Source organism: Chelon labrosus (genome assembly GCF_963514085.1).
Source record: "Chelon labrosus genome assembly, chromosome: 8".
Classification (NCBI taxonomy): domain Eukaryota; kingdom Metazoa; phylum Chordata; class Actinopteri; order Mugiliformes; family Mugilidae; genus Chelon; species Chelon labrosus.
In genome coordinates, this window is record NC_140358.1 from 9377514 (window position 1) to 9621306 (window position 243793).

General features: G+C 41.1%; 4 protein-coding genes across 10 annotated transcripts; 1 reads left to right on the forward strand and 3 right to left on the reverse strand.

Annotated features, from left to right (window-relative positions):
• Positions 1 to 74974: 74974 nt before the first annotated feature.
• fgf13a (fibroblast growth factor 13a) lies at positions 74975 to 153972 on the reverse strand (the record flags this gene model as incomplete). 4 transcript variants are annotated; one of them, XM_084550101.1, is made up of 6 exons in its annotated part: positions 74975 to 75291; positions 79603 to 79801; positions 89444 to 89547; positions 94006 to 94116; positions 118308 to 118475; positions 153226 to 153972. In XM_084550101.1, the coding sequence occupies 6 exons, from the start codon at positions 153272 to 153274 to the stop codon at positions 75155 to 75157; spliced, it is 768 nt and encodes a 255-aa protein (XP_084406227.1). In that variant the 3' UTR covers positions 74975 to 75154. The 4 variants fall into 4 exon arrangements, with proteins under 4 accessions (XP_084406227.1, XP_084406228.1, XP_084406229.1 ...); XM_084550102.1 differs by lacking the exon at positions 118308 to 118475; XM_084550103.1 differs by lacking the exons at positions 118308 to 118475; positions 153226 to 153972 and adding an exon at positions 98795 to 98825.
• Positions 153973 to 165276: 11304 nt separating this feature from the next.
• On the forward strand, positions 165277 to 168732 carry f9a (coagulation factor IXa; the record flags this gene model as incomplete). The annotated part of the gene is given in 9 exon segments (XM_084549688.1): positions 165277 to 165287; positions 165289 to 165371; positions 165614 to 165801; positions 165890 to 165914; positions 166022 to 166135; positions 167021 to 167155; positions 167229 to 167548; positions 167656 to 167779; positions 168143 to 168732. Coding segments are annotated over 9 exon segments (1590 nt in total).
• A 2443-nt stretch (positions 168733 to 171175) lies between these two features.
• mcf2a (MCF.2 cell line derived transforming sequence a) lies at positions 171176 to 191569 on the reverse strand. Its single transcript, XM_084549686.1, has 30 exons — positions 191094 to 191569; positions 186440 to 186508; positions 186229 to 186343; positions 185776 to 185866; positions 184213 to 184332; positions 183658 to 183774; positions 183134 to 183283; positions 182945 to 183060; positions 182716 to 182830; positions 181872 to 181991; positions 181386 to 181577; positions 181112 to 181303; positions 180826 to 180997; positions 179427 to 179509; positions 179140 to 179225; positions 178852 to 178918; positions 178596 to 178711; positions 177682 to 177751; positions 177482 to 177574; positions 177274 to 177366; positions 176997 to 177122; positions 176633 to 176854; positions 175339 to 175431; positions 174740 to 174818; positions 174431 to 174494; positions 173058 to 173158; positions 172543 to 172655; positions 171693 to 171805; positions 171376 to 171479; positions 171176 to 171289 (listed from the first exon to the last, which is right to left on the reverse strand). Exons 1-30 carry the CDS (start codon positions 191206 to 191208, stop codon positions 171249 to 171251), a joined length of 3348 nt encoding a protein of 1115 aa, XP_084405812.1. The 5' UTR covers positions 191209 to 191569; the 3' UTR covers positions 171176 to 171248.
• A 252-nt stretch (positions 191570 to 191821) lies between these two features.
• Positions 191822 to 230969, reverse strand: atp11c (ATPase phospholipid transporting 11C (ATP11C blood group)). 4 transcript variants are annotated; one of them, XM_084549329.1, is made up of 31 exons: positions 230448 to 230969; positions 215922 to 216041; positions 214596 to 214685; positions 209773 to 209853; positions 208542 to 208649; positions 207663 to 207791; positions 207287 to 207375; positions 206682 to 206732; positions 206198 to 206262; positions 206012 to 206093; positions 205772 to 205922; positions 204999 to 205196; positions 204684 to 204854; positions 204077 to 204288; positions 203829 to 203900; positions 203666 to 203739; positions 203471 to 203574; positions 203194 to 203375; positions 202032 to 202298; positions 201704 to 201881; positions 201475 to 201577; positions 201234 to 201379; positions 200931 to 200990; positions 200084 to 200211; positions 199543 to 199678; positions 199385 to 199450; positions 199163 to 199266; positions 198906 to 199062; positions 196514 to 196622; positions 195281 to 195312; positions 191822 to 195032 (listed from the first exon to the last, which is right to left on the reverse strand). In XM_084549329.1, exons 1-29 carry the CDS (start codon positions 230472 to 230474, stop codon positions 196518 to 196520), a joined length of 3456 nt encoding a protein of 1151 aa, XP_084405455.1. In that variant the 5' UTR covers positions 230475 to 230969; the 3' UTR covers positions 191822 to 195032; positions 195281 to 195312; positions 196514 to 196517. The 4 variants fall into 4 exon arrangements, with proteins under 4 accessions (XP_084405455.1, XP_084405457.1, XP_084405456.1 ...); XM_084549331.1 differs by lacking the exon at positions 196514 to 196622; XM_084549330.1 differs by lacking the exon at positions 195281 to 195312.
• Between the last annotated feature and the right edge of the window lie 12824 nt (positions 230970 to 243793).

Genomic DNA, 243793 nt, shown 5'->3' on the forward strand with positions numbered 1-243793 from the left:
ATGCTCTCTCCACATGTCTCTTTCTCGCTGTCTTCCTGCCTGCCTTCTGTTTGTTCTAATGAATGACTTCTGAGATAAAGTGCTGCTGTGAGGAGGTCACACAGGGCTTCAGAACCACATTAATGTTAATGATAATAAAAAGAACAATCTGTGCTGAACCTCTTGGATCTTTTCTTTTCTCTCTCCATATGGAATGAATGTTTTATCTGCTATTGTTTTGAATATTGTCACGTTTGAAACCCTGTGCAATTAAAATGCACACTAAATATTGTTTTGTGTTTTTATGCGAGCATTGTCTGTTGACAAAAAAAAAGGGTGCTCTGATAAAAGGTATACAGTGGTGTGCCATCTGCGTTACAAAGTACACTAGGAAGCACAACATCAGGCATATCGTAGCAACATGGTGCAGCATGAGAAAATATATTCCCTACGGTAACACTTTAAGTGCACAACACATGCCAAAAACACTTAAATTGCCAACACAACTTTTAACAGTTGACAAAGGGTTATGCAGGGATCGGGCTTTGTAGATGTGACTTTAACTTTTTACATACAAAAGGTTGCGTTCCCAGCATTTGGTCCAACTGTATTCAACACAATTTGAAGAAATTTAATGGAATCCATTTTTAAAACAACGCTGTTAACACATCGGTGGCAACTTTTCTTCTGTTTATACAACGTCTATAGTTTCAGCTGCACATCCTGAAAGCGCTACATGTTTGTAACTCAGTATAACCGCAGCGGAAAAAAACTCATATTGAAACAGATTCAGAAAAAGTTTTGAGTCAAAAACAAATCAAGTTTTCTCTTATGTGCAGGTTTTCAGCAGCAGAACAGGTCATCATATCAGACTCTACTCAACAGCAAAGTGATTGCTGGGGTTGTTTACACGGATGTGACATTCACAGGCAGATCATTTGCGACTTTCCCTCCCATCAGCACTGAGACAGAGTTGCTGGCCGTCCTTCCTACGTGGCAGGGCAGCGTGGCGTCCCCAGGCTCGTTGGCACTGCAGCTGTCACCCACAGGATGGGAAAGTGGCAGGGTCGATGGCTCCGCGGCGTGGCTTCTGGCAGCATCCCTCCCTTCCTGGACTGGTGAAAGGGCAGGGATAGGGAGCCCAGTCTCTCAGTGCATTGATCGAGGGCCAGCCCTCCATTAGCCACCGTCAGAGCTAAAGGTCAGCTAAGGCCAACGGATGGGTCCTGCGTGCGCATCCTATGGAGTGACTCATTCTCACATGCAGGGAGTGAGTCGTTGTCACTTTGGTCTGCGCTGCCCCCCCCCACTCCTGGTGGCCACATGAGGATGGCCATTCCTCTCAGAATAGTTGACCCCTCCCTGATGGGTTGATTCCTACTCAGTCACGTTTCCCTTTTTTGTAATTTGATGTCAGCCGCATTATGCGTTATGGTTGCTTTTAGAGATATTACAATCTCCTGCCAAATTAAAAGGCCCTTCCTTCTAATTTTCTCCAACAGAAATTGCTTAATAAATGAGCAGGCCCTGATTTGCACTGATGATCACACAGCAACACAATTGCATCAAATTGCTCACCCAGCAATGGTTCACCACATCGTGCTCATCACCGAGTGGCAACTACTGCCTGGTGTGGCTTACATTAATGCATCCAGGCTGTGAAAGGGGATAATTGTGGTGCTAAATGCTTTAGAGGCTGACAGGATCCATTTCTTGACTTGTCAAGGGCAGCAGCGATAGAGTGGGTCATGCCGGGGTCTGCACAGACAGAGGCAGATGAATTTATTTGCACCAACATGCATGCACACATGTGAGCACGTGAACACACACACAGGCAGGCAAAATCAGTCACACACATAGAAATGATTGTCTCTTGCTTCTGTCAGGTTGTGTTTTTTTCTCCAGCCATGGAGACCTCATCCTGGGAAATTGAGCAATTTCTGATTGAAAATAGTGCCGGTAATTAGAGCACTCACTATTTGTAACCACTTGGCATTGCATTAGTATGCAAAGCTGGTTGCCAGCTTATCTTGGGGAAAACGTTTGTTTCCTTAATTGCCCTCTTAGGACAAAAGTGAACAGGGTGGGTGGGGAGGGAAGAGAGTAAAATGTTAACGTGCTGCAGTAAGAATGGAGCCTGGTGTGTTGAGGGGATGTGACTCCCTGAACACAGGGGTTAAACTCCACTAATAGGCTTCATACAACACACATGGGCACACACACACACACACACACAGACATGGAGTAACAGTGGAACACTCATACACCCACATATGGGCACACATTTGCATTGGCACACGGGCACATGGAAGCACAGACAACAAGACAAGTATGATGAGCCCACACATTCCAGGACACATACAATTAGGCACAATTAACTCCGTAGACATACTGTACAGCGCAAAATTAGATATGTAAATATAAGTATTCAACAACCTAATGAATTAAACGACCCATTCCATTAAGATGAAATAAACCTACTTTTATCAGTTCAATCATTTCGTTTGATAACACAAATATTCAGTTTCTTCACCCACTTTCATCGGACGATATGAAACCTGACATATACATTTATTCAGCTGCCCTTTGAATGTAAAGCTTTGCCTTCATCTTCCGCTTTATCTGCACTGCAGTTAAAAATGTTAAATCTGGTAATAACTCATCCCTGCTTGAACATAATTCCCCTACTGTCACCTGTAGAGGGAAGGCCGAGGGTGAATCGATTTTGTCAAATTCTGCATTACACTGGAACATGATACTCACAAATTTCCAAACAGAGATACTACTTATTTTTAAATGTAAAAATCAGATACAATTAGTTCTCTCTCTTTTCTTTTTTTGCAGCAGTGACTCATGAGGCATTTTTTGCTTTGAAGTAGTTGCTGGATTCCTATGATTCCCCTTGATTGCAGAAGTGGCTCAGAGGAACAGACAGTGAGACATTCATAAAACACAGAGGAAATGTTTAATTAAAACTTTCTACCACATGCAAAAACAACGAGTAGATTTACCATCTGTACATAGTATGAAAGCAGTCTCCAGGATTATGAAGAAAATGAGAATTTTACATTTAACTGTAACACGTAGGAGGGTTTGCTTAAAATAGAGATTGCTGTAAAGAAAAAAAACGCAATTTTGGTTACTAATATTGCTTGGAAAAAGAGTGACTTTGACTCAGCTGTAAAGGACGTGGTTTGTATATTTGATTATAGGAACAATCAGCCCTTAATTCATCTGAATGAAGTGTGGAGGTATTTTTATATGTTCTTTAAAAACACGAATAAAATGAAGGAAATAAAGAAAGTGTGATGACCTCCTTCATCGCTCCGCTCTTTGAACGAGGTTATCGCCACGTGTTGAAACCCTTCTCTATTTAAGTCTAATCCGCTTACTCACAAACAAACACAAAGACGGGGAATCATTTCATATTAAGAAGAATCAAAGTCACTCAGCGCTTCTGAAATGTAATACAAACAGGATTTTATTTATTTTTTATTTATTTATTTTTTTTGCATGTGAGCGATGAAAAATCAAACCCCCTGCGAGCGCCAGTGATGCTAAATGTTTGCTTTATCTTAATTCTAACTTTAATACCAAAGTTTTGCGCCTTTGAAGAAGGTGGTTTTGTTCTCTCTCCAGATGTGGCGGATAGAGATGAATGAAATGCAGGTGATTTAGGCCGTTTGAGTTACTTTAGTCCTGCGTAACGATGGATGAGGGGTCATCGGGCAAACCAAAGGGTGAAGTTTAGAATAAAATATTTGAGGGATTTTGAAATCAAAATTTGGGCCGTGAATGCACCATTCTACTCTCTTCTGTTAATTTAATATTCAGCAGCAAAGTTTTAATAACAGGCAGCGAATACTGTGAAAAAGTACAACTTATTTTTACTTACTTACTTATTTTTCTGTGTTTAGAAAAAAAAAATCAGCAGAAGACTCAGCTACAGGTGGATGAATAATTATGGAATCGTCACCCATGGGCCCGCAGGCCTTCTGATCTCTGTCTCCTAAGTCCTTATCAAAAACCCGCATTTAAACTATTTTCCTATCGGCTTTAGTTTCGCCACTGAAGTGATAAAAGAACCCCGATGTTAGATTTAGGCCAGTTCGACAGTAATTGGTGTCCGATGAAATAACGTTTCCTCTTTCGTCTCAGACATCTGTTGCGTTTCATGTTCTTATCAAGGACGCGGAGTAAATAAAAGTTTTTAGTAGAGGAGCAGGCTGGATAAATGGACCTTACAGTTCTCTCCGTCGTGAAGTTCCCGCAAAATTAAAGCGCGGCATATGAGATAGTGTTAAAATAACATGCCCTTGAAGCTGTCTGGCAGGCATGAGGGAGGTGAGCCGCTCAGCCCCTTTAAAACATTTGGAGGAAAATTGGCTGATAGGAAGAGAAAATTGTTCCCAGGATTATTTATTTAAAAATCAAAATTAAAAAATAAATAAAATTAAAATAAAAAATTAACCCTTAACTAGTTTTGAGCAAATACTGGGACTTTTAAGAAATGCTGCGCAAATGTTAATGTGTGCGCCTCCAAATAGGCCTACATGCATGCGCTCACGTGGACGCGCGGCAGGTGGGCGATGAGGCTGTGTGTGTGGAGTGTGTGTGTGTGGAGTGTGTGTGCGTGGAGTGTGTTCAACATAACCCGTTTCCGGTTTCCATCAATCAAAATCATCAATCAGTCAAACCAAAACGGTCGTGAATTCGATAATTAGAGGCATCTATTGGTTCGTGGGTATATCCTGGGCTTCATTTGACACCGGCAGGATGTTTTCTATTCGTTTTTGTTAACTATAATAGATTCTCCGACTGAATCCGGCGTTTTTGCGTTTCGCCAAACAAAACCTGAATGACGAATGCTGAGTTACTTGAATAGGAATCCCCCTTTAGATCATCTCCGGATGGAGGTTTGGGAATGCAAGACTTCCTTAAAGTGATGAGGGCCCAAATGGCTTTAGGAGAGCTGAATCGGTGTCCGTGTGTACACACCATGTCCAACAAAAGCAGGGGCTAATCCATCTAATTTACACAATGCACAGGGCCCTGTTTACATGGGATATACCCACAGAGGGCCTCTGTCTCGTCCTCCTCGCATCACAGACAGAACAGAGGTAGATTTTTTTTCTCTCTCTCTCATGTGATGAAAGGCGAAACGAATAGTCATTGGTACAATCGACACCAAATCCAAAGAAGAGAATGTGGCTCTACACCGTGAATTTAAATACGAATGAATTTATTGTAAAGCACTGCTCACCTATTATACCTATTCTCACAAGTTCAATTTGTTAATAAATTAATATTAATAAAGCAAGATTTAAATTATCACGCTGCAAAATGTGCAAAAATGACACCAGTGACGATTAACGAGTGAAACTGATTCGTATTTGAAAACTAATCCAAGGCCTTTTATTTGTATTAATTCTTACGAAATATCCAAATATCATTGGTGAGTCTTTTTTTTTTTCATTTTTTTTTTTTTAAAACGAGTCAGTTCTCAACACAACACTTACACAAATCACCCAGACGAACAGAAGCACCTAATTTAATTCAAAATGTCCCCAATTCTAACTAACATACATATAGACATAGCTGCTTTGTTCTTGTGCGCAGGCTCAAAACCAAAACTATGTCATGACTCAACACGGAATAAATTAACAAAAAGAAGAACATTACGTGTATTTTACCCAGAAATAATCAACACGTAGCCTAACTCTAAGCTTAAAGTTCAGTTTAACGTTAGTTTCAGTTCCTTAGAGTAGTAACACGATTTCAAAATAGCCCAGAAGTACTATCATGTATCTGGGAGCTCTCATTTTGAAAATGTCCTGTATCAGAAATAATAAAACGCATATTATGAAATTTGTTATCCTCGTTTTTTTTCACATGTCCTCTTCTGGTACACACGCAGTGATGCAATCGCAGTTTCCCTGCGATAATAAATTCATATTCAAGGGAGATATTCTAGATTAATTTTATTTTGTATTCTTTGAACACATCCAAATGTCATCCGCCCTGCACCTGTTAAACCATAATGCGCACGATGTCTTTCTGAACTTAAATAAAAAAAAAAATCCATTTTAAATCCTAGTCTTTACCTTCAAGCAGCCTTCTCTACAGAGAATGCTTTTAAGTGCATTTAACCTAAAATAACATTAATAGAATCCAGAAACTAAATGGTTTACGGGATCGTTAAGGTAAGGGCTAAGTGAATGGCGCAGTTTTATTTTCTGTTCTGTCACCTATTGACTATTAAGTGTAATAAATTTTGAGTTCTGGCTGCTGCGACGTCTTTTTAATTACTTTCATTACAGTCCTCGATTTCCTCTTTATTCGACTTAGAGCCATTTATACCTTCCACGGCTGTAGGTGTGTTTCACCGTTTCCGTAATTGCATTTTTTTTTTTTTTTTTTTCCAGAAGGGGGTCGCGTAATTACTTTGGCACAGCCAGGTAAATTCCGGCTCTAAATTGAAATATTCTCCTTTAATCCTCACTAAATCCCAATTCTCAGGACACGGAGATGTGAGCAGCGGAGGAGTCATGCGGAGCCCCGGTTGCTTCTCCAGGTGAGCGTCGCGTCGCGGGGGGGCTGAGGATCTCCTCTCGCCGCCATAAGCATAAAACAAGATTACTAGATCTTTATCAACGAGCGTCCCCCCCCCCCCCCCCACACACACACTCCCCCCTCGCAGAACTGCAACTTCACAATCTCATGTTGAGACAGGGGATGTTGCATAATGAGCAGGAAATGAATTGTAACTTGTTTCAGGGGGGATATTTTAAAACTTAAATGAATAAGTCATAAATAAACTTCGCTGCGTGTTTTCCAGGGGTTTTATTCCGTTAACAAAAGAGCAGGTGAGCTTGTTTATGTAAATGAATCAGCAGATGCATTACTAAAGCTGTGCTTGATATCTTTGTTTTGCATGCTATTTGAAGAGGAAGAGGCTCCTAACGCTTATCAGACATTAAAAATAACATTTTTTGTCTTCCTGTGAACAGGGAAATATATTTACCCGATCACAGGTAGAGTCTATATCTTAGGTTTTTAAGAATAGTCTCCCTTGCAGGAGTAAATACTAGTCGAAGTTTGTACCTTCTGCTTGTCATGGTGCTGCCTGAATTTACCTTCCCCGTATCTTTAATTTGTAGTCACCAGGAATAAAAGGCTGAATCTCGGCTCTGGCAGCTCCCATGTCAGTCTTTGCAGGAGTGGGTGACAGAGAACAGCAGAGGCAGATAGCATGCTAAAATCGCATCACTAGAGACCCCACATCAAAGTAGACCAAACCTCATATTGAGTGAACTTTTAAGCCAGAAAGACTGTGTGACATCAGAGCACCTAAAATGTGACTGTCATGTTTTTCAAACTTCGCTGAACACGAGCTCAAAGACTTGAGAAGTATTCAATGGCAAAGCACTGTTCAAACGCACACAGTAAGATTAGCAGTCTTTGTCTTACAGGAACCTCAAAGACCAATTAGATTGAGAGATGGGTGTGACGAGTTTGTCAAAAAAAATAAGATGATAGATACCACTTTGGCAGTGAGCAAACATGGCTGGGGATTTCACTCAAGCGCAGTCATTGACAAGGCACTGTCAGAAAATGTGTCAACTTCAGCAGACCTGCCAGTTGACAAAGATGCAGCATGGGATTGAGACTGATCAATTCCCAAACTGCCAACAAGACGTGGCTATGATAGCAGCACTTTATTTTGTCAAGTAAAAAAAAGTACTCCTCACTTGGATACATTGTCAACTTTTTATTTGCATCACAAGCCTGCACCGTCCCAAGATACAGAAGTAAGAAGAAAAAAAAAGTGACATATTTATCCCTGGGTTTCAAAACTTTCACAGCAGAGTTTTGACCATCCCTTATTCCTGTTTTGGACACAGACACGGAAGTAGCAAATAGTGCACATGGTTTTGTTGTTTAATGTACACCAATTCAGCACCTCTAATAGTTGAGCTCGTCTTCGGCCACTATTTCTGAAGTGAAATCCGATACTCAAAGCGTTTTCCCCTTCAAAGTAGTCTCCTGTTGTGCTTTGTAACCACAATAGTGTCAATCTCATACTTTCAAAGCCTCACGTCTGTGTCAGCTTTGAGTAGCTGTCTATACATGCCTCCGAATAGAGTTGATGCTTTGATGGCTGGTCTGAAAACAGTTCGGAGCACTGTGACAAAATATAGAGCCGAAAAACAAATTCTCTTGATTTGGCTGCACCAGACATTTGACCTGTGATTGCTTTTGTAAGCATAAACTACACGGTTACGACTGTTGAGCTTGAGAAAAATTTGTTCTTGCTCTGCGCTAGCTATGGGAAGGAAACTCCCAATCAGCTGTAATTTATAGATCACAACCAACTCCAGAATCTATGGTTACAAAAGATATAGCTCATTAACCTGCGGTTAAAATTAGAATCAATCAATATTACCACTGTAGTGCATTTTCTGTTTGAGATGAATGGATTTGTATCACATTTGTAACACCACTATTCCCATTGTCCCTTTCCCTGATAAAACAGCCAAAGATATGAGGTTGCTTGACATGAAAAAGCTTTAGAGTAGTTGCCCTAAACAACAGCCATTGGAAAGACCGCATTTGAAGCCACACAGAGTGATTGGGAATAATCAGATGACAATAATCAGATCAGAAGAAAAGAGAGCCAATCTCAATAAAGTTTGTCATTCATCCATTCAAGGTTCAATCATATCAGAGGTGTTTTGCATAACTATGAGACACTGGTTCTAATCCTCAAAGGGTTTTGGGGCTACTTGGCTTTGCACTGTAGTCATTCAAGGTCGCAACCCGGTAGGAAATATGGGCTGCCATAGCAACGCAAAGATGGCCTCTAAAGGCTTAGCATAATTCTTCCCTAATAGAAAAATAACAGCGGCAAATCCCATCCTTAGTGAACTAGCTTATTTGACAGAGGCAGACTCCCACCTGTGAAGCACATAGTCACCACACCAATGCACTAAGACTACGATAAGATGAAAAAGACCCCATCTCTGGATGGGGAAGGGCCTAAGCTCAAGCCAAATTCTTTCTCTTCTCTGAAGCTGAAAACAGCCCACAGTGGTGTCTCTGGCTAGCTTTAGGTTTTTGAAGCCGGACAATACAAGCTGCCAAATGAATCATGCTCTCTTATGTAGTACCTAACTTTGAAGTGCTTAAGCCATACTCTGAGAAAATACTTTTGGCAGCAGAAGATGGCTTATATAGGATCAGATCAGTGAATAGTTTTTACCTTCCTTCTTAAACTCAATGAGACTTGTTGAATGACTTTTTGTGCATATATTTGATGAAATCAGATCAGTTTCCGCCTTCACGGGATGCTCTAGTGGGATAAATATGGCACTAAAACTGCCTGTCCTCTCCTGTCTGATTGTGATCACAAAATATGTGATCCCCCCTCCCTTTACCCCTCCCCCTGCCTCGTTGCCAGGTACCACAGAGATGGATTCTTGTCACTGTGTGAGTTGCATCAGGATGATGAGCACTGGGGAGAGAATAAATTACTGCCACACTTTAGGGTGGGAGGCATGTAAGTAGCAGCCGCTACAACAGTGCAGTGCTCTCTGCTTATGGAATCACTAATGAGGAGCGATATCCAGCAATGTTGCAGCCATGGTGATCGAGCTCAAATCAAAGGCTTCATGAAATCATTACTGTCAAAGCTAGCTACGAAAATCAAAAGATTGCCCAACATGAATTTCTGTATAGAGGTATACAGTGCTGTTTTGTTACAAGCAAAGGCTAAGATAAAGAGGGAGAGAGAGTTGCAGACGAGAGATCGTATGCTATCTCAGCTGTGCGCCTGAGTCAGCCATTTTCAGCTCAACTGGATTTCTGTTTATTCACTACATTCAGCAGCTCGAGCATCATCGTCAGGCTCAGACGCGACATCTTCCTGTCAGTGTCCTACTGTAGATGCGCGCCACTTGTCTTGTTCGGCTGCGTCTAAAGGGTATTTCAGCCCGCCAGGATGAGCCCTGCTACCTCTTTCCTGGCTGTGTATAATCTCATCATTGTCAATGATGTTTTTTCAAGGGCATGGCGTTCAAGAGCATATAGTCACGATGACAGAGCAGAACTGTAAGGAAGATTATCTTTAAATCAGAATGTCCCTTCAGCTCAGAATAAAAACCTACATGTTTTTGTCTGGCTGTTGTATTAGTATAGAAATCACTAAATCCTAAATGATTCTTATCTTAACATGTTAATGTAACTGAGGATAAATTCTATATATTCTAACATCCAGTACTTGTGATTCTGATAATTATATGCGAGACGTATTAGTTCTGTAAAGGGACTTTTTTGTCATGCTAATGCAGGTTCACCAGCTTTCTTTTCTTATCAATTCATCTTTTTGCTGTTGGGCAAATATGCAAAATTGATATATTAATATTCTATTTTTCTCATTGTATTAAGTGTTACTCACTGTAATATGCTGCCATGAAAAACAATATATTTTACTTTGCTCTTTACACCTTGAAATCCTGCTATTGTTACCCTTGGCAATGAAAATGGATTCTCTAAATTCCTGCGGCTTACGTATATTATGGAGCAATTCACAGTGGTGCCTTCACATTAAATGGGCAGCGACGTTCATAATGGCCGTTTGAGGGTTTTTCATCCCGGTGCAGCCTCAGAGACTTAGAAAAGCAGAATGGAGTAATTAAATCAACACTTTATGGACGAATGTCCAACGAGACGCCAGATTCTCCTCCCTGAAGGGAAACCCACTGAATACTGGACTGTAAGCCTCCTGTTTCAGAGCCTTACACTGAGCACCTTTCTACATCAAAGCTTGCTCAGCACCGTGTCTCAAAGATTCACATCTCCAGGAAAGAATGGCCTCTGCTGAGATATGGACACCTCTGGCCTCATTTAACGCATATGGTCCCCTCCCCCTCTTCAGGCCTGAATCCGAGCATAGAGTGGCTATCTGACGAGATCACACAGAGAGGTGCGGGAACTTAAAGGCAAAGAGTTACTGAGCATCCTACCAGGAGTCTCAAAAGGGTTCCATTAAAGCATGTTCAATATGCCGGTCAGAGCTTTCAAAGTGCTGCACACCCTCTAGCCCCGGCAAACTCAAAGGGCATCAGTGCACATTCAGTAAGAGGAATCTGGCCCCCATTAATTTAATGAGTCCAGGGTATTAGTATGCCATAGCCAGCTGTGAAGTCTCCCTTTTCTCATCTCTGGTGGAGTTTTAAGGAAAGATCCACCAACTCGGGAGTGACAAAGGGGAGCGGGGAACAAGGTGCACTCATCTAATCTGAGATCAATTTCTTGCTGCCGTTCCTCAGAGGGCAATTTTCAGTGTTTAAGATGTCTTTGTGCAAGCTGGAAATCCAGATAAAGAATGCAGAGTGACACTTATACTGTCACCGGGAGAATTTCACCGTCTCCGTATCATGATTGCATCCATGGAAAACAGATAGAAAACTGGTTTAAAAAAAAAAAAAAAAAGAATAATGATAGTAATGGGGAGGGATTGGCACTTGGAGACATATTTGCATAACATATTTGGAAACATGCTGTGGTCATTATAACGTTGTGAGTTTTTTTCTTCGTTCAAATCTTGTCTTCAGTCACTTCACAGTTAATTAGCTTGGTAAACAACGATGCTGCTTTCTGAAGCAGAGTGGACTTAAAGGAGAACACACATCCTGTCGCTATACAACAAACTGACATGCAACTGACAGTCACCTGTAAGAGATTACAGAGACAGTGGAGTTTGCGAGGGCCTGTCAACTAGAAAGTAGCGGCTGCTGGAGCTAATTAAAGCCTTAGTAACTTGGTAACATAGCCCTGCTCTGAGCCACATCAAACACTCCTCTTCATGCCAGTCTGCAGTCTCATCTCTGGGATGCTGAGGCCTTCTGTGACCTGCGCTGGAAACCTGCTGGGCTCTAGGCCTGACCTGAGAGCTGTGGGGTGAAGCAGAGTGGGTCAGGATCACTGTGGGGTGCACCTGGACCAGACTTACCTGTGTCTGTGTATCTGCATACCAAAACGTGGCCATGTGGCTGCGTCGGCGTGAGTGCATGGACTCTGACCTGAACAACAAAGAAAAGGAGAGAGCCTGGGTGAGAGGTCAGGGGAAGAGAGGAGGCTTAGGGAAAACACACGTAGGACTCATTGGCTAAACATGATCAGAGAGACGCATGTGGCTCAGCAGAGGTAGAACCAGATGCCCTCAGATGTCCTGATGAAACCAAAGCCCATTGTAAACATGTCAGTTTGGCACAGATAGTGCTAAATTCAACATAATTTAGAGATAATCCTCAATTAAGATTCAACACTGTGTTTATCTGGTTATCTCAAGATAAAAAATACTTACATTTGCCCAGTAAAAAAAAAAAGCTAAAAAGCTGTTTCAGATTGCCATCTCTCCAAATAACACTAAGCCCAATCATAATGAGCACTCTCGCTGAACAAAAGTACCTGAAGCCCACTGAGGAAAGGTTGTTCCAGCCAATATTTATAGACATGTGATAAAAGGAAAAAGATAAAAGAACAGATAGTTGACTCTCTCCGGTCCGTCTGTTTCTTTTCTGAATCTGTATGTCAGTTGTAGAGCCTGTGTGTAGCAAACCAGAGAAACATATCCAAACAAATCAAGGATGAAACTTTTTCTCACATGCAGTTGCGCTGATATATACCAGGAAAAAAAAGAAAAACTGGAAATAGTTTTCATCACATGATAAAAAAAACTTAAATTCCTTCTATTGATTTTAAGTTCATTCCGTTTATGCTTCAGCATGCTGCAATACTATCTGGAGATTGCCATACTTCTACCACTGAATTTTCATTTAAATTTTCACTCTCCGTACCGAATGCTTTCTGTTTGTTTGCACTTTGAAGTCAACCTTGAAGATACATAAGCACATGAGAAGGTTGATGAGTAAATCATAGGTGACAGTTATAGCACTGAGAGTTGCAGAAGGGTGTGCGCGTTGCCTATTTGTAGGGGTCTGGCCGTGTTAGGTGAAAGGCTCTGTATGCTGTGCCGGAGCTCTCAGGGCCAGTCTCTCTGCTGTATGTAGGGAGATATCTATAGTACGTCCCTGTGGCACTTCTCTCTGGGGAGCCATGCTGTTGCACATGGGCCACCTGAAGCAGGTCTCTGTCTCCGCTTAACACACGGAGCACTGACACAACATCATGAAGGGATGCATGTAGGCAGACCTGTCTGCAGGCATGTCACTGTCAGCCCAGACAGACACCAATTTGCCACCATCTTGGGAAGGTGAACGCAGCACACATCTGATGTATGGAGAGAACATGTTCAATACTGCACCATCAAAATAGAGATTTTTTTTTCCTTTTTTTTTCTAACACTTCACAATAGCAGTGAAAAATTCAATCCAGCCTATGCTGGGTATTTTGTGTGCCTGCCAAGTAGTATGCCTGACCAAAATAAGTAAGTCCTCGACTGGATTTTGGCGGCACAATATTATTCTGCCACCCTGGGTAGCCCAGGTTCTCTTGTAGTGTTAAAATAGAGTGAAGGCAACTTTCCGCTTCACATCTCTATGGCTTCATGCACAGAGTGACTGGCTGTGAGGGTCTGAGTGCTGTGTTCTTTCAGCAGTTGTCGTGTGGTCTCAATCTCTTTACACGTTTCACTGCCAGGCTCCTCTCTACCAGGCCTCCCCAAACTGTGTAATCAGCAGATGTCTTTATAGAGCAGCCCACTGCCACGTGCACACCCTGCATTCTTTGCCAACTTCATTTTGGCAATATATTATTTTTTCTTTTAGATTATTATTATACTTACAAGCCCAGCAGCCATGTTGATTTGGTACTTAAAATAATACGGCCCCGAGGTTGCAAGTACGGCTTCACTCAGCACTTTGAATTCTAATGCCTGAATGATATATCTTTAGTGTACTTAAGTTAGTCCATTCTATTATAGAGTAGATCTGCTGATTTAAACGAACTGACTCAAAGTAATTGAACGGAATTGTTTGACCTTCGTAAAGATTGAGTCAAACCGCCTGAACAGGTTTCAGCGCTCACCGTCCCAGAGTAAGATTATTTTTAATTTATACACTAACCAAGGACATATACTTGTGAATTACATTTTTGGGACAATATGCACAAAATGCACACAAAAAAGAGTAACCCATCACAAAATTATCAATTATAGTATATTTATATATGCATATATACAGATATATAGACACCAAGCTCCACTACATTGCGCTAGTCTGTGAACCCTCATTAGGTCACATTGCAATAGAGCTATAATACAAAACATACACTGATGTGAAATATATTAGCCGTGAAATGAATGACATTGCATTTTAATTATAAAATTATAGAAATTCCAGGTGTCCGCTCAAATATCTGGGAATGATTTTTTACTTTATACTACGATGAAATTAACGTAGGTTACAAAAGATAATTATTTGAAGAACACTTTAGCTGATGCTACTTAATAGTTCTATAATACTACGTTTCGGTGGAAATATTATACTTTTTACGACTCTACGTTTACGTGACAACTGTAGTCTCTGGTTATTTTTCAAATACACATTTTACACAGATAGTCTGTCTGTTTATGAAATGACACGTCACAAAGGATTAAGCTCCACAACGGTATTTAATGAGGTTAAAATTAGCCCCATTTTGTCAAGCAGCAACATTACGAATAACAATGTTCTGAAAATGATACCGCAAAGACTTACTTGTGACAATATTCCTATCGTGTGGTAAAAGTGAAGAACCTGAATATTTCTTCAACCATTGCCCACATGAAAGTTAAGAAGTACTGGCAAAGCTAACTTTTCGCGGACGGGAGGCGACAACCATTTATCCATTATGTCCATGTGGCAGCCCGCATTTTCAGAACCATGAGCACCACCTGGGCACCATCAGGGCACCACCACACCAGTATTTCTTGTCTGTCGCCAACTTCAATATTGCTGCAGAAGGTGGCAGACTTGATAGGGGTTGGGCGCCCATAAATTGAGCTGTCAAAATTAGCAATGTTTCTGGTTTGTTTGAAAGGCAAAATGGGTCACGCACTGAGGCAACAACTAAGACCCAAGAGGGATGCCATAATATTCGTCGCTGAGAAATTATTCATTACTGTATGTTATCACGTCAACAAAATATTTTCGGATTTTTGCTCATTACCGTCTGAAATAACCTGGCAGTTATGGGAACTAATTATTTCACATAATCGTGTCATATTAAGTCACATAATAGTGTTGATACTTCTGTCACTTACTCCTTAATGTCTAACCTGACCTTTGATAGCAATCGTGCTAATGACAACTCCACAAATTCACTTTTTTCCTTTTTTTTTTTTATTAATTGCCGATATTGCTAGTATAATGACATGGAGATAGGGAGGTGTATGTGTGTGTGTTCGTGTGTGTGGGAGTGTGTGTCTCATAAGTGGTGATGTTAGATTTGTGCACTTGGCAAGCATTTTTTTCGCTCCATTTGGTGACAGATTGGGTTTAAATAACATTATATCTTCACAGTTGTGACTCACAAGCCTCAGCGTTACAAAGTCAGGGTGAGGTTTAGCACTTCAGATGAGGATGAAGGAGAACCAGGTCGCCTCACTTCGTCTTTTAGTTTGTCACTTTCCGCTCGGCCTAATCTGGGACTCAATGAACCAAGCTTTCAACACTGTTTACTGTCTCAATCAATCCACTCTTCTCCAACAAAACCCATTCTTTTTTCATCCTTGTCACTTCATCGTTAGAGTTTCTTGTGATAACATGGGCAGATGGACGGCTACTGAAATGCACTGAAACTGCTTGCAACCCTCTGTTTAAGATAGTTTGCTGAAATGCCCTGAATTTTTTACTAACCAGTAACCAGCCTAGATTTCAACTTTAAAAAAATGCATTTGCAAACATTGTGACATAAATTCAATAACAGATGTCTAGTGATTTCAAGTTTTCCTTACTAGAAAAAGATGTAGCTTCACATTGATTACGACATGTTGCTTTGTGGGGTGCTAAGCATTGCTGAATGCTCCTTAGCTACCATGCTAACAACAGCGCTGCAATCTTCGACATGACTTTGAATATTTCAGCTGTGGTCATAGCAGGGTGCGTCTCTGCTCTCCAGCCCCAGGTAGGAGGGCATGCAGAGGGATCTTTTTCAATATTGATGCTCCGGGCTCTAAAACTCCACAAACCTTAATGTTGCATTAACTCTCTGAACCAGTATACATTAGTGTCGGCCCTGACCCCTTCATCAGCCATGTTTGTTTTTGCTGGTGTTGTGCTATCAAAGTCTAACTGCTTTACAGCACCTCCTGGTGCTCCCCGGGAGGAAACTTCTCGTTTTGGAATAGAGAATTTAGCCTACAGATTTAAAGGTAATAACAACACCTGATTTGCTATCGGTGAATATTTTATTATTTTGTTCCTCCATAATTTAACAAAATGTTGTGAACTTGTAATGATTTTGCTGAATGGACTCAGGGTCCATCTTGCTGTGACGCTTTTAAAACAACATGTGAGGATCTGGGCTGATGGAGTCTTCATTTTGTTTGTTCAAAAGATTGACCCCTCACACTCCACAGCTCATTTCCTGCTCACTGTTTGTGCCATTTAACTATTTTTTTTTTAAGCTAACACTGACTATGTAGCGGGTGAAGCATTAACTGTGACATGTCCTTTTTTTAAGGAGTGAGTGTAGTGTACTTGTTGTCCAGGAAGGATACACTGGAGTGTGGCCTCATGCTCTAAAGCTTTGCTTACGCTCTGTTTTGGCGCACTTGTTCTGTCCTGAGCTGCCTGTCCTTCAAATCCAAGGCTTAAGTATGAGGTGGGGCACAGAGGAGGGATAAGGGCTGTCACTGCTGCTACTGGTGAGTGCACGCCAGCAGTGCATACAAACTAATGAAGACACATACTGGCAGTACTTCACAGACCAGGCAATAAGATGTCACCATAAACAAGCTGCAGGACTTTGGGAGTCAACTCACTGGTTATATAACGCTGAATACATCTAAATTCAGAAGTGGTGATTTTATTAAGGCAGGATGTTCTTCGCTGCTTTGCATTTAGGCACTTTTAGCATTCACTTTGCAGTACAGATGCAACATGCTGCAAGTATGTGTTTTTAAAAACAAGCTAAAGGTTGTGAAAGCTCCTCAACTCAAACTTTCGCGTCACGTCCTTCACACAGGCATCAGCTTTGGCAGGAGCATGTGGGCAGGTCACACACTGCGTGTGTCATATTTACAAATGTTCAGAGACAGGCAGCAGATATCACATGAGCAAAAAAAACAATGGATGGCAGTGCTCAGTCCAGACAGTAGAGATGTGTTGTGGTTGCAGAACAGGTAACGGCGCAGATTCACATTTGTGTTATATGCTGTTACGAGGTTAAGGAAAACTGAGGCCGCACTTTCAGGCAATAATAAAGTAAAAACACGATTGTTAAAATTTGTTTCAAAACAGTTATTAACCGTTAAAGATTTATTTATTTTACGAAAACGTAGTTATCACTTTTACTCATCCATATATTGTATTATCTAAATTATAATTATGTTTAAAGAAAAGCCCAAAGTCCAAAAAGCAGGACTGTCTCTCATCAGTTTAACTTATAAAGGTGTTTTAATTTGACGGTGTGAAATTGAAGCTCCTTTGAAGACCATCCACAAAACCTTGTTCTCTATTTATTTCTCATCAGCGGTGTGACTCTGACACATCTCTTTTGTACCCTACAATTATAGCTGGGTTAATTTAAGATACGTTCAAAGAGATATATGACCACTACATTCAGGTGAATCAATTTAACTTGACAAAATGAAAATGGGGCCTCTGTGAAATAAGCAGGCCTCCCGCTTGAATGCTTTCTCTTAAGGGACACTGATGCTGTGTTCACAGTACTCTCGTTCACCATCAGCATCACTTTACGATCATTATGTAGTGAATTATGATCATTATTACTCTCCCACAAAATATCCGGAATACACGTGGTGGCGCGAAACAAAGCAAAGTTTATATTGGAAAAGCGGAAACGAAAGCACGATCATTTGCATGAACACACTCTTTGGCTGCTGATTACACTAATTACAATTACTATTTTGTGTTGACATAAATTTTACCGGCTGATAGTGTAAAATAATTATTTTGAAATCGTCAAGTTCCTGAAATTTCGCTAATAATGAAAACATTAAAATAAGAGGCATGCGCGTTAAAATGAAAATGAAATTAAAACAAAACGTTGGCCATTGTTGACCTTTTCGGCTTTCAAATACTCTACAGTTGTCGGTTCTGTAATTTCCGTAACATTTAAGTTAAACAAATAATAAATGATTTGATATTGTTTCCGTAATTTGAACTTAAGTTTGAAGGTTACGTGCTGTTTATTTGTTTAATTTTATATCTTTTAGTAAATTAAGCAGAAAATTAGTTTTACGAAACAATCGTTTGATTTCGTATAAAGATGTTAATTAAAAACTAAAATTGTATTTTAAGGTAAATACAAAAACAAGACATTTATTCATTTCAATTTAAAAGTTGAAAATAAAAAACTATTAGTATTAAATGATTAGACAACAGGATTTACTTTTGAAAAGGTCATTGGAATGGTTGTTGCTTTTTTAAATGCTCTTGATCTCTCACACGTACCAAATATGCCCTATTACAGAAAAACTGTTATAAATGGACATGAAGGATTTTATCCTAATGTCAGCAGAAAAAGAAAAGAAAGTTATGTGAGAATTGTTGAAGTAGTTTTCAGGCTTATGTCAGGCAAATGGCTTCTGCGAGAACAATCAGAAAGTGATTATACGTACATTTTGTTAGTTTAGCTGTTTGTTGAAGAAGCCATCTGTTTATAAGTTTCTTTGTAATTCTTTTCCATTGTTTTTTTTTTCACGTTTGCAAAACTTAACGTGTGGCATCAAAAGACAATGAAATTCATTAGCTCTCTGTTTCAAGGTTGCATCTAATTGCCAAGATTCTCTTATTCCGAGTCTTTTTATTTCTTCAAGGGACACTCCCTAGAATGGGAGGCTCTCATCACAATCAAATAACACGCGCCGATAAATAAGAGTTTCTGATCAAGAACTGTGTTTGTCCTGGACTGAAATGGGAAACTTCGCTCAGTTTGCAAAATGAAAGGATGCCATCTGTTTTTTGTACGTTTGTCTGCAGAGAGGACATTGAACTGTCAGAAGTGTCCCTCCTACTCATCGGGACACTTCCACACAAATCGCAACACAAATCTTCAGCTCTTTACCAATCTTTTGTATTGTATTTACAAGAGTAGGTCAACGGCAGTCAGAGTGCGAACAACAAACATTTGTTTGTTGATGGATGTGGAGTTCATGTCAGTCGTCTTATTTAAGATAACTGCTCTAATGTCGCTGTAAAATTTGGGGTTATAAGATTTATAAGAAAAAGTGTTTTTAACAAATAAAAGGCTCATTGATTTTGATTAGTTTATATATTTTAACTTCTTTTTTTTCCCCGAGCATACTGTAAAACCCCGCAACATTTACCCCTTCACAATCTAAACTTTAAAATCTGTAATCAGTGAGAAACTATACTGGGAGAGAAACTTACCAGTCTTATTCTTAAAATTTAAAAGAAAAGTATTTCTCTCATGATTTCCCAGAGTTAACCTAATGCATAGGGAGAAAGAGAATTTGAAAAAAAAATCGAAGGCTTTTCTTGTGTTATACTATGAAGGTTTTCAACTGAAAAAAAAAACTGAAAAGTCTCAAACAGACTTTCAGATGAACCTGTCACATTTTACTCCTCTCATAACTCACAAACCTAGCGGAAAATATTTATGTAGTCTCTCATTCTAATACTGAAGTCGGTTGTGCTGTTTATTTACACAGGTTTTTCTTTCCAAATTGTGTAAATTGTAAACAATCTCTTACTGGGAAAACTAAATTACATGTGTTTTAAAAGGCAGCGTGAAGCTGTAATGTCAGGAAACCTTTGACAGAACGAGTCACTTGCATAACACAGCGTGCACCGTACATGTGAAATAAAATCGACGAGGACAACATTTAGCGGCTAAAACAAAGTGGACGAAATGTTAAAAATGTTAACGATTCGGCGTGATGTGAGATTTGATATAATGAAAAGTCAACCTTCGCTCTGTTTTCAAGCAGCAGCAGTTGCATCAGCTCCATCTTCTTCCTCCTCTGCTAGCTTAGCAACAGCGGCCATTTTGTCTGCATTCGCATTGGTCCAAACGTCTACCTCTGGTCATGCCACTTTTCTTTAAAAATTCTGGTCGGGAGGTGATAACAGGAACAAGATCTCTTAATTTTAGCCGTTAACCAAGCAATGCGGTGGAAAATGTGTCATATCAGGCATGCGCTGGGCACGTTCCAAGCAGTAAGGCTTTCATTTCCTGTTCAAAATGTACCACACAGAGTTCAGTATTAACCACATGGCTGTCACACAATTGCACATGCATACAAGACACATGTGCATGCGTCTCAAGTTCGAGCGTGCGCACCGACACGTGCGCGTGCGCACACACACACACATAAAATAAGATGAGCTGATCCCTCTCTGAGAGTCTGCGTCAACCACCCGCTGCTCCCTCTGCCACACTACGTAGACAACCAACCACAGGATGTAAACCCAGCTGTCTAGAGGTCACCTTGGCTTGTTTACTTGACTTGGATGGATGCACAGTGGTAGGGTGGACCACCACCATCCACAACAGCTCATCTACCCACATGTCCTCAGCTCTCAACACTTACTGGAACCTTAGTCACGCTGTATTGGTAAGTAGCACAATCTGTACTTTTTACCCAAGTCTGCTGCACCAAAGAGAAAATCTGTGATAGACAGACCTGCTTAAGACTGCTCTTTCTTATGTCTTTTAACTCTTTGAAAATCTGTAATTTACACTCACGTCATCAATTAGTTATCATTCCACCAATTAGCATCTTCTTTTCAACTTTGACAGAATAATTCACTGGAAATCCATACATTTTTAATCTAGTGTTTCTCAGTAGCTGTTGGCTTGAGTTACCAGGAGACTACTGTAAAACCTTTTCCTCCAAGACTTTTCTGTGCCTGAAATAGAAATGAACACGCTGTATATCATTTAGATGGGGAATTTCACTGCGCCTTTATAAAACAACAGTTGCCATGGAATCACGTAAGGACCAATAAATACATTTTAACAGCTAAAAAGCTTAAATGTTGCCTATTTCTGCATTTCAGGGGTTTCTGGGCCCGTTATAAACTTCACAGGCCGACTCACCAACTTAGCTACTGTATGCCGCAGATAACTCTCCACACATAAACATCCACACATGCACACAAAGACACTCACCTCTGCACTGCTGAAACACCCCTCTATGGGAACCCTGGAGCCTCATCTGACTCTGTTAAGGTCCGAACTGTCCAAGTTATTGACACAGAAGGGTGAAACAACTGTGTGGGAGTGAGGCCCAGAGACTGGGCTTTCTGTGTTCCTAGAGAGTTGCCCTGACCACCCTGGTAAATATAGGAGAGCAAATCCCTTTCAGGTTGAGAGTATGACACAGGACTGCCACATAAATCAGCGCAGGCCCAGCCCGGCACAGGCTGGGAACGCCATGGGAGTGGTAGGCGGCTCTACCGTGAGGTTTTTGGGGAAGGATTATGGATTGAGACGTACAGCTGGGAGGCTAAAGTTACACTTTTCATTACCACTTCTAGGGGGTCTTGGCTGCCTGGAAGCCACTCAGATTTGTGAAGACCTCTTTCTCCCCCCGGAATGGTTGTAATTCTGCAGGCGCATTCTTCACCTGAGGATAATTGTTTTTGATATAGCAAGAACAATTTGGTGAAACGCGATGGGAAATGCTGCTTTTTTTTTTTTTGCCAGTGGAAGAATAAAAAAAAGAAAAAGGAGAGGGTATTGTGAAAAGTCCTCATTCACCAAAAGACCAGAGTAAAGAGAGAGCAGTATGCCCCCTTCTGGCTCTTTTCTTCTCTCCCTCTTTTCTTCTCCTTTTTTCCCTGGCGTCTGGAGATGTGAAGAAATGTCTTTTGATCAGCTCTGACAGAGCCTGGGCCATGTGAAGAGGGTGGCTAGCAGGACTCTGCCAATCCATGCAAGGCAAAAATGTTCCTTATAAGACAGTAATAAGCTAACGAGTGCTGTGTGTCTGTCTGATCCACATTCTAGGTACAGTTTGTGCCAGCGCACCCAGTGTCTTCTGACGTGTACCCGACTCTCATCAGTCTTTGGACTGTTTGCCAGGTCACTGCGTTTCACCTGCCCAGTCCCATATGGTCTCACCAATGGTGCAATCGTATGAAATTTAAGAACCTAGTGGGCACAACAAAATTGAAAGTGGGAGTATTTCTATTTCTGATTTTACACACATTGCTAGACCGTCAATGTTTGGAATTTACAACATGCGTTGTATTTGCTATGCCGAAAATATATATGGCTGGAAATATAAAGTGCAGGGCTGGTTCTGAGCAAAGCAAATTTGTCTCACTTTGCCCACACAACATCAACTTGGGCTATTTCCACAACTGACTGCTTCCATTGTATGTGTGGGTTTGAAGTGGTCACATATCAAAGGGCTCTGTCTCTGCAGGGTGGTTTCTCTGGTACTCTGTACAGCACAACAAGGAGATAGTTACCTCTCACAGCTTCTCACTGCAGCATCCCACCCCAAATAAACACATCACCTCCACTGCAGGGGGAGGAGGACAACAGCACAGCTGCCAACTCCCTCGCTTTATCCTACCCAGCAGCAGCACCAGCCAAGTCCACAGTGCTGCGGGGCATCCCAGGCATGAACAGGTGCTCTGTTGGTGGAGTTGGGCCTGGTCTTGGGCCTGTCTCTGGGCCGGTGCTACAGCAAGTGGTCGATGTGTGAGGACTAGTGAGGACGGGCTGGCCAGACTCTAATGGTGTGTTGGTGAGTCTTGGGCTTCAGCTCTGGTAATTATGGTGGGGAGAAGGCGATTAGGCAGCACTGAGCAGCCCAGCGAGGGGGACGGGCCCACGCCCAGCAGGAAGGGGAGTTCTGCCACAGGAGGGACCAATCAAGTGTGAAGCAGAGCGCAGACCCTGGGCCTTGGTTCAGTGGGAAAAGGCTTGGCCACTGGTTCAGAGCGCCGCAACTTTCACGGATTAGTAGAGACACTATTCTGAAGACTGAAAGGGGAACACAGCACGGAGGCAGCATCAATGCATGTGTGCACGCACACAAACACACAGTCACACAGTCTCTCTTTCTTTTACTCTCGCTCTCTCACACACACAAAACCCACCAACAGCTGGGAGGAGGGCTACAGCCATCACCATATTACCATAGCAACGGCATATCTCACATTTGAGCCCAAATGAAGACACTATGGGCTTGAACTGGGATATTTATTCTTCTGGTTAATGGAAGTATTTTAATAGTTTCTCTCTGTGCTTGTAGAATGCTTCCCCCTGACTGAGCTAATGAGCTGCAATTGGAGGTGCTTAGTGAATCAGACAAGCATTTTGTCATTTTGCAAATTACAGGATATCAACACTGCAAATTTAACTTCTGTATTTACGAGGCAAAGGGTCTTCCATATCTACTGTGGAGACTTTTTGTTCATTTTTGTTAATCTCCACTACATCCTTTAGTCCAGTGTGGAATTCTGTCAAATGGATCAGATTTGAGAGAAGCAGCTCTTTGAAGTAAAGTGATTGCAGTTTGCTAAAATTAAACAATTTTCACTGTTTGGTGCCTTTGCACCACTTGCATTAGATCCTTTTATTGGTTTGGTTTTAAATGTAATTCTTGAAATGCAGATAAGAAAGTGGAAAGCTGTGAAAGAGGGGGGCCTGGAGCCCTTCAGGAAAGAACTACCCTAATAATTGAATGACTAAAAATGACAAATGACTTAAAGATGAGTTTTAAGAAATCTGTTTGTGGTTTTAAAAGTTCTAAAGTGATGCAAATTGTTTTAGATACACCACTTTGAAAGAATATGATGTTTATACTACAAGAATATTTGGGACACATTTCAAATCGCTGTGTTAAGACTAATTTAAAACTGCTGGAGATTGCTCTTCCCTCAGTACACGACTCTATATGTTGCATATACGAGCAGCTTATTTTACACATAATTACATTGTTCTAAAGAATATGTTTCATATGTGGCGAGACTGGAAAGAAATGAAGTAAATACAGACACAAAATCCACATAGGGAGGAGGTCGGGTGGATGGACTGGTCACCAGACTACTGTTAGTTTTACTTTTCAAACTATTCTATAACCATGACTGCACTTTTAATATTTTAATATAACAATGACAATAAAGGTTCTGTATTCTTAACGAATAATGAAGTTATAAAGCTGCTAGATGCCTAAACCTCACCAAACATTTCCCATAACATTGTCATATAATGAAAAGGTAAACTATTGATTTGACAGTGATGAGTGGCATAGTTTATCTGTACCACTGGTGTGCTCCCATCAACCGTACTAGAGGACAAGGACAAACAAACTACATAGCCATTTACAGTGGAGGACTCGAAGGCATACTGGGGTTCTTAAGTGTATTTGCAGTGAAAACACAGAGTGTAACTATCACAATACACATCTGGCTTTGGCTGCCAACATCAAAGGATAAATTGGAAGTTTTCATCAAGTATGACAATGCCTTCAGTTTTCGAAGCACGCTTATTTTCAGTGACTGTTTTGGTTCAGTTTTGTCCTCATTTGGGGAGTGAACGCGCAAATTGTGACGCTGATTTGCTTCTGGATGGGGAAGGGGTGTGAGAGCTCAAGTCCTATTCTATTCTGTTTAATGGCGTCTCTTCCCCAGACAGCCAGTGTGTGTGTGTGTTTGTGTGTGTGATTTTGGGTTCTTTGAGATGTGGAGAGTACGCCTGTATCCAGGGGCCTCCCCCCACCTCAACCCCCCATCCCGTGCTAGCTTTGGGTACTATCATCCTGCAGAGCTTTCCCTGACACACATATACACACACTTCCTGTCTCTGGTTTGTCTCTCTCCCTCTGCATTGCTCATCATGCTTCGACTTTGAAGTCACAGTTTTTTCTTTCTCTTTTTTTGTCTCTGTGTGGCTTTGATGCACTAACATTCTGTGAATAGTTCCTCTAATGCCTGCATCCTTGTGACTTATTCTTCCTTCTTTGCCACTGTAGGAACGGTGAGTCTCTTGCCTTTGAAACGACGTCCATAAATTACAACTTGTCAAGTGTCATTTTCCTTGTTTACAGCCATTTTGGGCTCCCACTCCCCCATGTTCCTCTCTTGTGTTTCACATTTAATTGCACCAATAACGTTGGTGGTGCTCACCAGCTCTGCACATGCAGCTTGTTGCCACTAAAGGGGTGCGGAAACTATTAAAATATTTTCCAGGCTTTACGAGTTTTATGTGTGTAATTTGTGTGGATATATCCCACTGTGTTACCACCAACTCAGAGAACAGAATGAGATTGTGCTGTGGCCTGTGTTACAACAGTGAGCGGGAGTCAAGACAGAGACTGAGGGAACAGGCTGAAGGGTAAGAGGAGGAGTAAGAAAAGAAGAAAGGGAGGGAAAAAGACAGAAAAAGAAAGAGAGCATGAGTTAAGTCTGAACAGGAAATCTGCACTAACCGTTCCTAAAGAGCTTGTGTTTTTCCTCCCCTGCACAAACAGCTTAATTTATTGCATGTCTGTTGAAGTCAACAGCCCTTTATAACCCCACAATAATTTCCCATATGTTCCATATACCACCACAGAGAGAGGGTGGAGGAGAGAGAGAGAGGGTGGAGGAGAGAGAGAGAGGGTGGAAGAGAAAATAAAAGACTGAGGCAGCAAATATGTTCAAGACCCTGCATGCACGTACACGCACACACACATGCCACATTTACACACACGCCACACTCACACGCTACACACACACACATGCAGACACAGGAGACCTGGCAAACTGCAGTTGGGACAGTACCCTCATCTTAATCAGCCCCGCACTGGTATGTGTGGATGTATGTGTTATTCCCTGCACACCCTACACCTGTGGGTGGGCTATGAAATATTAAACACTCATGTTCATGTTGTTTACTTTCATCATTAAGGGAGAGTCCTTGATAATAGAAAACTTCTCTCCTCTGAATCTGCAGCGGGGAGTGCCTTGTAAGGGTCTGGCACAACGTCCACTTCTCCAGCAGGACCAGTTTGTTCTTGTCAAAACCCATGTGCCATGATGAGGCCGACAAGGTGTAGGAGTTCTATAATAACAGGGATTTGAGTCAGCAGGCTTCCAAATCTTCATCTTGGTTTTGCAGTGAACCATCCCAAATGGTCAGTTTTTACCTGTGCTGCCTTAAAGCTGTGAGTAATGTGCATATCACTTTGTTTGTGATTGTGTGGGTCTTAAATGCATATATTTGTATGTGCATGTATTGTTTCTAATCCCATGTGGGGAACATAAAAATGATAAGTCCTTACTTAATTAACCTATTTAGCACCCATACAGACATTTAATAGACTGTTCACAACACAGTGTAATGCAATTGTACACAGAAATATGTGTCTTAATTAAATATTTTATGAATACACATATTTGATTATTGCAAAAGCATGTTTTTGTTTGTTTGTTTGTTTTTTACTATATCATCCTTCATTTCCTATTTGCACACCAGAGCCCAGGTATGTGTGAATTATAATTTTGAGAGACAATCTAAAAACAAACGTGTATATATGCTTACAATTACAAAAAAAAATCTGTAATAAATCATTTATTTAATAATTATTTGCTGGTTATGAATGCTGGATATGACATGGATTGTAACATGTTAAATTGTGCGATACAAATCATACAATTCAGATACTATCACCTATATTTAGTGTTGTTAGAAAATTATAGTTGCTTGAATGATCAAAACCACAAGAACAGTCATTTTCTATTGTTCAGTATATCTGAAAACATTTTATACATTTTATACACTGACGCGCTGCAACTGCACACACATTTGTTTTGTAGGATTTTGTTGTTTGTGAGTTTCTTTTTTTTTCTCAACTTATGTTGCTATTAGTTTCCTGTGTGCAGCCTTGACATTGTATGGATGTGAACTTCACTCTAACCGCAGAAATAAAGAAACAGGCAGCCCCCTGTTGGTCTGCTTGATACAGCCAGGGACAGGATGGGATTCTGGAGGTGGGGGCCGGTTGGCGGGGGGCGGGGGGGGGTGGGGCTGTGGTGCCAGAGAGCTCATCGATCCCCAGCTGCAGGTGGCTTAGTTGGAGAACAGTGCAGACTACTCCCAAACCTGCCCAGACTACCAAGCAATTGGCATACGCGGGCACATACACACAAACAAAACGGCACATGGACGGGCCACGCACTCAAGCAATTATCAGATAAGACAGATGTCCTGACTTGAGAAAATAGTTTGGAGCATGAGAGTCGGATTTAATTGTTGATCCTCTTACTGAACGCTTCATAATTTTAAATCATGCCCATAATTCAACAATTGGATATATGGCATTTTGGTGAGAATAATCTCTATAGTACAAAAATAATTCAACAAACACTTTGAATGTTTGCATGACTAAAGTAAATGATGGTCTTTAGCTTAGCTCGTGATTCATGGTGAATAAACAAGCTCTGTTCTGTTTGCCATTGTTTAATTAAAACCTCAGAAAATGTCCCTCTTGAAATGACAGATGAACATTGTGTTTGGATATTGAGCTTCCAGTTCTGCAGGCCAAAGTACAGCATCATCACAAATAAAGAAAATATTGTGGTTGATCGTACACATGAGATACATATTTAAGTAACAAAGCTGTTAAAGCTGTTTCTTTCCATGTATCCACAAATGAGTGAATCATCAAGTTATATGGTGAGAGCCTCCCCATCCCCTGCAACTGCTTATTCATAAAGAAATAGGTTAAGCCTTGATGTTTAAATCACAGGCAGAGTGTAAATCTCCTAAAATCCTTTCATGCTTGTTAAGACAAAAGGGTCTTGTTTGGGAACATGCATTTGAGATAATAGTTTGCAATGGTAGCAGCTACATTTGAATCCTTATAACGTGCAGCGGGGTAACAGATGGATGTAAAGCTGAAGGCAGAACATGAGAGAGGGGGAGAGAGAGAGGGAGGGAAGGAGAGAGACAGGAAGGGTGAGTATTTTTACTTTAAAGTTTGTCTACCCTGAGAGCTCTGGTAACTCTGCAGACACACAAGTTAGGCTAAAATAAGAGAATGATTTAGTGCGTGGGTCCCTGGGGATGGAAACTGTCTGGACACAGTGTGCATTCAATAGTGGATCAATACCTCTACAATATCAGCTAGACCACTCGACCCTGATCCCTCCTCCCACCATCTGAAAAACAAACAAGATGAAATGAAATTGTGTTTGATATTGCTCTATGGACAAATGATTGAAGGCTGCCTAAGGCTAAAGAAGATTTAGGAGGAAAAAAGAACTTAAGTCTGTCACCAGTGACTAACGACTTACAGTATTTATAGATGTAGCAGCAAAAAAAAAGCACAGATGTGTCTATTGCTGTTCAGCCTCAACCCAGTATATTACCTTGTTAGTGCAGGCCTGTTCACTGAAGACCAGGAAGCAAGGGGAAGTTTTACTGCCTCTCCAAAATTGAACAAACAGGCTTTCTTTGCCCTTTCAAACTGTCACAGGGGGAAATTATTATCCCTGACGTGCCGCAGTAAAGAACTGATATAAGCAGTGATGAATCCAGTATGTTACAGCTGAGGCTACCAGTCTGGCTCATGACTGCTTATAGGAAGAGAAGGAAGAGAAAATTGGATCCTGCTTGAAACCCTGGCTGCTCACTGGATACTTGATGAAAGCCATTTCCGCAGAAATTTATATTAATGCCCCCAAAGACTGTATGAAGATGAGGGAAAGATATGTAGCTTTGGCTTGAAATGATTCACACACTGTGGCTTTACATGATAAGAGGTTTTCCTATTTCTCTTCTCCTTGACAGATTCCTGTAACAAACAAAGACGCAGAAGAAGAGGAAAATCGAGTCGATCAGAGGAAAAAAAAGTGAAATGTCAAGGACTTCTCTTCATTGCCAGAAAGGCCTTCTCAAAACTCTTCCTTCTCAATGAGCTTTTGTGAATGGGCTGTAGCATTCGCCCACTATCCTCTGCAAACAAGTTGTCCAAGTACCACATTGTTTCAAAAGACCTTGTGACACACAAAAAAAAGCGGGCAATGTCTTGGACACACATGCTATCCCAGACTCTTTCACGCCCAGGCTAAACGTTTAGCCACTCTGGCTAATTAACTGCTGTGAAAGAGCGTGCATCAAAGGGAGGCGGAATTTGGAGTCTCTCTGACCAACCCTCAGGTCCAGAGGTCAGCCCTCTCCAAGACAGAAGTTAGAACGTCCTGGCCCTGGACCTCTGGACGCTAACCCTTAACCTCTGCTGGAGCATATCAAAGCTCCAGCAGCAGAGGGTTGCACAGACATCCCCCAACAATAACAGGAGGACATCAAAGACCTAGTTGGAAAAAGACGTGAGGAAAAAAAAAAATAAAAGCGAGCCAATATCAAATTCCCTCTTATTCTGCAGATATTCCAAAAGATGAATATAATTAATCTCTCCAAGTTGTCATGGGTCTAAAGGGCCCTTGCTGTGCTGCAGCCTCCTTGGGGCACTTGAGGAGAATTATGTGATTAAACAGACCTGTGAATTCTGGACACAGGCGGAGAGAAGAAAGCTTCAGTCCTCTTCATAATGCCCCTAATGAAGTGGCTGGTGGCTCCGTCATCCCTGGCCGGGCCTTGTGCAGCCTGTTCACAATCTGTCTAATGACAGAGCGGGGGCTGCAGAGCGCACCAGTGCTTCCCAATGAGCCACAAAGGGAGATCACAGGCTCCATTGTGGCTAGGCGCAGGAGCTTAGCACTCATCAGACCCAATAAACCTGTCTCTAGTCAGGCTAGGACACACCCCTCTGCCGCCAGCCAAGAGCCCCGCACAGCACACTCCTTCAGTCGTCAGTCGTTCAGTTTGTCATTATGACATCAGGGTGTCATGGCCTTATCACCCACTGAAATACAACGTAAACCCTCTTTCTCACTACTGTTTATATTTACATGTTGACATCGGAATAACAAGCCTTTTCTCTGTCTTGGCCTGGGCTGTTGTGAGTACTGTAGTCCAGATAATGTATGGGTATGTATCTGCATACACTGGGTGTTTACTTGCCTGCCCTTTTGCCTCCATTTTAAACAGGGCCGCTCCTCTTGGCCTGTGCTGCCTCCTGGAGCTCCTGCCAAACGTATGCAAATAAGCATGTCCACAATAGTGCCCACAGCTGCACGCAGTCAGCCAAAGACAGAGGACAAGGCGGCCATCCCTTTCATCCGTAACCCCTGATCCCCTCTCAGTGACACGTCATGTTCACCCCAATACTGTTCCCCGCCAAAGAACCATGTCGCCTCCCAGCCCAGAAGCCCACTCCATACAGCTTTTCTCTATACACACAGATGAGCCTTTGGCCTGGTTCTTAGGAGCAGAGTGTCCAGAATCTGCTCAGACATTCTGCATCGTGATTCACATACCTCCACCCTGTCAATGGCTCTTGAACTTTTGTTAGGCCAAAGTGAAAAAGGAAATGTGGGGAAAAGTAAACAACTTGTGTCTTTTTTTTTTCCTCCACACTTTTTGAACAGGCTTTCCTCTGTGGTCATTATTTGGGCTAAAATTACTGTGCGGCGCGGACAAGAACAGAGGGAGGGAGGAGGAAGGAGGAGGGTTATCCAAAAAGAGAGGGGGTAAAGAACCTGATTGCTTTAATCTCAGTGCTCGCGGCGCACCCCTTTTCATAAAGCTCTTTGGCCGTGTGATTCAGACCCAGGCCCCAGTGTTCTGCGCCCCGCTATTGTTCTCACATGAAAATCAATTCCCTTGAAGACCCTCCTTAATCCTGTTTTTGGCGTCAACAATGGCCACTTGTGCACGGCCCTGATAGACTAAGAGCTGGGATGATGCGGCTGTCTGCTCTGATTCCAGCCCATTCAGGTAATGGCGGCCTGCATCACTTTGTAGTGGCAAGTGCAGGACTCGACAGGAAGACGTTTGCGATCATAATTTCCTGCAGAGCAGAGGCCCAGCCACCCTACGCACCCACAAGACTTTTAATTAGGGCAGACAACCACAGAGATTAGAGATCAGCCTGTAACAATGACTGTCTCTTTGAGCGGGCCTCAGCCTCTGTCCCCACTGAGCCCATATGGAGAGCATAGTGCCATGATCACGCTAATAACAATCACCTTAGCAATAGCGCACAGCAGTGGTCTCAACACTGGACCACATGTTCTGTAGATCTGCACAGGTCTCTGTCTACACACATATGTAGACTGAAAAATAATAGTGAAGTTGGCAGTCTCTAACTTACTCAGGTAAACTTTCATTTGGATGAAAGTGTTAAAGAAAATATAAGCTTTTTTTTTTCATCTAAATTTTCAAAGCATGATCAAAGCCTCCTCTGAGGTGTCTTAAGGGCAAACCAGAATGGCTTCCTGCAGGAGTGTGTTCATAATTCTGTTTTTGGTTTCAGGTAGATTTTCAGATGCTCAGTCGTCTGTTTGTGTCTTGAAGACAAAGGCAAGTCGTGTCTTGGCCTGTCAGATACCGGTTTTCAAGGATTTCTGATGTCCGCTCATTTTTTTATTGGATTCATACATCAAAACAGTGCAGTTTCCATGATTGCTGGACTCCAGATATAAGCTTTGATGCAGCCTTCCCCAAACTCTCTAAAGACCAACAGGAAAGGCAGCAGAGAGCAGCATCACAGCAACAATCCCACTTAATTACAGTCAGAGCCATATCTAAAAATCTTGATGAGGGATACAAAGACCTAAGTCTACAGAAGAGATTTCATTACTCGTTCTTCTCCTTACCTTTTCTGTGTTTGGCAAAGAAAAGGAACAAAGGAGGAACCCTACTGACTGAAAACTAGCAGAACAGTGAAACAACAGGACACAACTGATCGCTCATGCATGGCTGGGATTAGGATAAAAGTAGAAAGAGCATGGAGAAGAAAGCACACAACAAAAGAAACAGGGGACTGACAAACTTTTTTCTTTTTCTTTTGTAGTAAAAAAAGGATGGAATGAAAGGTCTGGTCATATGAAAAGATAGAGAGAGAACGATTACCAAACAGAGGCGGTCCTTTTCAGCCTCTGTACGCCTCCAGTCTCGTTCCTTTTAACCAACTACATGAATGATGAAGCTCAGATCTCTGGTGACCAATATGACACAAACATACCAGATGAAAATGAATTGTTTATCATGACATTAGTATTAGCTCATTCATTATTTGTTTTAAAGGCAAGTTGGGGGAGTGCCAGCCATCTTCAATGTGAATTTCTAAGAGCACAAGAATGGAACATTGTGATTCCCATTGACCAACTGGCTTGTGAAAGTTGTTCATTACACACTAACTAACAAGACAGCAGTCTTTTCAGGCCCTGCCTCCGCTAAGTGGAGATCATCCAACAATACTTTGAGTGCCTCCCCTGCCTTTGGACTCAGTTCAAATTGTGTTCTATCCGTTATTTATCTCCCTCAACAAAAAAGGAGGGGAAGGCAAGTGATTAGAATTTCTGTCTTTGACTTCTCCTCATTTAAGGGGGCATTTGTGAATGTGGGGAGGTGATAGCTACGCCTCTATTTCGGCCGGCTCGTTTTAAGTGGTGCACCGCTAGTCCTCCCTAAGTTTGGACCAGGGGTGAGTGGGGGACATAGTTAACTCGTCTGGAGGTGAATGAGGTCACAGTGTGAGTGTGAAGTGAAGCACAAGCTTCCTAGAAAGGGGCTGAAGAATTTACAGCTATTGTGTGGACGTAAGTGAAGCCTTAACTGAGTGTTTGTGTTTAAGAATAACAACAAATAATAACCCAAAATAGTTGGGTTAAAATGTACTATGCCGCACACAAACTTCATCCTCTCATTTGTGCTGGGGGGGGGGGGTCATTGTACCACATTCATTTATAAGCGTTTTGTCATCATAAAGGTTTCATTTAAGTATTTTTAGGTAACACTGCATATCAGCAGATATCTGGCATGATAAAACAGCACAGTTAAGATTTATTTAAAGCAACAATAATATAGTTTATGCAATTTATAATGCTTTTTTTAAAATTTAAATTAATAACTGGCTTCCTTAATGTTTCAGACTCCACACAGATAAATGTAATAACATCAGTTGTCCTATTTCAGGGAAGAATCCATTGAACATTGTGTTGATTTACAGGTAGGGTATCATTTGCTGGTGTGTCTTTTACTGTACAGGAGCAGGCACCGTTCAAACTGAGCACTTATAAAATTAAAATATGCAAAGAAGTTTCAAGCTAAAAAACATTAATTATGTTTTTTGAGCTGTGACAGAAGGCACAAGGTCTCCAGAACCCCAAACAGAACATTAGGGTTAAAACAACATTTCCAGTATCCCAGTAAATTAAATTAATGTGAATACAATGTGAGAGGCAAGGTGTTGGTTGTAGCCTAACACATTTTAACACACTTTTGTTTTCATTGACCAGGGAAAACAAAGCCTCTGCTGAAAAAAAAACAACAACAACAAAAAAAACTAGACTGTTCTTTAATTTTCTATGTGTGTCTTGTGAGGATGAGGAATAAGCCAGCAACAATAACGGGACTAAAACTCCATTTGCTAGATGTTGTGTTCAGCACCGCTCCTGTGAGTCTCAGGAGTGCACAGAAATCCCAAAAATACCGCTCAGCATAAATGGCAGAGATGAGTTTTTAAGTGGCTGCTGAGCGAAAATAGACTGTCTCACTGACCAGCTGTGCATGCACCGGCGAAAAATAAACACAGCAGTATGAAAGCTGTGTGTGGTTTGTCTCTGCAAACAATAACCACAGACTGGCACTCTAAAACTTCCTCGAAATCGAAATATATATAATTTTTTTGCCTTGTCAGAGGCTGTCGAACTTTTAATTTTATTTGAGAAAACGCAGATTTATACTTGACATTTAGTCCCATTTCTCTGAATTTTCATATTCTACGATGGTAAAGTCATTAACTGAATCAGGCAATAACATGAATCCACTAAGTGGGCTTTCATTTATATGATTTCTGATTGTATGTTTTATGTTATTCCTGATCAAAGAAATTGCTGTTGTCAAGAAATCATACGTTTTACTTCAGAGAGGGCTTGACAAAGAAATAATATTGATGCTGGAGGACAAGTGTTACAGTAACAAACAGTAACAGGCTTGCACAGTTTAAGTCTCCAGACCCTTAGTCAATAGCACAGACATAGTTTCATGTTATTCATATGTTTGCTTAAGTGTTCCTTTCTCTTTTGAGGAAGTTCTCTCTATTATCCTGAAATATAAACCACACGAGTGTTTTTTTGGAAAACAATGGTGTCTGTCCTCGAATGCAAGAGTCCGTGGGGGATTTTTGTGTGCCACCCCCAATTCCCTCTCATGGTATAGATGGCTCCTCTAATCGCCATGACTGGCTGACCTTTAGGCCGGTCCCCTTCTGGGATTTACAGCTTTCACTGGCTTGACCTTTGCCACCTAACACTCCTACAGACACTCCCTTCACGTGAATTCAGCCTCCGAGCTGGACAAGGGCTGCCGCTGGCCGATGTGTAGGCTGCTACTGCTACCTCAGCATGTCAAAACCTCTCTAGGTGGTATGATTCAGTCGGTGGTTCATTAACCCCCACCTCCGACCACCACATCCACCCCCCACCTGCATAAAGAAAGTTTCCCCTTTGCCCTGGAGCTAGGTAGACCTGCTTAAAGCTCGGCCTAATGACGTGTGCCATGGTAGGAGAGGCTAAATGCCACCACCACATGTGGGGATGATTACAGGAAGTGGTGCAGAGTTGCAGGGGACCTCAGGACTTTGGAGGTGGGTGTGGGGGACTCAGTCGGGGCACAGAGGCAGTGAATTCCCAGAGGCCATTGTATGGGGCAACTCAGCAAAAGCCCCATCCTGGTCAGGTCACGCAAATTTAGGACCCAATGAAATGTAGGTCTGATGGGGGTTGTGCTCTCTTTATTCTTTAATTAAACAACCCTCACACATTGTCTCAGTAGATTGAAAATACAAACAAAACAAAACAAAAAGAATCCACTTTGTCTTCTCTGAATGAGTAAACGCAGAAGTGGGACAACGCCAAAGTTTTGAGACTCCTGAATGAAACCCACCAGACTCAGTCTCAGGTCGAACCGCTTAGTCAACAACCCGGCATAACCCTCCCATTCTCAGAAACATAGTAGCTAAAGTAATACAGCATTTCCTCTCTGGGAGGCAGTTAATCACCCCTGAGCAAACATGTGTACTGGAGCGTGAAGGCACCATTTCTCGCACACTTCATAATGAACCTTGTTTTACTCCACTACTCCTCCCTGGTGCACTGGCCAGCTCCACCAGACCAGAGACTGCTTCCCTGTGGTTGCGAGGAAGAAAAATAAAATGTCCAGAGTGAGGTGATGATAAAACAATGTAGAGTAACAAGTTTGCGGTTTGGCCAGCAAACAGTTTCCACGGGCTAGAGGTGTCTGCTTATATCTAGACTTGCCGAAAAGGAGCTCACTCCTGCCACTTCTCAGTCTGTAAGACTTCAAAGGTCACAAGTTATTATTTATTGCCTTGTTTGACTGTGGCTAATGGAATCCCCAATGCCTTAATAAAGCAAGTTGGTAACCTCCTACCCAATGAAGTGGTCTTTTCTCTCTTTTCTCCCAGACAAACAAAAACAAAACAACAAAGAGAGGCGGTGCATAAAGGAGCTTTGGTCAGATGGGTCACATGCTGTCCTTTGAGTCTCCGGTCCATCAAGACCATTCAGCAGGCTCTATAAAACCGGCAGGCTCCTTAAATACCTGACAGTAAGAAAAGAAACAAAAACAAAGAGAAAGAGGGGGAACAACAGATAAAATAAATAAGACAGCCCCTGTGACTGATGTGTATAGATGGTGCCGGAGAGTCACTGACAATTCAAGAAATGTGGCGGTGGCCACAAAAGGGCGGCTGGAAAATACTGAAGGAGCTTGCTGGGCACATTTTTTAGGCCTTTCCCACTTGGACCCCCTTTTGAGTCTTTGTCTGAGCTCTGAGTCCATGAGAAAAGTCAATCACAGACACTTGGGTGTAAATTCTTGGTTTTCCTTCCTTCTAGCAGTTAGTTCCCCAGTATTAGGCCAAAGTACTCTATGTTTACATGACTAATTAAATACGGGGATCTCTATTCCAGCAACACAACAATCAAAGGAAATAGTAGAAATACAGTGCTTTTCCTGTCATACCCTGATTAAGATGTTACTCATATTTTAGCCTGAAAATATGGCAACATCAAAAGAGGAGTGGAGAAGAAAGATAAATACTGGGCAGTCATTAAAATCCATATTTATGCGGCCCAATTTTCCTTGTGAGGGAGTTCAGTGTGTTGGTTAGTTGGCTTCATTTGATCTGTGCAGAAAAGAGATGTGTGAACCTTTGGGGCTTGTGATCCCGGGCTAATGCATGGGCAAAAACAGTCAATTATATTGTAAGTTATGGGTAGAGGGGTGTCAAAATGCTTGAATGGAGCAGTTTTTATAGGGTACAAAAGTCCTTGGGACACAAATAATGTAAAAAAAATAAATAAGTGTAAATGAATAAACAGGTTGGTTCAGTGAGCATTTATCCGATTCATCAACACTGACATTTAATTACAGCGACGTAATCACAGAGCTTGTGCAACTGTGCAGCTCTGCTCAAGCAGACAAACAGGAAAAAAAGATGACGTGACATGACCTTAAAAAAACTTCTGAAACCTCACACACAACACAACAATGAGAAAGGAATTCTTACAGAGACCATAAAGAGCTAAGTTTACATCAGTCTCGCTGCAATCTGCTTCTATGTCTGCGATTCTTCTTCTGTCAGATAGAGTAGAGTAGGCTAAGATGTTGTTAAGATCTTTTATTTCCAAATTCCAGTCAAGTAAATCCACCGTAGAACAGACTCCTCCTTTCTAGACAGAGCCCCAGAAGAATTCAAGCTTCTCCACTGCTCTGAGCAAAGATTTCCTAGTCTACGAAATAACAGTAGAGGCAACAATGTTTACTCTTTAGTTGAATGGGAAGTGTTTTTATTTTGAAGCCAAGGAATAAGTGTATATTTCCCCCAATGTTCTTCCAGTGTGTTCCTCTCTATAAATGAGAGTGTGTGTGCCCTTGGGTTATGTGTCGACATGCTCATGCCATGTCTGCGACCTCATAGTAAATCTGACCTTACAAAACCTTTAAATCACATTCAACTTCATGCTGCGTCCGTCGCTGTAAAACCAGCCTAAAGAACTTGACAGACTCTGGCTTGGCACAGTCTGACTCCGTGATCCATCCCTGCAGTGTCATCACTCCACAGTGAGGTACAAACCCCGAGAACGTTTCCGTAGCTTTCATACTGATCAGAAAAAGCCTCAAATGTAAATGTGTCTGTTAAGCTCGCCAGTCACAGATGGATGTTGTGGAGCTGCCAGTGTTTGCCACCTGCTTTACAGAATGCAAAGAGGTGAAATACAATGAAACAAAGGAAATCACAAGACACGAAATAGCATGCTGAAAAGATAGTGCACACCTACTGATTCTATCAAGATTAACCACAGTAAAGGCAAATGATAATGTGTACACACTTTCATTGAGCTGTTTTTATTACCTCATTTGGGTGCACTTTACATGTGCATTTCAAAAATGGAAATTCCACTGTGACCAATGGGCAAAAACTAAATACCAGTTAATTCTCTGCTTGAGATAGCATATAGATGAGTAATCATCTGTCATAATCTTGCCAATGTTTTTCAGTAATGGAATAGATATTATGTTATTTCTTGCGTGATGAGATGTGGTCGGCTCTCCCTTTGATCTTGTGCACTCACCAGGAAGAAGCAGATTAAAAGGTTCATGAAATCAAAATAAATCTTGAATTGGTTTCTTCAGAGCACTGAAATTACAAAAAAAAAAAAAAAAAAGTATTATGCAAAACATCCGGGACACATGCAATACTATATCCGTATCGTACACATATAACCTGGTATATGCTGTATCTGACATCTTCATGTGAAATGTAGTGCCAGCCAGCCTGGAGCAGCTTTATTAAGGGATCACATGTAACCTGAAAATCCACACTTTTAGGTTTTGCTTTTACATGCGCTCAGAGATCACACTCTATAAAATAATAAGCATGTCTTTGGTCATATTGCTGTGTGGTCGGAGGAGAGATGAGGGCTTCTTTTCATGCAGGGCTAAATTCAGGGGGGTGGCTATTTGAAGTGTGCACAGAGAGCTGGGTTTGATTGGTTAAATCTAGGGCTTCACAGAGGAGCTGCCCCTGGTACAGGAGGAGGAGAGCAGATATGTATTTTTTTTTTTTTTTTTTCCTGTGGCATTTTTCCCCATACAAGAAAAAAAGATGGGCACTGGAGCTAGGCTGGAACGTGATCATAGGGCAGCACCAGACCAGAGAGCTCCCCATTAAGGTTTTGGGTTATAAACAGCATCTGTTTCAAATGGGGCTAAGACTAGAGGAGCACTCATTCCCTCTTTCCCTCTGCCTGCACCACAGATCTGGCACAAACCATGAAGTCTCTCCCCTCACTTCGCCCATCTCATCTCATTGCGTCTCTATTCTCCCTCCTCTTTAGAGTTTTATAAGCCTGCTCATTATGGCCCCTTTCTTTTAAAGAAAAGGATTTATTTAGTGCAAAAATAATAAAATAAAAAATCTGCACAGCTTAGCCATACATACTGGTTTAAGTTTAGTGTCATAAGTTAACTGCCTTAGAAACAATCACACAAACCACTAAATCACCAGTTTTGTTAACTGGTTTCCATAAAACCCTGTTCTTATTAGCACAAAATAAGAAGTACTGGGGCATTTTGGGCAGAAAAAGATTGACATTTTATAGGAAAGTAGTCCTCACATGTTCTCTTCTAATCTTATGTTATGTTATCTTAAATATGCTGGTGTTATTATAATGTCTTAAACGGAAAACAGTGTGCCAGCTGAGGCCACTTCTCTCAGAAAGACTCTCAAAGAAGCTGTGTGTTGCCCTCTGCTGGACAATATACAAAACTATCTGCCACTGCTCTGACATTTCAATTCATAAGCAGAGATTTTTGGTTATTCAATGGATCCTAAAATAGACATCCCAGTCATTGACCATAATTCAGATGTGATTAATTGATTCATATTTATTTAAACTTCACATCACCGAAATGATTAATTGGGAAACAGGGTGTAAAAGAACTGCATCTTTGCCTACAGTCACTTTACATCCGTTCTCAAACATTAAAAAAAAGTTTAGTATGAAGCAGATTAAAGCATCTTCTGTTCAGAGTAAACAGGAAGTGTGTTATATTTACACCAAGACCTCACTAATCCTTTCTCTGAAGACTGGTATCATTAGGGACTTGCATGAAAGTGTTCTTGCCAAGTTGCCTCTTCTCTGGTTGCCTCTTCCGTTGCCTCTTTTCCTCTCCTCTCCCACCATTAGAGTGCTGCATTTTGTTTTTCTCCACCAATGGACGGAAAAACCTATGAACTCTTGCTACTACTGAGGCCGATTCACTGAGGAAAGAAAAGACTCTTCATTTAAATCCAGTGTGCCTTTGCTAGCAAGTGATAAGGTGGCTGATTTCAAGTTAAAAGGCTAGAGAGGGTGGAGGTAGGTCTTTGTTCCCAGCTTGCCGAGTGTGTGTGCAGGGCTCTAAGCAGCACCTATCTGAACACTGTATTAAAGTTTATAGCAGATTGAGGCCCCTGGAGTGAGAGAAGGAGGAGAGAGAGGTGGAAGAGAGACAGAGAAATAAAGAGTTTCCAGAAAGAAAAAAGTCCCTGCTTTGTCTATTCAGAAATGACATGACACAGAGTTTCGGCTTTGTTCCTCGTCTTTTACGGTGTGACAGCTGAGCTGCAATAAGAAATTCGTATGGGGGTGTACATATGTACACTCTCTTCCTGACATCTATGTCAAATAAGCCCTTGAAAAACACATTTTTTACCCCTTCAGTTTCCTTCAAATCAGCCAAAAGAAAGAAAAATTAAAGCATGTCAAATGGCCCACTGCATGATTTAAAGGAGGAGACAGGACTGCTGCAGACTGTAATAGAGTGGCCATAATGCTTGGCACGAAAGGTTGGGTGAGGACTGGCTTACACTATCACGGGCTGCTGTCTGGGCTGAGACTGGGCAACAGATGGTCACCTGGATTAATGGAGTCAATTAATTCATCCCATTATGTAATTAAGGATGCGGTCTGATGAGCAGAGAGGGCCAGGTGTTGCTTCCTAAGATGTTAAGCATCTGATTTAATTCCTTAAAAGAGCAAACTGCCAAATCTAAACTTTGTTGTTTTCCTCTCATGTTGTCATTGTCAGTCACGGATGTCAAGGATGAAACGCCCTAATGTGTACAAAATAAATAAAAGAAGTTACTTGTGCGAACTCCTTTTGCCCTTCTTTACCTTCAATTAGGAGTCATAACCACAAGTCTCCAAATCCTAGGCCTTGTTTTTAATCCCCGCCTCAGAAAGGATGATAGCGAGAGAGAGAGAGACCCATGTCGTCCTTGAAAATGTTGCGTGTTTTTGTAAAAAAAAATATATGTATAAATGAGAACTTTAAAATAATCCCATTTATTAGGTTACCCTTAATTCAGTGCACCATTTATATCTTGAACAATAACACCTTCAATGGGATTACTCGTGATCACGTTTGCCTCGTCGCAGTGGCCGGTCTTGTCCACTAGAGGGAGCTCAAGTGTTTGAGCAGCAGCAGCCCCTGGTTAATGGTCTGATCCGCTCCCATGCACCACACTAGCCGAGAGGTGCAGAGTGGATCTGAGGTGAAAAGAGTGTTTTGAGGGCACAGCTGACGAAATGTTGGATCACAGTGAGAAAGGGACGACATGAAAGTGTTGACGTCTTACTGTTGACTCCCTGCCGGTCTCTGATCACATCCATTACATCTGGATTCAGACAGAATTAAGTAGTCTTCATTATGTGGCTTCCTGTATTATTGCAATTGCTTTTTCAAGCATATGCAAGTCTGCCTTCATGTTTACATTTTCATTATTGTGTAATATATTATTAGTATTTAGTCATCTGGTGAGGATTAGTGATGAGTATCTTTGCTGAAATAGCTGATAAATGATGTAAATGATTTCCTGTCATGATCAATGTGACTGATCTTGAGCTGTCACCGGTTACCTCATGTTTCAATTATAAACCTTACTTCTGTTATGATGAAAGATCCCGCACAACATGTGCTCCAAAATGCAGGATGAAAGCAGGACAACACAACACCTTATGAAGTGAATTAAAGATTTTCTTATGTCACTTTTACAGTTTATTTCAATCAGATTTCTCGTAGGTAAAACATGCACTGTGCCACATGCCATTTGTCCTTTGGTTTAATCCTACAATTAATATCAAGTTATCTAACAAAAGTGACATTGCGTTAATTTGGCTGAAGGGGCAAATACCAAGAAACCTCTCAAACGGGGACTTCGGCGAGACATTTCCCAGTAGGGTGCAAGGACAGTGGGAGGCATGTCCGGCTGAAGACCTTTAGGGTTACACACACGGAGAGAGAGAGGAAGAGAGAGAGAGAGAGAGAGAGAGAGAGAAGCATTTTGTAATCTTAGCTACTCCTATTAATTGCCACTGTGTAATCTCCCAGGGTTTTCACACATATCAGGAGTTGGTTCTGTGCTCATTTAATTTAATGTAGGTTAGTAAGAGAGGATAAGAGGCAGGACGGTTAAGCTGATCTCCCCCCGCCCTCAGCGTCCCATTGATAACCTCGGCCCAGCCAGAAAAGAGGATGCTGTCTTAGACGCGACTAATCTTGGCACACTCTTAGTCTAGCCTGCTTGCAAACAATTAAATGTCTAAGAACAATGTTGCATCTGAATCCACTGACCTTTCTTCCAGTTAGCCCTAAAAGATGGCCATTTGGGCCCCGACGGATTAGATGGCGTGTTTTTATGGGTCTGTGGAGCCTCGAGGTCTGAATGATGCAAAGAAAATAGCTTGAACCTCTCTTTGGCCAGAAGGGTGTGTCTCAATGCCCTTTGCTGGATTGCATTTGCTACATCAAAGAGCCTCACGTTCTCTGTTCTTATCCGAGAGCAAGGCTATCTGGTGTGGAGTTTAGTTCTCACTGGGGAGCATGGTAAAATAAGGTTAGTGCAGCATACTTTAGAGGTGTGGAGGAGAGAATGGGAGAGGAGAGGAGAGGAGAGGAGAGGAGAGGAGAGGAGAGGAGAGGAGGGGAGAGGAGAGGAGGTGCCATGCAGTGGCACCAAATTCACAATATTTTTAGCTTACACTGTTCAAACTCAGCCTGAGGAGTGCTGTAATTAAACATTTCAAACTTCACTTGGCACTTAACATTCCTCAAATAGAAACTCAACTGCAGCATGAAAGCCTTCACCCAACCTAAGTGGAGCACGTCTACCTGTCTGTTTTGATCCAAGTGAGACATGACAGTTGAGTGGTGTGAGTGGAGTACCTTGTGTCTTTTAGGTGCGAACTCCGTGTTCTAACTATGCATATATAATCTAGTGCTGACATAAGACATCTAATACTTCATCTGATGTTATATTTTGACTGCTTTTCCATACCTTCACAATGAGACACATATAGGAGTTCTCAGATTTTTTATAATTCACAAAGAGGTCTCATGTCTCCCCCTTTGTTTTCATTGTTTCAGCACGAATCGACTCCTCGTTTTGTTCAGCAGATGGCAGCATTGCACGTAAAATGCAGCCCAGGAAAGCCAGACAGAACACAGCAACATGTCACAGAGGCCATAATTAATTCCATCTCCCTCCTTGATGTATTTATATCCACAGTATTTTTGTTGTCATCGGGTACAGGCTCTTTTGTGTCCGCTAGATAAGTTTTTAATGCTGACATAATAATGACAGAATGCGAGTGAGTGTGTTTTGACATGAGTCTCGTGGGACTGTTGCAGCGTGAACCTCTGTCCCCTTATCATCTCCCTGCAGTAGTATCTTTCTGATCAGTGGCTAAGAAAAGACAAGCAGAAATATTTATTTAAATATTTTGTGTAAAAATACAATTTTAAAAATAAAATGAAAGAAGTGGCGGTGTGTTTCAGGTCCCTGCTGCAGAAAAACAGCTAAATAGTCGATAGTGTATACAAGTCAGTTGTCCTGCCCCTTATTATCGTCCCACTTAAAATGAACTGAGTCCAGACTTGAATCTTCAGCCTGGAGCCATTTAGTCCTAAAGAGCCTTTACTTGCTCTTGTCTCTTATCACACAGGGCTGGTTAATGACTGTTCAGTGTGAAATGGATCGGCCTGATAGGCTGTAACTCTACAGGGAGCATGTCCACCTGTGAGGGCTAACCTCCAGAGCCACTTTGTGAAAGCACTAATACACCATGTGGCTGGCTGGCTGCGGACTCATAATGCACCAAAAAGGAAATAGGGGCTGGAGCAAAATCAGGACGTTGGTGCAAAAATGAGATGATGGCATGTGACTGAGGAGGAGGAGGAGGAGGAGGAGGAGGAGGAGGAAGAAGAAGGGTGGAGGACGAGTAGGATGAGGAGGGGGAGGAGGGGAGGACTGGCGCAATGAGGAGATGTGAAGCTGCTAAGAGAAACCTGACTCCAGGCAATTTTCCCATTGCAAAGACTTGTGTAAAGTGAGATTAGCCGGAAGATAGGGGGCATTGACACTGGAATCTGGCTGACTGACCAGGTTTTTTTTGTTTGTGCTTTTATGTTTCTTCTAAGTTCAAGCATAAAACCAAACAATCAAAAAAAAAGCACTCAGTGTTTCTGTTAAAACTTGTTATTCATGTACTTGTGGGGTTTGCTCTTTCAAAGATTACTGCAGCTGTTAAAAGCTTGGCAGACTTTTGAATAAGTCCTTTAGTGACTTCACAATACCCCTAATCAAGAGCCAGATATAAGTTCCCAACAAATGACTACTGATTGAATTTGTTTAGCTATAATGCAGATAACAAGTTTTCATTCGGAAAAAAAAGTTAGAGTTGGTGAAAGGAACACGCTCATGTGAAGGTAGACATGTGGACGTTCGGGTTTCTGCATAGCTTGGCTGCAAGAACAGTATGGAATCAGTCCATACGGAGGTTAACTGCAAACGACAGGGTTTTAAGCATTCCTTTCATGCACACTCTTTTCATTTCTCCTGTGTCACCATTCATTTGACTCTAAGGGAAGTGAAAAGCACTGTAGCGTCAAACACATTGTCCCCCCCCCCCCCCCCCCCCCCCCCCAAAGATATCCACCACAGCTGTTCAGAAGATTTTTGTAAGGTTAAACATACACTTTTCCACACGATCCCTCTCAAGACATTCACATTCAAAATTATTCTCACTGTATAGTAACAGAAGACTAGCACTTCCCTCCTAATCTTTCCTTTTACCGTCAACAGACATGGCTTGACCCGTTGCCCTTGCCTTAGCCACTTCCTTTCCTCCCTGGTCCATTAAACCTCCATGCTGTTTAGCTCATATTGGCCTCTTATTATTAATCTGTCAAAAACAAGCGTTTGATATGGCATATACCCACACCCTCATCGCACCTGCAGCCTCGGAAATACTCCATTTAGAAGGCGTGGACTGCTTTTGATAACTCGCTGGGGCTTTCAGGTTTATAAAAGAGATCTCTATCTGCAGCCTGACATCCAACGCTGTCAGCCTCCACAGACCGGGCATGCTGTGATTACATAACCAGAATCTGAATATTGGAGAGAAGGCAGGAACGAACAGACATACTGTACTGATGATAATTATCTAGCACTCCATCCCAGCGCTGTAAAATCCTCTGATAATACTTGCTACAATAGATCAGAGAGACAAACTGCAAATTTGGATATCTTTGCATTCTTTGGTGGCAAGATAGGATCTCTTTTGAAAAAAATCTCTGCCAGTTTAAAGTAGAATTTCTGCAGCATTTATAATGCCTTTTAATAATCTAATCATAACCATTCTGTAATCTGGATGCACTATCAGTTAATAATACATGTGTAGTTAATAAAGCAACGTGAAGATATTTCAAATTACATTACCAAGATAAGATCAGTCTGGGCGTCAATTAAAACTAAGTTGTAGTTTAATAAAGCGAAGACTACGCTGGGATGTGACCTCTGACCTTGACATTAAAGAGGAAGAATTGTCTTGATGAAGACATCTTACAAAGCCAAGCTATGTGTATTTATAAACCTCCAATTATAAAAGGGCTCTATTGATTCCCTGCCCCGAGTTTTCTCATTTCTACAGTATGAGGAACTCTGGTGCATTTGTGTTTACTCTCTATTGATTGATGACAACAACTTTCCCATCCAGCTTAGCCACCTGCCATCTGGCTGAAGTGAAAATGAGCTTGTGACGCCGCTGAGGAATGTCTCTGTGTTATTTGTGAAAATGCCAAATGTTTACGCTGCGTGGACAATTTTGAACACTAGCCGATTTCCGCTCAAAAGAAGATCAGTGCAATGACTTTAGAGACTTGCACAGAGTTCATGGCTCATTTCATCCTCCGGGAGTTGTTTTTGAAAGCCTGACTGCGGCTGATCATGATGGTGAGTTCTCCTGGGAGTGGTGAGGTTAAGTGCGGTCATAGGTTAGGCTAGTGTTAAGGCCACGAATGACATGAATTGGTCTGTAAATCACATAGAGGAAGCAGTGAGACACGGAGAAAGTGTATGCCAATCTGTGTGCAAGTCAAATGTTTTAGTCCTCCCCAATACACGTATAACTGTGTCACCAAAGGCATATCGGTGCTACAACAGCTCAGCGGGCTAGTTGTAAGGGGAGAAAATAGGTGTTGCCCTCTGATGTGTCACAGAGGAGCAGACAGCACTGACACAGACCCCTGGTCAGTCCCCTGTGGAACTTAAAAGGAGGTCAGCTATAGCACCATTAATCTCCACCCATAAACCTGTAGGTTTCTCATGTACTTCTGTGCTGCCTGCACTTACATATGTCTGCTGTCGTTGTAGCATCTAAACAGAATGTTTGTGTAGCTGCTGCTCTGCTACAATGGTCATCTGTAACCATTGGCAACCTTGTTCTAAATAAAAATTCTTACTCTGCACAAGGGTAAAGCAGTTAAAACCAAAATAGAAAACACGAACACAAGATTGTACTAGTACACTGTAACAGGTTTGAAGTATAAAACAGTAGTGTTTTTATTTGTACAAACACAAATTAATTTTGCACTTGTAGCCTCCGACAAAATGAAGGAAAAACGAGCATTCTTGTTCGGTCTTCAGAAAGTCTCTAGAAATAAGGCAAACAATTAGAGTAGGATTTAAAACTTTCCCCTTCTGACATGTCTGATTACGGTCAGACCAAAAAATTGCACACTTCCACAGTTTGGAGATTTAGCACACTGCTGTGGAAAAAGAACAAAAGGTTCAGCTCCTCCACATGATGTCATATCGTTCTGTCACATGGGCTTGTTTTAACAGAGGGCAGAGGTAAAGCCCCAGTTTAATATTTGCAGGAACACTGACCTGAAACACAATTCAGCCGCTGAAACTTTCATCAAAATGCCTTTTGCCCACAATTTCGTAAAATTACGCTTAACTGTTGTAGTATTTTCTGTGTGACCACGCCCAAACATTGGCCTCCCAGCCTATTCTCTAACCCTCCATCATCTGTGCCGCCTGATCCTCCCACAGGATCAGCCTCCTTCTCAGTGTCTCCCACTGTGGCTCCTCAGCCACTGTGCATGTTGTCCTGGGTGACATGAATTAATGATAACAGCAGAGACTTCACAGGCTAGGCTCATCCATTACATAACCCAAGCAGGTCTGCTGCAGAGCCACACAGTTTTGACACTCAACGCACACCACTGTACCGCACCTTCTACAGCTGACCCTTTTTACCCTCCTCTCTAGTCCCCTCTGCCTTTACCACTGCACACAACATATGGTGCGGTGGGCCATATGGCAAGTATTCACCCATAACCTGTGAAGCGGAAGTTATATTTTTGAAGACAAAACCTGGCTTGCGGAGCACTGCAGTATAGACAGAGATAACCTGATTTGATGGTGGACAAAGCTAACGTTCCGCAATCAAATCATATTCAAAGACAGGGATTTACTGTTGTAGCGGTGCAGAGATGGAGGCAGAGTTTTGCTAATAATTAGAGGGAAGGCAATTTGCAAGTCATCTCTCAAGTGGCATTAGGCAGCAGAAAGCTGTTGTGTGTGATCATTAATAGAAATGCATTTGGCCCAACACTCTCTGGTGGCCTGAACGCCATGGGTGCTCTCTCTGCCCCTGGATGCATCTCATTATGTGCTTTCTGTAAAGTCACACAGGAGTTGGTAACTGTCTTTTGAACGTTGCTAACCCTATTGAAATGATGTTATTTTAAATACTCACTGGGAAAGTAGTAAGATGATCAACATCACGAACCAAGATCCACAATTTTGAAAAATTATAAATGGAAACTGTGGTGTTTCGCAGTGGCTAAAATTCAGCATTGTTTCACCATCAGAGCTTAGCCCATTTAAGCTGTTTTTATTCATCCCACCTGAACAGTCTGCACAACAGCCTAATGAAATATTAAGGGACCTCTTACAGAATAACAAATCATGTTGTTTTGTTGCACTTTTGGCTTGTTCCTTACATGTTAGTGTGCTGATTCGGAAGATAACAAAACTAGATGCAGCATTACACTATCCTGCTTAGACATTTGACGGTTGCCCCGGTGAGAATTCTTCAGGAACCTGTGTTGTCTGCAGACAGGTGAAACATTTTCCTTCAATGTTTTCCCGTAAGACTTTCATAACTTCTCATCGCAACGTCTGATTAAGAAAAGCATTGTTCTCTACTGTCTTAAACAGAGCAGAACAGCCTGTTTCATCTCTCTCTCCATCACTCTCGTTCTTCACCATATTCAGGTTCACTCTTCTTAAAGACTACCTTTAAAGCTATATGAAAACCTGTGGTAGGCCATTAAAAATGGCTTAGTCACAACATGTCAATTTCTTCTCTCTTTCCGTGTAGTTATCCCAGAGTCAAATGCTCCAGACCTCTAATTATAGGCTGACTGAACTGTTTTCTAATGACAAATTGCTAGGCTGAATCAACTGGATTAAATTTACACAAGGCAAATAGCATGTGACAGTAGGAATTTTATACTCAGGCTTTCTGCTTTCTGTGTTCCGTGTTACAATAATCACAATACAATCTTCTTTGTCATTTCTTTTTCTTAGGTTTCTCAGGATTCCTGGGCTCACAGTATGCGGTGCTGCACTGTGGCCTGGGTGATCTACACACGCGCATACGCACACACAAACCAATGCCAAAAAATGATCTTAATCACTCTTGACCTCTCCTATGATGGGAAGTTTTGCACAGCTGTTAAAAAAGTAGGAAAAGCATGGAAAAAAACCCTGTGTAATGGAAGAGTCATGAATAGTTCATTGCAGTTTTCTTGCGATCAGCAGCATACCTTCGAGGCTCTGGGTTGGTGCTTGGCTTTACAGTCGGGATCTCCTCCAGAACTGTGTAAGAGCCAATATGCTAGGACATAATAGTGCTGTCTGCATCCAATTGGTGCACTTTCATTCGTTCTTGCATATGCAAACACTGGCATAAATACAATTTGCATGTATATGTTTATACATGTTTAGGACTCTTCTAAACATTCTGTTCATACCACACGATCACGTGTCTGTGGGTGTTTGTGTAAGCGAAACAGCAAAAGAATTTCATCTGCATTTATCTATCCAATAATCCTGATTTGTGAAACAGCTGGTGTATGTGATCCTATCTGGAGTGCCCACTTCAGTGCAAATTTCATCTCTCCGCATGGTGGGAAGACATTATGGAATCTGAACTGATTATACCGGAGACAACAAACCTCAAATATAGCATAGAGCTTATATGGAGGCTGAGAAAGAACACAACCAGTTAGCATGTAACCCTAAATCCCCTGTCTAAATATTTCCATTAAACAAGCACTTATTTAGACATCACTCGAGGAGGTGCTTTTAAATGTTTTCCCAAATGCTTATTGTAGAGCTGAATCACAGCTGAGCGTGAACGAAGTTAATTGAAAAGAAGAGGGTTGTTGGGAAATAGACCCACACAGCCGTCACAACTCACTGCTTCCCCCTCCTGTTATTGCTGCCAGCATTAAATGGTCATAAACAGCCTCTGAGATGCAGTTCAGGAAACGAAGGGAGTAATATGAAACCAGTACAGTCGAGACAATCAAATCAGATTTAATGTGACCGATCACCGAGATGTGCTTTTGCAGTCTTGTTCAAACTGTGATCTCTAGTGCATGCTAAAGGCTGTGATCAGAATTAGAAATTCCAAATCAGCAATGCAGTGATGCTCTTGTGTCCCCTTTGTGTCATGAGATTGGATTGGGAATTTTATACCTCTGGCACCTGTTCAAAATTGTGTCTGCAGTGATGCAGGTGTTGCATCACACTGACGTGATGAAAAGTCTGACACTCCATTTACTAATTGATCCCATGTCCCTACCACCATCTGCAATCCTGAGGTGTATATAGGGACAATAGGATGCAAGTTACCAAAATAAGTCCCCTTTGTTTGTAGTATGGTTCTGCCCTTAAGGAACAGTAGTGAGGAGCTCACACATACATTAGGATGCCTTCCGGAAGTCATCCTGTGAAGGTAATCTTCGGCTGTCCAACTGGGAGGAGCCCCTGGGGTAAATTCAGGACATATTGGAGGGATTTTATTGGGATCCTCCAAGAAACACTAGAAGTCAGCAGGGAGAAGAATATCTGCGCTATCCTTCTTTGTCTGCTGCCTCTGAGAACGCAGCATTAGAAAATATTCTAACATCACAAGACTAAATCTTTAGCAGCTAAACACATCTGCACAGCTGTGACAGAATTTTGCTTAGAAAAAAAAGTATTTTTGAAGCTAAACAACATGCTGCAAAATAATTAAAAGAAAACTTTTAACTTTCATTTCAGCATTTTTTTAAGAAATGCTCTTGTCGTTAATGGATCCATATTAAGCAGACCTTTCCTCTTACATTGTTCCCGGACATGGCTCAGAGAGCTTATTGATTGCGGTGGACCATCAGACACCACGGATGCATCCTCACTCACCAACATAAAAATTAAACATATCCTCATGAGACCAGGGTATCTAGTTTGAGTTTAAGGAGACATGAAGATGTAAAAGAGACAAAGAGATAAGAAAGGACGACCCTTTGTCCTCATCTTGCTGTTGTACAGAATGAGGTGGATGACTCCTTTTGTAAGTGCTGCACTCTAACATTTCTGCACGAAACGTTGTACAAATACTGTAAATACACAAAATATGACAAGAATTACTGCCATGTTTGAGACTTACAAATTGTCATCCAGAAAAAAAAAGAATAACATCAGTTTTCAGGTTGCAAGACAACACTGCATGCACAAATTCAGCCAGCATGCTGTCATGTTATGTTTTGCAGTGCATCTCTCCATGCTGACGTGTCCTCCATGGTTAATTTACTGATTACTGGTGCCATCTGATCTCCTTGCAGAGATGCTTGTCTGTGATTTATGCTAATTATGGGAACATATTCTGTCTTAGTATCTCAATATAACAGTAATCGTGTCATTTCGAAAGCTGCTCTCCGTAGTGAACACTGCTCAAACTGTAGACTTGTGCACACTGTACTCATGTCAAAAGGCTTTTTTTCCCCTTTCAACACACAAGAACATGTGGGATATATATATCAGTTAAAAGACACTGCAGCCCCTCATTCAGCACATCATCATGACCTGGCTATTCTCTTTATAGCAACGATTGAAAGTGTATGTTTTATTTTTCATGGGCACCCAAATTCATTTGACAGTGTCATCCTCTATAACACCCCTCAGTTTTTGAATTTTCTTCAATTCTGAGTCATCAAAGTTTATTTTACAGTATTTCCATGTTTTATGCGACGTGATTTGGGAGTCTATTTCTTACAGTAGTACTTAGTAAGTACTCAACAGTGATAAATTCAATTAATTTACATCCACACTGAGATCCTTCAGGCATAGACAACATCCTCAAGATATACAGTCTAATATGAACACTAGAAAAAGAAATGTGAGGAGTCAACTGCAGTCTCCATGACAGCGGGATCCAAAGGTGGGCGTTGAACAGTTCCGGCCCCCGCAGTGTGACCCTGATCAGTGGACTCAGAGGAACTAAGCTACTCGCCTCCGTCGCCTTGGACCTGAAGCCAGGCTCTGAGATGCCTGCTCTTCTGCACTAGGCTATAGCCTTCTCAAAGGCACATTAAGTCTTGAGTCGCTTTATTAAGGAACACAGTCAGCGCACACAGTTATAGCTTCTTGGATGGTGTTTGGCGTGGAACACAGAAGTCAGTGGGCAGAGTGTGTGGGACTGGATCTGCATACTTTACTTGGTTTTCTGTGTGTGAGCATGATGTGTTTGAAATTCCCCGACTTATAAAACATGTATTTGCTCACAAGTAGGTCATGAAATGAGAGAAAATTTGATGAGCTTGCAGACGTAGTTACTGTATGCATGTGGTATGTGGTATGTGGCTCTGTGCATGTAGTGGAGGGATCTCCATACAGTACATACGACTGTACGTGTTGGTGTTTTACCATCAGAATTATATTTTTTACAGTGGTCCAGATGGTCTGCGCGTTTTTTATATAACAAATACTTGTATTTGTATGGTTATGGTCTGTGAATCACACTCATGTGATCATTCTTAACTGGAAAATCCTGGACAGATTTTTGGCGAGCAAGCTTCTCTACCGAAATGGGATGATCGACAGGGGTAAGTTTCAGCCCCCTGTTGAGGCGTAGCAGGGGGGTATGTAAAGGTGAAGTTCTGGGTCTCATGGCTCACAATGCGGACCCCCTGGGAAGGGTAATCACCATGAGGCCAGCAACAGTCAGCACAGCAGTGGCCTCTCGCCACAAAGACACTCCTCTCCAGAGACATGCCTGCGCCTTTGTGCTCCCCACTCTCTGAGTGTGTCCCACTCCGGGGGGCTTGAGAGGCACCACAGGGTGCCCATTAAACCATTAAGAGTAGAGGACAGCCCTGACAACCCGATGCACAAATACGTACACACACACACTCACATACAAATACACAGGCATTCAAAACATCTACTGTAAGTACACACATGCCCCGAGATAACAAAAGCGAAGTATTGCTCACTTAACATTACTGTCAGATGTTAAACACTGACTGACAGACTGACTCAAATTCTGCAGTCTATTGTCATGTAACCCAAGTTTTTTTTCTGATAATACAGTATGTCGTAATACCAAGAGAAAACAATTACAATATGATCAGAGAAAATCATTACACAGTTTCAAACCAACACAGGATTCCAGTGTGCGCAATATGATAAAACAGGCCATAAGATTTTAAACAGACTATGCAAGAATGTAGATTGCTTAGCTACGGTCAGGTGGGTGGAGCGGAGGTTTACATGAATTCCAAATATGTAAGAGAGTCTGTTAAAACTGCAAAGGAAAGAAGCATTGCAAATCAATCCATGCAGTTGTATTGTGTTCTAAGATTTAAGCGTTGAATTAAAGTGTCTGCACAGTGAAGGCTTTAATTGATCTAGTTTTATACTAATAAAAACTGGTGAAGTTGGGCACTGAAGCAATGTTTATTGTGCTGGCCTCTGTATTCATTCAGACAGGTGATGGTATTTAGCTCAGTCATTCAATCTATACAAAAGGCAGGAGAAATAACTTCATATTGAGTAACTAGAAATGGCAAAAAAAACAACAACAACAAAAAAACACTATATACTCCTGGTTGGCTCTAACACTATCAGTGGTGTTTACTTGGCACATCGGAGTTATATTTTCAAGATCTGGCATAGGAAAAAACAGCTACCATTAGCAAAAGAGGGGAGCGTGGAAGGTAGATGTTGTTTTACAATAAAACTGAAATAGATTCATTACAGCTGTTGAGGAAGAACCAATGCAGTTAATGTTATTGTGCTTTGTGATACCTTGTCTCTAATATGTCTTTGTAGCAAGCTTCAGTTTGTTTTTTATACTGCAGACATGTGCACTGCACACAAAGCGGCCTGTCTTCTTCCAGACTGAACCAGAGCTGCTGTTGCTAAAACAGAATACATCTGACTGTGAATGCTTTCTTAGAACTTGAGTGAAACATCGCAGTGTCACTGTGGATATTAACAATGTCAGCAGAGGTGTGTTTGTTTCTTTTCACATGTATCTCTAAATGATCACACTCTAAAATCTCTTGAAACCATTCAGTGAAAACACAGAAAATCATTCAAAAAAAAAGCTACTTGTAAGAGTGGTGAAACGTCTTCTCAAAAAACTCTTCAAGTCCAGTTGCCTTATTTAGACACTTTTTTTGATATTCCATGACCTGGATGACTGAGAACCTTCACAGACACAGAAAATCATTGCAGTCAAAATCTACGTTCAACCACATCAGAGTCTTTACGAAATATCAACTATGCAATACTCTAAAAGTATTTTCCATCAAATGTCACCACTGTGATGACTTTTTCCCTGTTGCAAAGACAAATGGCATGTGATTTTCATTAAACTTTAATCTATTAGATAAAGGCCATTTTGAATGTCAATAAACAAAGCAAGGACTGAAAATGCTGGATTGTAACCTAGAAATGAAATATCTGAATGAATGCTCCATGATCATCAGTAGGACCACAGGCTTTTAATTGTTGACTTTGTTTTTCTATATGAGAGTAGAGAAATGTGTGTTTCAGTCCAGGTGTGGGTTGCCTCACTCATTCTGTGCTATTATATTCCTGACATGCATAGATGTCACCGTAAAAGGTGGGGAGAGGAGAGGAAGGAAACACACTTACTAAAATGTGATGACTTAATGCTAGACAACAGTGATGTTGTTATTATTTACCACAGTCTATATAAATAAATAATAAATAAATCTCTATACAGTCTATGTTATTAACACACTGGCTTTACTAGAAACTGTCTAATTTTATCACTCAGCAGACAGTTTGGATATTTTGTCTGTTCTAAATTTATGCCAAATTATTACAACAACTTAATAATATAATACTTTCAGTATTATTTTTGAAGTTGTATTTTTGCAACCTTGATTGAGCTAATTGAAGTTCACCGGAAGTGAAGAGGGGTGGCACAAACAGACCAGCTGAAATGTTTGTCTGTTTTCCACCATTAAAAACAAAAGAAGAAGAAGATGAAACGCTTGTTTACCACTGAATGTGTTGCATACCTTGCGTCACGTGACTTTTTTTGTTCCCACAGCCATATTGGCAGGAAAACTCTGAGGAAAAATGAATGGAGCCAGCTTCAGAGTTTACTGCGCACTTTAAACACGGACCCTTATCACGCCCCAGGTGTGCTTTTGCCAAGGACAAGTTAGTTCGCAGTTGTCGACCGAATAGTAATTTTCCTCCCAATATGGCGGTGTCGGTGCAGGGTGACGTCAGCTACCGGAGCTCTGTGTACCAGTTGCAAAGATAAAACAAATGGATTGAGTTACACGACCCGTTTCCGATGGAAAACAAATGCTAGCTAAAAAAATCCCAGTATAGTGAAAGTGCGCGTCTGAGCGACATCTGCAGCAACTGCTGTGGAGAAGGGCTTATAACTCCAAAGAAAAGTGAACTGGATTTGTCCAGGCTGACTGTGATCTGAGGCCACGATCAAAATCTCACCAGACTGGCGCATAAAGTTAATCCAAGTGAAGCTCTACAAACGGTGAGTGCATTTTTCCCTGTTAGCCGTTCGCTGTGTAGTTTGTATTTTGTTGGCGCTGTGCCATCAGCGCATTACTAACAAGTGCTACTGGTTTAATGTTGTTTGCAAGGCTGTTGTGATCAAACAAGGTCTTTATATATAAAGTATATAGTATACTAGTAACCTTATTGCACACGTTAGTTTTGGATTATTTTAAGGATGCGTTTTTATTATAATAATTTATGTTGTATATTGAGTTGTGCAATATTATTTTGGGACTTCACAGGATTAAGTTTATTTCATAATTATTTCTTCATCTGCTCCTGCATTTTATTTACATGTTTATCATTTTCTGTTATCTGACACTCTTATACAGTAATTTGGGTTCCTATCTTTCGGTTGTTTATGGTGGGACAAGTAGGGATGTGACGCTCTTCCGGTGCGAGTGAAAAAAATACAATGAAGTTAAGTATGTACTGTCCTGTCGCGTTGGTGTCGATTTCAGAAGATTTGAACTGTAACCCGCATTACACCCACAGCCCCGAGAGTCTGAAGAAGGACAGTGTTAGAAACCAGGGTTACATTATCTCACTGGCTGATTTATTTAATTATAAACGGAGACCTTACATTGGGGCTGTGTTTTGTTTTTGTTTTTTTGTTTTTTTATTAGATTAATATTTAGGTTACAAGTCTTGGCTAACAGTATGTCTGTCAAAAATATTTATTAAACTGTGATGTTATAGGCTACTGACTTGTTTGTGTGAGGTTGGGTAGCTGTGAAGTAAAATACCAGATTGTGGCATATAGGTAAGCGTAGTTCAGTATTGGCATTCACTCTTGAGATGAAAGGATACAAACAGGTTGACAGTGGTCATTTATCCTTGGTTTAGCCTGTAACTGAGCAGTATGTAGTGGTCTTGTGGTGGTATTAGGTACGCAATATAGGGTTGGATTCTCAATTTTGAGAATCACGTATCTTGTGAGTTTTCACTTTGATCACACACATCCAATCCTAATTATTATTTTTTGTCATTCTTAATTATTTTAACACAAAAGGTTTTAGATCCAAATATAGTGTAAATACTTTGCTCAGACAAGAGCTTAAACAGAATTGAAACGCTTGTTCCACCTCAAATTATTTATGGAAGTTCAGTGGCCCAAACTGCCGGTTGGATGAGGAAATGAATAATAGCCTTTAGATGTTGATATATGAGAAATATTCAAGCAGACTGTATTATCATTTTCCACATGCAAATATGACCTGTGCTCAGTATTTCTTTCAGTCAGCGTTGAGAGTGATGACTCACAGAATTATTGGCAGCTGGTAATATGAGCTCTTCTCCAGCTATTTATAATCTAATCTGCTAAAAGAAAAGACTCCTTCTATGCTTTTTCTACAATTGTTACATGGTTAACCATTTGTTGGTGTATTGATGACCCTTCCACTTAAAAGAGTCTTCTGTTACTTCCACGATGTGGCTGTTGCACTCAGATTGTACTTAAGCGTGGCTCTCTTCGTGGTTTCAACCAAACAGATATCAGAAATCGACCACAAAGGCCTGTTTCACACAGTGTCCGATGAACAGCTAATGCTGTCATGTATCTGCTACTTGAACCCAGGGAAACACAGATGTGGATGTGAGGCACTATTGATTGACACTGTGTCCTTTCCTATTTTTTTTCATAGAAGATGATGGATTTTGTTCAAACAGCTGAAGTCTTCTGGACAGTTTTATTTGCATGTTTTACTGTAATGAAAACTGTAATTAATCGTGGTTCTTAGTATATTATGGATACCTGCTGTAGCTGAATATGGCTTTTAGCTGTATACCATCACTACCTCAGCACAGTACAACTGTTAACTTTTTAAAAGGCTCACTTGTTAATTGAAAACCATTGTAGTTGACAGCTTCATGAAGTTGGTTAATATAGTAATGCGCAGTGTTGCCACCCTTGAATGAGAAGGTGTGTCTAAACCTTTGACTGATACTGTACATTATACTGTGTGATGACATGGCTTTGCTCATGCATTAATATTGTCATACTGTCTATGTAATCGATGAACACATTTTGTTTGATTTAGCAAAATATTATTTTTGGAATCATTTGAATGATTGTGCTCTTTTAAAACGGTACAAATTCCAGATGGCTGAAAATATTTAACACAAGATTGTAACTGTGGGCAGGAATATTCTACATGTAATGATTTACACAGTTCATATGCAGATAAACAGATTCAGATCAGAATAATGCGGACAATGTAATTCCGTCTCCAAATCTTCAGTTTATCATTAAGATGAGGCAACAGTGTTTATGTTTGTTTTCTGTTTAAAGTAACAAGAAATATAAGGAATAATAAGGAAGGCGTCATCATACTATGCATGTTTGATGATTCATTATCTTCATTTATAGATTGTGCCCAAATTAATTATCCATGAAAAAACAAACATGATAATAATTGTGCCTGAGGAGAGTGTTTTCATATTAGTGAATGGGTTATTCTTTATTCTCTCATCCTGACTGACACCCACAGGAAAATCAAGAATTGTGCTTGGGATTGATGTCTTAGAACATGCTGCTGCCATTTGGCCCCTTAAATGACGCCCGAAGCAGACGAGATAACGCAATTATGGCACTAAAACCTTAATTTGAGCAATTGAGTTTGCGTAAGAGCGCCCATGACCTTCTTCAAATGTCAGATTTTTTGTTTTGTAAATTTGTACAGTTGTTAACAGACAGGAACATCTGGCCAGTGAGCATTTGTGTGTGTGTTCAGAGAGGTCATGGGTGTGGTAGTTTGAACTGCCTGAACAATAATGGCTCTGACTTACTTTATTTTAATAGATGTTTATGTAGGCTGCTGTTCCTGTGGATCTGAACAGATCACTTGAAGAATGACTGTTCACGGAACATAATGCACATTATCCAAAAATGTCACTCTTAAATAAATATACACAATAAAAGCGACTATTGAAATGTTGATTGGTAATTACAAACCTGTGGCAAAAACAAAACTCGGGTATGAATCAATGTGTATGAACATATTCTGTCAGCTGATATTCTAGCTGGTATAAATAATCCTGCTGTGGGCTTTTACAGACCATGATTTATAGGTGTTTGGAAAATGCATAGCACTCTATAGAAATGATGAATTGCCTGCTGCATCCTTGGGAGTGAATCAATGCATCGAGTTCATACGCTGGTGTCATAGTGCACTACACATATTCAGTACAAGTGCATACATTTTGCTCATACTAGTCCTTCTTTGTATACTTTGTCCATATAAAATGTCTTCAGGACTCTGTTTCAGTTCGCTGGTAAAGTGCAGTTCAGCGTGGCTTAGCAGCAGCCCAAGGCCTGTGGTGAGTTTCTCAGCTTAATTTGACTGGCCTCCTCCATCTCTGTCATCGGAGGGCTGTTTTTGGACCTAGCTACCACATTATTAATAACGCTGATACATTCTCATTTGGCCCCGCCATGGGAAATGAATTATTCTAATGGGCGTAATTCCACTGTCGCTCCAATTCCTTCTGCTTAGCACGTGGGGCAAGATGAATGAGATATGTGATTTGGTGGAACAGTGACATTAAAGGTTGATAAGAAGAGCCGTGAGCAAGACTGAAGGGTCTGTATGAAGTCTGCAGTAAAACACTCATGAGCAAGAATTTAATCTGAGATTCAAGTCCAGTAAGAGAGATGCTGTTGAGAGAAGGGAGCTGTTTAATAAATTAATACCAATTAACGGATATGAACAGGTTCCACTCTGTCCGAACAATGTTTTGACTGTTCACTCATCTGCGGGAGGTCAGCCAAGGCAGTGCTGCCCAGTCATGGTGAAAGCTGTTTGTTGCTTGCGATGACTGCTCCACTTCCGCTTCTCACACTCCATTGATTGTATCCTCAGTCCATCTTTTTCTCTCACCATCTTTCTGTGTTGCTGTCTGTTTTTCTCTCCACTTCCTGCCATTATTTTGGTTTAGGGTAAGTCATCTCTGCTATGCCCAACTTTGACAAATGTGCTGTATGTGAGATATATAATAAGACCCAATAACCGGTTGGCATTGCTCCGTTTGGTACAGAGCCATACTCTAATTAGAAACAGTGCCATCGTGCTGGACTCCAATTATGGTTTCCATAGCAACTGCACAAAAAAGGCTTTCTACAGCAGACTTGTGAGCATAAATGTTAAGTGCAAGGTATGGGATGCTTTCCTTCTCACATGAGTTGACACATGTATTAATGATCTGATGCCATTGTGTACTGCAGAAAATTACGACGACAGGGGATGATGTAAGTTCCTCTATTTCATATCTAATTCTGCCTCGCTGTGTTCAGAGTTATCTTTCGCAGGATAAAAGCTCAGGTCCGTGAAGTTATTGAAGTTCAGAGTCATGGGTTCATTCATTCTCAGCCGCCTCCTCTGCTTATCTGCCTTTCTCAACTTTAAAATAACTCTGTGCACAGCAATGTACACTTGTGTTGTACATGCAGAGACATGTGCACCTCCCCTAATCACGCATACTACTGCTAGCCAGCCGTAACACACAGACACAGAGACATCTTTCGACACTGTATACGCGTGGGTGGGCAGAAATCAGCTTAGTTAAACGCAGTTTGAGACAGGGTTTTTATGTTCATGGGTTTATTTTGCAAGAGCTTAGCTCAAGATATAAAACAATATTTGTGATCTTGTAAAATAAACCAGATATGGACAAATCTATTGGTCAGCATCTTCCAAATAAGTTTTTTCTTTTTTTTCTTTTTTTTTAAAAATCTATCCATGAAGGGATCTGTATTGTTTTCTTGTTATTCATTGAATTTATTTCCCTTAGATCAAATTCTGTATTTCCTGCGTATGTTGTAAATCTCATACTTCAAAATGTACTTAAAGACCAATGACATCATGGTGCTTTGTCTGGTCGTGAAGATGCTGCCACATAAAAGGCTAAATGTCTGCTAAAGCCCATCATAATTCCCCATGGAGTAGTCTGGTGTCTATCTGTGTGTTAGTGTGTGTGTGTGTGTGTGTGTGTGGTTGTCTATGTGTGGATAGGATAATGATGACGGGAAAGATATGACACATGTAGGCGAGGGACAGTGCCTGTGTGTTCTTGGAAACCTGCGTTGCTCCATCTGCTGCTGTTAGGCAACCAGCTGCCTGCCTGCCATCGGCCCAGCAACACCAGCCACAACTACTCTGAAACCATGGCAACCGACTCCTTTTCTGTGTGCTGCCCAGAATGACTGACCCTCCTCCTCTTTCTCCTTCCCTGCTTCTCATCCTCCTTCTGTAAATAATGTCAAGGGTCTGGTTAAGTTGACTCTGATTCGTGAACTCTTTTCCTTCCTCTTGCTTTTCAAATCTTTCTAAGACAAATGTAAACCAGTATCGTTCGATGCATTGTGATGTACTCGCACGAAACATATGTGCTCAGTCAGTACAGTGTGGCACTGAGAATGAACAGAACATAACCAAGCGCGACCAAGTGCTCCCACATGACACACCCACACATCTCACTGTCCCACGTGCTCACAGACTTGCAGATATTTCAGCCGTGTACACAGAGAGAGATGTTAACTATAAACTGAACTATCATCCCATCTCACTCAGCCTGGAGGAAACACAACCAGAAAACATCTGTTCCTTTCCGTGAGGGCCTCTCTCGATCTCTTGTTGAGAGATTGATTATCAGCACTCAGAGCTTCAGGGACCCTCATTCTCTATTACCACATTAATCCTCATCATTTTTTCACATTTCACTTCCCCTACTCCAGTTAATGGTTAATAGTGAGCATTCAGAAACCACATTTCAAATGTCTTGTCTTGTCTTGTCTTGTCTTAATATATAATGGGTAACAATTTCTTTCTTTTCTTTTTTTTTTTTTTTCAATTCTTCTCAGTCATCACGTATGACCCACTGGAAAAGCATATTTATCTGTGAGATCTCATTTTCTAGTTATTGTGTTTGGGACATTTCAGGACTGTAAATCTTTGGACAGTGGGTGTAAAGCCTCCAGTTTAGAACAGTCAGAGTTATAGCAAGGCTTTGAAGTGTCTTTAGGCTCATTATCCTACTGCAGCATGAATCCTTCTCCTCAAAGATTTAAACCACAGGGGGTAGCGTACACTACTTGTGCATTTGCACAAAATTCAGGAATGTGGTACCATTTGTGCTTCAGAATGTAAACCCTGTGAAAGAGTTGGAAAAAAAAACAGTGTTTTTTTTGTATTTATCTGGTTCACTGAGTTGTTCTTGCTGACACTCCTCCCTCTATTCATTCACTTTTTAAATCACAAAACCTGACAACCCATTATGTCACAGCATGATCTGACGCCGTTTCCCACAGTTATTTGTCAGGAACACTTGGTGTTCAGCGTGAAAGTGTCCCCATACGTAAAGTTTACTGGGACTGAAGTGGAAGTCAGTCATCATGACAATCAGGACTCTGTGGTCTTGAAGTACTTCTTTCAAGCCTTGAGGTGCGCTTGTGCTTATCGCCCTGCTGTAGTATGAATCCTCCTCAGTCATGCAAACCAGAGGGTATAGCATGTCTCTACTACTCTCTTCTCTTTGGTCGTGCAGTCAGTTCAGTACAGGTGGTTCCAGAGTTGATAAAGACTTGAATATTCTCACCACCATGTTTCACTGTGAACTTAATACACTGTGGTATTATTCTTTCTCTTGTCTGTCTCCTTACATACATTATTCTGTTGCTTCCACAAATTTGTAGCCCCAGTCACTAAAACAATAATCCAGCATACGTTGTCAGATGTGCTGTGGTTATACAGCAATGTCTGTACATCAGTTGATCTCTTGCAAGCTGTCTCTCTAGGATCTCCTGGGACTTTATGTATTGTACAGTCAACAATTTCAGTGTCCAGTGATTAGGACAGACATGTGATGCTGTTTCTATATATTGTAATTATTGACGGAGGACTGAACATCATGACATAGAAATACAGCACATGACATGCATTTCTGACATCAGAATGATCATGGTGCATTTAATAAGTTATTAAAAGGTTATTCTGGCAAGCACCTTGATAGGCTAATGGTCATTAATTCAAAGTGATGCTTTAATTTAGTGCAATATGAACACTCAATATGGACCCATCTAGCACGTAGTAATGAAAAATGCACCTACACAGTGTGCACACACGTACTTTTCTACCACAAAATTGTAGCTACACACCATAAAAACATTAGGCTGCTGTATTTATTTGCCATCTCTTTACTCTTGTTTAAATCTCTTCTATAATTTAATTCAGACAAATCCATGTGGTTTTAAAAATCAAGCTACAATATCTTGGAGGACTTGTTGTTTTTCCCAACTTGTATGGCTGATGTTTTATAGAAAATGCAGTAGGGCTGTTATCTGCGGTTTTTCATTAAACCTCCCACAGTGTCTCTTCTACAGCAGTGGAAACCTGTTATTGCAGTGCGTCTTGGTATAGCACCGCATATTTGGACCTGTAAAAAAAAAAAAAAATAAATTGCAGCCAGAGGGCAAATGGCAGAAATATTTGATCACACTTTAGCCAGTGAAAAGCTGTCAGTTACAAAGCACCTGCTGTTATTTCGCTAATTGGAGTGTAGCTGTAATTGCAATATGCTTCAAATTTTAAAACACACTCCAGCAGAACATTTATGCCATATGTGAGTTTGTAACTCAACAACAGAACAAAAGAAACTTTTAGGAGGTTGGCAGAGCTAACTGAATCAGAACTGCCAAGACAGAGGGAAAGACATGTTTAAGTTGTTCTGAATCATTTGAACTGGATATTTTACTGTTAAGGTTAAATGCATTGGTTTGTCCGTGTGTTATTCCTTTCTGTATTTACCCTGTAGACTCATATTGTGGGGGTTTTGCTAAATGGCAATGTTGCGTTTTAGTGTGGACCTGTGGTTGTGCTAAGTCTTTGTGCACAAATGTACATATGTGTTGTTGATTAACAGTGGGCGGCAGAGATTCCTTTTTCTTGCCAGCTCACCCAGTGATACTGGCAGATATTGCTGCCTGTAGATGAAACGAGCTAAACTCCCTGCTTCTTGATGTAAACACTGGGTGGCATTATGTTACAAGATCAGATAATTCAGTACAAACATACAGTATATTGCGTGGAAAACTGTAATGAAAATGTTTGGATTGAATGTTTGTTTCTCAGCATTTTTTTTTTTTTTTTACATTAAATTCTTATGTTGACAACTGAGACATTAAAGCCATGACAGTCATAAAGATAAGTTCTCACACCCCACTGCAGAGACCCAGAGTCTGAACCCCTATGATAATATTTGAGCCAAGCAGATTTGTACGTCTCCCTAGGCTGCTTGTCTCAGCTGTTCTTAGAAACTAATAGACTGTTAGCCAAGATATCGACATCCTGGTTCTTTCTGAGCTCAGATGCTGTGCCATTAATTGGTATTTAAGCCCCAGACCTCCAAGCATGTTCATTATTTGTACTAACCACAAGCTCCACTATTGACAAGTGGAATCAACACCACATTATCAGAAAGAGGAAGGCATTCAGAGATAGAGACTAAAGACATGGCATATACCAAGCACATGAGGGTTACTGCTGGAGGGAGAGAGAAAGCGATTGTGCTGGAGAGATACAACCAAGAGATAGCAGAACAGAGAGCCATGAGAGAAACTGAGAAAGGGAGTGTAATGGTGTGGAAGAGGAGGGGAGATGTGTGGAGTTATGTGATAAAGGGGAAGACGGCGGTGGAGGCGAGAGAGGAGGAGAGGGATCTGAAAGGAAGCTCTCAGCTTACTGTGTTATGATGGCTGGATCAACTATTCCGATATCACAGGCATCGTGACTGATCGAGCCGAGCTGGACTCAGTCCCTCTGAATCTGGGCTAGTTATTACTGATCATCGTAGTACAATGTGTGATGCTGGCTCATCAGCTGTTTGCATCTCGTTCCAAACCATCCACATAATTACAATTAAGCTGATTTTTAATTTAGACTTTTCCAGGGCAGTATGATGTGTTGATAAAGCTCATGTCAGGGTTTAGGTTAAAAACATCCCAAACTAATCCTAACAACTGTCATACACAAATGAAGAAGTATTCTCCTTCCACATGTCCACGGATGGAATGAAATGCTAATGTCATTTTTTTTTTTTTTTTGCTGACATCAGTGTGAAATAGCTTGAACAATCACTTTTGCTCAGCTTATTGGATAGACGCATACAATGCCAAGATGGCATTTTTCTGTTTTGGCAGACTACACAGAAACCAGCCACAGCATATACTAGATGCTCCTTTTACAGAATACATTGATCATCACGTAGTCCAGCTATGATCAGGAATCCCTTGCAGTTATCTTGATATTTAGCTGTTGTTTTCATTACACAAACTGTGTCTTCTCCCTTCACTCTTCCACGTTCCCCCTGGCTCCAATGTGTCTTCTGTCATTTTCTAGCTCACATTCACTCACTCTGTTCTCACGTCACATTTAATGTCAAGGCCATTTATTTGTGTTGGGGGTGTTACTGATATATAAATGCAGATGAGGACATGCTCTTCACAACCTGTCATGTTTTCTCAGCAGAACAAATTGCTTTCCTCAAATATCCTATCAGTAAGTCACACCATCCCACCAGTATGATAAGGCCAACGGTATCTATTCAGCCCTGGTCCTCAACTTGTGTCAGTCAATCCAGCAGGATATTAAAGCTGCACTTGTTGTTTTGACTGGGACATACATCTTAGATGGTACCTTTCATGCATTCTCTCTTTTTGCATTGCTGTTTACAAGTAATACATATTCAGTGGAACATTATAACACACATTTAGTTATTAATATCCTCTCACATCTGTCAGATCTGGTCTACACATCCTCTGATTAGACATGCAGTGATCTGAGTTCTCATTAATTTTCCCTCAGGCTCTCTTATTTCTCTTATCCCTGTAAGTATACTTTGCTGCATGATCCACTGCGGTGCGGATGCACAGGAGTGAATGGAGCAAGATGGAGGACTGGCAAAATCTTTTCCCCACACAACTGTTTACTAAATGTTACTGTACAGAGCAGAGGAAGATTGCATTTGTGCTGCAGAGGCATCATAAATATTGAATGTGGCCCCTGCCTGCCCACCTTCTTCTCAGCGCCTGCCGTGTTGCTTGGCTGCATGCTAAGAGAGGTGAGTGCTGGCTGTCTACCTCGTTCACTCCCAGTTACATAATGCTTGACCTCATCCACTGCAGTGAGGCAAGAGCTGGGATTCCCTCCTGCACATGGAAGCTAGCAGTGGGGAGAAAGGAGGAGTGAGACGAGAAGAAAGAAGGGAGAACACCATACAGCATGATGAGAAAATGGGTGGTAATTAATGATACATTGAAGACTGGCAGGGAATTGCCAGGGGACTGCCGATAACATGGATATGATGCTAAATAAAACTGAATGCAATTAACAAGGATGACGAGAAATGAGTGAGATCAGATTGGTCACTGCGGTGGAGAAATCTGTTGTTCACTGTTTGATTATGGAAACTGAGAAATAAGAATGGGTGATTCACAGTGCTGGAAATGACATAGAGACTATGTTAGTCAGGCATGGGAAATGAGTAGTACACCAAGTGTTTGCTCTAGTCCTGGGGGATTGACTTGGCTTTGCAGGACTTGGATTTGAATAAGCTGTGCAGCAAATTCAGCTGGAACAGGTAAAAGAAAAAGAGAAAAGTAAAAAACCTTTTTTGACTTACTGCAGTTGCATAACACTCTGTGTTGGTTATTTGGACATGCTTGAATTAATACAATTTTTAAAAATGATTTTAAGGTAGCAAAAATAATTAATGACGTGTATGACCATAAGAATGAATCGCGTTTATTGTAATGTAGCTGAAAGGTGTTAACCTCTACAGAAATTAAATAGACAGGACTATGGTTGGTGGGTCTGACACAGGATAATTTCAATAATTCCACACTGGCTTCACACAGACCTCTCACAAACATGACTCAGTATGTTCCATGATAAATAGGAAAAAACAAAAAATCTTTTTTCTTTTGATTGGTGTGAGGGAGACTGACCAAAAAGACAAAAGAGAATGAGGGTATGACCTCGGACAGAGGCAGCCACTGAACCCACAATATCAAAGTAGATGAAATGTTTCTGATCCTGTCCTTTTAGACTCACAACCATACAGTCCCAAACTCAATGTACCAATCATATTTTCTCTAAGAAAATACCAAATTTGCAGAATACAAAATCTCCTAAACTCTCACACAATACGAAAAGAGATGAAAAGACTAAAATTCTTCTGGTCTTGTATGTAGTGCACCCCTTTGTTGTGATATAACTCACATAGTGACATTTTCCAATTTTATTTCAGTGGTGTGTATCCCAACATTTTTATTGAAATTTAACTGGTAGCACAGATAAAGTTAATCTTACACACTTGGCCATAAACATCAGGCTTTGGTTTCTGTTCCTCGGTTTTAAAGAGGAGGAGCTTCTTTGCCAGATAACATTTTCCTCTGACATTTAATAATCCTTCAGGGAGGGAGGAATGTATTTTTAATGAGCTGGAGATGGAAACTGTCTCCAGACTTTAATCTCAATAGACCAGAATCTCAAAAGAGCCCCTATCAAATATTGTAAGGTCTTTTGATTCGTGCAAAATAACTTGCAAGAATTAATCACATACGTATTAATCCCGTTTTTTTTTTTTGTTGTTTTTTTTTTTCATTGATGGCTATCTGATGCCTATTTCTGGCAGAGTTAAACTTAAAGCATTTACCTCTTTTAACACACTTGATGTTATTCTGCCTCTTTCTTTTGAGATTTTGTCAAGTTATAATATTTTATAGGCACTATGTTTAGAATCTTGTATTTATTTATACAAAGTGAATATACACTTACACCAAACATAGCTCATGGAGATTACTGTACTGTGAAAAGGCAACATCCTGATCAAATGTGGGATAAAAGATGCAAGGTTAGACCATCAAGTAGCATCTCATGTGTATACCTCCATCTCCCATCTCAAGTGATAAGAGAGCATGTCCATACAACACGAAAACGACAGCGTTTTTTTTAACCCCAATGTCACAGGGGCGTTAATACAAACTAAAAGCTGTAATATTAACAGCTGCCATACTCTGCAGAGAAAACATTTGTTGTTTCTTCCTAACATTATCCGCAATTCCCATCCAAAGCTGCCCTTCCATGTTATTAACTGGGGATTATTCATTAAAGTAATGGGTTGCTCCCTTTGTCTGGATTACAATGATGTTAATCTGACTTTCCTCTGAGGCTAAAATATGTGACTTTGCTTTGGTTTATTATATCCCTTTCCAGCCTTTGTGATGCTGCATGAACCAATTAGTTTTTGTCCATGTCAGTCTAATTACTCATCATGCATTTATATAATCTTTGGCATAATGGTTGGTCTTTGTGCAAAACGGTTGGTGCTTATATGATGGCAGATAAAACATCCAGAAGGCCCGGAGGTACAGCAGACCTATGACAGATGTGTAAATGAATACGTCATGACTGGATTTACAATAGCTGCTGGAAGTGGACAAAGCGCTTATAATAATGGATTTTCCCTCAGCTTTAGTGTAATTTGTGATACAGTGTGGTCTGAATCTGTTATCTAATACAGATTAAATACAGTATCATGCTGTAACTAAAACCTTCCACAATGATGCTCTTTCCAATATGGAGGAGTAAGTTGCACTAAATACAGTGGAAATGCGTGTTATCACAGTTTTAAGGTAAAGTGGATCAACCCCGGCTAGAGGAAATACCCTGGATGGTTTAGACAGAAACATACAGTACTGTCTAAAGCCTTTAGTTGTCAAAATAATGTGCAGTAAACAGAAAGTCTAAATAAAACTTTTGTGTGTGACTACCCATGGCCTTCAAAATGGCATCAGTTCTCCTAGATACACTTCTACACTGTTACTCAAAGTATTTGGCAGGTAGACTCCAGGCAACTTTGAAAACTTAGTTCATTATGTTTCATTTGCTTTAGTCTATTAATGGAATCCCAGATTGACCCAAGACAGTCAGGCACCTCCCCTATGGTATTGCAAGATGGATAAAAATCTAATCTATTGTTGCAGTAATATGCTTTTCATTTTTTTTTCACTCTACATTTGATTCAAATGAAACCATGACTGTGATGTTATCCAACTGTGGGATGGATTATCATGAATATTTAAAGAGAACTTCATGGTCCACAGAGGATGAATTTTTCAACACTGAAGGATTGCCACCAGATGTTATATATATGGTTCCTTGAGGATGAAGCCTTATTATTTTGGTAGCATGTAACTTTGGTGATCTCCAAACTTTTCATATTTTTGTTGAATGTATGCAAAACTTTACTGTGATAGTTAATTGTAATAAATGGCAAATGAAAAACAAAACAGGCGTTGGTATTCAGCTTAAAGCAGCATTTTGCTTTAGTATAGCCACACAGAGCTGCTAGAAAGGGAAAGTGAAGAACAACCAATGCAAAATGACATGCAACAAAGGTTACCAGCTGTATCTAAACCAGGGACCCTGCTATCACACAGCCGGAGTCCCAGCCCCCCTGGGTCATACGAGGAAGTGCAAGACCATTCAGATATACTGACACAATGAACTTTGTAGGACCTATATATAGGCTTTCTGTATATATCCCCACATGTAGTGTGCCAGTTGACCTTGGTTTTTACTTGCAGAAAAAGCAGAATGTGGTCAGAAAGTTTAAGAAGCATGAAGTGAAAAGGGCTGTTTTAAAAAACGTGACAGAACATCAGTAAGGTAGATACCAACTTTCTACTGATGTCTATGGACCACAAGAGGCAGTGTGAAGAATACCACATCTCTGTTTTCTAAACTAAAATTGGCAACACACGTTACAGCTTTAGGACAGTGTAACAAGGACACAGTATGTCCAAAGTCTGTTTCCTTTGTTTTTTTCTGATAAACAATCCATATTCAATCAAACAAAAAGCAGGAGACTACACTGCAGCTTTACTGTACCTCCAACGGTGGAAGCCGTATTGTTTGTTGCTATTTGTGGTGAATGTTATCACTGTGGATTCTCTGGGCAGTGTGTCTTATCCATCTTCCCGGGCTGTCCCTGGTGCCCTGATGTGCTGGTAGCACTGATAAACGGAGGTGTGAGACACTTTCTGCTCAGGGTAATCTGTGGAGAATGAAGCTGTAGCTTTTTCTGTCCCAACCAGGGGCACACGGGGAAGATGATGAAAGAGAGGTTGTTAAAGGGACAAACGGCAGCCAACTCTATTTGGATCCCTTGCTCTCAGAGGGCACATGAGTGTGGAGGGGTTTAGAGTTATGGTACAGTATATTCAAGGTTAGCAGCAACGCATTTTGTTGAATTTAATTCAGTTTGACCATTTTTTTCTTGTGAGAGCTGAAAGCCTGTGGAATGTTAGTCGATTTGTGTTGCTGCCGCCTGATAGACTTATTTTCTGTATTTGTTTGGTTTATCATTTGACAACTCGGGCTCGTATGCCAGCTCTGTGCACTGTTTTACACAGTGACTGAACTTATTTCTGCTGTTTTCTCCCTTGGAGGTTTTTGGGAAAATTTTGGTTCCCAACACTAACAGCCCGGTTTATTTATGTCATTATGAAGCCTTTTTATTACTTTTTCCGTCTTTCACATTTCTTTGTCCCAACTTCATCTTAATTAATCTTAGCATGTCTCCAGGGTATAGAGCCAGATAGTTCAGCATTATTTATAGTCTGTTAGCTTCAGCTCTAATTTCTGTTTGTTTAAGTATAACCTGCCTTCAGGGATTGAGACCAGTAATTATGAAAAACTCGAAATGTTGAAGGAGAGAATTTCTTCAATCTTCAGTTTACCACTTTTATTTGCAAATAACATGCCAACATATAGAGTAAATGAATCATCCGCAACGAAGAGACGTCGAAGGAGACTGAGGAGAACCAGTGGAGGAGAAGTAAATGAGCTGCAGCTGCCCCTCGTGGGTGGGTTCCGCGCCAGCCGATCAATTAAATTCAGTTGTCTACTTCAGAAGGTTGTAAAAGCATCAATATTTAAGGAAAGCTGCGCTTAACTCCGTTTGTCGTACATTAAATTGTGTGCAAAATGCAAGGAGCAATCATTCTGGCTTGTTTCGTAATTAGAGTAATTTCATGCATTGACTTTTTGATTGGCAGATGGAAAATCGTTTTCTGTATAACACACCTCTTGTGACAAGACAGTAAGAAAAGGAAGGAGTTGATAAGTGAGGAAAGGTTCTAATCCTGATGGTTCATTAAGGAATATTGGCAGTAAATGAATGTGAATTGGGTTTTGTTTTCACTTCAAAGTTTTTGACTGGCAGTGATTGGTAAATATCCTCTACATACTCTGCAAATAACAAGTGGCATCAAAAGACCAAAAGATAAAAGATAATGTTTTTGCACTTGCCATTCAATCATCCATATGAAGCCAGTTATAAGAGACATTTGTGCCGTTTTGGTATGGACAAAGAATGTTGCTCTGATAATTAAAACAAAGCGACAGTGAAATTGTGAAGGAGATGACAAAGACAGACAGAAAGGGAGACTGGGTGTGAGAAAGAGAGAGGAATAGAAGCCAGTCAGCTGGTGCTGGCAGTGATAAAGGGTAATGAGTTATAGCATTCACAGGTACACAGTGCTCACATATATCACAGCTCCATCAGCTCTGTCTGATTCGTGACAGAATATTTCAGCCCGATCTCCCTCAAAATCTCAAATCCTTGCGCACTGGACTGGCAGTGACTTTGTTTGATTTTGCTTGAGCTGCATATGTGTATGGCAGCGTGTATTGTATATATGCATCAGACACACCCAGATTTTGCATTAGCTCAATTTTGGAGTGAGGCTCATTAGACTGACCAAGTGAAGGGCAGCATAGCTGATCGGTCAGTGGGTGAGAAAGAGAGAGAATGAGATACCACAGAGGAAAAGTGGCTTCCCTTCACATCACCATCTCTGAACAAGGCTGGCAGCCTCTGTTAATGAATTGGACTGTCCCATGCTAATGAATGGAGTCTAGAGATGGGCAAAAGGAAATGAAGGGAGCAGGGGGATGTCAAACTAAATGAACGATGAAGTAGCTCATATCAGGGCCCGTATTATGGAGGCCTATTAGTCCTCCTGTCTCTGCTGGCAATGGGCGTAATGAGGATGTCTCCAAAGGCCAGACTGATGCCTACTCTCACACTTGCACTCCAAATATGAATAGGCTCTAATAAGCAGCAAAAGTCTTTTTTGTTCTTGAACCATTGTACAATGGCGCAACTCAAAGCGTAAAAGCAGTGAGAGGGTTTTAAAAAATAGTTTAGAATCACATCCTTTTTTTGCCATTTGTCAAATTCAAATTCAGAAAATATTCATCAGTAGTCTTTACTTATGGAGATCTCCATTGTTGGATTGTTTAAAACAATTAAAAACAGATCAGGCCGCATTGTTGCAGTGACAAATTTCTTCCTTATGAAAAAATACATGGACTATGTTGTATTCAGAAACAGCTCCACAGACATATATCATTAAATTAATTAGGAAATAGGGATGCACCGAAATGAAAATTCTTGGCCGAAACCGAAAATGAAGAGCCCAAGTCCGAAAACCCGAAAGAAATTAATTAGTACCATTGCATTTATGGCTGTGACTGTTTACTAACCTCACTAAAATCAAGGCATTGCAATTGCATACATTAATAGTAATGTTTCAAAGAGTAAATAAATGACAAAATTATGAAAATATTTATGGCAGAGATTATTATTTAGCACATTCCAACAATGCACAATATAAAATTAAATTAAATTCAAAATAAAATGTTTGACTTGACCCCACACATGTGTACATTAAATAATAATGGAGCAGAAGCTTTTGCAGCTGGAAATCAGCATCGATCCACTGTGCGGTTAAACTGAGCATATTTGTTTTTATTGTTAAGAAAAATCGGTGCACTGCACCTTTAGAAAAATAGCGCTGTCCCTTTAAAAAAGACGGTAGTCTTAAATGAAGCTGTGCATGGCTGTGGATGTGTGCCGCTGAACGGGCATGTCGCAATAAAAAATGAAAAAACAAAACAAAAAGATGAACAATTGTCTTGCTGTTTGTTTTGGAAGTGCAGCAGATAAATGATTAGACAATTTTTTTTCCCGATGGCAGGCGATCTACCCGCACTGCCTTCGCGATCTACCGGTCAATCGTGATCGACGTAATGGGCACCGGCGCCATCACTGGGAAACTTCCTTGGGTGTTTGGATTTCAGGTGATAAATTAAACCCGAAATGGAGAAATTCTTTGCAGATGCACGCCTCTTGAAATTTCAGCAACACACGTTTTGCAAATCGCTATCAGTGGGTCTTTATATAATATTTATATAATACTTTATAATAATACTTTATATATTGAAATACGTCCACACGGCAGACATGCCCATGCTGGCTGCGGTTGTTGCATGCGTCATCACAACATCCTCTTTTGGCCGTGTTGTTTCGGGGATAAAAGTCTTTTGGCCGAAAACCGAAAATGCTCTTTTGGGCCATTTTTGGCTGAAAATATTCGGTGCATCCCTATTAGGAAACCTTCAATATTTTTGCATAATTCATTCCATGCTACCCTTTCTCTCTACATTTTTTCTATTTTTACTTGAGTTTTGATTTTTCTTTACCTTGCATTTCAACACCCTTATGATCTGGCATGCTGTGTGGGTGGCAAATTGGAGCAGAGTAATCATGGACATAACCCCTCATTAAAGCTCATTAAAGAAAGTGCTTCTTGCCAGTGTGACAGAGAAAGTGAAAGAGAGGGCTGACCTTATTAACATAGCTCGCTAGGTTAACACGGTGTAACGCCATCATTCACATTATTATTTCCCAGCCTGTCTTAGCAATCGCCGACTCGCCAGGTGATTACTACCTTGTGTAGCGTCGTCGCTGTTCATGAGGACCTTATAGCCTTGAAGTGTTCTAATTTTACCCATCAAACAAGATTGTCGTTTTTTCATGTTCTTGCTTAATTATGTAAAGACTTGACCTTGTAGAGCATGCAGTTTCCCCTCACTATGAGGAGCCTTCGGCTGTTGTGCCTTGGCACAAACATGATTTATTCTCTGGGAACGATTCGAATCATTTTAGCTAAAAACCAATCTCATGTTTAGCCTTTTGGAAAAAGCAATCTTACTTACTTAGTGAGGTTACTCAGCCAAAACAGCGCTTATTCAGACACAGTGAAAAGCCACAGCTCTGGAGCAATTTTCAGGTGTCAAGACTTCTATCACGTCCTACGGATATATTGATTTATTAGATAGAATGAGCCCTACACCAGCTGCAACTCTGTGGCAATTAAAGGCACATTCCACCTCTATATGACACCAACGTGTCACATAGAGACACTCAGTCCGGGCAAGTTGCCATGGTTGAGCTTAGGTTCAGGAGTTTCTCAAGGGTGAAAGTTAGAATGCAGAATAGATGAGTCCCAAATCTACACCACCAGTCACTGCAGACGATGCCAAATAAAGTGTAATTCAAACCAACAATCCAGTGTTCTGTGCAACTGCAATGGCTGGTTGGTGGAATAAATTTGGCAAATGGTCGCACAAAGAATAAAGTCTGACACATTTTAAAAGTATATCTTAATATAAACATTTTATTCAGTGCATTTTTGTGTATACAACAAATAATAAACAACTGGAAGTTATCAGACAGCTGCCATGTCTGCCTGTATATGTTGTTTTTTTTCTTTTATCAGATTTAGCCAGGTAGTTTGGAACACATGATCCAACATGGGTTAATACACATAGCCTACATCATGCAGCTCTAGACCAGAATTTCCCTGCTTTCTTCCATGCAACAGATAGGTTCACCTAATACAAACCACCTCCAGAGGAAACCAAGAAAGGAAAGTCTCCCAGAAGCATGTACCAGAAAGAAGTTATGTAGCTTAAGGGAAGAGTACATAGCCCACAAAAAGGGTCCATTTTGTACATATTTGTGTTTGTACATGCCCTGTGCAAGAAAGGGAAGATGTTCATTTTTCTATGTTGTTTTTTTTTTCTTTCACTTTTACAAATATGACGTGTCCTATAAAATGTTGAGCCACCTAAAAGTCCACAGTATTCTTTTTTTTTAAGTATAGAAAATATTGTCACAACAATAAGTTACTCAAACACATAACAAGCATCCTGGGAAGGGGCTTTCACCATATTCCTATGGTAAGCTTTATCAGTCAATAGAAGTCGACAAAAAAGGGTGGCCGGGGGAGTCGAAGTATGACACAAGCACGGAGGGAGGAAACGGATCACGAGGACAAGAGCTAGACATTGTGACACAGTGGTAACAGAAGGGAATGGGGACACAGAATAGTTGTTTTGTACCTTGGTCATCGAGCATATCAGCAAAAATAGCACAACATTAAGCACGCTACCAACTCCAAAGTTAAGTTAAAATAACTTCCTCTGTCCATTGTTCTTGTTTTCCACGAAATCGTTGCTTTCTTTCATCAAAAATGTACATTGAAAAAAAAAACCCAGCTTTGCCTTTATACTGGCTTGGTTTTCAGCGGCTTAAAGGGACACTCTTTCGTTCTGTCTTTGGTATGCTGGAACCCTTTTCAGTAATGAACAAAGATACAAATACCGAACAATGGCTAGGGAAGAGAACAAGAGGGGACAAAAACAAACATGGTTATCAAATTAAAAAGCTCTCGGCTAATTCAGGAAATTAGCAAAAACCAAGGTGCAGCTGTGGCATCTCAGAAATTGGAAAAAAAAAAAAAAAAAAAAATGCAAGAGAGCCACATTGTCCCTTATATTTCAGGTCAGTTAAACATAGGCTTCATTTTCCCATGCTAGAGAGCTCAGTCTCTGAGCGTGTGCACTAGGACGCAGGAGAGCTACCATCTGGCTGGCCACAGTCCCAGTAGCACTAAGCTGTGCCACACCAGGGAGTGTATAGGCTTTGTATTCACAGAAGCATGGATGAGACAGAGATCAGGGCTTGTACTTTACCACTGCAGCCTTGTAGACCAGCACCATTACTGGCTGTCCTGAACACCTGCATGTCTAACTGTCCCCGTCTGACTGATATACGAGTGCTTGGAGTCTGCATGACTAAGAAAACTTACTGTCCACAGGAAATTAAGTAAGAACAAAATAAGATAAGGATGAGCTAACTGGTATGCGATCATCGCCAAAATGGAGAGGCCAATAAATAAATTTCAAGCCCAAAACAAACGTTAATTTATTATTTTTTTTTAATCCAGAATGATCTATCTGTTAAGTTTCTTACTATCAATGCTGATTTGATGATGATTGACCTAGATGCTATCTAACTGTTTTTTATTGATGGTATCTGGGTGTTGATGTGTTGTTTATTGTCGTAGCTAGTCCTGAACCGCTGATCGGAGAAACAAGTCTGCTTGGATTCACGCTCTGTTAGAGGTAAGGTTCTGTGGTTCGGCCCCAGGCCTGGGTTTGGGCTACAGGGCTACGTCGACTCATTCTGGCTCACGGCTTTGCCTCCGTTGAGGACAGCTGAGGCACTCCTGCTCTTGGTGGGTGTGCCGCTGCCAGAGCGGGAGAACTCTGTCAAGTCGTGGACAGATGGCTCTTTGTACATTGCCACTGTGGAAACACAAGATAAGCACAAATTAGGCAACGTGACATTTTTGTAGATTAAGCAGTAACAGAAAACAAGAACCATGATACATTTATCTACAGTGTACATTTGCTGTAGCAATGAAAGAATTTAAACTCCACTATAGCTGTAATGAAAATGGCTTCCATATTACAGCCAGCAAATCCTCCGTTTATCCACTTTAGAACATCAACAAGATGACGTTTCTTTTCTCTGATGGTCCATGAGATTTAGGCTAGGCCTCAGAGAGGGCCATCGAAGACCTTTCACCTGGGTGGAATATCCCTTTAACGTGTGACTGTCTGCTTTGATACACCATCCTGCTTAAAAATACTGGTCCAAAAAGAAACCAAACCAAGAAACAGACCCAGACACTGATATTTCCACTTCCATGCTTTAACGTACTCTAAGTGCCCCAAAACCTCTGTACCATCATGTCCATGTAAGTTCAATTTGGACTCATCCAAAATTAACACATCTCCCAAAGCTGCTGTCTTTCTGTGTGTGTTCCTTTTCAGTTTTCATCCTGGCTGTCTTAATCTTTTAGCTTCCGCCATGTCACTCTTCGTACCCATGTTTCCTGATTATCTTTTTTCACTTGTCTTTGCGATTTTTGCCACGTCAGAACTCATAAACACAAGCTTTTCTCTTAATCATTTTTTGAAGAAGCACAAGTACCACATTAGACCAGACATTTAAGCATGTATTGTTTGAAAGTTACAACTCCCCAGAGACTCTCTGTAGTTGGAATAACCCGTTCATGATGGGCTTTTGTTGTAACTGGGAACGAACTCGTATCCTGTATTTGCACAAACACTAGTACAAAATAGCTTCAACAGCTCCTGCTGTAAATGTTTCATGCCAAATGAAGAACTGACTCTTCAGACTGAGTAAATGTAAAAGAAACACAAACCACGGAACTAAAGAGTTTTTTAATCTTTTTTCAGTACTCATGAAATAGCTAATTGTTCAACCTGAGTATGGTCAACTTTTTAGATGAAACACAAGTCTAATTTGTCACATTTATGACTGACAAGCTCCACCAAATTTAACTATTACATTTTGTCCAGCTATTTTTTGTCACCATATACAAGAAGGCTAATGTTTTCTCAAGTGACAACCTGATTTATTTATTTGTTTTACCAGTTTACCGATTTTATGTAGCAGTTTTGGGAAACTCGTGAAGATTGCCGATAGTTCAATTGTCCATAGACTTTAGGAGGTCACCGTAAACTGCTGAATCGAGAGATGACTGATAGATCTGCTTGGTGTTGAAGTTAAAAAAAAAAAAAAAAAAGATCCCATATTCGCTGCATAGCATTATAAATTCAAGACTTGCTAGTGCTCTAGCTTTGCTGTGTTTGCAGCATTGGGTCAATCTGCATCTCAGCAGCTTCCTTTTCAGAAGAAATATCAGTAATCTGAGGTTCACAGTCTTTGGTTTCAGGATGTTGTCAACATCCTTCTGCACAGAATGCTATTTGATGTTCATTCCTGAGGGAGTCTGTGGCTGATACAGCAAACCCAGTCTTTCAGACACTTCACTTAGCCCAGCATTTTTTTGTTAGAGCAGCAATCCAGTAGACAATCCTAGTGTACACACATCAATCATCTGCAGGAATTGGCTGGGAACCACTGATGATTGTTACCGTTCTTGTTAATGACAGTATTGTATGATTAGTGGTAGGTAACTGACCTCGGTATTATAGTATCACATCAACACCCCTGCAGCTTTTCATTTTTCAACATTAATCCCCAACAACAACCGTTTTGTAATTTTATTACATCTTCCACATAAATCTCCCTGAGTTTCGGTGACAGACGCCATCTGACAGACTGCACACTCACAGATAAAAGCAGCTCTTTGTCTCTTGCATCAGGACCTTCTGAAAGAATTTTAAGAGGATTTTCCTGTTCGGGTTTGAATGACATGAGCTGAACTTGCTCTTTCCAGAGGAAGACAGAATAAGAGGCTGTGGGATGAGCTTCACAGACTGGAACCATACGAGTAGGGAGTAATGCCTGGAGGAGATGCCATCACCGGTGCAGAGACAGCTTCTTAATTGGTGCCCTGTAACATCACTGAATCTTTATGAGCAGCTGGAACAATTTCTCCTATATTTCTCTTTCTCTCTCTTTCTTGTGCAAAGCTCTCTTCTAACCACCACCTATATATGACATTTAAATTATTTAAAAGATTTAAAAAAAAAAAAATACTGCGGCTTTCGTGGTCATTTAATGCTTGTCCAGTCCAAAAGACGATGTATTTAGAATATTTGTCACATTTGCTGTTGGACTTCAAAACACTATATTTGGTTTTTAGTTTTCAGAAAAAAATGGTCTAAAGGGAGATTTAAAGACAATTACTGTCTCACCCAGCCTATATATGTCCTTGTTATTCACTTCTTCTCTTTCTCTGTATTTTTCTCCCAGCATATAGGTAGGCAATCATTCTGTGGGTATTGCTCTTAAATGTGTTTCAGATCCCCTGGATGGCCTTAAATGAAAGTGAAAAGCTATTAAAGTGATCTCAGAGGCCAGATATGGATTCTTAATAAGATGCTGGCCAGAGGATCTCCACCAAAGGCGCAAAAAAAGGGGCAGCATCACTTTGGCAAATAGAAGAAATGAAATATTTCACTCAAAGCTGTAATATTCAGCATTACAATTATTGCAGGATTACTGAATGAAACCCCCATTTGCTGTATTACTAAGATATTTATCCACAAATGGATAGCATCTGCATCATTTAGTGAATTTGATGTGAAGATGATTGGTGTGTTCAGGAATATTCAGTCTTAATTAAAACTGTATGGCTTGATTTGATCAGTTTATACTGATGTCCTTTATGAAGGAGCATTTACACTTTTTTTTAGCATAATAACAATTGTTTCATTCAAGTCAAGTTCCTTTGATGAGATTTTTCTATAAACTGATTTGAGTATGTAACAAGCTCGAACCTCTGTGACCCAACTTTACAGCAGACATAAACATGCTTACAGCCCAGTGCCAAAACATTTAAATAATCTATACTGAATTTCCCTATTCCCGACAACTGTATGGAGGGATCACTTGAAGATCCTGCTGATTTGAGTGCCATGGCATCAGCCCCCCTCCTCACCCACTTACAAGTCTGTCCGCTTCTGGTATAAACTGTCTGATCACTTTATGATGGTCTACAGAGGGAGGTTAAAAAATGTCAGGATATATTTCACTCCTATTGTGTTTATGTTTGTCAGTACAAGAAATCAATTTAATTAATGGATGTTTTACTGGGCTTACTGGGCTTAAGTAATGGCCATGTTGAAAAAAGGGACTGCATAAAGAGCCAGATGACAGATACAACTATCCAAAGAAACTGCCCTGCCTATTTTGGGTATTTTGCACTGCAAGCCTTTGATTTCCTACTTAGACAAAAAAAAAAAAAAAGAGAGTGCTCTTCTTTTGTCCCGTTGAAGAGTAAACAGACTCTCCCATTCCGTCTCCTCTCCGTTGACAGGTAAATCTGTGTCTTGTTCAAGATGAAAGGACTGTGGTCTTTTCAACAGAGAACAGGACAATTTCTTCCTCTCTCTCCTCCCTCTTTCCCTCTGATTTTCGCAACCACACTACCGCACATGCAGCGTGAATGGGTGGAATTCTCTGTGAATTCACTGCAATGAAACTAAAGTCTCCGGTGTTACTATTCAAATAACGTAAACGTTCCTGCAGCCTCTGGTTACAGGCAATGGCTCAAAACAAATTTTGCACTGTGTCTGCAATGGATTGTGACCAGCTATAGAAGAATGCTGCTGAATAGGTCCTTCACAGCATCTCTGAGGGGAATGCAAAATAGCAGAGAGTCAAGTAGAAAGAAGCTTATGCAGACTGTGTAGGTAAAAAGGAAGAAATTTGGGACATTTGATCAAAGAAACTCTTCTTTTTCCTCTTAGTATGAAAAAAATGTCTCTTAACAGATTATGTAGTTTTAACAACTGTTCCTGATCTTAAGCATTGCAATGCCAGTATGCTTTGTTAGAACTGCTTAACGAATCATCATAACGTAGGAGGCCCCACCACACATACGCACACTGTCAAAACCAGAGTCGGCCCATGAACTTCTTGTCATACCTCTACTTTTTCATTTTGTATTAACTATTAAGTTACTTTTCATGAGTGCAACACCAAACAACAATGTGCAAACCTTCTCTCTATATATGCATTGGTTGATAACACATTGCATAAACCAGTTACTATAACCATAACCCAAATGTCAGTAATGAATTGTAAACTGTAGAAAAGGATCTGGGCAGGCGTACCTTTTAGAGGTTTGGGAAGGAAGTGGGCTGCTGGCTTGTTCTTCTTGACATGATTACCCTTCATGATTTCTCCTTCCTTGTTCAGACCGAGGTACCAGCCCCTGCCCGACTGCTGCTGCCGGTATATCATGGAGGAGTATGTCACATAATAGTTCTCGAACACCGACTCCTTGAATTTGCACTCTGCTGTAAAGTGTTCCTGGGGGAAAGGAGAAGAAGATACAGTGTATAAGCAGTTGCTGGACAGTAGTTCACGCGATCTCAAGAGTCTTTGACATCCTGTTATGAACAGAGGCAGCTGAAATGCAATAGCTCATTACTTTTGAGTGCAACTTAATAATGGTATCTTGCACCGAACAGCCGAGGCACACTCAGCCACGAGAAGAGTGAAGGAATTATTTTGAGGCTCAAACCCCTGTTTTAAAATGTCTATCTCTTGATAATCTAAATCTATTCATTCCATTTACTGTAGTTAATAATGTAGCACTTTATAGCATAGATAACAGTGATATGACAGATACAGAGACGCATTAATAAAACATGCAGGAAAGATGAGGAGCATATTCTGATTTGGTCCTAGGTGTTAATTATGTATGGGAAGTTAATTATCTTTTTGTTAGGAAGGATTATGTATTACAGTCATAATGACTTTTTATGCTTCTTTGTGTTTTATTAATTTGAACGCCAACATGCTATTATTGGGTGGCTTTAATAGGAGGTAATCTGTCTACACTTGGTTAGCAAGGTTTTTTGTTTTTTTTGTTTCTTGTTTTTCGGTTATCCGGGTACTTTTTTTTTTTCCTCTTGTGCACTGTTTGTGGGAAGTCACCTTAGAGACATACAAAATTCATTCTCCAGACTCCATGCTGTGCAAGAGTTCACTTGCCCTTTCTGTTACGTTTCAAATCCAGCGCTTCCAGGGGATTTCAGATTTAATGCTTACAACAGTGTGGCTGAGGTTTATTTCCCCTGAGGCAAGATTTTGTGTGTGTGTGTGCATGGGTATGTATGTGTTTGTGCCTAGGTGTAGGAGTGTGTGTCCAATTTGTAGAGCTGCTTGGGGAGTGAGCCTGCAAAACAGAGTCTAATCAGTTAGAAGACAGTTCCCCGTGAGGCAGATTAAGGGACCGTACATAAGACAGTGCATGCAGCTAAAGACAAGAGAAGCTAGTCAGCAGTGAATTGTTCTTGTTCTTGCTCTGAGACACCTTCTTCTTAAGACACCTTGCATATACATATACTGTATGTATTTTTATCTGAAAACCCCACTGTGAATATTTTGAGTAGCATGGTTACTTCTTTCAGACCAAATCAGGCCTAGTTGGGCCCTAAAAAAACATTCAGTGTGATGATGTGTCCCTAGGGCCAAAGACCAGCTGTGAGATCATGACAAACAACATGTCACTACCAGACATGGAGTCATCTATAACCAGCTCTCTGTTTGTAAGTGCTCAGCACCATCACTCTTCATGTGCAGCAGTAACCGGACTTTAAAGGACCAAACAGGGTTCACATCTGATGATGCTGGGCTTTGCTCTCCCATTTGAAGCCTTTCTGTACGATGCAGCTAAAACACACAAAAACTGTGCAATATGAAAGCAGTGAACTGTAATGGATTGGAAAATGTTCACTTGTTGAACTTGTTAAAAGAGCTTCACCACATTGCATTGAGTCTTTTGTTACAACAAGCCTCCGAGCCCACTCGAGACAAAAAAACTGCGCCATAGTAACTGGCAGCCACACTCTTTTATCACCCCCTCTTGCTAATCTAGCCTTCACTGACCACACAAAGGCAAAAATCTCTGACAAAAGCAGTAATGACATGAAACTTTTGACATACCACTTTAATAGGGGTGCATCTTGTTGGCTCAGCTTTAGTTCTGTTCTGAACTTCAACATCACAGGGCCAAAATCCAATTCGAATAAATGCTAAAACCATCAGGATGGCCGAGGAACCAGCTGGGGGCTTACAGTGTTATGATTCAGTGAGAAACTGGTATCCCAAATAGTTTAACATTCAAACCAATGTCAAGCAAAAGAAAAAGTGAGATTGACAACATCTGCTCTTTTTTTTTTTTTTAGCATAAGCCATTTCTGTCCCCCAGATGTCCTGACTACACAGCAGAACTGCAGAGACAGTAACATGGTCTAGTCTTTGAATGGCTTCCTGCTCGTGTCCAAAGCCAAGCTGGAACCTTGGTGTGGTGTGTTTATGTACTGCATTTATTTGTTCAAGCACTTACAGTATAAGTGATGGAGGACTAGTTGAGCTGATTTGCTGTGAAATGTAGATAGTTTGTTCTTCAAGATGTCTCATTCATCTCATTCTTCCATTTATGGAAGCCACCAAAACATTAGGCGGCAACTGACCATGTGTGTTTCGCTCTATGCTTCACATAATGGTGACTGGAACTGAGCTCTTATGTTGGAGTTGGTGATAATTAATGTGGATCAACAGTAACTTTCACTGAAACTGAAACTGCAGCACAGAGCATAGAGAAGGCATCTGAGTAGACGGTGCGTATGAGCCTGAACAAAGTGTTGGCCTGGCCACTGAGTCACCTGAACAAGGTAATGCATTTCGGACCAATCACGGCTGTTGTGGTCTCTGTCGCCGCAGAGCGTAGTTACATTTTTGGGGAGATGCACGTCAGGTTACGGCGCAGGGCATAGGCTGTATCTACACCGTCAATGTGATGCGAGACTATAAATTACATTTTGTCAGTCAACTGTGATTCAAGACTTGCAGTTTTTCATTTTTTATTGCTACACAGGTCAATGCTTTTGTCTAAATCATTATCTATCTATTTTGTCTAAATCGTCTTTGTTTTCCAGACTCTAATTGTAGAAATCATATTTTAATATTTTGTTGCTTTCACCTTTCTTGAGGTATTCAGTGTTGTCCTGCTATCTTGGTGTATAACTCTCTTGTTCAGCCTGATAAGCAACACCAGCAGACTTAGAAAGACTGGGAAGCCTCCAGCTTGGTTGTGCACGAACTGCAATTGTAAGCAAAACAACAGCTACTTTTGAGCCAGGAGTTCTGTTCTACCTCTAATAATGAGCTTATGTGGATTTGGCTGGTTACTCTTGTCTGGGAGAATAATGAGAGTCCCTAAACAGACGCATACAGAAAGGTACAGGCAAAGTTAGAGCCAAGATGGAGGACAGGCTTCTGGCCGTTGCTCATGTATTGGAGTGGGTCTCTGGACAACAGGCTCTCTCAGATTGATGCAAGGAGGGGCCAATGGCAGGGGATCCCCATTTCTATTCTAACAGGACTGTGATAGACAGAAACATTCAGATTCTTTTGAATGGGCTCCAGTAGCATCTTCTTCAGTCAACGGCCTATCTATTGTTCACTGAAACCAATCTCCTAGTAAAAAATCTACTTTAATCACGACTCTGGTGCCAGATGGAGCGAGGGGAAATCACTTTAAAAATACAAAGCAGGATATTCAATGCATTGGAAAAATGCCTGTCTTGTCATTTCCCTTCCCTCAAATCTTTATGGTGGTTTGGCTAAATGGACTTTTAATGATCCCATTACACTACAGACGCTTTTCCTTGAAATATCCAACCACGACAAGTCCTTATCCAAATGATGCACAGCTGGCAACCTCACTTAATGAAAACACGCAAGCAGTTTTGTAAAATATTATTAGAGAATTGTTAGTGTGTATCATGCTTTTGGGCGCCATTCATATAGAACTAGCCTAAGTCAGTGTGAGATAAAGGCTCTGATGTGTTTGATATTATAATTTAAATGAACTTCAGAATTTTTCCAGTTGTGTGAGTCTGTTACCCATTCTTTTCTTACTTTCTCCAAATTCTATATAAATGGTATAAGAAAAATGTATCCTTATTCATACCTCTTTGTATTTTCATTAAACCTTATAGACTTCTCTGTCTTAACACGCTGCCAGCCTGTTGGAAAGGAGCAGGAGGACAGAGAACTGAAGGCTTGAGGTTTATCTATTCATGTTTTACCTTATTTTAGTTTTGCTTATTCATTTATTTTTTACCTATTATAGTGCCAACAGTGACATCTGTTTGTAACCCATCTTGCCTTTTATTTACCATTCAATTTTTGGCTCCAGTAGCATCCACAGGATGCCTATAACAAGTATGTCTAAAATTCAGGATTTATGAATTACAACTTTCATAGGTGTTACAAGCCCAAGAAATTTTCACATCTATTCTTCATGTCTTTCTGTAGTCACAGTAATGTGCCTCGCCTCTCAATATCAGTCGTTGCATGCAGAAATTCCTTATATACAAATTCATTCACACTTGTGTGTTCTCTCATGGGCAAAGAACAGTCTCATGTTTTACAGCAAGGGGGAATCCCTGCTGGAGTTACGGCAGTGTGTCCTCGACTCTTCACGATCTAATAACTGCCTACAGGAAGGAGACATCTGAAGGCTGATGAAATGTTGAGCATACTGCAAGGAAAGGATGTTTCCTTGACCCTGAAGGAAAAACACATGGACACACAAACACGCACTGCTCATCTGGGAACCCATTTGTACTCACAGTTAAACAGTTCTGTAGTTGTAAGGGGTGACTATAAAATGATTATTCCATTAGTAAGGCAGTCATATCAAGGGAACACTATCAGTTATGATGCACTCTCAAACTATATTCCGTTGGCTTCAGAGGAGTAATTACAGCCTGGTTATGTTTTCCCTATCCAGTCATCAGGAGGAGAAACACTAGCATAATGGATCTGTCATTCACTGTAAAGCTGTTGGCCAGATTTTTCACACGATAAGCTAAATCAATGCTGCTCGTGTCCCCATGCGTAGACAAATGCCGTATCAAATCTAAAATGACTCTGATAAACCAATACTAGGACCGGGCCGTGAAGACAAATCTTCATTAATCCAGCTTTTTTTTGGTCTTTTTTTGCAGATTGGGCTGAAAAGCAAACTTTTCTTCAACTAAAGATGAAGTGCACTCATAGTGTTCCATTGTTTTGGAATAAATTGGAAAGTTTTAATCTAGTGGAAAATACCCCTGCAAAGACCAAACACAAATAGGCACACCTACACAGCGCACACATTCAATCTAGAAAGGCACACACACAACACAAAGTAGTTAATGACACAGCTCAGTGGAGTGAGACCTTACAGCAGTGGTTATTTACCAAAGGCATTGTGCTTGCTAAATAGATGAAAAAAGGAAAGGGTGTGAGCCAACTACATATGTAACAGGAGAGCACTAAAACACAAATATGTAATGCACGGGCACAACAATATACAGGCTTTTTTGATACCTATCCATCTGTAAGTTTATTTTATCCTACAAACAGAATAAATTATGTCCTTTTATGCAGCCTCTGCATCCTGTGCATTATTCTGATTACCTTTCTTTTAACTCTAAACATGTAGTTGAGACGGGATGTCTGTCCAGAACAGCTTTGTAAAAGGCTGAGAATGTGCTGAGTTTAACGTCTACTGCAGGAACTCCTTCCCACAGTGCACAACCATTGCATGTAGATGTTTAAATCGCTTTAGTCGTCAGAGATGGTAAATCTCGATTGTAGCCTAATAAATATCTCCGCCCAAAGAGCCGTGAACTCTCCATTTTACACATACACACACACACACAGAGAGCAGTCTAGACGAGACTCGACTGGAGCCTCGGTGACTCACACTAATTCAAATATGACCCACCAGGAAATTAATAACACCACTTCAAAGGCACCTCGTGAGATATGTGCACACCACTTAGCGCAGGATCTGGAAACATACTCGCAGATTTGAAAACATTCCTTCAATAAGGCTCAAATGATTTTTTTTCCCATGTACACTAGTATACACAGCACTTCTGTAAAAGTGGAGAGGCAAACGGTAAAGTAAAAGATAGTAAAGTAAAATACATATTAATTGCTACTTTCTCTCCCACACGTTGACGCTGATGGATGAATATATTTTCACCGGTGCATTCTGCCTCCCCCACACATGTGCACTCCTTTTTTTTTCTCACTACTCATTTCTCACACTATCTTTTCCTTGGTGTACGTTTTCTGCTCTTAAACGTGCTGAACACAGTGTTATGTAAAAACAGTTGCACATACTGTAAGTGCCCCGCATATTTGAGGCAACTCAGACTAATGCTACCTAAGGACATGTGGAACATTTGGTTGAACCTAAACAATCATACATGTATATTTTTGTACAGATAATAAGATTATACCTGTATATCATATGAATCCTATTTCTTACATTACTAATATTCACTCACCATTCATTTACATTTCCAGGCATGCATGCTGTTATGCTGATGTAGAATAGTGGGATACACCTAGAGCTCAGGAGCAGCACTTCATATGATACCCAGATGATGTAACTATGTCTGTCTCCTCACTGTTGATAGGGATTCTCCCCCCTACTCTGACCAGATATTGCCTACTTTAATGTGTGGCTTGAAGGCAGCACTTTACCATTATAACAATCCAAGTAAGACAGGAGCTAATAGGCTGCAAGCTTCACATTCGGTTCAATTCCCCTTGTAATTTAGCTGAAATAGAAAGCTGTACAACCCATCCCCCATGAACTGCATTCTACCAATTTAAAGTACTGACAATATGCACTGCATCCACATGAGAGCCAGTATTTAAAACAACATAGATGGTATGTTTTTCTTTTGACATTTTGCCATTCTTTTGGCACACAATACCTTTGTATTATATCTTAAAAGAGTTTTGTGGTTTTAGAATTTAATGATTAATATTTTGGTTCTTTTGGAATCCTGGTCCCGCTTCTTGTAAGCAGGACCCACCTTTATGCTGAGTAAAGTAATGCACATGATAATTTGATTACCTGTTCAAGGGAAAGCATAGCATACTAAATGGGATCCCGGACATAACGACCAACAGACAGCGCTGCACATCAAAATGCATTGTTAAAAACAACACTGGAAAAGCTGGACGGGGAGGACCCAGATATACCCAAACAGTCTCTTTGTTTAACAGTGAGAAAAGTTACAGTACACAGGAAATCCAGCAGTACCAACCTTGATCATCTCCCTGTGTCACATGCATTGAAATGTTATTGAAGGCTTTGAGCAGAGTTATTTCAGTAAAGTGAAATCAAGGCTAAATCTTATGCCCATCTCAGGTAGCTTTAAGCGGCCTCGTATCATTTTTTTCCTCCTAAACCTTTGGCAGTAAACAACATTTTATAAATAGGACAGTACTTCTGCTGTTGCTTCTTTCTGTCACCCTTTGCTTTATCAGATAATCCTCCAACTTGCTTCATATGCTTAAATACTGACAGACATCAAACCCATACCGTTAAAATCACACACCGGGAGCTGTGTCGAGCCATGTTAAACAACCCTATAAATGTCTGTGTGTGTGTATATTTTATTTCAATTATTCCTGTATATTTCCCTCAGGCATGCTTAGCTGGAGGAACACCCATTGATATGTTGTCAAACAACTGCTAGAGCACATTAGAATGTAATTACAGGCAGACCACGCAGCATTTAGCTACATAACGGCTACAGTGATTATGTTGTCATTGTTGCGTCCCTAAAAATCTTACTCTGAATGAAATCTTTGTTTTTGAACATAGCTGTTAACTAGACTTTAGATGAACTTGTTGCACTGCAGGTAAATCAACACAGTTCTAATGATTTGTTAGGTTGTCAGGACTGTATTCTGTTCTTTATAATGCCGTGTGCTGTCATAGCTTTCCCCAGAGCCTCAGTTTCCTGCGTTTCCTGAGTTATTTTTACTGAGAGTTACTGAGATCTAATGTTCATATAGGGTAGATTATTTTAGAAGTGCTCATGTTGTTTCGAAGGGCCCAAAAGAAACTGACATCTTTTATTTACCCTAATTGTAAAATTTATGGGACATCCTCGGCTTATACGAACCGTGTCTTCTTCAACTAATATTGGTTGAAAACATTAAACCAATGGAGCCAGAACAATGACTTTAGAAGTGAAAATAAAAATTGTCAAAACCTTAACACCAAAATATTACCAATCTTAATGACACTCTGACAGTGATGTTGTTTGTTTTTGCTTTTACTCTGACAGTTTCTCGTCAGTGAGTGATTTTCAGTTTCATCATTCTGTCACTTGCTTGGCATGGAAATGGAAATTACGTATCAATTGGAGTATTTTTTTCCCCATATAATTATATTTCCATATAATCTACATATCATTTGCTTAATGCAGAGAGTAAGTCAAACATCCTGACCTCCTGCCTCTCCAAAGCTTGGATGTTTTAATGCATCTATGCTGATGAAAAGGTCTGATAACATTTATGAAATCTTTCTGTACAGTCGCTAGAAACCGTTTGACTTGAACGCAGTTTTTTCTTTTTCCCCCCAGCTGCTGTTGCCGCCTGTTCTCAGGCACTTTCCTAGTCAGACGCCCATCGTCCAAGTCTAAGACCTAAGATACCCACCTCCCAAAAGTTTTTTTTTTTTCACATAGAAATGGTCCAGGGTCAAGTTTACATTTCATTGAGTTGATTGCATTATACCGGTTTGGCAGACGTCTGCTCTGCGCTTGCTGATCATGCACCTCATGCAGCTGCACTACATGTTTCTGCACTGAAGCTGCTAAATATTTAGTGTTGGCTTATGAGAGCTTGTTCACAGAAGTAATGCTGCCCTCAAGCTCATAGGGGAAAAAACAACATCACAGGGCAGGGTACTTAGCCACTATTAACAATAGGTGTACTAGAAACACAAATATGCTCTTTAGCTCTTGCCGAAACTGCAGACCATTCTTAAACTAGTTAACTGTAACCCACTTCGGATCCATGTGAGGAAAAGAAAAACAGCAAAGAAATACAGACATTCTTGCACTTTAGAAACTGGATATGAACTCATCGCAGCCACTGCAAATGTTTGCGATCTTGTCAGGCAGCCGAAGGCTTCAGGCACACGTCAGGTCAAGAATGACAAAAAAGAATGAAGAATGACTTTGACAGTTAAACTTTTTTCAGCGGCAGTACTTTTTTCAGTTCAACTGTCTAAATGCCAAAACTTCTTTTGCAGTTCAAGTGTAGTTTTCAGTGCCAAATTATTAAAGTTATTGTTCTGGCTCCACATAAACCAGTTTAATAAGACTTGTTTGTGTACAACAGAAGGAAATCAGGCCAGACAGATACAGGCCCGGAAGGCTTGTTTGTCTTCCTACTTCATCAAATTACTGCCTAAGTACGTAATAGATAATTTGCCCAGAGCAGCTGCGGAAGTAAAAGTCAAAAGATCGTTAGGTTTTGTTTTCCGTGTCTTCGCTTGTTGCTGTCAATCAGGAGACCTTTACCGCACAGAAAGATCTTTAGTAATTTGACTAAAAAGACTGTCTGTCAACAGTGAATGTGTCTGTCTGCATCACTCCGGGTGCACATTCAACCAGCCTGTCAGTCTCCTCAATGACGCCTGCCACACAAGGCGGTGGTGGCATTTGGGAAGAAGACGAACATTGGGACATTGTTCAGCCTGCAACTGAATAATTCATAGCCTTGCACATTTAATCAAAAGATGAAGAGCCAGCTGCCATGATCGGATACATCACTTCTTAGCCTGCTTACACAATCCTTGAACTTTTTGTTGACATTGAATTATATCAGGAAACGAGGTTGTTGTTTCATCAGGCTTAGGACGATGTGTCTGAATGATCGCTTGAACACTTTAAGCTCTTTAAAATACCTGTCTTCTCCCTCCCTCATTTATTGTTGGTATTTTGTCTACTCTCTCATGTCATGTAATTCAAATCTGCCAGTGTGCACACAGCTGGATAAAGAGACCAAGACCAGGTCAGCGTACATATGCAGAGAAAAACACACCCATAGATCAGATGAGGAACTTACTGATGTGTATAGGTATCCCTCACTGTTCATCGCCAGGTAGAGTTTGGTCTGAACCCCCTGGATGGCCACCACTCGCAGCCCCACTGGAATAAGGTTGAAAATGGCTGGAAAGAGATGGGACAAGAAATAAGCAAAGTGTGCACATTCGCCTCTATTTAATACACACCAAAAAGATAGGAATCAATTTAAATCAGAGTTTAGTAAACACTGTTGGTTTAATTGTGTAGCATTCATCTTCAGAGGGTTAAAGGGATTTATCCTTTTAGATAAGAGTGTGAGTGAGATGTCAGAAGCAAACCACAAACTAGAGATACAGCACAATGGCTTCAAACCACTATCTGACATGGGTAATTAAAAAAGCAAATTACAAAAATAAGAAAATAAATGACAAAGCAGCTCAGAAATCACAGACTGCTGTGAAATTAAGCTGTTTTAGCTGTGATGCTGCGAATCGCGTTTTTCTGCACATGGAAACAAAGCACTTGCACAGCTCTGTGCATGGACCTTATGCTTAAACACACACACATACATGAACCCGGCTGTGTCCAGCAGGCTAAATGTAAGTTGTGAGGCTGAGAGAGCCAGCAGCAGCTTATAGCTGGTCAGCCAGGTACATCTCTACCTAATTAGTGTCATCCTGTGTGGTATATGTGCGTAAGAGTATTTCATAAGATGCTGGCACTGAACCCACAGGCTGAATAAGAGAAGAGCACGTGAACGTCCACCTGAGAGCCTGCGTGCATGCTTCTGTTCCCAGGGACGGAAGCTTTTCAGCTATTGTACCGTCTGTTCCTGAACATAGTCACAAACATTGTTGTGCATAGTTGTGGGTGGTAGTGAAAGCAATAAATAGGTTCCACAGGAGAATCATAACATTCATTTTGCATTTCCTTCTTGAATGTTAAGACAGTTATGGAGACTTCCAGCTTTTGGTGCATGTCAGAAGACAATGAAGGCAAGTTTCATTTGCCTTCACTGCATTTTCATTTTCTTTCAGTTTATCTTTAATTCTGAGTGTCTTCAAATGCCATGTGAAAAGTCTTTAGTGATATACGCTCATGTCTGTTCTCATGCCCCACTTGACATGTATTGAAATAATAAATTATCTATTGCTTTCAACAATAATATCAAAACGAGATTAAAAATTCCATGAGTGCATTTAGTTAGATGCATGGGTCACAAGCCATGTTTCACAGCTGTTATAATCATATAGTGCTTTAGTTTCCTCTGTAGTATAATACCCTCTCAGTGTTTTTATTTTTTTATTTATTTATTACATAATCAGACTTCCTGTTCGTTTCTGCTGAAACTGCCTTCTGCTTACCGATGCTGTTTGTGTCTGTTGTCTCCACGCACCACGAATATTCTCAGTGATATTCTCAGGCACACTGTGATTGAGTCGCATGGTTAAGTAGCTTCAGCTCACACTAAAATTGCACCTCTCAAACACATAGTGACAGTTGTACAATATTGCAGCTATCAAAAGATGGCTCCCAGGGGAAAGTCACACCACTGTATCTCGAAGCCTTGAGAATGACAGACTGGTGCATCTTTTCTGGGAGAGTGGTGATGTCTGCTTTGTACACCTGACGCTGCCAGCAAAATGCATCCCAAGCCGATAGCACCTGCTATTTACAGCCTCAGTATCTGCAGTATTTGATGGTGTGCTGTACAGTAATCTTGTGCATTTATTAAGCTGACAAATGGGTTATAGATAGGCTTGCCAACTTTATTTTTATTGACCCTGTTGACCAAAGACCAAGAAACTGTAAGAATTTGGGTCATACCTGCTGCACTGAGAGACACTAAGATGACAGTGTCCTGAGTGTATGAGAGTTACTTTACTCACTAACATTTTCTCATGTATCAAGCGACCGACATGAAAAACCAAGAGAAAGTATTAGCACAACTGAAGACTACACCAGGCAAGCAATTTCTACTTTTTAAAACATTTTTGAATACCGCAGTGCGTAGGCTTAACGATTTCTCGCCTGAAACACAGGTTACAGGTTACAGATGGCTTTATCTGCAAACTTTCTCCATTGTACAGCTTGATGCATCTTGCTGTAGCTAGAAGGGGTGCGAGAAAGTGTTTTCATAAGATATCTCTCTTCACTTCTCTTGCAAACCAACCGGATTTTCAGGTTTAATCCAGTATAAATTACGCACATTTGGATTCTTAACTAAAAGCTGTTTCTGCTGTATGTAGCACAGTTTAGATTTGAGGATTTGATGTCTTCCTCTCTGTGAAAGATCTTGCTACATGAGCAGTTGTTGTCTTCATGATTGCACCCCTCTAACACTGCGTCACTCAGCTGAGTTCTTTCCCTTGATACTCCCACCACGATGCGCACGTACACATCTGCACTCCACTTCATTTCAGAGGGATTACCAGCCGGTGTACTGATAGAGATTTTCAAGAAGGGAAACTCAATTACTTCCTGGCTACTAGAAACACCTGAGCACACTGAAGAGGATGACAGAGCTGCCACCCACTCACAGACCCTTCCTGGTCTACAGGAGCACATGGAATAAGAAGAGCGAGGAGGCCTGAGGGACGTTTTTTTTTTTTCTCCTTCACAATTGTCTCAGTTCCACCTACTGACAGCAAACCAATTCAATGTGACAATAAACCTGAAGCTTCCCAACAATGGCAAGTCACATTTGAACCATTAAGCCATATTTGTTACTCATTCTGGGTGCAGCATGAGCGCAATTAGAGCAGCCTGAATATGACAGGATGACAAAGTAGTAAAAGTAAGCTGTTGTGACAACACTACAAGGCACTGTGATCTGATTGGTGCTGAACTGCAGCAGCTCTTGAGGAAACTGGGTTACTTAAAGAAATATGCAAGGCAGAATTAGATAAATAATGTAAGACTCTTGTATTCAGCTGCAGATACGGTAAATGGGATTTGATGGAGTTGCATGTAGTTGTTTTTGAATTATACGTTACTGCATCTCTAATCTTGGTGGAAAAAAATCCTTATAGTTTAACAAACTTTCAAATGCAAATATTTAAGACTGTTGAGACCTTACAGCTTGGACAAGACTGAGAATGGAGTTTCTTTTGAACAGTGAAACGGTATCTGCCTTAACTCGGAAACAAGGATTTAGTTTCCTTGTACAGGAGCTCTGTATTTTTATTTCTAGATACCCAGTGGGTTTGTTCAGCTGTGATGCAACACAGAAAAATAGCTGATACTGTATATCATAGTTGAGATATCACTTGGATTATGGAACTTGGATTTGTTGCTTGTGAAATAGTTTTCCTGCCTAATTAACATGTCGGAAATATCAGCTTTATTTATTAACACAGTCTAACACCGTCTTCTAAGCCAGCTACAGCAATGTTCAAATCCTTGCGTTGTGTGTGTGTATGTGCGTGTGTGTTTGTGTGTGTACATTTGAGAAGGTCCTCTCCCACCATCACAAGACACCAGTAGCTCCAAGAGGACTGAGCTCTCCGTCACCATGGAGACAAGCGCACCCAGCGCCTAACAACGCTATTTTTGGAGCAGTGCAAAGAGCTTCACTCTTTCTCCTTTTCCTATTCAGCAGCACTCTTTAATTTTCTCCTCAAAACCCATTTTGAGGCCAGTGCCGGTCAGCTGTTATGTAAGGAAAGTGAGTCTGTGCAGACATGATGGGGCGGAGTGGACGGAGTGAGAAGTACAGATGTAATTTAATCATGATTGTTTTTGACTCCTGCCCATGCCAGCCCTGTGTAGTATTTAACTTTGGCATTATGTTATTTAAGAAACAGATTCTACACATAATTACAAGGTGTTCTGCTTAGACAACATCCCACTTACACAGAGCTGCTATTTATATACAAGAAACACCACCTAAATGAATACGGAGATACTAATTCAGAGGCTCCAGAAGTGTTAACAGTGGGCTTAGTGGTGGGATTACAGAGTCAGTATTACAACACATCTGTTTCAGTGTACCTTGCAGATCTTTTTCCTTGAATATATTAATCTGGACAGGGGACAATATCGTCTATATCTGCCATGATGTTACCAGAGAAGAGGCTGGTACTCTTCCATTGATCTCCTGTTTAATCTATTAGAAAACAAAGGGCTGGTGGGTGTTGTGGCAATGATAGGGGTGCATCAATACATAGTATAAGAAGGAACTGGCTCTCACCACGGAGTCGGGGTGGGGGTAGCTGTGATCTGTATTCAGGTTGGTATAGAAGGACTTTGATTAGATAAAAGTAAACATTTACTGCATCACTTAAATGCACCATCATGGACAGACTGAGTGTCTTTCTGCTATGAGCCATATAACCACTGGGACAGAAATAAAACCAGCATGCTTTTGAATATTTCAAGATTTATGATCAAATCTAAGATAAGAATAGAAAGATAGAAAAGCTTCACTGTCTCTCTTGAACCAATTCAAAAGGCATGAATTTGATGTTAAAGTTGACTTAATATTCTGTACATTTTGTAAGATGGTAAATAGCTGTCCAGTGTGTAGTGGACAGTACAACATGCCAGTGGGTGCATGACAAAAAGTATGAGTGAGACGGAGATATTTGATGAGAAACTTACTGTAACCATTGTCCTCCTCCTTTGTTCCATCAATGGTTCCATCTGCCTGCAGCTGCAGGTGGAAACCTTGTCGACTGTACAGCTTCGTGACTATCCCCTTCAGCTGGGGCTCTGTGGAAGCAAAGGGTGGGGGTGGGGGGGGCAGAGACAGGAAGACACAAGAATGAAACCACAGACTGCCAGGTAATGTCATCTGTAGCCTTCTGATGGGATAGTTTGAAGCTTTGGGTTTACGGCTTGACATCAACTTAGAAGCCACAAAAATCCTTTTTGGTTGAAGGCTAAGTGGAGCAGGGGTGAGACAAAATGGAGCAATTTCCAACAGCTGATTGCGATGGGCTTAGAAACTTGGCAGTCACACAAACGCAACTCTAAATCACAATATTTAGGAAATTCATCAATTTAGATTTGGGCTTCTTGTGAGGGAAGACTTTGGGACATTGTGTTACTAGATAGATTCAGAGCCCGTATCTGGGAATGAGTATGATCTGCAGCATTTTAAGACACTTTGTGCCCCGACAGCAGAGAAGAACATCACAGATGGACAAGACAAAATAGTGTTCAAGTTAAAAATGGCTAATGTGGCAGTTCAGAAGTCTGTCACCCCTCTTTCTCTCTACATGCTTCCCATACTGTGTGTGAACCGTCCAATAGAGAAAGAGTGAGTATTTTAAAATAAATTTAGAATGAAATTCTGAACTTAAATAAATAAATCTACTGGATTCAAAAATAAATACAGCACACTTAACATTTTAACATTTTTAACATAGTGAGGAAGTAGCTGCATTTTATTTGGAAACAATGAAAAGAGTAATATTGCCATTAAAGTGGTAAACGCTACTAAGAACTGTACAGAAAATAGCTTTAAAAGAGCTTTAAAGTCAATGGTTTAAAGTGTTGGTTCTCATCAGCATGTCTGTGTTACATCAGTGTGATGTCTGATAAGAGCTAAGTGCTCTCCATCCTCTGGTTACAGTCCCTAGTGGAGTGTCCTTTACTGTGGTTAACCACTCCTTTCATCTATCCTTTCATCTCACTTACCTTTCAGTACTGCCATTACCAGCCCTACTAGTAAGATTACTTCTGCTTCACAGAAAGTTCAATCAGTCCATATAATGGGGACATTGTAATGATTGTGTTGTCGGGTCAGGTTTCATTGTCATTTTATGACACTTAGACAAAAGTACTGCAGCATGAAGACCCGCAAGCATCAAATCTACAGCTGGACACACATCAGTATGTATTGTAAACACAAAACAAGAACACGATGCACACACAAAATGACTTGATAATACACTAAACACCATACACACACACAATACTTTATTTCCTATAGATGCAAACAATTTGTGTTTGGAGAGGCTCTGTGTGTAAGTGACACACAGACAACGCCTTCTTCTTGGTACTCATTGCTTCCTCCACAGGATAGAAATGGAAATGGGAAGTCAGAGGGGTGCAAAAACTGTACGGTAGTAATACTGTTATATAAACGCCCTAACATCCATGTGCATCTTTTACAGAGTTATAAAACCACTTGGAAATTAACGAAGGGGATGAGATTTAATACATCTGGGGAGAAAACACAGAGCTGAATGAATACTGTAAGGATGCAGTCATATTCACAAACATAAAGATACTGACATTGTCGACAAGAGGTAAGCTTTGGGCTAAAGGAAGATGTGATGTGATCAGATCAGATATACAGCCCTGATCACTTTTGCACTAGATCGTTTCGTTAATACAATAATATGAGAAACAACCACTACCAAAAGACCTGGGCTTGCATGTCTGGGGAAACATAAACATAACTACAATGCTTATTGGAAGCATAGAACTATACAGTTGTAATACTTTTCATGTTATATTTCACTATAAGGCACCGCTTCTTTCTTCTTATCTTCTAGTGTATTTTTCAGATGGATACACTACTGCCACAAAGAACCCGTGTGGGAAGTATCATTTTGGAGTTAATCATGAAGTCTGCTTGAATTTCTAAACAGAAGTTTGGACACGCTTATTAAAATCTGTGAGTCAACTTGTGTCTGTCTTACATAAGGCTGATTATGAAACTGTATTTACATTATTCTATGAATAATAGGAAGTAGGTATTAGCCAGATGATAATACTGTACATGTAAACCTCTCAGGATGAAGTGATTATCCAGTTTTATTTTAACAGTGTGCATAACTTGTAAGTGAAAGTAAAGCCTTGTTCAATTCACTTAATAAACATTTTTTTGTATATTTAGTCATGTGTGGGTTGAATAAGTAGACAGTGAGGGATTACGCATCAGTTTAATATATCCCTCCGCTCAACCTGAGATGCCAAAGGTGATTTCTCTGTGGATAAACTTGTTATGGAGCTTCTCCCACCAACTTTGGCAGACACATTAATCTTTCAGAGAAAATGAACAGCAGTAAGTATGCTCTTTCTTTTTTTTCTTTTTTTTTTTTCTCATGTGATTTTTAAATATAATGTACCCAGCAATAGGTGAAGAGTCAGTCATGGAGAGAATAAATAGCCTGATGAAATTGTACAACAGACCTGGTCGTCTCCTTCGCCTCTTCTTGGAACCAAAGAGTTTGACCCGTGAGAAAACGTTCAGTCGACTGGGCTTTTCACAGCTTCCTTTGGTTTTACTGGGGCTACTAACGCAGCGGCAGGCATTAGACTTCTCCCGCTCCCTCGCCTGCCTTTTCTGCCTTATGAGGGAGCTGGCAATCGCTGCCGCCATAGCCAGTTTGGCAGCGTTCTGGAAAAAACTTCCAGAGAAGCGTGACTATAATCACCCTTTGAATCCAGAGAATTGGACTCTGAAAGAAAACGTCAGGGCGAAGGTAACAACGTGAGCCAACTACAACGATGCGTAAAATAAAGAATTTGCAAAGTGCGCTAAATAGTGGAATGGAGTAGTCCCTGTAGTGCGGCAAAGCGAGTTAGATAATGTCCACATGTATGTTTTTTTGTTTTTGTCCCCAATAATTTCAGTGTTATTCAGGAATTGTCCGTTGTATCTCCGGTGAAAACGTGAAATTTAACAAAAAATAAAAAGCACACGTTCCACCCGAAGCTGTAAAAAGACTTGATCCACAGCACGCTGCATGTTCCTCCACATGTATCATTTTCTCTGTATCTCAACAAAAACGCACAAACCCAGTGTCTCAAAGCCGTTTTGCATCATCACACTAAAGTACATAGCCACGCACATGGTTATCGGCAGTTAGTCCTGAATGAAGCTCAATGCGCAGCCACGGGATGGAAACACCTGTTTGCAGGCGCCGAGAGACTGCTTGCGATTCTCTTTACCTGGCTCCCCTAATCCCGAAGACTTAAAGCGCGTTTTAGAAACGCAACGCAGAGGATGTGAACGAGTCACTACGGAGAGCCCATGTGCCTTTCTCTCGTTTGACGGAGCGAAGCGGTGTATTGTAATAGCAGGAGGCGCCTCATTGTGGATCAGTATCCGAGACCAGCGCAAACTCAACTGTGCTGCTGAGAGCATCCCACCTACAACCTGGAGAATGAGCAGCGGGGAGGAGGGGGAGGCCAGGGAGTTTGATAGTGAGACGCAAACCCAGTCAGCGTGCACAATTAGGAAATGAATATCTCCGCGCAGGCTGTCATAAGGAATAATGCATTTTAAATATCAAGAAAAGGGGCGTAGATCAAGTCTAGAGATAGAATATCACAGATTATTGATATTTTATATGACCAACAGAGGGAAAAGACAAGAACTACCAATGCTGCTCAGTGACTTTTTTGGTCCATAACTAATATAAAACCTATATTTTGTACTTGAATGAGTACGAGCGTTATTACGTGAATCAAAAGCTTTAATAATTAACTTAATTAACACTTGTTTTGAACACTTTTGTTAGGCTAACCATTTTGCCTATTTATATTGACACCATATAGCCTAACGTCGTTAAACTACAGACCTATATTGGAAATTCCCGTGACATTAATTTGATATTAACGACTATTCCGAGACAAAAAAATATCAAACTATATAAACTTTCCACCTTTAAGCCTTCCGTCCCCGTCTAACGTGGATAATATGGTTGAATTTTGAATTGCCATTATGAAAAAGTCGGTTTTCAGAGAGTGGTCGGCGCTGTTTCTTTTGTAGATACAGACTCCACACCAATGTTCTGACTCTGACATTTCCAAGCCTGACCGCCAGCCTCATCCCTCCCTTGCGTTTACCTCATTCTGGATCGAGCACATTTAGCATCTTGGCCAATGGTGCCATCTACAGCCCTCAACCAAAACTGTCGCAGACGTTTTATTTATTTCTTTTTATTCAGCGTGGACAAGAGTAACGCACAGCAGGATTACGTATGTATAAATATGAAGCGAAATATATTTAAGTGTCAAATGCGAAATTGAAGTACCGTTAACAGAGTAAACAACTATCTAAACGAAATACTTCAACTTGAATAAAAATCTCTGCTGAATACATAGTCTCGAAGCACACTTTTTTTTTCTTTTTTAAAGTTGACATTTGCATAATGTTTAAAAAACTCCGGAGGAAATCCGTGAAGACAAATGAAGCGAACTATTATTAAAGCCACGTCCTCTTCAGCACCATGGACAGCAACCCATACCCATACAGAAGCCTACCAGGAAACTGACCTCTTGTCAATAAAATAAAACACTATCAAAGCCATTAATAGAAGCACTGAAAACAATTTCCCCCCAAAATAGGAATATTTTTTTAATAAACCTGATTTAAATGACAAACGAAAACAAATTAAGCCTAAAATGAAAACCAGGAACAGCAGCCTACCTGAAGCAGACTTCCTCATAGGAAAAGTCATAATTTCTCTACAGCGAAGCCAGAGCAGTGACTTGGATACTCGCAGTCCTTGGTGCAGTGAAGTGAAGGCGAGGAGGCTACATTCAGCAAAGTTCAAACCATTGACAACTGTCAGAGGCGTAGTAGAAGAGACAGAGCACTGAGGCGTGGCCATCAACAGGAAGATCGTTATAGGACATTAGCGACATGCCATTATGACTTCTAAAATGCTCATTAAACATTCATTTAGAGGTCTTGTTGATCCGGCAAACACAGGCGTGTGTCCAATGTTTTTTTTCTGTGCTCGGAGGAGGGGGTTGTCAGATTGGAGAAGAGTGAACGAAAAGGCAGGATGTGATCGGGCTTCCTTCTTGTAGCAGAGAATACTTTGCTCTCATATTACAAAAAAAATGATGTAAAATGATCCGATAATGCGTTGACTAAACCGGTTATACAGGCCTGTCCACTTTCGACTCAAAAATATCGATACGCAATCAACTGAGATGCATTAGACAAAGTGTTGTTTTACAAAGACAATTCTGTATTCTTTGAAACTGTAGAGGGAGTTTTTTGTTCTACTTAATACGAAGACTGACCAGAAACAAGAGGATTATTCAATAAAATCCATGAAGTGTTTTTTTGTTTGTTTGTTTGTTTTTGTTTTTTTGTTTTAAATAGGTCTGTTTCATATACGTCCATAGCATGTGCTTAAATTTAAACTTAGTTTGTATTTAGACTTGACAGCACACAGGCCTCAAAGTGAGAGCAGATGTACTGATGAGATCTGCAGCCTGAGATAAAACGAGTGCATCCTCACTCAGGTAATGTGTGGTTTCGACCACTAGATGGGGCAAGTGGACCAGCTATAGACAGGTTAACCTTCCTAAAACAGAACCCTGTTTCAAAACAAGTTTTGAAATTGGCTTGTTGTCGCGAGATTCGCGGCTGGTGTAGGGCTGATCTACACCATATCAAAAAAAAATTTCCATCATTTGCTATTTTAGAAAGGCGTATTTCGGATAGTTGTCTCTGAATAAAAATCTAGCCACAGTCTTGTTTGGTTTAGGTCAAAGATGAATGTCAAATCAGGCACTTTCACAGATAATAGTGTAAAGTTACACTTGTATTGACTATATATCTGCCAATACCTAATCCCACAGGGTGTAACAGCAAGTCATCACCGGAAGAAAACATGAATATTTTATTTAGAGATGAGTAACCAGACCAGCCAGCAGTGCAACTTAAGCATCGCTAATTTATTTCTGTGGTCTTATGGAGTCTAAATATAAAATTATTGATGGGTCAGTAGCAATACATTGATTTACAAGAGACGTGTCTCCAATGACTTAAGGCACTCTTTAGATATAAAGCATTTCTTTTCCCGTTTACTATCATTAACGTTCAAAGTCGCAGGCTTTTCTTAATGCAGGGTGACCTTTGTCTGAACAGACTACATATTAACCTCACACATTCATGTTTTTTTTTTTGGAATCTTAAAAGAAACTTGCACCATAATAATGAAGCCGCAGTTATATCCATATAGGCTTGCGATGTCACAAATGCTAACCCAAGTATTAACTGTTCTAATAAGTACTCATTTACTTATATTTCTGCTACACGAGAAATGCTTTTTGATCAATCTGTAATTTATGTGGAACTCTTTTCCTCGCTTCTTGGGGAAACAGAAATAGTTCGGGCCGCGAGCGCAGCGACAGACATCCAGTGAATGCAGCAGATGATGATGCAGATGTTCCACAAAAATAACATCAGTCGGTATTCTGTCTAGTTTTATCTGGTGCTATTTTGAGATGAAGTATTTTAAGACTATTTTTGAGTTTTTGCCTTCCCAGGATAGTGACGGTGAAGACAGACAGGAAATATGCAAGAGCGCAGAAGAGAATGACATTAATTAAAGGTCTCACCGGGCAGGTGACTGCTGCTAAGGGCAATTTTGCCAACGTTGTATGTGCCTGAAACAATTCTGGTGCTTTCATGTAAATATAGTATACTAGCAAAATTCTAGTTGTTGTCAAATTGTAGATGTAATAAAGTCTGTCACTGAGTTGAAAATTAGACTTACAAACTAACTAGTCTTGCCTTGCATAATCTGTGACTGTCTGGAGTAGTTCTTGCAGGTCACATAGGGGTAGTAAGTAAAGATCTGTGACAAATATACAAATAAGGACTCAGTCACAGTCGTTATTGCCTGCGACATGCAGTATCCCTGCCTGGTTCTATTCAGTACCTTTAATTGTGCCGTTAGCACACACACACACACACACACACAGACAGCTCTCCACACTAATCCCAGGTTTTTCATCAGTCGCCTAACTGCTGATAAATCCAGGCCATCGCTCAAGCACCCAGTGTGGCCCTTCTGGAGGATGACTGGGTTTATCGGAGACAGTTAAGAAGACAGTCAGGCTGCATTGTACAACTGTGACACTAATCAAGCACATACGATTACACCAGAGAAGCTACAAATGCGTATAAGCCTGATAACATCCCCCCTGCTTTTAGTGCTTTTCTTAGGAGCAGGAGGCAAAACACTAAATGGCATACAATGGCACAAACGGAACTAACAAAAAAAATAAAATATAAACCATAGACCATTGTTTTATCCCAGTTCCATCACTATTGTTCGTCTTCATAAGTTTCAGAAGACTACATAAGGTAGTGCTTGTTCTCTTATGTCTTTATTTTGTTTCTTTGCAAGACAAAAGTGGACTCTAACATTTAACTGCTTTGACATTTTGGTATTCTCATGAACTATGCTGCCTTGAAATACTACTAGCTGCAGACATCATACCAAACCTGGAGTTTTTTTAATCTTATTGTAAGACATGTTACATGTTTTCTCAACAAAGGACACAAATAGCAAATTACCTCTGTAACTAGCACCTTCAGACACAATAAATAAGACAAGCCAGTAAAACACAAGGACAAACACGGAGGAACTGAGAACGTGTGCTGTGTGTGTGTGTTTGTATGCTTTGATTGCTTGTGTAGCAATGTGCCATGGGTACATTAATTACTGTAGTGCCCCAGAATGCCAGTCTACTGTGGCCTCCCAGGGGCACCTTCACTGTACTGTGCTCACACACATGCACGCACACAGTGAGAAAATAACTGAGAAAAACTAAAAGCATACAGGTTTGATAGTATACATCATAATGCAGCCACGGTATGAGTAGTTTGTACCATCTGTTCTGCTTGAATAGCAATGTTTGAACCTATAACATGCATGTTAAATAACTGCTACTAAAATGTTTGCATCAGCGGTCTCAGATCAGATTTGCATTTGATACACCACCGATTCTACAGAAAGACTCAGAATTTCATCTACATTTATACAGATGACCTCCCAAACATACCAACGTCATTCATCATGCATACACACACCTACTGTGCAAGGGCTACTGGATGGCAATCAGACTTTACTGCACTTCCATCTCTGGCCACTAGAGACCATCATGAGGAAGGGTTAGATGGAGTAGATGGCCTGTGTGCTGGCAAGGTTGAGCACAGTTTTAACCTTTGTGTTATTAAATACAACCCAACAATTAAAGCCATCTCTTAATAATAACCCGAGGCTGTCATGGTAACACCCAGGGTTTAATGAATTTTTTTTAAATTCACAGAGAAAATTGGCCTCCAAGGGCGAACACAGACTAAATGGGGTGGTTAACCTTGCTCGTGGTGTTTAATAGAGGGCAAAGTTGCGTGCTAGGACTGTGCTACATATACCAGGATATTTGAAACACTCTGCGAAAAATGAATTAATTTATTTTGACATCGAAGTGCGGTGGCAGGATTTCTAACCTTACAGAGTAAGGGGATAATGCGAGGCATAATCAGGGGAAAAAGGATTGATCTCTTATAAGCTCAGAGGGTTGCTGCTCAAATCATTCAGCCCTTTGGCAACGTTCAGCTGGCTGTCTGCTCCCTTTGTGTGCGCGCGGGTACAGTAAATCCACTACAACAGCAGCTTGCGGCATGCTCAGCCACCAGTGCCATAGTGATACCATGCGTTGCCATGGAGACTGCACATACGTAAGAGGTTGTGTATGAAAGATGGAGAGAGAGAGAGTATGTGTGCTGAGAATGGGGGTTGGGTATTGCAGAAGAAGACGCCGTCAGTCACTCGAGGTTCCAGCTGAGGAGAGGGGCTACAACACAGCCATGGATGACTGGAAGAACCGTGGCAATGATTGTGTGGTCTGCCCTGCTCCTTTTGAACCACAGGGCTGTGTTCAGTGTATGAAGGAAAGCAGTCAGTAGACTGAAGCTGAATGACATCAGTCCCATTATTTTTCCAGTTGGTCCTCAGAATGAACTACAAATGCTTTTTGGTTGCCATGACTTCCAGCTGTCACTGAGAGCAGCTATTTGTCAGAAAATCCTGCAACTCTTAGATATAGATATTACAAGTCACCAACAGTTTTCATTCAAAGTCCAAAATGTAGTTTTCTTTTAGAGTAATGCTATTTATTCCCAGGTTAGTCTTTAGTTTCAGTGAATTTGGTATTTTTAAACATCAATACTCTATTGATGCGATGGTCTCTGAGCTGTGTGCAAGCCTGATCCCCATTAAACGATCGCCAGTTCTATCTCCGCCTCACTTTAAAATGCTAAAATTAATTAGGCGCATACGGAATGCCTGGCATTTGTCATCTAACCTCTCACCTTTTGTGCAATAACAGTCTTTAAAGTCGGAGCAGAGCTGCCATATTTTCTCTTCACACAGAGAATAACTGCAGAGCCTTTTTGCTACTCAACTGAAAGGAACACGGTTTCATTTCATACGACAATAAAAGATGAAGATGGCGCTGAAACGCAGACCTCGAGCGAGTCAAGCATCTGCCAGACACATCGCGTCTGTTTCTTTGACAGTGATACAAACAGATGAGGAGATGAAATTGAAGTTCACTGCTGAATAATCTTCCCCCATCGGATATTTATTAGCAGTCTGGACATTCACGGCTAAATTTGAGTCATAAAGTGGAAGTAATGTCTTGATTATTTGTTCTGATTTCAACAAATACTCATGCGTGTGTGACTCAGTATATTGCCTTATGGTGTGAATAAATATGCATTCATTTATTTGTATAAATACTATATACTCTTTAACCGCTGACTTCAACTGCTGCTACTGTGATGATAATGGGTCATCTAAATGTAGGACACTGCAAACATTAGGACATACAGAGGATATTGCTTTATCCTTCTGCTTTTTACTGCGTTCTGAACTCAGTTGTTTTATTTATAGGAAGAAATAAAATTTTGAAAAAGTAGCAGATTTTCCATTTTAATCTGCTGTCAGCTAGAGAATAATACTTCACATTTGTGTGTAGATAAAACTGTCTGTCCCTTGTAGAGTGTGTGATAGGTATACCTTCAACAAGAATCACACAATTTAACAAAGTAAATACATTTGTGCATATATTTTCACAGTTTGGCTTCTATGTTGTCACTTTCTCTGTGTGCAAAGAACATAATTTTTCCAGATAGCATAGTGTGAGCTTTCACACAGCCTTTGCTCTCATTGTCCCTTACAATGTGTGTATGTTCCTATGAGAGTGATTATGTGCAAGTTCTTTGGCTGTAATGATGTGGAGAAACCTCAGTCAGAGGCAGCAAACAGTGTGTGAAATGGCCAGAGTTCAGGCAGCAGCCTGCTCGGAATGACTAATGTTGCACCAGCAGCGTGCTGTCTACCAGGCCACATACAAGAGTGCGAACCTGCAGGCTACAGAGGCTCCCCATTTCTCTTGTCCTCTAACCAGATAACCTTATTTCTCTTCAGACGTCAAAGATGGGGAGGCTCGGTGATACTTTAAAGCTCCTGGCCACTGACCTTAAAGACCTGGGAGCTGAATCATAATGATGAAAAAAAGCTTATTAACAAAGTCTGGCATGTCCAGATGTGCGTTTCTGCAAAGTACAATATACACGAGTGTAGACGCAAAAGTTTTTGGTTCTGTTAATCAATTGTCTTTTGGAGATATTAGACAGAAAATACTACCACAGCCTTTCATGAGCATTTTACAGCATTTGATTACATGCTGTTCTGTTCAACCTGGTACCGTGTTGGTCGCCTGTAAATGGAGAACTTAGAGCTTGGTCATACTGACTAATAAGCTAATTAACCAAGTCTGCCATGTCCTGTTGGTCTGAACAGGTTATAAAAAATAAAAAAAGCGTTTTATTAGCAGTTTATTTAATACTTGAAATCAGTTTCCAAAAATGGAAATTGAAACGTATTATATTAGCACTTGCGTACAGATCTGTGCAATATGAGTGGATGTGTCTGCACATCATGAACCTGTAGTTTAGGTCCCATCGGGGATTGTGGATGAATCACAGCTATTGTTGTAAGCCAGAAGGAGGTGGTTTTAAGCCCCTATGGCTGATTAGTCTGGTCGTAGTCTTAGACAGTATGTTAAACAGCAGGAGCTCATAGAGGACTAAAGACATGGTATAGTATTGATGTAAGACTCAGGTCAGCTTATTTGTAAAGCTGTTTAGATGCAAAAATAAATAAATAAATAAACTGTTTAAAGCTACTCATAGACTCATAGACAGGGATGCTGCACACAACTGCCTGTTTCTAGGTTAGCTACCATCATTAATGCCACATTTGTCCATAAGTCAAGGCAGGACAAGTGAAAGATACAGCATGATGTAAACACACACCCACTTGTGTACATATAAGTCAGCAGACCCACATAACAGAAGCACACGTGTGCACACAGGCAGCACGTTTGCCAAATCGAATCTTGAGTCTTTAAATCCCTGTTATCAGAACAACATCCAGCATCTGTGCTTGCCAGGATCACAACAGGAGTTAGCTGCAGGAGGAAATCAAGTGAAAGAGATGCTCCCTTGGCAATATTGATGGCTGAGCAGTCACATGTGAATCATATATGGTGAGTCACTGAAAGCCCTTTGGCAATATCCACCGTTGTGGGAGAGCTGCAAATGACAAAATCATCTTTATTCTCTTTCAACTGAGCCCTCCTCCATTTCCCAGAACACACCCAGGAAATGGGCTCTCATCACAGTGAAGAGGGACATCTGGTATCAAAGAGACATCAAGGAAGTGTGCTGCAGACTTTCTGAAAGTTTGTATTAATAACTTGATGCTAATTATACCCCATCCGGCAAGAGCAGTCTTAGAGTTCCAGAATACAGTAAATGAAGGGATTTTGTCCTACATATCCCTTCCAGCATGACACATCAAGGAAGGGAATGGAGTAAGATTAAAGGCATCATCTCAGACACCAGCTGGCTTAAACTGTCTACTCACTGATGGAGACACAAAGAAGAGCTCTAAGAGCACATATCATGCTCGCTGAGTTTTTTAAGAGTCGCTAACTTGCAATGCTCTGTCATCATAGGTGTGCTCTTCCAAACAGGGATGATTAAAGTAAAAACACCACTATTCATGAAACCAAAACATTTAGCTTATATGGTCTCTTCATTTAGAAAAGGAAAGAAAATATGTTTTTTTACGTTCTCTTGCTGGGAAGAAACTGACTTATATCTATTTTTTTGTGATCATGTGATAAGTATCCATTATTCACACTGATCTTGTCCATTAACCAGGTTCCTGTCCTCAGAATAACCCCACCACAGGCCTCAAGATAACTGTGAGTATTATGCAATGAGGTTAAATGTGCAGCGCAGCGAACTGGATGTGAACATTAATGAAGCTCATTTTAGTCTGGCCACACACTCTGGGTTTCTCCTGCAAGTGGTGCATGTCCTCAAGGAAGGTGTTTTATTTCCCTGCGGGGGAAGCAGTGATGCTCCACTGCAGATCAGAGGGGCAGGGAAGTTGCAAGGAATACTTCTTCAGCGATCGTGCATAAAGTAGGCGATGAATACCTGTGTATGAATTTTAAATCTTTCGCGCTACACTTGATAAATGATTAAAATGGTTAAAATGATTATGTGCATTCACACAAAGATCAAAATGTGTGTGGACATGCCAGTGTGATTCCATGGTTTCAGACTGACTGCATGGATTATTTGAGTGTACTTGAAAGCGCTCGGTGGAACTGATTGACTAAGCTGGAAATGACACGACAGGAGACATGAGTCAACTGATGGGAGTGGGTGGGTAAATAGGTCATGTTCCCTACCCAATACGGAGTAGCCCACTTTTCACTTTCGTTCTCTGTGCTTGTTAGTGAAGTCAGCGCACAGAGAAATCAATGGCAGCATAATGACGACGGATGGTAGTGGACCAGTTGGGAATATAACAGGTGGGAGGAGTTGTGCCAAGGTGACAGAGAACCCTAAAGTGCTTTGAAAAGGTGGACCAAAACTCAGCAGGAAGGCAGCAGTGGTGCTCTTCTCAGTCTGATGCTATAGAATCACATTAGGTTTGTAATGTCACAATGGAGTCTGCAGTCTTAGCACATTGTTATCTAATTTCTTTTGAGGTTTTTTGGCACTTTTGAACCATAAAAACTTTTTGTGTCCTAAGCCTTGTGGTAAAATTGCACACATTCACTCATAATTGCATACACTCTAAAAAATACTAAATGACATGCCAACACTTCCTATCGAGGCCATAAACCGTGAAAAATGCTGTTAAATAAGAAAACAAAAAGCACTGCAAAAGCAAAGCTATGACTCCATGTGTGCTTGTAAGGACTGCAGTATCACTCACGTACAGCTGTCAGTAATCTAATGCATGCTGGTGTAAATCAAATTAGGTGTATAAACACCACAAATGTGTATCAAAAGAGCCACAAATGCTGCGCACAGCAAGAACAAAGATAAACACACTCCGTTTCTGGCAATGCTCAGTATATTATATTTAATATATAAAACAATGTGTTGCAGTTGCACGGCTTTTTAAAATGTTCTGTAAATATTTTTTTGATGTTTTAATAAGCTGGCAAAAAAATAAAAATAAAAATAAAAAAATGATGATGATTGGTTTTTAAGGCATCAGCCTCCCACTGCGGCGAGATGATTCCCCACATCAAAAATCTGATGATTCTCAAAAGCAGCGCAGCAGTTTATATTTATTCTTCGCTTTGATTTGGGCTGCAAAACAGTTGAATAAGAATGAATCGCACAAAATATTCATACATTCTTCAGTCCTGGCGTCTTTATGAACCCATCAAAAGGGATGAAGACAGAACACAAAGAAAAAAAACAGAAGACAGCACAGTATACTCTTTGCTGCAGAGTGCATGGCTGTGTGTCTATCCTGTTCTCTGTGTTTATATAGGCTCCATGTTTTCCTGTGGTGAAATTTTAGTCATAGTAATGATGACATTTCAGTATTGTGAGGCGTTTTTGGCTATTCTTCATTTTGGATTTAAGGTAAGAAAAGGAATACGTCAGTGAGGGTCCCTATGAATGTACCAGTGAATATACATGTGTGCTTGTGCACTCCTTGATATTAATACAGTACAGTGCACACAAAACAGATGCCATCTAATTCATATGACTGAGCTTGAAGTTGTGTGTTTGGAGCTAGTTTAAATGGTTATTGTGAACTGAATCTATTACTTGTCAATTTTATTATGTACAAATATGCAGCTGCACTGATTACAAGCACAACTTATATATTTTATATATATGCACTATAATGGTTGAATTCAACACTGGAGAATACACACGTGAATAAGACAGAGACTCCTAATCTTATTGAAGTTCAGTGTATTCCCAGTACAGCACAGAAGGGAATAATAGCAGTGACCTTTTGTCACTATTAGAGCCTCAATCTATCAGGCCCATGTGTCATGCAGTATGTCAGAGGTTATGCCTTAACATGATTGAATGATTGCACTGAGCCCTTTGCTACCAATTGGAGGATAAGTTCAAATGACTGGGACCTGTATCATATTACTAAGTCTATGGTCTCCAAGCAGCACAGCTGCTGCAGTATTACGTGTCTGTAGCTCACTCAGTTTGCAAAAGAAACTCCCACAAACATGCACTCAAATTCAACAAGTCAGAACAAGGTAGTCGGACTGCTGCTGAATCAGACTTGCACCACAGAGTGTAGGAAAACGACCGCTCCAGAATCTCTAGGCATGACCTGTGCTGTGCACCATCACCCAGGGTCAAAGTGTGTTTGCAATTGAGGAGATAACATGAGGAGATTAGGACATATTAACCAATGCTTTGGCAGTCAGGAGCGCAGATTAGAGATGGGAGGCTGCGTGACACTGGCCCGTTGTGATGAAGGTTTATGTGTGGTCATGAGTACCGCTGAAGGACTGCCTCACTGGCTGCCTGATTGCTACCCATTACATCATTCAGAACATGCATCTGTGGCCTGTGACATCTTACTCACACACTAAAGCCAACACAGAAGAAGCACTCATGTTATTACAACACATAAGAAACATGCAGTAGAGAGTTTTGTGCGTGTTTTAACATTCTGCCCCGTAAACATGTTGAACTAATGACAAAACCTTTTGTCTTTTGGTTTTGTCTTTCTGTGTGTGTGTGTTAGAGTGAGAGAGAGAGAAAATGAGAGAGCAACAAAGAGAGACAGCTGTCAATGTACGCTGGCAGGGCCTGGTGAGACGTGCAATGTCTAATTATCACTCCAGCCAGTGGATTGGCAAGGTAACTAACAGCTGCCATAAAGCCATAGGTTCTGGGAAACGCACATGCAAGAAGTTTTTAAAAATGCAGATCAGACAAGTGCATCTATTTAATTCTAATTTGGAAAGAACAGATGTGAGAAATAAAACAGTCAGCAGCGAGGCCAGAGGAAGCTTTTGGGAAGCCATTTGGCAGTGGCGTTGCATAAACTGGACAGTGCATGGTTGGCTGTGCAGTGCTCTGCATTCATTGGTGCGGCTACGTGTACATATGTTTGCATGTGAGCGCGGATCCCGTGGTGTCTCACCAGCACTTGACAGCTGAGGTTCAGCACAGCCGCACAGATGCAACATTTCTCTGATGTTGTTTATTCAGTCCAGCGCACTGGCCCGCTTGGATGCCTGTGTGCGTGCTGTAAAATTAGATTTCAGTCTATGATAATGACTTGCGGGCCTCCGGATCACGGCACACTGATGCAAGTCGCCCGACTATGGGTGCGCATAGTCAGAACAGTGAGGAAGAACAAGGCTGAATGACACAGGAGCACAAACATTCTCCTGGGGCTTGTTGGAGGTAAAGGGCATTTGATACAGGCCAATTAAATTACTTGTTTGACAAACACCCACAGAATGTAATGGAGAAGCACTGTACACCTTGGTTAACACAAGAATGGACCACAACTTGAGTTGGAAGAGGTAGTAAAAGAGTTATATTTGATTCAACAGTGGTTTTTCATCAAGAAGCTTTTACTTTGACCTTGAGAGATTTGATGTTATATGAGACGACTCTACATTTAAGTGTTTAAATATTATCATTAAATATTATCTCTTCTTGTTCGACATACTTCACATCTTTTCTAATTTAGATTTTAGTTTAAAGAAAAAGAACTTTCAGATGAACTTGGACAAACTTGAATGAATGTCGTAGGTCAAGACAAAAATCCGATGAATCATAATGGACTCTGTAAGAGCAGTATACCAGCGTTAAAGCCAATATAGTAAACCATCATACTGATGAAATATACAACGTGGCTGTTTTGGCAGCTTTTGCAAAGGAAGAGGATATTGCACAGCATGCAGATCAGTGAGTCGGCATTAAATTGGCTAAGGCAACTGTGGAAGAGCCTGGACACTTTCCAGACATTTAACCGCCATTGGAAAGGAAGTAAACAAACAATGTGTCTCTTGTTCGGCACGCAAGCATAGAAGAAAAGGGAGATGGGCGAGAGAAAAGGATGTCTGGATGGCACAGCATTTAAAGCTGCTTTTTCAGTTCTGATCTTGACTAAATACTTTTCTGCAGAGTGTGGCCGTATCAGTATACAGCCCAGCCTCTGTATATAGAGGACAGCAGGGCTTTTGTAGTCCTGAAAATGTGTTTCCTTTGACTCCCCGGAGTTGTCTTGGTTGCAGACAGGCTACATGATGGGAAAAATTGGGTGTCTATGTGAATCCTAGCCAGCATTAGCCTTGGCTGGCAGGCTGGCACATTACTTGCTGACCCTTAAGATAAAACATGCAGGGGTTTTACATAACCATGCCATCTCCCAAGATGACCCTCCAACTGTCTGTATGCATCAGAGCCAAACAGGTTCTCGGCCCTAACTAATGGTGAGCTTTGGCAGTTCAGACATTTCTATTGCATAGAAATCAGGAGTGTTAAAGGTCAGTTAAGGTCTTAACAGTGCGGATTTTAGCATAGTTTTGGACGTTATTAGTGTTCGCTCAATATTTGGTTGGTACTAGCACTAGTGTGGGCAGGTTTGCCATCCAGGTTGGTATGCATTATTTTTATAGACTATTCATAGTGGGTCAGATTGTTCAACCAACATGACTCAGCTAGGTGTAATTGATGGCTACAGCAGAAAGATATATCATTTGGTTGTTTTATTCAGTACTCTGAACAAGGGAGTAGAGCCTACCTAGTATTGGATATTTGAGGCAGGCAGAGTAAAGACAACAGATAATATAAACCCTGTCTGTTAGCATACAGAGATAATGTCAACAGACATTTTTGAGAAGAAGTCCAATAATTTCCAATAATTTCCAATAATTTCATTAATAGGTTGCAACTCTGTTATGTATTGAGCAGGACATTTCAATATCAGTGCCAAAAATAATAAACATTAACGTTTCTCTACTGGAGAAATGATGCATTGATAATTACCTTAGTTAAATCTTTGGTACATTCGGATTGTAATAACCACTATTAAGATATAGGACACTGCCTAAAATTGTGTTTCTGTAGAAAACCTGCTGAAACAAGCATCTAAACTGAGGGAGGAAAAGCAAAACAGAAAATAGTTGAATTTGCTAAGTCGTGTTTTTAGCCTTTAAGCCTTGGATATCAAAGACTGTCAGATGCAAGATAAAGTGCACACTGGACACGTAACTTTTGAGCAAAGGGAAAAGGAAGGAACACAGAAAGGAAGAGTGGCCGCCAGTGAATGTCTGTGTCATGATTTGGGGAGAGAAAACAACTGGTTGAATAACTAGTGGTGGCGTGCTGCAGGGCTGACAGAAGACCAAATACAGTAGCGTGCAGTGTATTGACTTTGACGGGTGTGGTGTGGGGTTCTAGATGATGACGTGGAAAGATGAGTCGATGAAAGCCAAAAAAAAAGCCATGAATCTATTTTTAATACAATTGTACAATAAGGTACAATGTATTGACCACTATAGTATCTCAGTGCGCATTATGTGTATGTGTATGTGCATTAACCTTTTCAGTAAATACCAGTAAAATCAAAGCTTCATAAGGTGCGACGGTTTCCAACTAGTTCTCGATATTGAGAATCCCTCAGAGCAACATGTTGTTATCTATTTATTTTTTTTACCGAAATAAAAAAAATCAACATAGATGAAAACAAAAACAAAATGCTAGTAATTCCCTACATTGGTTTTTTTGGCAAAGTAGAACATACATTTATGAGCAACTCTTGGATGTGTTTGGATCACAGCTCACCATTTGGGAGGTGTTGAAACAATTATTAAGGGTGTGATATTAAAATGGGCAAACAGAGGTCTGGTCTGTTAATTCCTGGGAGAGGGAGTGAGTGTGAGTAAAAGGTTTATTGAGATAAGCGGTTTGAAAGAGAGCATTAGAGAGCGAGAGAGAGAGAGTGTGTGTGTGTGTGTGTCTGCAGTTGTTGAAGCTGAGTGCAGAGAGGATGTTGTTGATAAGGTAACGTTAAGGTGAAGGAAGCTGCAAAGTAGCAAAATGAGGACATGCCAGAATTCAGACTTTCTCTCACAGGAGTCTTTGCAGTGTAGAGTATAAAAAGACAGGATACACCGATCAGGCATAACATTATGACCACCTTCCTAATATTGTCTCCTTTGTGCCTCCAGTTGTTCTTAAACAGTTTTTGTGTGTGTGCCTGTATCAGACTGCATCAAGGAGTCATTGTTGTCATTGTCATTGTTATGAGGTCGGGGTGACTGGTCTGGTCTAGGTGGGTGGTACATGTCCAAGTAACATCTACACAAATGCCAGGTCCAAAAGTTTCCCAGCAGAACATGGTATTGCTCAGTGTTATTCAATTTTTTCCTGCCAGTGGTCATAATGTTGTGGTTTATCGGTGTATAATGCTACTTTAAAACATCTGTTGAACTTCTTCGCCACAATAAGTGATGTTAATTTGTGTATACTTGCTGTCTGCAGATGCTTTGCTAACCTCCCATTAATGCGGTGCTGACTCAGCCGTGTGCCTCATTACCTCAGTTAAATACTGTAGATTAACGCTTGTTTACACGGGGGGATAACTTACACACTGCTTGTGTCACAGTTACTTTACTCTGACTTCTCTACTGATTGTCAGTGTTTGGCTCGGATTCAGGGCCAGGGTGTAGTTAAAACGGAGTACCTGCGTAAAACAAAGCAGCACATCCCTTAGCGACATAATCTGGGTTAGTGTCGGGCCGGGTGAAGGTTTGTCATACCTGAGTCAAGCAGTGCATCGATGGGGGCTATCTGTATCAGTAAAGCTGCTGATATGGACATGTTGGTTATGAAACATCTTTTGTATCCCCTGGTATGCAAAAAATATCCATCCTCTCCCAGTAAATTTAAGACTTTAATGAATTTTATTTATTGAAGTTAGCATACAACTTAAAAATATTGCATATAATACAGTCTGAATCCAAAAGTCAATTGCTGAAAAGAAGTCTCGTACAGCTTAATGCAACAGCAAATGACAGTTGACAGGGTATATAGCAATGATGGGAATATTCCCATTTATATTGATCAGATGCACTGAGCAATTTAGGGCTTGCCATCGACAATTCAGAGTTGTTTAAATATGTTAGGAAGGAAGAACAGTGTCAGCCTAAACTTTCTTATATGACTAGTTCCATATGCATGAACTGTACAGTAGATTCACTCATATTGTCCTTTCATAACAAAGTTTTTTTATTCTCTTTATGAACAGAATAGTCCCAAACATTGACTTCTTTATTGTATTTCTATATGTGGCTATTTCTATGTTTGAGGAGAGGACCTGAGGTGTGGAGGAGAATACGACAGAAGTGTTTAATTAAATAGACAATGATGGAATGTAATAAGCCTGGCAACTTGACTCTGCTTCACTTCTCCGTCGGTCTCCAGAGTGGTTTCTTGTCAATGCTGTCACGCACACCCACTCCTGCTGTTTGTTTATGCCTTTAGTTTAAGCCCCAGAGGAGCCAGGCATTACTACTGACTCAGCACTGCTGCCTATAAAGGAAGACGGGGAAATGTTCTGTTTGTGTGAAAGACAGAGTCTGTTCACTTGTGCAGCAAACTGCTAAATATTTTGTGATTATAGATGCAAATATACACCGTACAGTTGATGCACTCCACTTTTTCTTGAAAACAGTAACAGAAGACGCAGTTTGATGACTTTGGGAATTAGCATGGGATAATGAGAGTTGCCGTCAACACCATTGCCTATAAAATCTGACATCATCCAGGCAGAAATTGTGCTTTTTATTCACGTTAGTCAGATATATTTAAGTTATGTCATTTCCTTCTATTGAAATGGTCACAGGTAACTTAAGAAACTTAATTGCTAGCATTGCTTACTTACTGTTAAATGAGCAAGTGTTGCTAATGTTATATGGTGAATTCAAATGTGGAATAACCCCATGCTTTTATCCATGCCCAATAATAATACTGAAATAACTTTGAGATGTTATACTATAGCCCGCACATACATTTCAAGTTATAGAAACTAGTAATAACATAAGCACACAAAACAAATATTTGGAAACCTTTTAAAATGGAAATATTATACATTATATCTTTAAATTAAATTAAATTTTAATGTAAGCCAAACTTTCATACACGTGTGATTATGCACCACTCTTCCCGCCTCCTTAAGGAAAATTAACTTCGCTTGCACTCACTGTTCTTCTACAAGATTAAAAGCACATGGTAGACGCTTTATGTAATGCTAAATGCACATTGTGCTCTCACAGATGACCGGAGTGCTCAGGTAAGCGCAGCAGAACCTACAGTGCTGACGTGACATTGGCACCCACAAGCCTGCTCTCTCCAGGCACCAAATCAAATTATCATACACATGATTTATTCATGCGTGGTCTATTTATGTATTGACTTAGACGAACAGAGTTGTTGCTTTGATGCAGGAAGACTGAATGCAATGAAAACAAAGGAAATTGAACAAGCTGCCATTGCGACATGAGTGCAACCTGTGGCTGTACGCTATGCTGCAGTAATGTGCAGGACAAGGTGAGACTCCTCAACCAGATTCTGTCATAAGCAGCAGCACTAGCCCCCTGAAATGTAATTGCATTGTGTCATTTTCAGTGTGGGAAATGAATGGTGCTACTACCGGTTCCTTTTGAAATTCTGCTTACATTTTCTTGGCTGAGTGGGCACCTGATGAATTATTTTGTCAATACGGAGACAAGTAGTGGCTTGGATGTTGAGCAACAAATGTGCCAGACATTATTCTGTTTGTAAAGGACAAATCATATTACCAATTTAATTGCATTCTTTCTGAGCTCAGTGTTAGTTAATGGAGTAATACGTTAAGTGACAGCTGATTAGCTCAAGTTCAGATATCTGAAAGCTATAGTGAAAAGAAGAGAAACCAATTGTTATTTCACTAAAAGATGAGTAATTAATGAAAATTGTAATGTGCCAAATCAATGGTGTGTGTGATCCTTTAAAAGGAAATGTTCACACATTTTCCTGACTCAATAAAGTCAACATTGTGCGAAGAAAGTGAAAATACTGCAAATCAAAGTCCGAGCCACAAACGCAAAGCGCTGCCTAATTCAATCAGAAATACATTTCTGTGTTTACATTTCTATAAGGACCACACAGGCTGTCTGTCTGTGTACATACTGCATACCCGGGAACGCTAAACACAAAGTCTTGCAGCTGTTTGAATTATGGATGGATATTTACACAGATTGGCCCCCTCAGGCACCATCTTTTGTTTCTGCTCTGGAGCTACGGTACAGAGCCAAACACAGAAAGAGAAGCGGAGGAAACAGGAGAAAATGAATTGAAAATAAAAAGCAAAACTAGATCAAGATAGAATGAAGAGAGAAGAGAGAAAAGAAAGAGCTGGTAGCACACACAGACCTGAGGCTGGAGGAGTGCTCTGCCTGGAGTGGGCACAACGTGTTCGTACATGTCAGCATAGATGAGCTGATAGGGGCAGCTGTGGCTCAGGAGGTAGAGCGGGTTGTCCATGAACCAGAGGGTTAGAGCGGTTAGTGGTTCGATCCCTGGAATGTGCCACATGCCGAAGTGTTCTTGAGCAAGACACTGGAACCCCAGTTGCTCCCAGTGTGAATGTGTGTGCTTGTGTGAGCGAATGGGTAGACGTGTCTGTGACTGTTAAGCGCTTTGAGTACCAATAGGTAGAAAAGCGCTATTAAAAAAAACACGGCATTTACTATTTACCATATTATTTCAACTCATCCTATGAGGTGCTATAGTCTAAATCCATGTGCCCATGATATGTTGTTCTGTGATATGTGAAAGCAATATCTTCAATCTCAGCCATCAGTGCTGGGGTAGGCTATGCATCAGAAAAATTGCAGATTACAGACTGTGTCAAAGCATAACTCTTAAAGGTTCTCAGTGTTCACACCTTTCAGAGCAGGTCTTATTGTCTCAAATCCACCACAGCTTCTCAAACATCAATAAACTCTTAGCTACCATTTCCTGTCATCGATTCATTCAAACCATATATACAGCCAAACAGCTCCTGACCTAACTGTCTATGCTGCAATCCACTGTGATTTACAAACTCCATTCACTATGCCACTAAGTATTCCATTAACGAGTGAGACGCAAAGTAGTTGCAATGCAATGTTGCCATGGTAACGGTGTGACAAGACTGGCTTTCATGCTCAGATCTCTCAAAACATGCAAATTTACATCAAATACTGCCATTTCAACAAACAGCACTGTCAATACCGCACTATCTCACTGAGCATTTTTTAATATTTAATGCGTTATTCATTGCCTTTGGTAAGAATATAAGCAGACAACCTGAAGTTGGATGTTCCTGTCTTATCTGTTTACCCTGCTGCACACGCAGCTTCGCACAGTTTCCATTCGCGTCATGCATCACCATTAATGACGTCCTCATGAACGGCTTACGTAAGAGCTGAAGTCTCCCCTCCTTCTTTTGTAAATTCAGTCACGTCCAGCTGGAGCTGCAGACAAACTGAATAATACATCTGTACTTCTCTCTGCCAGACCTCGGCCAGTATGCTGCTTCTCTATCTCGCTGTCTCTCTTTTCTCACAGGGATAAGTACATGTGCTTGAGTCCTTCATCGGGTAAACAGAAAGCTGTCAACAGGTTAACTGATATCTAAGTGGAGAAATACTGTACAAAACATGACCCATTTTTAAATACAGCAGCACACAGACCATTACATTGCTGAAAACAAATCAGTAGTGAGAGAGTTCTTCTCTTACCTATTGGGAAGTCTGCAAAGGAAAGCAACGTCTACAATCCTAGCACTCTATTATGGGATAGCTGAGAAATGAGCATGCCAGATAGAGCAGGGTATGGCAGCATGCTTGGAGCACAAAGGGATTATTTAAGTTTAATACATGTATTTAACTGTAGAAATTTAAGTAGCATATGCAGTATGGGGTTATATTCTTATGCTGCTGCAAGCACTAATGCGGGGAAAAGAAACGGAAGAAGGAAAAAAGGGAAAGGGAGGGAAAGATACAAGTCAGGGGGAGAAGGAAGGAGGGGAGCCACCAAGACAATAGAGCCACAGGCAAAAGCAGTGGAATCACAGGGAACAGGAGGAAGAGAGGTTTGCTGACTTGCAGTATGTAGCTGAGCAGATCACTCTTTAGTCATGAATATAAAACACAATTTTATGGACAGGAAGAATAAAGAGTTTCACCTTTCTGTTCTATGAGGCCAGCTGAAGTGGAAGCACATGCTGAAACTGCCTAGTCATTGAACTCATTAGGGCGGCAGCTGCCTCCATCTATAACCCCTTTTCTTTTTGCACTTTGTTTTGGTTTGTGCATGCGCCTCAGGGTGGCAATGACCGAGTTAATGGTTTGGGGTAGGGAGGGGTGGGCAGGAGCTACAGATGCTATGCTCCTCAGTCCAACATAAGGGGTATGCAGGCAGAAACACATTCACTCACACAAACACACCCCTGAACATTCAGTCGGGCACTACTCTGACACACACACGCACACACACACTATCACCCGTTTGTCCACAAACACACAAATGCTAGAAAGGGGCTGAAGCACACCAGATGCTCTCTAAAAAATGGGACAGGAATGAAAGAGAACTTAGTTCGGAGGGACAGAGAACTACCGGTTCACACAGAATATGAGAGAGGGGAAAACAAGACGAGAGTGGGCAGGGGAGATGAGGAGCATCAGCAAATCAAAACAAGGAGGGGGTGCGAACAAACCTTCGGGCGCTGCGTTCTCTTTGTGGACGGCTTGCTTCAGCGGGCAGCAGAAGATTTCGTGACACTTAGCACGAAAGGGGGACCCTTTACTCCTTATATCCGCAGAATGGATGGAGTCCTGCCGTAACATAATGTACTCCTGGGTACCTGGGGCAGCGTCATCCTGGACTGTGGTGGTGCCATAACAGAATGAACTGGGGTTAGAAAATTCACCGCACACAAAAACAAAAGAAAACAACAACAACAACAACAACAGCAAAAACACATGGCAGAAACACAGGCAAAGAAAAAGACATCAAACATTGGCGACATTGATAGTTTTAAAAATAGTACTGTAGTGGCAGAGTTGAGGAGAGAACAAGAAAAATTAGGCAGATCAAGAACATCACAAAACAAGTCAAATTAATGGCAAATAAACGAAAAACAGTGAGCCCTTCAACATATACTTGGTCACTGAAAAGTAAGTGTTTAAATAAATAAAAATGGGAAACAGTTCAATGTTCAAAATCAGTGTTATGGCAGGCTTTTAGCAGGCACTGAACCGGGATCTTCTGCACTTGAATGAAATGATTGTAGAGCTGTCTATTAGAGGAGTAATGTGGGATTGCAAGGCAAAGCATGCGGTCTGCTTCTGTAAGTTACGTTTTTTGAAACTTATCTCAAATGGTGATTATACCCACCCTGGTCACCTCATATCCACCCCATTTTCTATACGAGTAGACAAGCAGATGCAAAGGCATGCACAAGCCCCCAGGCCACACTGTCGTGACCAGATTTGCTTTCACGGTTACAGTCATGCTTGCTGTAAATGACATCAAGGAGGGCTTCTATAACATTCTAACATCACATGGCGCGTGTCTATAGGAATTCTAGGATCCTGTGAAAATCCCCGTGTTTCCGTTCCTGTTCGTACGTATTGGGCACACTGCATCTGTCCTCATCTGGGCACAGTCCCTGCTTGGCTTCGATCACTGACCTATTTTCTCTCTGTGTATGGATTAGCTACAAGCAAATCGGCCCAAATGAATTGTATCTTCTTTTCCTAATGGACATGAGTGTCATGCCGCTTCACACATTTATTACTTGATCAAAATGACTTTTAATCAGCCGTGTCTGTCGAACCACCACAATGCTTAATCCTGCTTTAATTTATGACGTGATACCAGCGTAATTAGTTTTTTAAACATTTACACATAACTCATGACTCATCCTCCCCCTCATGAAGTCATTTATGATGACCTGGTATCGGCTCCTCACATGCTGTGATAATATCACAATCTTGCGCTGCATGTAAACCTCTGCCAGTCTTATTCAGAGGGCTGGAACGTGAATGGATTACAGCGATGCCTCAGTTTCTACTCCCAGATGAACACGCTGAACTACTAAGTATAGTCTAAAACATTACATACACACACACTCACCACACACTGACTTCCGTGTACTGCAGTTTTATACAGAGAGCACAGAACATCTTCTTCACAAATGAGAATATGAAGCGCACGAATGTTTCTCTGCCTTTGTGACTCAAAAAATAACAAACCCACACAAAAAAAGACCACGTGTATAAAGCTGCATGTGAATTCAATTAATGTTGTTTTTTTTTAAATGGTCTTTAAATAGACCTGCAGAGGCAAAGTACTAATTACTTTGCTTTAACCGTTATGCAAATTATGGGCACAATGGTGGAAAACAACATTACATCAGCTCACTTCTTCCAATGCACGAAAAATACACATGCAGTATTATGTAAAAGAGTTAGATGTTTGGATCTGTATCCATCTCAGAGTACCATTTATCTGATTGGCCCCAGATTTAATCTGCAGTGACAGAACCGTACGTAGCACTAGAGACATAAATAACTGAATTCAGTGATTAGAAAAATAAAGAGTCCTACAACGAATAATGTTGCCCCCACAGGGAGCAGGGAGTCAATTTGGGATCACGTGAAGAACGAGAAGACACTAAGACAGCCGAACTCCACCGATGAACTGTGGCAAGTTCAACAAGAACACGCCGACACACACTAACAGGCAGCAGATAATCAGTTTTCCACACCCGGTGCAATTAATCACCACATGCCTTTTCTCCTATAGGACTTATCAGTATCTCAGTGCCTCTTTCAGGCTCCTGGAGGATCTGCTACACTAACAATTTCCACACCAGCAGAAGCTCCTGAAAACCCTGCACATCCTATCCATTGAGGCCCCTCACCAAGGAAACCACAGCAGTATCAAAGCTTAAATGGTGCTTGGGAATGACAGAAGTTTTCTTTCAAGAACATTTCTTTCAACATTCTCTGTTCTTCAGGCACAGAAGTGCTGCTAATGTATTTGATCAAGTGACATTAGGCTAAACAAAAATAATCTGCCGCTTTAACCTGCACATAAATAAGTAAAAAAAATCCAAACTGTCAAATTAAACCTGTGATATCCTGATTATTTTGCATCATCCTCACCACCCTGCCTGCTCTTATTTAAGTATTACCGAGCTCAAAGCTAACCTGGAAAATGTGAGGTTGTGCAAAAGACTGGGAGAGCTGACTCTGCATAACGTCCACAAATGTCTAATTCCAGCCGATGTTTATTAATGAGCCGGCTAACTGTCGGCTCATCAGACGTAATAAAAGCTAGTGACAGTGGGGCTTAAAGAATGACAGCAGCGTAGGGGGTGGGCACCATCTTTTACAGCTTCCATCCTTGCCCCGGCCTTGATGAAGAGCGCATATTGGGAATGAAGGTAGCATGATGGATGATACGGCAGGGCCTGGGACCTCACTCTCTATCAGACCAGTCATTCAGAGTGAGCTGTCACCCAGGTTCATGATAGTTGGTGATCTATAGGCACCAGTGTTGTCACTCTGGACCTTCGGCGGACTGCAATGGATGTCCTTGCCCCTCTGACAGGAATAAATCTCACAGTAAAGAGAAACGGGTACAAATAAAGGGGAGGGGGAGGGGGGTTGAGATGTATCTTGCTTCGGTTAGTTGCTCATCTATTTTAGGGCCCTTAAGAATGATCGGACATGTTTAGGTTTTATGGGAACAGGACGACAGATGTGCTATCCGTGTGCGCAGTATTTACCGTATGTAATATAAAGCATGTAACGTGTAATGACATGAATGCTGTGCTTATGTTAAAATGTGGTGGTGTCCACAGAGGAGCAGGCTTAATGTGACAAAGCATCATCAGTGACACTTGTGCTCATAAATGTCTCCTGCCTCGCGTTCAAACGGGGTTCAAGGACATGTGTAATCAACTGAAGCGCTCTTGAGGGGGAAAAAAAAGATGTGCGCTTCCATATATAAAGTGTTCTTTGCACAATTTACTCAAGTCATGGCTTATATCCATCACAAAGGTGGCGCGTATTCATTGTAGCTTGACGAATGGCGTACTCACTAAATTAGAATCAGAATTAAGCACAGACACAGGTCTGTAGCCTGAGGTTTGCCTTTCAGAAATAGCCTGGCCTCAATGTGATTTTACAAGGAGCAGAATCTAGCACATTGTCTTCTGGGATGCCTTTGGTTCAGTGTAGCTCCATCTCAAGAAAGAATAATTTTATTTTGGTTGTAAGTCACCTTGCAGGCAGCGGAGAAAGTAAGTCGAGTTGAATGTGAGTTTTTCGTCGAAACGCAGAATGAGCTTGCATTTTTATATACATGCTTTTTCGCTCCCCGAGCTCATTGTTTGTCACTCTCTCTTCGTCTCTTCCTTTGTCTTGTTCACCAGGAGCTTTATGATCTCTTTGGTTGAATACTGTAGCTTTTCGCAGTCAGCACATTGATTGCTAGTAAACTAGACTGATGGGAATTACAATAAATATAAAACCTGCAAGGAAAAGTACCTAGGAAAAGTCAATTTTCAAATCAACTGTTCCATTAGTATAAAAGGCACAATCTATGAAAGAGTGCAGGGAAACAATTTCCACTAATGTCTGCAATTACTCAAATGCAACACAATATGGCCGTGGCTCCAGTCGTGCTCTGTTGGGTAAAGCAATTCATTTGCGCCAATATTCAGTAAGTAAAGAATCTATGAATCTGCCCCAGAGGGCAGTCGGCAGTCTTATTCTATTTATTCATCTAGAAATTAAGCTGCGTCTTCTTCTCATCTTCAAACCAATGTGCCTCATGACACTGAAACACACAGGCTAAGGGAGACACCACTGAAGTCAGATTGAGAAAGGAATTAAAAGTAAATTCATCATAACTAACCGTGACCTTGATAGATTTTATGTATTTTCAGAGTCTGGGATATATTTAGACATCTGTATCATACGATGAGTGGGAAATACTGAGTAGAGTCATTTCTATTCTGGCACACTGTCCCATCCAGTGCAGCGTAAGTAAGTCTCATTGCAGAGGTTTGGTTGGTTTGGGGTTTGTGACTGTGGGAGAGCAAGAATTTGTCAATATGGCATGTCTGCAGAGATGAATGTTCCAGTATGCCGGTGAAGGCACAATGATAGACACATGCAGCGCTCACATGAAAAGGTATTGATCAAAGTGTGGCCTTGCAGAGAGTGTGCATTTTGCCACATTCTGACAGCTTCCTCAGCCTCAGAGTTAGCAGTCACACACTCACACGAGCCCCTTTGATGGGTCAGATATATATATAGTATGTTCTTTGCCATCTGTTTATGAGCGTGTATGTTGGCTGGTGATCTGTGTGTCAAGGAGTGAACGTATACTACAGTATGTGGGGAATGTCACACTGATTTTAAACAATCACTCTTTTTTTGACTATTGGAATTGGCTTCTGGCTTTGTATGCATTGTTATGAGAGAATTACTTTTATAGTTTAACTGCTAAAATTGTGAGAGATATCATGTAGGTTTGGAATTCACTGAAAATATCAGTATGAGGAGACTAAACTCATTTCCTGTTCTGTCTGGCACACACAGATATTATACATTGCCAGTTGTTTTCTTACCTTTTAATTTAAGATGTTGTTTTGTGTCTCAGTGGTAGACTGAAAACATCTCCACAACCGGGTCTCGTGACGGGGAGAAGTACGGCAAATCGTGTCACATTAGCACTGTACGTTTGTTTTTGCATGTGTTATTTTTGTTTGTTGTGAGTTATTTTGCTGTGCGTAGGCTTGAGAAAGGACTCACTCTGACCTTAGCCCTAACCCAAACATTCTCACGCGTCATTTAATACGATAAAACGACACGCAAGACATTTGAAATATGCAGCCATGACACATGAAATGTGCTTGAAGTGGCGTACTATTTATATTCCAAGACATGCAACTGGTGTTGTGAGAACATCAGATGTTTGCTGGGAAACATTTTTTATTTTATTTTTTTTTAAGTTTAATTCATTTCTTAAGAGAATCCAACACGTACAAATAGAATTATTTTCTGATGAAGGATAAAATATTCTCAGACGCACTAATTTCATCCCTACAGACTCAAACGTTTTATAGATGCGATGACAACACACAGGGATCAAATGCACACTCCAGCTAAGGCAGATTAATGCTAAGGATCCCTTTCTCCGCAATTAACAGCTGACAGGAGCAAATAGGATTGTAAAGCATATACTGCTGCCTGCTGATCATTAGGCCTTTGAGTTCAGGAAACATTGTGGGAGGAGGTTCAAGTGTAATAGGATCAACAAAGCTTGAGCAGTAACTGACACCAAGTGGCTTATGATATATCATATGCTAAAAGTCACATGTTATTCGTGTGTTCTACCCATGTTGGCTTTGTGCCAGCTGTCGAACTCACAAAGTAAGGTTACAAGGAAGGATGTGTTGCCTGCCCATCAAGCTACGATTTGAAAGCACGTTTGATGATGTGCAGTTCATCTACAGTCAAGGATTTTAACAGGAAACATCTGTCCTCTTTTATGCATAAGACGATTAGCACCGTGTCACCGTCGACTACCTCCTCCATAAAATTATCGCAAACTAAACGCACAAACGCCCCATGGATTTGCATAGATTTACCAAAACACTGACACAGCAGCGCCATGTATTAAAATTATCATAAAATAATCAGAATCAATTCTGAAAAGCAAGCTGTCATTTAAAAATGAGATATTAATTCAGTTTATAGGTTTTAAACAACATGCAAAGCACAAATGATGTAATTAAAAGCATAAATGGATATTAAAGAGTGTCTGGAAAGGGCTTTTCAGTGTAACCATCATACATTGATCATTTGAACATGTTAGTTCAGAATGTGAAATCGAAATTCTTGCCTCCAAGAAGCAGATTTGCTGCTTTGTTCTGAAGAATACATGTGACATATACACACAGAAATGTAGACATTAATAAAATGCACAGCTAAGATATAAAGTGTGAGACATATGTATCTGTTTTTGATTAGATTAGATTGTGAAAGTTCCCAGTTTTGGATTAATAAAGAATCTATCTATCTATCTGTCTAGATTAGAGATGCTATTCTGGTATTGTGGCTCTATTGAATCAAACATTTTTGGAAGCACACTTGACCACATGTTTTATAAATAAGCTCTCAATATGTTGCCTTAATGAAAAAATGTAGAGACAAAATGAGAGAAAAGCAACCTGCACTGCAGCACTTTATAAAGCACCTTAGAGCTCGCAAACGTCACAAATGTGTCCTTCATTGCTCCAGTGGTAATTGGGGCCTTAGATGCTCAAAAAAAAAAAAACGTTCACTGCCAACCGAACGCTGTCGTCTAGCTAGTTGCATAACAGGAGGCACCCTCAGCATGAGACCTGCAGCTCAGAGCTAAAGAGACGACGAGTCAGTGCTGCTCGATCATGAAACCCTGCCAAATATAAATCTTTTATAAAATCTAATCCATCACATGTGATAATATACCAGTCATTTTAGAATTTCACAAGCTGTGGACTGTAATTTGACATCAAATGTTCTTTAACGGCTTCAAATTTGTACTTTTCTTGGAAAAATAACATTATATAATGAGAATAGTAGACTTGCCTTCTGCTGGCTGTGGAGCAGCGGTAGCAGTGACCGTCCCCAACCTCTGTTCTTTCACAACTCTCAATGCACTTACTGCTGTCTCAGTGCACAGCTGACTAAGTGCTTAGGCTAATTCCACTTTGCATTGCTATGAGTTAATGTAGGGTCAGTCTGTTCTGTTTCAGTGCTTAGTAAACCGTTCTTTTACATTTACATTATCTACTTAGACTTATCAGTAAGCTCTGACATAGCACCGAGAAAGTGGAGACGCAGAAATTCTAAAATTTAAATCTCCAAATTTAAGTTTTGAGCACGTATCTAGCTGGATGTAAGCACATTATAATCATATCACCACCAAGCTTTTGCAGTTAGCGACAAGGCTCTTTATTAATTAATTACTTCACCAAAAAAAACCTTGATCCGAGCCTCTGTGCCAAGAACTCAGTCTCTGGCAGAGCGGATATGGAGGGCAGCATCTTCCCCTTGCCCTTTGCCAACCAGATTAGATCCCAGATGGGCAACTTTAGTTTATTAATGCGCATTTGCAGCCTTCCCCGTTGTTAGAGGAGGAAAGGTAGCAGAGGGAGAGTGGGCGGAGAAGGCATGTGCAGTCTTAAAGAACAGGAGTAGAGAAAAAAAAGGAGGGTGACCTTAAAATGCCATTAGTGTGAGTCTCAGCACTGCAGAGATTTTACTGAATGTTTGCCGCAAACACAAGCCCTGCAGAGAATTTCATTAATGACTGAGAAGTATTTTACAGAAAAACAGCAACAAGGGACAAGACAAACATCATGCTGCCACTTATATTATCTATTAGTTCTTTTTCTGGCTCTTTCACTTTGGATTTATTGAAGTTGCTGTGACATTACAATTTATTTTTTTTATTGATTGTGATAATGAAATCTACATTTTTATACTTTTAAAGCATCAATGTTGTTGTTTTTGTGCTTGTTTAATTTTATAATAGAACACAGATCTTAAATCTTTCATAGTTATCATCCCTATACACATGAATAAATGATTAAATATCTTATAGTCCATCGTCAATGGTCCAGAATGAAACTACTGTTGAGCTGTTGGTCAGGTACTAGAGGAATGTTGACCATGAGTTTGTGAAAGGTTCAATGTCTTTTTTTCTCTAAGAATGAAGGGGGGAAAATGTTGGCCTAATAATAATAATGAGAACAAAATCATGAGAATCACACTGTCAATTCCAAATGACCTGAGCCCCAACTAGCTTGGCCTTGATGCAGGATTACATAAAGGATTCAAATCCAGGCATTCAGAGAGAGGAGATTTAGGAACAGCTAACGCCAATCTGAATCATCAAATATATGGGATTAGTGTTTGATGGCTCAGTTTCCCGATGATGGATTTTGAGAGGGACACAATCTCTTAGTTGTTTTGCTTGTGTCAAGATGGAAAATAATCCAGGCATTTGTTAGGCTTTGTGATCAGAGAGAACTAAGTTCTCTGGAACAAGTTGAACTGGAACAAGTCGTCATTCCGGAAGAGTTGTCAATGTTTGAGACAGTTGTCTTCCTTACCTAAGAGATTAGAGACCACCAGTCACATAAACTTTTTCTTCACTCTTTTTCACATCCGCCTTGTGGATTTATAGTATTATTTTTGTTCTTTGCAAATATTCCAATAATCTTGTAATTTGCTACTGCTAGTTTTTTGCAACATGGCTGAATATTTTTCCGATTCTGAGGTTGTGGACGAATCATAGCAGTAGCAAATTTGGGGTCTGTAGGTCAATCTACAGACCCCGGATGATGATAACAGCTAACTCCGGACTCAATGGGGAATAGCACTAGCGTACCATAACAAAATATTGGTGAAGTGAACGAGTTTCGCAGCACATAATGCGTTATTTAGAGGCTGGATCTAAATATCTCCCGATTGACTACAAATCACACACAAGTTATATGAGTGAGTAAACGATCGTATTTTATGCCAGAAATAAGGTCCAGGTTGTAAAAACCAGTAGTTCCCTTTAAATCCCCTCTTTTCTATGTCATGTAAAACTTTTTTATTATTATTTTAAGCAAAGACAGCCTAGAAGTGCAGTCACAGATCATTGCCTAGAAAGTTTTGCTTAACTTTCGTACTTCGTACAGATGTCGCTCCTTCAGAAATCCTTCTTTCATGGAAGCCCCTACATGTTTCATAGAAGAAATCACTTTACAACGGATCCATTAACATAGAATATGAATTCTACAACAATAGTTGCCCTGCCTGAACATTTCCTACAACATCAGCCAAGTCATCCCAGCTGTTGACCGATCATATGTTCAACACAATCTCCTAAACACACACACACACTCAAATGGTCAACAAGAAGATCTTGGAAACAATGAAGGGTGGTGCTGTCATCAGTGATAGTAAAACCAAAATAATTGTCCTCGTACTATACAGTCACCCACCCCAAATGAGAATGCACCAGGGGAGTCGGCTGGGTGAATGCCAACGTCAGCCACCGAGGCACAGCTACCAAAAAATACATCATTTTTTCTGTTGGTTTGCTAAGACTCACTACACTGTACCAGGATCACCACATGAGTCTTTAATTAGGTTTAGCTTTATCTTTAAAGTTTCTCTGCTCTATACTGAAAGGTCCTGTAGACACTCTGAATTTGTTTATAACGGAATGTTATGTTCATTTTCTATCTGATGCTCATGTTTATTTGATGACATCAGTATTTTAGTGTCCAACAAGAGATCTCCATAGAAACCGACCTGTTCCATGAGCTCTGTCGCTGTGAAAAAAATGAAATAAATAATAATCTAACCGCAACCCTAGCACACAACATGCACTTCACAGCATGATAGCACTGAGATTATCTGCCCCGCTGCTTATGGTGAGGTCATGGTCTCTGGTCATCTAGCTTTGCATGTATGACAAAAATGCACGTATATCTGTGTCCAATAAGCTTCTGTAACAAATACCACTGTGCATACTGCAGTTAGTGTAGATGAGCTTGTCTGGGGAGTCCATCTGCCCAGGGGGCCGCGGGGCATCTGGAGACGATGCATCTGCGTGTGTACTTGTAAATCTATTTTTATGAGGACTAATTTGTGTTCTTACCCTGAGGAGTGGGGACATTTTTGACTGGTCCTCACTGTGGAACAGACCTTCAAAGGAATATTTGAGAGTTAAGACTTGATTGTAGGATTCAGGTTAGAATTACAGGTTAAGATAAAGGTTAGGGTTTGACATTTAGTTGTGGTGTTGTAGGGGTAGGCTAAAGGGTCCTCAGAGAGCCAGAAAGGTTTCTGTGTGTGTGTGTGTTTATTTTCCTCTGTGCGAGTAAATGCACATGCACAGTATGTTTGTATACGAAAACATAATCCTGACTTCATAATGCCATGACCTGTAGCTTGAAATCATCTGTGAGCACCCTGTTTCAAACAGGTTTAACCTATTTCACATGAAACAAAAAACAGGTGTTATAATACAAATATGTTGCCAATTTAATTCTGGATGAAAAAAAATAAATAAAAGACTAAACACAAATTTACCACTAAATTAAACTCTTAATGTCATGGACAAACCCCAGGGTGTTTTTGGTGTGCAGACACAGACACTCTTCTGGCTCTTTCTGCGTACAGTGTGTGTGATATTCTCTGTTTAACCTGCCTTTCCCTAGTCTCCCATGAAACATGTTGACTGCACAGGGCTTATCCCAAGTGTCAGGCTCCCAGAGTTAACACTAATTCACTGCAGCAAACACTGTCCAAACACATCCGGACGAGAGTACATATATCACTGACTACAGGGCACGAACCTGCCATCTTTATGTGTTTCTAGTTTCAGACGATAGCTCTGGGTGTTAATTGATTATGTGTCCTTCTAGAATCACTTTGAAACACTTGGCAATGTCCATGCAATTCATCAAAATAGTGTGTTACACAAAGAATGTTTTAACATGAAATGATGGAGATAAATAAAGTATGGCTACAGCTGCAGCTGTTCAGTTCTGACTCCTTCTGTTACTGTGAGTCTGTTTCAGTGTATCTGTGTGTCTGGAAGGGATATGGTAGGCATTAGCTGGTGCTACAGTACCCGTATTTCATGACGACACAGAACCCATTACACAGCTGAGGCGTACGACAGAGAGAGAGAGGGAAAGCGGAGAGAGTGCAGGATTTAGCTCTACACCAAGACATGAATTATGCAGCCGGGCCATCCAGACATGTAGTTGTGTATCTTTTATAAATGCTTTACAGAGGCAGAGCAAGTTTAGATAAGATCTCCTCCCACCACTAAGGCCTACACACACACACACACACACACACACAGACACAGAGAGAGAGAGAGAGAGAGAGAGAGTAGAAGAAGAAAAATAGATGGAGGGTATTTCAGCAGAAGCTTCTGGCACAACCAGTGATAAAACTGACATCTGAGAGGGATGCAGCAAAAGGAGTACGTTCCATCTGTCTTATGCGGGCACCGCACTTGACGGATTTAAAAAATGATACATGGAGTGGAGATCTCCCTCCCTCTCACTTTGATCCCAACTGAGGGTTTTACAAGAATCATACTCAGCCATCAGCATAAATACGGCAAGGGGCACCATCTGTGCAAATATGGGATGGATGGGGGGGGGGTCATCATGTTCAGTCCTGCAGATGGTGACCAATCAAAAACACAAGTGCTATAAGTGGCCGCTTGCTTTATCAAGTATTATATATCCTGTGGTTTTCAAGTTCAGATGTCACGTATCCAAGTGCAAGTTAGTGAAGAAGAGAGTGTGTATGTGTCCAATGCTGAGTCAAGCTCCAGGCTAGGTTTACTATCTGGTGTTTACAGAGAGCCTGATCAGAGGGATTACAATTACACAGGAACTGCTTAAGACAGCTGCTTTACTCAGCGTTATCAAACCACCCACGCATGCCATACGCTAACACCCCTCAACACACACACAACAACTGTGGAATGGGAAATCTACACCCTTCCTGCTATTTCACCGGCAACAGGTGATGATCCGTGGTGCTAGTATTTTATTGATGACAATTCTTCAGGCTTCCAGACATTTCCAACAACAGGCCAGTCCAACAGTTTCTTAAAATAGCACTTTATTTTCAGTCTGCATGAAGTATCAAAGTCATCATGTCATATCACTGTATCCTGCAACTGCTCAGCTTTAGGCACTAATAGCAGTATGACAAGGCCTATCAATCCGATATAATCAAAAGCTGAGTGCTGTATGCTTATCCAGGGGGTCAAGGGGCCCCATAGCCATCTGGTTTGCTTTATAGTTGAGCATATGATAGCAGTTCCTGTGTTTATACTCTTTCATTCACTGTGACAGAGAGCGTCAATCATGGTGAGCACACAGGTTTACAGTGGAAATGGTTTTGATAGATGCGTGTCACTGAAAAGCAGGAGAATCCACCGTCACCAATAGTTACTGCCACATCCGGAAAAACAAGAAGCAGCTCAAGGTGATTCATCCTGGCTCATGCATTTTTTATAGAATCACAGTGTCAGTTACAGTATGTATTTGAGGACATGGAAGCTATTCGCGTACAATCGGCACTATTACTGCTGTGTGTCTCAACCAAGCGGCAACTTCCAGGGCAGAAAGATGAACCAAAGTGTAATGCTGCAGTTTCTCAAATGGCCACTTGAGGCTAGCTCCAAAAAACAAGTCGATCACAGCCTGGCACAGACAAAAAAAAAACATCTCATTCATGACAATTGCAAAGGGTGTGAGTTTTGTATATAACCCACCCACTTAAATTATATCAAGGACTAAAATTACACATAAATAAGGAGCTATGACAGGTCACTAGCTGTCTCCACAGGTGTCGGGCGCCTCTTGGTTCACCTCTTAGCCTATTATTGAATTAGCTTAGGTGGAGTCAGACACCGTCAAGATGGCAATGGCTGGTGCTTATGAGTGGTGTCACAGAGGGTTCGCCCATCAGTGGTCTTAACCCCTTAATTCACAAATATAATGTAAATCTAGCAAAAGAAGGCTAAAACATGTCATGACAAAAACGGATTAATAAAATTACAGTGCATTCTAATTTTCAATTCAGCCTAAAAACTTATGAATCATTTACTTGTTCTGTGTCAACCAATGTAATGGCATGAATTCAATAATTTTTAGTCTGATCTGGCACAAGATGTGGAAAAACTGATGATATAGTGAAATAAAAGGTACAGGATATCATACTATTTTAACACAACAGAAAAGCAGCCAGAATATTTTTCGTATGACGTGAAACAGAAACACAGCTACAAGGAGGGACGGTGTGAGCCAAAGGAGACCACCAGTTGTTGACCGTGTGAAAATGATTCTGTAACCAAAAACCGCTTGTTGCCCTGCAACTGTTTTCCAGAACAGTCTCAGTGCAGAGCTAAGGAAAGCAACTGGAGGGCGAGACTGAAATGCTCCGGCTTCATTTTTCATGCGGCTTCATTGATTTCATTCACGTATTCACCCATTGATAGACGGCTGATGGATGAACGGACAGATGAAATACATCAAATAAAGTACCTAGCCCGTGCTCGCATCCCAGAGCACACATAGATTATTGTGCTCTTGCCTCATTAATAGTCCCACAGCTGTTCGGATGTATTTGAACAGCCAGCACTGATGAGCATACACTGAGGCCGCAAAATACTAAACTGCTTCTCAGTGTTGCAGATAACTGCCATGACAACACCCACAGCTTGACAGGAGACAGCATGGCTGCCATAGAGACACTGCAATGTTTGCGATGTTGCATAAATCGATCAAAAGAGCCTGTTTTTCCCACGGGATGTGTTATATTAGTGTGGTCAATACTTGTTTAATGAGGAACAAGTGTATCAATTGAGCATTAATTGCTGCCACATCTTAGCTATCGGTGCTTATACCTACATTGTTGACTAATTTGTGAGCAGGCTTCACCTGCCACTTAGCATCAGAGTTGATTCTATACAGCTGTGGGGAATCAGAGTCTATGTCAGGATGGTATTCGTATTCTGTCAACGGGAAAAAAAATCACATATGTTCTTGTCTATGCTGCAAACTTCTTTTGAACTGTGAAACAAATCGTAGACCTCAGCAAACACTTCTGAAGTAAAAGACCTGTTTGTCTACTGCTCCTCTGCAGCTGAAATCCCTGTCAACTACGCTACAGTATGTTAAATATTTGATGGCCATATATGTGTAGCAAGGGGCTGTTTGCAGCAGGCGGGAGAGGCCTTGATTCAGTCTCTGCAAAGTGCATTTTTACTGTGTTTTATTTTAACATACTAAAAGCAGTGACAGCAGATTTCTTTAAGCCTGTGCTATTAAATGTTGATGGGCATGCACAGGCTAACTATGTCCTTACTTTTTAATACAGACCAAGAATTACTGCTTGATCTATCAAGCAATGCATTTCACTGTAATCTGATGGTGCCATTACCATGTATCTAGGCAGCCATTAGGTGGAGATAATGAGCCTGACGGTGTCATAGTTCAGATTGTGCTAACAGCACTGCCCTTTTGTTTTCGACAGAAAACCAAGCAGCGCACTCAAAACAAATGCCACACTGCCACAATGGCACTGAGAGGGAGAAGTTCTTGATACGGCATCCATTTCCTCATGTTATTATGGCTGTATTGCTACAGGGCCAGATGTCCCATTCAGCCGAGATGAAGAGATACTAGGAATAAACCCAATATCCTCAGAGCTTCATAATACTACCGCATGCAAAAACATCACGAGTGCAGCATTCGAAATCATGCGGCACGCCTCGCAGTACATGTGATGATCAGTTAGCCACACTTGCGACTGTTTTGAATGACAGCCACAATCTTACCTCATCCATGACACACTATGCAGATCGGAGGAGGTCATTATCAGCTCCATACGCATTATTGTCAGGCTGTCCTTCTTTTGTGTAAAGGCTTCAAGATCAGCTTTCATGGTTGCATAAAATGGGATTATAAAATAAACTATTTAGAGTTCCTTTGTTATGCTACAATACATACAGATGTTGGGATGGTTGATCTTAAGTGCAATATGTAAAAACAATTATGTATTACTGTGTGAGAAAATTAGTATTGTTATCGTCACCCGGGGTCTGTAGATTGACCTACAGACCCCGGATGGTGTCTTCTGACCTGGACGATGTCATCTCTGAGCAGCGCGCGCACCCGCGACGGTCGGCTTGTTTACCTGTAATTTGCGACTGCTATGGTTCGTCCACAACCTCAGAATCGGAAAAATATTCAGCCATGTTGCAAAAAACTAGCAGTAAAAAGGTTGTAAAAAACACAGTAGTTCCCCTTTAAGATGATTTCAAAGTTATCGAAGAAAGAAATCCTCATGATGATAGGCATGCTGTATATTGTATTATCATCACCTCATGTATTTAAATCAACACCCATAACCCAACAGTGCTCCAAATTAGATATTAATAGTTTTTCATTTAATAACATGACAACAGAATTTCAAAACAGAGACCTGATGCCCCTTTTTCACACAACAGGTGTCTTCCGGCAACCTGGAGTCATGAAGCCATCAAAGAGTTATGAGTAGAGGTTGTTACTCTGCTGTTCCCTCCGTGAAGACTTTACATCACAGCTCTTATTAATGTCAGAACAGTAGACCTAAGCCGGTAAACATTAAAATGCTACCCCTGGTGACACCATGGAGGAGCTTACATCTGTACACATCATTCTCACAGAGTTATAACGTGTGCTTTCCCTGCAGTCTATCAGGTTTAAATCTAATGCAGCTTGGATTAGCCTTTGTCCTTCATGTGACCTCACTACAAATACTTCCATTATGGACTGAGGGCATCAAACCTAGAGGGACTTTAGTTCACCACATAAAGCACCTCTGGTCCAGCACAATTCCCTTAACTGAACTTTTTCATGTAACTCTGATTACTAAGGAACGTCAAAAAGCCATTAGGGTCAAGTAGCCAGTCTACACAGTGAGCTTTTTGTCTACTTCCCATTGGTTCTGACATTGTGGATGCTGTGGATTTTACTAGACAGAGATAGACAGATTTTACTAGATAGAGATAAATCTTGTAGAGAAAAATGTGATGGTGTAACATGTATCACAAAGCAACGTAAGCTTTACGGCAAGGTTTAATAAAATAGGTTAGGAAAAGTAATCAACAAAGTGAGCAGCAGTGCTTTCCCATGACCTTTCCTGCTGCTGGCCTGCAGTTTCATGATCCACAGGGGATTGTGGGTAAAGCAGCAAGAGATGATGGGAGGTGTCTTTCAGGATAGCACCACTCTGAGACGTACAGAGGGATAGACTGAAACAAAAAGAGTCAAGGCGACCTGGAGAGCGTAAGGCATAGTCGGACATAATAAGACAAGTAACTCACTAATGCTGTCTTTTGGTTCATGGTTTTTAAACATGAACATTTTTTACCAAGAAATATCATTGTTTGTTTGTTCTAAGTGCCAATATCAGATTCAGATTGTTTTCATGGTTTTATTTTATTTTATACGCAAACAAATGAACTGTGTTGGGCTATGTGACCCCAATGGCCTAATTCCATTTCTGCCAAGACATAAACCCCAATTTTTATCCCTCCACCTGTCACACACCGGCACCTCAGGGGTCATCCTGAAAGAAGGCACAGCACCCAGAAGATGAGAGAAATTCTCCAAGAGCAATCATCACCACATCACAGCATCCATCATCATTCTCTTCGTGCCTTCAGGGTTCTCCATGTCCTGCCTCCTGACCTGTGTCAGGAGGCAGGACTGGTGGACTGACTCTCCATAGGAGCAAAACTGTGAACATGGCACTCTAAGTATAAGAGCATGATGACAGCTTAGCGACTAATCAGTGCCTTAAATAAATCTGCTTCTGCAATGCAACGACTGACCACATAGCCTTGGGTTTGACAACTAAAATTGGATGCTGGACTCATGAGATTTTTGCAATTAGACTTCTGACCTTGGGAAAGTGTTGACGTATGGCGACGAGAAAATATATAGTATATATTGTTGAAGTTTAATGACAAGACAAAATGTGAGAAAAGTGAAACATGCGTTTTTTTTAAAATAGTAAATGCATTTCCCTAGTTCTCTCTTTTGTTGGCACAGTTTGGAATAATTAAATCCTCCTGTTAAGTCCCACTGTCAGACCGGGGTAAGGTGTAGGCTGCCGAGTGTCTTCTGTGATACACATGGACACATTTTATTCTTAAATCGCTTCCCAAATGCAAACACTGACAATTGCATATGATTGCGGTGCATAAGCTAGAACCGCTCAACTGTGAAATTGACCTCCACCAGAGTGGGTGAGAATTTTCGCTGCTGCGCCATCTGGGCCCCTAAAAATAGTTTTACAATCCATTTGTTTCTTAAAAATTTGTTTCAGGCCTCCCATTTGAAATTTGAGATGAATTCAAACATTTCTAACACATCTAGGATAGTTATACAATGACACAACTATAGGGCAGGAGTCCTTGCTGACCACTATAACTACTACACCTACTCTTAAACAGTGTTTTATATTATGTCTATTAATTGTTATTTTTTAATATAAATTCCAAAAACTGTGGGTATTAACTTGCTTGAGAAATTACCTTGGAAGTGTGCAGCAGTGTAATGAGGGGAATTAGTCCTCTTCCACAGGCAAGTCACGCAAAATATTTTATTCATTCATTCATTCATCTTCTGTAACCGCTTGTTCCTGTAAAGGGTCGCGGGGTCTGCCGCAGCCTATCCCAGCTGTCATCGGGTGAGAGGCGGGGTATACCCTGGACAGGTCGCCAGTCTATCGCAGGGCTAATATTTTATTATTATTTAATTTATTTTCTGAACTGGACAGTGAGGCGATCATCTGCATCCATAATCACAAATTCATTTTTTTTCGCTGTCTGCTGACATGAAAGAGATGCAAAATGTGCAAGTACGATCAAAACACCAAGGACTGGAGTCAGTGATAAAAACAAGTCAAATACTTAAATTCTTGTTCTCTGGCATGTTTTCCATTTGCCAAATAAGAGGGAAAAGACATACAAACATGGCAAAATATTCAAGAGGGAGTTATTTTTCTTCGTAATGTGCAAGTGCAGCCTTCCAGAAATAGCCTGTCATCTTTATCAAGTTCAGCTGTCGCTAATGAATAATGGAGCAAAGTATTTAGAGGTGAGAATTAGCTCATCCACATAGCCCTACAGTGCATATATATCATATACGTCCATGACCGTAAGTGACGTCAAACACAAGAGTATGTGGGAGGCACACAGAGGTGGCAGCTCTACGTCAATCATCCGTTTACAGGCATGCTTGCTGAGTGTTACCATACTGAGAATATACATGGACTCGCCTATAGCCTACATTATGACCTAGATGGGAGAAAGGGGGGCATTGAAGAGACTTAAACACTCTTCTCTGTCTCCTGTCTCAGTGGAAGTGTAGAGTCCTCCTTCTCCGACACACTTTGCAACTTAATGGGGCCTAGTAGGTATGTGTTTGTGTGTAAGCATGTGTGAGAGAGAGGCACGTTAATCCGACCTCAGCTGCCACCAGCACCATGACCAACACACCAGCCACATGAGGCTCAGGCAAAAAGCATACTCATTAAAGTCAAGTGTCCGACACGTGATCTAGTGATTATGCAAAACAAAAGGCTTCTTGGAAAATATCTCGCTGCATTCAGCCCTTTTACAAAATGGGCTGAGCGATGCACATTTCTGGGTAGAGAGGGTGAGAACTGTCATACCATGTAAAGGCATTGTCTCCGAGAATCATTTTATCTTTGCCTGGTTGAAAATGACCAGTTTGAGCCCAAACGGACTAACTAACTGGGCTAGTCCGATCTGGTCCAATCTGGGCCGAGCTGTTCTGGGTCTGTCTGTTGACTGTCCCCTGCTCAGCTCTGCCAGTCTGTACCCAGAGGGCCTGTTATTTTGGGAGCTCAGCTGAGAAGAGATGACAACATCATGGACTGCTTAAGCTGCTTACATTTCCTCAAGCACTCCCAGTGCACCCTGGGATCCATGCTCTTGTGTTGCTGCAGTTACTGTTGCTTCACATGCATCGACTGCATGTGAACAGGCATTGTGTGGCACGTCTATGCATAAAGCATTCAGATCTGCACAGAAATACATTAAGAGTCATATAAAGTGATATGACGGAAAAGCATGTGTGCGGATAATGCAGCGTGTGAAGCAAGTTAGTGAAGGCTGAAGATGAGAGAATCCCAGAAGTTTGTAGAGAGGAGGAATACAGAAGTTAGTTCAGTTTGAAGTATAAATCCTAAATCCTGTAGCTGCTTTTGTGCATATGAGACCTTTTCTTCCTCATGCTGGGGAAGATTTTAAAACAAACTGTTTGTTTAATTGCAATTTAATTTCTCTGGGAACTCCGTTGCTAACTTTTCTGCACTCTTGTTTTTGGAAAATCTCTTTCAATAATTCTTCAGTATCTGATATGCTATGCAGAGTGAAGGTAATAGGTTAACTGAGTTCAGACTGCTAACTGTCAGCACAGTCCAGTTTCATAATGCGAGCTGATATTTTAACAGCAGGCATAATGCCTGCACTCCTGGCAAGTTCTCCACAGTTATTACTGCTCACCCTGCACTCAAGCAACCAGCCCCGATGCAAACAGCACAGACAGTCCACCGTAAAACTTCTGGCCCTGGATATTACAAGCTCATTGGCCAGCCGAATGACATAAAATCTGACAGCATGAAATTTAAGTGTCGCTGAGGGAGGGAGAAGAGGAGTTAAGAGGCGTGTTATACCGAGTCCAGTGTAAAGAGAGTAAGTTGTGGAAGTGATAGAAGGGAAAGTAGACAGGCAGAAAGATTTACTCCCTTTCTAAATAGGGAGTTCTAATGTGCTGCTAGAAGAGGTTTGGAGTGATGAAATAAAAGTATGTTTTGTGAGGGCAAAATGTCTGTAGAAGAGGACTTGTCATTGGAGTATTTATAGAAATGTCTCAGCGAATCAAGATAAATGAAAAAGCTCAAGACTCACATTGGAATACACTAAAATTACAAATGAACCCCTAACTGCAGTAGGTCTGTGCATGTGTGTCACTCAGTCACCCTGCTAATGCTGTTAGTAGAGATTTATTTCTCTTTTCGACTCGCCTGGCTACACAAGGGTTAAACTGGAGGGGAGGTGGACAGTGAGATCAGTCACAGGTTATCTGTGCAGACATTCATCAGCATTCAGACTGCTACTGGCTCAGACAGTGTCCTACAGCTCGGCACGCTTTTAAGTTGGAGAGACAGACAGAAGTGAGGGAGGCTGAGAGAAACCCACCGGCCAGCAGGGTCACATGAAGTAACCTATCCACGACTGCATGCAATGGACCCTGTACATTACCAGTACACAACTCTGCATACAGGACATTTCTGCATTTTATCTGCATTTAAACAATACTCAAGGGTATAATTCTATGCAGTGACAAAATATTAATAAAAGTACCTGAAGGTGGACCCTAGAAATCTAGAAGTGGTAATATGATTATTTAAAATAGTGGCGAACATATTCTGCTGTCCTGCTCCTAACACACGCTCACACACTGCCACCTCATCCACGACAGAATATTCTAGCAAACACATGCATCTGCATGCAAATGTACATCTATATACACACATGTGCATACGGTATGTGTTGGGACACCCACAAAGTTCACATACACACACTCTGCACTTTATTTCATGCAATGTCTTAAGAATAAACTAAAATTACCTGACTGCTCTCACGCCATGTTGTGTATTAGATCACATGGCGGAGCACGGGGCCCAGACACACCAGATGGGAAAGCCATTAGGTCCCTACTAGCTCCCACAACACCTACCTCTGAGGATTAGGTTTTACACAGTCTGAGGTAAAGTTTCAAACTATGGTCTTTCAAAATAAAAGCTAGAATTCCCACAAGGATAAAATATCTATTGACCGACGGTCTCCTGTTTCTTTTTTCCAACTTCTTTTGCACCTTGTCAGTTTTAATGCCCCATCAACATTTATGATGCAACAATCTAACAAGATGTATACAAAAACTGACATAAAATAGCATGTACCTGGCCATGGTCAAAGAATCAGTACTGACTCCCAAAATGTAAAAGGTTACTGGGTATAGTTTATTCTAAACTGTGATTGTGGTTAGTAAAAAAAGTTTTAGGAAGTGTTTGGATAAAAAAATCAAAGACTGTTGAAACGTTTCCTGTAGCACGATACATTTTTCCATCATCCATATGTGCACACAGTATTTATATATATACAGTATATATGCAAAATTATAAGTACGTACACCGCTTTAGCGATGCAGAAGTTATTATAGGCCTCTCAAGTCCATTAGTTTAATAAAATACCGAGCATGCAGAAGTGGGCCATGTTGCAGCACTGTTATGATGTTTTGATCATTTTCCCTCAAATAAAAACAGAGCAAACACTAAACCAAATTTAAAGACATTTTTCAGGTTTCTAGGACATGATAGTTTGAAAGTCCAAAGAAAGATTTTGGAGCATCGGTTCCACTTTTCCTTCCTTCTAATTGCATACTTGTATTGGGGACTCTGGTGTGCACCAGCACGGCTCAGTTTCTCCTCAAACCTCACTGCTTTCCAATTTAAAGAAACCTGTGTTGTCTATAACCTCCGCAGGAACCCTTGGAGCACCCACACAACTGCCTGTTAACAAGCTCCAGTTGGCACGGTTCAACGTCGTGTACGACAGCTTCAGCGCTGCCTGTTAGAAAATCTTTCACCATCAGGTCATTTTTCTTTCGTTAGCTTTTTGCTTTCATCTCCCCTTCAATCATCAGGCAGGGTGGCGTGGCACAACTACTCATTAGTGAGCAGCAGTGGGCAGGCGCAGATCGCTTTGCAAAGACAAACAACTTAATTAGTGGGAGCACAGCTTTAATAAGTTCAACTCAAAATAGTCTGGAAAAGAGGGTGAGAAACATAACATCACCGGTACTGTAATTATGTCTGGACAAGAGTTTGATTTCAAATTTAAAGGGGAGGTCACAATTATTGTGCTTTTTTACTGTATGGCTGGTGCTGAATGTGGTGCCAACAAGTGTGTATTACGTACTAGCGTAATGTTCATAAGCTTTGGATGACGTGAAATTCATCTCTACTGGGCATGTGCACAGAAGCAACCCTTATGCTTAAATCACACAGTGTACAATGACAATCCATACTGTCGGCTGTGTTTTGTGCGTGTGCATGTGTGTATGCGTTCAAGCTCTGGAGCAAACAATGCGAAAAAATGTGCTTCATGTAAACTCCCAGCTTCCGTCTCAAACTGTGCTACAAAGGAGAGCAAAGAGAGATGATCAAATAAAGCACTTGTGCACCCCTACCACACCTGCCCGCACATGCAAATATATACGCATCCCACCGAGGATTTTAAGTTTATTTGGATGAGCAGAGTCAGAGCAGCATTCATCAAATCCGCCATAATATATCAGCCTTTTCGCATCATTCCACTGTCTCTGTGCTGTAAATTGTAGAACGCCTGGGCCAGATTTACACAGGGCAAATTTGCACTGCTCCTTTCATTCAATTTGGGCTTGCAATCTGCTGGTAATTAGTGTCTGATTATTAAGGTAGTGGATAATTACACAATCAGGGACTGGGACTGCCTTCCAACATGCAGTTCAGTGGGGTGAATTTGTCTGAGAACAGCAAACTCGGAGGAGAAATAATAAACTTGCACGATGCAATTAAGATTCAAAAACATTACAAACACCACAGGTGAGAAGAGAATATTTGAGAGTTTAAAACCATAGTGAAATTGATGCATTTGAGCAAAGAAATGGATCTATAAGAACTTGAAAGCTTATTTGCAATAAAGAAAATGCCAATACTATATTGATTCAACTATGAATGAAGAGCGTGGACATTTTAAATTCATTTTAATGTTTCTTCACTTCCTTAAAATAAAGTTACATTAACACTATGAATTGTGACAGTTCTGTAGACTTTCACAGGGTGGTAAAGTAATGCAGTGCCATTGTGCTTAATGAAAAAAAACGCTGAGCCAGCGGCCTGTCGCAGCGATTAGCACGCTGGTTTGGATACGTGCATGGGTCAGGTCACTTGCTGCAGCAGGGTTAGTGGTTAGCGCAGAGTAGGCAGCTTGATTAGCCTGCAGGGCAAAAGGAACCCAGATACTTCAAAATGTGCATATGTGTATGTGTAGACTGTATGGATACAGTATGTGGGTATTATGGTGAGGCCATGGCCAAGACAGGATGGAGACCCAGAGCCAAAGACAAGAGACCGGTAGAACAACTCGCAACGAGACTGAGCAGCCATCTGTCCCTCCAGGCTTTGCAGTGTGGAGAGATGAGCACTCACCCACTCATGCAAACACTCAGACCCCACATACACATACTATACAGCATCACCAAGCACATTTTAACTGATAGAAACTGCAACCGTAGAACAAGTCCTCCTCAAAACAAACGCGCCGCTTAGAATCTGTGATCGAACAAACAATGGATAGCTAAATTTAAAAAAAAGTTTGAATTCATTTGTACCAAAACAAAGACATGCTGTGCATTGTGAGGAAATAAGTAGATGACGGAACTCTGCACCACAAAAATGAAGAGATCTCAAATTGCCAGTGTTGTTGTGCTGTCGATTTTAAAAATAAACCAGACCAAAATAATAATTTTTTAGTCTTTTTATTTTGCTTTTGTGTGTCTCACAGCTAAGGACTCGTTTTTCATTTGTGTGATGACTGATTTTAGAAATAGTGTGAGGCCTGCCTCCAAACAGTGTTAACATCACATTCTGTTCATCCTGCCAGAAATGCCCCCAGGGTCGATAAGACACATCAACATTCATGACACATCAAATCGTTCCATGAAAGAGAAATTTGATGCAGGACCTTCTGTATAGATTGGTATTGTTTGAAAGGCTGTTCATTAATCATTCATGGTCCAGCATGAATGTGTATTCAATGCGCATGAAACCGGATGTGGGTGAGATTACAACGTTATTTTGTAGATTTGTACACAAACACTATGCAGCAAAGCTATGGGTGCAGCCTCACTTCTCCTTTCTCCTCCTTCCTGTCCAGTGAAGGTTTAACAGGACACAATGGGGCAGGAGAGAGGTTTGAGAGAAGAAATAATCCTGCAGGACTCATTCAGTGTAGTATGTGGGCACCTGCATGTCCTGTGAGGACTGGCTGTTTTGTAGAGATGGTGCCACTTACCATTATTTTATTATTAATTTAACCCTTATTTTTCCACTTACATAACTTCCTGAAGTATTGGGAGTTAAAGTCTGATTTACAATGTACAATGCCATGAAGAACTTTCAAACTGTAGACAGAAGGCCTCACATTATTTTTAGCGCAATACAATCTTTGATTCATCTATCCAGAGCCAGTGGTGATCCTAGTGGCTACTAACAATTCCTTGGTTTGCCTATCCTGGTGGTACGCACATTATTCCCAAAGGCCAGTGCCTGTATGTTCATTGGAAAACTGTTTTACTCTAATGCTCTTCTTGGGCAGCAAAACTTCCTCCAAAAACGATGCATGCAGTTTGAAACGTGTATCAGTTTGTACCAACTGTTTCAAGATTTGCCTTTGGAACCAGTGGTGAAGTGTTGGGGTTCATGTGTCAGTCATGCTCTTAGGTTGAATTTGCTGGGCGGCCTGTCCTGAACTAATTATTTGAGATCTACGCCATTCATAAATGATTTTCTGTACAGTGGAATGATTTCTTTAAGATTGCCGGATTCCAAATGTTCCACATGTGTGGATAGTCTAGTAGTTGGTACCAAATCTGAAACCTTTGATTTTAATTTTAAGGATTTGACAATGTTAGAAATGTATGCATCCTACTTTGAAAGAGGATCCAATGTTTAATTATTCAAATATTTGAAAAAAAAAAAAAGCCAACAAACCCAATGACTCGCAACTCACAATCACATATACGTACATAGATCTGTATATACACTGTCCAACGCACAGCCTGACGGACTATCACAATACAAACATGAAGGAAAAATCTGCGCTATAAACAAACACCAGATGCCGTCTATTCTGATCTACAGAGTACAGCCAAACAGAAAGCCCTGCAAAATCCAGAGATCACACTCTCAGAAAACACACTAACACACACACATGCTAGTTGGGGGCTTCAGTATATTTCCTTCTATGTCAGAGCAGTGTGTGCTAAAGGTTGCTGTGACACAGAGGTCTGAGCTCTGAATAGAACAATCAAATGATTAAAAAAAAAAAAAAGAAGAAGAAGAATAAAAAATAAAATACTGTGTGTCCGTTTTATAAGGCGACGGAGAACAAATGACCACTTGATTACGCAGCTCACCAAACACGTGGACATGACATAAAGGTCAGGGACACAAGGACCGGCTATACAGCAACTGTTAAGCAGTGCTTAATGTAGACCAAGCATACTCATATGCACTTCTGAAATGACATAGTTCTGTTAATCAGAAGGATAAATTCAAACTGGAATTTTAAATTGCACTGCTCCAGATATTATAGATGGCACACAATTTAACATTGTCCCTGTCTTCACTTTCCACTGTAACCTTTAAGCAAAGCTGGAGCATTTTACCAGGATTGCGTGTAACCTTTTATCTCGCCTACAGCACTGTTCATCTTCTTTATGGTAGCCAGTTCTGCTGTTATGGATTACTGTTAGATCACTGACTGCCATCTCTCCCTCTCTCTCTCTCTCTCTCTCACACACTCCCTCTCTTTATCCCTTTGCTTCGCTGTCCATGTCTTTGTCTTTCTCCCTCTGTGCTGCAGTGTAGGCAGAGACTTGTCTCCTCTAATTACACCGAAAACGATGTGATCATTCACTACAGACAATCTCTGATGACATCTGACAAAACAAAAAAAAGTTAGCCAGGTAGGAAAGTGAATCACACTGCGCTCTACACAAAGGCCTAGTGACTGCAAGGTTAATGGTTGTAGAACATCAGCATCAGAGGATGTTTTCAACCAATATTAACTCCAAATACAGCTTATGAAACGTGTTTCTGCCAGTCGAATGTACTTAATAAATGCATATCCCAAGCAATAAAACGCTAATACACAAATGTTTATGTCCTGATTTCCAGGCAGTTTGTTTGTAGCTTTTGCCAGGGCTTTTATATTTTTACAAATTTTGGTAAAAAGTGTAACTTAATCACACAGACTTGACAATACTCTGGTAAGTGGTGTAGGAAGTATTCTGATTCAGGAAGCAGCAACACTGCCGAAGAAAAATTCTTTGCCTACTTGAAATGAGTCTGCAAACTTTAGCTAAAACATTTCTTCAATCAGAAAATTCCACCTGTTGGCGCTTCACTATTTGCACATTCATGTAATTTTGGAACAATCTGAAAAATTAATTCCTAACTGAGAAAATTCCCCTAAGCTGGAACAACCACTCAGAAAGTCTGAGAATCTTTTGGTACACAACTTGTTTATCTCTCACAGCACAGTTTTAAACAACTACATACATTTTTTATGATTAGCATGCACATTTTTTTTTATCATGGTAACCCTGATCAGCTTTTGTTGTCACACAAATGTGCAGGTGGCCATGGATGATAGCGTCCATGTTGTTTCCACGTTTGGACTTAAAGGCACAAACAGTTTTGTATACTCTTGGACAAGCATGGTAACTAAACCTTTCAGTTAAATGTAGTGGAGTCTACTCAGTCTAAGCCTAAGTACCTTTGAATGACAGTATAGGAGACTGCTCATTTACGGTTGACTTGTCACCCTTTATTTTCCAATCAAGTGTGTCCCTCCGTACGGATTCACCCAGGCTCAGAGCATATGTTTGTGAGAGCACGCGTGACGGCATTTGCAGTGGTGCATTCACAACCGTGCATGTTCGGAAAGCACCTTGGTATCCACCACCCACTGACTCCCACTCCCGTGCTTACTGGGGCTTTGTTGCCGTGGCAGCATCTCATTATGTAAATGACATCTCCCTGATGAGGATGAGGCAGCGCAGCCGTGATGCTCGCTGCTCCAGACTGTGTAAAATTGGCTTCAGGGACCAGTGAAGGATCGTTGCTATATTTAGCAGTCATCTTAACAATGTCTTTCTTCTCCATTCGTTTTCACATCCCTGAGACAGAAGGCGCACTTGCATTTAACACTTGCTTCATCTTTTTCACACAGTGAGCACTAAAATATTATTCCCTTTAACACACAGGCACACACAAAAAGCACACTCCCACGTTTCAATTGTGAGTTTGACATTTACTTCTTCAAGGTTTCTTAGACAGTTTTTTTCTGGATTTCTTTGGTCTTCTTCTCTCTGTTAAATATTTTGCTCTGAATGTATTACCCTTCCATCACCCGTCCTCATTAATGCTGAATGAGCTTTCTCTGTGGAATGATACTAATGGCTTTTTGCCATATATCATCTTTAATAGTCCAACTTAAGGGAAACCAATACTAAGTGCCTTGGTCCTTCCTCATATTAAACCTGGCCCAAAGATGTGAATCTACACTGTACACACCTCTGACTTTAAGTTAAGTGCACCTATTGTTTTTATACCCTTTACAGTATCTGTAAACTGGTCATGAAACTGTCTCCTGTATCTTTATTTCAAATCACATCTACAAAGTTTAGAATGCACTGACCCATGTTGCATCTAAAATATGTTGGTAATGGTTATAAGATTAATGTTCTCCTGATCAGGGGCTATCCTAGGTTCTGGGGGGGGGGGGGTCCAGGCAAATATGTACATGTGCTTTTTACCCCAGTCCAATCTAGCAAAATCTGTAACAGGGTAGATAGAAGGGGGGCCCTAGGAGGAACACGGGGAGCATGGTTGATGCACTATAGGTCCTTCATAGCTTTAGGGGGGATGTCCACCAGAAAATTTCTCATTTTTTTTTCTCAAATAACATATAAGAAACGACAAATTTAAATGTTTTTGTTTTATTTTGTTTCTGTATTAACATTCATTAATGTGTCAATTTCAAAATGTATGTCTGTATTCATACATTTCATAAAATTTAATACTTTTACATAACTTATTATTTGGCCCTTCTAGCCTCTCCCCTCCTTATTTCAGTCGATTCTTTTTTGCATTACTTTATGCATTTCTTCTTTTAGCTGGTTGGTAGAAAAATGTGAAATGCAGGTACCCTGAAGTTCTAGAAATTAATTCAAGTATTCCAGTTTCTAAAATCAGTCTTCAACAGTTTCCTATAATATTTTGCACCTTGTTCCTATTTTTCTGGAGACTGACTTTGATTCTCTTTATCTGCAAGGAGCAATATACCAAGATTCATATGTAGTTGACTGTCAGTACTTTTGTTGCACAAAATCCAGAATCAAAATAAGCCAGAGCTTGCTCTTTACTGCCAGTGTGAACATCACAGACTAAAACTGCTTACTGCTCTTTCGTGCTTGTGTCACATACTGCTATGCATTAAGGAATATTTTGCAGCATTTTGTTTTATGACACACAGTCGGGCAATTTTGACATTTGGCATTCACAGAGGCCAAAAGGTTACAATAAATAGATAGGGCCATTTCCACCATCTAAAACAAATCCGTTTATCTTCCATAATCTACCAGTCCATCAGGTCAGATCAGGATTTCCGTTCTTCTTTCCACACTGATGATTCTTCTCATAGGCAGCGAGCACTGATGAGGTGGAACAGTGACGCATGCTGAAGTGTGGCCCTGGCTGTAACTTGCTTGTGAAATCAGCTGCAGCACTGCAGGGAGCAAGAGGCAGGTAATCCTGTTAACTATGCAGTTCATGCTTGTAGATGAGATGGTGGTACGCTGCTCTGATGTCCTCCTCATGAATTCTCATTACAGATACTAAAACCTTGTCCAGTGCTCAGAAAGTGCCACTCACTAATCTGCATTCTGCTCAGATTTGAGGCAATCATTCAGCCTTACCATGAGCAGTACGGAGGCCTGATGTCCAGTTCGACGCTGTCTCTCAGGTCTGCTCCATTGCAGCCCGTAGACCTTGTTTATTACCACTCGTCTGGCCTTATCTCCTCCCTTTCTTACCTCGCCTTAATCCCCTTTATAATTTTCACCAACTTTAATTAGTTCGTGTCCAGAGCAACTATTAATCCCAAGCATGATTTAAAATATAGAATCCAGCAGGCCATAAAACCTTTGAACATTTTATGATTTTGAAATTTTGACAGAAATATTTTACTGCTGGCGCTCTGAATGGAAATTCGCCCTCTCTTCAGAATAATTTTTATGTGTGGCTATTCTTCAGTCTTTCTGGGCTCTGTAAAGGTGGCCTTGGATGATGATAGCAACCCATGGCTTCTACAGTAACCTTGGGACGCTGTAATTGCTTCTGTGACCTCTTTCTGCCCTCAAAACCTCCAGCACCCCTCCACTGTGTCATACACGGCATTTTGCTATAATGTCATTGTGCATAAAAAAAAAGAAAAATGCACAGTGTTGATATTTTCCAAAAATATAGGATTCTAGTCTGAAGCAAACATGATGAAATCTATTTGATGTACAGTGCTTGCTGTTTTTTCAAGTTACGACCCCACTTGCCTTTACAAAAATATAACAGACCTTCGGTGGTGCCTTATGTTTGAAGGTAAATGAAGAAGGCATCTCCTGCGGAACTACATGTGGCACAGGCTGTACACGATCTGAAAGCGAGCTCAAGGTGGTGTGAAGCCTTACAGAAAAATGAGTCAGTGCTGCCACATGCTCCGTTAAACAGACCAGCTCTTTCTTTCATCTCAGATGGGATAACAGCATTTGATCGGCGATGAGTCCATTAACACTCAGAGTTGGATTGCCACACGCCTGGCAAAGGTATTATACGAGGAGGAATTGATTCTGTTTGCCATTTGTCATCTCCCCCTCTCCCACATGATGAGTTTAAGGCAAGAAACCCAACAATGCCATTAACGTGTTCTCTCCTCAAAGCAGCAGTGCAGAGGAAAGCCGTTACACAGTTCAGAACCATTTTCCGCTGATGTCAACTTTGTCCAATTTAGCCGATAATAGGCCATAGTGAAAACTGTCATGTCCTTTAATTCTTCCCCCACTAAAGCCAACATGAAACTTGCTAACCTTCACTTGGCTCACAGATATCAGCAGCTGCAAGAACGGGTTAGCAGGTTTCTATAAGTGACGTCACCGTAAAGCCTTATGTGACATAGTTTTAAACGTACAGCTACCAGCCACCCTACTCTAAAACATTCCACTTTTCTGTTCTCATGGAGATACATCAACTATTGTTATCTGCCTGTTTGACGCAAAAAACCATAACTATGGGGGATTATCTTTAGACGGGATTAACTACTGTAGAACGGAGTGCATTTCTGAAAGTAAAATTGCAGTAATCCAAAATCCACAGGTAGCTCTTATTCCACACCTATTTGCTGCTGTGCGTTCAGATGCACACCATTATTTTAATGAAATAATTTGGTTACACGCTATCATTGTTGGCAGTGCTCAACATCGTTGGACCACAAATAAATTGGACACAGGCCATAGAGAGAGTTTTACCACAGTGCTCGAACACATTAGGATACGTCACATCACAACAAACTAATAATAAAAAGAAAAAAAATGTGTGTCACACAAAGCTAAAATTTCACTAATGCAGGCAAATGTGCTGGTTTTGGAGATCATAACACATAGACGCATCTGCTTCTCTGTCAAACATTAGTAAAATTCATGGCCTTTAGGTTAATAAGGATTAAAACGCTTTAGTCCCTCTAAGTGACAATATTTGGGACTGAGAGTCAAATGACACGACCAACTTAATGTCTACCAAGAGGAGTATTACCATATCAAGAAATGACAAGAAAAAAACATGTCTGAGAATAAGACAGAGAAAGAGACAGAGAAAGACAGAATGAAAAGAGGGGGAAGAGCTTGCGGGGATACCAGTGACATATTTCCACGTGTTCTGTGGCCTGGGAAATTAGCAACCAGGTGAGGCATGTTGCAATAGAGGGGACAGCTCACAAAGCCATTCACCTCAGAAGACATGCAGCTCTGTGGATTACCAGCAGCAAGCTGACTAATGCACCAACAGTCAGGTATTTACAGAATTCGGGGTTAGGGATGACGTAAGACTGCCAGCGTGTTTCAGTTAAGAAATTAATAGGATCATAGATGTGTTTTTGACTGGCTTTCGCATATACGCATCCAACTCTCAAAAAGGACACAACTTTCTTGTCAAATTCACCAGACAGCGGGCATCCCGGGTCACTCTGAAACCCGAGCTGAAAGAGGAATTGAAGAGACGGGTACTCGACATTCTCGAACAGCAATCAGCGCACAAGTCAGCAATGGAGAGTGGCAGATCACTGATGCCACTCAGAGATCTGAGTGGCATTAGACTCAGCTCGGGAGGAGAGCCGGTTTCCTCTAGGCAGTGCAGCCGGATCTGCGTCAGTACCGGGAAAGCATCTGACACGAAGCAACTCTGACGCTCTGACACCACAAATATCTCCAGCAGAACATGCCCTCATCGAGTGTAAATGTAGATTTACTTTACAGATTTGCTTTGATTAAATTAAAGAGAGGCTGTATGTCAGTATAGGTGAATACTTTAGAATTTACAGTCACTAAAAAGGATATAAACGACAAAAAAATAATTTTCTCCTAACAAATCCTCCCTTTACCACAGGCTATTGAGAAGAGCTCCTCAAAGATCCAGCCATTAGACTGAAAGATCTTGATGACACAGTAGACGGTATCTGGTTTTGCTGATTAGATTAGAGCAGGTGTCAGTGTTGTGGAAGACAGAGCTGCCTGCATTGTGATTAATGAAGCTGCTCCAAACTCCTCTCTTGGTATCTATTGATTCACTTCCGTGGCTGGCCTTGAGCTGAATTAATCCGCCTGAAAATATGCAAGACTTATGCCTTCCGCTATACCCAGGCCTGCTATTCGAAGCAGACATGAATCCACTGGCTGACACTTGCAGCCCAGGAGGGAAGTCTATCACGGCACTGCATTAAAGTCTGAGGGGGCTGATAGAGGTGCAGTCAAAGTTCTTTGCTCACATAAATGTGGCATTTATGAGCAACCTGCAAGAATGTTGTAGAATGACATTAAGAAGTGTGCATAAAACTATATATGGTGGCTTCCTTACACTGGAGCTGTAAAATGGGATGAAGGCCGTTAGACTGGATTGTAATACTGTCACAAGGCCAAAAGGTTAGGGTGGAAAATGTCTGCGTAATAAACAATACAACCCCGTTATTGCATATGCACAAGAGTTCCAGATAAGTTTTCAGACTCTGGAAAGTTATAGAGCTGAGAGAGTGCCTACGTCACGCTTTGACACATCACTTTGTCTGCACAACTTAGCTTCACAAGGACAGGGGGAAAATAACACAACACCATTCAGTGGTGCTGATATCGGAGCTCTGACACACACCGCCTCCTTCTACCCCAAAGTGTTTCTCTCTGTCTCTGTATCTGTTTCTTTCTGCCTCTGCATGATTTCAGTTTTCACGTGTACTGCTGCAGAATAACCTGCGGCCTATCTGAGCGAGACACGGAGAGAAAATAGATTTCTGTCACAAAAGTCGAACTCACCGAGCCTAATAATATCTGTGACAAAAAAATGATTTTGTCGCTGGGCTGCACAGTTTTAATGGCATGTCTTAGGACCAACACAGAGAAAATACATTACCTCAGTATCATGCAGCTCGTGCCACATCACTGCTTATTAACGTTTTTAACCAAAGCTGAATTTTTGTTTATCTTAAACTCAAGTTTCGTTCCATTACTTTCAAGATGCACTGCAACACTAAACTAACAATGGCCATGTACATTAATGTGTAATTTTAGCAGCCTAGTGAGTAAGATAAAGGGGAATCACTTCTGTAAAAGCAGGACAATCCCCCCTGAAAAGCCTTTCATGGGGGGAAAAAAAACTGTTGAGATGGCAGGTGGTTCTGGTTTTAATGGACTGTTTCCCTGAAATAATTTGTGGGACAGGTGGTTGCCAACTTTGGCAGGGTCAGTAGTTATTTTCCCCATGCAATTCCCTGCACTTGTGCTATTCAAGTCTCTGATGGAGGGCAGCTGGCACCAAGCGAACCCCCACAGTGATGCAGGGAGAGAGATAGAGAGAGAGAGAAAGAGAGAGAGCTTTTTTTCTAAAATTGGAAGGCAGCAGAGTCACCAGTTTCTGGCTTTTTGTCGTGCATCCGTAAAACTAGCACAAGCTCCGCTGAATGTTCTGGTGAAGATGTTTTTATCTCGGCCGAGAGTAGATGCCGTAGATCTTGAACGAGTCAGCTACTCACACGTGTCACTGATTTCCAGTGGGAGATGAGAGGGAAAGTTGCTGTGGAGGTTAATCTTAAAATCAATTCTTCTGAGCATACTTCGCTCACTGTATTGTCAGCAAAACATGACAGGCTGGCACCTCCACCTTGTAATTAGTCTCAGTTTTATAGTTGCCAGGCACCATTTACCAAAAACATTACACACAAGCAAAGAGATGCAGTCTACCATAGCACATAGACAGTTAAATCTAGAAAAGTGCTTCCTGATGATCACATGGTTAAACTGAACATGTTCAATATATCCAACAATGCATTTAATACATAGGAATATAAAATCTATCCGAGCCTATAATGTAATTTTAACCTCAGATTAAGTAGCTAAAAGAAACATCAAATTAAACTCTGGTGCATGTAGCTGAAATAACAAGTTAATCGTTATCTTTTATTTCATGAAAGCTTTTCAAATACATCAGCAAATTAATCAGAGAGGCGAGTGCATGAAACTGGAACATTGGATGCTTTGTCTCAATTAAGTGTGGGTTTACAGTCCAGCTCTCTGAAGACAGTAGCTTCAGATGAGGTTAAATACCCTTATCGCAAAAGCTAATTATTCACTGATAAATAAATAAATAGATAAATAAGAAAAAAACCTTTGTACCTGAGCTATGTGTACTAGGTGCTACAGGATGTTTCATCACCATCTATCACTCACGGTAGCATCGCTTGCACCAGTGCTGCCAAAATAAGCCAGTTAGGTTTATTGATTTGTTGTGAGCACCTTAAACAGAACCGGAACATGATAACGGGGAGATCCAATTGTAGCCTATTGCTGTACTGTAAATAAACAGGAGGACAGCAGTTGGCACGCTGCCACTGTGGAAACGCGGGTTGCTATTACATTACACTCAGGAAAGCCGTGTTTATATCTTTGGGAAATGGTCATTAATCCTGTTTCCATATAGTAGGTACTGACGCAATTAGACAGCTTTCCTGTCAGCAACCATGGTATTTACTTATGGATTTATTCATTTATTTTCCTAATTGCTTAATAAGGAGCCGAGCACAGAGACAAAGGTGCAGTAATGTGTGTGCCAGTGCGTAAAAGGTCGTGCACATCCCCAGCGTAGATGGAGCGGTTACAATAACGAGTCCCGCCACGTTTCTCTGGCAACCCTGTCTCCGCTCTGTCTCCATGGCAATGCATAGGCAGTTTACTTCCCCCTTTTCTCCGAGATACGGCCCTCGTTTTTCAGCGGATAGGTCATAAGCTCTGGCTATGCGACAAGCGACTGGGCTCCGCGCTTCGTGTTTGCACAGATGTGTTGAGAGCTCGGTACTGTATGCGGGTACGATGCGAGGGAGAAACACAAAGGGACCTTTCAACAGGATGCCAGTGACACAATAGGGATATCACCGTCATCATTTCAACGTCATAATAAGGGTTAGCTTTAATGTAAAATTCGTTTTTATTCGCAATCTGTGATTAAAACCTGCAACATACTGACTCCTCGCTTTGCCTTATTGTCTCTCTGTCACCAAGTCAATGCAAGTAAAGCATGTGATCGCAGACAAACACATCGTGCAGCATATAGGCCTACAGTAGCAAATGCTTAGATCTCAAACAGTATCCACATGCACCGTGCTGGGAAATGGTTCACCATCCAATGGCTGCTATTGTTTTCAGTCTAACCTCAAAGGGTGATTTGAGCACCATGCAGGGGATGAATGGGTGCACGGTCGCATTCAGACCTGTGATCTGTGGATAAAACAGTCTGTGCAAGGCAAGGTTCGCCTCTTACCCTTGGAAGCATCCTTGTCTTCTTTAGGCTTCGCCACTTTTCCACTCATAGATCCCAGTTTGGATGTGTAATTCCCGATTTAGATAAGAATGGAAATCCCCCCAGTTGCTGACTGTCCTCAATGAAATCCTTACCACAGGTCCCAGGTGCTGAGATAAGGGTTCTGTGAGGAGAGACATATTCATCAAAATTGCTTTTTTTAATAATAATAATAAAAAAATAATAATCATAACACAGGAGCAGTGTTTGGTGTTAAAGCAGGGCCACGCAACGAGACAATGGACCGTGGTGGAAGCTACTCGTGCTGCAAGGTGTTTATCAATTAGACATCAATGAAAACATCCAACTATTGATGCTCCCTTAACACACTCACACACCTCGAGACAAAGAGCCCATACAGTTTGAACACCAACAATCAGCCGGAGCACGTCTATCTATGCGCAGCCTTTGATTTAACGCCGCGCTTTAACCTACCTTATCTCCTCCACGTTTTCTGCTACATCAATGCACATTGATGAAAGGAAACGCTCCCACCATGAATCCCGTTATGTTGCATACAAAAAAAATCACGACCTACTCTACTGTGCCAAAGGAGAGGAGCAAAAAGCTGCGGAATGAAGCGCAGTGTTTCCCCCTCCAGAGGTCTCCAGTCAAGAGAAATAGAAGTCAAGTCACTGAGCCGTCCTATCTAACGAACCCCGGGAGAGATGCCATCCAGTGCAGCTTCTGCGACCAGGTTTTCTTGTCTGGGGCTTTCTCTGCCGGCGGGCTGTGCTCTTCTAAACGCACGGTGGGCAGAATCAACAGGATACACAAAGTGAGAGCGCTCCACCCGTTACAGCGCCGATTCACACAGTGGACATTTGTTTATTGACCCTCGGTATCACCGCTGTGACGAGAACGAGCCGCTCCATCCATGAATGCAGCCAATGTGTGAGCAGTGCCGTCGATGTGGTGAAGAATTAAAGCGGGAGGCAGTGCTGCATGGCGCACACCATCTTGCTGTTGCTCTCATTCAGTTGCCTTGACGGAGCTGTGCGTTATCCCATTCACATCCAGCCTGCGCATTTTCTTTCAGTTTACGAAACGCAGCATATGGGGCATAAAATATAGCAATATAAAATGATAGGCTGACTAATATTTTGGTTTATATAGATTTATCAGACGGTTTACTAGTTCAGATCAGAGAGAAAGCAATTTATTTTTGAGAATGTCACTGCCGGGTTCAGTTTGTACGTTGAAAAGCAGTTGCAAAATTTCCTAATGTCTATGTCCTTTGAGTTTGGATGAGTTTTAAGGATGCTTTGCTGGAAAGTTTTCTAAAAAATGGTACTGTTCCAAAGGTTGACACAAGTTTGAGTTAACAAAACAGTGAAAAAATCCCCAAAATACAAACAGTTGCTGTTGCTTTAAATTTATATGTTTAGTCATATTTGTCCCCATCCTGACTGGCATGTTACATGACTATGGCAGTGATTTTATTGTGCATTCACTGTGCTACCTTTTTTTCAGACCTCAGTGTGAACTATTTTAATTTTGAAAACTATTGACTTTCTTTACTGTTTTAAAGAAAAAATGCATATTAAAGAAACTCTAAAGCAATATTTTTTTTTAAACAACAAAGCGTATCCATCCATGGATGACTTCTTCATCTTAAATTGGTTACGTAAGTACATACTGTATGAAGGGTCCTTACCTTTAAGATGAAGCCTAAAAGCTGTATGTATGTGTTTATTGGAACTTGCATGAAACTGTCTCCTCCAAACAGTGACTGAGCACGTTGACAGATAAAAATTCCAACTGGTTTCAGGGTTCTTAATCCAGCCTCGTTAGGAGTTTTGTTTATTTTTTCTTCGTTGTTTCCTCAGTTCATACTCCGAAGCGCCAGTCAGATTTCAGTCTAAGCTTCTCGGGCGTTATGTCACATCTGTTGGTCGTGCAAGTCTGTAGCACTCTGTGTCAGCAGAGGAAAAAGACCTGCAGGTTGAGGGTTACAAGATCTATATGGCTGCTATATTTAGAAGAAACTGGACCCCCTTCGAACTTTCTTCACATGCTCAAATCTTCCTGAGACGTTTGGAGGAAGGCTGTGGTGGCCGGTTTCAATGACAGGCTTTCCCTCAAAATGTCAAATCTTGCAGCATTTACGCAGAGTTAGGCTAATTTATGTTTTGTTTTTATTTTTTATTTTTTTTTCAGTAAGGCATCAAGCTAACTGAACTCAGTCAATCATGCCTAAATCATGCCTCTAATGCTTCAGTAACTGGTCTTAAAAACTAAATGAAAAACTAAACTGTTGCATTGTTACAGTTTCTGCCACGCTCCATTCTGTTGTTAACGTAGCTGGGTTACAATACAATTTACAACAACTGCTCTGTATGTGTGTGTGTTTGTTCATCTGTGCCATTTGTCTGTTACAGTTTAAAATGATTCCTGTTAGATGTCTTACTTGCGCCAGGAGTTGTTTCCATTATTCCTTGATTGTGGCAGCATGTGCCTCATCGTCGCAATTAAATCACAGTTTAAAGCTTATGAAAAATACCATTTACTGCTTTCCGTGCCAGCTGTTCGGCTCATATTTGTGCGGGAAAAAAAAGTATGGTTTTATTACTCCCTCATAAATCATAAGATATGGCAGCTCATCTGATTCACCGGCAGTGAGAATGTTATTCTTTGCGATAGTCTTAGATCACCAGATCAGAGAATCAATAGGAGCTGACTGCTTAGTAACTGTAGGGTCAGGCAGGTTACGCTGGGTGAAGGGGGGAGGCAAGGTCACTCGCTAGATGTCTTCATATGAGATGCAATTGATCACCAAGCTCACCAAAACCGCTAGCATAACATAGGCAAACACGCACGACACATGCAAGTGAGAAGAAAGCATTTTATGAGCAATGAGCTACATTTTAATTCAAATTTGTTGTTACATATGTGAGAATGAACAGCTTCATCTTTAAATATAGATGTCTGTGAAGGTTCTCGGTCATCCAATTCATGGTATATCTAAAAAAGGTTCAAAAAAGGCAACTGGACTTGTTCTGAAGAACTGAAGAAGCTACTTGGATGAGTGGTGAAACGTCTTCTCAAAAAACTCTACAAGTCCAGTTGCCTTTTTTGAACCTTTTTTGGATATTTAAATATAGATGACGTCAACCAGGGAATTTCTATGTTTGCAGTGGTAAAAGGCCCATAACTTTGCATGTGCCACAATGACAAAAGAGGATGTACATGATACAACATATTTAACTTTGTGTTGGTGGTGTAAAGATGATGTGGTAAAACATCATGCACCAACTGAAGGAAGGAATAATGGGACATGTGGTTGTATTCTGTAGTCAGGCTGTGTTTTAAATGACAGCACTAAACATTTTACATGTTATTTTAAGTGTTTTAGGTGACTAATAGTTGACTGACACTAGTACTCTGAATTGTTGCTGACGGGTGTCCTGCTGAAGGGACGTTCATAGTACCAGTGTTCAGGGCATTTATGTTGGGAATGAGCTATAAAGAGCGAGGGTTAGAGAGAGTGTAAATGTCAGTGGTTTGTTTTCCCACTGTGTCCATGGCCTGTGCCCCACTTTGACCTTCCCAGCAGGGTGTCACACCACAGCGCTGCGTTCATCCACTCACTGTTTAAAGCAAAGCCCTGGAGCGGTGCGGCACAAACAAACTCCTGACTCACTCTCTGTCACTCTGATGTCAGTTCACAGGCTGTGTCCACACACATGCTACGGAATAACCCCGAATCACTTCTTTTTGTCTGCTGATTGCAAAATTTCTGCTGGAAAATGCGCCGCCACCTTAAGGTCACGTTTTTCCACACTTGTGCATGCACACTCAGCAAACTGGTCTGTTTTGGTTCTGAACTCTTTTACTTCAGTAAAATTAGCAATGCCACAGTGTTACGATACCCTTACAATGAATTAAAGTAAGTTTAGCAACAAAATCACCCCATTCTGAGACTGCATTTATCTATATTAATAGATTTAATAATTTTTTTTTGCTAATTCTGAGGAGCATTTCTAAGCAGCATTTTGATGGGAAGTAATCACAATTTTGTTAAAAATCTTGATGAGTTCCCGTGGAAGTGAAAGTATCACACAATGCAAATAGTTCAAAGTCTACTGGAGTATATTTAGTGCACTTTGCATTGAACCTAGTTACTTTCTGCAGTTGGCTTTAATTCTTGTTTTAAGAGAAGAAGAATCTTTATTGTCCTAATCTTTATTTTTATACAGTTTGATCTCTACATTTTACACACACAAAACAGTGAACACAATCAGAGCAGTTTGAAGCTCAGGGACCACAGAGGGTTAGGTGCCTTGCTCATGGGCACTTCAACCGTGGACTGGTGACCCTCTGGTCCTAGGTGCTAGGACTGCTTCTCTAACTACAAGGCCACAACTGCCCTGTTTTTTGTTTTTGTCATATATTCTATATAACAATTTCCCGTACCAACTTGTCTCACCAAGATTTATAAACCAATAATCAAGTCTAATCAGCGAGGCACTTATCATAATCTACCAACACACATTACTACAGCCGGTAGCAGAATTCCTTGTTAATAATTAATTCCTGTTTATGGAACATTCATTCAAGTGTTATTGTGAGAGGCTGGTTACTGTTAGAAATATGCCAAGGTATCTGCTCTAAGCACCTTCAAACTAAATGTTGAATTCGAAGCTTTTACAGTTTCTATCGCAGAAATCATATAGAAGTAAGACTTACACTAGCTTACATGGACATTTCTGTTAGTACTGTGGCACACATTGTATATAAAAACGCCCCTCCCACACATTGTTGATGTTTTAAAATCAACTCTGAGTTCAGTATTCATTCAGCTTAACAGAAATCAAATGTACCCTCACTGCCCTTATTGTCTTTTCATCCAGGGCTCCAGTATGATGTAATGTGCAAGTGCAGATTGTGGAGGAAGTTCTTCTTGTGGGAGGCACTTTTGTGCATTTGGGTGGGTTAATTGTTATTTCCATGAGCGTTATGTAAGCCAGCGAGATGATGGAGGCTTGGTATTCCAGGGAACAACAAATCACTCAAGGCAGCACAATGGCATTTGGTGAGAAAAGAAGAGAATGCATGAGCCGTCCTTGTTTGTGTGGGTTTTCTCTGGGTGCTGCTGTTTACTTAAAATCAGTAAGCCATGCAGTTTAAACAGGCTTGAGGCTGTAAACTGAAGACGAAGAATAGGATTGGTAAAACTCTACAGATCTGTGGCAGGGTGACGTTATGCCATTATAGTGAGAATATATATTGCATGTACTGTAATATATGGTGTCAGGTAATGCTACATCAAGGCTCTGCAATTCCGCTCTCCAAAGATAATTAGGACAAGTTAGGCCTATATTATATATGGTACTATGTATTGTAGGCCTTGCTTATTGTCATATATTACAGCCCATACAGTTCAGCAATGAGTCATTAGCAGATGTTTTCTCTTAAAGGAAATTATGTGAATCAAGCTCCACATTTTTCAAGTAGATATTTTTCATTCGCTTTTGCAAGCTACAGCCCTCTCTTCGCTTTAAGTGTGTATTCATCATGGCAGTTCAAAATCAATTTTCAATCGCATGTAACAGCCACACATCCCATCAACACTCTGAGCTCACTTATAAATCAGTTCAACAGGATGACAGCGCAACATTGGACCAGCCGCTTGATTTGCTGCTCGCCCGGACTAACAATCACTCAAGGTGATATTTGTGGAGGAGCCAGTATGTGGTGCTAAGGATCAGTCCCAAAGATCATTCCCTGGGACAAGCAGTCAGGTGTCGGAGGGTGATTAATGCTCCAGTATTGTGCAGCCGGGTTCGCCGTCCGCCCCTGACTGTGTGTGTTAGCCTGATTCAAGCTCTGAGTGTGGCTGATAAGGTAATCAGGCTGGTTCTGTTACAGGCGTGCTGACAGTGGATACAAGCTGGTATCGAGGAGGTCAAGGGGTGTTTGGAGAATTTGTAACAACAGAGAACTGAAGGCAGACAGCAGAGTAAATTTGGGGCTTATTCAGTTAATATAAGACACGGTAGCGATGAAAATAGATTTAATTCCCTTGAACACACTTAGGAAGTTGTTACCTTAGATTATGCTATTGAAAGCAGCTGAGGTCAGTGCCATATGTGTTAGGTATCAGGTGTAATATCCACATGTTGATCATAAAGAAATAATAATGTAGCACAGTGGCAAATTCAAGGTAGTGAAAGCCAAGGACCGAAAATGAAAATGAAGGCTGTGCACGTGTTGTCCTACCGTTGTGTGTATGTATCCACAGGCCCTCACATAAAAGTGATGGATTTCATCAAATGCCATTAAAGGACTGTTGAACATGCTCATTTATCTCTGAGTCTCAATGAGCTCACGCAGATTAATATCATTTTCAAAGGTCAGGACGGAGTCAGCAAGTTATTTCAAAACCAAACAGGTCAGGGTCAAAAGGTAAGACGCAATGTCGTATTTCTCACGGCCCTCCATAACACGACACATAATTGACTTGGCCCCTCACCAGATTGCATTTTTATATCTCTCATGTGACGGAGTTAGGGCACATATTTCATCTGTTGGACAGATGATCTACATGTATGCGGAGCATCTGACACACATGAGGCCTTCATCCCTACACTGGCAGGTGAGTAATCTTCACCTTTTAGCAGGAGAAACGTGGAATTGTTATTATGAGAAATCCATTTTAGTCGTCTCTACCTTATTTGCTCTATGGAGTACAGCTTTTTGCACACAAAAAAAAATATTTTTTGACATTCATCAGGAAAACAGTGAGCTGACCAGGAGGGATGGGAGCTCCACTTTTCATTAACGGTGGCTGAACATGCCTGAGCCGGCAGCGTCTGTCAGATTGGCTGCATCACGGCTCACAGAACCAGGAGTGGATTTAAGCTCTCGTTTTTAAGGAACACACAATAGTACTGTGTTTCTGGGTCACTGTCTGTAAGAGTTAGCTTAGCTACACACACTACTGCTAACACTTAATGCAGCTCATTTATTTATTTTTTTTAATTCATCTTTGTTTGCCCAACAAAAGCACCCATAACTTTTACAAATTAAGCTAAACCTGTTCCCTGATTAGACCAAGCATGACCGGCCCACTGAACCTTACCAGGTTTGACAAGCTTATACCAGAGTGGAAAAACACAAGCGGAGCATTTTACTACCATTTAAGTATTTCATGGAGTTTGAAATCATATTACTTTATTAATCAATCAGATTATTTCTCACTTTAGTAAATGATTTGTGAAAACGTCCACCATATGCAGAATAGTTTCATAAACAAGTCATCCTCAAATATGATAAAGCGACAAAAAAGACATTTTAAACTTGTTTATATTTGCTGTTTCCAGGGATTTTTCTCTCTCTCTTTTTTCTTTTTTACATTTACTGGCAGGATTTCATCTGAAAGAGCTCCAATAGTCTGCTTAAAAACTATTGCACTGCAACTGGTGTTGTAAGCCGTTAAATCCGAACACCACCTCTCATTTTTCAGGCAAATAAATAACAACTGGTAAAATGTCAGTGTTCGCCTTGCATGGGCAAGCAGGGGAATGGCTGCAAAACATCAGGCTTTGAAATGACAGAAATGACCGTGCTAATTAACGGAGCGAGACGCTCTGAAATATCACATTCACGTTAATGTCAATGACTTTATCATTAGGGAAGGGGGTGGGGGCTTCTTTGAGGACCACTGTGTACAGCTCCCTGACTATATACAATTCTTCTTTCAGGCTTTGAGTGCAACACTAGATATAAACTCTACAAAAAAAGAAAAAAACATAAAAATAATATCAGTAATAGTTCCAGAGATCTAAATCACCAGTAATCAGTTAATCTGCCCTCAGACAATGGCTGAAACACTGTTTTTTCCACAGATCATCAATTCTGCTTCCTTTCATCACCACAAATGTTACTGTAAAGAAATCACTTCAGGAATTCTCAGAAATATGTTATTTGCTCGTTCAATGACAACAAGATGAGAAAATCCATACCACTCTGACTTCTCTACAGGCAAGAAATGCTAGCTTATCTTAGCACACAGACTAGAAACAGGGGGAAACTAGCTAGCCTTGGATAGCTTTGTCGCCACCTGACTGCCTGGATTAAACAAGATATATACCAATCAGGTATAACATTATGACCACCTTCCTAATATTGTGCAGGTCTCCCTTGTGCCTCCAAACCAGTTGTAACTCATCAGAGAATGGACATGGGCCTTCTGAGGGTGTCCTGTGGTGTCTGGCAACAGAATGTTGTTAGTGGGGGCCTTTGGGTCCTATGGGTTGAGGGGAGGGGCCTCTGTGGATCATCCCACAGATACTTGATCAGTTTGGGATCTAGTAAATTTGGAGGCCAGGTCAATACCTTGTGCTGTTCTTCATGTTTGTTGAGTTGTTCCTAAAGCGTTTTTGTGTGTGTGCCTGTGTCAGGCTGCATCCTGCTGGGGATGACATTGCATTGTCACAAGATGGTCAATGTTATTTCCTTCTCCTGTCAGTGGTTTTAATGTTGTGGCTGATCGGTATAACCTGTAAAGGTTGTAGTTAAAGCCAGACTCGCTGTTCCCCCCTGTGTCTAGTGTTTATGTCCAACAGAACCATCTCGTGAACTAAAATAACCTTTTGACTCCACTTTAAATGTTGTGATCATTTTAGACATGCACAATCTGTGCTGGATGAGTGAGCAGCTAAGTTTCCTCTAACCGACAGTGGGCCAGTTATTCAGCTTTGGCTCAGAGGGGAAAGGGTGATCATAAACTAATGTAGATAAAAAATGTGCTTGCATGTCATCACTGCATTTCACAAGAATATTGCACGTTATGCCCTGAAGAAGCCCTGAGGGAGCGGCTGATATAACTACTGTAAGTTCTTCCCTGGGGCCACAACATATTCTAGTATCACAAGTATTGCACCGATCAAATGTCAACCTTTTTAAACTCACCAACACTGAATTTTTGTACATAACACGGGCTATAATGTTTCACATATAGTATAATAGTACAAAACACAGGGTCTAATGAGGAGGCCCCTCCCAGTTACTACAGTAACTACAACTTTTTTGACTTATAATACTCTTACTGACACTACATCGCTAATTTATTTTCTGATTATTCTCTAGATTGAAAGGCAGATTGCATAAGATTATAAAAATATCACAAGAGAGGATTGTCCCAAAGCAAGCTGCTTTCGTTTGAGCTCTACTGTACAAAAATTCTGGTTCAAAGATGAGACAGAGAAAGAGAAGGTTTTACCACAGCTAAACATAAGCTCTCTGCAAACGACTATGTGTCCCTGGTGAAAGACTGAGGTCTGTGCTGCCTGATCTCTCTGACAGCCCTGGAGATACGGTACAGTAACAATCGATAGCACTGAGCAAGCATCAGAGTTTTTATTATCTGCTGGGTCCTGACTTGATCCCCCGCTGTAGTGACTAATCTAATTGGAGTCGACACAGACTCCCAAGCTGTGTGGTGCTGCCAAAGAAAGACAGAAGACAGAGATGTCAGGGAGATCCTCATAAATCAATAGCCAGTCACATTTTACTTCTTCTATCCGTTCACACCGTCCATCTAAAACAGTCTAGTTAGGCTGCTCGATTCACAAGTCATCACCTCCGCTCTAAAAGCTATAAACATGGTTTCTATTTTCTCCTGCACATACTGTAGTAAGCCCAGACAATGGTCTGTATTCATTCTGCTATCAAACTAGGCAGAGAGACTATGTGGAAAGTATGCCAGTAGAGTTATCAAGCCCACAGAGCTCAGCAACAGACTTACATTTAGAAATATGACTCAGCGGGGGCAGTGCACAGTTAACATGCAATAATGTTTTGGACTAAAGTTGGAATGAAAACATTCTATTCAGAAAACTGTGGTAATATTTATTGGAGACACTGAATGTCTGGAATAATATTGTGAATGAACATGAGAATCCTCCTGGTAGAAAAGACTGAGGAGTTCTTGCACTGAACAGGCAGTGTAAATTACTCAAGTATGAATTATTCAGTCTCGATTCGATTAAGTGAAATATAAATGCCTTCAGTCAATAGTTGCCTACACTTGAGAAGACTTTGGACTCCCTCTGGGGGGATTCCAGAACCGGTGATGGGTTGCATTTTATATGCCAGACCACAAAATGACACCGGAGTTAAATCTTCATCTGACATGCTGAATCAGCGCCTTTCGACCACATCATCATCTAGAGTACTGATCGGTCTTTTTGATTGATTATGAAAGGTTTTGAGGACAAAGGTGAAAAGAAATAAGTCTTACCAGTTTGACTAATTTTCAGGCTGTGGCCTGTTGTGCAGAATCTTTAGACATTGCGTGCACCATAGAGCATAATAGCAAATGATCATATCATCCAATCAGCTCTGGGTGTTCTGACGATGGGTTATGGCATATCTGGTGAATGAAAACATCAGATCACTATGGCAACAGATAACTGAAGGGCAAAGCTTCCATTTTAATTCAATGCATCCAGAAATCTGACTGTGTGACAACGCCCCACGTTAACACAGCAAAAACAGCAGTTAAATAGCCAAAGTTAACAAGTTAACACCACGCAAGCTGTGACCTCTGTGGCAAACACACACTGTAAACTTTGGCAGACTTGAGCACTGTAATCTGACTGTATATTATGCATTCAATATTTAAATGTATTCAGCTGTAACCTGACAAGGATAAACAGGGGGAGCAGCAGCTGAAGATGAAAATAAAGATGAAACAGGTAAGTCATGCTTTAAATTTATGGGCCTGTGGCTTTAACCTTGTAAAGATTTGGGAGATTGGGAAGTTAAAACTGACTGCACATTTTTAATTGTGTTTATATGTGTTTATATGTAAAATCTTGCTTAACTATCTTTATCAACATATAAAACAACTTACTATATGCAGCCTGTATTTAGAAACTCCTTTTCTACACAGCAATCTTCCTCACACAAATATTATACAGTAAGATCACAAAAATATGATAATAATTGATTATTGATGGATTGGTGTCAGGACTTGGAGGGGTAAACTTTTTGACAGCTACACAAATTTGCCATTATTTTTGGTCCATTTTTTACTACCCTGTCAATGGCATCAGGTTGTGATTGTTTGTAGGACTGATAGCTAACATTACTGTTAGTCTGCTTAGCGGCTTAGAAGTTCAGTGAATCACATCGACCTCACATATTGTACCCACATCCTCAACGATTACTCTCAGTTACCTCTGATTGTTTTCCTCAGCTCTGGTGTATTGTGTCATAGGCTCCGTGCTTTCTCTCTGCTGCAGTGAAGCATAATGGGAAACATGATCCTGCAACCAATCTTTATTATTGTCTTGTACTGCGGTGTATTTCTGCCATCTTGTGGCGTGAAGCTAAAAGTACAGTTTACCTTTTTTTTTTTTTTTTTTAATGGTCTGACCAACACAGGAAGGAAACTGCTAATGTATCAGTATGACGACAGGACACAAATCTGTCAAACTAAATAGAACATTTTCATGTATTTGAACCAGGAAGCACAATACTGATGGAACAAATACCGCATATTGTGTAGTTCTTCGTTATTTTAGTACTGAAAGTATTATACAAAATTCACAAATGAAAATTAACTGATGTTGAAATTTCAAGTAATGTATGTATTTATATACATTAAATAGGATTATACACTGTTGCCCATAAAGTTGGGATAAAAATTTTTTTACCTCTTCTCATGAAATGATTTCACTATTTATGTAAAAACAAATGGAAATAAAATGAGGAATGTGTCTGAAAACAAAATGATTCCAACTTTACCACTAATTAGTACACACTGTTCTCTTAGATATCTGTAAACTGTGATCTAAGAGTCTGATTGAATGATGGTTAATCCTCGATTGTGAAATTGGATAGTGTTGGTTACTTTACTAATAAACAAACATGTAATCAGAGAATATCCCCGGTGTCTCTTTCTGAGTGTTGATGTTAACACACTAGATTTTCCAGACAGTCTGACTGTTTTTCTCTGAACAAACACAATCGTGTGCAAACAGAGATTTGTACTTTGGAGTGATGGTTCAGTGTGTCTGTCAGGGTGGCACAGAAGTTTGGAATGGCACTAGTTTCTTGGTGTTTGCTGCTTTTGGGCGTTCAGCTGGGCGCTGGAGGTATTATAAGACTTTCTTTGACGCTGACAAATTATTGCTCTCCAACTTCTTGTTTGTTTTAGTTGTGTGCTTATCCCAGTGCTACTTAGCTTTATGTAGTAGTGTTGTAATTACATGTGAGAAGTGGAGAATTGTTGTTTCTTTCTTTACAACAATATCTCTAACGTTCGTGTATTTGTTGTCGTGGCCTGCGACATGAAAAATTAAATCGACGTCTCTATACGTTCTTTCCCCGTTTGTAGTCCCTGCTCCAGCCGTAGACCAAGTGTTTCTCTCCGGTCAGGCAGCTGGCAGCATCCTGCAGAGACACAAACGTCATAACACTGGTCTGTTTGAGGAGCTGCTGCAGGGCAGCCTGGAGAGAGAGTGTATAGAGGAAGCGTGTGACCTGGAAGAAGCTAGGGAAACCTTTGAGAATGATGAAAAGACAGTGTGTATTTGTTTAATTTGGTATTATTTCACCCACATTTTACATCTTTGTAGACTGCAATCATCTTTGGCTTTCCTCTGTTTTTTAGATGGAGTTCTGGGCGGGATATATAGGTAAGAGTGTGTTTAATAATTGAATGTGTTATTTTTTTGGAGAGGACACTGTGTTCATGTCAGGATGTTAAATTACATTTAATTTATTACCTATTTAAAATATTTAGATGGCAATCAGTGTGCATCCAGCCCATGTCTGAACCAGGGGTCGTGTAAAGACCACCTTGGCTACTACACCTGCACGTGTGCGCCTGGGTTCACTGGAAGAATCTGTGAGATTGGTAAGTGGATGTCCTGTGGTTAAATTTAAAAATGTGATCAAACTAAATTTGATTTTTTCGCTTCATGACCCAAATGTATGATATCAGACGTGATCAGATCCCAGTCTCAAAGGATAAACAGCCAGATGCCTTTTTATCTCTTATCGTTTCTAAATTGAATCAGTGGCTTGCATCAAGCTGCTTTTAGGCTCCAAAATTAGATTGTTTCTTTTTTTTTTGATCATCTAAAAACAGCAGCTGAAACGCCACCTCTGTGCACCGTGACTGCACCTGACACCTCACATTTTTATTTGACAGTGTTGTAGGTGCCCTTAAAGGTTAGGTTTTCAAGTCTGTCGTAAAACAACAGTCATGCAGTGACGTAAATATTGAAAGAAGATTTGCTTGTTGTAATCATTCCTCCTCTTCGTCAAGACCATCTAGACATCTATTCCTGAAGTGCTTCCATTATAAGTGATGGTTGACAACATCAGCCCTTGTTCTGTGTGAAAATACATCACAGCGATGTTCTTAAGAAAAGATTTAGTGGATGTCTTCCACAGTTTAAATCCCTTCTCTGTGAACAACTTCAACTTCTACAAGTCAACGCATAAGCAATGTCTGGGAAAACAAAAAGAAAAAAGTTTTGTACTAAAAATACTTTGATTTAACTCAGACAGCTGAAGTCTTAAACATATTTTTACACAGAATGTGGACTGTGAAGTTTGGCCCCATTACTTACTCCGGAAGCACGTTTGTAAGGCATCTTTTATTGAGCAGTGTGAACAGAAGGAATGATAATGTGGGGTGATAATACTGGTGTCTTACTCTAAATCTGAAAGAAGACATGTAATTTTATATATAGTAATTAGAAAATGGATTTGATGTGCTGTTCTTCCTTCTCAGTCATAGCAAAAAGGTGTGATGTGAACAACGGCAATTGTATGCACTTCTGTGACTCGATGGGAACCTTTGGAGCAAAATGCTCCTGTGCGATGGGGTACAGGCTGATGTCGGATGGGGTCAGCTGTGAACCAAAAGGTACAGCCTTAATGAACATCTCTGCTAAATGTCAAATGAGTCTTAATACTGCAATATTCTTTCCTCACATCAGGTGAATTCCCCTGTGGCAGAACTGCCCTGGCAGAAGTGAGCAAAGCATTCACAAGGTCGCTGGTCAACTATGAGAATGCAAGCCTGGAGAACACCACATCACTGACCACAGACATGCCCACTACCACGTCCCCTCCCTCAACTCCAGCCGCCACCACAGAGCCTTTCCGTCCCACGGAGCACTCTGTAAGAAGACCATCTCGAAAGAAACTGCCCCTGTGGGTGTACAGTGAAACTGAAGTCCCCTCTGAGCGGCCGTCAAAGCCGTTTAAACGCATTGTTGGTGGTGATGTGGTCGTTCCAGGAGAGATCCCATGGCAGGTATTGTATGGAAGTATCTAATGCATGTTACAGGAAGAGCATATGGGAAAGGAAACAGCTGCAGTGTTTTCAGTTTCCTATAGCTATTCACAGCCTCTTTTATTCAGGTAGCCTTGATAGCACGTCCCACTGGTCAATTGTTCTGCGGGGGCTCGATTCTCAACAAACACTGGGTTATCACTGCTGCTCATTGCCTGGAGGAGGCACAAGGCTCCTTCTTCATCAGAGTGGGTAAGAATCTAATGGAGTAAGGAATAATCAGTCGACAGAAAGTTTATCATCAACTCATTTGATTAGAGTTAAATCATAGAAGTTAAGAAGGAAAGCTTTGTTGTAGGATTTGCTGCTTTATTCTTCTTATGTGATAGGAAAGTGTACACAGATTTAAATGTGACCTTTCAACATCTTCTATCACCTCATAGTAATCATTTAAATAATCAAGAAAATAGTCTGTAGTTTAGAAGCTAATACATATTTTCAGTCATTTTTACTTTGAAGGATACATTTCTTTGTCATCTACCTTTAGACATCCGTGTCGTGTGTTATTGTAGAGTAATATAGGAAATCAGTGATATTTGACATCTCTATCTACAGGGGAGCATAACATCTACATCAAAGAGGGAACGGAGCAGGATTATGAAGTGTCGGAGAAGCACATACACCCACGCTACAACGCAAGCGAGAGCTTGTACAACCACGACATTGCCCTGCTGTATCTTGACAGCCCCGTGGACTTCTCAAAAACAGTGCGGCCCATCTGCATAGGCCCCATGGCTTTCACTGAGGCTTTAGTGAAGGAGTCCTCCCCGGCCACGGTCAGCGGCTGGGGCCGAACGCGCTTCCTCGGATCCACGTCTAACGTGTTGCAGAAGGTCGAGGTTCCCTTCACAGATCGGACAGAGTGTATGCTCAGCAGCAGTGCCAGGATCACTCCCGTCATGTTCTGTGCAGGATACTATAATGAGGCCAAAGATGCCTGTCAGGGCGACAGTGGAGGGCCTCACACGAACAGTGTTCATGGCACGTGGTTCCTGACGGGCATCGTAAGTTGGGGGGAAGAATGTGCAAAGGAAGGGAAATATGGTGTGTACACTCGAGTGTCTCTTTATTACCGCTGGATAAAACATGTTATGGGGTTAACGAGACAAAGGCTGGTAGTTGATGTTGAAGATCCCGACCTCTGAATTAGAAAGACAATGGATTTTAAACATACACCTGCATTGTAATGAATTTGAAGTTGTAAAAACACCAATGATAGTGTCGGAGATGACCTACATTTTTAACATACCTGAGCAGTAGAGTTTCTAGATGCTGCTGAAAAGATGTGTGTGCTTAAGAAAGCAGTTAGATATGTTGCAGACAGCTATTTGGAAAGAAATATAAATACATAATGTGTAATGTACTTAAATAATAATAAATTCCAACATGCAAATTAACCACAGAAGCCTGTTTTAAAGAATGCCTGAGTAAATGATAAGATATGGGTATGTATAACTTTTTTGATTTAGTATGTCCTTGCACAGAGTGTGTATATTTGTCACTTGTCACTTCTGCTGGTAAGTGATCATCAGAAATAGTCTCTTTAAATTATTTGTGAACAAAAGCTCGCAAAAAAAGTTAGAAATGATAAAAGAAAGTCCGCATAAATTTTATTTTATTATAAGCCAGCCTCCATCATAACAAAACTGCAGAAATAATTGATTAAATCAGGGTGTATGAAAAAGCCTTAGCTTTCAGCCAAACATATCACCAAGTTAAAACAGCAGTTATTAAATTATTTTGATATTTTAAAAAACAAAAAGAATTATTGCAATAAATACAGTGTTTTCATTTCATTATTTTTGCAGAACCAAAGCTTTACAAAAAGAAGCCAGTGCAGAGCAGTGACCGTCTAATAGTACAAACCTGCCCGTTGTTCAGTTGCCATGCATTTTCATCGAAAGAAGAGTTCAGCAACAAGCGTAGGCTACTTGGCTCATCTGGATACATAATATTTCAAGCAGTTGTTTTTGTTTTCCAATTTGGAAAATCTGTGCAAATTCTGCAGCATTTTGGATTGAAATGACAAAGGAACCATCTGATTTTGTTATATAAGCTGAAAGGGGAAAATAAAAAGGGGTGTTGTGGAGTCAAGCATAGCTCATGTAAATATATGGAGACATAATTTCATTTGGGACTACACCAATACCTCACAATATGAAGGAACAACATGACAGCAAAATAAATAAATTAACAACATAGGAAGTATGTAGTGCGCAGCAGCCCGTGCTGCTTTCTATACTCATTTCCATATCAAACGCAGCGTATCAAAGGCAGGCTTCCGACTGGGGCCTCGATTTGATGTGGTAAATTCATATAAGTCTGCAATCAATATTTAATTAAGTGTTAGACACAGAGGGTACATTTCATGTTGGCTGTATGATCCCTTTTAATGGGAAACGCAAGCTTAACTGAGCTGTAATGCTGTGGAGGATACTGGCTCTGTGATGAATGAGTACACAGCAGAATCTTCTTCACTGCTTCTCTTCCTCTGCCTCACTCACGCTTGTCTGTGCTGTGACTGACAGTCAGCTACCAAAAGATCCTGAGGAAAATGACAGTATTTCACGCTCTGCGGCACGCGCCTCCCATTTGTCTATGGCACACACAGAGGAATACGCTGCCATCAATCTCCATCGTGTTCGTCTGTGTCTTACATTACCATCATCGACGCATGAACTGCTGCCTCCGTGCAGGGGGTATATGTCTCCCCTGCCTCGGTGACACATCATACATTCATGAACAAATAAAGGTAAGGACAGCAAGAATAGGGTGAAGTACACAGTAAGAGAGGTAAAGAAGCAAGCACAGAATGCATTCAGTAGACAATAGGTGGCTTTTTAGTTTCAGTTGCCCTTCCACCTCATTAAAGTGCCTTTTGAATATTTCTGAGGTCAGTTTAAAGCAAGGACAGAGCATTTGACTTTGCAAACAGTCTATGCAAAAGACTCTGAAAGAGCAGGAATTAAAAAAAGGCATTATGGCATGGCACATTTTGGCATTTTAACTCCCAGACTGTACAAGAGCAGTGCCTTAAAGAACGAACAATGGAGAGTGTCAACTAACCACACAAAGATGAAACTCCAAGATACAATGAATTTTAAAAATGACACCATATATACGTACAACAGTCTCTGTTTTAAGAAATGTTTCAGGCAAATCCTGGTTGGCATCCCTCCAGCACACACTGAGACAAACAAGAACACACAAACAAGCACTCAGAGATCCTGTAACCTCAAGTATTATCTGGAATGAAGAGTCCACAGATTGATCCACAGACCCTGACTGTGTGTGTTGCAGATGGAGCGCCAGAGGGACGAGACAGTAATCACCAATCGATAAAATAGGATCCAGGGGTATGCTGTTGATTGTCCAAGGGGGCTCCTTCGCCGTTGTGCTGGTGCCACCGCACACCTTCACTATCAGAAAACGCTAGTTCAGGAGATCATCAGTCAAAGCCATGGAAGAAAATCAGCTCTGCTGACTCCCACATTCTTCTCTTTCATGATTGAACTGTGCTGAAGAAAGCAGGCTGCACTGGGGAGTGAAGAGTGGGTGGCGGATAGTGCATCAATTATGAGACAGCTATGGCTCAGTCTGTTCCTTCTGTTTGTTCATCATCCACAGGTAAATATTAGATTCACATTCTGTGCTTTCTTCTCTATGGAGAGCTGAGCTTCCTCGCCTTCAGATTCCCTGGGTCTACAAGAGAATACACAGACTTTTAAAAACAAAGTCAGGAAATGCCATGAGTCAACATTAAACTGTCACTGAAGTCTTTTTCTGACCCCCTAGTCTGGTGGAGTGTTCCTGGCTGCTGTCTCCTATAATCAGCTGCAGGCTGGCAGCTGATATGAAGCCCTCTTGTCGCCGACTGAGATTTTTCACTAGCCTTTCCGTCAGGATGAAGAACACAAAGTATTGAGATAAGAGAGAGAACATAAGAGAAATTACTTAAATCAACTTTGTTACTTCGTTTAGCTTTACATTAGCTCTAATCACAAATCATTTAGCTACTCAGTACTTCCTCTCATGTGGACTATTTGACTGATCTTGACTGACCTTGACAGAGAGATTTACCTACATCATGTGGCTGGAAACTCACCAGCGCCCCCTGTTGTCTTCACATTGTAGTTGGATCACGTCTCCACATTTGATGGTGATGCTCTCTGGTCCATTTTTGGGACAGTCAGCCAAAGCCATGTATTTGCCTGGAGACTAACACAGAAGGAAAACTGTCACACAAGCACAAAGTAAGTAAATATTAACCTATAGAAGACTTATTTAAACACCGCTTTAGAAAGCAAAAATTTGACGGTGTGTCTTACAAAGGCACAATAAAGCACAAAACATCCAACAGGAGCAACATTAACTGGCACAGCAGCACAAGCTCAGAATACAGGATCAAAATTAAAGTAAAGAGAATTAAAAAGACAATTTAAAGATACTGTAATGCAAATATAGAGCTTTTAAATGAAAGAATACGACTGATGTTAGAATTACAGTATTTCTTAGTTGGCGAAAAATGCAGAAGTTTCAAATAGGGCTCCATATATTTTCCATGTTTATTCTTTTTCCAACTCAAATTTTTTTGGTACATTTTTCAGACCACATTTGACATATTCTAGATTTTCAGTTTTAGAAAATCGAACAGAGGGCTGGAAGCATCAGTAGGTTCACATGATCTTTTTTCTCCATGTTTATCCACAAAATTATTGTTTAAAAAAAAATTATTATTATCCATCAAATTCCATGCTGTTTCACTAACCGGAGTCTTATTTAGTGAATAGGTAGATATCAGAGGTTTAATTAAACACATCAGCAGAGTTCAGTTGATTTAGTACACAAATACATACTATTCCCTGGACTAACTAAACTCCCTTATAAGGAATAGAATCTTAATATTTATCAATAGTCTTCATTTGGTCTATTGTATTCTGTCTGATGTGTCTCACCAGTTGCACCAAAACCTCCTCCTCTGTGTCAGATGGGTGGAAGGCGTCCCGACCTCCAGGCCACTCCTCCAGACCCTCGCAGATGTCTACCGAGTGATGTGCTCCGGGCCAACCTGGGATAGAGACGCCACCTTGGTATCAAAGACGGTGCTAAATACTTTCTTCACGAACATTACACTTTAAAAAGGCACCATGTAGATACTTAGTAACTATGTCTGCATTATGATCACCCACTTTATCACTTACTGGGCAATTAACAAGAACGTAGAATCAAAAGCTAATCTCAGTAGCTGGACCTTTTTCCCCCAAATTCCTCGATGTACCTGGTTCTTCAGGTCAAAGTACACCTGAACTGCTGAGGGGGGAAAAGTCAAATGTCTACATTAGTTTACGATTATGAAGTAAACACTAGCGAACACCGTGCAAAGCAAGTCAAATTGTTCAATTTGCAGTGATTTAGTTAGTAAGTATCTACTTGATTGTAGCATAAATGAGCAGGGATGAGATTTACTCACTCCTACGGTTGTGCTGGTGTTTAGGGGAGTGTGGCTGGGGGTCTGGACTGCTCCTCCCTGACTCGGTGTCCTCTGAGCTCACTGACACCCTCTGCTGCATGCTGAGAAAATAACACAAAACAATACCAATCAGCAAATGCTTTGCAGCATCACACAAACGCTCAGGATAGATGTTATCCTTAGCCATACAATCTGGAGTCAGCTTCCCAAATCTGACTCATACAAAAATAAAACATACTAGTAGTAAAGCTGGCCTCAGATCAGTGTCAAGAACAACTCTGTCCTGTTCTTTCTCACACAGCCATGACCATTTAGGCACCAGCCAGACAGCACAGAACACACATCAGCCATCTGCAAGCCTCTCCGTAACAGCCGGGGAGTAGAACTTACACACCATCAACACAATGGTCACACAGGGTTCACATGTGTCAACACAAGGGAAGATCTGGTCTCAGTTTGTTCAGATCCAAATTTAAAGATATGGTTCATTTATTTTTGAATACTGAGTAAGGAAGCACATTTCACAGATGACTGATCAGATCTCAAAAAACAAGCCCCATCTTAAAAAGCAGTTGTCATGAGGAAATCAAGAAAATTTATGGAATGAAACTTAAAGTCTTCTTTTGTTTGCCCTTTGCATTTCATGCAAAATAGCAAATCTAAGATGCAGAAATGAGAGCAGTGGATTTATTTTGTTAGAAAGCCATGGAGGTGCTTGGCCTCTCAAAGCAGCAAGGGAGCATGGGGGGCAGTTATGAACCAGGATGGAGGCTACAAAAAGGGAGTGTAGCTGACGATCAGTATGCAAACACAGCAGCCTGGTGTTTTTAGTTCCCAAGCTGGGCAAGGTGCGTCATGCCATGGTTAGGTGTGCCAGGCTAGGCCAGGCTGAGTTTACCACTGAGCGTTACGGCAGGTCAGTGGCGCTGGGGGCAGTGGTGGGGCCGCGGCCGGGGCCGTTGCCGGGGGCTTTGGGGACGGGGGCTCCGGGATCGCAGGCACAGAAACACGTCAGCTGACAGCGAGACAAAGTCCAGCCCCGGCAGACAGCCCCTGGGAACCCCTCTGGACGGCCGCATGCCCCTGCAGGTGGGGGATGGGAGGAGTGGGGATAGGCAACTAGACAGCAGTGAAGAGAGTGGGGCCTATGTCCTATGTCACACACCGCCACATACAAAGCATCGCACCAGGGCGACGTGAAATGTTTCACTCAAGCTTTGATCAGATATGAAAACTCACCAAATGCATTTAGTGGCGCTGTGACTCCATGTGTTTGTGTTTTGCATAGGTCTGTGTGTTTCTATGTTTATGCAACTATGGCTTAGAGTCATGCGTTATCTTTATTGTGTCTGTAGTCAACCACAGGCACTGACCTCTCAGAGAGCGGTGGAGAGAGCTGCATGTGTTCAACCATTTGGCCGTGTTGATATGCTTCATCTGTGAGAACAAAAGACAAGGTATTGTAGGGGGATTTAAAGAGAGATTTCAGTTTCTGAACAGGAAGTTCAGTTTTGCAAGTGTGCGTTCAATTCCTTGCTTTTGGGACCAGCACAAAAGGATCTCCTAGTAGCCGTGGAGCGTTCTCATGCTCTCTCAGGGCTGTGAGAATCAGTTCAAAGCTCTGAGGGATGAAGGGAACCTCTGTGCTTAGAATTTTCCCTCATATTAAGTTGTTCACAGACCTCTGAGCAACTTCTGCTGGTTAGTCAGTATTCTGCGGAGCTCGTTCAGCCAGGCCATCTTCACCTCCAGTGTAGGAGCCTGAGAGAGAGAAACATTACAAGTTGAACAAGACATGTCCGACTGCCATATTCTTCTTTAGCTGCAATGTAAGCCCCTCTTTCTCTCAGTTTCTCTTTCTCTCTTTTTTATAACTGAAGCAGAAGAATTACAGTTGAAAGGAATTTGTAGTAGTTGAAAGTAGTTGTCTTTGTTTAGTTTTTTATTAACAAATAAAATTAATTAAAACAGAACAAAGAAATAAAATAAAGAAAAAAATCACAATCATCATTTGTCATTTAAAGGTCAATAAATGCATTTATCTATTCAAGATTTCCATACAGACATTTATTGACAGCCCCCAAACCAGAAAATATGTTCATAATTGAGGATATTATAATGTAAGTTTGCTTTAAAATCATTATAATATTAGGTGATTAAAGTTATTTCTGATTAATTCGTCATATCATTGCAGCTCTGAAATTATTTAAAATTGCAGCCAAATTATCTGACTTATTTTGACTTCTGAAATATACTTTTATACTTTTTTTAGACTCCTTACCTGAACCACATACACTTCCTCCCTGCCACTATACCAGATCTCAAACTTCTTCACATCTCCCTTGACGTTCTCTGTGATCCCCACAGCAGTCATCTGCCAAGAGACATATTCTGTTTACACCGAGACACACACACACACATTAGGAGGAGCAGCACAAGCAGCGCATCATACATCACAGTTACATCATGTAACACATCTGTCCTGTCATAACACCAACATTTGCGCTTGCACGCGCGCCTCCGCTGTGTGACTGCTTCCCTCCCCACATCCTCAATAATAAATCAAGAGGTGCAGCTGTTGGTGTGACACCAGATGTGACACCCTCAGCACATCAACACAGAAGAAGTGTTACAGGAACACAACCAGGTTCTGTTTCCAGCTGGGCAACTTAAATGTGTTGAAAGACAACAACAACAACACCAATATCAACTCTGTGTCTCCAGTTGATCCTTCACTTCATTAGTTGGTGCTAAAAAAAAGATAATGTTAGTACTTTATACTCCACTACATTTATTTGAATTCTTTGGGTGCTTGGTATTTTTCTCATTTAGATGATTAAAGTAAAATATAAATCAACAAATACTACTAATAATTATACTATATTATTGTAACCAGCAATTTACACCGATCAGGCATAACATTATGACTATCTTCCTAATATTGTGCAGATTTCCTGTGTGCCTCCAAAACAGTTGTGCCTCATCAGAGAATGGACATAGTCCTTCTGAGGGTGTCCTGTGGTGTCTGGCAGCAGGATGTTGTTAGTGGGGGCCTTTGGGTCCTATGGGTTGAGGGGAGGGGCCTCTGTGGATCATCCCACAGATACTTGATCAGTTTGGGGTCTAGTGAATTTGGAGGCCAGGTCAACACCTTGTGCTGTTCTTCATGTTTGTTGAGTTGTTCCTAAACTGTTTTTGTGCCTGTATCTGTGTCAGGCTGCATCCTGCTGAGGATGGCTGCTGCCATCAAGGAGTGTCATTGTTATGGGGTGGGGGTGCCTGGTCTGGTCTAGGTAGGTGGTACATGTCTAAGTAACATCCACATGAATGCCAAGTCCAAAAGTTTCCCAGCAGAACTTGTCATAAGAAGGTTAATATTATTCACTTCTCCTGTCAGTGGTTTTAATGTTGTGGCTGATCTGTGTTTAAAGTAATTAAAATTATCTCCATGCTGACACATTTAAGTTATATGAATAAGAATGATTTTTATTATTATTCATATAACTTTAAAGTTTCAGTTAGTAATACAGTTTAACTTATGAGCCAGTGTCTCAAAAAGCTGCACGTGCACCAACCTTGAGACAGTGCTTGAAGCTGTATGAGGGAGTCTTGTCGCTCCCGTCTCCGTGCTCCTCCCTTCGCTTGCACAAGAGCAGGGCTCTCTCGTACAAGAAGAGGTGCCTCTGCATTGGCTTGAAGCGGGCCAACTCCTTCATGCGGGTGGGGCCTTTCTTATGGCTGATCCACACACTGAAAGAACCCTGCATGAGCACACGGCCCAGCTCACAAATGTCACCCTGCAGAGAATGGAAGGGAGAATTTACCGCATGTGAAAGCCTTGGTTGAACATATATTCTGTGCATGTTTGAGCGCATTTATACTAATTAGAATTCAAAAAGCCCAGCTCTTATCAGTCATCCACAGGAAAGGACATTTCACCTCATATCCTGTGATGGCTATCTGGTGCATGGAGTCATTAACTGATTTGAGGAGGTCCAGCATGGCTGTTAGCGCCCCCTGCAGTTCAGAGGCGCCCTCACAGTCTGTACTGTATTTAATCAGTTCCTGACAACACACAAAAGCAACACACGTAGGTAAACACATCCGTACACGAATACAAGTGTTCAAGAGTTAGAAAACTGATAGTGCTGTTTAGTCACTAGATTCTGTGGTTGGAGTTAAAAATACTTCAGCAGATACGAGTTTGCTTTCTAACCTTGAGCAGCAGCTGGTATTTGGTGAGGCGTTGGATGGGTTTTAACAGGTAGGAATCCAGGCCCAGTTTGTGCTCCAGCTTTTTTTGACACTCCTTTACAAAGACACATAAAATCACAAACAACGTCACGCTTGTCGGCGACAGACAACCGCTTCTCAATTCTTAGTGTGTGAAAAATACTGTGTCAAAACCGCTGATGGAAACTGACCTGAAAGAATCCACAGTCTGAGAACTGTCTCCACAGTGCCTCAGAGCGTGGCTTATTCTGACAGTAGCATTCATACATTTGGAAACTTTCTTTCTGGGGAGACAACAAAGAGACATCTGCTCTAATGATATGGATACAAAACGCGCACAATGACTAAAAAATACGAAGAGGTAACGCAACATATTCATTTATCATCTCACCCGCTCCAGAAAACATGCTCCCACACTTTCAGGAGTGTCCAGGCATCCTTCGAGGTCCTGAAGGAAAACCCTGGATACCCAGAGAGGAGAAAGACCAAGGATTAGATCTCAAAAGTCACTGAAACCAACATCATCTGAATCTATTCCCACCCACACATGAGCCTTAGCAGCATAACCTTTCCATACACAACAACAACCACCATAGTTATAATTTAATCTCTCTCTGGAGTTATTGGCATTTATAATAATTTATTTATAATTTATAACCAAATAATAGTTATAGATTCGTGTAGGTCTCCCTTACATTATAACCAAAACACCTCTTATGAAGGTTGCACAGAAAAAGCTGATGAACCTGATTATATCACATGTAAACCAGCTACCATTTTTATTTAGCATCAGCATCTAGCAGATTAACATTTAACTGCTATTCAAGTAAGAGCATTACTTCATACTGTGTAATATAAAGGTATTCACAGCTCAGAAATTGTGGTCATTTTCATATTTTTGGGGAATCTTGCTATTCTCGACAAAGCAAAAAAAGCAATAAACAGGAAATGGCTGTGCAAAGAGTCAAACTAAATGGACAGAAATAGTTCAGGAAATTGACTTTCTATCTCAGACATACCATTAAACAAATGGAATATAATGGAAAACTGAATCTCTCATTTATTTGGCTTGGGGGACTTTGTTTTATTTATTTCTGTGGTATGGCTGACAGAATGGAGGCAACTGATGGTAACAGCCGCTTTGTGTTTTAGTTTTCTGTTGGTCAGTGGCTGACCAGAATAACCTCTGTGATTAAAAAGACAATCACTTTGCAGTGTTCTGACTGACTGAAATTTACAGCCACTACTGTCTATTTCCCTATGGTCAGACTGGTATATATGCCATGTGAGTCATTAGTCACTTGCCTGCTGTGAAAATTGTAGATCTCAGGCATGTTTCCAAAAAGAATGTCTTTCTTGCTGCGAAGTATTGGGGGCAGGAGCCCCGACAGAGCTGGGTTGTCCATTTCAGCCCTGTAACCCTGCAACATTTATGGCAACACAATAGAAGAAGTGACAAAAAGAATAAAAGATGTACTACCGGGAATAATTTAACAGGAAATACAACAAATATACAGTTAACGTATATGAGAAGAAGAAGTAACCATGTGTGTTTTCTTACCAGCAGCACTGACAGTAGCTCTTCCACATAGATTCTTTCCGTCTCTATGAGTTCCCTCATCACATGACTTCGACACAAACACACACACAGAAGTTGAGAGAGAGAGAGAGAGAGAGAGAGAGAGAGAGAGAGAGAGAGAGAGAGAGAGAGAGAGAGAGAGAGAGAGAGCCAGAGGCCATCATTAGCACTGAACAAAGAGAATCACAAAGTAAACAACAGCAAGAGCAGCACCGAGGTCAGGCAGACAGACAGACAAGACAGACGGGTGGACGGATGCCTCATCCTCACCGCTTCAAGAGATCTGGGCTGTCGTCTCCATCCAGACTGTACGACACACAGCCCCGGCTCTCCTGGTAGTCGTGAATCACTTCTATCTGAACACACAACAGATGGAAAGCGCTGACTCTCCCATGTAATTTCAGAGGAAATATTGATAAACTGAACTAATTACTGGACCAAACAGGACGACATCATTTGAGATAACAAATATTCGCACATTTTGGGGGTTTAAAAAGAACAGAAACGACTAAACAAAACAAAAATAAAAATACCATTTTTATTTTGTTTTTACTTACTTTTCTAGGGTTGGGATTGGGACTTTTACGTGATGCTCTCTTGCCCGGCAGAGAGATATCGAATGTGAACTTCAAACCATCACCTGCGAAAGCAAGATCAGCAGGAGCTCATCAAAGAGGATCATTTAAACGCAGTCTACTTTCTTATGCTCTAAGGGAGAAATAACTAAATCAAAGTGCCCACACTAAATCAAACAGAATTATTGTTTTTAAGGCTGTGTGCACAGTGTTGACTCAAAGCAGTTGGCTGCCCATGACCCTTGCTTTTGATTGCTAAGTAATAATGAAAAATAAATGAATAAAATAAAATTAATCAGTCATGATAGACATTCTAGGTAATCACTGATAATAAGTTACTTCTTCTTAAGGTGAGGCCTGAAACTAGCATGTACAGATCTAAAGAACAGTCTGACAGAACCGTGAGCATCCTTTTGATCCTAGCAGCTGAATCCTTACATCAAGCTTGACTGAGTGTTTGTGCCTTAGCATGTGCCATGTTACATTCATCAACAGTATTGCATGTGTGTGGATGCAAATAAGTGGAGTTAAGCTTGTGCCAGAAGAAATCAGTCCAAACTAACCACATCTCCCTTTATCTCCTTTCTTGATACTTGACATCGTGAGAATCAAAGGAGCCTAAGAGGGCTTCATAATCACCCTCTTGTTATAACTTGGCTTACTATGTATAAAGTACAAGACATTAAAGACAAGAATGGACGTGGATAAGGGCTCATTCATCTTTTTACACTTATACTTCAAGGGACAGAGGTGCATTCAGAGGCACAATAGACGCACTCAAATGGAAAAAGGACACCCACTCCAGATAACACATACTATATTAATTGGATCCTGCTGTATATGGTTAGCTTTGTGTAGGTTCCCTTGAGACAAGAGAAGCAGATAAAAAGTTCTTTAATGTATATGAATCACATATGGCTCTATAGCAGCTATCGTGACTAATAGACCAGTCCGGTAATTCCCAGTGGACTGATTATACCTTCTGCCCTTGTTCTGGCTCATTTGTAAAGCTGACATGCTAACCCCAAAGGCCACTCAGGAAAACCTTGGTGCTACACACTGGGAGCCTGTGATGTGTTAATTTAACTTTGGTGCCTAAAGGAAAGATGCGAAGGGGAGAGGGATTGATGCCATGCCATAAGGGCTGGGATGAGACCCCATAATGCTGCTGGAAAACAGACAAACAGGTTAGGTTAGAGTTTTAGCTGACTTGTGAAAAGCATGTATACGAGGCAAATCTGGGCAGCTAACTGAAGACAAGTGCTGTTTCATGTACTCTAACAAAGATCACTCTTGTACAAGTGTGCATAAATGAGGTGACAAGGTCTCTAATCCAACAATGATTCTTTCTTTGGAGATAAGATGTGTGCACGCACTGTACCATGCTTTGGGGAGAAGAGCGGGGACTTGGAGCGTGGGGGGTTTTCAGGCCTTGGGGCCACCAGTTGGACCGGCCGCACATGCTTGTCAGCCAGCTTCCTCAGACAGGCTTGTCTGTTCTGGATCATCTGTTGTACTGCTGCATGCTTGTCAAATGTTTGCCCAATCTGGGCCTAACAGACAAAAGATACAGATAGTAAGGGAAGGACATGTCTAAGTCTATCAAAAGGCCTTTTTCCTTATGATCATGAGTTAAATAATGTGACATTCTTTTCAAGCTTCCTAACCTGAAGCTGAGGTGTGATGACAGCCTCATACTCCATGGCCAGGATGTCAAGTCCTGAGCTCAGCATAGACGGCGCCGCCTCCAAGAACTTCTCAATGTCTCTCAGAGCAGCCTGGGCCCCTTCCTTAGACTGAAACCTATCTACCAGCTGATTGGCCAACAAATATGCGCCATCATCACACCAAGTTTGAGCCTGAAGACAAAGAGCATGTGTGATTTATAAAGATATACGCATCCCCTTGCTTGCCCGTAAATAACTGCACGTCTCTTAATACCTGCCCGACACAAAGCAGCAGCTGGTGTGTTTGCAGAAGAAGAGAGTGTTTGGTCTTAAGAGCAGCAGAGAGTGTGTCACAGTAGTGGCGAAGTTCATTGCAGCGCTGCATAATGAGAGCCATGGCGTAGTGGTGACCGGCTGACAGCTGGTGTCCATGAAGGATGATGATCTGGGCTCGAGACATCACCTCCTGAACAGAGACAACAGGGAAACACAAGACGGAAAGAGTCAGATTTATTGACTGAGACACTGAGACATTGAAGTCCTTAAAAATCCACTATTCTTATATTGACCTCTGGATAAATGATATATTTTGTTATTTTTTGGAATAAAAAGAAAAACACAAGCTATGGACCAAAACAAAGCAAGAAAATACAGGGTAAAAGTGCACTGACAATTGATAAAGGGCCCATTTTTAATGCCTGCTTCCTGCAGGGGTGCCACAGTTTGCAGAATTTAAGACACTGATTGGAGAGACACTGACCTGTGCATTAGATTCCAGACAGTCCAGCCTTTTGAGAGCCTGTTCTGTTTGAGCCAGTGTGTTCACAGATATGGACAGTTCCCTCTCCTGAGTCATGAGATGCTCCAGACATAACTCCGTCTAAAAAGAAAAAGGACAAAACATACATAGACACATTAAGAAGAAAATTTATACCGGTAATATAAGGCCAATCTGCTTGTTCCTAAAGGTTTTACATCCACAATGTAGCTTGTGTCTGCATGATTGTATTCAGAAACGTGATAAATTAAAATATGTTACTGACTACAGATACACAAAAACATATATCGAACATACACCGGTCAGGCATAACATTATGACCACCTTCCTAATACTGCGTAGGTCTCCCTTGTGCCTCCAAAACAGTTGTGACTCATCAGAGAATGGACATAGGCCTTCTGAGGGTGTCCTGTGGTGTCCGGTAGCAGGATGTTGTAAATGGGGTCCTATGGGTTGAGGGGAGGGGCCTCTGTGGATCATCCCACAGATACTTGATCAGTTTGGGATCTTGTGAATTTGGAGGCCAGGTCAACACCTTGTGCTGTTCTTCATGTTTGTTGAGTTGTTCCTAAACCGTTTTTCTGTGTGTGCCTGTGTCAGGCTGCATCCTGCTGGGGATGGCTGCTGCCATCAAGGAGTGTCATTGCTATGGGGTGGGGGTCCCTGTTCTGGTCTAGGTGGGTGGTACATGTCTAAGTAACATCCACACGAATGCAAGGTCAGAAAGTTTCCCAGCACAACACTGTACTGTTATTCACTTCCAACGTCAGTGGTTTTAATGTTGTGGCTGATCGATGTATACATGTCAAGTTCATGAAATACTAACCTCCCGAAAGCTTTGCTCATATCTGAGCAACTGCAGGTACTGATGAAGTTTCAGGTGATGCTTCTCGAAGAAGCCATCAAATGCTGACTCCATGTCTCTGAGCTGAAGAAGAAGCCTAAAAAAATAGAAGGACTTTGCCTCACGTGCTATTTGTTTGCATTACAATAAGAAGAATATTCGAGAATTTCCAGAACCAATGAGGGAGTCCTCCTCTGTGATAAATGTTTACCTTTGCACTGTCTCCCAGTCCAGCTTCACGTCCCACTGGGAGTCATCCTCCTTCCCAGTGGTCTCCAGGCTGGAGAGAAGATGACGGCCCTCCTTCGACACTGACCTGATTGCTTCCTATCAACAAGGAGAATTTAGATCATAAATAAGTTAATAAATCTGTATGACATAAATACAGTGGAAACCTTACCTTGAGTTTTCTGTACTTGTCAGTGTGAGACTCGAGGAGATACTCAATGGTCTTCCCCTCATCGGGCAGCTCCGTCTCTGCCAGCTCGGTGCCGAAGCTCTGCAGCATCTGTGCGATGTCTTTGACTGTTACAGCAAAACTTTCAATAGCCTGCAGTGGAAGCAGAAGCAAACAAAACACAGGGAATTCTGTAATACTGGTGCACAGATAATGTATGGCACTGTGGCATAGAGCTTCTTCATGTGGTAAATGTTTAACAATGTGTGGCTCAATGTCCACTGTCCAGGGAGATAGAGTGAGACACAGACACTCAAGTGCATGTTAACAGCACGCCGACTTGACAGGTTTGACGAACAGATGGATTCTCTTCTGTATTTTAAATGTCATGTGCTGAATATCTGGCAGCAGCTACATGAAAAGGATTATACATTTGTCACAGAAAACAAAAGAAAACACCGGGGAGATGTTGAAGGATGATACAGATTATTGTTTGGTCCCACTTTGGTTCATAACCTGTGACTTACCGTTCGTAAAACAATCCAGTCGCTGTGGCAGTAGTCCAACGTGCCTCCAAACTCCGATGTCAGCTGGTTCTCATCAATGTAGCGCAGCAGGTCTGTGACGGAGCTCAGCATCACCACCTAAAAATACAGACAAAACCTGAGACCTCACAAGAACACTTGGGACTGTGCATATCATTACATGTTTTTAAAAACACACCACAGATTTTGGGTTTGGGCAGTTTTCTGTGCCATACTGGAAGGAGTATGATCAACCACAGGCAATTATTTTATCTGTAGACACCAGAATGAAAGGAACCATCTGGCATGTAAACGACTATTTTCATAATAGATACACATGCCGGAAATAGCACAACAAACATGAGATTTTTCCACCGATACTTCTCAAATGAAAGAATTTAGATTACTGGAAATATTAGAAACATCCGAGAAGTGTTTGAAAAACTGAAATCAGCATATACACTCGGCCGCATTTGACTCATGGAGCTCAGAGTTGTAACAAGAACGAGGTGTACCTTGTTGTGATGTGAGACATGTTTGGTAACTGAGCTGCCTTACTGGCATCTTGAGCATGAAGTCCTCCTGGCTGAAGCGGAAGCCGAGGTCAGTGACAGTACGGTGGAAGAAGCTAGTGGGTCGGAGCACCAAGACCAGGTGGAGGTTCCCAGGAAAGGAAGCCTGGACGAGAGAGAAGAGGTCAACCATGGGCAAATTGATTAGGATTCGGATGGAACCACAAACACTTCACTGTGGTGCAAACAGTGTTTCCAATATGTTCACGTTCACACGTCTGCACAGAGCCGACACGTGTGTGAAAAACAAACGCTAACAGGCTCCACATCTGACAGGAGAGACTTACGGTCTCAACTGCTCCGTCAGTCAGGCGATTACTGTCAGCTTAACGCAGCAGATTCAAGGTTCAGTCTCTGCACTATTCACACGTACATCATACACTGCATTTCAGCTGTAGGTTGTCTGAGGTCATTGCCTGACACAGAAGGACTTCCTAGACAGCATCTGCATTATAGCTTACTTATGACAAGCTGCTTGTATTACAACAGAACAGTCAAACCTAGAGGAAGACGTGAGGAGAACAATACATATACTGAACTAAAAATAAAGCCAATTCATACAGATGATGTATGAATTAGAAGTAGTTTTGGTACATACTTGAACATTTACATCAAGCAGGAATATGATGCATATGCCAGCTCTGCACTAGTACTTATTAAGCAGGATATTTATCACATGCCTCCATTTTATTATTTGCCATGTGACGCCACTTCTAACATCAGTTTGTCCTGAAACATTCTTCAGATTTAAAGACAGACATGCGTTATCAGTCTGTCTACAGTGATTTTAGTCCAGGTCTCACACACAGCCAGACGCATGACTAAGCATAACTGCGCTCTGCACCGCAGTGCTACACTCAGCAGCCAGCAGCCACAGCCGGTGCCACTGCAGCATTCGCCCTGCCCGCTGCAAAACTTCCCCACAAACTCTTCAGACGACAGGATAAGCAACCTAGCAAGCTTTACCGGGCTCCTCCGGATCTTCGGCATTCCTCGCCGGTAAAAGCAGTCAGTCATGGTGTTAGAGGCCATCTCGGTTAAATGTACATTCCCGTCGGATCACTGAAAATCGGTGCCAAGCCGAGGTATGCAGCTTCCTCCGGCTGCCCTACCACAGACGCAGCGCTGCTGCTGCCTCTCAGGCGGAGGGCGGCAGCGCTCTCTGCAATGCCCCCCTCCGTCCCTCACCCCCTCCCTCCCTCTCGCCTTCCATCCTTTCCTTCACTCAGCATCCCGCGTCATCACACAATTTTTGCTTACTCATTCATTTGCAGCAATATGCAGCCGGGCATCCAAGTACACATAGGATGTTTAGGTTTCTCTAAAAGTATGCACCACTGGGAAGTATTCAAACTCTAATATGACGCATAAATGATTTGATCTTATCTAGACATTGCTCAGGTTTTCAGCACCACGGACAGCAGCTCATAAATTAAACAGCAGCCTGTAAGCACGGCCACATTGCAGCAGCTACTTATCCCATACATTATGTTTGAGCTGCAACACAATCTGTTACGTAAAATAACCTCCATGAAACTGTGACACTTACTGCTATCCTGGAAAGTGCAGTTTTGATAGAGGCCCATGTGTCCAGTCTTCTGTCTAAAATGATGATAAATTTGACTCCTGGTTGCCTCGTTCTGCAACAAAAATAGACATTGGTATAACTCCGCGCAATGACTAGTGGATTTGGTGAAACTATAAACAGTCACAATGACATGAGTTGGTTTGACTATAATTTTATATCATTTCTATGTGATTTACATCTACACAAATGAGTTGTGTTTCATGTAAAAGGCCCTTGGGTGGATCCAATTTAAACTTAATCTCCTGGCAGGATGAGTTTTAGACATAGAGGACATCAGGAGGACATTTGATCCTGAGCTGAGCAGCAGTGAAGGCCAGAGCAGCTGTGCTCGGAATACAAGCACTGAGCTTTTGGTGCACTGCAGAAAGAGAGAGGGGGAGAGATTCAGACGGGAATAAATGAAGGAGGACGCACCGAGGGATGAGGGTGAGGTACGTAAAGACTTTGGCTAACGCTTCCTCTGGAATGTCGCTGAAAGCTGAGCATTCTGGGAGGGTGATGATGACGCTGGAGTCTTCCCCACGGCCTCCTGGGGGGAAAGAAAAAAAGACAAATTAGTAATCATTTTCTTTAAATTGCGTAGATTACGTAACTTAGGAAATGGTAATATTAAAATAGTCCTCACCTGACAGGTATGCCACCTGTTTTTCTATATAGCCTCCCACCTCCTTCAAGCTCACAGGGACAGTCACCTCTGGAAGCAGATACACAAAGTCTAACAACTAAGGATTCTGAAAAGCAGTATCCACAACAACTGTAATCAGCTTCATTAGTCATGTATATATGTACACACATACTGCACACGTGAGCACACTTGGAACAGTGGGCAGTGTTTTTTAAAATGTGTTACTCATTCAACCGCTTTTCTCAGCGATGGCAAGGTGTAAAACCAACGATACATACACTGCATTTGATTGATCTATATGACATTTGAGAAGCTTTTCAGCCAGCAACAAGATTAAATCCACCCTCAGATGAAAGTGATCACTTTTATGTACATTATCATGCACAAAGTGTAACCTTTTAAATAAAAAATTGGCTCACCGAAGCTTTACCAGCCTGGGCCTACTTTCATCTTATAATTGCTGTACATCATTAAACATTAATGCGTTCCATGAAAGATAGCTGTGAATGCTGCATTGCTGTTGCAGATATAAAGCAACATCAATTGAAAGACACTGACAATATTAAAACACATTAGATGATGTACAACATCTGAAGCGATGATGGAGTACTGACAGCATCTCCTCTCATGCTTCATGTTCTAGTCTGAGTAACCAATAAATGTTAAAGTCTCCTACAGAGCAGTCTGTGCATTTCAAATTAGGTTTACATCAGCCCATTGATGCACCGGGGTGGGTTAATCCAGATGTGAAGCAAACAATAATTACAATTATAACAATATTACGCAAAGTGTGGGGGTACTATAAATCACCCCAAATGCCTTTCCCCCGTTCAGTGTTTCATGCAACAGATTAACTGTGCAGTAAATTTTAAATAGCGTCCTCATCCATAATGGATGGAGACATTAAAAATTAACTGGAACAGAGAGATCGAAAAAGGCAGTCAGAAAAAAAGATGAGAGAAGTCAAAAGAAAGACAGGAAGAGCAAGGGAGGTGTTATTTTCCATGAGTCGGTTGCAGTAATAGTGTCCGTGAGGCTATCGAGGAGCGAGTAATGAGCTCCACTGGTACCTGCTGAATATTTGATGTGTGTCTGTAACAGAGAGGAGACAAGCCAGGCCACGGTACGGACGGACCAATGGCTGGACTGTGCACTCACACATGGAGGATAGAGTTACAGTCACACTTGAGTTGTTATATAAGTTGCTGAAGGATATTCAGGAGGTTGGAACAAATCTTAAATGAGTATATGTCGTGTCGAGCATGTTTTTGAGATGATTTGGTGGCTAGAATGCATGAGAATACTTGTATTATACTGTGAGAAGTAGAGGAAGGCGAAAAAAAATACACAGGTCACATTAATGTATGATTGCTTGCATTAAAATGTTTAATGCAAGCAATCATATATTTGATAAGCAAGCTTTTTTTTTTTTCACAATTCTGACTGCACTAAAAGTTGATGTAAAGCAAATGAGAAGAGAATACAGCAGTGCACATACAGTATACTGCAGACCTCTGCTGTATTTGATCACAGGAAGGGTGGCCTGTGCTGCAAACTGCAGAGTGTTTAATAAACTTGCCAGTTTGTGGAAACACTGCACCGCCCTCACCCAGCCAGACGACCAGTCCATCCCATGATTGAATGCTTTAAAAGAACTCTGCCAAATAAAATGCCCTGTAGTCTGTCAATCATGCCCAAGGCCTGACTGTTCACGACTTATAGACAACACAGTGCTACTTAAAATTTGGCACCAAGTCATTTCTACGAATATATGAATATTTCTAGGTATTATACATATATTCAAACATTTTACCAAAGTCAATTTAATACCCAAAATATTGATAATGAAAGAAATCCCAGTGTGCTTTTTTAGAGTTTTTTTTTTTTTTCTTTCAAAGTGCTGTATTGGAGTGGAGTTTGCTTCATGACCTCTCCAGGTGACATCCAGGACAGTGTGCTCAGGTGAAAGTCAAATAACCTCTGTTTGTTTTTCGGTCCTTACGTACAGAGAAAGAGAACTGTTTGCCAGTGTGGATGGAAACAGAGATTTGCGGCCAGTCAAGAGGCCGAGGCTCCGACCAACGCGTTCAGTCTGCATACAAAGCTCAAGTCACAGAGCTTATCTCTGTTGTGCAAACACTGATAACCATCCGCGCTGATTTTATTGAACATACCTCATATAAAAAGCACTCACCTGCTCTCAGCTTTTCCATGTTTTATTCTTTTACAAGACTGAATCAAAGGGAATTTATATGTAGTTTGTTTTTTTTACATTGAACAGTGAAGTGAAAACCAACGTCTACAAACAGAGACGTATACACTTGATAGGCACGGCGAGACGTCTGCATTAATAGGCGGAACATGCTTGAACATGACTTCTGCCTGAATATAAAGTCTTGCGTCTTTTCTTTTCACAAGTCGTGACCGAGGAACTAGAACAATATGAAGTCCCATTTTTCCTAACCGATGGCACACCTTGCTCACACGTTGTTCAGTGAATATTAGTGACACTGCAGAATTGAAAATAAGAAGAGGCTGGTTCAAATGTAGAGTGCACCTACCCATGGACATTGCATTCAGTCTGATATTATAGATATTCCAAAAAGCAGCCTTGTGTAATCCCTTACAGGGCAAGAAATCCCCTCTTACACATACAAGCATGTTCATAGTACACAGAAGCCTGGCCTCATACTGCTTTTAGGTCACGAGATATTTTGTTAAATGAAGCTTTAAATGCTTAGAGGATTAAACTGGTGGGTGGCTCAGCCTGATAGAAAAGGGTGGAAGAAAATTACTTGCTGGCATACATGAAAACTAGATTGGTTTTATACTGGAAAGGCAAGAATGGCAAAGCCTGCACAATAGCTCTGCAAGGCTTTGGCGAGGGGAGGGCCAGTGCTTTTAAGATTCACTTCAGTAGACCTGTGACATAACACCTTTGGGTATTTTGTTAGGATTTCCAGTTATTAATTCTTGGAGTGATACATGGCATTTTTCATGTAGTATTTTGTATAAACTGTGTATGCATGTGTATTTATTCCTATGCAATGGGCTAGTGGTCTTTGTAGCGTTTTGATAAATCACAATTCAAGTTGTCATATAATGTATTCTGCATCAAATACTTTTGCAAGAGTCTTTGCAAGAGACTATTCTCCTGTCTCTCTGTGCTCAGTAATGCCGAAAATTGCTTATGAAAAATAAGTAAAAATGTTGCATTATAATCTTTTGTATGCGTGAAGTTGTGTGGGAGTCTTACTCGAGGTTGAGGCACTTGAGCAGTTCAGGTTTCAGTTGTAGCCGACACCATTTAAGGGTGTGAACTGTCAGCTGAAGTTAAAGCTTTGAAAAGAGTTGGTGTCATTTCTGGAAACATTTAAAATGTTTAGTCGCTTTGGAAGAGCCACTGGAAACACACAAGGCACAAGATACTTTACATTTAGGAGCAGAAGATTTAGATTGTATCCCCATGGGAGTACGGTCTTGTTGAAGGTTTTGTCCGACAATCAGAGTCATGAGATTTGGTGTCATGAGTACTGTGAAACTTCCAAATGGCCCAAATCCATTAAATCGTCACATTGTTTACATGACTCATGACTCAAAGAATGATAACAGACTCCAAGTTTCTCAGTCTATTACTGAGAATGATATTCTGATGGTATAAAAGGCAAGGCAATAGGCAACAAAAATAAAATATACTTCTACTAACTACATAAAATGACTGTGTCATATAGCATTGTATTCTTATGTATGACTACCATTGCGTCCCCTGTAAATAGATTAGGATTAAGAGATGGTTCACATTTCACACTGGTATAAATAGAAACTCAGCATGGCCCTCTCCCTGCTGTCTCTGTTACGTCCACAGACCAGGTAAAATAAACCCACAGGAGATATAAAGAGCCAAAGGCCCATCAATTAGGCAATAACTCAGGGCTGCCAAGATCCCAACGTAATCACATTATCCTCAGGAGGATGCTGCTCTGTTCACATCAGTCACATCAGGCACTATTTCTGTCCATCATCTTGCCTTCTTTTTCTAATTTCCGAGTCATTTGCAAAATTCACAATCAAAAATGGTGACTGACAAATGTGTGAGTGTCTTTTTGAAGACAAAGTTAATACATGACACAACAACATACCCCAAATACTACAAGATGCATTGAGTACATTCTAAGCAATCCACTATATCAGATTTTCGCTTCAGTTGACAGCGACGGCATCAGTTTTGCCTCTATCACTGTCAGACGCTGATGGATGCCAAAATCAACAGATATTGAGGCTACAGACATATACTTTGAATAAATATCTATCCATCTGTGATGGCTTAAAATAGCCAACGTAATCCCTGCAATAGCCCACTGTTGGAGAAAAGCTGCAGGAACTGGTACATCAATAACGCAGACTAACCTAAGATACAGTACATGGTGCAGTTCTCCGGTTACTTCCTGTAATGGCTCAGAGAAGTTACAAGTGAACATTGTAAATCAAACTAAATGGACCTCTGCTACGGTACATGTCAGTCTACAGTGCTGTGCTGAGATGAGCAATGTGTAATGTAGTAAAGAGGAATAGTTTGGGAGTAGCTACAAGATTATATTCAAAAACCTGATAGTGGCTATCGTAAGTGAGGACAATCAACATCTTGTGTACTCACGCTGCAGAGTGCTTTCAAGCTGGGAGCCAGCCTGCAGAAGGCAGTGGTAGCTCTCCATCTCCTCCTTGGACTCTTTCCCCGGCTCTCTCTCCTCCTGCAGCGAGGCAGGGCCCATTCCCTTCGTCTGTATCACAGGATCAGGCTGGGAGAACCGACGCTGTCGTGGGAGGTATTAACAGCAGTCCAGGCCTCACATCCTCTTCAGAGTCCTATAGTCCTCCATGGTGTAGTTTTACACAAGCTAGGAGATAGAACAGGGAAACTTGCGCCCACCTGATTCTGCGGGTGCCACGATCCAGATGGGACAGTTCCCTGGAGCTGGTGCTGGTTCTTTCTGACCTTGAGCTGCATAGAGTGTCTCCACACTGAGAACAGCTTCAACAGAAGGCCAGTCCACATAAGCAGTAAAACGTTAGTTTGCTGTCCCGTTGTTATCCAGACTGGGTGTTGTGTGTTTTTTCCCCTCACACACACACACACACACACAAGTGCCGACAGCCTGTCTACTCTCAGCAGCAGTTAGCTACTTCAAAACAAACAGGGCTCCATCTGGCCACTGCTGTCTGCCTCTCTCTTTCCCCTCCCCTGCCCTCCCTCTCTCTCTCCCTCTCTCTCTCTGCGTCAGTTCTGCACTGTGCAGAGCTCAAGAGTCCGCTCCTGACACACTGCCAACTCCCTCCCAACTTTTCCCTTCATGCTCTTTTTGGCTTTTTATGCCTTCAGTATAAGGCTGACTGTGCAACAGTAAACAGTAGGCTGTCCGCAGCGTTCATCCCTCGTCTCTCTCTCCATCTTTACCATAATGCACACACACACAGTGGAGAATAGAGCTATTGTAAAAAAATAAAAAGGAAACTGAAAATCTTCCACACCCTCAGCCAACAAGTTTGGCCCATGTGAAGCACAGCCCTTAATACACAACAATCACATTCAAACCAAAGAACAAATATGAAAGGGTGTCATTGTGTACATACTGTTACACAGAGCCTTTCTCAACTCCCCACTGCTCAGCCCACAGCTCTTCTGAATGGATCAGTGCTCATTAACACTACAGACTTGAGTAGAGAAAGCATGTGTACAGACAGCATATGTATGTAGATCTCAGCTATGCAATGACACACAGTGCTCGAAGTTTTCTTGACGAGGCCACACACGGAGCAGCGGGAGAGCAGCAGCACGCCGTCCTGATACGCAGCCACTCAGCTGATCCAGCTTAGCCTCTCAGCCATCTCATTACTGCACAGCATCTGCTTAGCGTGGTCAAACTCACACAAACACACACTAAACCACCCACGCACACAGATCTTTACATCACACAGAACCTGCTGACACAAGTGCTGCTGTAACAAAGCACAAGGCAGTTGGTTTATCTTGAAAACATTCTGCTTTATTACAGAAAATCTTTTGAATACACTGGTTTCAAAGAGGTACATTCAGCTTGGAGGTTTGGAGTGTTGAAGCTGGAGACCCAAAAGGCTGGAGGTGGCAAGGTGTCCCTGCTGTATGACAGAGCTGCTGAGGTGCCTGAAGGTGTCCACCTCTACCCCTCACAGACAGGGATAGAGCCCACGACCACAGAGCCTCTCGTGCTTTTTTTTTTTTTTTTGGAAGATATTTTCATTTTCTTATAAAAGTGGCTGGAAAAAGGTTGCATTAAAAATACAATCCATTGTTTTTAACTCTTCATTTAAACAGGCAAAACATTAGATATATATATATGCTCTGAAAATAGTATTTCTGATGTCATTTAAAGGTTTTTATTTGTTAACAAAGCAGGCAGCCCCTCTCATTGTCTTCATACAGTATCACTGGCACAGTGCAGTCTGGAGGCAGCATGTCACAGTAGAAAACATGGCGTTCACTCTCCTAGACCGTTTTTAGGAGGAAATGAAGCAGAAAGACATGACAATATAACATAGTTTCTTAAATCTCCATTTGGCATTATGACTACATTCTGCCGATGCACTGTATCAGCTCTGTCAGGCTTTAGTCAGTGGCGTTGAACATAAAGCCAGTACTAGTACAAGTAAAGTTTGAGCAGGGATCAGTGAAGTAATAAACTTTAAAATCACCGCAACAACAGATTCTACAATAGTTGGCGACACAAAACATGGCTCCCAGGCTGACCTCAAGACGTTGGGGGTGAATTTGTTGAGAGAAGGGGCTGCCTGTCTCTTTACACATGACAAAGACTATCAGATGGAAACAGCGTGGGCTCACATCAGGGCTTTAGTAAAACAAGCTAACTCAACTGGCACAAAGCTGAACACTCTCCACAATAAAAAAGATTTATGTAGTAAAAATATAACATTTGTGAGTAAAATTACACTTAATAATAAATATGTAAAGTAGACAATATATGTGGAAAAGAGGAAAAAATATTTCAAAACAGTATCTAAAAGTGAATCATGTTTAAATGGAATGTATGAAGCACTACACACGAGAAGTTAAAGGAAGGAACAAAGGGCCAAAGAGTCCACCCTGTCATCCTGCTGGTCAGCAGATCTGACCAAGAACAGAGAGAGCAGAGTCACAGTGGCATTAACTACGCTGACTCTGCAGATCTGGAGCTTAATTTTTTTTATATTCCAACTTCAGCCAGACTGAGACAAAATATACGCGCTAGATAATGGGTTATGAATATAGATACCTCATTTAGGCTTTAGTGCATGTGTGCATAAATGTGTACATTGTGGTGGGTTATTGTTTGTGCAATGCTCTCATCTAAGCGGTGTATATTTGCACTCATATTCATGTGCCTTAGTGACCGTCTACTTAATGAAGAAACCAGTTTCCTTAATAGTGCAGAATATGTCTCATGGAACTAAATCAACAAGGTTCAAGTAATCCTGGTTTTCATTTCACAGGCATTTGTGGCTTTTCTCGTCCAGTACATTTGCACTTATGTAACACACAAACACACACCGACTTGTCACTTCCAGGTGACACTGGTGTGGACGGAGTCTGATCGTATAACATTTATCTTTTTGGCTTTGAGCAGATGCTAACATAGATCTCTGAGCTATATACAGTACTGCACATATATTAATTTATTCATCTTAATTGGACTGAGCAATGTTTCATTGCCAGAATATACTTAACTTCTCTAATCCATTTCACAATCTTACTTAAACACACATACTTTTTGGATTGAGTCTTAATATGGCCACAGTTAACCCCTGCGTTACCTTAGTATTCTTCAGATTCATTCATAAAATCAAATAATTACAATCATCTATAAACCACAAGAATATTCTAACAGTCTGTTTGCTCTGACCTGGACTGAAGTGACATTCAGTAACTTGTCATCTTGAATGATTTGGATCTTTGATGAGCGCATTTCTTTAAAACATACCATTTAAATAATAAGCGTAAAGTGGAATAACCTCTTGAATCATAACCGCTGAGACCGTAATCAAATAAAATGTTTGCAAAATACAGTGACTGACCATCAGTGGAGTGTTCTTTAGAGCCTTCTTTCATGCAGATGTACCATTCATGGAGTGGATATTACAACTGCTTGCTGAAACACAGCAGTTGAATAGAGCTACTGACAAGGCAGCCATGTATGCATTCATTTGTAAGCTAGTATTAAAAAAGTGAGAAAAAGAAAACTCATGCCTGTCACCTGTGTAGATATTTTATAAAATAATGCAGGGCACTGCTCTGCAGGCATGCGTGGGGAAAGTGGGTGGTTTTGGGATTGGGCAGAAGAGAAACACGCAAGTCAAAAGACTGCTAAACCACTTTTCATCCCTTCCCAGAGTCATCATTCTTCTGTCGTCATATTTTTTTCTACCTCCACCAATTTTAAAATGGCAGGCAGCCCTGACTGGAACGGGACCCAGAATGAGGCTGTATCCTGCTGCTGTGAGTCCTTGCTGCCTTTTACTCGCGCTCCATCAGGTGCTTATAGGATAGTGGTGTGACCGGTGCAATCTGAAAAAGCACGACAAAGGAAATGTTACTTTCTGCTGGCATCACGGGCAACAACAGAAAAAGCGCAGGACACCTTGAAACCACCCCAAATCATCAGAGAACACATTGCGATTGACCACAAACCATGACACAGAAAAGTCACCCTTTCCTCCACCAGAGACAAACAGAAATTAGTAAAGGAAATTATCCCACACTCATTTGCTGATCTTTGAAGCACTTAGACAAGGTTAGGTCTCTTTGTAGTTTACCTGGATGTTTGTAGGAGGCGTTCCTCTGACAGCTACAGGGAGAATAAAAATGTTTGTTAAACACTGAAAGCTGTTGCAAAAAGGCCGGTGACCCAACACTGATGGGAAGTGGTGACATTCAGTCCTTCTACCAGGGGGTGGACAAAAAAAAACTGAAAACATCTTGGGCAATTTAACACAATGTATTGTAGGAATAAGTAGCGTTATTATTGATTTAGATTATAATGTCTAATAAAGACAGTATGATGTAAACAAATAGCCAATTATTATAATACATCTATAAATACATACAATTGTAATAATTCCAAAATGATCTGTTTAGAAATGTTACAAAGATGTGGCAATGTGGAACAAATACAGACTTGGTTGCCCAAGATGGATGAAAATCAGGAGGAGGAAGGGTTTTTATTATCCTCAAAGATTTATTGGACTATTAATAATATACATTTAATGTCTGTATTTAATTCATAATCTCTCCATATTTAAAACAGTACAAAAATCTAAATATTTTGGCGATTTCATTTTAATTTATGTGATCAATGTTTTCTTGTCTACCCCCTGTAAAACAGCAGAGTTTGGGTTGAGTTTACGCCAAAGTCATGCACCGAGCTAAGCACTGCTCTCACAAACGCATTCATTATTAGCCAAGACAGTAAGCAGGCAGCGACCACCAATGCAGGTGTCAATGTGCACACAGGAGAAAACAACCACGACTAAACCACCACACTGCAAACAGCACATGGACGTCAGAAAGTCAGAAATCACAGGTCAGCTCTATCGATTCACACTTTCAGATGTGAAGAAGAGACCGACACGGACAGCTCACACTCAGAGACGGCCAGTCCACGACTGAAATTTAAAAAAATGGATTTCAAAAGCACATGCAGGTAAGATGAGCTGAATACAGTGGAAGGCTGAAAGGAGCATGTGTCCATGCAAAAACATTTTGCTACATAGCGGGTGCATTCACCTGTTGAATGAGTGCACCATTTGACCATTTTAATGAATATGGTGACACAAAACAAGTGGCATGGATAAAGTGCATCTCTTCAGCCAGCCAATATCAGCATATACAACACATATGAACACAATGCGTCTTTTTGAATGTGGCATGTATGCCATTATGCCTTTGATTCTGTTGTTAAAACTTAAAGTTAGAGACAACAACTGCTGGAGGTTGACTGGGGGAGCGATTCGTTGATTGGCTTAAATGTCCTGAAGGTGGGCTGGTACCTGTTTAAATGACAGTATTGGATTCATCTGAAAAGGTTCTCATGAGCAGGGGCCTGGCTGAAGACCGGGGAGACTGGAGGCCCCCCGCGCTCGACTGAACCAGCTTCTTCTAGAAAGGCGAAGCAAGAAACACCAGTGACGTCACTATGCTGACAAACGCATACATACTTTTTCTCTCTCCTCATTTTGTGCTCTCTCTTGCACACAGACATACATATACATGAAGAACAAACATATACATTCAGAAAGACTTTAAAACTGGACAGGTAGACAATGAAAGTCAGTCCAGGTGCCTTTTAGACACCTTTTCCAGCAACAATAAGTTTTAAATGCCATGACTCTATTAACTGGACCAGGTAACACAGGGCCACTCTCCTTGTACATTTTTCAAACGAATGTATGAAATAAAACACACGCGCACACACAAACAAATGCAGCGGCCTGCAGGGATTGCGTTGAGGATCCAGGATGAGGTTGTGAACTCGAGCCTCATGCAGGTTAAGTTAGGGTGCTCTGACGTGCTGCAGTCACCTGACTAGACATGCGGAGGCAGCAGGCATTGGAGCAGCAGAGGCAGCTGGAGGGAGACACCGACTGATACAACAGGACAGACAACGATGGAAGACTGACGCTGATAGCACAGACACCCTGTCCTACTCCACACTGCTGGAAGGCTGTGCACACGCCAATCCATCCCAATTTGCTAAACAAATCTAACCACCCGAGTCAACGTTTATGCCTTCCGAGGACAGCATACCTGAGGTTTCATCTGAGGTCTGACTTGTCTGACCTAATCTGTCTAAACTGAGTAGACAATAAAAATTGTTGCCTATCCACCAGCCCAAGTTACTTTATAGCAGAGGGAAGGAGTCTAACAGTGGGAGAGGAAGGACACGCAGGAAACAAGCAAGTCTGGCAGACACAGAAATTCATCAGAAAAAGTATAAATGCTGACAGAAAGGAAAAGAGACCTCAGTCACTCCATGAGAAGCTGTGAGTGCTAGCAGTCTGTGACAACATGAAGATAGTAGAAGTCCCAGAGGAAGGAAGGCGATGTTTCATCTTTAGGAAGGACAGTCCAAAGAGGAAGAGAGGGAAAAAATAAGAGGGTGAGATAGATAAAAAGAATGAGTTAAAGTGCAAATGCAATAGTACCAGCTTGGAAAACAAAGTGGGAAAATGAGCGAAAATAGGCTTGTTGGTGTTCTAAAAAAAGAGTTTGAAAAGAACCATATACTCATGGGAAGAGCTGCCATTTAAATATGTAGACCGTAAAATCCATAGTTTGATTTATAACCACTAAAAAAATCAAAACAGTTAAATGTCTTTGATTTGATTCTGCCACGTTGCTAACGGACATAAAGCAAATGAACTCCATATGCACTGTAATAAGAATATATTGCAGAAATGTGCACATAGCATGGCTTCCCTCAAATATGTGCAAAACATTTGATTTAGCTTGTTGCTTTTCACAAATAAAACAAGTCTAGACACAATTAAAAACAAAAATTAAGTGGGATACACCCAAAAGCACGAGCATACCACCAAACACTTCCAGCTGCTTGGAAAACACATTAGACTCATGGGGAGAGAACTGAAATGACAAAATATGTCTGAGAACGTCTTCTAGAGGAAAACAAAGCCCCTGAAATGTAATCACAACAAGCTCTTACATATTCAGGCTTATTTAAATTTAATGACACAGTGAAACAAAAAACAAGTATCCGTTTTGTGTTCCTGCCTTTATAGTTCCTTTATCTGTTAGTATGCTTCTCTTAGTAGTTTTTTGAGCATATTATTTATTCCCTATATTCTTCCTTCTTTGAAAACTTTTAGAGAACTTGTTTCAAACGTGTGGGCACACACATACACTCAAATATGATTTAGGGCTACAAGTTCACCCACCACATTATTCAAAACAGCACCTGACATTAGCTGATGTGTCATAGTTGCTAGCAGAGGGTTAAAATAGATCATAGGTGTGTGTTTGGGTGCTAGTTGTCAAAAACTATGACATAGATGTCAGGTCTGATCCTCGCTTGTCCCCAGCACATGATCTAACCACACAGACCAGGGAGTGAGTGGAAGTTCTTATGATCCGGTTCCAATAACATCAACTAAAGCTTTAAAGGAAAAATAGTTAAATTGTTTAAATAAAGTGCATGTTAACATCATAAATCCAAAAGAGGGGAAGGAAACAAGAGAGGAAGGAAACAAGAAAGAAAGAGTGAGAAAAAAGTAAAAGAAGGGGGAAAAGAAATAAACAAGGAAAGAAAGAGCAAAAGACAGAGGAAAGAAAGAGTTAAGGCATAAAGAAGAAAGAAAGAAAGAAAGAAAGAAAGAAAGAAAGAAAGAAGTCTGTAAATGTTCCTCATGTCTGTTTCAGTTTTACCTGTCGAGCGTTGGGGCCGCGGGGCTTGCGGAGCACCACAAGCAGGATTTCTGGCAGTAGGCTGAGCAGGATGAGCAATATGATGACCAGCCAAGCTGACACTGAACTCAGCATGTTGGCAAACACAAAGTACAAACGCTGCTGCCCCAGGAAAGGCCTGCGGCAAAGGCAACACATTATTAGTTTACGCTGTCTGGAAGGACTGTGGTGTTTGAATAAAAATGAAAAAATAACAAAGGTCAACTACACTGACTCACCATATTATTCCTCCCCAGAAGAAGCTGAAAAACACGTAGAAAGCCAGGGAACCCCATATGACAAAGTGGTTTATCCACGTCCAGTGCCGTGTGTCCAGAGCAAGCTTGAATGGCAGTGAAAAGTCACTGATCAAAGTCAACGTTCAGCAAGACATTTGTTTTCTTATATCAGCTCTGATCATCACTTCATAAGGTAAGATGAAGAGCAGGTAAGAAGCTTACCTTCAGGGTTACAGTGAACACAAGGACAGTGAACACAATCGTTCCATATGACCAGTTCCCGAAAATCTGGATTCACAAGCGAGCAGACGGCGTTAGGAAATGACGCTTAATCGTGTAGGTTTATATCACACACAACTGAACAGCGAAATAAATCAAACCTGGCCATTATCCTGCAGGGCTGGGTTACTGAATAAATATCGAACACCGAAGAAGAATAGCAAGCCATGGAAGACTCCCAGCAACGTCCAGTAGAGGAATGGTCCCCAGCGTAACATAGCATTCTTAGCAATCTCTCTGTTGTGAAAGAGGAAAATGAACAAAGTCTCTATACATATAGCTCAGTATATTTCTGCATATGGATAGAAAGATAGATAGATAGATAGATAGATAGATAGATGAGTGTGTGTGTGTGTGTGTGTGTGTGTGTGTGTGTGTGTGTGTGTGTATGTATGTGAAACATACAATAGACATTTACATTCTGCATTGATGGTTACAGTGTTCTAATGTATCCAGTTTGGGCATTACCACAATACGTTTTAAACATTATTCAGTGACTGTGCAAGTACTTAAGTGCATTTCAGCTTTCGCATTATTTCTCTTAACTTAAAAATCTACATAACTGACCATTCAGTCAAATGATCACTAAAAAAAAATAAAAATAAATAAGTAATAATAAAAAAAAAAAATCCCCAACTTTACCTGTAGAGGGTGGCATTATCCAGAAGAACCTCAATGCAAATGTGCTGCTCCAAAAGGCTGTAGGCCAGGATGGGCATAGAGGTGAAGCAGATGTTGTACATCGTCAGATAGGCCGCATCATACAGGGGCTGGGGTTGGATGTGAGCAGGAGGAAGGATTGACAGGAGAGGGAGTTGGTAGGGAGGAGGAAAAGGGACGGGGCAACCAGGGGTTAATATCATGGAGAGGAAAGTACTCATACACACCAGCATAACTTAAAGCATGTCATATAAGCAAGCTTATATACAGTACACACATCTTTCATGGGCTCATGAAAGATCTATGTCAGGGGCCATGCGGCATTACGGAGAATGAAAAATTCACTCTCACCTATCACAAACAGACATACCAAAACATGATCAATGTTCTGAAAAGGGATTATTATAATTTTTGAAAGTTATACATATAAATAATATAAAGTATTTCTAATTAAAGTATTTCTAATTAATAAGGAAGTTAATTCACGTGCTACAAACTAGATCCATGAGTATATTTTTTTTATAATGTATTGGTGAGTCATGTTTCCTTGCAGCGTGACAAGACATACACCACCAGGATTACATAATATCCATATGTAATATAGCATGGTGGCACAATCAGACACATAGTATTGTAGAAGGATTATGTATGTAGTCTAAGTCTAAGTGTTTAATCATGTCGGACCTCAAACATCCCAGGGGCAGTGAGGGAGGGGGAAACCTGGGGGAAGGGCATTCAGGGGGACGAGGAAGTGTGGATTTTAAGGTACTCTGCCTCCCTTCTTGTTCATAACATCTCTGAACCTCAAAGGGACTCAGGACATACTCACTTGCTGAGAATAGCCACAGAAGAACTGGTACAAAAACTGAGGTAAGATGAAGCAAAGGTTCTGCAGGAAAAGAGAAAAAAAGTCAAATATAATCACAAAACTGCTTATAAAGTAAATAAAACACATAAACCAGAGTTTAACAATAAAGAAAATCCATTTAACATTAATTCATTTTGTCAAATCTGTATTTCTTCATCACATAATACACAAAATGAAGTGAATGTGTGAGGTTGTTTGGGAAACACAGGGTTTGCTTTTACAATAATAAAAAGTCAGTGTGACAGAAGTATCTGCTCCTCCTACCTTGTAAAAAAAATACTGCACCAGGTGTGCAATGCGAACATAGTAGAGATGCCCATGAGCCAACAAAAGTTTCTTGAGGTGCTTGAGTTTAGGGATGGCGTAATCACTGTTCCTCACTGCTTGCCGGCCTTCTTTACCTTTAATGCCTGAAACACCACAACCAAAATAATTACACACAACCTTTACTACAACATGGAACATGGATATAGTATTCAGTCAAGTTCACCATGATGTTTCTTACCAATGCCAACATGAGCTTCCAAAATCATACTGACATCATTGGCTCCATCTCCAATGGAAAGGGTGATTGGACTGCCTTTAGAGTTCTTCACCATTTTAACAATCTATAGACGGTGTAATAAAGATAGGCAACAATAAAAGATAACTGAAACCAAGTACTTACAGCAGAGGTCATCATTTCAGTTCTTTAATGAATAAGTAGTTTCCACATTTTAAATGGTTACTCTGACCTGGGCCTTTTGCAGAGGAGCCATGCGACAGCACAGCACGGCTGTGGAGTTTTGACAAATCTGAAGGAACAGGTTCTTGTAAAGATTTGAGTTTGATTCAGACGATGAGTTGAGCACCATCGACAGAGTGGCTCCATCTACGATGAAACCATAATCGTGGCTGGCCATGGACCAACTCCTTCAACACAGAGAAGATAATAAAGTTATCAACCTGTATCAGTCTTTATCAAACTTGTAAGATTCTGGTTAGATTACATTATGTGAAAAGTATATGACCACAAAATAATCTGAGTACATATGTTAAAATCCTGTAGGTCAAGGTACCAACCTGGTGGTGCCTGCCTTTACTGGTGGTGCGTCCTGCACAACTTTCTTGTGGTAGTCAGACAAAAGCTCATGCAGTCGCTCTTCACGCCTCCTCCCTCCATCCTCTAGAGTTCGCACTGTAAGTTCCAACAGCTCTGTGTTCCTCTGGAATAATCTGCAAGCATAACAAGTGGACTTTGCCGTCTCCATCTTGTCGCCCGTTAGGACCCAAACCTTAATGCCTGCTCCCTGCAGAGCTTCCATCGTCTCTGCTGCCTCCTCTTGAAGCCTGTGGAATACGAACAAAAAGAAGATATATCAGATGAGAAGTAAAAAAACTACTATTCTAACCCATGACATTATTATTATGACGAGGAAGGAAAAGATAATTCCATTATAACAACGAGGCACATGTATACGGAAGAAAATCCAGGAAAGGTGTTGTTTCAACAAAGATTATTGCAACACTACCTCTGATGTAACAAACTAATGCACCAAATTCACATAGTTCATGAAAATTTGGAACAACAAGGGCACTAATATATACATATACACCTATCAGGCATAACATTATGACCACTGACAGGTGAAGTGAAGTGACATCCTCAGAAGGCCCATGTCCATTCTCTGATGAGTTACAACTGTTTTGGAGGCACAAGGGAGACCTACACAATATTAGGAAGGTGGTCATAATGTTATGCCTGATCGGTGTATATATAAATATAAAATACTTTTGTGTGTTTTCTAATTTCAATATATAAATTCATGCAGCATATTTTAATGTTTAGTGTGCTTGAGCTTGTGTAGGACACCTGACCACAAGATGGCAGTGTGTGCGTACATTAAAAAACACTGGAATAGGGACTTCTTTCATTTAAATACTCAAGTGAGATTATAAAGGAATTGAAACACATAAAAAAGTGCTCTGAAATCTTGTGAAAACGCTTAAACATGTGCAGTAGGAGGCATTAATTCTTTACAGCAAGACAAAAATGTCAATCACAAGTATAGCATGTACATTTTAGGTGTACTCTGTAGTTTCCTTATATAGGGAGTTTTAACTATCTAAACTGCTTGGCACTGATGCTTAATGGGAAGAAAGGGCAGCAGCCACAACTTCACAACTTCGCCCATTAGCGCTTTGATCAGTGAAAGCTGTATGCTCATGGTGTGTAAACACTGACCGATCTTCTACAGCAGTGGCTCCAATTAGACTCATTCCGGTCTCTACTTGGTTGTAAACAGCCATGAGCTTCTCCTCTCTGTCCTGCAGAGCCAGTCTAGCCTCCCTTAACCCCGCATCTGCCTGGGCGTACTCCTCTGCATTAAGATGTTTGTAGGCAACACACAGCGTTCTGTAGCCCTCCTGAGTAGGGAAACAGAAACTTGTGTTACAAGAAAACACAAAATAATTTAATATCCTTTTAATATCCTTGCAAAGAAAGAGTGTTTGTCGCTCACTGTTGCATTACGCTCCACATGCATGCGTATCCTTTCAACCTCCTCTTGTCTGACTCTGGGGAAGATGGAAGAATCTGCTCCCTTACAGAAAAGTAGTGTGTCACCTGGGCATAAAAACACACCATCATTTAGACACACAACATGGTGACAGCAAAGGGCCAACGCCTTATCTGTCAGTGCAATAAACTTGCTCACCTGATCTGGATCTGACGATTACACTCATTCGCCTTCTTACTGGGTCAAAGTTCAACACATGAAGCAGTTCATACCTTCGGGACGTGCACAATGGAATTAAAAAACTCAAATAGAAAGACATGATCGAAATCACACTGCTTAGTCTAAATAATGACTGACTTACATTTCAACATCATTGCTCCTGTTGCGGATTTTCATGGTTTTACTTTCAAGACCCAGAAATGTGAAGCCATATCTGCCAATGGAGACAAATCACCACAAATTTGCTATTAATAAATACTGTAAAGAATAAAGAATATGTATATGTATATATATATTCCCAAATGCATTCTGATATGACATTTATATTCAAACTATGTGCTTCTTACAATGAGAGTTCAACTCACTGACTCATAATGGCAGATCTCTTACCTCATGGCACCCTTGACCAGGGCAACCTCATCAGGAGAGGAAGCAATAAAGCCCCTCTGCTCCTGTGGTGCAGAGGGCACCTCTTCATCTACTCCTAATCCATCCACTTGGTCTATCTGTCCATCCCTTTGGCCTTGATCTTGCTCTGTAGACTCCTTCACCTGGACTGTGTGGCACAGACACAGGGCACGCAGAAAAAGCTCTTCTTTCTCCTAATAACACACCACGGATAAGACTCAGTATAGTGAAACAGTAAATGTAACTAACGGATTAACAATTTGTAATAATTAATTTACAGCTGCAGACAGAGTCATATACAGTAGCTGGAGTTTAGATAAAGCCGCGGATTTACAACTACTTGTCTCCATAAATTGACTCCATATCAACATAAGTGTGGAGGTGCAACGGTCTGTAAAGTGTTATCAGGTGCTCATGTCAAGAGTACACAGCTGCTTTTCCCCCCTCCGTGCATATGTTAACATGTCAAGGAGACTGTAAGTAGGTGACCTATGAAGGGTCTTTCTGGGCAACAAGGCAACAAGCTATGTAATTGCCATATGTGCTTGTGTGATTTTTACAACAGATGGAGGGACACCACAACACCCACCCTGCCAGCTTTCTGCTGTAGTTTGCTCACAGGTCCATCTGTGACACAGAATCCGTCCAACTCTGTGCTTGCGTCCCGGTATTTGTACTGGAAGCCGTCGATGCAGCACTCAATGAACTCCATGTTATTCTGAGTGAGGGTGCCAGTCTTGTCTGTGAAGACATACTCCACCTAAAGGTAAAACGATTGAAAATAAATAAATTAGTGAAAGTTTTTTTAAAAATGCACAGAAATACAGAGTTTATAGAAACTTGTGCAAATGATATACAAGTTTGGCATTTAAATGCTTCATTTAACTTTATCCATTTGCCATACCTGTCCAAGCTCCTCATTAAGGTCCGAAGTGTTGACCAGGGCCCCCTCCTGGATTTCAGGGTCGAAGAAATCTTTGTCCCATGTGATGAAAAAGGAACCCAAAAACTTTTGCATCTCAACCGTTACATACATGGACACAGGTATGATGAAGTTGAAGAGGACCATGAAGGACAGGAAGTCGGTGAACATCTTAAGGTACTGTTGGAAAATAAGGCAGCACATATTTAAACAAAAACTCATCCTGCTGTGGAATCCTGTGCTGTTTTCTCCACAAGCTGAGCTAATGTCAGCAGGCTTGGAAAATGTGCTGTTGTGGACTTCACCATAGGTTGACTACACTGCAAATTTTGGGCACAACTGTACACAATGTCCATAACTTTAGCTCAGCAGTCCTGTTTTGTAACAAACTTTAAGACGCAATGGCAGTCACAATGCTCACGGTTCACTGAGTCAGTGAAATGGACCGTGCGACAGTGGCCGTTTTGTTGCTTTGCACGTGTGGATCAGAAGAAACTAAAGCATATAAAGTGCTTTGATACAATGGATGGAGCTGTGACTTTAAAAGCCTCCAAGGCTCAATATTTATCATAGCTCTAGACATGTATTATTCCAATCATTTCGCTAAAGTAAACAAAGTTCAAATTTTTGGCTATTCTCACACTCGTCTTGATTCAACTTGTTTCTGGTCATTGTCTTGAATCAAACACATAACTCACAGTCTGATGTTTCAACCTGGCCTAATGTCATAGCCGTTTTCTAAAATATGCACTCACCAGATTTGTGTCTTTCTCTCTCTGGGTTTTCTCGTTGTACCACGGCTCATCCTGTCCAGGCTTGCTCTGCCACACATACTTGAGTGTAGTGCACACTAGGGCTTTGCTCACCAATATGCAGAGGTAAACCAGAAGGAAGGCATTAATGGACCTGAAAATAGAAAAGAAAATCTCATTAAAAGAGGGGGAAAAAAAGGTATGTCGTGTAACCTTAAACTTACACTGACTTGTCTAACTCACTTCTCCACAGCAGAGCGTTTCTGAGATTTGCCCTGGTAGTTGAGAGCCATCTTTGTCTCCATGCCAGTATAAACTGCAACACCTAGAGAAACAATGAGTAAAAGACAGAGAGATCAACATTTTAGATAATGAGCCATCTGTAATTATCTTCAGTTATTTTAATAAACCCAATACTTTCTGACTCACCACAGATCTTCTGAGTGTTCTTTAAAGTTGCCCCTTTCAGAAGTAGGTTTTCTGGGCCTAAAGACCTGCACAAACACATCAATAGATCGGACCATTTAGTCATACAAAAGCTGTCCAATCAACACACTCCTCTATGCTCTAAATGGAAACCTGGCAGGAAAGCTGGCATCCACTCTAAAATACACAGTGACAGAACGACAGCAGTCTGGGCTTACACCGGTCCCAATGTTCTTGAGAAGGACACTGGTCTTTGTTTATACGGTCATTACAAAGCAGTCAATGATAACTGCCCGTGGGAGTACTTTGGAAGCATTTGCTAAAGGCCTGGCAGCCGTTTTAATTTTAATGCTTGTGTGCAATAAAGGATCAATGGAATCATGATTTGTTGGTGACACAAATGAAACAAATGAGTGCTTTAGCAACTATGTTTTGATTTTGCTCTCAATTAAAGTGGACTGAGATGGATGTATACGAGTGCTCTCACCTCACTGCAGGTTCCTGATTGTTTGTGTAGATGTGCATACGACCAACAAACCTGGAACAAAATAACACACACTCAGAAGCTGAAGCCATAAAATGTTCATGATACATCTGGTTTGCATGTTATACAATCTCTTAGTACCACAGTGGATTGGATTGTGAGGTTATCAAATCTATGTCGAGTTCATAAAATTTACAGGACTATGTGGTTACTGACCTAAAATCAGGTAAAGAGGGTTGAAGGCCAGGTAATTACTGGTAGTTAGCCAGCTGCATGCTGTCATTTTTATTAGCTGAACAGCCCGTAGCTAAATGACAACATTTTTCATCGCAGAAGGGGGAACCAAATATAATCTGTTAACTACACTGAGAGTTTTCAAATAAAACAAGTTAATTTTGTGGTGGGATGTTGACAGATTACTGGAAACAGACTAACTTTTCACTATTCCCGTTTATAGTATTATAGTATTCCATGAAACCAGTCAAAACATCAACAATCTAACTGTAACATTATTATTAGTCATGAAATTTTGAATCCATTGCCCAACAAACCACAGGCAACACATGTCTGTCGTGCAAATCTGTTAGGAGCACATGATGATTGCCTACTTGTAAAGGTCAGGCTGTGGTTGTTCACACTCAATTGTGGCACTGAGAGATTCCAGATCCTTCTCTGTGTCTGGCACCGTGTAGTGTGTCTGGACAAGTGGAAGAGACAGAGTGTGAGCTGTGACTGACTTAGGTCATGTGATCATTTCAGCTTCCCCATACTTCTACAGAGACAGTACAAACAAATTAGAGGACAAAAGAAATACTTTGGCGCGCTTTAGCACAACCATGCACTGATACATATTTCTAAGAAACGAGACAAGAACCAAAACCTGAAGAACAAGGCTGATAAGTGTTCCTTTACCTAATATAATGTTACAGAAACAAGTTTTAAACTAAGGAAGTATTTTGATTAAAATATTCACGCCTCCCATACTTTATGGTTGGACTCTCCATCCAGACTTGCTGTGGTAACGAAACATGTGTCGTCATCTCGGCTTGACTGCAGTAGTATTAAGTCACAGGGAAAGGTCTCATCTTCCTCCACCTCCACAACATCGCCCACCTGAAGAGGCACAACCAACACAGAGTTTGCTTTCTCCCACTTCGAAGGCCTGATATTAGAAGAATTTGGCAAAACATGAGTGACAGAGGTTTACATTACCACTAGGGGGTGGGGAACTAGAAAATAAACATTGCCAGTTTCCTATCAAATTGTTGCGACTAATGTGTAAACAATTGCCAAATTAAGGAGCAACAAGAGCAAGGCATCCAGAGTCCTTTGTCTTACTACACATCAATATTCACTCACCTTTTAGCTCCAGTTTGTTTTGTCAGTTACTGAGACAAAGCCGTCTTATTTTTGGCTTGCTGAATGTTTACTTTAGTACTCACTGGTATATCTAACACTAGGAGGTAATTTACAGTTAACTTGCTCCTGTGCAGCTGTGCACAGTTTCATACAAAACAACACAGTTTTTGTTTTGACAGCTGAATGCTGATTCTCAGTGAAGTCTGCAGCACTAGCAGCCCTTGAACACAAGCCAGATGAATTTATTTCACTTTAAACATTACCTGTCTAATTTTCCGATCAAATAAAAATGTTGTTATCTAAAGCAAATAGAACTGGACTACACAGGAAAAATAACCTCCACCTTGTACCAACTGTACCTCAGCAGTCAGAGCATGTTCTCTACTACGCATACAGTACATTCCTAACAGTCATACCAAGCCGTCAGCAGCCTCATATCTACGTATCTTTAAGGCATTTCTTAGTACAGTTTATCCAAGTTCATATGTGTCTGCTAAAAGGTACCTTGATCTTTTCACTCTCCTTTCGTATCCTTCGGCCATCCTCTCTCACGGTCACTGGGTACTTATTCACCTCATTGTCAGCCTTGTGCCGTAGCCAGTCCTCATAGCCCTACGGCAATATATCAAAATCAGAACAGCATTATTTGCTTAGGACAACAAAAAGTACAAACTTTCTCTGAGGCATTAGCACCCATGGGATACTGCCAGCTATGACAAATTGACAGAAAGCAGTGGAATGGATGTCAAATTGAGAGGGTGGACCGTGAATGTTTTCATGTTCTGAAAAGGGTAATGACAGAAAAAGTTTCCGCTTTTTTACATTCAGTATTTCATCATTATGTGTATGAGTGCCTGCAGCCATAGAATGGGATGGTGACTGTCCAGCAGTGCACTGAAACAGTCTACGGAGAAATATTACTGACTCAGGTTAAAAAAAAAAAAAAAAATGTCTGGGGCTGCTGCAGCATAAGCCTCAGAATCTAGTGTTGATAAAGTCCTTCATAAGTACTTTAAGATAGTGATGGAGATAGAGGAGATGGTGCAGAGATGCAGAGGGTAGAGGGGGAAACTAGAATATGTGCCAAAACTGAGCTCAAGCCAGAAAGAGGAACTACTTGGAAAGGTGATAGGAAGAGAAAGTCTGTTTGAGTGATGTTGAGAAATTATTCTAGGTAGATGAAATGCGAGAGAAAAAGAGGGGAGGCTTGTCATGGATGGTCAGATGCACTATGGAGTTCATGGCCTGACTCCTGAAGTCAGGCCGACTGCCTTGGAGTCCCCACTTCAAAGCCTGACTGAAGGCGGTCCAGTGCTATCAGTGCATCCCATATATTTTCGGAAGTCCACCCACAATTGTGTATTTCAAAGTCCCAGCAGTAGGCCAACTAAAAAGGCAATCGTAGAACAATACATCTGAAGCTGGGACGTAGCAGAACTGGAGTCAATGAAACAGACACTCCCCTTGATAATTTGTATCTCTCTAATAGAATTTGTCTCCCTCCATTTGTTCACACTCCCCTAGAGCCCATTTCATCTTCACCCCAATCAGAATTCACCAGCAGAGCACATTATTACAAAACCCAAGAGAGCATTAGTCATGTACTTTATACAAAAATCACAGCAAGGGAGCTGTGAAGGCAGAGGGACTTAAAATGCTATATGGTGAAGGAGGAAGGATATAATGTGACGAAAGACATTACAACACTCACTAGCCTCATTAGGCGGTATCTTACCTGCTTGATAGCAGTTACTGTAATCACAAAAAATAAGGGTAGGCCACTGGTGACTGGGCTGGTGGGGGTGTCCACTATCACCTATTGGGGGAAACAACATATATATGATTAACATTCTACAATAAACATGTGACCTTCATACAGACCAGCTGTACATTTAATTCCTCACTACAAAGGCTTACAGCAGCAGGCTATGGTTGCAGGAGGAGCAGTGTGTGGTTTAGAAGATGGGGCTAACCCTCTAAATGCAGGGTGTAGTCTGTTTCTGTGAGGCGTTTCTGCTCTTTCCCATATTTGTCCATCAGCAGGAAACACAAGGAAGGCATTTACATTTTGGAAGGGAGCAAGGGAGGTTCTGGACCATAGAACTTTTAATCAAGTAAGCCGGGGACAGAGTGCTTAATCTGCAGGCATGCCAACACTTGTGTGTCTCTGCCAAGGCATGGGAGAGGGCCAGCAGAAAGCTCTATCAGACTCACCTTACCTGCCTGAACTGTGTGCGAGGTAATCGATGTGGAGCAACGCTATGTGCGTATGTGTTGCGATTTTAGGCATGCATGCAATAAGGATGTGGAACTAGTTAATCCCAAACAAGTTAAAGAGCATCACCTGACCAAGGCTTCCAGCTAAACCCCACAGCACAAAAATGGCCTTATGTGTCAGATGGATTTACTGCAGCATTTCTGATCCAGCAGAATGAAGGTTGGTCTTTCCCCTGAGCTTGAGTGCATATTACAGCACGCACAGACGCGACACATCCAACTCATTGATATTCTGACCAGGAGCATTACAAAGTGTCAGATAGACATCAGCTCGACTAAGAGCAGGAGATGCATTCTGATGCCGCCTCCGGTGTATTCCTCACCTGTGCTTGAACTGAGATTGAAAACCAGCTGATCCCTCTGCAAACCTGGTCAGTCTTGAATACAGAGCCACATTCTGTACCCATTCTCGTACACACAAAGCTCAAGGGAAGTGGGTGGCTAGTCCACCCATGCTTTACTTTCATTACAATTAACTGGAGGATAAAGCAATTACAAAGAAGAGATGGACTAGTGCACATCGTCCATTCGGAGTAGAGCAGAACTAGAGTAGAGTCTTATATTTGTGGTAATTGGTGATTCCAGTGAGACAGAAGCAGAAGTAATAATACTGCCGCAGTATCCTCAGGCATTGTGAGCCAGAGGTGAGGGTACTCAAAGTTTAAAAAACCGCAGTGTGTGTACATGGGTATGTATACGGTGTTCCGTGTTAAGGACTCTTCAGATCTCTCATATTGCCATAGGCTATGTAGCCAGTGGATAGTGGATGTCTCTTGAGAAAAGCTCAGTTTTCCCTGGTCATGCTAGCCTTCCCCTGATTGGCATGCCAAACACTTCCTTCAGCACTGCTGTGATCAGCACTGGGGGAACGTGATGGAGCACATGATTTTTTTTCCTATGGTACGTTAATATCACACATATCTTGTGTCCCTGACTGGATTTAAATCTGTCTAATCACAGAAAGAAAAAATAGCAACTGCAAAAAGGACTGCAAAAACAGCATGTCCTTCTGATGCAGTGTCCAGATGGCCAAACGCGACAAAGGCACACCACAACCCCAGAGAGAAAATGATCTCCAAAGCATTTTCAGCCAAAATATTGTCTGATCTTGATTGATCTTAGACAAATGTTTAATACCGGATTGAAACAGACTACTGATGGTGGCATATATTTTAGTGTCTGTTCATCTAAAGTGATACAAAAAAAAAATTCTTTTGTCTCACACTACAATACTGTTTACATCACACTTGACCAGCTTTGTAGACATAAAAGTACCAACAACAGCTCCCATTTTTGGAACAGAATGAGGGTTGTTGTAACTGCCTTTAATGTATCAGTCGTTTCATTACTACTGAGTATTAAAATACTGTGGCGCTGCCATTGTTTGTTCTATTCATACAGCACATTTCTGCGTTATTTTGTTCAATCCACTGATCAGCAAGCGCTGCTTCCTTGTCTGGACAATTTAAGGCTGATCAGCACCAGGTGTTGCTGATTTGTGAAGATACATGTAGTTTTTTTTATCCTCCCATAATGCACCAGTTTTTTTGCTTTTTCTCTAGAGGTATGCCTTCTTGTTTTACGTACACGTTACAGTGAATACACACTGAAGATCAGAATGCGGTGAAACTCTCAATGTGCATAATAAATCTGAATTTGATCGTGGGCAAGCGGTGTATTGTTTAAAGGCACAGCTACCTACAATTCTCGCAATAGTAGTAACCCAGTGGATTCTAATTATAGTCACTATATACTGCAACACAAAGGAAACTAAAACCCACAGAAAAAAAACTTCAGCTACTGTCAAACAACATACTATCCTTCCAGAGCTTGTGTTTCAGTGTATAAGAATGGATTCACAATAAAAACACCAAACTTGCAGATGATCAAATACGTTTCCTCCACTGCACCAAATGCAAAGGCAAAAAATCTCAGCAATAGGAGTGAACTGGTATACTGCTGCTGATGTGCTTGTGTGATACCAGAGCAGCAGAGCAGAGCAGCACAAAGCCCTTCATCTGAGCCGAGAAGTGTGTCAGAGTGAGCGACAGACAGAAAGTCTCCAGGGTCCCAGGGCAGTGCTGTGGGTCCTCGTGTCCTCCTACCCCTTCACCCTCCCTCTCCTTCTCTCTCTCCTTTCTGCTCCTGCTCGGTCATCACAGCTTCTCTGACTTTCTCACAACACTCTATTCCCATTCAATCAAATTCAAGCAAAGACATGCAGGGCTATTTATAGGACAGTGGTGCTTTTTTATCAGCCTGTGTCTATTTGTGGCTCTCAGAAGTACAGAGGGCTTCCTGGCTGCTGACGTCAGCAGTGCAGCGCTGCAGAGAGATGGGGGTTATGTGGGATAAAGGGAGAAAGAAAGAGACATAATGACACAGTGAGACAAAGGGAGGATAGAATAGAGTTGGAGGATGCATGACATTTGGTTGGTGGTAAAATATTTGCATGGCACTTCTCAGGGGAAACGAGAACATTTATTTCTGTCTATGAGATGCAAGTGCAAAATGAGTGCATAATGCGTGTACCTGTTTCTTGCTCTCTGATATAATAGCAGGCTACATGGGAAAAACTGAGAGGTAAGGATAAGGAACCTCTCAAGAGAGGCTGGATTAGTGGAGAAATGCCAACCACGCTGCAGCTTGGGTAAACACCATCAGCCAACCCAGGACACCCACTGACTCGTACATCACAAGCACAAGCAGACACACGTGCATACATGAATTCACACACAAACAACATTTTACACAGCATCACACACGGAAAATCCTTGTGTGTAGATGCAGCAATAGGCGGTTGGTGTGGGAGATGAAAACATTCTTTCTGGTTTACTCCCACATAAGTGTACTATATTAGCTCACAATAATTTCACACATTAGCGCTCAACTGAAAAATCCAGCAATTATATACATTAGCTGAGGATAACACAGAGTTAAAGCAGAAAAATAAAAATAAAGGCTGAAGAGTGAACTGTAAAAGCCAGGGAGAAATAAACATTGCGACTGATCGGCTATCGCTTGAGCCCGACACAGTTTGGTACAGAACTGGGCTTCTGGGAGGAGTCATTCTACAAGCTTGTTCGGTTGGTATTTGACCAGGGAAAGCACATCCCTCCTCTGCAGGCCCATCACCAGCACCTGTTTACACTAGAGGGCTGTGTGCTGCCATAGTTTAGGCTACCGTTAAAAGGAAAGAGGTTCGTTTCCATTTCATGGATTAGAAAAAGAGACAGAGCGAGGAGAGGGTGACGGAAGAGCAAGAGCAGATGTAAACAATAAATGGAGAGGAGAGGAGAGGAGAGGAGAGGAGAGGAGAGGAGAGACGTCACTTAAGGGAAGTGAAATAAAGATGCCAGTCAATGCATTTTAGTCAGCGTTTTTGGGCATCTCAAAGTTTCCATTTAAGGCAGCATAGACAACACAAGCTCACAGTGACAGAAACAAAAACAAATTTTGAAGTTGCCTTATAAGACTAACACAAATACAGTAGTCTTTTCTTTATAGAAAGACAGAAGCAGTTACAACCATACTTTGTTAAATTAAACAACTACACAAGAATAACTTTCCACTGACTACACATAACCTATAAACGTAGCAGAGGCAAAGTTTGAACTGAATACAGCCTGCCAAAAACTGAAAATAGATACTGTTCCAAAAAAAACCGACTTGTTCAGTTCAAAATAGCTTTTGTTCTATTTTTTCAAATTCAAATAAATGAATCTTGACACTATCAAAGCAAGCGTGTGCTTAATCTTTCACCAAACCGAGTACAATACCTTCATTTCATTCCTTTGTTTCACTAACCTGGGCGTTGTTTTCTTTCTTTAACCTACAATTTCCTTTAAAATCCACGTAATATAGCAGACTGCATAATGTTAAACAATCTGTCGGACTGGATTCCAAGACTGTGTCTGTTTGCTCAAGACAGCTTCTAAAGTAAAACAGAGATGCACTGTTTTCAAGCCTGGAGGGATGACGGCAGTTTCGCACCTGAAATGACTGCACACACGGTCCACGCTTGCACAGTTCACACATCCTGTTAAGATTAACATCTGCCACAGCCACATGCAAATGAAAGCCCTTTCTCACGTGCCTTTTCACGCAAGAAACACACCCATCATGTAGGCAGATTGTATACACTGGAACACTAACCCATTTTGACTGCTCAACAACGAGTTTACACCTGCTTCATAAAATACACCAGCCCTTCACAGGGTATGACTACAAATAAGCAAAACAAGCATATCATTGTTTTGGTTGGCACACTGACAAACTTACCTGAACCAGGAAGATGATAAGGAAGTAGAAATTGGCAATTCTTCTAAACTGCTCAAACAGGTTCTTTGGTAGAAAGTTCCAAACTGTATACTGTGAAGTGAAAGAGAAAAACAAGCCAGTAAGACACAGAGAAATAAAACAGCAACTACTGTAGATGGCTATTTGGTGCCATTTGCTCTCTAATTAACACATTATGGCATGATGTATTCCAACCAAATTTAGGTGAAGAAAGTCTTGAAAAGAGAAAATAGATTAGAAACATCTAATGTGAATTATGTCTGAGGTTTGGGAGAAAAATAGGAACTTCAATAGCAAAAGGAGATGGCCCTTGGGGGACCCAGGGTATTCCATTGATTTGGATCGGTTATTCATCTTATCGTTTTGGCTACCGATGAATGCAGAGCCAATGAAAGTGTCAGGTTGCCGCCTGTTTTGTTACTTTATAAGTGTCGCTGATACCATCAGGGTTGAAGCAACACTTTTATCTGCATTAATCCCAGATTAATGTCTGAACAATAACCTGCTGGTGACTTTGTGCCTTACAACAAAGTAGCAGGGCGAAACACAAAACCACAGACATGTGCCTGCACTCACACTTGCACAAAAACTACAATAAGGCCCGGTGTATAGGGAGAGCGGTGAAATGCAGCGGCAGCAGAATGGCACATCTCATTTTGCTAGAGAGAAAAGAGAGTGAAAGTAATGAGAAATGGGGGTAGCAGCAGAGAGGGTGGCTGAGTGCAATGATGCTGCAGCAACGAGTGCAAGGGAAGAGGGGCGGAGATTGGTCATTGCAGAGTGCAAAAGCAACAGGATGATGGAGAGCAGCAGCATGGAGGAGCATAAACACTACAGCCGGAGTAATTAAAGACTGTTTACCCTGACATACTGGCAGGAGCCAATTGATTGGCCCTTCCTCACTGGGACCCTCTGCACCACTATAAATCCCATCTTACACCAGTCATCTCATCTCACACCACTTCCTGCTTAGAGCAGACTATCAGAGCCCAATGGAAGGAACCAAATTGCCCATCCTTCCTGTACATTAAGCAACCATGTATTTCCCTGCCACAGTGAGTGCTCCCCCGACAGACAAATAATCACCTACTGTTGGGAGCTAAGACTAGTATGTGGAGAGGCAGTGGGAGGAGGACCAAAGAAAAGAAGACATGGGACTGTTCAAGAGATCACTTTGCATTCTAAGTGTTAATAAGAGAATAAAAAATGAAGGCAGATGACTTGAGGTACAAATAATTGCACATAAATTTCTTCTTGGTATATGGCCAGAGTGGGCCCTTGGTATATGCATGTGAGTGTGTTTCTTACCTTGGAGGACACAATCCTGTTATCGCAGAACTTGGGAGGGATGAAAGCCTCACTGACAGGACTCTGCCGATGACCAACATAGATAGTCCTACTGTCTACTCTTCTCTCATCACCACCAAGCTAGAGGAAAAAGCAGCGAGGGGTAGGGGGTGGTGATGGAAAGACAAAGACAAACAGAGAACAATGTTAGTCATTTTGGGTCCCTCTCTTCACTTAGAGATTGAACGATGAACAAGCACAGTTAAAACAAAAATCCAAAGTGTGTAACAAACAAGAAACATATTACTTAAAAGAAAAGTCAAAATCAGTAAAAACTAAAATGGTGCATTGTTATTTCAAGTATAAAAAATGCTAAGTCAGATGAGGCCTAAATTCCACCCACAGAATTATGAGATTAGCCTTTCTACTTTGAAGCAGAAAATTAAAAAGACCTGAAAGGCACTCTACTGGAAAGCTGTTGAGCACAAGCCAATAATTCAGGGAAGAGACAAAGAAAAGAATGACAAGGGTCAACGGGCCAAAATGGTGATTGAGTGGGTACTATAATTTAATTTCTTCTCTCCCAGGTGTTGACTCATCAGTGTTGAATAATAAATGCAAACAACAACACAAGAAAAATGCTGTTTGGATTTATGCGTGTACACAAACTGACACTCTAACCCAGTGCCATAGAGAGAGAGAGTTGCGACACTCTTTGATGTCGCCGCTATGGCTGTCACGTGGTTCATGTAAACCCAGTTAGTTCCTAAACATACGCTGGCTGTCATGTTCTTCTATGGGACAGACAGCAGCGATTGCATTATTGAACGGTAAATATAAAATAAAACACACACCCAAGTACTTTTTCAGCTGTTATTACATTATTGCATTTTTGTTAATGTCAGTTTTGCATTTGGAGAGGCAGGGTGACAACGAAAAACTTACTTAGATAAGTTTTAGGCTACATGGAGGGAAAAGCTTAGTGTTCATGTTCGCATGGGTAGTAGCACTGGCTTTAGAGGCTCTAACTTAACTTTTCCATATCATTCATCTGATGGTAGATGTCTCATGATATTCATTTGAGCACAACTGGGCTGTATTAGGCTATTTATTTCCCTGTGATTTTGCTTATAAATTCCGATTCAGCTATTAGCCTACCTTCGTGATAACGCAAAGAGGTCTGCCATGGCGGTCCGTTCAGAATTCGCCTAGAAGCTAGCTCACTTCTTCTGATGAGTGGCCACCCCCAGGACCACAACGCCAAACTCGCCAGTCCTAAAATTCCCGTCATTCCTAATTAAATAACCCTCGCTCAAATCACGAGTCACGACAATGCCTTGACATACCCTGATCACGAGCTCATGGCATGGGATAGCAATCTATCAGCATCTCATCAAGCATCAGCAAGTAGTGCTGGGCAAATTGTACACTAGCCAAGTGAACATGGAACAGGAACAGTACAACAAATTAAGTACAGCCAACACATAATGAAAAGTTAGTATATCCCAAAATTCAATTAAATAAAAGTTGCTATAAAGGTGGTAGCGATTCATCACCGAACTACCTTCACAGCAGGGGAAGTCGCGCTGGCTAATTAGCTAGCAGGCAATGCTAGAAAATTGGTTGAAACAACCAAGATAAAATATAAATTATTACGCTGTGCATATACAAATGAAGACCAGTATAAGCATCGCAAAGGGCCTCTGATACAATATAGACAGTTGACAATTCAAAAGAGGTCGATATTTCAGCAACTTACCTCTGGAACAACTCAATGCGCAGCAATGTAAGTGAATGAGGTCCAACGCCCAAATGACAGTGTTTGGAACTAATCCGATTTTCAAATCCCGGAAGTAGGCGGTTAAAAGCGCCGCCATTTTTTACAACGGAGGTCTATGGGAGTGTCGCAACTCTCTCTCTCTATGGCACTGCTCTAACCTAATGTCTGAAAGACTTCAGGAGCCTGTTCAAGAGCCAGAGACATGCAAGACTCGCGGACAAATGTGCTGTCCAGGGCATTCCTCTTCCATAAAAGGCAGGTAGGGTGAATCACAGAGCAAGCTACAGTAGCCAGGTCAGTGTCATAACTTTAGAGGATCTCTCCTAACATTTATCTCAAAAACAAATGTACAAACAAACCCAAAAAAGGAACTGAGAAACTTAAGAAACTGACTGAGTGTCAGGTACGGCTAGAGCTCATTCTTCTGAGTTTGAAATAAGATGATGCTGTAACTACACATCTCTATAGGAAGAGACATTCACACAATAACATTTTTTTAATTACACTGTTCCACAAAAGGTTATAAAACTTCATTGTTATAAGTCTTTAATAGTGGCCAAGGAACACCATTTCTGTTTAAGTCTGTTTAATATAGTCAGGACCAATGTGAATGCTGACCTAGTATATCAGATTTCAGTTCACTGTCACTGAACAGACATTTTGCAGATCAGAACTGGACACACAAATATAGTCTATGCTGGTCTCACAATCATCTCATTTTTTTTCTTTATATTCCCCACAAAAAAAAAAAATCTTAAGGCTTTGGGTGGGCAGCTGGTAGCCCATGATAACATGTTGGATCAACTAGAGCTGCTACACAGTTATTAGCATTCACCACCTCTTCTTTCTTATCCTTGAACATGTGCCTTATCTCAAAGTGGATAAATAACTATTTCAACCTCTTTCAACTGTAAAGTAAGTGAACAGTCAATAAACCTTTTTAAAGATCTTACAGAGACAAGCTGTTGACCATTTAAGTCCAGAAATAAGACACATTTGCTTTATCTGTATGTTAATTATCAGCCTCCAGTTAAGAAAAGAAGGAGGGTATGATCAGAAAGAAATCTCTTTTTCAGGAATTCTTCTGGAAAAACAGAAGAATTTATAATATACTGCCTGGTCAAAAAGAAGTCGCCACCTGGATTTAACTGAGCAAATAGGTACGAGCCTCCTATTGGATAATTACTACATGGGAGACTATCTTTCGGCTTACAACAAGTTATTTAACCCCAACTGATGCAATGAGTAGCTTCTCATTTCTTTAACAACCATGTCGAAAGACACATCCTGTGGTCGTGGAAAAGATGTTAGTCTGCTTGAGAAGGGTCAAATGATTGGCATGCATCAAGCAGAGAAAACATCTAAGGAGATGACCTTAGATGTCCAGACCTTAACCCCATTGAGAATCTTTGAGATGTGCTGGAGGAGGGCTTGCGCAGTGGTCAGACTCTCCCATCATCAATACAAGATCTTGGTGAAAAATGAATGCAACACTAGATGGAAATAAAGCTGGTGACATTTCAGAAGCTTATCGAAACAATGCCACAGCGAATGTGTGTTGTAATCAAAGCTAAAGGCGGTCCAACGAAATATTAGAGTGTCTGGCCCTTTTTTTTTTGGTCAGGCAGTGTATATCTAACAATACTTTTCATGAAAGTTGACCTCAACTATGTTCATGACATAACTATATGTTGTTCTTACTTTTTAAATATGTAAATATTTCAAAAAAAAAAAGAGTGCTTTGGTTTCATTATGAAACTAGCCAGCAATCGGGGAAAGAAACCCAACTTATTTTAAGTTCACGCATGCTTCACGGAACTTGCACAAACTTTTTCTGTGGGACTGGACTTTTTCATGTTCTGTTTTCTGTGTTTTATCAAACTGGTTTAAGCATTAAACAGTAGTATCATTTTTAAACTGTAAAGCAAAGATGAAAACTTCACTTCAAATGGTGACTAAAAAAGTAAGTGCTTGACCACACTCTTCACACTAACACACTCTTCACAAAGGCGTGACAACCGTTGTCTAGAAGTGGAACTTGTGCATGTTGCAAACAGTCATCTCTTTTCTCCTCTTACAACCAAAGGCTTTACCAAAATGAGGGCCCTGGCCACATTTCTTTAATACAGTTACGTTCTCCGTTCAAGAGCAAGTGAAGGTATTAGTGAGTCAGTAAATTATTAAGGTTATGCTGGCAGTGGACCCGTTTTATCTTCTATACCCACGTGTAGGCCAGCAACACGGGGGTCAAGGGGACAAATTACCATGAACATCTGACTCTGGACAAAAGCCAAGGTACATGTGAATTAGAATTATGGCCACCTGGACAGCAAGCTGCCCAGAGTCTGTTTCTGACAAGAGGTTAGATCAAAGAATTGCCTTGAACACCTAATTTATGCACGTGGGGACAAAAACACAGCACTATAAACAACACAAAATCAAAGGACAGATTCTGGGTGTTACCCTGATATATTTCCTTCTTCTGTCTAGTCTAGACTAGAGAAGGGAACCAAATGGCTTATGTAACGCTTCCTTGTGCTTGAGCAGCCATGTTCACACCTCAGTATGGATGTCAACTTTACCATCCCCTATCGCTATGCCACCCCTTCAGCAGGACAGGATGGACATGGCTGCCAGACAATGAAGGAGAGTATCAGAGAGTGGGAGGAAGGAAGAGTGTTTGAGAGAGAATGTAAAACAGGAACCAAGGAGTCAAGCATATCCAGGTTTTTTTTTTTTTATATATATATACCAAACAAAAAACAACCCCCAGGAGCAGTAAGACAAGGACACCCCATGGACTGCATTTGTTCATTTAGCTGAATCAGATGCAGTGATTCTGGAAGTAATCTTTCCTCTGTGTACTCTGGAAAAAACAACATCAACACATTTAATGGCAGCACTTCAGACAGATGCTACGGTGCACAACTAATATTACATCCAAGACATGCATTAGTGAAGACTGAGTATGCATGCATTAGGTTTCAAAGTCAGAGGCCTATCAGATAAACAACGGCTAGAATTTATGTAAGATAAGCAACTCAACCTGTATGACAACCTGCATGAGAATGTCCTGGTCCACAGCAAGGATTCTCTAAAACAAATGTTGGCACACACATACACACACAGCTCATGCTGAAAATGAGGAAAATTATTGCGTATAAAATTAGGAAGTAGGCAATGCCCTGTGGTCCTAAAGATAAGAAAAGAGCTATTGAATGGCCATTGATTTAGTGGCGGATTCACTGTAAAATATAATGAGGGTCAGACCACGGGGCCCGCTTCAGTTTTGAGCGGTTACGTGATTGCAATGCTCATCTGCAAAATAGTGAGATTAAAGGCCAAGCAAAAAATGCTAAAGTAAGGGAAAATAAAAGTGATCGCATTATCTTTGATTCATTGTCAAAGGTCAAACAAAGCCATTTGGTGCCAACAATGTAGGTAAGTAAAGCAGAGTCAAGTGCCAGTACGTCAACATCAAACAGTTGATTCATCCTTGATGAAAAAGCTACAAACACATGAATGAAGATCAGTAAAGCAAACAGCCGTTGCTCAATTGAGCTGAGATGTAATTGCTCAGTGAAAAATAAATGCTGCATTAGAGAATTGAGAAAGGCTGAAACCTTACATTAAATTAAGCTCAAAATTAAATTATGCTCACATTGTGTAATAAGCACAGGCTGGGACAGGGAGGAAAGGTGCTTTGCTGGGAGCAGGGGGGGGAATGTAAGACTGCATTCAGCTACTGCCAAACTCCCAATGATGACTCTGGTCTGATGACACTGTGTCCTGTCACACCATCTCACTATTCAGTGGCTATCCTGTTTTGTCACAGTCTGCATGCTGTTAGCCGAACAAACACAGTGAGTAACCAGAAAATAACAAGGCCTGTTCACAACAGTAACTTTCTGACAGTACATTGTCAAGCGTTAGAAAATATAATAATTTTTGGATCATTTAATACACAGTTCCTGCAAGACACCTATATAACAATTACCAATCATCAATCCATCCAACGGACTAATGTGAGGTGATTGTTCACGAAGTTTACAATCAATCTAACTTGCAAATCTTTGGGCTGCTGGAGGAAACTGAAGGACCCAGGAAAACCCATGCTATGGAAAACATGCAAACTTCACACCAAACACTGGCAGGTTTGAACCCGTAACCTGGACTGGTCTGCCAAAACATTGCATCACAGAGAACTAAGCACGTGGCCTCGAAGATCAACGCTCAGCCAACAGTTCTGTTTCTGTCCTCGAGTTTGCTGGGGATATATTTGAATTTTATTCTCTTTGAGGACGGTGGCATAACAAAAACTATCTAACATCCCAGGACTTTATAAAAAAGTTGCTGGCTACTTCATTTTGATTACTGCTAGCCCCTAAAACTACAAGCAAAACTATTCGTTTCAGTTGTGAGAACGTGACTGTACTTGAACAATAAGCCCTGTTCAACACTGGGAGTGACATGCTGAAAGTCATGCAATCTTCTAGGGGCTATTCTTGGAACTAAAACATCCTCCCAGAACCGAATTTAGAACGTGGTTCCTCCAGTTGACTTATATACGGAAGAGGTGAGTTCCTCAAAAGGTTCTTCTTCTTTTGGAGAAAGTTCCTTTGATGTAAATGCACCTATGCACTACCCTCAGGTGCCATGTAAAATTGCGGGGAATAAAACAACAACCTGATTACTATGAATTTGCAGTTCTTTCCTGATATGAATGCGTTATCATTTAAGGACTGCAAGTCTGCCAGAAAGCATACCATGCGTGGTTCTCTGTACTGCTCTTGATAGCAAGGAGTCTCCAAGCACTTGCATGTTTAGCCGTTATACTTGCCATCGAGGTTTAACTAAAGTAGAGATCTCATGGTGCGTAGAGGAAAAAACAGCTAGTGATGGCAACTGTGACAGTGGTACAGCAAGTGTTATTTATCGTGACACAAACAGATTCGGTGGTCAAACAAAATCGATGGCGTAACTTTTTCTTATATAAGGACTGAAGCAAATTGAAAAAAGTAAACCCAGAAGAATACAGCAGGTTCAGCGTTGTTCAGATCAGGCTGCTTTTGTGGTTTTGTAACCTTGTGTACAGGGGACAAAAACACTAAGCTCTTCCAATACAGAATGCAGGAGCTGTGCCATTAAGCTTCAAAAAATCCACTCAGAAAATCTACTTAAACACATTTAATGAGGTGTGAGGGAGCTGTGCAAAGAAGAGAGAGCACCGGGGATCATTGCTTGTACTTTAAATCCTGCATGTGTACTTCTAACAAACTGCACTACGCTGACAATGACCGATTCATTCTTAAGTCCATGATCCTATTCGGCCTAGCTATCCATTTCATGTTATTCTCAGAGCAAATATAGACCAGGATTCACACAATCTTATTTCTCACGCAGCTACACTGGTAAACAGCATGAGTGCTGAATATGTGTGAATGACTCAGTCATTCAATAACATAAAAATTCTGCTCCAAGCGCTTCTCATCCAATGTATTGGGTTTTATGTTGATGTTCTCAGTTTAAGTGGATTCATCACAGGTCAACCTTATTGGCAATTTTATACAGTTCCTATTAGCACATTTTCCTCTCACCACATAGATGAGAAACTATGGAAGGTAAAGTGCCAAGAGAACTAAAATATTAAATATAAAATACAGCCACACACATCAAATGGTAGTCTGTTAGTAATGGAATGAATAAATGCCAGAGAACGGCCTAACAGCATCTTAAGAGTCGCATTATGACAGGATTAATGGACAAATGACACATTTTTTTATACAAGGGGAAAGATGCATGTACTGAGTTACCACTGTTAGTCAATGCAGTACTCTATCTGTCACTTCCTGTTCTGTCATTCTCTTGCTCTTTCTTGTCAGCCCACTGGCCTGTCCTAACTCTCACTTTTGATTGCACAATCGAGTACTTGTTGCCCAGGGTACAGACATTTTTACAGATGGTACATTAACCTTTGAAGAAAACATAGCAAAAAAAAAACACTTCTAATCGAAATGAAAGGTTTGTCATTAAAATGACCTCAGGAAGTACTCACTTCTTTGTTGCACTTCCTGTGCAGCAAACGATTCCTTAATGGATCTATTTTACATGGGCTAATTTGTCTAATTTCATCACAAAGAGCCTTTGTTATGTCTAAGCATAATGGACACAACTATCACTTGTAGTCGCTATTCAGTAAATTCATATTACCTCAATGGAAAATAATGTTATACGTGTGATATCATTCTGTAGACTAAGTCTTTAGGTTAGAGTGAGTTGATATTTTTGTGTGCAGACTTTTTCCTCAGTATCTACATCTAAGACCATTACAGATTAGACTCACGAGTAACCTCAGAGTTTTGTTCATAAATGCAATTTAACCAGTTCCTAAATGTTTTTTGTTTTTTTATCAGTGCAGTGCCATTCATACAGAGCTATGTTATGTCTGCTATGCAGTATATCTATACAGTTGTGTCAACTTTACAAGTCACCTCCTTTACTTAATGATAGGAATGTTAATGCAATTTTTAGCTGAAACTGAGAAGCTGAAGCTGAAACATATGTACATGTGAGCCAAGGTGTCACTGAAAAGAAAGCACGCAGATTCGGAAAAAGGTCATGAATACAGTAAAAATAATGAAGCATAATGAGTGGTCTTCGCAGGGGGAATGAGGAAAAAGAGGTTGTTTCAGTCCTCATCATTGCCAGTCATTTTGCTGGATATTGTCATGAAACTAGTGCCATAATCCTATTCATCATTTAATTCATATGTCTAATGACAAAGAAACCTGTATTTAACAGCATTCAATCTTCAAATTTGTTCACTTGTTTGTACCACAGCATTATCTTCCAACTAGCTAACAAATCAGTCTGTTTTTTCACCTTGATTGTCAATGCCATCACAATATTTGGGATTCTTGAAGAAACTGTACAATAGCTTTGTAGTGATATAGCACTTTGGCTGAAGTTAGGTACGGCTCAAATCAGATCAAATATTATTTGTAAAGCATCATTTGTTTCACACAGAAGGTGTTCATTGTGTTTGACATTAGCATAATCAATTAGTTGACTGAACAAGGGAACAATGTGACAGACCTCAACATACTCCAGTCTCTCTAAAATATTACTTAATTACAGTATTACACAGAAGACTGCCAGGTTAATGAAAAACAGACATTACTCCATAGTGGTACTATAACAGGAGTTACCTCCATTATGGATTCACCAGCACTTGGCCCATGGCATAGTATAAAGACCCCATATCAGAGGCTTCTCTTCTCTGTCCGCTGTTTGTACACAGTGATGACTGGCCCAACAGAGTAATAATAGTCCAACTTGAACTGAGGGCTGATCCTAAGGAGCTGTTGTGGATAGGCAAAGGCCCATTGTTCTACTAGCATCCCTGCAGCTGTACAAGACACAGAGTGTACTGTACCATGGGCTGGTACTGGCCTACATTACACCGTTTCCCTTGACAATGTGAAGGGAGGGGCTCATCTAGACCTCACACTGGGAGTTAATTCCTCAATCATCTCTTTGCCTCAAAAAGCAACAAACAGATACTGTGAAAACGCTTTTAGCAACACATATGGTCTACAAGAAGGTTTTGAAATCTCAAACGTCTAAAAGCAAACGGCATTTTGTGACAAGGTAACAGGTGGCAATAGGATTGAATCCTTTAAAGGCAACTGAAGGAAGACTTGTTCACAGTTGTCCGCCGTGAAAAATGTAACCTTTGTGCGCAGCACACACTACTCCAGCTACTGTTTGACAATGAAAATTCTGGAAAAAAAAACATTGAGGAACACTAGTGTAACACTAGTAAATGTTGACAAGAATGACTGCTGACACTGAAAGGCGCAGATGAACCCTTATGTCTCACAATGTCACACAGTGCTGACAAAGGTCTGTGGTCAGTCATGTACCCGAGACATGCAGTTCCACAAAAATAGATGCTTACACAGACTACACACGAGACACGAATGTAACCTAAATGTCAAAAAGCCAGCAAGGCTTTAAAAAACGAAGTATATACACCAAACAAGTTATTTTTTAACCAGTTTATAGTCTTAAAACATTCATTTACTGAGGCTTTAGGATTTCATGTCCCTCCACCTTCTGCAGTATGAACTTTGTCCTCATTGGTAATTTTAGTTCAGTAAGAACTAGTAAGACTTAAGAGAGAATGTCAAAAATGTATTATTTTCTAGGGCTCCACTGGATTAAACCTCCCCACTTTGTGTTTTAAAAAGAGGAAAAGCGAGCACATTGCGAGCTGCAGCCTAGTCACACTTTAATCTATAATTAAAGAGAGTTTAAAGTAGTGTAGCTTTAAGTGGCGTATGTTTTTTTCCAGCCAAGTGCACATAGCCTCCGTTTGCGTGTGTGACAAATCACCAGATGCAGATGCTGAGATGAAGGTGAAGGTTGTAACGTAACTTAACCAAACTGCACAAGAATACAATGGTTATCTTAGCAGTCACCATCTGGCAGAGAGCCACACTATGCCAACAAAAAGGCATTTACTATACATCCGAATGCTGACAAGCCCTAAAAATCTCCATCTCAGCTACATCCCCACTGATGACATTATCTTTAATAAGGTACCAAGCTACACTGGCTGTAATTGCTATTCGATTAATTATCCTTAGACACTGCATAGAAGGGCAACAAGACTAATGACAAAAATCAATGTGAGCCTTTCCTGCCTCTGCTTAGAGGGCATGGTTGATTCTGGTTTTCTAACCAAGCGTTTCTGCCACTGAACTGTGGCCGCTTTAAAATAACAAATTTCGCTCACTGTGACTGAGCAACACCGCCTGCATCTGTAGATGGGAATTTGCCTTGGAGATAATCATTGTAGGGTGCTGCTTAACCTAGGTGTTTAGAGTGTGGGAGGCAGCATGTTCGTATGTCTTCTAGCACTCATTAAAGCCCCACATGCTGTTCCTCTTTCTGTGTGTCAGCGAGTACCCTATCATTCCAGGTGACGATGAAAAACTGGGATGATGAAACATCACAGATGCTGACGTCTCCTTCTCTGCCTCCGTGCTGAGACACAGTGTATGAGATACAGACGCACACATAAAAATCACACACACAGCCCAAACACACACATCTCAGCATTCTCTTCACATCTCACTGCGAATGCTCTCTGAGTAATGCTAGAGCTGGAGCATGGCACAGAAAATCTCTGGATGAGCCTTTATACATATATGAATGATGAGGATGCATTCTGAGTGCCACAAGCCTGCCGAGGATACATGGGCGAGGAAAGGGAGGGGCAATGCAAGGAGAATTCAAAATAAATGAAGAAAACCTGAATTATTTAGAGATACAAACTGAGAATTCAACCTAGCTTTTAAAAGAAAGTGGAAAACTGACACAAAAAGCTATTCATGGTCCCCTTATATCCCTCCTGAATGGCCCTCTTCCAGGCTATCCCCTACATGTAGCTTAAAAAAGTCTGTCCATTAGGTGGAGAGTGAGATGGAGAGGTGCAAAGAGGCTACAGGTCCGCCCTCTACTTTCCCTCCAGGTTTTTCTGGTTTGAGTCACGCAGGTCCTTCCGGTCTCCCCCACTATATTATATCAGCTAGTCATTTATTCCACCACCTCCCACCACACACTAAATATATTTATTATCCCGCTGTGTGTTGCAGATGAGCTCCTTTGGCTGTGTTTCCATTACGGGGCAGGGAGCAGGAGGCCAGACGGAGAGAGGGAGGAAAAGAAAGAAATCAGAGTAAGCATTTCTGTTCATCAGCCAGTTCATGGATGCAGGTCTAGTAGCGGCAAAACTGAGCAACGCTCTAATCGATACCCATCTCTCCTAATCAAACAGACAAGATAAATCAAACGGCTCTACATGCCTTGTATGCCCAGCGGTCCCCAGATGCAACCTCATCCCCACTGCTCAGCGAAGTTTTGTATCTCAATAATTACTAAAAACCCCTCATATGCTTCCAACAGGCGCTCCCAGCTGCTTACAGATGTCAGCATGTAACGCTAGTGATAAAGCAGCGAAAGGCCAAAAAACACCATTTTTATGGCTGAACAAAACACTAGTTTCCACTGGAAAGATACTTGCAAAAAATATTTGCACCTAAATGTGTTATTTGCAGTCTGCGTTCATGTCAGTATTGTTTGAAATTACTTGTGTCAATGTGAGAGGTTTTGTGTGTATGTCTCAGACATGTAGGTGCTCTTGGCTGACCTGAGATAAAGAGTTGGGGCCCTGGGGTCTTTTACACATCTCCTGCCACGTGAAGACCTGCGTACTAGTGCTTGGGTCAGAGTCAAGTAGAGGCAGAGCTGAGGCAGGCAGAACATTTAGAAAGAGTAATAGAGATGGAGTAATGACTTCATTACAGAAGCCTTGAAACAACTGAATTAGCGGGATGGAGAGTTAAACTGAGCAACTGTCCCATGACATCCAAGCTGGAGCTGCTTGTGAATCAGAGTCTAACCTCTTCACAAGCAACAAAGGATTATTTTCATAATCAATTAAACTGTCAATATTTTTGCTTGCTTAGAGAAATATCAGAAAATTATGTCCAAAGTCTAATATTAAAAAAAAAATCACAACTGAGAAGCTAGAAGTAGATAATGTTTGACGTGATTAATTAATCAATTAAAAGACAGATTCTTCTCAAATTACAAAATCCAAACACAAAGCAGTTCCATGTGTGTCAGTGTGACCACTTCCAGCCTTTGTGCAGAGGGTAAAAGTACCTGCAGAGCTTACATCCTCTGAATTGTGTATGCAAGACTAGAATGATTTACAGGAGACTGGGTGTTCTTCACAACTGCGCAAAGGAAGTATTTGCTACAGTACTCTAACACGGTCCAAATATAAAGCAGAAACCTCACATGTGTGATTTTAACTGAGCTAGGGAGTAGGAGGAGACCTACTAGTTACCATGGTGCAAAAAAAAGATACTGAGGTGCTGCCTGGGCGATGGTGTTTTCATGTGCCTGTGCTGTTCTCCCTGCACTCAAGGCAGGGGCTCCCACAATGAATACTATCACATTTCCGCCAGGCTCCACCTCTCACTGATCACACTGCTGCCTTCAAGGGCTTGAACGAACATCAAAGGCAACTGTGGTTTTGCATTCCTGTCAAGAGCATTACAAACTCTGGAGCTTCCCCCAAATGAAAACCCCCGCTCGCTCCCACAGCCATCTTTAATGATTTTCTAAAGACACACTCAGGGTTTAGCGGCACAGCGTGTCATAGTGGGAGAGTCAAATGAGACACGAGGGTTCATCTGTGCCGTGTCGGTGTGAGCAGTCCCTCTCTCCATGATGCACGTGTACCTCCCGTGGGCAAGGGGAGGGTGGTGTGAATCAGGAGGCAGAGAGCCAGAGTCGGTGATAACGGCACCGTGTGCATCAATGACAGTGTGGCTGGCTGCGCTGCACAAAATATTATTTACAGCTCACACTGAACAGCAGCAATCCTCTCCAGAAGCAGGAAAATCAGCTGACCTGGCAACACTTAGAGAGAGGCCAGGAGGAGAGTCAGGCACTATAATTATTATATTGCTTCCACTTATTCACTGTCTGTATCTATACTGCCCACATAGCATGTGGGGGAATCAGCCCGGGGACAACAGGTTACTGGTGCACGAGAGGATGATAAAGAGGCAGTAAAGGCAGTTTAGCATTTATAAATGCAGATAGTTACTCCTTTGTCACCGAGCCTACTCATGATTAACGTATGAGAAGAGCAATGAAACCAGCGGGTGAACTTTAAAAGGGTATGCATTAAAATGACTAATCAAGAAATGTGATGTCAGAGCAATTTATGCGGGCAAAACACCAATTTCTTATGCTGAACAAATGTAGTGGCAAGGTCGCATTGGAACAAAATAAGGGACTGAAGTTCAGTTAAAAACAATTATTATGCTTCCTAGGGAGAAAGAAACAACGATTACAATACGGATTAGTGTGTCGACTGATTTACTGATCAACTATTTAACTATTTGTAAGAAGACAATATGCATAAACTGCCCATAAGATCTGTGCAGTTCTGAGACCCAAAGATGGCCATGTATTCAAACGCCTAATGTCCAAAGATATTGGATTTGTTTTGCATTAGACTCTTTACATGGCTGAAACAATCAAATGTGTTGCTCCACTAATCAGTTAACAGACTAATTGTTTCATCTGATGGCAGCCATACAAGCTACACAGGGTCTGATGAATGTCTTTGTGGGTTATAATTGAGTGCATATTTTTAGCATTCTGCACCCCAGAGAGAAGCAGACCACGTCTCTAGGCAAAGGTAGTAGCTCTCTTAGTTCATATTTTCCTTTTACACATACAGGTGGCAGGCTGTTTTCACTTTGCTCTGCATGACATGCTTAATAAAGGCGACATTACACGGCAGACATCACGAGGTTACCTTCAACAATGCTCGTGTGTCCCTGAGTGTAGTTGACTGAGTTTAGCTAACGTCAACTGTTCTGTCGTGACTTCCTGGCCGGTGAGAACTTACCCAGCAGTTAGCTAACTGTCTGAGAGAAACGAAGTGACACAACAGCTGTTTCGTGTTGTCGGTCAGTGTGAGGCAAAAAGTTTGTCGCAAATGGGTAATTTCCTCTTGTATAAGCAGCAAACATCACATATGCGGATTACTGGAAGTGACAGCTTAGCGGTTCTTTTCTTTTAGGGCTGAATAGGAGCAGTTTAAAGGCTAGCAGGAGCAGCTGGGTGTCACAAGCTAACAATGTGTGTGTGGGGTTGATGCCAGGCACACATACCAGACGGTTCAGTCCTCTCCGTAGCATCTTCTTTTTTTTATCTTTGATTCCGCAGTACTGATGAACTCCTCTGACTCAACAGACGCCTCCGGGCTCCGCTTCAGCTTCTCCAGGGAATAACTTTACATGTATGTTAGTTGACGTGCTAGCTCCTTGGCTATCTGTTCTCTACTCTAACGTTAGTTCTAGCTATGTGAAATGCCGCAGCGACGCTACATCGTTTCCATTTTGTTTGATTTCGATATCTTCGAACCATTCGCATTCTCTCTCCCCTGGATATTTTCCGCGTTGCGGTGTACTAGTCGCGCTTCCCGTGCCTCACGTCTGAAACAGTCTCTGACATCTCGCTCTGTGCCCTGTTGCTTAAACTACTACAATGCATTTGTCGCTCTCAAGCCTGCCTCCGCGTTGACTCGGGAAAGAAAACCTGCCCGGCGACACAGCAAAAACAAACTTCTCCCGTCAGTCCCCCTGCACAGGTCGCCTCATCTCCCTGTCAAAGAATTTTTACTCAAGCAGCAGCAGCCCACATACGTTCCCACGTTCACAAGCTCCACCCGACGAAGGTGCGGCGAGTTGAGCTCCCACTGCATTATGGGTAATGTTGTCTACATTTGTAATTTACATAAATCAGCCACAACATGAACCACTGAAAAGAGAAGTAAATAAAATTGACAATCTTGTGACTATTGCAGTGTTCTGCTGGGAAACTTTTAGAACTAGCATTCTCTCGTCTAGACCAGACCGGGCACCCCCATCCCATAGCAGTGAAACTCCTTGATGGCAGCAGCCATCAGGATGCAGCCTGACACAGGCAAACTGAAACTGAACAAGTATCTGTGGGTTTCACTGGAACAACCCATAGGACCCCAAGGCCCCCCCCCCTCCCCCCGCTAACAACCTTCTGTTGCCAGACACCACAGGACACTCTTAGAAGGCACATGTCCATTCTCTGATGAGTCGCAACTGTTTTAGAGGCACGAGCGAGACCTACACAATGTTAGGAAGGTGGTCATAATGTTATGCCTGATCAATGTACATACAATCTCATTTTCCTGCATGTCCAGAAAGATGTGGCAGTTTGTGCTACACTTCTTCTTTGGGTTGGTGAGGCTGATGTGTTTTCTATTGATAATAAGCATTAGATTAATATTCTACAAATATCTCAGCAGAGCCTATAAAAAATAAAATAACAGTCTGACTCTTCTGGCTCTTAAATAACTTTTAATAGAAAAGAAAAAAATACGTATTGCAGCCATACAAATCGCTGAGAGAGCTGTTGATTCAACTGTGTTCTCATAAATGGAAAGGATCGTAGCTATGTAGTACTATTGAAATTAAAATGTACTGTAGTGTATTGTATTGTACATCTTCATTATATTATGACAGTCATGAAGGAGGATTAACTGTAGGACTGTTATATTAAGATACATTCATTTCCACAAGTGTACCTAATGTTTTCTGAGAGTTTTAGCCTACTATAGTTATTCCTCAACATTAATAATAATTTTCCTGTAATTAGCAGGTCCTTTCTTTAGCCTAACCTTTTGAAATCCTCTTAATCCACTTTTGAAAGCATCTCCTGCACATACTGTATGCTAGAATTAATTGTGTATAGATGATTCTTCCAGCCTGAAAGGAGGTGATCTGAAATGTGAACTTTAGGGAGGAAAAGCAAATAACAGTGAAACAATGAAGGGCCAGCAGGGGCAACTGCGTGAAATTGAAAACCGTAAAAGATTATGTAAAAACATATGCAAATTAGTTGTGGGATCTTAATTATAGTATTATCCTAATTTATGATATTTAACATTGGCTTGATATTGGAACAGCCAGCAGGGACCTTGCCAGGGATCTGCTTTCTGACCCACTGGCCAATGAGGTGTAACACAACTTTGTGCCAACCCATAGAGCAAAGAGGAAAAAATAGAAAAAAAAAGGAAAGAAAAAAAGTGAGATAATTGTTTTGTTCTAGCAATAATCCTTGTCACGATGGGAGAGCACATTCTGAAAAACAACATGGCAATTCTAATATTTTGAGTCATGAATTCTATAATTTGTATTTAAGAAACTCTTGTGAAAACCTTCATTAAAAAGATTATGTCTGAACCTTTAACCTCAAATGCAGTACATGCTATGTGAAATCAAAAGAAGATTACATGGCATTGTTGGAAACGTGATTCTCTTCCTGTTCTTACAAGACTATTTGTATTTTATAGATCACATCATGAGCGACCTTAGCAGCTATTTGCATGCAGCTCAAAGTTTGCATTTATTTTGCATTGGTGACACCCTTACTTTAAATACAATGTTGCCGTGTTGAAAAAATGAGAAAGGGGCAGGAAAGGAGCAAGTGGATTAAAAACCACAGGTACTTGTTTCTAATGTTCAAATGTTACTCATAGGGGCAGCAGCTCACTGTGAGATTGCGTGTCTGTGTCTGAATTCGTGTTCTGAACCACAAAAGCACTGAAAAAAAAAAATTATGGCTTGTGTTTTATGTTCAGTGGAAACTAGTGGTCAACTCTGACATATAAAAAGCAGAGGCACAAAGCTTTGTTTTTTTTTGAGTTACAAAGAGAAACCAGTTGACCTACAAATGCCAGTTTTGTAATCATGTTTATCCTGCAAGTTACAAACTCAAAGTCAAAAATGTTTGATAGATAATCCTTTTAGTAAGACAGTACATGGGTTCCAGCATAAGCTAGTATTTAATGCACCGCTCAGATAAATTACCAACTTGCTTAAATCTTACTTTAACATAGTTGTGATACAGAGAAAACACATAACATGTCCAACCAAGGTCCATCAAATGTCCATGTCCATCAAACCAGAGCCAAAAATAAATTATTCTACAACTGCATTGACACTGCACTGCCACTTGGCTACACCAAATATGTATATTAATTCAATTGTGTAGTATATAGCATCTGTTTAAATGCTGTGTGTGTTTAACTGCAAGTTTTATTATATCCTGTACAGCTCCAGATGCAGCTGAGGCAACAGAAAAGGCACACACGCTTTTCTCACTGTAACCTCATAAATTGCTGACCCTTTCATTTGGCGTGACGTCTTGCAACATCCTATCTAAAGAACCCGTGACCAGCAATATTTCTGGTCATGCTGTTATGAAAAATTACATACATACAGCATGTCGGGTCACAACAGATCCCATGTGATATATCTTATACGTTTTAGCTTCTTCACTCTGTAATGAAAAACGTTCACATAATCAATACACACTGTATAGATGCTGGTTCAAACTATAGGTCTATTGAGGTATATGTCACATGTTGTATAGTATCCTTGTGTTCTTCCAGGGCATTTCCATGGAAGCCAGACATATAGCTGAAAGGAGTGAACAGTGTGACCTTGAGTAGATAAGAAGTATAAAAACAGTTTTACACTGCGTATTCTTTGTCCATTTGCCACTCTCAGTGCTTGGTGCTTTGTCTGTGCCGTGAGCCCATCTGCACATGTTGAACTAAACATACAGAAAGACCAGTGTTCCAATTCCTTATTTTCCAGCAGATATTTCCACCACAACTCACAATTTGCAGATTTATACAAAAATATCTTCACCTCTGTCAAAATGCAAAATAAAAAAAAACTGATGTTTCCTGCCTCAATCATTTACACAAGACAGAAGGATAAATATACTTTATAGTGTCTTTATCATATGCAAACAATAATCACAATAAAAAGCCAATAAACTCAAAAGACTGACGATTGCGTAAGGAGATATACAGAGGGACTGTATCGCCACCTTGTGTCAAAATGAAGAAATTACACCTTTTATTTGACGACGTTGAAAAATTAGAAAAACTGTCTCCTTGAACCTTTCTAGAAAGGTCAAAGCACAGAGTTAGCTCAGTGAATCTACTTGATTTCAAGCATGGCACAGTCATTACTGAAAATGTACAGCAACAGTACAATATACACACTGGAGGCTCATTGTCGCATTAGTCATTCCTAGAGCTTTCAAAGTGGCTGAGTCAAACGTGGTTTAGTAAACAGGGCCAGACATAAACCTCTGTCCTTGCAAGGAATGACGTTATGGAAACAGTCTCACTGTAAGACAGTTTCAGTACCTGTTCTGGAGCGTTTGACCTTATCACAAGATCTTCAAGTAGAGACATGAGATGCAATTGCTTTGATTTGATTTTTTTTTTTTTTTAAATAATACCAAAGGGTCACAGGTTTGCATCCAATTCAATATCCAAATCTATATTGCACAATATTTAAACATGATTCCCAGTACAATGATATTCTTCCTTTGTTTACCATAATGAATGCCACACGCGGTATAAAGTATAAAATAGATACATAAATACAAAATAAAGGTAAAATTGCCTTTATTTTGTAGCAGCATGTGAAAATACAATAGAAATGTAAACTGCCTCGGCTGTATGTGCAATAGTCAGCAATGAGAGCGCAAATATATATGTAGTGAGCAATTGTGCATGCGCAAACTGAAACAAAACACTCAAGCACTGTATTGTTTCAGCTTGCACATGTACAAATAGTCCACTATTATAAACTCTTGTCAGCTGTTTGAGAGTCTGGTGGCAGTGGGAAAGAAAGAGTTAGTCTGTAAGTCCAGCATTTCACACTACTGTACCTCCAGCCTGAGGGTAGTAGAATGGTAAATGGTAAATGGCCTTGCTTTTATATAGCGCTTTTCTACCTATTGGTACTCAAAGCGCTTTACAGTCACAGACACATCTACCCATTCGCTCACACAAGCACACACACATTCACACACCAGTGCCACGCACTGGGAGCAACTGGGGGTTCAGTGTCTTGCTCAAGGACACTTCGGCATGTGGCACATTCCGGGGATCGAACCGCTAACCCTCTGGTTCGTGGACAACCTGCTCTACTTACTGAACGGGTTTTTCAGAATGGAGGCAGGTCTTATGTGGACCCTGCAGTCTGGGGCGCCGAAAAGGGGGGGTAAAGGAGAAGGATTCTAGGGGCCCATGATTGAGGGGGGCCCAGAGAGGCCCCTAATGATGATGAAATTATAATATACTGAAAAGATAATGACACTAGTTATTAACTAACATATAATCACAAATGTTTTATTTTCAATGTCCTGGTAACAATAACTTTATTTATTTTGGAAACATCAACGCCTGCAGGGCCCCCCTCTATTTATGTAAAATGGTTCAGTCCGACTGGATCAGCTGCAGGTAGCGCACCGGCGGTTTGTCACACAGCGCCACAGCGGGCAATGAGGAGGAGACGGCAGTATGCCTCAAAAATCAGGCAGCCAAAAAAGAAAAGAAAAGAAATTAAGAGAGGAGAAGGAGTTGAAGGGTCGACAATATGTCACCCAGTATTTAAAAAAAAAAAGGTGGGTTTGTTAGTTGTGGTGGAAAGTTATGGAATATTAACTTTCTCCCTGTCTGTGGTCTATAAGCTAGCTCACTTTTCTCACCATTTTAGCTCAAGAAAACTCTGGATTTTTACATTTTACTGCTATATTAGTTAAATAATCAATCCAGTCAAACATTTATCAAGCTGTTCTTATTCAATAATAGTTGATCTCCCCTCTGTCAAAATGATGCCTCATTGGTAATGGTAATGATAGTCAAAAATACCATTAAAATTCATAATTATATGTAAAATAGCATCAAAAAAATTCGCCACTGTGTTGGGGGGCCCTGTAAAGATTCTTTTCATGGGGCCCAAAATCCCTAGCGGCGCCCCGCAGTGGTAGATGTCCTGTCCTGGTAATCTTTTCAGCAGTCTTCACCACTCTCTGCAGGTGTCTGTGGTCCATAGCAGTAGTGCTGCTGTACCACACAGCAATTCAGCTGGTCAAGATGCTATCGACAATGCAGCTGTTGCTGAGGATCTTGGGCAACATGCCAAACCTCCTCAGAAAGTACAGTCGCCATGGACATGGCTGACGTAGCCAATGAGCAAGGTGGCCTTGAGCAAGCACTTAACCCCCAAACCCCCAGGCACAGGTGACTAGAGTGTGCACACTACTGTCCACGAATGGATGGGTCAAATGCAGAGAGAGAATTTCCCCATGACGGATAAACAGAGGGAAAAAACACCTGCCTATTGACTACTTGTTGTAATTCAATGCATGTCCACATGGTGGCAGCCTAGCAACGTAAATGAGCTGTCACGAACTTGTTGCACCAAGGGAAAAGAGGGAGGGTGCAGTTGATCCCAAGTTTCATTTCATCAAAAGTTAATTGCAGTAAAAGGCATATTTGATGAGTTATATCTGAGGACTAAATTATAATATGTGCACCTGCTGTTTCAAGACTACAACTGAAAATAAATTTATCTACATACACAAGCGTCTATGAAGGTCTTTCAAAGGTTGTGTTTGGAAAGACTTTCTGCGTTGAATTCCTCAAGCAAATGCAGTAATACACCACATCATAAAATATACATTAAAAAGGGTTTATGAATGTTAAAAAATAATGATGTATTAATAACTATTTTTCAATAAAGTCAGCTGTGGGTGGAGGCGACTGCAAGAAAATGTCAAATTTATTTCAAAGTTAGGGGATAATAAGAACTACATTAATATGTGAAGATTTTCTGCATTACTGAATTTAATGAAAATCTAAATTGGTATGGGAATAACATAGTGTTCTCAAACAATTAACATACTCATTTTTAAGTATGTTAATTGTTTGAGAACAGGTGGCACAGAGTTTAAATCAGTGTTTCTTAAACAATGTGAAATATATGATCCAACTGTATATGATATCCAGAGAGTGCTGCTGGTTCTGGTCCTGGTTGAAGTGTCCGGTACATGCTGGGTTTAGAGGGCATTCCTGTAGTGGTTCTGCATCTATGTGTCTGATTCGTAGTTCTGAATTTAAACTGACAGCCCCTGTGGAGGAGTCGGGAGACTTCCCTAGCCATCTGTCTTAGAGCAGCCCCCCTTCGACACCCCCTTCCCTCCCTCCACACATCCCTCATTCCCACACTGGGTCTTTGTCAGCAGTTCCTGTCCCTGGACTAGGCGTGGCGTGCGCAGAGGCTGGGGCGACCGTGGGTGCTTTCAGAGGCACCTGCAGATGGGACAAAGGGCCAAGGGTGCTGGGGCTGAAGACAGATTGATGCTTTGTGCGCTGAGGCTGGAGAGAGCAAGAGAGAGAGAGAGGGAGAGAGGAAGAGAGAGAGAGAGAGAGAGAGAGAGAGAGAGAGAGAGAGAGGTTAGTGGGGGGATAGTTAGCTGAGAAGTTTTCAGGGAGAGGATTTTAGGGGGAACAGGGGTGGGTTGGGGGGGGGGGGGGGGGTCTGTCACTCCAGTCTGTGTGAGTCCAAGCTTTGGAGGACCCGGAGAGATTGACAGCTTTTGTGGGCTGCATCTCTGCACAATGGTTGTGCTTTAATGGGCGGTAAAGCTAGAGTAGAGCTTTGGGGAAAGTTTGGAGGGGAGGTGGTGCTTGGTGGTGGTTGCGATGGTGGCGTTGTGGGGAGGCTAAGAGGTGGGGGGCCAAAGGCTTTACTGCTTTGCTTGGTGGGGACCAATTCATGGGTATTCAGTCCAAGGCTCGTTATTCACTGAATGCATCCAGTGGAGGAATGCAGTAGCATCAATTAGAATGTGTTAGCAGATAGCAATGCAGGGAAGAAAAACCTTTCTCTCCCTTTTGCTCACAGGACAACACAGTCCCACTATAGGAGGTGTCAGAGCCACAAAGCCTTTTTTGTGGGTCTCTCTCCATTACATTACCAGTGCAATATGTAAGGTGGGGACTCTTTTGATTTAAATTAAGTGGAAAAAACACTAAATCCTATTTTTATTCAGCAGGGATAATGGTGTTATACTCTATAAAGGTCTTTAACTACTTATCTGTGGCTTAAAATCTTCCCCGGCTCCCTTTTCACTCCACCTCAGTGTCTTACTCTCATTGGGGGCATTATATTTATTCAGTGGTGGAGGGTCAAAGACAGACTGTTAAACAAAGTTGCTTGTAGCCTTAACTGCCGCATCACTTCTAATTGTGTATCACTGGGTCAGTGGTTTGTTGTGTTGTCCCTCTGTAAGAAAGGAAGAGCGGATATGAATTTAAACAGTATCTTGTAAGGCATTGTTTGGAATGGGCTCAGGCCACCACTTCAAAATCAGAGGGCCTTTTAGAAAAAGAGTTCTTTCTATAACTTTCAAGACGGTGATATAAAAGAAGAGGAAGGAGTGGAAAACAGTTTGATGGTGATCACATGTCAGGGTTGACACGGTATTCTGTTTTTTGAATGTAGAGAGGCCAGCCGCACATGCCATTGCAACTAATTAGACTGCACTTAATTGAATGCTTTTTCAACTTGCACACAGCAAACACATTCTGTATTTGGAAACAATGAAAATAGCTTTAATTTCAATCAGGAATGTCTCTTGGTTTTATTTATTTTTTTCCTTCTCTACAACATTCATGGAACGTTTCCAGTCTGTGTCACTTGTAAGAAATATAGAAAACAGGCATCACAGGGGAAAAAAGGTTATTCCGCTCTGACTAACTTGAACAAACTGATTCTTAAGTTTTCCATCCATGCACTCAGCATCCATTTTGTCTCCAATTTCCTTGCTTTTAACACAAGATGACACAGATGGCATGTGTGCTGAAATGGAATTGGGAATATTTGTTCTCCTTAGGTTTAATGAGAACTAACTGGCAGGAACCTCTTGTAGAAAGGTGTGGATTTCAATATGAGCAATTATGGTTCATTTGAAGCCAAATGAGCCAAATTTGCATCCTCTGAAAAGAGAACCAGAGTTAAACTGTATGAAAAGTGCAGTAAATTGGGGCAAACATCGCAACGTGCAGAAATGCATCTCCGCTGTAATTGTGTAATTGTAGAAGAGCTCTAAATGCACAGCCCAATTAAACTTGCTTCTTCTGCAAGGCAAAGAATTGGCAGGTTATTATGCAGGAAAGGATCAGCACATTAAATAGCTGCCTCCTTCATGGGTGGGGATTGAGGGTGAGATCATTTGCAGCAAAATGGAATATCCGATCAAATATGGACAGATGTCTTCATACATGACGAGCGGCTGTGAATTGGATTGGAAGAGGCAAGATAGATGGATGGCCTCCTCTAAGAGATAGAGCTTCCTGCCCTGAGTACTAAGAGGGCACAAGAGGAAGAGGGTGAGAGAGGGGGAAGGTTAGACTCTCAGTGGGGGGAGACATTTCCCTGAAACACCAGTTGATGGGTTTCTCCCACAAAGGGTGGAGTGACGCAGTCTGCACTGCTGCAGAACAGCCTGGTCTCTGTCTGGATTAGGCCCTGCAGCACACAAAGGACAGCTCAAGTAAACGGTTCATGAATGTTGATTAATTGATGCCATTTTTTGCAGTGTGCCATGGAGATTTAGAGTGAACGGCGCATGAGGGTGGTTGTGTGTACGTAGGGAGGACCGTGATCTGAGGCTGGAAATGTGTTTTTGTGAGTGTATTTTTCAGATATGCAAATCTTAAATGGTTGCTATAGATCACAAAGTGACACAAGTTTGATTCATAACTTCTGCAGAGGTTCCTTAATCTTTCCTACTTCAATGAGAACAACGGTTTGGCAGTAAAAAAGTTCTAAGAACTCAATCAAGCTGGCACGCTGTGACTATCTTTGGTCTCTGTATGCTTTGACTCCCAATGGTGTTGTCAGATGTGCCCAGCTGGCACAGTGAGCAGCTCAGGTGGCACAGGCAGCGAGGAGGTTCCCACGATGGGGTTTAGGGGTACAGGTGTCCTGGGAGAATGAGGGTGGCCTGGGGCAAGGAGGGGCAAAGCACTGGCCCATAGCCCACCTCAATGGAGGGATCCCAGGGGCCAACTCAATAGCCTGGGTTCCACTTGATGGAGAGAGAAAGGAGCGTTTCAGCCGCTGCCCAGCAGGAAAGATCTGGTTGTGGGAGACCTCTTTCAAGACTCACTGTTTGTCTGAAGGCTGTCACAGCAGATGAGTACTCAGCAAACAGCGTGAACAAGGATTTGAACCAGAAAACCAACAGAGCCTTGACAATATTGTGATTGGGCCTTGTCTCTTTAGAGGGGGCTGAAAGCCGAATTGAGAGCAGTAACAAGTGCACATTCAGAGCAGGACGTGGATGCCTTTGGGTTGTGTTTTATGGTTTTGGGGCTTGTATTCGGTGGATAAAGCAAAATCATGTTAATCTCCCTTTTCTCTCATCTAAAAGCAGAATGGGAGTGAGCCTGTGGCACTTTAAAGGCCTAACCAAAGTCTTACAAAGTAATTCTTTAGTCAAACACGATTGAGACCTCTTTAATTTCTTGACCCAAAACAGAGGCATTCTTTAAAAATGTAAACATACGAACATCAACTTTCGTTTAAACTGGTTTTCTCAGATGCTTTGGTCGTTATAAAGAGACGCTATTGATGAGCTGCAGAAGATACTATCCTGCCACTTTCAGTGTGTGTTCCAGTGTTCCCGCCGCTTCTGAGAGTCCTCAAAATGCCTAAACACCTAAATGTGGCTTAAGTTGCAAGTGTGCATGCAAGCAGGGGTATACAAAAGGCATATACACATGCGTCGCGCTCAGTGAAAACAGCAGGTGAGTCTCCTACTCATTTCAAATTTAAAATATGTGACTAGTGCCTTATTTATTACATGTCTGTAAAATCTGCATCGTTAAAGTAGACCAGAGTGTTTTCACACCAACAGGTCTGATAACATCTATCCATCACGTCCTGACAACAGACAGAATGGAGGACCGGGAATCAGTGAAATCAGATTACACATAAAACAAACCAATTATATGCTTGGGTTTTGTTTCCCCTCTGACTTTGTATACATTTATTTATCTATTTGATGGTGAGTGAGAGGGGGCACACAAAGAGCAATGTTGTCCTTTGGAGGAGTTGGACTAACTTTGAAGGTTTCTGAAGAGAGAGGCTTGTGATGGAATGGGCCGGGAAGGACTGTGACTTCTCCATTGAGAGTGGAGGGGCACGCTGGATTAGCTTGATTTGCCTGTGAATGGACGCTTTCCATTATTCTTGTTAGGGAGCTGTCACATCGAATTGAGAAAGTGAAAACCTCCTTTTATCAACCTTTTCCAAGTGAAACTGAACAGGCAATCAATAACTGAATTCAGACCCGGGGGAAAGTCAAGCAGAATGATATGGGGCTGTTATAAAGGGGGCATTTGTCAAATTGCTAATGTGAAAAAGTGGATAACTGATGTAATTTTGGCTCTATAGATGCTGCTGAGTACAACAGAAAAATGGGGACAAGAAAATAGAAATAAAGTCACAAATAATATTAAAAGTTTGTAATAAAACAGTGATTAATTAATAGTAATACTTTTATGAAGAAAGTAAAAATTAAAAATCTTTAACAAATCCTTAAGAAATGCAATAAGTTAAGAGTTTTTACAGAGCTATAAGATGAAACATCTCAGACACATGCAAGGTTATTTTACTATCAAGATCATTTTAAAATTGAGTTTAATACAACCCAATCACAGAAACAAGACTAAACCATCCAAGAGTGGCTCACATTTTATTATATGAATGACACCATATTGTTTTGCAGTTTCATTATATTGACCTTATTGTGCCATTGTGCTTGTTCTGACACCATGATAATGCCTGCATACAGAGGGAATTATGCCCTGCATAAATAGATCCCATAGTCAAAGATCGCCTCAATTATCCCTCTACACATTGACAACAAGAACAGAATAAAAACTAAAGCCTTAGTCCAAGCTGGTCTCAAGGCGCTCTTCAAACATTGTTTTGGCCATTGTTAGAGGGGCAGAGGAACATCATCAGCATCAATAGCAACAGAGAAAAGAAATGCATTCATCTGATACATTAACCCCTTTTTTCCTGCAATACAAAGAAAACATATAAATATAAAATATTAGAAAAAAATATAAATAAAATAATATATAATAATATATATATATATATGCCCTTTTAAAAGAATTACTACTCATCTACACATCTAGTTTCACTCGTCTCTTAAATGTGCTTAAATATTTTACTTCTATCAATGAAACATGACTCTACATATATTTTTTAAGCGTTTACTGAGATTTTTCCATCATCTTAAGTTGCACATATTATTGCGGTGAAGGGCGTTCTGCACATCCAAACCATTAATCAACAAATTTTCTCATATTGCTGCTCCCACTTTTTACGCTGGGTGAAGAAAATGAATCGGATCATTTGGCCTAATCCATCAAATTGGTAATTGACGTCTTAATCGTTCCACAGTTAATTGAGCACCTTGATTGTTGCCTGTCATTGTTCAAAGCGCTCAGATGCATCACCCTGCAACCGGGCCTGCATGGGTTGGGGGTATGAGACCAAAAGAATGAATTTTATTACTGTAAAACATGCAATATGCTGTATATTACATGGAAATTAAAAATATTTAGAAAAGCGTTTAAAGCTAAATGTGTTTACAGGTCTCCTCAATTGCTGCTTTTTTTTTTTTGATAAAGTAGCTCCAAAAAAAAGCTATAATGATTTTGTTAAATGCTCTCTTCCTGCTAAAATGGCTATGTGAGGTTTTCATCAGCGTAATTGTCATCCATCCATCTTCTGTGCACAGTGAGTTGATAACAGCTCATGAAAAATGGCTCTCGGCTGTAATGAGTGTCTCACCTCGACGTGGTAACCAGGTTCACAGCCCTCCGTGGAACACCAATTCCCCATTTATTCCACTTCACTGTCTTTACTCCACCTCATATAACATTGTACCTTACATTTTTCACGTAACAAAACTCTCTCTCTGTGCAGCCCGTCCTTGCATTAGTTAAACACTAAAGGCCCAAGGCTAGGTGACTGAAGATGCAGTGGCCACAGGCTCTGATCCCCTTTAGCTTGGGATGGGTGTAGGATAACAGTTATGGCTTAGGGGAACGGTGGGGGGAAGCATACTTAATTGAGTTACAGAATACTTTAATTATGACTGTTTCCCACATTCCTGCTCTTAACGCTTCACACACAATATGAGCCACCAAGGGGGGAAAAAAACACCCAGTTCCAAGCCCGGAGTGCAGCTGCGAGGCAATTATCATCAAGCACCCCTGCATCTGTGTACAAACAATCTCACAGCTGCTGCCATTGATACTGTACATGCAGAGAAGCGCAGATAAAGCCCAGGTTGACCCCAGGGTTCTAGTATCGCCTGCAAGACCATACGACCTATTTGTCCGGGACGTATTTGTGACACCTACGAACACTCAACCTGTTTACAAATTTAAATGAGCTGGGACATCCTGCTTACCATTGTATGCGCTCACCAGACTCATTACCAAAGCAGGTTTAAAGATTAAATTTCTGTCTCATCAGAATCTATTCCCAGGTGTGTGTAAGTGCCAGAAACACACACA

Bases quoted from the DNA above. Each gene is read 5' to 3' on its own strand.
- mcf2a (XM_084549686.1), bottom strand. From the start codon at position 191,208: ATGGGCCCTGCCTCGCTGCAGGAGGAGAGAGAGCCGGGGAAAGAGTCC. The intron at 177,123-177,273 runs GTTAGAAAGCAA...GTGTGTTGTCAG, and splicing joins AATACCAGCTGCTGCTCAAG to GAACTGATTAAATACAGTAC. The intron at 171,806-172,542 runs GTGAGACACATC...CTTCTGTGTTAG, and splicing joins AGGAGGTTTTGGTGCAACTG to TCTCCAGGCAAATACATGGC.
- atp11c (XM_084549330.1), bottom strand. From the start codon at position 230,474: ATGCTACGGAGAGGACTGAACCGTCTG. The intron at 207,376-207,662 runs GTATGGGAGGCG...CCACTTGTCCAG, and splicing joins ATGGAGAGTCCAACCATAAA to ACACACTACACGGTGCCAGA. The intron at 201,380-201,474 runs GTAAGAAACATC...GTGGTGTTTCAG, and splicing joins GGAAGCTCATGTTGGCATTG to GCATTAAAGGTAAAGAAGGC.